Consider the following 288,358-nt stretch of genomic DNA (forward strand, 5'->3'; position numbering starts at 1 on the left):
CGCATAAGGATTGCTCTGTGGTTTGGTAATCAATGAGAGATATCCCTTCATTTTCCCAGGTGAACATGTTGGGTGATTCTCCTATCTGCCTGACCATTTATACAAGGCATAGATTGTTCTCTGACAGGATAGGCAGAGGCCTGAGGTGACAATTGTGTCTCAGTCATCCTTTCTATCTTTTTTTTTTTTTCAGGTGATCAGAAGTTCTTCTTCCACTCGACAATAAACTTTCCCTCCCTCAGGAATAGATATCTCTTCCCTATACCTGCACCCTTCATTTTTTTTACAAGCAGGGCAAAAAAGTGCCCCATTTTTACTGACTTTCCTGTTATTTCTAGACTGTTGGCAGCTTATATCGAGGGATGTGGAGGAAGCCTGTTACCTAAAGATCACATGGCATCTGGCAAAGAACAACTTGTGTGGAGGCTTGAGAATTCGGTGTCTGTTTGCACATAAAAGTGCCATGGTCATGCTTGGGCCCCTAATGGTTAGTTTGTGGCGGTCCTGAAAGCTTATATAAGGTAAGTAGGGATGAATGTGTGTAAATTTGGGTAAAATTCATTCCACAAGTTCTGGAGACACAGATGATTGTGGTTAGCGCTGCAATCGAGCTCCTCCTCAATCATATTACACAAGGGAAATGTGTTTACTGCAGGCGTGTAAGTGACCTTCTACAGCTGTCAGTAATAGAGGGCGGTCAGGTTTTGGATAATAAATCAACGTGATCACAGCTGTTGCAAATTAAAAAAAAAAATTGTTTATTACAATATAAGTTTATTCACATTACCATATAATATGGTCTAGAACTATCCGATGTCTTACCAGATAGCACTAGGCCCAATGTTATACCATGGGGCAGAGGAGATCTGCCATTTTTTTTCTCATACTAATTTGGCATGAGAAAAAAAAAATCACAGCAACTGGCCACCTCCTGATGGGCACCATCAAGAATATTCGTGAAGTGACCAGATAAAGTCCGTTACCATCCTTCACCTTGGTCCAGCTGGACGTGGCTCTTCTTTAGCATAAGATGTTCATGAAGGAGTCACAAAAGCATTTTTTTTACTAAGCAGATATTCTATTTCTTGTTCAATTATTATACAAAATGGAGTTAAACAACACGAAGGAAATGAAAAGGAAAAATATGGGAAAAACAAGGGAAAATAAGGGAAAGTGGGAGAAGGAACTATCGCAAAGCAATAACAGTTATTCTATCTCTGATACATGTACCAAGAGATATTAAGGTCAATGGTAAGACAATGGAATTATTTCATTCACAGTATCTCACCATTTTGATAGTTTCATTATCACATATTGCGTAAGCTAGCTAACTCTTTTCCTGATTAGGGCTGTGTCGTAGCTGTTTTCGTTCTGACCAACGTCAGGTCTGCCAGATCACCAGTGAGGCCTAATTAGGAGTTTTACGCCCTTCATTTACAAGCGCTTGGAGACAAAAGAGACTGCACACGGGCCGTGGGCAAATCACTTTATCTGATGTAATGAAACACAAGGCAGTCTTTTATACCATTTACAACAATATGTAACTCTATGGAGCTCATGTGGCCCCCACCATCACTTCAGGGTCAAACATTGTTTATAATGTACCCAGAACACGTTGTGGCTGACTATTGAGAACATACATGATAAGAAGCGTATTTCCCTTGAAGACTAGACAGCCAAAACTGCAGTGTCATAAGAATAAGAAAACATAGCAATGAAAGGCAAAAGGCAATTGAAGTATTAAAGGGAGATAAAGGGATATAAAGGCATACCATTAACCCTTCTATATCAATTCCCCCTTTTGTAAATGGTATAACCTTTGCCACAGGGTCAGCTAATGTCCACAAAGGAGCTACTGTCTCATGGGTCTAGTACCCATAAGGGGGCTTCCTACCTGCTTCGCCCATCCACCCTCAGTGTGGACACTCACTTTCCCCATCAGCAATGGCTATCTGGGGTCTATGATACACTACAGAAGGTTCAGCCTTAGATTCTTTTATTTACACATACATTATCCAGTAGCTTAAGTAATACATATATTAGCGCTTTTACGGCTACATAAAACAATAAGCAAAACAACAAAATTTGCATACAAGTCTGTACAATGCCAAAAAAAATCCATCCTGCTATGCCATTAAACCAATTTGCTGGATTTAAAAAAAGAATGTGTTACCTCACCAGGAGTCTCTGTTTGCACTGTGTTGTTTTAACCATTGGTCTCTAAGTTCACCTATTTTATCTATACTGGCCCTGATCTGGTGATTGCTAGCAGGGTCAATATAATTACAACAGGTGGGACCAATTATTTGACACATTCCTCCTTCACATTTGTACCTTAGGCCGCTTTATATTAAACTGAAACCAGGGATTAGCGGCCCATCCGATTATAGCCAATGAGGCAGATATATCACAGGGCACATCTTTTCCCCAAAACCTTGATTGAGTCCAAGTCTCATTGTGTATGCAGTGTAGGGTTAATACCTTCCATGGCTCCAGAGGTAAGGCTAAGTACGGCATAGTCCTCGCAGATACAGGGCTGTGTGTACAGATCCAACAGTCTTTCGGTTTCTGCCCTTCCATGTCCTTTATGAGAAGAGCATGATGCAGAATAAGTTTGTTGTCCCAGTCAGCATTTAAGAGTTTGTCCTGTGTCTCTGTAGAGTGCAGTAACCCTGTCACTGCCAGCAAGGTGATTAGGAGAACAGTCATTCTGCTGTTGAAAGGACCTTCTTGCAGTGACTGGCGTGGATCCAGGAGGGCTTTACCTCACGTTTTACTGAGGTGGATGTGGTCAGCTGGATTTGGAAGGGGCCGTCAAATCGTGGGTCCAGGCTCCTTCTCACGTGTCTGCGTATAACCACCCAATCACCTGGATTCAGCTGATGCACATCTGCACTGGCATTAGGATCTGGAAGGGATGAGAACACATGTTTATGCACCACATTAAAGGGAATCTTTCACCCCTTTTTTGAGATATCATATAATGATATCATTCAATTGTGTGTCACATAAGGATTCACTTAGTACTTTTGCTTCCCCCTGACCCCGCACCTTTCATGCATAAATACCTTTTTTATATCGGTTCAGATGTATGTAAACTGCCGCTGTCCGGTCCGCTGGGCGGGGCTTATTCAACTGCTCCCCCCCTTTCTTGCTCTACACAAGAAGAAATGCCTAGAGCAAGACAGGGAGGGGGGAGCAGGTGAATAAGCCCCGCCCAGCGGACCGGACAGCGGCAGTTTACATACATCTGAACCGATATAAAAAAGGTATTTATGCATGAAAGGTGTGGGGTCAGGGGGAAGCAAAAGTACTAAGAGAATCCTTATGTGACACACAATTGAATGATATCATTATATGATATCTCAAAAAAGGGGTGACAGATTCCCTTAAATTCTTTCCTGCAAGACCTGGACGTAGGCTGTTCTAGAACCGTTTTGCATTTGTAGCACCTGTGGGAAGTACAGACCAGTCTTTGGTGCACTACCAAACAGGACTTCAAAAGGAGACAAGCCTGTCTTTCTATTTGGAGTGTGTCTGACTAAAAAGAGTGCAAGAGGCAAGCACTCTACCCAGCTCTTTCCTGTGTCTGCCATGGCCTTTTGAATTTTCCGTTTAAGTGTCCCATTTAGTCTTTCCACTTTCCCACTACCTTGTAGTCTATATGGTGTATGAAATGCTTGCTGTACACCCAGGGCCTGCATGACTTCCCTCATTATTTCTCCCATGAAGTGTGTACCCCTATCTGTTTCTGTGGCTTCTGGGACACCATACCTGCAGATCAGTTCTTTCATCAGTTTGTCTGCAGTCGTTTTAGCATTTGGACATTTTACAGAATAGGCTTCCGGCCAACCAAAGAAGAGATCTACACATACTAGGACATTTGCATACACTCCTACCTTGGTAGCTGTATGTAGTTAATCTGCAGTCTCTGAAACGGGTAGAGAGGCCTAGGTGTCGCTTTCTTAGAGACTTTTACTGTTTTACCTGGGTTGTGCTGTGCACAGATGAGGCATGATTGTACAAGTTTCGCGGCTGCGTAACTGAAACCAGGAGCGATCCAGAAGGCATCCACCATGGCACACATGTGACTTTTTGAGGCGTCAGTGGGGACATGTGTTGCTTGCGCCATGATTGGGAACAGGGACTTTGGTAGGCACAATTTATCCTTATTCTCCCATACTCCATTTGAGTTCAGCTCAGCTCCCAGTCTCCCCCGGTGTACCTTCTCTGTTTGGGCAGCTTTTTGCTGGAGGGATTTCAGTGTGGCTGGAATACGCTGACTCCCCGCCACCGTCCACTGCTCCCTAGGCCGCCTTGCAGCTACTTTAGCAGCCTCGTCCGCCCTTCTGTTGCCCTTTACCTCCACGGAATCACCTTTTGTGTGTGCTTTTACCTTGACAATGCCAACCTGGACTGGTAACATCAATGCCTCCATCAATTGTTTCACCAGCTCTGCATTCTTAATGGGCTTACCAGCTGATTAGCGACTTTACCTGCAGCGGCTCTACACGCCTGCGTGAGTGCCTTCAACTCAGCCTCCTGTGCCGACATGTGAGGAGGGAGTGGTGAAGCTCGGATTACCTCATGCGAGGATACTACTGCATATCCAGTGTAGAATCGTCCAAAGTACATCTCTACACTCTCTCCTCTTTGCTGTGTCACGTTAGTCAGGACTACAGACTGCTCTGTTTGTTCCACTGTAGCCCATTGTCTTAGTGACTCACCGTATGTCTCCCCAGACCGTGCAGATTTATCATCCATGCCCCAAGCCTGATTCTTTGCCACATCTGTGTGTGTCTTAATTATATGTCCTAGTGCGTCACCTGCCTTTAAACTCACCAACTTCTCTAGGTCTGCCCAGGTACACTTATATGTCTCCTGTATTTCCTTTATGTGTCTGTAAAACGGGAATGATTGGTCCTCAGGGTCAGGCAGCTGCTTCAGCAAAGCTAGCTGGTCAGAGGGGCTCCAGGGATAATACACCTGCATCTTTCTTATTCTAGTCGCCCCTCTGAGGAATTTCAGGACCCCATAATTGCAACATTTTCGGGCTCCCTTGAGACTCCGTCCAGGCTTCACCCCAGTTCTGCCTCCACCCAAACCCGGCCTACACCCCTCAAACTTTCCACAGTCCCACCGCCCACTCTTGGAAAAACTCTTCTGCCCCGTCCTCACCAATCACATAGTAACTGTTCCCATGGAACCATATCACATAACCATCAGCTTTTGTTTCGACCAAGAGATTTTTTAAGCCTGTCACCATGACAAGGTAGACTCTTTTGGCAGGGCCCTATTCTACTCTGCTCTAACGTTTCTTAAATTATCCAATAATCTTTTTAGTTATATTTTTCATTTATTTTTCTTTAAGGGAATGTGTCACTCTATATTGTTTTATCTAACTGAAATCAGATTGTTATAATCTTTTGTATAATCTGTATTTCTAATTGCAGATTATTGTATTCTGTTTCCTGTACATTAGGAAGCTGCTCTCTTGCCTGTTTGGAGATATGGACATTAGACATATACATGTATGTATCTCATAAGAAATTATAGGGGACTCTATTTCCTTGGGAGAGTTTTCTATTCGTGTTCTCATATTTAGTGACATGCAGATGTCATTGTGCAGGAAGGGGGAAGAGGTGAGCTGTGACACCATCTACTGTGAAGTCTGTAATCTCTCATTATAATCCTGCTTGTTATGATATTGAGGTGGCTGCTAGTAAGGGATCTCTTCTAGACATGCCAGTCTATTAGAAAAGTTGTTTCTGTTTATTATTTTATGATATAAGGGGTGACTTACTTTAAAGTAAATTCTTGCAAAACTTTATAAACTATGATTAAAAGGATTGGCCATGTTCTGGTTATTGTTGATGTGTTTAAGATGATAGAGCTCTTACTAATATGGCCTCTTTTGAATTTCAGCACCAAATATGAAATATGGGAAATAGAAATATAGGCTATGCTGAATTTCTGCACTAAATGCCTTTTAATCATCTCACATACATATTGCATAACAATAACCAGAGAGTGGTCAAAGCCCAATACGTAAAAGCTTCATAACTAGAGTTGAGCGATACCGTCCGATACTTCAAAGTATCGGATCGGAATGGATCGGCCTATCTTAAAAAAAAGTATCGGTATCGCCGATTCCGATACCGGAAGTCCCATTCAAGTCTATGGGACTTCCGGTATCGGAATAAGAAAAACCCTATTTTTGCCTTGTACAGCCTCTCTGGGGTCTGTACGGGCCTTTCGGGGGGCTGTGCCGGCCTGCCAGGGGGTCTGTGCAGGCTCTGGTGGTCTGTGCCGGCCTGCCGGGGGGCTGTGACGGCCTGCCGGGGGAGCTGTGCAGGCTCCGGGGGGCTCTGCCGGCCTGCCGGTGGTCTGTGCAGGCTCCGGGGGGCTGTGCCGGCCTGCCGGGGGGCTGTGCCGGCCTGCCGGTGGTCTGTGCAGGCTTCGGGGGGCTGTGCCGGCCTGCCGGGGGGCTGTGCCGGCCTGCCGGTGGTCTGTGCAGGCTCCGGGGGGGCTGTGCCGGCCTGCCGGGCGGCTGTGACGGCCTGCCGGGGGGGCTGTGCAGGCTCCGGTGGTCTGTGCCGGCCTGCCAGGGGGCTGTGCCGGCCTGCCGGTGGTCTGTGCAGGCTTCGGGGGTCTGTGCAGGCATCGTCCGATGGGACTACAAGTCCCATCGGGCGATGCCTGCTACAATGACAGTGATTGACACATTAGCCAATGATGGGACAGTAGTAGTCCCATCATCCGGCTAATGTGTTGAATGTAAAAAAAAAAAAAAAAATTACATGCTACATACATACAACATGCATACTACATATATACTACATGTAACATACATACTACATATATACTACATGCAACATGCATACTACATGCATGCTACATTCATACTACATATATACTACATGCATGCAACATACATACTACATATATACTACATGCATGCAACATACATACTACATATATACTACATGCATGCAACATGCATACTACATATATACTACATGTAACATACATACTACATATATACTACATGCATACTACATACATGCTACATGCATGCTACATACATACTACATGCATGCTACATACATACTACATGCATGCTACATACTACATGCTACATACATACTACATGCATACTACATATATACTACATGCATGCTACATACATACTACATGCTACATACATACTACATATATACTACATGCATGCTACATACATACTACATATACTACATACATACTACATGCATGCTACATACATACTACATACATACTACATATATACTACATGCATGCTACATACATACTACATGCTACATACATACTACATATATACTACATGCATGCTACATACATACTACATATATACTACATACATACTACATACATGCTACATGCATGCTACATACTACATGCATGCTACATACATGCTACATACATACTACATATATATACTACATGCATGCTACATACATGCTACATGCTACATACATACTACATATATACTACATGCATGCTACATTCAATACATTCATACAATACATACATAGACATACAGTACATATAACATAGAGTAACATACTTACCAATACTTGTCACATTGTTCCCCGAAGCCATTGTCGTGTACGGAATAAATATTAACATAACAAACCACAAAAATACTCACCCATGATCCGAAGCAGTCCACGAGTGTGTCCCACGACGATCTTGGGTAGAGAACTGCAGCATCAGCTGATGCTGCCGCTCTCTACGGGCTGCAGGAATCCAATGACGGAAGGTAGGTATCCTTCCGCACTGTATTCCTCCGCCACTTAAAAAAAAAAAGTCCCTAGTCTCACTTTATGGTAAAAGCTGTGTGGGAATTTCCCACGCAGCAATGGCATAAAGTGAGACTAGGGACTTTTTTTTTTTTAAGTGGCGGAGGAATACAGTGCGGAAGGATACCTACCTTCCGTCATTGGATTCCTGCAGCCCGTAGAGAGCGGCAGCATCAGCTGATGCTGCAGTTCTCTACCCAAGATCGTCATGGGACACACTCGTGGACTGCTTCGGATCATGGGTGAGTATTTTTGTGGTTTGTTATGTTAATATTTATTCCGTACATGACAATGGCTTCGGGGAACAATGTGACAAGTATTGGCAAGTATGTTACTCTATGTTATATGTACTGTATGTCTATGTATGTATTGTATGAATGTATTGTATGTAGCATGCATGTAGTATGTATGTAGCATGTAGCATGCATGTAGCATGCATGTAGAATATATGTAGTATGTATGTAGCATGTAGTATGTATGTAGCATGCATGTAGTATATATGTAGTATGTATGTAGCATGTAGTATGTATGTAGCATGCATGTAGTATATATGTAGTATGTATGTAGTATGTATGTAGCATGTAGTATGTATGTAGCATGCATGTAGTATATATGTAGTATGTATGTAGTATGTATGTAGCATGTAGTATGTATGTAGCATGCATGCATGTAGCATGCATGTAGTATGTAGCATGTATGTAGTATGCATGTAGTATATATGTAGTATATATGTAGTATGTATGTTACATGTAGTATATATGTAGTATGCATGTTGCATGCATGTAGTATGAATGTAGCATGTATGTAGCATGCATGTAGTATGCATGTTGCATGTAGTATATATGTAGTATGTATGTTACATGTAGTATATATGTAGTATGCATGTTGTATGTATGTAGCATGTATGTAGCATGTAATTTTTTTTTTTTTTTTACATTCAACACATTAGCCGGATGATGGGACTACTACTGTCCCATCATTGGCTAATGTGTCAATCACTGTCATGGTAGCAGGCATCGCCCGATGGGACTTGTAGTCCCATCGGACGAAGCCTGCACAGACCACCGGCAGGCCGGCACAGCCCCCCGGCAGGCCGGCACAGCCCCCCGGAGCCTGCACAGACCATCGGCAGGCCGGCACAGCCCCCCGGCAGGCCGGCACAGACCACCAGAGCCTGCACAGCCCCCCGGCAGGCCGGCAGAGACCCCCGGAAGGCCCGAAATGACGGCGCATCATGATGCGCACACACCGCGCATCATGATGACGTCAGGCTGTCAATCAACTTTGAACTTCCGATTCCGATGCCGACATCCGATATTGAAAAAATATAGGATGTCGGTATCGGAATTCCGATACAGCAAGTATCGGCTGATACCCGATACTTGCGGTATCGGAATGCTCAACACTATTCATAACACAGTCCCACTAAATATTTTACTAACTAAATCTATTTTCAAAATAGTCATTTAGTGAAATCCTTTGGTCAATTGCATAATGTGCAAAATTACAGTGCCAATAACAAAAGAAAAAACAAATAAAACAGACAAAACAAAGACAACACATATAACAAACGCAATGAAAATAAGGTCATTTTGTGAGATCAGAGAAACATAATATAAAAACAACAAAGAGTACTGCACATGATCTAAGGAACTGAACCATGTCTTTGCTTCTGGTCACCGGGCACCATATACTAGTAAGGGCATTCTTCCCTGATGGCGGCCCTGTTCCTGCCTATCCTGAAATGACAATTGTTGTCAATTTATACTACATACCAAGTATGTAGCTAGTCTGCATAGATCATGGGATGTCAGACATCCATTCCTGCTACCTATAGTTGCCATTTCATCTAAGTATTCACTTAATCTATATTAAAGGGAAACTGTCACCCTCTGGGACATATATGACCTATTAATATGGGCACACAAGTAATAGGTTCTAGTCCTATCTGTATGCCTCATATTAACGGTCTTGTTGTGGAGAAATGTTAAATTATGTCTTTATGTTAATGATTTCTTCCAGGCTCCGAGGCGTTCGGTGCCTGGAAGAAATCCCTGCCCTCTGTCCTCATTACAATACTACACTCCTCCAATCAGCATCAGTTATGGCCCCAGAATCCTGCGAATGCGTCCTGCACCTTTTTGACGCGTACACCATTGGTCACTGGAGCGGAAGGTGCCGGCACCTGTGCAGAAGATCCCTGAGAGCCGTGTCCATAGAAACAAGGATAAGGTATGTATTTCTGAGGGTGTGCAGGGTGCAGGCGTAGGATTCCAGGGACAAAACTGACGTGGACAGGAGGGAGTTAGCATTACAATGAATAAAGGAGGCAGGGAATTCTTCCAGGCAACGCAAGCCCTGGAGCCTGGAAGAAATCATTAACATAAAGTCAGAATATAATATTTCTCCACAACAAGACCATTAATATGAGCCATACAGGTAGGACTAGGTTATCCTTTCCTGTATGCCCATATTAATATTTCATATACGTCTAGGGGGTGATAGATTCCCTTTAAAGCATATACACACATGTATTTATTCTTATCTATCTAATAGGATGATGATAGCTGTCCAGACCTGCATCCCACCATGCTATCATCCTCAGTGACACAGTGAGGGGCTACGCGCCCCTTTCTGCTCTCAAGCTAATTACTCATCTAAGAGTGCTACTCAAACTGTTGGGGTGCAGTTGTGGTACCCTATTTTCGGAGATGATGTCCTCCATCCAATTATCACAAAAGCTGAAAGGGTCTTCAGGAGAGGTGAGTAGTCGAGCTTGGCTATCAGACGGTCAGGGGCGTATCTAGGGGGGGCAGCCGGGGCAGTTGCCCCGGGCGCAGCCAGCAGGGGGGCGCAGTCGGGACGCCTAATACAGCGGTCCGCAGTGTCCTCCTTGGCGGCTGTGTTCTGCCGCCCCCCCGGCCTGGGAGTCGGCGGTTCTCTGTGTCAGCTGTCAAGCTGACAGTCGGCGCAGAGAAGGAGCGCGTGCCGGCTCCCAGGGAACAATTGTACTGGCGTCTATACAGACGCCAGTACAAATGAAGCTCTGACCGCCGGGCCAGAGCGACGTCAGCAGCGTGATCAGGTCATGTGATCACGCTGCTGACGCCACTCCCCGGCGCCCAAAGCAAACGCTGGTGGTAAGTGTGCTCCTCTGTGGAGCTGAAGAACCACCGAAGATGGGAGATGAGGGGGAGTTAATGAGTGGAGATGGGGGGGATTTGTAGAGGGGATGGCGATTAATGTGTGGGGGTATTTAGAGTGGGGATGGGGGTTAATGTGTGTGGTGGATAATGAGTGGGGATGCCATGGGGTTAATGTGTGGGGGGATTTGGAGTGGAGATGGGGGTTATTTAATGTGATGGGGGTTAATGAGTGGGGATTGGGTTAATGTGTGCGGGGGTTAATGAATGGGGATGGGGGTTAATGTGTGGGGGCGTTAATGAGTGGGGATGGGGCTTAATGTGTGCGGGGGTTAATGGATGGGGGTTAATGTGTGGGGGCGTTAATGAGTGGGGATGGGGGTTAATGTGGGGATGGGGGTTAATGTGTGGGGGTATTTGGAGTGGAGATGGTTATTTAATGTGTGGGGGATTTGGAGTGGTGATGGGGTTAATGAGTGGGGATTGGGTTAATGTGTGTGGGGGTTAATGAATGGGGATGGGCGTTAATGAGTGGGGTTGGGGTTAATGTGTGGGGGTATTTGAAGTGGGGGTGGGGGGATTTGGAGTGCTGATGGGGGTTAATGAGTGGGGATTTGGAGTGGGGATGGGGGGGTACTTAATGTGTGTGGGGGATTGGGGATGGGGGGATTTAATGTGTGGAGAGATTTGAGGACACAAAATAAAGAGTATGTATGAGGAAACAGTATGGGGGATTGGTGCAGACAGTTTGGGGAGCTAATGGGTTAATGTAAGTGGATACAGTATGGGGAGTCAGGGATATGTGTGAGCAGACAGTATAGAGAGTGAGGGGGTAAATATATGAGGAGACAGTATGGTGAACAGGTGGGATGCTAGAGGGGAATAGTGTGAGGCGACAGTATATTGCAGATATTTTTATTTAGGGGCATTATAATGACACTTCTATCTTTAAGGGCGTCGTGTGGAGATTTGCTGCAGAAGACCGGAGAAGATGGACGTCTACAGAGACGAGATGTGGATGAGAAAACTCATCATGGGGCCTAGAAGAAAAGGTGACTGACTCCAGAGATGACGACATCTATAAGGTACCTGGATGTAAATGTTATTTGTGACACTGACTTATTCTCATGTTTTTATTTGTTAGGAACATTAAAGGGGTTGTCCAGGTTTGTACGGAGTCTGCAGACATTCTATGTGACTGCAGACTTCTGAATTCTCACAGTGCTCACTGAACGCTGTCAGGATTCTCTCATGCCGGTAATTTACATACATGCGGTCACATGCTGACTAGACATGTGTGGCCTCACTCAATGAAAATGAACAGAGCGAGGCCTGGCACGTCTAGTCGGAATGTGGCCAGAAGTATATAAATCACATACTTGTGCTGACATGACTGTACATCGGCAAAGGAGAATCCTAAAATTGTGCAGTGCATTCGTTGTGAGAATTCAGAAGCTGCAATGTCAGGATTCAGCTCTGCAGGCTCCAGTAGTCGTCACACGGACAATTCACTCATATGCGATTTTCATAGGTATGGTCCTGTGACAACGAGCTTCTCTTCCTGCTTCTCTCAGTTTTTTACTGAACATTGAGAGCATTAGGGAGAGCAGCTCATGGGTACATGGCTAAGTGTGCAAGTCGCATATGTACTTGGGCGGGGGGGGCGCTGAACCGAATTCTTGCCCCGGGTGCCAGAAAGCCTAGATACACCTCTGCAGACGGTCACCTCTGTAGCTGTAGTGTCATTCTTCCTATGGTTCTATTCAGGGGTGGACAGGGGCAGAAATGTTGTTGGTGCAACTTTTGCAACTGCACCTGGCCTAAGAGGTAAGGGGACCCATTTCCACCCCCAAAGCTGATGAAATTGAGCGCTATGATGAGGTATTGGACTGAAGAAAAGCATAAAGACAGAATATAACATTTCTCTACAACAAGAAAATTAATATGAGGCAAACACGTAGGACTAGCATAACATTTATATTACCTGTATGCCCATATTAATAGGCGATATATGTCTAGGGGATGACAGATTGCCTTTAAAGCATAAACACACATATATATTTATTCTTATCTATCTAATAGGATGACGACAGCTGTCCAGACTTGCATCAAACCACAAGAACCACTCCAGAGTAATCCCTGGAGAATGCTATCATCCTCAGTGACACAGTGAGGGGCTATGCGCCCCTTTCAGCTCTCAGGCTATTTACTCATCTAAGAGTGCTACTCAAACTGTTGGGGTGCAGCTGTGGGACCCTATTTCAGAGATGATGTCCTCCACCCAAGTCTCAAAAAAAGCTGAAAGGGTCTACAGGAGAGGTGGGTAGTAGTAGGTTATCAGATGGTCATGTCTGTAGCTGTAGTCTGATCCTTCCTATGGTTCCCTTCAAAGGTGGACAGGGGCGGAAATGTTATTGGTGCAACTTGTGCAACTGCACACAGGCCAAGAGGTAACGGGACCCATTTCCACCGCCAAAGCAGATGAAATTTTGCGTTATTATGAGTTATTGGGCTGGTCATTAGCATAAAGACACTATATAACATTTATCCACAAGTCCATTAATATGAGGTATACATGTAGGACTAGCTAAACATTTCTATTACCTGTGTAAGGGGGTGGCATTTCTATGGACAGTAGAGACAAACTGCCACTTTAAAAGACAGAACCCCCTTGGCTAGAGCAATTGGACATTCTGATCTCCCCTGCAACAACACTGGTTTTGGTGTGTTCTGCCTGCTAGGAGAGGGGAGGGGCTGTGCTTCCAGGGAGTGTTCTGAGCTCGGATTCTGAAGGAAGCTGGCGTGCTGGATTCTGTGAGGAGAAAAACGTACAGCTAAGAACTGACTGAACCTGTGGGATTGTGTATACGCTTCTGGGGATAACAAAGGTGGTTTTTCCTGTGTTACTGCGAAGAGCCACGAAGATATACAAGGAAGGAACAGGCGTGGGATCTTCACACAACGACAAGACCACATTGCACAGAGCTACCAGGGAGGACGTGGCATCATTTTGCAGAGAACTGCAGGGGGCCCCCAGAAAGGAACTGCAGCACCAACTTCACCGTGAGTGTTAACCCCGTGTGCGCACGTGTTTAGGGCTTAGGATAGGCTGCAATAGACAGAGCACAGGCTATAGTTAGAGTAGCAGTATACTGTGCTTTATTGTATTGTTTTGCCTTTTGCAAATTACACTGATCTGTAATAGTTGGTGCTCCGTGCCATTTGTACAGCCCAGCTAGAGAATATCACTTTTGTAAATTGTTTTATGTCATTGCATACCCCTGTTTACACTTTCCTAACACTGCATTCCTTGCCTGTAAATAAATTAACCCTTTCTTGTCTGCACCTCATCTTGTGTACCGTAGTCTCCCTGCATTGTGGTGGTCCCCTGGCCATCGCTTCAAGTGGCGCTGCGAGCAGGGTGACTATCACCAAGATGCAGGCAGAAGGAGGCAAGAATGCTAGTGTTAGTGGGGATGCTGTGGGCATTGGTGGAACCCCTGCAAGGACACTCCCTATGGGCACCATATTTAGTGTGCTTCCGAAATTGGATGGCAATAATATTCCCCTGTCTGATTGGGTGTCCATGCTGCAAAGAACCCTGAAGATTTATAACATCAGCACAGACCTTGAAGTGGGTATTGCGTTGACTGCCTTGGAGGGAGAGGCCCGTAAAACGTCTGTCTACAGCCAGAACTCACTCATAGTACACTGAAGAAGCTAGTGAAATTCCTGGAAGAGATCTATGGTGAGACTGCTAGCGCAAGACACGTCCGCACCAAATTTTTCTCTAGACTGCAGCAGGAAGAAGAAGGGATCTCTCAGTATGAGACAGCACTGCAAGAAGTGTTGGCAGAAGTGCAAAGGAAAGAGACGGATGGCCTCGGTGGCATGGGCTCCACAGACCGAATACTCCAGGAACAATTCATTCTGGGACTCCATAGCACATCCTTGAGGAGAGCGCTGTCAGAATGGGTCCGTGTGGATCCGACTCTTTCATTCCATCAAATCCTAGCAGAAGCAGTGGCCCGAAGCAAGGAAGAAAGTTACGCGTCTGATGTGATGCGTGTCCAGGGTGCAAATACTAGAGGAGACCCAAATCATCAGGAGGTGCTGGTCCAGGTAGTGCATGACTTGCAGCAGTCTCTTGTCAGTGTGCAAGATAAATTAACCTGGATGGAGCAAAGAATGGGAGAACAACAGTCTGACTTAATGCACTCATATAACCATCCTTCGACCCGACCTTTAAGGGGGCAGTGAGTGCAAGCTCCCCCTACCAAGCATCAGAGGCACGAAGACAGGCTCGGGGTGCCCCTCGGTGAAGAGGAGGCATCCAATGCTGGGAATGTGGAGGACAAGGGCACCTTGCCAGGGACTGCCGGAATTATGCTCAAAGCCAGCAACAGCTGCCATTAAACTACCAACCCCCGCAGTAACGCGGCACTCTGTGGGGAAAGCAAGAAGAGAGGCCGCTCCTTATCATAATGAACACTTGATTGCTGGGAGTCCCATCCTGCATGCTGAATTTGAGGGCATTCCAGTGGATTGCTTGGTAGATACCGGTTCACAAGTGACAACGATGCCAGAATCATATTTCAAACAGCATTTTCAGACATTGGCCAAGCCAGAGAAGGAGACATTGATCTGGTCATTTGCTGCCAATCAACAGCCGATCCCGGTCACAGGGGTTGTGTGGATGAATATACGAATCTGCGGGCAAGAAGTAGGAGAGAAAGGGATCCTGCTAGTCCCTGAGCCCATCAAAGAAGATGTGCCTGTAGTACTGGGAATGAATATCCTATGAGAACTCGATGAGATAATGTTCACCAAATGGGGACCCATTTACTGGAAGAAGCCTGCCACACACAAGCCTACTCAAGAAGCCCTTCAGCGATTCATCCGTGTCTGTAGGATGCAGAAGAGTGTGCCATCTTATCAGGCAGTAGGGGTCATCAGGGCCCCTGGGAAGGAGTCTGTAATCCTGCCTCCCGAGCGAGAAAGTATATTACACCTTCCAGTGGGGACTCATTGCAACCTTGACGGGCGGTGGTGATAGTTGGAGGTGATAGTTCAGCCTGTGGTAGGCGGAGAAGCGGACCAAGAAGTCATGATAGCTCGTACGATAGCTGTGGTTCAGCGAGGACACGTCCCCATAAGAACTTTGAACGTGGGCCCCGGGGAAGTCACCTTGCCATGGGGGACAGATCTGGCCCGGGTGTACCTACACAAGGGCGAAGTGGTGAGTCAGAGATGTCTTTATTGCTGATCGAAGGTGCAGGGTGGACCCTAGCAGTCGCTGCGGGGCCCGAAGAGAAGCCATCCCCAGAGTGGAATGGGCGAATCATCCTTGACCAAATGGAAGTGGATGTGGCCGTGGCCGAGAAAGACAAGGAAAAAACTGCATCATTCTCCCTATGGGATTGTTTGAGTTTAACCGGATGCCCTTTGGCCTCTCCAATGCTCCAGGCACGTTTCTATGGCTGATGGCTGTTTGGGACACTAAAACTTTGAGGCTACCCTGATCTACCTGGATGACATCACTGTGTTCTCTGCCTCGTTCGAAGACCATCTTGCCCGGCTTGGACAGGTACTTGGAAGATTGCGGGCTCATAACCTGAAGGTGAAGCCAAAGAAGTGCCACGTCTTCAAGAGAGCGATCGAGTGCCTGGGCCACATAGTGTCACAAGACAGAGTTCTGCCTTCACCAGAAAAAGTGGCTGCTATCCAGAAGTGGTCAGTCCCTCGCACCGTGCGGGAACTCCAGGCCTTCCTTGGACTCTCCGGGTACTACCGACAGTTTGTCAAAGATTTCGCAAAGGTGGCGGGTCTTCTGAATGAAATGCTGAGGGGGACCACCGGATTGCCGAAGACCCAGTGCATCCTCTGGGACCAGAGGTGAGATAAAGCCTTCCAGGATATAAAGAATGCTCTTACTTCAGCCCCGATTTTGGCCTACGCAGATTTTGATCAACCGTTTCTGTTGCACACAAATGGTAGCCTTCAAGGACTCGGTGCAGTACTTTCCCAAATACAGGATGGACATGACAGAGTCATCGGGTATGCCAGTAGGTCCCTGCGAGACAGTGAAAGAAACCCCCATAATTACAGCTCTTTCCGGTTAGAGCTCATGGCCCTCGTGTGGGCCATGACAGAGAAGTTTGCTGGCTTCCTGGCAAGGACCAAGATTCAAGTTCGAATGGACAATAATCCCCTAGCCCACCTTGAGAATGCTAAATTGGTGGGTGGCTCGCCTGGCCACGTTTGACTTTACCATCCGTTATCGCTCTGCTACTGAAAATGCAAATGCCGGTGGCCTGTCACGAGTGACCATAGAAACTCCAGTGGGGGATCTCGATGAACAACTCGAAGAGGAAGAAACCCCAGACTTCCATAAGTTCAAGACCCCAGTGGTTGCAGTCCAGTTGAGTAGGGGGGCCTGCGCACTACCCCAATCTCTAGGGAGAACCAATGAAGAGTGGGGAAATGTTCAAGATGAAGACGGAGGGCTGAGACAGATGAAATGCTGGGTAGCACAGAAGCGGAAGCCAGGCAAACGAGAGAGATAGCCTGGATGCTGAGATGAAGAGTGTCTTACACCAGTGGGATAGGCTGGAGGTGCGAGAATCAGTGCTATATCGCAAGAGACAACAGCCGAAAGATACTGAAGTAAGGTGGCAGGTGGTCATCTCAGGGGCAATGTGAAAAATGAGGATGAATGAACTCATGGAGATCAACATCCAACACTGTGGAGACACCATCACATGTTTCTCAATGCAGTGATTCTGGAGCAAAGCCCCCATCCCTTATGGGAAACATGTAAAATATGCAAAACACAAGCCGCGGAGACACCGTCACATGTTTCTCAACACAAGGATTGACTAGCCAGGTCTTTCCCCGGGAAGGAACAACCACGGGAAGGGCAGTCTCCAATGAAGGAAACCACCTATGCCAAAACATGGTATCCATCCACAGACAGCTGTTTTTTTTTTTTTTTTTTGCTTTTTTTTAAACCATTCAGGTTAGTTATAAACAAATCAATATAAGCTCATCAACTTAAACATCGTTGTTTCAACTCTCATCATCATGGTTCATATTTATGTTAGTATAACAAACCAAGGGTATACACAAAAGACATCCTGAACATCAATAAACATGGATTTGATCAGGTGCTGCCATTTTTTAAATTTCCAGACACTCTCTGCATCAGAACCACTACCGCCTTCGCTGTCTAATTTATAAATCAAGTATAATCTAGATAGGATCAGCCCGACACACTTATTCACAGATACATGCTTCTCTTTGAAAATTCCTAAATTCCTCACATCCCACAAAATCTGCATCACACAAGTCATAATTAACCATAGGATTCTATTTTTCACACGACCACATGCACCAATTCCAAACATCGCAACTCGCCAGTCAATAAAACTCACACCCGCTAACTCCTTACACAACCCACCTACACACTTTCACACACTGCACGCGTAATCACAGTCCCACATAGTATGCCACACAGTCTCACATCCACCACATCCTTCCCTCGGGCACACATCAGTTCTGGTCAGACCTCGTCTCTCCTGAATTTGTTGCACAGGCAAAATATTGTGCAAGGACATCTATACAATATCCCTTTGTCTATTAGACATTTCGTGCGTTCCCAAACTCTTCCATGCAACCAAAACTTCATTCCCTCTCAATCCCACAATATTACATTCCACATCGTTCTTACGTATTATTTTCATCACATTCTTAGCCATTGTAAAATCATTCATCGGTACACTCAGCAAATCATGCTTCCTCACAAACTTCTCAATCACCTTATACCAGACCGGACACTTGAAAGCAACAGGCACTCTAGCATCCCTCTTTCTCCAACATAAGCCATATAACATCCAACCAGCAGAATAACTTGCCATATACGCTCCCTTATTTCCTTTATTCAGCAAAATAACAACAGTTTTGATATACTGAAGCCCCAGAAAAATCTCAATGTTTGGAAAGGCAATGCCACCATGGTGACACGCCTTGAAAAGACTCTCTCTCTTAAGTTTCTCTATTTTACTGCTCCAGAAAAAAAGTAAAAACTAACTTTTCCACTCTTTTTATTTTCCTACATGATGGTGGAAAAACTGTTGCAATAAAAAGCAAATTCGGAAGAATCACCGCTTTTATGACCAAAATCTTACCACTCAAGGTCAAGTCTCTCAGTCGCCAAAAATTTAACTTACGCTCTATGCGCAATCCAAACTCCTCCCAGCTCTCCTTACCTTCCAAGTCCTTATTAAATAATACTCCCAGTACTTTGATAGCACCCTCCTCACACTTTACCCCCTCCATTTTAACCCTGTCATCCCTAAAACATTTAAAACTACATTTATTCCAATTCACTCTAAAGCCAGATGCACCACAGAAAAACTCCAGAAGCAACTTAACCCTACTCATAGACGCAACACTCTCACTCACAGCCACAACATCATCCATATATCCAAGAACTTTCACATGCTTCCCACCACTCCCAGGTACCAACAAACCTCGCATCATTTTATCACGTCTCACCAAGCACAACAAAGGTTCAATCACACATACAAACAACAGGGGACATGGGACACCCCTGCCTTACACCAGACTTAATATTCACTTTCTCACTCAACCACCCATTAACAAGAAACTCACTTGACACACAATCATACAAAGACATTATCCCATTCACAAATTTTTGAGGAAATCCCATTCTCTCCAGAACTTTAAACAAAAACATATGCGAGACCTTATTAAACGCTTTCTCAAAATCAATTGACAGAACCATACACTTCCGTTTCCTTCCCATGCAGTCTCCAATCAAATCCCTTAACAACAATAAGTTATCACTCATACTTCTTCCAGGCACAGCACACACTTGATCCTCATCCACAACACTACCAATCACCTCACGCATACGATTCGCCAACAATTTGCTATAGATTTTGTAATCTGCGTTCAGCAATGTTATAGGTCTCCAATTCTCTAAACACTTTCTCTCACCTTTCGTATGCACAAGCACAACCACCCCCTCTTTCATTGATTCACACAACTTACCACTCTCCCACATATACTTACATATCTCAGTCAAATCAGCACCCAGAAAATCCCACGCCTTCACATAGAATTCTACCGGCAATCCGTCTTTACCTGGAGTCTTATTCTTTTTAGCACTCTTCATCACATTTTCTACTTCTTCCATAATTACGTCCTCATTCAAAATATCACATTCTCCACTATCCAACTTGTTCTCTAACCCATTCAGCACTTCTGAAACGAGACCAGAATCAATCCATTTTTTATCATATAACTTGCTATAGAACCTATTCACCTCCTTTATCACATTCTCACCTGACACACACAAGCCATTCCTATCCAGGATTTTATCCAGATCAGCCTTTCTCCCATTCATTTTCTTAAAAAAGAACCTCGTGCACTTTTCATCTTTCTCAAGATGTTCTATTTTGGTGCGATAGATGATTTCTTTCCCTTTTTCATCCATAACACGCTTTAATTCACTCTTTGTCTCAGCCAGCAGATCAGACACATCCATGCCACTTTCTCCACACTTCCTTAACCAGTCTAAGCGCCTGTTTAAATCATTAAATCTACTCCGATAAATAGCAGCTTTTTTATAGCCCCACTTTTTGAAGAATATTTTGCAACACACCTTAGCCCAGTCCCACCATTCCAGTACACATGCAAAATCCCTCTTACATAATCTCCACTCTTTATACTTTATTTTTAATTCATTCATCACATCCTCATCTTCTAACAATCTTACATTCAGCTTCCAAACCCCACCCCCATACACACGGTCATCAATCGCACTAAACACTCCTCTCAAACACTCATGATCAGAAAAAGGTACAGCATTTTGTTCAAAATTCATACGCAACATATTTTTGGAAAACAACATTTTATCTATCCTGGATGCAATACCACCCCTATCAGCATGGTCCTTTAGCGGTGGTGGGATGCCAAATTTCAGAGCAGCAGCATCTAGAAGGGAAAAATCAGAAATAAGATTGGATAACTTTTTACCAGTTATGTCACAATTCCCTTCTGTGGTGCAATTAAAGTCTCCAACTAAAACTGTAGGCATTTTGCCCGGAAGAAACAAACTTAATTTTTCCAAAAGAGCCAGACACTCCTTTTTCCTGTTGTGTCCTGATGGACAGTACACATTAATAATTCTAGCCCGCCACCCCCTATAGCTAACATGTGCAATTATACATCTACCCACCTCTACCACCGGGTAGCTATCTAAACTAATCTCCCTGTTACTCATTAATATCCCTACACCATCATTCCTATTAACACATGAGCCAGACCATACATGCTGTCCGTAAGGCCAGTCCTTATCGCTTGGAGCGTCCACAATCCCACATTCCTGAAGACAAAAGATGTGAGCATTCATCTGTTTAATAAAATCTAGAACGATTGTCCTCCTGAATTTGGATCTAATTTGCCTGACATTCAGGGACGCAATGCCCCAACCAGCTTGGGGAGCCATAACATGACTCTGTTATTTACATGACGACAAACACGCCACTTCCTCTTCAGCCCTTTTCGTCTTCCATCTGGATCTGCAACTCCTCGTATCTGTTTACGTCTGCGGGAATGCCTAAAGAAGCATTGGTGTCAGGAGAGAAGACATTCTGAGGGTAACTACGCTCACTCACCGGACTTAAACCAACTTCACCGGGGACTGCCCAATCCGTACTGGGCTTCTTACAGGAAGTTCCGGGCTCCTCATCCTCAGAGGACCTCGCAAGAGTGAAGTCACCTTGATCTCCACAACTGGCCAACTCCTCCTCAGTAGCAAACCAAGATACACTGGGGGTATTGCCAAGAGTACCCTCCATCTCCCCCTCCCCACAGATATCAGACTAATGAGGGAGCTCACATTCAACATCAGTAACTTCCAAAACTGCCACCTCTGGGCTCTCATGTACAGCCATGATTTCAGGTTCTTCAATAAGATCCGGGTCTCAAACCTGTGGAATGTCAACAACAGCAGCAGGGGGTGCAGCTGCCCCACCTGAGACCTCAGCGTAAGACCTAGGACTGATCCTGGCCTTACAGTCCCGATACTTATGGCCCTCCTCACCACAAGCATTACACAAAACAGGATTTGTGCAGTCTTTTGCCATATGGCCAGAAGCATTGCAATTCCTGCAAGTTGGCATCTCCTTGCAACTATCCTGGGTATGCCTGAAATTTTTACACCTCCTGCAATACATTGGGGCATCTGGAAAGAACAAAAAACCACTATTTTTCCCAATTGAAAAATTAAGAGGGGGATAATGGATGCCTCCCGGGCCTTGGGGATCCATCCCAAATCTCACAAAAAAATTGTACTTCCCGGTCCAGAGCCCTTCTCCATTCAGGACCCTGTGGGAGTACTGAACATAAATGCAATGTCTTTTCAAAAATAAAGCAATGTCCTCCAGGGAAACAAAAGGGTTGTGCATGAAAACTACAAGTGGGATATCTCCCTTAGAGTACAGCACAGTTAAGGTAAGACCTTCAAGCAAAGGATTTGCCACTCCATTTTTCAGGGCAGTAAACAAATTCTGGCAAGCCGCCATAGAAGATAGCACCAGTACATACCTGCCTTCTCTCCTAAACTCCTGCAGACATATTATATCGGACTTCCGAATCTTCAGGATATCATAAAACACCATGTTGACCAAATATCCCACGGAAAAATGCAACTTCTTATCTTCAGCGATGTCAATCCTGAATCCATTTTTGACCCGGCTATCACCAGTCCCAGAGAATTGAAGTCGGACTCCCATCGTCCACAACTCTAAGGATCTCCTCCCCGAAACCTCCTGGCTATCTCCCAAAAGCAGCGACCGGCTTAAGCCACCGAAGTGGCGATGCCGGAAGGCCAAGAGACAGTACTCAAGGTATTCAGGAAACTTTGCCCCTCATCAGTGTGGAGTAGGAAACTGGCCAGTAGGAGCAATGCTTAGTGGAAGACTGTGAAAAATGAGGATGAATGAACTCATGGAGATCAACATCCAACACTGCGGAGACACCATCACATGTTTCTCAATGCAGTGATTCTAGAGCAAAGCCCCCATCCCTTATGGGAAACATGTAAAATATGCAAAACACAAGCCGTGGAGACATCATCACATGTTTCTCAACGCAAGCAATGACTAGTCAGGTCTTTTCCCGGGAAGGAACAGCCACAGGAAGGGCAGTCTCCAATGAAGGAAACCACCTATGCCAAAACATGGTATCCATCCACAGACAGTTGTTTCGGGGTTTTGCCACAGTACTGTTTGGTGATGACTGACCATTTCTCCAAGTTCGCGGTAGTCACCCCGAGTAGAGATCAGACTGCTGAGTCGGCAGCACGTGCCATCTGTGAAGACTTCATCCGAGTGTATGGGTGTCCAAAGCGCATCCACTCTGACCAAGGTGCATGTTTCCAAGGCAAGGTGATGGAAGAACTGTACCGTTTTTATGGCATCGAGCGGTCCCGTACCACCCCTTACCATCCTCAAGGCAACAGAGCATGTGAACGCTTCAACCGGACCTTACTTCAAATGCTGAGAATGTTGGAAGAGGACAAGAAGGCATGCTGGCCAAATTTCCTGCCAGAGTTGGTCTGGACCTACAACAATCGGGTCCATTCCACCACGGGTTACACCCCTTATCTGTTGCTGTTTGGAAGAGCTGGACGAGAGATCATTGAATTGAAGCTGGAAGAGCCAGAGGAGCTGATGGAGCAAAACGTCACTTCATGGAAGAAAGAACATCGGAAACGACTGCAAACAATATGGAGGTTGGTGAGTCACCAGCTACAGGACAAAGAACATACAGGCCGTAAACCAATTCAAGAGATACGGGGGCATAATCTATGGAGCAGTGTTGTGATTTGGTCACCGAGGAGGAGAGAAAGACAAGCTAAGCCACAGAAAAACAGAGAGGTTGGTAACTAAGCGGATTGCAGACCCCTGATCCTATCCACACAACTAGCAGTAGCCATGGAGCATGCCTACGATGTTTCTAGACGCCTCAGCACGGCCAGAGAGCTAACTAAGCCTAAAGCAAGAAAGGGGAAATCTAAACTGCCCCAGAGCAGACCCCAAAGAAATAGATAGCCCCCAAACATATATTGTCGGTGAGACAAGATGAACACAAACGCAGATAGGAAAATAGACTGAGGCAACGATGGGGACCACACTGACTAGGCAGGACAGGAAAGGAAAGACACTGTCTGCAATCGCGCAAAAAAACCAGCAAAAAAGGTCCAACACGTCTGATGCAAAATTACTGAAGGCACACGACTTCACCCACTATATCAGCACTCTGGTATATTCTGAAAGCAGAGCAAAAAGAGGCCGATCTAATAAGAGACAAAAACAAACTGGCACAAGCAGTAACATATGGATGGTGATTCAGCACAGCCCCAGCCGGAGCTGGCTGACCCACACAACACTGAAATAGACAAAACCAGATCAAATGTGAACAGAATAGCAAAAGAACACTTAGCTGAACATGCAGGGACTGAGCTGGAAACTAAGACCTCAGGAGGCAGGAAAAAATCACCAGCAGGGATAGAGGGAGTCGGCTGTCTTAAATCCAGTCTGAAACCCCAGATCTCCAATCGTCGTCCTCATTATCAGGTGGCAAGCCTGTTAATTAGATCAGCTCCATTACCTCCAGTAACCACCAGAGGGAGCCCAGAAAGAGAACTCGCAGCCCCTCTGTCAGTTTGACCAGCTCCACTACCTTCAGTAGTAGCCAGAGGTAGACCAGAAAGAGAATTCACAACAGTACCCTTCTGGGGATAACAAAGGTGGTTTTTCCTGTGTTACTGCGTGGAGCCACGAAGATATACAAGGAAGGAACAGGAACGGGATCTTCACACAAGGACAAGACCACACTGCACAGGTTATAGTTAGAGTAGCAGCATACTGTGCTTTATTGTATTGTTTTGCCTTTTGCAAAATACACTGATCTGTAATAGTTGGTGCTCCGTGCCATTTGTACGGCCCAGCTAGAGAATATCACTTTTGTAAATTGTTTTATGTCATTGCATACCCCTGTTTACACTTTCCTAACACTGCATTCCTTGCCTGTAAATAAATTAACCCTTTGTTGTCTGCACCTCATCTTGTGTACCGTAGTCTCCCTGCATTGTGGTAGCCCCCCGGCCATCGCTTCACCTGTATGCCTATATTAATCGGTCATATACGTCTCTTGGGGTGACAGATTCACTTTAAAGTATAAACACACATATATTAATTCTTATCTATCTAATAGGATGACGACAGCTGTCCAGACCTGCATCCCACCACAAGAACCACTCCAGAGTAATCCCTGGAGAATGCTATCATCCTCAGTGACACAGTGAGAGGCTTTGTGCCCCCTTCTGCTCTCAGGCTATTTACCCATCTAAGAGTGCAACTCAAACTGTTGGGGTGCAGCTGTTGGACCCTATTTTCAGAGATGATGCCCTCCACCTAAGTCTCAAAAAGCTGAAATGGTCTTCAGGAGAAGTGGGTAGTCGAGTTAGGCTATCAGACTGTCACCTCTGTAGCTGTAGTGTCATCCTTCCTATGGTTCCATTCAGGGGTGGACTTTCTATCTAATAGGATGACGACATCTGTCCAGAATTGCAACCCACCACAAGAACCACTCCGGAGTAATCCCTGGAGAATGCTATCATCCTCAGTGACAGAGTGAGAGGCTACGCTCCCCCTTCTTCTCTCAGGCTATTTAGCCATCTCAGTGTGCTACACAAACTGTTGGGGTGCAGCTGTGGGACCCTATTTTCAGAAATGTCCTCCACCCAAGTCTCAAAAAGCTGAAAGGGTCTTCAGGAGAAGTGGGTAGTCAAGCTAGGCTATCAGATGGTCACCTCTGTAGCTGTAATGTCATCCTTCCTATGGTTCCATTCAGGCGTGGAGAGTGGCGGACATGTTGTTGTTGCAACTTGTGCAACTGCACACAGGCCAAGAGGTAAGGGGACCCATTTCCACCGCCAAAGCAGATGAAATTGTGCGTTATGACAAGTTATTGGGCTGATCAGTAGCATAAAGATAGAATATAACATTTATCCACAAGACCATTAATATGAGGCGTACAGGTAGGACTAGCTAAACATTTCTATTACCTGTATGCCCATATTAGTAGGTCACATACGTCTCGGGAGGTGACAGATTCCCTTTAAAGCATAAGCAAACATATATTAATTCTTAGCTATCTAATAGGATGACGACAGCTGTCTAGAAATGCAACCCACCACAACAACCACTCCGGAGTAATCCTTGGATAATGCTATCATCCTCAGTGATACAGTGAGAGGCTACGTGTCCCCTTCTGCTCTCAGGCTATTTACCCATCTCAGTGTGCCTCTCAAACTGTTGGGGGTGCAGCTGTGGGACCCTATTTTCAGAGATGATATCCTCCACCCAAGTTTCAAAATGCTGAAAGGGTCTTCAGGAGAAGTGTGTAGTCAAGATAGGCTATCAGATGGTCACCTCTGTAGCTGTAGTGTCATTTTTCCTATGGTTCCATTTAGGGGTGGACTGGGCGGACATGTTGTTCCTGAACGTCTTATCATCCACCGCCACTAGATCACCAGGGTTAACGTGTTCCATACTGCTACAGCCTGTCCAATTTTTGGCAAGGGTGTCTATGATGCCCATAAAATATTTTTAACAATTTTACTCCCCCAGGGGGAAATGTTTATCAGCCCTTATTGTATGGGCATTACAAGTTTAAGAGACCCGCTCCTTTAAATTGGGCCTAGTTTTTAATGAGGCCTTCCTGAACTTCTCATCATCCACCGCCACTAGATCACCAGAGTTAACGTGTTCTGTGCTGCTACAGCCAATCCTATTTTTGGAAAGGGTGTCTATGATCCCCATAAAATATTTTTTAAAAATGTACCCCCCATGGGGACATTTTTGTCAGCCCATACACTTAGTGTATAGGAATTACGGGTCTAGGAGACCCGTTCCTTTGTAATGGGACATTTTTTTTAGGAGGCCCTCCTCCATGTTTCTTCCAAGGGGGGATTGGGGTGCATGCAAACTTGGGTCAAGGCGGCCCTTGCATTCAATACATAAGGAAACTGTATGGCAGGACCAACTGAATACTGTGAAGTGGGATTTCATGTGGCCTTCCAGTATCTGGGTTCAAAGGCATATTGGGGTGCATATGACTTGATAGCAGGGCAGGCCTTGCATTCAATGCAACATTTTTTTCAGGAGGCCCTCCTGTACCTCTCTTGAAAGGGGTATTGGGGTGCGTTGTATTTCTTGGCAGCTCAGACACTCACTGCATAGGCAGTAACAGCATAGGAGACCCACTGTGTAATAATGGCCCTTTAAGAATATTAATGCCGGCTGATGCCCCTCTAAAAATAGGATTTGTGACTTTAAGAGTCCCTCCTTCAGAAATGAAACAAGATGTGTGTCCTTATGTGTCACACACCACATGGCCAGCAACGGTTAAATGTTACAATGACATTTCCCAGTGAACGCATTAGTATTGGTTGAAAGCAATGTTAAAGTTGAAAACCGCATCAAAAACGCTGCGTGTGAACATAGCAAAAGTGGTGGAGGAACATTTCGGTCTGGAGTTAATTATTTTGCCTTATATACAAGTCATTAACCTGGAAAGGATGTACCTTAACATATTTCACAGCAAAATCTGTTTTGGTTTCGTTTTGGTATGTTTTTTGGTACACCGGTAAAAACGGTATGAAACTCTGACAACATTGTTTAAAGCTGTGAACTAAGAGTCAGAAATGCTTCCAGGGGCGATCCCCATGATGTTCCTGTGTCATTTGAGCAGTGTTTCCATCATTTTCTGACGTTTTTAGTAGAGTTGAGCGAAACAGGTCGAAAAATTTCAAAAGTCGCCGACTTTTGGCAAAGTCGGGTTTCATGAAACGAAACCCGACCCTAGGATGAGGTCGGCCACGAGGTCGGCGACTTACGCGCCAAAGTCGCGTTTCAAAAGTTTGTTTTGCGCTCTTTTACAGCCAATCAGGATCCACGGACACTGTGGGCAACGTGATGACATAGGCAGGGGTCACCACCATCTTTCAGAAGGGCATGCAAGTGATTGGCTTGCTTTGGTGGGCGTCACAGGGGGTATAAAAGGGCGTGCACGCCGACCGCCATCTTACTTCTGCCGATCTCAGTATAGGGAGAGGTTGCTGCTGATTCTGTAGGGAGAGCGTTAGGCAGGGAAGAAGACAAAAAAACTGCTTCTGCTGCTAGCGATTTTGCCTGCACAACACACAAGTCACTGTGTGTGCAGTGCAAGGGGAGGCTATATTGTGGTGTATCAGTGGTGTTGGTTGTTGGGCTGCCTTTTAAGGCTTCCTGACAGGCTGGCATTGCTGTTTACCCACTGCTCCGCAAACTGCTTTTTTAAAAGCAATCCAATCTCCCTTATCCTGTAGTCACTTTGGTCACAGCTGTGCCATCGAGCCTGTCACATAGCGCTCAGATATTCATTGGGCCTCACACAATCCACAAGTGTCCAGTGTCCAATAGTGTGCGCATAGATTCAAAATCTCCCTTATCCTCTCGTCACTTTGGTCACAGCTGTGCCATCGAGCCTGTCACATAGCGCTCAGATATTCATTGGGCCTCACACAATCCACAAGTGTCCAGTGTCCAAAAGTGTGCGCAGAGATTCAAAATTATGTCAAAAGTAAAGAGATGTCAAAAGTAAAAGAAAAGTCAAAGATGCTATAGGATTTTTACAGGATGAAAATGATGAAATGGTAAGACAGGATGTTGAGAAGGCTGAACTTTTAAATTCCTATTTTGCATCTGTTTTCTCTCAGAAAGGAAATGCAACATCAACTGTTATTCACTGTCCTATTAAGGGAATAGAAGAATCCAGGATATCTATAAACAGAAAGATAGTGAGGAAACACTTAGCTAACCTAAATGAATTCAAGTCTCCAGGTCCAGATGAATTACACCCCAGAGTACTGAAGGAGATAGCAGAAGAAATTTTTGAACCCCTCTCCATAATCTTTGAAAATTCTTGGAGAACAGGAGAAGTGCCAGAAGACTGGAGAAGAGCAAATGTTGTTCCTATCTTCAAAAAGGGGAAGAAGGTGGACCCAGGCAACTATAGGCCGGTGAGTCTGACTTCTATACCAGGAAAGATCTTTGAACAAATTATTAAACAACTTGTATGTCAATACCTGGATAAGAATGAAGTGATTAAACAGAGTCAGCATGGGTTTGTAACTAATAAGTCATGTCAGACTAACTTAATTTCCTTCTATGACGGTATCACTGATTGGGTGGATCAAGGAAATGCTGTAGATATAGTATATCTTGACTTCAGCAAAGCATTTGACAAAGTCTCTCATACAATCCTTATTGAAAAAATGACTAAGTATGGAATGGACAAGGCAACTGTTAGGTGGATTCATAACTGGCTTAGTGATCGGACCCAAAGAGTGGTCGTAAATGGCTGCACATCCAGTTGGAAGAATGTCTCAAGTGGGGTACCACAGGGCTCTGTCCTGGGCCCTGTATTGTTCAACATCTTTATCAACGATTTAGATGAAGGAATTGAGGGTAAACTGATTAAATTTGCTGATGACACAAAGCTAGGAGGGATAGCTAATACTAGAGAAGAGAGAGAGAGGATTCAAAAAGATTTAAATAAACTGGAGAAGTGGGCAGCAACTAACAGAATGGTTTTTAACAGGGAGAAATGCAAAGTACTACATCTGGGCAATAAAAATGAAAAAAGCATATATAGAATGGGAGGAATAGGGCTAAGTGACAGCACATGTGAAAAAGACTTGGGTATACTAATAGATCACAGACTGAATATGAGTCAACAGTGTGATGCAGCAGCAAAAAAGGCAAATGCAATTCTAGGATGTATTAACAGAAGCATACAGTCTAGATCACGTGAAGTCATTATTTCCCTCTACTCCTCTTTGGTCAGACCTCATCTGGAATATTGTGTCCAGTTTTGGGCACCACATTTTAAAAAAGACATCAACAAACTGGAGCAAGTTCAGAAAAGAGCGACCAGAATGGTGACCGGTCTGCAAACCCTGTCTTATGAGGAAAGGTTGCAGGATTTGGGAATGTTTAGTTTGCAAAAGAGAAGACTGAGAGGAGACTTACTAGCTGTCTACAAATATCTAAAGGGCTGTCACATTGTAGAAGGATCAACTTTATTCTCATTTGCACAAGGAAAGACTAGAAGCAATGGGATGAAACTGAATGCGAAGAGACACAGATTAGATATTAGAAAAAACTTTTTGACAGAGTGATCAATGAGTGGAACAGGCTGCCACGAGAAGTGGTGAGTTCTCCTTCAATGGAAGTCTTCAAACAGAGGCTGGACAGACATCTGACTGGGATGATTTAGAGAATCCTGCTTTGAGCAGGGGGTTGGACCAGATGGCCCAGGAGGTCCCTTCCAACTCTACGATTCTATGATTCTATGATTCTTAGGAATCCCGTGCAACCGAACCACCTATTGTAAAAACAAGGGCACCAACTCAGAAGAAGATGGCAGCTTTGGGAGTGGTACAAGATGGATCATCTTAGAAAATCTATCACAAATCACCCAGATAACAGTCATTCTCTGAGAGACAGGAAGATCGGAAATAAAATCCATTGAGATATGGGTCCATGGCCTCCTGGGCACCGGCAGGGGCATCAACAACCCACTAGAATGAGAACAGGGTTTGGACCGAGAACAAGTCCCACAGGACTGCACAAAATTCATGACATCATGAGATAAGGCAGGCCACCAAAAAGACCGACTCACCAAATCTCTGGTACCCAAAATACCTAGATGACCAGCCAACGCGGAGCAATGAATTTCAGACACTACTCTCTTCCTCTACTGGTCAGGAACATACAATTTTCCCATAGGGCAACGCTCAGGTTTGCCGTCCTGAAATTCCTCCAGGGCACGTCTCAAATCGGGTAAGATGGCGGAAAGAACTACACCCTCATTTAGAATGGTAGTAGGCTCAGTCACAATAAGAGAATCCGCAAAGAAACTCCTAGAAAGGGCGTCCGCCTTAACATTCTTAGTGCCCGGAAGAAAAGAAACCACAAAATTAAAACGCGTGAAAAACAAGGCCCACCTAGCCTGTCTAGAATTCAAGCGTTTGGCTGATTCAAGATAAATAAAATTCTTGTTGTCGGTGTGGACCACAACTTGATGTCTAGCTCCCTCCAACCAATGTCTCCACTTTTTAAAATGCCTATTTTATGGCCAACAATTCCCAATTCCCCACGTCATAGTTACGTTCAGATGAGGAGAATTTTCGAGAAAAGAAGGCACAGGGAGTCATTTTAGAAATCACCGAATCTTTTTGGGACAAAACGTCTCCTGCACCAAACTCAGAAGCATCTACCTCCACCTGAAATGGAAGTGAGACATCAGGTTGCCGTAGAACCGGAGCAGAAGTGAATCTCCGCTTAAGCTCCGGAAATGCCAAGACTGCCTTTAGAGACCAATTCACCACATCAGCGCCCTTTTTGGTCAGATCAGTCAGTGGTTTGACAATACCAGAAAAATTACTTATAAATTTATGGAAGAAATTAGCAAAACCCAAAAAGTTCTGGAGAGCCTTCAAAGAAGTGGGCTGAACCCAATCATAAATGGCCTGTACCTTGGCCGGGTCCATTTCAATAGCCAACGGGGACAAAATTAATCCCAAAAATGAAATCCTCTGTACACCAAAGAGGCACTTTGATCCCTTAACATACAGGGAATTTTCTCTCAAAATCCGGAACACAGTCCAGACATGTTCCACATGAGAATCCCAATCACTGGAAAAGATCAAAATATCATCCAGATAAACGATCAAAAACTTATCCACAAAGTCCCAGAAAATATTGTTCATAAAAGATTGGAAGACAGAAGGGGCATTAGTGAGCCCAAAAGACATCACCAGGTACTCAAAATGTCCCACCAGAGTATTAAACGCCGTCTTCCATTCATCCCCGTGCTTGATGCGAATAAGATTATATGCCCCCCTGAGGTCAAGTTTGGTAAACCAACAGGCACTTTTAACTCTGGAAAATAAATCAGCACCCGTTTACTGATATTTAACAGTGATTTTGGTAAGGGAACGATAGTCAATACAAGGCCTTAATGAACCATCTTTCTTGGCCACAAAAAAAACAGCACCTAAAGGTGAAGAGGATGGTCTGATATGACCCTTCTCCAACGACTCCTTGATATAAGGTCGCATAGCATCATGTTCGGGTACCGATAAGTTGAAAAGCCGACCCTTGGAAATTTACACCCGGGCATTAACTCAATTGCACAGTCATAACTCCTATGAGGAGGCAAAGACGCAGACTTACTCTCACTAAATACAACAGAAAAATCAGCCAAATAATCAGGAATATCATGAGACTGGGGAGAGGTGGAGAAAACAGGAGTGTCACTAAGAACACACTGACAACCCCAACTCACCACAGACACAGATTTCCAATCCAAAACAGGACTATGAGTTTGCAACCAGGGAAAACCCAGAACAATAGTATCATGCAAACTGTGCAACACCAAAAATTTACAATTTTCTTGGTGGTCCGGGGCGACCCGCATTATCACCTCGGTCCAAAACTGGGGTCTATTCTCCGCCAAAGGAGTAGCATCAATACCCCTCAAAGGGATATCATGGGAAAACCACAACGTTTAGCAAAGTCTAAATCCATCAGATTCAAAGCTGCTCCTGAATCTACAAAAGCCTTAGCGGAAAATGTAGACAAGGAGCAGATCAGAGTAATTGCCAAAAGGAACTTAGGCTGTACACTGCTCATGGCAAATGTGTGAGCAAAACGTTCTTGTTTAGGGCAGGCAGAAATAGTATGAGAGGCGTCTACACAGAAAAAACACAGCTTATTACACCTTCTAAACTCCTGATGTTGCACCCTAGACACAACCCTATCACATTGCATGGGTTCAGACGTTCGTTCGAAAGGTGGCAACGCCTCTCATGTAGTTTTACGTTCACGTAAACGCCGATCAACTTGAGTGGCCAATGACATAGAATCGTCAAGACCAGAGGGAACAGGAAATCCCACCATAACATCTTTTACGGTTTCTGCCAAACCCATCTGAAAGAGAGCTGCTAGGGCATCGTCATTCCATTTAGTAAGGACCGCCCACTTTCGGAATTTTTGATAATATAACTCTGCAGAATCCTGACCCTGGTTCAATGCCAATAATGTTTTTTCAGCTTGATCAATAGCATTAGCTTCATCATACAACAACCCCAAGGCTTGAAAAAATGCGTCCACATTAGTCAGAATAGGATCTCCAGGTGTCAGAGAAAAAGCCCAATCCTAAGGATCGCCACACAGCAGGGAGATGACAACTTTAACCTGCTGCACAGAGCTCCCCGATGAGTTAGGCTTCAAGGCAAGAAATAGTTTACAATTATTCCTAAAATTCAAAAATTTAGACCGATCCCCAGAAAACACATCAGGAGTAGGAATTTTTGGTTCAACAGCAGATGAATGAGCGCACTTCAGCAGCGAGCTGCTCAACCCGATCGGACAATTAGAATAAATATAGGTATATTGGGGGCGCTAATCCTATAGGGGGGGATATCCGCTGCAAGACAAAACACACCAAGTCGTTTGATTATAATACAGATAATGTAGAAAATGTCTGCGCTGAATAAACCACACAACCCCACAAAAGCAAGGGTTAAAAAGGCCAAATATAGCAATAAATTGTAAATGGATATGGGGATCTCAGTTAATCAATATATACAATGAAAAAACAGATTGTTCACCAAACATATATGTATGTTCTAAAAAAATGCAGTAGCAGAAAACACACTGATTGAAACTACCACTATATAGAAATACAGTACGTAGATAAAAGGATCAAACATATATAATAGGCGTATAAATAATAAAAACACTTTAAGAGGATATATATATGTACCTTAGGTGCATTCCAAAAAACATCCAAAGCCTCATGAGGGGACCAGAATGTAGCGATTATAAGGGAGCTAATGAAGTTGAAGCTCCATCGCTGCAATGATTATCAAATACTGTACATACAGAGTCTAAAAACAAGACAAGAGTACGTTTAAGGCACTCAGTCCAGCAATACCTGCTGAGAGAACTGTCCCGGCCGGTGACAGTCTCTTGGTTACTCACTGTACGCTGCTCCCTCGGTGCACCGGTGTTCTTCGCGGCGCAATGCCGCCGGCTGCAGTGAAGTTGCAGGACCTTGGTGATGTCAAAAAAGTCACGTGACTGAGATCAGCGGGTAGTACGGAGCAGATCCTTCCAACCGGTTTCGTAAGTACACGGCTTCCTTCATCAGGGTTGGTTCCCTTTTAAACCTACGGTTCTGGTTTCAGTGAATTAACCCATTAAACGCTACTTATATCGCACTATTCATATTACTAATTGAAGGCAAAAAGTTCCACTTCAGAGTTAAGTCCCCTTGGTACTAAAGAGTCTAAAGTGAAAATCCACTGACTTTCCGCACGGGACATTTTTTAATGAAGTCCCCTCTTCTGCTGTCTTTCCGGACAATTTGTAGCCCGGTAATAATGATCCCTTCGGTAGAGCCCATATGATAATCATCAAAATGCTTTGATAATGGATGTCCATCAAACCTACGTCTTATATTCCTTAAATGGTCATTTATCCTAACACTTAGCTGGCGTTTGGTCCTCCCCACATATAGTTTCCCACATGGGCATTTTAGTACATAAATAATCCCTGTTGTAGTGCATGAAATATGATCTCTGATAATAAACTCAGTGTCTATATTGAACAGAGTATATTGTTTTCTAATATTCAATATTTTGCACGTTTTGCATTTACGGCAGGGTACATCCAGGTTCATTAAGAAAATTTTTTTCATTATTTTTTGTACATCCTTTTCTGACATTGTATTGCTGGGATGATGCTATAAGATACAACAAATTCTTTGCCTTCCTGTATATAAATTTTGGATATACAGGTAGTAGTTCTATTATTTTGTCCTCCTTCAATATTCCTCAGTGTTTATTCACAATATTACGAAGAATATGGGTATTAGCATTAAACTGAGTTATGATAGAAAAATCAAGGTGTTGATCCTCAATCTTAACCTCTTTATCAGCATTGTTTCTATCTTTATCCTGAATTAGGGTTTCTCTGGATCTCCTCTGTATTTCATCACTTTCCTCAATAAGGAATTGATCATCATACCCCCTATTTCGGAATTTAGTAATCAAAAAATTTCTTTCTGTGCAGTAATCTTGCTCTATGGAGCAATTCCTATGGGCAAGAACAAATGACTTTTAGGAACATTAATAAGCCACTGTGGCAAATGGCAGCTTTCCATAGAGATATAGTTATTACAGTCAGTAGGTTTATGGTATGTGCAAGTATGAATCCGTCCATTGTCAATAAAAATACTTAAATCCAAAAAATTAATCAACTCGGTACTGGTGGTCCCTGTGAAATTTAAAAAGTAATCAATTTTAATAATATCCATTAAAAATTCTGCAGCTGTTTCGGGGCCACCAGACCATATAAAAAACACATCATCTATGAAGCAGCGCCATAGGACCAGGTTCGCACGCAGCACCCCATTACTGTAGATGGTTTGTTCTTCCCATCCCCCCACATAGAGGTTAGCGTAGCTGGGTGCGAACCTGGTCCCCATGGCAGTCCCCCATTGCTGGGAGTAGTAGTCCGCCTCATATTGGAAGTAATTGTGCGTTAAGATAAAATACATACATTCCAGTATAAAAGATATTTGATCCTGAGGTAATGTAGAAAAACAATTCAAGAAGTGCTTGGCTGTGTTTAGACCCCTTTCATGTTGGATAACTGTATAGAGTGAAGTTTAAAGTATGACGGTAAATGTAGGAATTTTTCTTTGTAAGTGGTAATCCACATACTTAGACATGTTTGCCGTCAACCTTTGAATACCAGAGATGATTTGTCTTCCCGAGGGGTTGTTCAAATTCTTGTGTATTTTTGGTAATAAAAACACGGTATACGTGGTTGTGGGGTGTCAATAAATTCAAATTCATGTTTATTTATGATCCCCAAATCAAAACCCTTCTTAATGAGGGTCTTCATTTCCTTACCATATTTGTCAGACGGGTCAGACCTCAGTTTTAGGTATGTCTGTTTGTCACTTAATAAACGTGTACATTCCTTTCTATAATCTTCAGAATTTAAAACTACTATCCCTCCCCGCTTATCTGCAGGGCGAATAGTTAAATCTTTATTGTCTTGTAATTCCTTTATAGCTCTGCGTTCATTAAAATTCAAGTTATATGTAAAATTAGTACACCTTTTATTACTTACCTCCCTAATATCATTAATAACATTCTTTTGGAAGGCTTCAAAGGATTCTGAATATTCGTTTAATGGATGAAAATTAGATTTGGTGCGCAGATTAGTATGGAGGTATGGATTACTTGCTGCATCATAATTGGTAATAATTGGTTTCTCATTTTTAATAAAATGTTTTTTTAACGGCAAGGCATCTCATAAATAATTTAATCCCAATAAAAGCCTGAAATTTGTCAAATTTTGTAGCAGGGGCAAATTTTAATCCTTTCCGTAATAAACTGATTTTATTCTCTTTTAGTTCGTAATCACTAAGATTGAATACCTTTTGTTCATCATCAATCATTTCTTTCTGTGGATGGATCTTTTTTAGGAGAATTGCCCCCCCCACAGCCCCTCCTACGTCCTTTTCTTGGGCCAAATGAAAAAAAGGGAGTTTCCCTTGTCGTTTAGTTCTTAACCTTTGTTGTTTAGGAGAATGATCATTGATATTTCTCTGGGTTGCATTATCAGAAGATCTGCCAATAGGTCCATCATAAACATTATTGTTTTTATTTCTATTTTTCTTTCTGTTTTTATTTTTATTAATATTAATCCCACTAGTAGAAAGAAGATCATCTAAATTTTCTAGTGGTTTAAATCTATTATGAGAATTCGTTGGGGTACTGGATAGAGAAATATTATTACAGTCGGGTCTAGATGAATTCTGAGCAAGATCTACATTACTGTTATGGCCCAAAATTGTAGGGAGATTATCATTCTGAACGTCTGAATCCAAACCTGGATAGATTGAAAAATCTTCTTCTAAGTTACCAGTTGAGATTGGACTTCCTTCTATCTCATCTATTATTTCAAATTGGGGAAACTCTTTTTCCAATGCAATTGAAGATTCAGTATGATTATTCACAAAGTATGAGCCCTGTTTTCTGTGGGTAAATATTGCATCTCGCCCAAATTTATTCTTTTTTCTTTCCATTATTTCCTTTTCTTTTAAGCCAAGTCTTTTCCGTATGTTTGTAGATAAACGGATAATCTAAGGATGCATTTGGTATGGTTTAATTTTAGTAAAAAGATACGTTATATGTCTTCTGGTTTCTATTATTTGTTGTCTCCTTTTTTTCCATTATAAAGGAGACAGCCTTTTTAGAAAACTCTCGAAACATAGCGTCCCATTCAGACACTGTTAGGATCACCAATATCACCTGATAGTGCTTTGTATACTGTCAGGCCTTTTGGGATACAATTGTAAAAAAGGTAGCGCACTAAAGTTGCTACCTCCCATAAATCACGCATCTCTTTCATCGGAAATTGCTCAAGATTTTTTAAGGAATCAATCACCCCACTGATGTCTTCCTCATTAGAACTGAGATTTTGTCTTCGGGCTAAGTGAAAAAATTTGTTAATGTTATTTAAACGTCTGCTTTCTATCCTACCAAAGATCACTCATGGTTTAAATGTAGAAAATATATATAAGTGGAAATTTTTGCCTTCAATTAGTAATATGAATAGTGCGATATGAGTAGCGCTTAATGGGTTAATTCACTGAAACCAGAACCGTAGGTTTAAAAGGGAACCATACCTATGACGGACCATCCCTGATGAAGGAAGCCGTGTACTTCCGAAAACGGTTGGAAGGATCTGCTCCGTACTACCCGCTGATCTGTCACGTGACTTTTTTGACGTCACTAAGGTCCTGCAACTTCACTGCAGCCGGCGGCATTGCGCCGTGAAGAACGCCGGCGCACCGAGGGAGCAGCGTACAGTGAGTAACCAAGAGACTGTCACCGGCCGGGACAGTTCTCTCAGCAGGTATTGCTGGACTGAGTGCCTTAAACGTACTCTTGTCTTGTTTTTAGACTCTGTATGTACAGTATTTGATTATCATTGCAGCGATGGAGCTTCAACTTCATTAGCTCCCTTATAATCGCTACATTCTGGTCCCCTCATGAGGCTTTGAACGTTTTTGGAATGCAGCTAAGGTACATATATATATCCTCTTAAAGTGTTTTTATTATTTATACGCCTATTATATATGATTGAACCTTTTATCTATTTCTATAGTGGTAGTTTCAATCAGTGTGTTTTCTGCTACTGCGTTTTTTTAGAACATATATGTTTGGTGAACATTCTGTTTTTTCATTGTATATATTGATTAACTGAGATCCCCATATCCATTTGCAATTTATTGCTATATTTGGCCTTTTTAACCCTTGCTTTTGTGGGGTTGTGTGGTTTATTCAGCGCAGACATTTTCTACTTTATCCGATTGAACAATTGCTTAATCTCCATTAAAGAAAAAAATCCTCCTACGGCCCCAGAGAACAAAAGGAAAAAAAAAATATATAAAAAAATTCTGAAACTTTTTTTTTTTACAATTCTTTCCTTCTTTTGAGTACCCTAGAGTCTGCGGTTAGGCTGGTGATTCTGTTGTGATTGGGTCACTGAGGAGGAGAGAAAGCCAAGCTAAGACACAGAAAACCAGAGATGTTGGTAACTAAGTGGATTGCAGACCCCTGATCCTATCCACACAACTAGCAGTAGCCGTGGAGCGTGCCTACGATGATCCTAGATGCCTTGGCACAGCCGGAGAGCTAACTAAGCCTAAAGCAAGAAAAGGGAAATCTAAACTGCCCCAGAGCAGACCCCAAAGGAATAGATAGCCCCCAAACATATATTGTCGGTGAGACAAGATGAAAACACAGGTAGGAAAATAGATTGAGCAAACGATGGGGCCCACACTGACTAGACAGGAAAGACACTGTCTGCAATCACGCAAAAAACCTGCAAAAAAGTCCAACACGTCTGATGCAAAAAATACTGAAGTCGCATGACTTCGCCCACTATAACAGCACTCTGGTATATTCTGAAAGCAGAGCAAAAAGAGGCCAATCTATTAAGAGACAAAAACAAACTGGCACAAGCAGTAACATATGGATGGTGATTCAGCACAGCCCCAGGCCGAAGCTGGCTGACCAACACAAAACTGAAATAGACAACCAGACCAAATGTAAACAGAATAGCAAATGAACACTTAGCTGAACATGCAGGGACTGAGCTGGAAACTAAGACCTCAGGAGGCAGGAGAAAATCACCAGCAGGGATAGAGGGGGTCGGTAGTCTTAAATCCCAAGTCTGAAACCCCAGATCTCCAATCGTCGTCCTCATTACCAGGTGGCAAGCCTCTGTTAAACAGATCAGCTCCATTACCTCCATTAACCACCAGAGGGAGCCCAGAAAGAGAACTCGCAACCCCTCTGTCAATTTGACCAGCTCCACTACCTTCAGTAGTAACCAGAGGTAGGCCAGAAAGCAAATTCACAACAGTACCCCCTCTTGGGGAGGGTCACCAAACCATCATCCACGCAACCAGGCCGATCAGGATGGGTCCGGTGAAAAGCACGAACCAATCTATCGGCATGAATGTCAGAAGCAGAGACCCAAGAATTATCCTCCTGGCCATAATCCTTCCATTTGACCAAGTACTGGAGTCTTCGTCTAGCCAAACGAGAATCCAATATTTTCTCTACCTCATATTCCACATTGCCTTTAACCAATACAGGGTCAGGAGGCGCCGCCATAGGAACTACTGGTTCCACAAACCTCTTCAACAGAGATTTATGAAACACGTTATGGATCTTAAATGTAACTGGAAGAGCCAATCGAAAAGAAACAGGATTAAGGATCTCCAAAATCTTATAAGGTCCAATGAATCTTGGCTTGAACTTTGGAGACGCAACCTTCATAGGAATATTCTTTGACGACAACCAAACCATATCACCCACTTTAAACCGGGGACCAATGGTCCTATGCCGGTTGGAAAACCATTGGGCTTTTTCCTGAGAGAGGGACAACTTATCCACCACTTGGTCCCAAATCTGCTGCATTCTCTCTACCACAGTGGCGACACTTGGGCAGGTCGAAGATTCCACCTGCCCTGAAGAAAATCGAGGATGAACCCCAAAGTTACAGAAAAAGGGCGACATCAAAGTGGCAGATCTCTAGCTCTATTGTTTAGCGTGAATTCGGCCAAGGGCAAAAATGAGACCCAGTCATCCTGATCAGCAGATATAAAACATCTCAAATAGGACTCCGAAGTCTGGTTTGTTCTCTCAGTCTGCCCATTGGTCTGAGTCATCCTCAGAGGAGAGGATGAAAGATAACTGAATTCCCAGTTTGGAACAAAAAGCTTTCCAAAATTTGGAAACAAACTGGACTCCTCTGTCCGACACAATGTTCTCAGGAATCCCGTGCAACCGAACCACCTATTGTAAAAACAAGGGCACCAACTCAGAAGAAGATGGCAACTTTGGGAGTGGTACAAGATGGATCATCTTAGAAAATCTATCACAAATCACCCAGATAACAGTCATTCTCTGAGAGACAGGAAGATCGGAAATAAAATCCATTGAGATATGGGTCCATGGCCTCCTGGGCACCGGCAGGGGCATCAACAACCCACTAGAATGAGAACAGGGTTTGGACCGAGAACAAGTCCCACAGGACTGCACAAAATTCATGACATCATGAGATAAGGCAGGCCACCAAAAAGACCGACTCACCAAATCTCTGGTACCAAAAATACCTGGATGACCAGCCAACGCGGAGCAATGAATTTCAGACACTACTCTCTTCCTCCACTGGTCAGTAACATACAATTTTCCCATAGGGCAACGCTCAGGTTTGTCATCCTGAAATTCCTCCAGGGCACGTCTCAAATCGGGTGAGATGGCGGAAAGAACTACACCCTCATTTAGAATGGTAGTAGGCTCAGTCACAATAAGAGAATCCGCAAGGAAACTCCTAGAAAGGGCGTCCGCCTTAACATTCTTAGTGCCCGGAAGAAAAGAGACCACAAAATTAAAACGCATGAAAAACAAGGTCCACCTAGCCTGTCTAGAATTCAAGCGTTTGGCTGATTCAAGATAAATAAAATTCTTGTGGTCGGTGAGGACCACAACTTGATGTCTAGCTCCCTCCAACCAATGTCTCCACTTTTTAAAATGCCTATTTTATGGCCAACAATTCCCAATTCCCCATGTCATAGTTACGTTCAGATGAGGAGAATTTTCGAGAAAAGAAGGCACAGGGATTCATTTTAGAAGTCACCAGATCTTTTTGGGACAAAACGGCTACTGCACCAAACTCAGAAGCATCTACCTCCACCTGAAATGGAAGTGAGACATCAGGTTGCCGTAGAACCGGAGAAGTAAATCTCTGCTTAAGCTCCTGAAATGCCCAGACTGCCTCTGGAGACCAATTCACCACATCAGCGCCCTTTTTGGTCAAATCAGTAAGTGGTTTGACAATACCAGAAAAATTACTTATAAATTTATGGTAGAAATTAGCAAAACCCAAAAACTTCTGGAGAGCCTTCAAAGAAGTGGGCTGAACCCAATCATAAATGGCCTGTATCTTGGCCGGGTCCATTTCAATAGCCAATGGGAACAAAATGAATCCTAAAAATGAAATCCTCTGTACACCAAAGAGGCACTTCGATCCCTTAACATACTGGGAATTTTCCCTCAAAATCCAGAACACAGTCCAGACATGTTCCACATGAGAATCCCAATCACTGGAAAAGATCAAAATATCATCCAGATAAATTATCAAAAACTTATCCACAAAGTCCCGGAAAATATTGTTCATAAAAGATTGGAAGACAGAAGGGGCATTAGTGAGCCCAAAAGGCATCACCAGGTACTCAAAATATCCCTCCGGAGTATTAAACGCTGTCTTCCATTCATCCCCGTGCTTGATGCGAATAAGATTATACGCCCCCCTGTGGTCAAGTTTGGTAAACCAACAGGCATAAATCAGAAATCAGGGGTAACTGGTACTGATATTTAACAGTGATTTTGTTAAGGGAACGATAGTCAATACAAGGCCTTAATGAACCATCTTTCTTGGCCACAAAAAAAAACAGCACCTAAAGGTGAAGAGGATGGTCTGATATGACCCTTCTCCAACGACGCCTTGATATAAGGTCGCATAGCATCATGTTCGGGTACCGATAAGTTGAAAAGCCGACCCTTGGAAATTTACACCCGGGCATTAACTCAATTGCACAGTCATAACTCCTATGAGGAGGCAAAGACGCAGACTTACTCTCACTAAATACATCAGAAAAATCAGCCAAATAATCAGGAATATCATGAGACTGGGGAGAGGTGGAGAAAACAGGAGTGTCACTAAGAACACACTGACAACCCCAACTCACCACAGACACAGATTACCAATCCAAAACAGGATTATGAGTTTGCAACCAGTGAAAACCCAGAACAATAGAATCATGCAAATTGTGCAACACCAAAAATTTACAATTTTCTTGGTGGTCCGGGGCGACCCGCATTATCACCTGGGTCCAAAACTAGGGTTTATTCTCCGCTAAAGGAGTAGCATCAATACAACTCAAAGGGATAGGAGTCCGCATGGGTATCATGGGAAAACCACAACGTTTAGCAAAGTCTAAATCCATCAGATTCAAAGCTGCTCCTGAATCTACAAAAGCCTTAGCGGAAAATGTAGACAAGGAGCAGATCAGAGTAATTGCCAAAAGGAACTTAGGCTGTACACTGCTCATGGCAAATGTGTGAGCAAAACGTTCTTGTTTAGGGCAGACAGAAATAGTATGAGAGGCGTCTCCATAGAAAAAACACAGCTTATTACGCCTTCTAAACTCCTGACGTTGCGCCCTAGACTAAACCCTATCATATTGCATGGGTTCAGACGTTCGTTCGAAAGGTGGCAACGCCTCTCATGTAGTTTTACGTTCACGTAAACGCCTATCAACTTGAGTGGCCAATGACATAGAATCGTCAAGACCAGAGGGAACAGGAAATCCCACCATAACATCTTTTACGGTTTCTGCCAAACCCTTCTGAAAGAGAGCTGCTAGGGCATCGTCATTCCATTTAGTAAGGACCGTCCACTTTCGAAATTTTTGATAATATAACTCTGCAGAATCCTGACCCTGGTTCAATGCCAATAATGTTTTTTCAGCTTGATCAATAGCATTAGGTTCATCATACAACAACCCCAAGGCTTGAAAAAAATGCATCCACATTAGTCAGAATAGGATCTCCAGGTGTCAGAGTAAAAAGCCCAATCCTAAGGATCGCCGCGCAGCAGGGAGATGACAATTTTAACCTGCTGCACAGAGCTCCCCAACGAGTTAGGCCTGTTTCACACTTCCGTTTTTGTGTCCGCCAAACGGATCCGTTTCCGTTTTTTTGACGGAAACTGATGCAAACGGATCCGGTTTTTTAAAAACGGATCCGTTTTTTTGACGGATCCGCGGTAACCATAATGGAAGTCTATGGGACAAAAAAAACGGATCCTGCAAAAAATGGCGGATCCGTTTTTTTACGGAAAACAACGGATTTTGACGGATTTGAAAAAACGGAAGTGTGAAACAGGCCTTAGGCTTCAAGGCAAGAAATAGTTTACAATTATTCCTAAAATTCAAAAATTTAGACCGATCCCCAGAAAACACATCAGGAGTAGGAATTTTTGGTTCAACAGCAGATGAATGAGCGAGAAAGGCAGAAATTCCCCGCACTTCAGCAGCGAGCTGCTCAACCCGATTGGACAATTAGAACAAATATAGGTAAATATAGGTATATTGAGGGCGCTAATCATATACGGGGGGATATCCGCTGCAAGACAAAACAACACACCACTAAGTCGTTTGATTATAATACAGATAATGTAGAAAATGTCTGCGCTGAATAAACCACACAACCCCACAAAAGCAAGGGTTAAAAAGGCCAAATATAGCAATAAATTGCAAATGGATATTGGATCTCAGTTAATAATAATAATAAATTTTATTTTTATAGCGCCGACATATTCCGCAGCACTTTAATCAATATATACAATGACAAAACAGAATGTTCACTAAACATATATGTTCTAAAAAAGCGCAGTAGCAGAAAACACAATGATTGAAACTACCACTATATAGAAATACAGTAGATAAAAGGATCAAACATATATAAAAGGCGTATAAATAATAAAAACACTTTAAGAGGATATATATATGTACCTTAGGTGCATTCCAAAAAACGTTCAAAGCCTCATGAGGGGACCAGAATGTAGCGATTATAAGGGAGCTAATGAAGTTGAAGCTCCATCGCTACAATGATAATCAAATACTGTACATACAGAGTCTAAAAACAAGGCAAGAGTACGTTTAAGGCACTCAGTCCAGCAATACCTGCTGAGAGAACTGTCCCGGCCGGTGACAGTCTCTTGGTTACTCACTGTACGCTGCTCCCTCGGTGCGCCGGCGTTCTTCGCGGCGCGATGCTGCCGGCTGCAGTGAAGTTGCAGGACCTTGGTGACGTCAAGAAAGTCACGTGACTGAGATCAGCGGGTAGTACGGACCAGATCCTTCCAACCGGTTTCGGAAGTACACGGCTTCCTTCATCAGGGATGGTCCGTCATAGGTGTGGTTCCCTTTTAAACCTACGGTTCTGGTTTCAGTGAATTAACCCATTAAACGCTACTCATCGCACTATTCATAATACTAATTGAAGGCAAAAAGTTCCACTTCAGAGTTAAGTCCCCTTGGTACTAAAGAGTCTAAAGTGAAAATCCACTGACTTTCTGCACGGGACATTTTCTTAATGAAGTCCCCTCTTCTGCTGTCTTTCCGGACAATTTGCAGCCCGGTAATAATGATCCCTTCGGTAGAGCCCATATGATAATCAGCAAAATGCTTTGATAATGGATGTCCATCAAACCTACATCTTATATTCCTTAAATGTTCATTTATCCTTACGCTTAGTTGGCGTTTGGTCCTCCCCACATATAGTTTCCCACATGGGCATTTTAGTACATAAATAATCCCTGTTGTATTGCATGAAATATGATGTCTGATAATAAACTCACTATCTATATTGAAGAGTATATTGTTTTCTAATATTCAATATTTTGCACGCTTTGCATTTACGGCAGGGGTAAAACCCAGGTTCATTAAGAACATTTTTTTCATTATTTTTTGTACATCCTTTTCTGATATTGTATTGGTGGGATGACGCTATAAGATACCCCAAATTCTTTGCCTTCCTGTATATAAATTTTGGATATACAGGTAGTAGTTCTCCTATTATTTTGTCCTCCTTCAATATTCCCCAGTGTTTATTCACAATATTACGAAGAATATGGGTATTAGCATTAAATTGAGTTATGATAGAAAAATCAAGGCGTTGATCCTCAATCTTAACCTCTTTATCGGCATTGTTTCTATCTTTATCTTGAATTAGGGTTTCTCTGGATCTCCTCTGTATTTCATCACTTTCCTCAATAAGGACTTGATCATCATACCTCCTATTTCTGAATTTAGTAATCAAAAAATCTCTTTCTGTGCAGTAATCTTGCTCTCTGGAGCAATTCCTATGGGCAAGAACAAATGACTTTTAGGAACATTAATAAGCCACTGTGGCAAATGGAAGCTTTCCATAGAGATATAGTTATTACAGTCAGTAGGTTTATGGTATGTGCAAATATGAATCTGCCCATTGTCAATAAAAATACTTAAATCCAAAAAATTAATCAATTCGGTACTGGTGGTCCCTGTGAAATTTAAAAAGTAATCATTTTTATTAATATCCATTAAAAATTCTGCAAGTGTTTTGGGGCCACCAGACCATATAAAAAACACATCATCTATGAAGCGGCACCATAGGACCAGGTTCGCACGCAGCACCCCATTACTGTAGATGGTTTGTTCTTCCCATCCCCCCACATAGAGGTTAGCGTAGCTGGGTGCGAACCTGGTCCCCATGGCAGTCCCCCATTGCTGGGAGTAGTAGTCCGCCCCATATTGGAAGTAATTGTGTGTTAAGATAAAATAAATACATTCCGGTATAAAAGATATTTGATCCTGAGGTAATGTAGAAAAACAATTCAAGAACTGCTTGGCTGTTTTTAGACCCCTTTCATGTTGGATCACTGTATAGAGTGAAGTTATATCCAGTGTTCCTAAAATAAAGTGCTCCTGCCAAAGTATACTATTTAAAATTTGTAAAATTTGTTTACTATCTTTTAAGTATGACTGTAACTTAGGAATTTTTCTTTGTAAGTGGTAATCCACATACTTAGACATCTTTGCCGTCAAACTTTGAATACCAGAGATGATTGGTCTTCCCAGGGGGTTGTTCAAATTCTTGTGTATTTTTGGTAATAAAAACACAGTATACGTGGTTGTGGGGTGTCAATAAATTCAAATTCATATTTATGATCCCCCAAATCAAAACCCTTCTTAATGAGGGTCTTCATTTCCTTACCTTATTTGTCAGACGGGTCAGACCTCAGCTTTAGGTATGTCTGTTTGTCACTTAATAAACGTGTACATTCCTTTCTGCAATCTTTAGAATTTAAAACTACTATCCCTCCCCGTTTATCCGCAGGGCGAATAGGTAAATCTTTATTGTCTTGTAATTCCTTTATAGCTCTGCGTTCATTAAAATTCAAGTTGTATCTAAAATTAGTACACCTTTTATTACTTACCTTCCTAATATCATTAATAACAATCTTTTGGAAGGCTTCAAAGGATTCTGAATATTCATTTAATGGATTAAAATTATATTTGGTGCGCAGATTAGTATGGAAGTATGGATTACTTGCTGCATCATAGTTGGTAATAATTGGTTTCTCATTTTTAATAAAATGTTTTTTAACGGCAAGGCGTCTCATAAATAATTTAATCCCAATAAAAGCCTGAAATTTGTCAAATTTCGTGGCAGGGGCAAATTTTAATCCTTTCCTTAATAAACTGATTTCATTCTCTTTTAGTTCGTAATCACTAAGATTGATGATGAGCAAAAGGTATTCAATCATTTCTGTGGATGGATCTGTTTTTTTTTAAAAATTGCCCCACCCCCTACAGCCCCTCCTACGTCCTTTTCTTGGGCCAAATGAAAAAAAGGGAGTTTCCCTTGTCGTTTAGTTCTTAACCTTTGTTGTTTTGGAGAATGATCATTGATATTTCTCTGGGTTGCATTATCAGAAGATCTGCCAATAGGTCCATCATAAACATTATTGTTTTTATTTCTATTTTTCTTTCTGTTTTTATTTTTATTAATATTAATCCCACTAGTAGAAAGAAGATCATCTAAATTTTCTAGTGGTTTAAATCTATTATGAGAATTCGTTGGGGTACTGGATAGAGAAATATTATTACAGTCGGGTCTAGATGAATTCTGAGCAAGATCTACATTACTGTTATGGCCCAAAATTGTAGGGAGATTATCATTCTGAACGTCTGAATCCGAACCTGGATAGATTGAAAAATCTTCTTCTAAGTTACCAGTTGAGATTGGACTTCCTTCTATCTCATCTATTATTTCAAATTGGGGAAACTCTTTTTCCAATGCAATTGAAGATTCAGTATGATTATTCACAAAGTATGAACCCTCTTTTCTGTGGGTAAATATTGCATCTCGCCCAAATTTATTTTTTCTTTCCATTATTTCCTTTTCTTTTAAGCCAAGTCTTTTTCGTATGTTTGTAGATAAACGGATAATCTCAGGATGCATTTGGTATGGTTTAATTTTAGTAAAAAGATCCGTTATATGTCTTCTGGTTTCTATTATTTGTTGTCTCCTTTTTTCCATTATAAAGGAGACAGCCTTTTTAGAAAACTCTCTAAACATAGCGTCCCATTCAGACACTGTTAGGATCACCAATATCACCTGATAGAGCTTTGTATACTGTCAGGCCTTTTGGGATACAATTGTAAAAAAGGTAGCGCACTAAAGTTGCTACCTCCCATAAATCACGCATCTCTTTCATCAGATATTGCTCAAGATTTTTTAAGGAATCAATCACCCCACTGATGTCTTCCTCATTAGAACTGAGATTTTGTCTTGGGGCTAAGTGAAAAAATTTGTTAATGTTATTTAAACGTTTCCTTTCTATCCGACCAAAGATCACTCATGGTTTAAATGTAGAAAATATATATAAGTGGAACTTTTTGCCTTCAATTAGTAATACGAATAGTGCGATATGAGTAGCGTTTAATGGGTTAATTCACTGAAACCAGAACCGTAGGTTTAAAAGGGAACCACACCTATGATGGACCTTCCCTGATGAAGGAAGCCGTACTTCCGAAACAGGTTGGAAGGATCTGGTCCGTACTACCCGCTGATCTGTCACGTGACTTTTTTTACGTCACTAAGGTCCTGCAACTTCACTGCAGCCGGCGGCATTGCGCCGCGAAGAACGCCGGCGCACCGAGGGAGCAGCATACAGTGAGTAACCAAGAGACTGTCACCGGCCGGGACAGTTCTCTCAACAGGTATTGCTGGACTGAGTGCCATAAACATACTCTTGTCTTGTTTTTAGACTCTGTATGTACAGTATTTGATTATCATTGCAGCGATGGAGCTTCAACTTCATTAGCTCCCTTATAATCGCTACATTCTGGTCCCCTCATGAGGCTTTGAACGTTTTTTGGAATGCACCTAAGGTACATATATATATCCTCTTAAAGTGTTTTTATTATTTATACGCCTATTATATATGTTTGATCCTTTTATCCATTTCTATATAGTGGTAGTTTCAATCAGTGTGTTTTCTGCTAATGCGTTTTTTTGGACCATATATGTTTGGTGAACATTCTGTTTTTTCATTGTATATATTAACTGAGATCCCCATATCCATTTGCAATTTATTGCTATAATTGGCCTTTTTAACCCTTGCTTTTGTGGGGTTGTGTGGTTTATTCAGGGCAGACATTTTCTACTTTACCCAATCGGACAATTGCTTAATCTCCATTAAAGAAAAAAATCCTCCTACGGCCCCAGAGAAAAAGAGGAAAAAAATATATAAAAAAATTCTGACTTTTTTTTTTTTTTTTACAATTCTTTCCTTCTTTTGAGTACCCTAGAGTCTGCGGTTAGGCTGGTGATTCTGATGTGATTGGGTCACTGAGGAGGAGAGAAAGCCAAGCTAAGCCACAGAATACCAAAGAGGTTGGTAACTAAGTGGATTGCAGACCCCTAATCCTATCCACACAACTAGCAGTAGCCGTGGAGCGTGCCTACGATGATCCTAGACGCCTTGGCACAGCCGGAGAGCTAACTAAGCCTAAAGCAATCTAAACTGCCCCAGAGCAGACCCCAAAGGAATAGATAGCCCCCAAACATATATTGTCGGTGAGACAAGATGAAAACACAAACGCAGGTAGGAAAATAGACTGAGCAAACGATGGGGCCCACACTGACTAGACAGGACAGGAAAGGAAAGACACTGCCTGCAATCACGCAAAAAACCCTGCAAAAAAGTCCAACACGTCTGATGCAAAAAATACTATAGTCACACGACTTCGCCCACTATATCAGCACTCTGGTATATTCTGAAAGCAGAGCAAAAAGAGGCCAATCTAATAAGAGACAAAAACAAACTGGCACAAGCAGTAACATATGGATGGTGATTCAGCACAGCCCCAGCCGAAGCTGGCTGACCAACACAAAACTGAAATAGACAACCAGACCAAATGTAAACAGAATAGCAAATGAACACTTAGCTGAACATGCAGGGACTGAGCTGGAAACTAAGACCTCAGGAGGCAGGAGAAAATCACCAGCAGGGATAGAGCAGGTGGGCAGTCTTAAATCCCAGTCTGAAACCCCAGATCTCCAATCGTCGTCCTCACTATCAGGTGGCAAGCCTTTGTTAATCAGATCAGCTCCATTACCTCCAGTAACCACCAGAGGGAGCCTAGAAAGAGAACTCGCAACCCCTCTGTCAATTTGACCAGCTCCACTACCTTCAGTAGTAACCAGAGGTAGGCCAGAAAGAGAATTCACAACAGAGCAGCATATGGGGCATAGTCTATGGAGAATTTTATGGGGCATAACCTATGGAGCATTTTATGGAGCATCTTATGGGGGCATAATCTATGGAGCATTTTATGGGGGCATAATCTATGGAACATCTTATTGGGCAGCATATGGGGCATAATCTATGTAACATCTTATCGGGCCATAACCTTTATGAAACAGCATATGGGGCATATTATTCTATGGAGCATCTTATGGGGCCATTATTAACCTTTGTGCAGTATTATATGGGGTGTATTTTGTATGGAGCATCTTATTGGGCCCATCATGAACTATAGTAAGCATTACAAGGGGCTCCTGATTCAATGTGGATGTTCAAAAACATTTAACCTACTAATGTCTCAATTAATTTTACTTTTATTGGTATTGTATTTTTTTCTTAAATTTACCAGCAGCTGCTGCATTTTCCACCCTAGGCTTATACGCGAGTCAATAAGTTTTCCCAGTTTTTTGTGGCAAAATTAGGGGGTCAGCTTATACATGGGTCGGCTTATAAACGAGTATATACGGTAACTGTTAAAATGAATTTACTTTCCCCTAGTTTAGCTTTTAAGCAAATATTAAATTTAAGGCAAGTCATGACTAATTGTCTCAGGATTCTACTTGACCATAGATTCTTAGAAGATAATGTGTTAATTGATAATATGGTACCTTGATGGAGAGACAAAATAATCAGCTTAGAATTACAAATTGCGGAACCCCATAACTGCAAACCAAGTAAAATACAAAATAATTCCAAAACTACGACATCCTTCGTTATGTGCTTTACCTGCCAATCATCCGGCCAGCGATGAGCTGACCAGTGAGATGAAAAAAGAATGCCCAAGCCTAGTGCGCTGCTCACTGACACGGCAAAAGGAACAGAATCTGCCGAAGCAAACAGAGATTTCCAGCATGATTTACCATTAAACTCAGAAAGAAATGTCAGCCAAATCTTAGCATCTTCCTTTAAATCTGAACTAACTTGAATATGGGAAACAAGGGTTGGTCAAGCCTTTAGTTGCATCATATAAACGCCTACAGAAAGGACGCCCAATAGGAATGATACGTAAGGCAAATTTAAAAGTCCCAACAGGGATTGTAATTCTTTTAATGTAACTTTCTTCTTAGTTAAAAAGTTTGCTAAGGCGTCATGAAGTTTGGAAATTTTATCTGGAGGAAGCCTGCACGCCATTCTGCAGGAATCTAATGTTATTCCCAAAAACTCAATGGTATTAGTTGGAAAAACCATCTTCTCTCGTGCGTTAGAAACTTCGAAATCCTGACACATTGAAATAAATTAATTCAGGGCATGGAGACAATTGTCCGAATTGGAAGAGCCAATGAAAGGGAAATCATCCAGGTAATGGAGAATTCTGATGTCTCCAGAATTCAATTCCATTACCCAATGTAAAAATGATGAAAATGTCTCAAAATAAAAACAAGAGAGAGAGAAACCCATTGGCAGACAGCGAGAGAAGAAAAATTTATTGTTAAAACAAAAACCCAAAGAATTAAACCCATCCGGATGTACAGGGAGCAATCTAAATGTTGACTTAATGTCTGATTTTGACATTAAGGCATTTCTGCCAAACCTCCTTAAAAACTCTATAGCCCAATCAAAAGACGCATAATTTACAGAAGAAATAGATTTGTCAATTTCATCATTCAGGCACAAGCCATATGGGAAAGAAAGATGATGTATTAAATAAAAAGACCCAGGCTCCTTTTTTGGTACAATGAATAACAGCGAGATTCTAAAATCAGAAAACGGAGGGGTGGAAAAAGAGCCTGCTACCCTACCTAGCTCAACTTCCTTATAAATTTTTTCTCTTGCAATATCCGAAAATTTTAAAAGGGAAGGCAAATTCCTTACGATCTTACAACTCGTCCCTTTTACCATTAGCATCCCTAGGGGATGCTTGCTGAAATGATTGCTTTTTAAAGCATTTCGCCATGGAATGCAATCCTCCACAGAAGGAGCACTCATTGTGAAATTTACAGTTACTGGACCATTTTCAAATTGATTTGTTAAATGCGAAACAAAAACCCTTCTTGGGATTTTGCCTAACAAAAGAATTCCTTTGAGGGAGCATGAGGTTGATCCAAAGGCCCACATCTTTCACTCCCCAGTGGACTGGATAAACAGCCAATTTTTCCCCGAAAAGCCTCATCATAATTTAGCCAGGCAATACCGCCAAAATTGCGGTACGCCTCCAGAATATTGTCGATGAGTTGGACAATTTGCTGCATAAATTAGGAAACTTTTCCCCCTAGAACAGCTGAATAAATAGAGAAAGCTTGAATCCAGCTATTGAAAGATTTATAAGATCCACGTTTTTTATCCTCAACGTCAGACCTATCGTCCTTTTCCTTATACTTAAACAGCTGTTCCTTTTGCTGAAGAAGAGAAAAAAGATCAATGTATTGATTATTCCAAATAGCCTCCTTCGTGGAGGCACTCAAATGGAAGCCCAGCGGAGAGAGCTCACACGTATGTGCCTCCTTGAAGGGGTTTTGCCTAATGGATGAAGTTGTATCAAAAGGTGTAGAAGCCTTTGCCATACTATCATCCCGAGATGAAGGGGAAGCCTTTAATAGTGCCTCCTCTAAGGCCTCATTCAATACCTCCTTAATTAAAATTTTAAAATTTGTTGGCTGAACAGACAGGGGAACATTGAAAGTCTCACCCTTGTCAGGATCACCGGATCTTAAGCAGAGACACAGCCAGCGGTCAAGCCCTGGGAAGGCGAGCACAGCAGATCGATGGCAGGAGGCGTGCTGTCATCTTCTTCCTCAGAAGTCGGATCTTGACCAGCGGCGGGTTGAGCTGGGTCCTGAGATACCCGTCCTGGATGAGGTGAGGCAGTGCCAGCCTGTGAAGACGCCGCCACTGCAGGGCTTTTACGGCTGCGGTGGTTACAGGCCCTGCCGGCAGTTCCTGATGACGTCGCCGGTGCTGGAGGCTGACGTCGCCGGGAATCTTGCACCAGGCTGCGAGATCTCGGAGCTCTGAAATGGCGGGACTTCGCATGCTTCCTGCGCGCGGCTTCCGGGGCGGAGAGAAGACGGCGGTGGTGAGCATGCAGCCTGTGGCTTCTTCACCCAGGTTGCAGGAATGCGCTCGGCAACACAGGAGGATGTTGACCCAACGATTGCGCTAACGGGCGGGGAGTTGGAGGAGGGAAGGCATCAGAGATTGCTGCTGAAGGTTTTATAGTGAGGCAGCTCCTCAGCCATTCCACTCCATCCTCCTCGCCGCCGGCCTTGGACATAATCTGCTGTAGAAGATCTTCCATCAAGCAGGTGATCTTCTTTTCTTCAGGTGAACACCGATGTGGCAACATACTGCAAAAACAGGGTTTAAATACACTCAAATCGCCCGCCAAAAGCCTTCTCCACCAATGAAAGTTAATGTAACAAAGGCACCAAGAACCCATTATAACTGGCTCCAACCGCTCATGACAACTGTCACAGATAACTCCTGACTTTTGTTTGACCCATAAAACATGACAGGAAATTAACCCTTTAACTATAGCCATCTACTCCAGGTCTGTGAGGCCATGAGACCCCCCCTTTATTTCTTTATTTTGACGGGGGGGGGGCTTCCGTTATCAGTCTCTACCTTGGCGTAATACTTTGCATGTAATTTTATTGTATATGCCCTTGTGGTTTGTTGCTGTTTGTATGTGCAGGCACTCCTGTTAGATGTGCCACCATGTCACCAATTGTCTTAAATAAAGGTGTTTTATTTCAAATTATTTTCTTCATCCCTTATTGTGACTCCTCCTCGACTTATATTCAGTTACTTCTCTATTGGTATTGTTGTATCTATTCCAGATGGCCTGCCATTCCATTGTGTGCACATACTGTATATATCACTAATGTTCTAGACATAGAAGTACGTGTTAATATACAGGGTGGGCCACGTATATGGATACACCTAAATAAAATGGGAATGTATCTTGATATCAACTTCCTGTTTGTGGCACATTAGCATATGGGAAGGGGGAAACTTTTCAAGATGGGTGGTAACCATGGCGGCCATTTTGAAGTTGGCCATTTTGGATCCAACTTTATTTTTTCCAATGGGAAGAGGGTCATGTGAAACATCAAACTTGTTGAGAATTTCACAAGAAAAACAATGGTGTGCTTGGTTTTAACGTAACTTTATTCTTTCATGAGTTATTTACAAGTTTCTCTTTCTTAACAGCCATTGACATGTTGCAGACGTTAACACATGAGGAGTGGATAGAAATTGTGTTGATGTCTTTTGAACGCAGCACCCGGGTCATTGCAGATTTCAATTCAAGACACCCTATGCAAGAAAACTGTCACCATTCCCATTTTATTTAGATGTATCCATTAAATGGCCCACCCAAAAAAGCTTGCTTCATCACTGAACATAATGTTCTGTGTAAACTGAGGGTCCTGTTCCAATTTTTGTTTTGCCCATTCTGCAAATTCAGCGCACCGATCTGGGTCACCAACCATTCCCATTTTATTTAGATGTATCCATTTAAATGGCCCACCCTGTACAGTATATGTTTTGCCTTGATTCAGCATGTTCTGACCTGGCCATAATACTGTAGGACTGTGGGGCTGTATTATAGTCTATGGGGGAGCTACATTGTATTCTATGAGGGAGGCTGCATTACACTCTACGAGGGAGCTACATTATATTCTATGGGGGGCTGCATTATATTATATGAGGGGGGCTGCATTATACTCTATGAGGGGGCTACATTATATTCTATGGGGGGCTGCATTATACTATATGAAGGGGGCAGCATTATATTCTATAGGGGAGGCTGCATTATACCCTATAAGGGGCTACATTATTTTCTATGGGGGGCTGCATTATACTATACTAGCTGCTGGCCCGATTCTAAATCATTGGGTACTCTAGAATAGGACCAGCAGGAGATAAAAATAAAAAAAAGTGATATACTTACCTTCCAACGGCCCCAGGACTCTGCCCTCCTCTCCACGCTGCCGGCATCTTCCGTTCCCAGTACTGCTTTGCGCCAAAGACCGCTGCTGACGTCCTCTCGCGAGAGCGTGACGTCATCAGCGGTATTTCGCGCAAAGCAGTACTGGGAACGGAAGATGCCAGCAACGTGGAGAGGAGGGCAGATTCCAGTGGCCGTCGGAAGGTGAGTAGATCACTATTTTTTATTCTAATTCTATTTTTTACACGTTTATGGTGCCCAGGGTCCGAAGGAGTCTCTTCTCCTCCTGACCCTGGGTACCGGCTAGCGCCGGGCGTTAGCGGCGACGCAGCCGCTGACGCCCGTGCGCCCAGAGATGACCCGCGGCAACCGTCGGGAGATCAGCGGCTAGCGCCGCTGATCTCCCGACGGTCACGGCACGGTAGCGCGTCCTTGTAATTGGGACTGAGACCAATCGGCGCACCGGGATTTCGGTTACAGATAGACATGATAAGGCGTTTATATATATAGATGAAGGGGGCAGCATTATATTCTATGGGGGGAGGCTGCATTATACCCTATGAGGGGACTGCATTATACCGTATGAGGGGCTACATTATTTTCTATGGGGGGATACATTATATTATGTGGGGGCTGCATTATACTCTGAGGGGGCTACATTATATTTTATGGGGGGTTACATTATTTTCTATGGGGGGCTACATTTTATTCTATGAGGGGGCTACATTATACTATATGAGGGGGGCTGCATTATATTCTATGGGGGCTACATTTTATCCTGCATTATACTATATGAAGAACTATCAGGTGCATTATACTATGGGTAGTGCATTGTATTACATGGAGGACTATGGGGGGTGCATTATACTATGTGGAGGACTATGAGGAGCATAGTAACTAACTGTGGTTAGTTATACTAAATTATAATTATATTGCACATAAATTGTCGCTGTATGTCATCTCCTCCTGTATATAGCATATACCTGTGTGTCATCTCCTCCTGTATATAGTATATACCTGTATGTCATATCCTCATGTACTGTATATAGTATATACCTGTATGTCATCTCCCCTGTATATACTGGTATGTCATCTCCTCCTGTATATAGTGTATACCTGTGTGTCATCTCCTCCTGTATATAGTATATACCTGTATGTCATATCCTCATGTATATAGTATATACCTGTATGTCATCTCCCCTGTATATAGTGTACACCTGTGTGTCATCTCCCCTGTATATAGTTTATACCTGTGTGTCATCTCCTTCTGTATATAATATATAACTGTACGTCATTTCCTCCTGTATATAGTATATACTTGTATGTCATCTCCTATATATAGTACAGTATCTACCTGTATGTCACCTCCCCTGTATATAGTATGTACCTGTATGTCATCTCCTCCTGTATATAGTGTATACCTGTGTGTCATCTCCTCCTGTGTATTTTATATACCTGTATGTCATCTCCCCTGTATATAGTGTATACCTGTGTGTCATCTCCCCTGTATATAGTATATACCTGTATGTAAACCCTAACCATGACATACAAAGCCATCCACAACCTGTCTCCCCCATACATCTGTGACATGGTCTCCCGGTACCTAACCGCACGCAACCTTCGATCCGCTCAAGATCTCCGTCTCTACTCCCCCCTCATCTCTTCTTCCCACAACCGCATACAAGACTTCTCCCGTGCTTCCCCCATACTCTGGAACTCTCTGCCGCAACACATCAGACTCTCACCATCAATGGAAACCTTCAAGAAGAACCTGAAGACCCACCTGTTCCGACAAGCCTACAGCCTGCAATGATCCTCGGTTTACTGAACCACCGCACAACCAGCTCTACCCTCTCCTAGTGTATCCTCACCCATCCCTGAAGACTGTGAGCCCTCGCGGGCAGGGTCCTCTCTCCTTCTGTACTTGTGTGTCCCTTGTCTTGCACATGTTTATTGTACTTGTCTATATTTCCCCTTTTCACATGTAAAGCGCCATGGAATAAATGGCGCTATATAAATGTATAATAGTAATAATAATGTCATCTCCTGTATATAGTATATACTTGTAAGTCTTCTCCTCTTGTATATAGTATATACCTGTATGTCATCTCCCCTGTATATAGCATATACCTGTATGTCATCTCCTCCTGTATATACTTGTATGTCATCTCCTCTTGTATATAGTATATACTTGTATGTCATCTCCTCTGTATGTAGTATATACCTGTATGTAACATAGTTTGCAAGGCCAAAAAAGACATTTGTCCATCCAGTTCAGCCTATATTCCGTCAGAATAAATCTCCAGATCTACGTCCTTCTAAAGAACCTAATAACTCTAAGATACAATATTGTTAGGCTCCAGGAAGACATCCAGGCCTCTCTTGAACCCCTCGACTGAGTTCCTCAGGAGGAGATGTCATATCCTCTTGTATATACTAGCTTAAGAGCCCGGCGCTGCCCGGGCATAGTAACTAACTGTGGTTAGTTATAACAAATTATAATTATCCTCCATTCCATAGTCCCGTGCCCATATACCCATCATACATATCCACGATCCCATAGGCCCGTGCCCATATACCCATCATACATATCCTCCATCCCATAGTCGAGTGCCCATATACCCATCACACATCCTCCATCCCATAGTCCCATGCCCATATACCCATCATACATATTCTCCATCCCATAGTCCCATGCCCATATACCCATCATACATATTCGCCATCCCATAGTCGAGTGCCCATATATCCATCACACATCCTTCATCTCATAGTCCAATGCCCATATACCCATCATACATATCCTCCATCCCATAGTCCTGCGCCCATATACCCATCATACATATCCTCCATCCCATAGTCCCGTGCCCATATACCAGTCATACATATCCTCCATCCCATAGTCCCGTGCCCATATATCCGTCATACATATCCTCCATCCCATAGTCCCATGCCCATATACCCATCACACATTCTCCATCCCATAGTCCCGTGCCCATATACCCATCATACATATCCTCCATCCCATAGTCCAGTGCCCATATACCCATCACACATCCTCCATTTCATAGTCAACCATTATGACATCATAATGAGCGGCAGGGCTTGCAACCTATGATGACATCAGCGTCGCCATGGCAACCATTGTGACATCATAATGATGGGCGGGGCTTGACGTGCACACACCTTTTTCCCCAGTATGTAGATAGGGGCAAAATTGTTTGGTGAATTGGAATGCGCAGGGTTAAAATTTCACCTCACAACATAGCTTAGGACGCTCTCGGGGTCCAGATGTGTGACTGTGCCAAATTTTATGGCTGTAGCTGCGACAGTGCGGATGCCTATCCCGGACATACACACACACACACATACACACATCCATACACACTTTGAGCTTTATATATTAGATATACCTGTATGTCATCTCCCCTGTATATAGTATATATCTGTATGTCATCTCCCCTGTATATAGAATATACTTGTATGTCACCTCCCCCTGTATATAGTATATACCTGTATGTCATCTCCAGGTTCCTTCCCATCTGTACACGGTGGAGGTGCAGTGTCCCACAGCACAGAGCATTTCAGTGCGGCGGCTCCACCCTGAGTGCAATACGATTTAGTTAGAAATTGTAAAGAAGGACTAATTTACAGTTGTAGCTGTATAAATAAGTTTAAAGCGAACCAGGCATTGTCAGGTTGGCGCTGTTACATCAATTAAAATGATACCTGGGTTGGAGAAATCCGTCTTGTGTTTCTTTTTTTAATCTGTGTTTGAATTTTTAAGTTAATGAGATGCTTCATGCCAGTCAAAGAGAAGTCCCTAATTCTGGGCTCCCCCTGCAGTCTGTGTCAGAGGGTGGTCTGTGTCGGCACGGTAATAAATTGTGTTATTTCCAGCTTTACAGAAGGACAATGACACCATAGAAATGATAAGAATAATAGGCCTCAGTTACCACAACTGTCTACAAGGAAAACTGTTGCTGATAGCAACCAATCACAGCTCAGCTTTCATTTTTTTATCAGCTCTGGTGAAATGAAAGATGTTTAGTGATTGGTTGCTATGGGCAACACAGACAGTGTAACCTGTTATGTTCAAGAAGATGTGTCTATGAAATATATATATATATTAGATATTTAATATATACTATACTGTACATATACAGGGTGGTCCAAAAGTAGCTGGACAGTATGTGTAATAGGGTTATGAAGAGGGAGATTTATCAAACATGGTGTTTTTTTTATGGAACAGTCACAGGAGATAAGTATCTCAAAATTGTAATGAATCAAGTTGTTCCCCAGTTACAGCAACAGCCTAATTCAAATGACCTTTATTTCCAACAAGATGGGGCCCCTCCACATTATTCAAGAGTAGTCCGTGAGTATCTTGATGAAACATTTCCTAATAAATGGATTGGCTGAAGAGGCCCACTTGATTGGCCGGCACGTTCACCAGACTTGACCCCAATGGATTTTTTGTTTTGGGGAGTACTCAAGGACAAAGTTTATAGTCGAAAACCAAAAAGTGTCAGTGATTTGAAAAATTACATACGAGATGCATTCAAGAAATTAATACCCAAAGAGACTTGTGCAAAAATGTTTGTCGAAAGAGGCAGACTTCAAAGCTGTGCAAATTGTGATGGAAAACAGTTTGAGCCCCTGCGCTGATAAAATGTAAGGGCTTTTGTATTATTGTTCAGAATAAAATTTAATTGTCAATGTTATGCTTGTGTTAGTAACTATAATTTTATACATAAATCAAAATAAATGTTATTTTCTGTCCACCTACTTTTGGACCACCCTGTATATTAGATTAGATATTGTATATATATTATTTATTATACAAGGCTTTGCATGTGGAGTGAGTGTGGCTATGTGGAGTGGGCGTGGCTTGATACACACACATGCATACATACATACACTTATTTTTATATATATAAATGGAGGACTATGAGGAGTGTATAATACTATATGGAGGACTGAGGAGTGTATAATTCTATATGGAGTACTATGGGGATTGTACTATACTATATGGAGGACTTTTGGGAGCGTATTATACTATTTCGAGGACTATGGGGCACATTATACTAAATCATAGAATGGTAGAGTTGGAAGGGACCTCTTGGGTCATCTAGTCCAACCCCCTTCCCAAAGCTGGATTCCCAGACACAGAGGTGTATCTAGGCTTTCTGGCACCCAGGGCGAGAATTCGGTAGGGTTTTTTGGCAGATTGCAGACAGTGGCTTTCCTTTCCTGTCCTTTCTAGTTAGTCGGGCCCCATCGTTTGCTCAGCCTATTTTCCTGCCTGTGTTTGTGTCTTCATCTTGCTTCACCGTCAATACATGTGTGGGGGCTGTCTTTTCCTTTGGGGTCTGCTCTGGGGCAGTTAGTTTTCCCTTTTCTTGCTTTAGGTTTAAGTAGTCCTCCAGCGGTGACAAGGCGTCTAGGAACAATGTAGGAACGCTCCACTGCTACTGTTAGTTGTGTGGTTAAGATCAGGGATCTGCAGTCTGCATAGTGACCAACCTCTCTGGTTTTCTGGGACTTAGCTTTTTGTTGTTCCTCCTCGGTGACCCATTCATAACAGAATCACCAGCCATACCGCAGATTCTAGGGTACTCAAAAGCAGGGAAAGATTGTTTAAAGGAAAAGAAAAAAAAAAGTGTCAGAATTTTTTTTTTTGGTATATTTTTTCCTCTTTTTTTTTCTGGGGCCGTAGGAGGATTTTTTTTCTAATGGAGATTAAGCAATTGTCTGATCGTGTGGAGCAACTTGCTGCTGAAGTGCAGGGAATTTCCACCTACCTCATTCAGTCACATGCTGCTGAACCTAAGATTCCTACTCCTGATGTGTTTTCTGGGGATCGGTCTCAATTTCTGAATTTTAAGAATAATTGTAAATTATTTCTTGCCTTGAAGCCTAATTCATCGGGGAGCTCTGTGCAGTAGGTTAAAATTGTCATCTCCTTGCTGCGCGGCGATCCCCAGGATTGGGCTTTTTCTCTGACACCTGAAAATCCTATTTTGACTAATGTGGATGCATTTTTTCAAGCCTTGGGGTTGTTGTATGATGAACCTAATGCTGTTGATCAAGCTGAGAGAACCCTGTTGGCATTAGACCAGGGTCAGGATCCTGCAGAGTTGTACTGTCAAAAATTCCGAAAGTGGGCAGTCCTTACTACATGGAATGATAGTGCATTGGCGGCTCTCTTTCGGAAAGGTTTGTCAGAGACCGTAAAAGATGTTATGGTGGGATTTCCTGTTCCTGCTGGTCTGGATGGCTCTGTGTCATTAGCCATTCAAGTTGATCGGCGTTTACATGAACGTAAAACTACACGGGAGGCGCTGCCACCTTTTGAACAAATGTCTGAACCTATGCAATGTGATGGGGTTTTGTCTAGGGCGCAACGTCGGGAGTTTAGAAGGCGTAATAAGCTGTGTTTTTTCTGTGGAGACGCCTCTCATACTATTTCTGTCTGCCCTAAACGAGAGAAACGTTTTGCACACACATTTGCTGTGGGCAGTATACAACCTAAGTTCCTTTTGGCAATTACTCTGATCTGCTCCTTGTCCACATTTTCCACTAAGGCTTTTGTGGAGTCAGGAGAAGCTCTGAATCTGATGGATTTGGACTTTGCTAAACGTTGTGGCTTGTCCATGACGCCTCTGCAGACGCCTATTCCTTTGAGGGGTATTGATGCCACTCCTTGGGCGGAGAATAAGCCTCAGTTTTGGACCCAGGTGATAATGCGTGTTGCCCCCGACCACCAAGAAAATTGTAAATTTTTGGTGCTGCATAATTTGCACGATACTATTGTTCTGGGGTTCCCCTGGTTGCAAACTCATAACCCAGTTTTGGATTGGAAATCTGTCTCTGTGGTGAGTTGGGGTTGTCAGTGTGTTCTTAGGGACGCTCCTGTTTTCTCCACCTCTCCTCAGTCTCATGATGTTCCTGATTATCTGGCTGATTTCTCTGATGTATTTTGTGAGAGTAAGTCTGCGTCTTTGCCTCCTCATAGGAGATATGACTGTGCAATTGACTTGATGCCTGGGTGTAAATTTCCCGAGGGTCGGCTTTTCAACTTATCTGTACCCGAACATTATGCTATGCGATCCTATATTAAGGAGTCGTTGGAGAAGGGTCATATTAGACCATCCTTGTCACCTTTAGGTGCTGGGTTTTTTTTTGTGGCCAAGAAAGATGGTTCATTAAGACCGTGTATTATCGTTCCCTTAACAAGATGACTGTTAAATATCAGTACCCGTTACCTCTGATGTCTGATTTATTCTCCAGAGTTAAGAGTGTCTGCTGGTTTACTAAGCTTGACCTCAGGGGGGGCGTATAATCTTATTCGCATCAAGCACGGGGATGAATGGAAGACGGCGTTTAATACTCCGGAGGGACATTTTGAGTACCTGGTGATGCCTTTTGGGCTCTCTAATGCCCCTTCTGTCTTCCAGTCCTTTATGAATGATATTTTCCGAGACTTTGTGGATAAGTTTTTGATCATCTATCTGGATATTTTGATCTTTTCTAGTGATTGGGATTCTCATGTGGAACATGTCTGGACTGTGTTAGGGATTTTGAGGGAGAATTCCCTGTTTGTTAAGGGATCGAATTGCCTCTTTGGTGTACAGAGGATTTCATTTTTGGGATTTATCTTGTCTCCATCGACTATTGAAATGGACCTGGCCAAGGTACAGGCCATTTATGATTGGGTTCAGCCTACTTCTTTGAAGGCTCTCCAGAAGTTTTTGAGTTTTTCTAATTTCTATCGTAAATTTATAGGTAATATTTCTAGTATTGTCAAACCACTGACTGATCTGACCAAGAAGGGAGCTGATGTGCTGAATTGGTCTCCTGAGGCTGTCTCAGCATTTCAGGAGCTTAAGCGGAGAATTACTTCAGCTCCAGTTTTACGGCAACCTGATGTCTCACTTCCATTTCAAGTGGAGGTAGACTCTTCTGAGATTGGTGCAGGGGCTGTTTTGTCCCAAAAAGACCCTGTGACTTCTAAGATGAATTCCTGTGCCTTCTTTTCTCGAAAGTTTTCCCCATCTGAACGCAACTATGACGTGGGGAATCGGGAATTGTTGGCCATGAAATGGGCATTTGAGGAGTGGAGACATTGGTTGGAGGGAGCTAGATATCAATTTGTGGTCCTCACCGATCACAAGAATCTGATTTATCTGGAGTCGGCCAAACGCTTGAATCCTAGACAGGCTAGATGGGCCTTGTTTTTCACGCGTTTTAATTTTGTGGTCTCTTTTCTTCCGGGCACTAAGAATCTTAAGGCAGATGCCCTTTCTAGGAGTTTCTTTGCTGATTCTCTTAATGTGACCGAGCCTACTACTATCCTAGGTGAGGGGGTAGTTCTTTCTGCCATTTCGCTCGATTTGAGATGCGCCCTGGTGGAATTTCAGGAGGATAAACCTGAGCGTTGCCCTATGGGAAGATTGTATGTTCCTGACCAGTGGAGAAAGAGAGTGATGTCTGAAGTCCATTGCTCCGCATTGGCTGGTCATCCGGGTATTTTTGGTACCAGAGATTTGGTGAGTCGGTCGTTTTGGTGGCCTGCCTTATCTCGTGATGTCAATAATTTTGTGCAGTCCTGTGGGACTTGTTCTCGGTCTAAACCCTGTTCTCGTTCTAGTGGGTTGCTGATGCCCCTGCTGGTGCCCAAGAGGCCATGGACCCATATCTCAATGGATTTTATTTCTGATCTTCCTGTCTCTCAGAGAATGACTGTTATCTGGGTGATTTGTGATAGATTTTCGAAGATGGTCCATCTTGTACCACTCCCAAAGTTGCCATCTTCCGCTGAGTTGGTACCCTTGTTTTTACTACAGGTGGTTCGGTTACACAGGATTCCTGAGAACATTGTGTCCGATAGAGGGGTCCAGATTCTGGAAAGCCTTTTGTTCCAATCTGGGAATTCAGTTATCCTTCTCCTCCGCGTTTCATCCCCAGACCAATGGGCAGACTGAGAGAACAAACCAGACCCTGGAGTCTTATTTAAGATGTTTTATATCTGCTGATCAAGATGATTGGGTCTCATTTTTGCCCTTGGCCCAATTTGCGCTGAACCTTAGAGCTAGTTCTGCCACTTTGATGTCACCCTTTTTCTGTAACTTTGGGTTTCATCCTCGATTCTCTTCAGGGCAAGTGGAATCTTCGTCCTGCCCAGGTGTGGACACTGTGGTTGTGAGAATGCAGCAGATATGGGACCAAGTGGTGGATAAGTTGTCACTCTCTCAGGATAAGGCCCAGCGTTTTTCCAACTGGCATAGGACCATTGGTCCCCGGTTTAAAGTGAGTGATATGGTTTGGTTGTCGTCTAAGAATATTCCTATGAAGGTTGCATCTCCAAAATTTAAGCCCAGATTTATTGGACCTTATAAGATTTTGGAGATTCTTAATCCTGTTTCTTTTCGATTGGCTCTTCCAGTTACATTCAAAATCCATAACGTATTTCACAAGTCACTGTCGAAGAGGTTTGTTGAGCCAGTAGTTCCTGTGGCGGCACCTCCTGACCCTGTATTGGTTAAAGGCAATGTGGAATATGAGGTAGAGAAAATATTGGATTCTCGTTTGGTTAGACGGAGACTCCAGTATTTGGTCAAATGGAAGGGTTATGGCCAGGAGGATAATTCTTGGGTCTCTGCCTCTGATATTCATGCCAATAAATTGGTTTGTGCTTTTCACCAGGCCCATACTGATCGGCCTGGTGGCATGGATCAGGGTTCGGTGACTCCTCCTCAAGGGGGGGTACTGTTATGAGCTAATTTTCTGCTCCTCCAGTTGAGAGGTCTCCTTCCGTTCTCCCTCTGCGGGTGACAGGAGGTAGTGAGGTTGGTTTAAGTGGTAGTGATCTGCCACCTGATGAGAAGGATAACGATTGGATCTCTGGAGTATCAGACTGGATATAAGACAGCTGACGTCTTCTTAAGTTAAGTTTGTTTTTTGCTAATGTTCACACTTGCGCTTGTTGGTCAATTCAGTTTCTTGTGTGGTCAGCTTGCCCCTTCTGGGGCTATGCTGAACTTCCACTCCTATTTATCTGTATTTGCCAATTTGCCTTTTTGTCCCTTATTAGATTGGCCTCTTTTTGCTCTCTTTCAGAATATTTCAGAGTGCTGATATAGTAGGAGAAGTCTAGTGACTTCAGGGTTAATTTTGCTATCAGACGTGTAGGACATTATTTTTGGTAGGGTTTTTTGGCAGATTGCAGAGTGGCTTTCCTTTCCTTTCTAGTTAGTCGAGCCCCATCGTTTGCTCAGCCTATTTTCCTGCCTGTGTTTGTGTCTTCATCTTGCGTCACGGTCAATACATGTGTGGGGGCTGTCTTTTCCTTTGGGGTCTGCTCTGGGGCAGTTAGTTTTCCCTTTTCTTGCTTTAGGTTTATGTAGTCCTCCGGCGGTGACGAGGCGTCTAGGAACAACGTATGAACGCTCCACTGCTACTGTTAGTTGTGTGGTTAAGATCAGGGATCTGCAGTCTACATAGTGACCAACCTCTCTGGTTTTCTGGGACTTAGCTTTTTGTTGTTCCTCCTCGGTGACCCATTCATAACACATCCCCCTAATCCCCACACAGCTCCTCATCATCCCCCTAATCCCCACACAGCACCTCATCATCCTCCTAATCCCCACACGGCACCTCATCATCCTCCTAATCCCCCATAGCACCTCATCATCCTCCTCATAACCCCTTCTCCACACAGCACCTCATCATCCTCCTAATCCCCACACAGCACCTCATCATCCTCCTAATCCCCACACAGCACCTCATCATCCTCCTAATCCCCACACAGCACCTCATCATCCTCCTAATCCCCACACAGCACCTCATCATCCTCCTAATCCCCACACAGCACCTCATCATCCTCCTAATCCCCACACAGCACCTCATCATCCTCCTAATCCCCACACAGCACATCATCATCCCCCTAATCCCCACACAGCACCTCATGATCCCCCTAATCCCAACACAGCACCTCATGATCCCCCTAATCCCCACGCAGCACCTCATCATAATCTTCGCTATGCAGCCCCACTCAAGTAACAGTAACCCCTTTCCAAAATCCATCCTTAGAGTACTCACACTGAGTCCTCATTCCACACAGCTCCAGCCCCTCGGTTTTCTCCTCACACAGCTCCAGCCCCCTGGGTCTTCTCACATACTGTAGCTTCATGATGTAACCCTCTCACTTCCTGCTTCTCCAGGCTCCAGCAGCTTCAGCATATCTGGACTGAAGGAGGGCCCGCCCCTTCCGGTGACACCATGGCAAGCAAAAATTAACTCCATTCTGGCAGCTGGCTCAGCTGAGCTGACAGGCTGGAGCTTTCTGTGGGCAGAGAATGGCCGACTCCCGGTTGGGGGAGCGGCAGGTGGCCTGACTGCACCCCCTGCTGGCTGCGCCCGGGGCAAATGCCCCTGCTGCCCACCCCAGATACGCCTCTGCCCAGACAGATGTCTGGGCAGCCTCTGTTTGAAGACTTCCATGGACTATTGGGAGCATTATACTATGTGAAGGACTATGGGATGATTTTCACTAAACATTCAAAATGCTGCCGATCCATCGAGTGAATGGATTATTTATGCCGGAACAAAAACCATTTCTCAGCAGCACATCGTCCGGCGAGAACTGCCGCTATGCTGCTGATAACATGGTCCATCTATTAGGGATGGTTCTGTCCCCATCATTGCTCCGGGTGTAGAGAGGCTGGAAATAATCCTCGACCAGCTCCAACATTGTCAATCCCACTTGTCCAGCGGCCTGAAATCTGTGTGATGGTGCAATATGCCAGCACTTTTCCTAAGACCGGCCCTGATGACACAGTCACTGCAGCTCGCACCTGTGCACGCTTCATTCTGTTACCAAGTGCTGCTCACACTTGTGTTTTGTAATATCTAGGTGCAAGCTCAGCTTTACTGAATCATCACTCACACACACCAGGCTCCTGGGGGCTTATCACGTGGCCCACTGCTGCAGAGCTCTGGGGTTCTTGCAGATTGGTCTTTGTTGGCCCTTCCTATGTGCACTGACTCAGGATTTCTCCTCCTCTCCCTGCTGAGAGCCAAAACAGTGACACTCCCCTCTGTGACACAGCAGCAGCACCTCCCATACACAAGCTGAGGGGAAGTAGCAGCACCTAGCCTGCAGGCAATCATCACACATCCCAGGAGAAGGAGGCGCAGCACTGACACCGAGGTAATGGGCACCCAGTTCTGTACTATACAGAGGGTATTATCTATTAGAGGTACGGTATATACAGTATACAGGGGTGCGGTACTTATAGTACAGAGTACAGTATATGGGACTCATGGTATACAGTGAACATAGTATGCAGGAGCACAGTACTCATAGTATACAGGGGTACGGTATACGGTACTCATAGTATACAGGGGTACGGTATACGGTACTCATAGTATACAGGGGTACGGTATACTGTACTCATAGTATACAGGGGTGCGGTATACAGTACTCATAGTATACAGGGGTACGGTACTTATAGTACAGAGTACAGTATATGGGACTCATGGTATACAGTGAACATAGTATGCAAGAGCACAGTACTCATAGTATACAGGGGTACGGTATACGGTACTCATAGTATACAGGGGTACGGTATACGGTACTCATAGTATACAGGGGTGCAGTATACGGTACTCATAGTATACAGGGGTACGGTATACGGTACTCATAGTATACAGGGGTGCAGTATACGGTACTCATAGTATACAGGGGTACGGTATACGGTACTCATAGTATACAGGGGTACGGTATACTGTACTCATAGTATACAGGGGTGCAGTATACGGTACTCATAGTATACAGGGGTACGGTATACGGTACTCATAGTATACAGGGGTGCGGTATATTGTACTCATAGTATACAGGGGTACAGTATACTGTACTCATAGTATACAGCGGTGCGGTATACTGTACTCATAGTATACAGCGGTGCGGTATACTGTACTCATAGTATACAGGGGTACGGTATACTGTACTCATAGTATACAGGGGTGCGGTATACTGTACTCATAGTATACAGGGGTGCGGTATACTGTACTCATAGTATACAGGGGTACGGTACTTATAGTACAGAGTACAGTATATGGGACTCATGGTATACAGTGAACATAGTATGCAGGAGCACAGTACTCATAGTATACAGGGGTACGGTATACGGTACTCATAGTATACAGGGGTACGGTATACGGTACTCATAGTATACAGGGGTGCGGTATACTGTACTCATAGTATACAGGGGTACGGTATACGGTACTCATAGTATACAGGGGTGCAGTATACGGTACTCATAGTATACAGGGGTACGGTATACGGTACTCATAGTATACAGGGGTGCGGTATATTGTACTCATAGTATACAGGGGTACGGTATACTGTACTCATAGTATACAGCGGTGCGGTATACTGTACTCATAGTATACAGGGGTGCGGTATACTGTACTCATAGTATACAGCGGTGCGGTATACTGTACTCATAGTATACAGGGGTACGGTACTTATAGTACAGAGTACAGTATATGGGACTCATGGTATACAGTGAACATAGTATGCAGGAGCACAGTACTCATAGTATACAGGGGTACGGTATACGGTACTCATAGTATACAGGGGTACGGTATACGGTACTCATAGTATACAGGGGTGCGGTATACTGTACTCATAGTATACAGGGGTACGGTATACGGTACTCATAGTATACAGGGGTGCAGTATACGGTACTCATAGTATACAGGGGTACGGTATACGGTACTCATAGTATACAGGGGTGCGGTATATTGTACTCATAGTATACAGGGGTACGGTATACTGTACTCATAGTATACAGCGGTGCGGTATACTGTACTCATAGTATACAGGGGTACGGTATACTGTACTCATAGTATACAGGGGTGCGGTATACTGTACTCATAGTATACAGCGGTGCGGTATACTGTACTCATAGTATACAGGGGTACGGTACTTATAGTACAGAGTACAGTATATGGGACTCATGGTATACAGTGAACATAGTATGCAGGAGCACAGTACTCATAGTATACAGGGGTACGGTATACGGTACTCATAGTATACAGGGGTACGGTATACGGTACTCATAGTATACAGGGGTGCGGTATACTGTACTCATAGTATACAGGGGTACGGTATACGGTACTCATAGTATACAGGGGTGCAGTATACGGTACTCATAGTATACAGGGGTACGGTATACGGTACTCATAGTATACAGGGGTGCGGTATATTGTACTCATAGTATACAGGGGTACGGTATACTGTTCTCATAGTATACAGCGGTGCGGTATACTGTACTCATAGTATACAGCGGTGCGGTATACTGTACTCATAGTATACAGGGGTACGGTATACTGTACTCATAGTATACAGGGGTGCGGTATACTGTACTCATAGTATACAGGGGTGCGGTATACTGTACTCATAGTATACAGGGGTACGGTACTTATAGTACAGAGTACAGTATATGGGACTCATGGTATACAGTGAACATAGTATGCAGGAGCACAGTACTCATAGTATACAGGGGTACGGTATACTGTACTCAGTATACAGCGGTGCAGTATACTGTACTCATAGTATACAGGGGTACGGTACTTATAGTACAGGGTACAGTATATGGGACTCATGGTATACAGTGAACATAGTATGCAGGAGCACAGTACTCATAGTATACAGGGGTACGGTATACTGTACTCATAGTATACAGGGGTACGGTATACTGTACTCATAGTATACAGGGGTACGGTATACGGTACTCATAGTATACAGGGGTGCGGTATATTGTACTCATAGTATACAGGGGTACGGTATACGGTACTCATAGTATACAGGGGTGCGGTATATTGTACTCATAGTATACAGGGGTACGGTATACTGTACTCATAGTATACAGGGGTACGGTATACTGTACTCATAGTATACAGCGGTGCGGTATACTGTACTCATAGTATACAGGGGTACGGTATACTGTACTCATAGTATACAGGGGTGCGGTATACTGTACTCATAGTATACAGGGGTACGGTACTTATAGTACAGAGTACAGTATATGGGACTCATGGTATACAGTGAACATAGTATGCAGGAGCACAGTACTCATAGTATACAGGGGTACGGTATACTGTACTCATAGTATACAGCGGTGCGGTATACTGTACTCATAGTATACAGGGGTACGGTACTTATAGTACAGAGTACAGTATATGGGACTCATGGTATACAGTGAACATAGTATGCAGGAGCACAGTACTCATAGTATACAGGGGTACGGTATACTGTACTCATAGTATACAGCGGTGCGGTATACTGTACTCATAGTATACAGGGGTACGGTACTTATAGTACAGAGTACAGTATATGGGACTCATGGTATACAGTGAACATAGTATGCAGGAGCACAGTACTCATAGTATACAGGGGTACGGTATACGGTACTCATAGTATACAGGGGTGCGGTATACTGTACTCATAGTATACAGGGGTACGGTATACGGTACTCATAGTATACAGGGGTGCGGTATATTGTACTCATAGTATACAGGGGTACGGTATACGGTACTCATAGTATACAGGGGTGCGGTATATTGTACTCATAGTATTCCGGGGTGCGGTATATTGTACTCATAGTATACAGGGGTGCGGTATACTGTACTCATAGTATACAGCGGTGCGGTATACTGTACTCATAGTATACAGGGGTACGGTATACTGTACTCATAGTATACAGGGGTGCGGTATACTGTACTCATAGTATACAGGGGTACGGTACTTATAGTACAGAGTACAGTATATGGGACTCATGGTATACAGTGAACATAGTATGCAGGAGCACAGTACTCATAGTATACAGGGGTACGGTATACGGTACTCATAGTATACAGGGGTGCGGTATACTGTACTCATAGTATACAGGGGTATGGTACTTATAGTACAGAGTACAGTATATGGGACTCATGGTATACAGTGAACATAGTATGCAGGAGCACAGTACTCATAGTATACAGGGGTACGGTATACGGTACTCATAGTATACAGGGGTGCGGTATATTGTACTCATAGTATACAGGGGTACGGTATACGGTACTCATAGTATACAGGGGTGCGGTATATTGTACTCATAGTATACAGGGGTACGGTATACTGTACTCATAGTATACAGCGGTGCGGTATACTGTACTCATAGTATACAGCGGTGCGGTATACTGTACTCATAGTATACAGGGGTGCGGTATACTGTACTCATAGTATACAGGGGTACGGTATACTGTACTCATAGTATACAGGGGTACGGTATACGGTACTCATGGTATACAGTGCTCAGTATGCAGGGTTACGGTACTCATAGTATACAGGGGTATGGTATACTGTACTCATAGTATACAGGGGTATGGTATACTGTACTCATAGTATACAGGGGTACGGTATACTGTACTCATAGTATACAGGGGTACGGTACTCCTGGTATACAGTGCTCAGTATGCAGGGTTACGGTACTCATAGTATACAGGGGTATGGTATACTGTACTCATAGTATACAGGGGTACGGTATACTGTACTCATAGTATACAGGGGTACGGTATACTGTATTCATAGTATACAGGGGTGCGGTATACTGTACTCATAGTATACAGGGGTGCGGTATACTGTACTCATAGTATACAGGGGTGCGGTATACGGTACTCATGGTATACAGTGCTCAGTATGCAGGGTTACGGTACTCGTAGTATACAGGGGTACGGTATACGGTACTCATAGTATACAGGGGTACGGTACTCCTGGTATACGGTGCTCAGTATGCAGGGTTACGGTACTCATAATATACAGGGGTACGGTATACTGTACTCATAGTATACAGGGTCACGGTATACTGTACTCATAGTATACAGGGGTACGTTATACTGTACTCATAGTATACAGGGGTACGGTACTCATGGTATACAGTGCTCAGTATGCAGGGTTACGGTACTCAGTATACAGGGGTACGGTATACTGTACTCAGTATACAGGGGTACGGTATACTGTACTCAGTATACAGAGGTACGGTATACTGTACTCATAGTATACAGGGGTATGGTACTCATGGTATACAGTGCTCAGTATGCAGGGTTACGGGACTCATAGTATACAGGGATACGGTATATGTTACTCATGGTATACAGTGCTCAGTATGCAGGGTTACGGTACTCATAGTATACAGGGGTACGGTATACGGTACTCATAGTATACAGGGGTACGGTACTCCTGGTATACGGTGCTCAGTATGCAGGGTTACGGTACTCATAATATACAGGGGTACGGTATACTGTACTCATAGTATACAGGGGTACGGTATACTGTACTCATAGTATACAGGGGTACGGTACTCATGGTATACAGTGCTCAGTATGCAGGGTTACGGTACTCAGTACACAGAGGTACGGTATACTGTACTCAGTATACAGGGGTACGGTATACTGTACTCATAGTATACAGGGGTATGGTACTCATGGTATACAGTGCTCAGTATGCAGGGTTACGGGACTCATAGTATACAGGGATACGGTATACGTTACTCATGGTATACAGTGCTCAGTATGCAGGGTTACGGTACTCATAGTATATAGGGGTACGGTGTATGTAGTATACAGTATTGTACATACATTCAGAGGTACTGAACATGCAGTATAAAGAACAGCATATACACTAGGGTGCTGTACATACACTATACTGTATCATATAGGTACAGTACATATACGCAGAGGTACGGTGTTCTGTACATAGTATACAGTACTGAATATACACAGAGATACCATGCAGTATAAAGTCACATAAATACAGTACAGTAATATAGGCAGAGAGGTACGGTACATGCAGTACACAGTATAGTATGGACCATGAACCTATGGCACGAGGGGGCATGTGGAGCCCTCCTTGTGGGCACGCGTGCCATTGCCATTCCGTATCAGTGGACTGGGACCAGCGGATGAGGAGCCCGGCGATGCCAGCCTTTACATCAGCTGGATCTGCATCCTCGGACACACATCCAGCTGAAGTTTTTTGCGGGACCGTATGCCACAATACACGCGGCTAACCAGTCAGAGGCCAGCAGCTGACATTGGCGTACACGTGACTGGGCGCATGGCAGTGAAGTCGTGCGCCCCCCCCCACCCGTCATTTGGACGTTGAAATCAGCTGCCAGCTTCGGAAGACGACGACGCGCCCCGGGTGAGGAAGGAGGATGAGTAGCAGTGTTTATTGTGTTTTCTTTTTCTTTCTATGCATTGAACAGCGGCGCCGGCTGGATGTGGGACATATTCCAGGATGGGGGCACATATACTGTAGAATGATGTGGTGACATATACAAGGAATCACTGACATAGGAAAGGATGGGAGCATACAGTGGGTACAGAAAGTATTCAGACCCATTTAAATTTTTCACTCTTTGTTTCATTGTAGCCATTTGGTAAATTAAAAAAATTTCATGTTTTTTCTCATTAATGTACACTCTGCACCCCACCTTGACTGAAAAAAACAGAAATGTAGTATTTTTTGCAAATTTAATAAAAAAGAAAAACTGAAATATCACATGGTCATAAGTCTTCAGACCCTTTGCTCAGTATTGAGTAGAAGCACCCTTTTGAGCTAGTACAGCCATGAGTCTAGTACAGCCATGTATTGGGAAGGTGATGAGTAGTGCCTGGTTTTCTCCACACATACATACCCACTGTATGTACCAGAATTGGTGACATATACCAGGATGGAGAGAGCATATACCATGATGAAGGGCATATACCAGGATGGGAGAACATATACGAGGATGGATGGAGGGACATACGGTATACCAGGATGGGGGAGCGTGTACCAGGATGAGAGTGATTATACTAGGATGAAGGATATATACCAGGATAGGAAGCATTTTCCTTTATGTCTGCAGTCTGGTACCCCTGCTCCTGTCTGTGTCCGCTCTCTGTTGCCTCTGCCTGCTCTGTTGCCCCTGCCTGCTCCCTGTTGCCACCACCTGCTCTCTGTGTGAGTTGTTTTTTCTAAATCAAAACCTCAGTATTCAGGTTAAATTGCCGTGGTGGCATTTTGCAATAAACAGGTGGGTTTTGGGTTGCAGTTTGGGCACTCGGTCTTTAAAAGGTTCGCCATCGCTGGTATAGACACATAAGCACTGTGTGTGTGTATATATATATATATATATATATATATATATATATATATACATGATGTATACCATATATTGTATACACACAGAGAGCCCAGGCAGCATACAGTATACTACATGCACAAGGTGTGGTACATAGTATTACAGCATACAATGAGGGACATGTACATCCTCGGAGGTATGCAAAACACAAGCCGCGGAGACACCATCACATGTTTCTCAACGTAAGCAATGACTAGCCAGGTCTTTCCCCGGGAAGGAACAACCACGGGAAGGGCAGTCTCCAATGAAGGAAACCACCTATGCCAAAACATGGTATCCATCCACAGACAGCTGTTTCGAGGTATTGCCCCTCATTCCTTCATTGGAGACTGCCGTTCCCGTGGTTGTTCCTTCCCGGGGAAAGACCTGGCTAGTCATTGCTTGCGTTGAGAAACATGTGATGGTGTCTCCGCGGCTTGTGTTTTGCATGTTTTTGCATATTTCCCATAAGGGATGGGGGCAGTGCTCTAGAATCACTGTGTTGAGAAACATGTGATGGTGTCTCCGCAGTGGTGGATGTTGATCTCCATGAGTTCATTCATCCTCATTTTTCACATCCTCACAGGTACGGGGTGCAGCCTCTGACTAATCTTCCAGTTAATTCCGCTTTGTCCGACTTTTGAAAGTGTTCCAAACCATACAGTATGTGGCTGCGCTGTTTTGGCAGCATGAATTAACTGTCAGGGTTCCTTTAATGTTCCCATTGAAAATGGCTACAAGGTGGTGGACAAGGTTCATATAGGGAAAACCAAGTGATAAGTTCCCTTTTTTGGATCAGTGGCAATATACACATTCAGGCAGATACTTTTCCATGTACCCATTAACTATACCCTGATCACCGCAGGAACCCTCATATAGCTGGAGAAGGGGGCCCTGTCACTCACTGTTCAGAATAACACCTTTCCCCATTCATTTGTATGGGAGGTCCAAATATTGCTAAGGCCTCTTTCACACTTCAGTTTTTTACAATCAGTCACAATCCGCCAGGTTTTGAAAAAAACGGATCCTCAATTTTCTTTTGAGGATCCGTTTTTTTCCCCATTGACTTCCATTACTGACGGATTGCCGTCCGTTGCATCCTTTTTTTTTGCGGATCCGCCAAAAGTTGCTGTCCGTCACCATCCTCAAAGATTTTAAAACTGAGCTTGCAACGTTTTTTTTTTCTGGCGGATCCTCCAGACACTAATTTAACCCGAAATTCTTTCTGGGTCCCGGACAAAAAAAAATATTCTCTCTCCTCTCTCTCCTTTTCCCGGCCAGCGGTTCCTTTAAATTTCCTCATTTTCAGGATCCGTCTGAAAACAGATCCTGTGCCATCCGTTCACATCAGTTGAGAACGGATCCGCTTGTCTGCCTTTTTGGCGGATTTGAACTGATGCAAAAAAACTGAAGTGTGAAAGAGGCCTAATCAGTTTTTTGGGCTCCCAGTTGAGAGAGCCGTGTGTGCTCTGCCACCTCTCCCCAGGCAGCAGCATGTGACGAGGCCGATATTCTGGTTACAACAAGGAAGCTAGGCAGTAGTACTCAATGTCAAGCAGCACCTGGAAAAGCAAATAAGATTTTAGGGTGTATAAAAAAGATCCATGTGTAATATTAACCCTCTATAAATCTCTTCTTGAATATGGGATTCAGCTTTGGATTCCATATTTTAAAAATAATATTGGAGGTGTCTATCATAATGACAGGTTAGAAAAATGTTTTGTTTAGAAAAAAGGACGCCTTAGAGGCGATTATATATATATATATATATATATATATATATATATATATATGGTATATCAATTTCTCTTGCGGAGATGCTACTAAAGTTTTGCAGTGTATACTGTAAATTATGGTCTCCTGTGAAGCTTCCCCACCAGCTGCTATAATAATAATTCATTGGGATCCCGAGACTACAGCTGCGAGCGCTCTGTGCTGCCAGAGATTAACAGTGACATCAAAATACCAGCAGAAATTGGAGGATAGCGTTGACGGATACGTGCTATATAACGCAGCTAGCATCTGTCACGTGAGGAGAGAACTCAATTCTTCAGCTCCTTCCATACTTGTGGACCCCGGTACAGTCGTACTATTACGTCCATATGCACTAAGGCAGGGATGTCAAACTCAAGTACCCAGAGGGTCAAAATTAAAAGTTTGGACAACGTTGCCTGCCAACCTTGATATTTATTAAGAAGAGTCTATAATTGAGGTTTTTCTTTATCATCAAATATAATGATGAAACTTTTCATATGGAAACAAACTTAAAGGGGCTGTTTTACCAACAAAGTACGTTTTACTTAATAGAGCTTAGAATAAAATATTGGAATAATATTATAAGTAGTGTTGAGCATTCCGATACCGCAAGTATCGGGTGTCGGCCGATATTAGCTGTATCGGAATTCCGATACTTAGTTCCGATACTTTTTTCATATCGAATACCGGAATCGGAAGTTCCCATAATGCTAGGAGCCCGCTCGATTTGATTCAGCCAATGGGGATCCTCAGAAGTGTGGGCACATCCTGTTAGGCATGTAGGCATGTTAACTACTGGCATGGCTGTGATTGGCTGCTGAAATGATGTCATGATGCACTATAAAAAGCGCTGCAGCCGCCATTTCTGGTCACTCTGCTGTGAATTCAGTTAGGGACAGGCTGCTGTTGAAGACTGTGAGGGACAGTTAGAAATAGCGATTCTAAAAACAATATTGTGCTTTATCCAGGCTACATAAACCACCACTGTAGCTTTCTTTTGCCTAGCAGCAGTGTTCACAGCTGTCTGCAAGGGCTGTGTGAGTGTAGACCCACGCTGTAGTGCGTCCTGCAGGCACGTCTGCTTGTAGGCCGCCCAGCGTGTGTCTCTGCCTCATACACATTTTTCTTTTATTGCTGCTTTTTTTTTCTCCTGTATAGTGTGCTTCCATACGTATCCATATACGTTGGTTGCAAACACTAAAGGAGTGGACAGCGGAGCCTTTCAGCAGCCTTTCAGTGCTATAGCCCATTTCTCTGCACTGTTTTTGGCTGTCTGATAGGTCTCTCTGTGTGTGAGTGCAGCTCACGTTGCAGTGTGTTCTACAGCCACCGCTAGCTGTAGTCCGCTCAGCGTGCGTCACTGCCTCATACATAGTCCTTTTTTTGCAGCTAATTTAGCCAGATTTTTGCTCCTATATTAGTGTGCTTCCAACTGCATCCATTGTCATTGGTTGGTTGCAAACACTATATAGGATTAGATAGAGGAGCCTTTTTGCTGGCTTGTGCCCTTCAGGGCCAGCCAGACTAGTATCACCCTATTTTTTGGAGCCTCATCAATTGCATTGTAGGTTAGCTTCCTGCATTGTAATCGCTCCAAAAAGTTTGTGATACTATAGCTTTCAAACTTTGGTCACATCCTTTTCTTTCACCCCCCCCAAAAAAAAAGGAAATAAAGTTCACCAAACACTCCACTTTACAGTTGTCTAGGCCACATTAGATCATATTAAAGTGTAGTACACACACTCTTAGCCAAATTAGTGTTTCTTATACTGGTTAGCAGGTGTTCAGGAATAAGAACACTAAGCCACCCCTTTTTTACTTTTCTGCCTATCTTTATCAGTCTACCAAGATGAAGAAGGCAGGGAGTAAGGCACGTGGTCGTGGCCGTGGAGTTTCAGCAGGGAGAGGACGGGGGGATTCAGCAGGGAGAGGACGTGGGGATTCAGTGTCTGCTGCGGCCACCAGTGACCCGGCATTCCCCACTTTTACCAGGCAACAGTCCTTCATGCGCAGCTTTGTAGGACCTCGCCGTACCTCACTGCTGCGTGACGAACAAATTGAAGCCGTTGTCGGATGGATGGCAGCTAACGCATCCACTTCAATGACTTCCACATCCTCCCAAGGCCAGAGCACTGAAGAGCAACCATCTGTCTCTTCACCACCTGCCAAATTGCCCAGGCAGTCTGAGAGCCCTGGACAGGAGCCATCTCAATCTTTACTTCTGTTCTCAGAATCTGTTGGCTTGGAAAGAGGTGGCCAGCCAAGCTGCATTCTAGAGCGTGAAGAAGAGGGAGTATGCAGTGATGCGCAACTGCTTTGTCCCTCTGAATCTGAAGAGGCGGGTGGGCCAGTGCCTATTGTCAGCACACCTCAGTGCTCATCTGATGATGATGAGACTCAGTTGCCAATTTCTGGTGCGTACGGTGCTGGCGAGACAACCCAGGACCAGCCGGTGCTTGAAGAGGGGAGTGGAGATGATGAGGTCCTTGACCCATCATGGCGTCAGCCACAGGAAGGTGGTGGGAGCAGCTCTGAGGAAGAGATTCCCCGAATGGCCAAAAGAGGAGGGAGAGGGCGGGGGCAGACTTGGTTGCCTGTAGCCTCCACTTTGGCACCCGTGAGGAGCAATCCTCTTCCAAAACACAAAACGGGCGCTCCCAGGACTTGCAGTGCGTGGTCTTTTTTTGACACAGTTGCAGATGACATTTGCTTTGTCAAATGCAAGCTGTGTCATCAGAAAGTGAAACGAGGGAAAAATGTGACCAACCTCAATACCACAAATATGTGGAAACATGTGCGTACCAAGCACGAGGTGGAGTTACACAGACACACTGAAGATGTAGGCCAACCTTCAGCAGCACCTACCACCTCTTCAGCTCGTGTTGGGGCCTCTTCCTCCAGCTCACACACAGCTGGTTCGGCTTCCTCACTGGAGCGCCATGGAAGAACCACTGCCACTGTTGTCCAGAGACCCAGTGAAATTCCACCCACTGAACCACGTTCGCAGTCATCAGCACACTCCCAGGCCACTCACCAGCAATCGGTAGCACAGGCATGGGAGAAAAAGCGGCCATACTCGGCAAACCATCCCCGAGCACTGGCTCTGAATGCCGGCATTGCCAAACTACTGGCCCTTGAGATGCTGTCATTCAGGCTGGTGGAGACTGACACCTTCCGGAACTTTATGTCATTGGCAGTTCCACAATACAATGTGCCCAGCCGCTTTTATTTCAGCAGGCAAGCCGTCCCTGCCCTGCAAAAGCATGTGGAGGGAAAAATTAAAAATGCGCTACTAAATGCCGTCAGTAGCAAGGTCCACCTGACCACCGATGCGTGGACCAGTAGCCATGGACAGGGACGATACCTTTCCCTCACTGCCCATTGGGTCAATGTTGCGGAGCCGGGTACAGATCTGGAGAGTGGCTCTGTACGTATTCTGCCAACTCCAAGGATTGCAGGAATGCAGTCTGTACATATTGAGTCCTCCTCCTACTCTAGTTCCTCGGAATCAGCACTGCGTGAGCCTGTTAGGCCAGATATGAGCACAGGTGTGGCCAAACGTCAACAGGCCGTCCTTAAATTAATTTCTTTGGGGAATCGGAGCCACACAGCACAGGAGCTCTGGAATGCCATCAAGCAGGAGAGCGATGTGTGGTTTGTGCCAGCGAATCTTCAGCCAGGTTTGGTAGTGAGTGACAATGGCCGAAATCTAGTGGCAGCTCTGGGCCTAGGCAACCTCACTCACATACCATGTCTGGCACACGTGCTCAATTTGGTCGTGCAGAGCTTTCTGAGGGACTATCCGGATCTTGATGCACTGCTGCACAAGGTTCGCCTAGAGTGTGCTCACTTGCGGCGTTCCAGCATGGCAAGATCGCGCATTGCATCTCTGCAACGACGATTCCGCCTGGCAGAACATCGCATCATATGTGACCTCCCCACCAGGTGGAATTCAACGTTACATATGTTGGAGCGGTTGTGTGAGCAGCAGGCAGCAGTAATGGAGTACCAGCTGCATCAGGCGCAAACAAGTCGCACTGTGCGCCGGACACACTTCACCACCACTGAGTGGGCCACTATGAGGGACATCTGCCAAGTTTTGCGTGCCTTCGATGACTCCACGCGGATGGCCAGTGCAGATGATGCACTAATCAGCATGACTGTCCCCCTCATCTGTCTGCTTCAAAAAACCTTACAAGCACTAAGTGAGGAGGTTTTTGAAGAGGTCGAGGATGAGCAGTCAGAAATGCTATCTGTTTCTGGCAAGTCTGCGAAATGTGCTTCCACACAAAGGCCCAGGCAGTGGACACTTAGTGAGGAGGATGACGAGGAGTCAATGGAGGAGGAGGAACACATCTCTCCAGAGGAGGGAGGTACACAAGGCTCTAGTAGTCAGTGTGTACAGCGAGGGTGGGGTGATGCTGAGCAGGCAGAGATGCTGCCTCAAGCTGGGGACAGCGTTTCCGGTCCAGTTGGCAGTCTGCAGCACATGGTTGATTTCATGCTGCAGTGCTTGTTAAATGACCGCCGCATCGCCAACATTCTCCACACGGCTGATTATTGGGTGTACACCCTCCTAGATCCTCGCTACCGGGACAACTTACAAAGCCTCATACCACAGTTGAACCGGGAGCGAAAAATGCGGGAGTACCAAGAAACACTTGTGCAGGCCATCATGTTCTCCATTCCCCCCGCAAGTGTTGCTGGTAGTGCTTTTCAAAGCAGCCATGTGGGTAGAGGCAGTGGAGGAAGCTCTGCACAAGGAGGTAGCAGAGGCAGTGCCGCAGGACAAGGCAAGGCCAGTATGGCCCAAATGTGGAAAAGTTTTGTGGGACCGCCACAAACGGCTACACCATCACAGACGGCTCCAGTCAGCAGGAGGCAACGTTTCCGTCAGATGGTGACAGACTACTTGTCGTGCCCTGTTAGTGTTCTCCCAGACGGCTCTTCCCCGTTCAAGTATTGGGTCTCTAAGCTGGATACATGGCCAGAGCTTAGCCAGTATGCATTGGAGGTGCTGGCTTGCCCTGCTGCCAGTGTATTATCGGAACGTGTCTTTAGTGCTGCAGGTGGTGTGGTAACAGACCGTCGCACGCGACTATCCGCCGATAATGTTGACCGGTTTACTTTTGTGAAAATGAACAAGGCCTGGATCTCACCTGAATTTGCCAGTCCTCTTCCAGAATAAATAATTGGCTGGCAACAGGATCCAGGTCTCCTGTTGTGTTCATGTTTCTATAACCTGAACTTTATTTCCTGAGCTACAGCAACGCCCGTTGTTGCTCAGAAGTGCTGTCCGCACAGACAAAACACTCGCTCATGTGTAAGTGGGGTTCGGTAACGTCAGCTGATCCCCTGCTGTGTGTATGGCAAAGTGTCCTGCTCCCTCCACAGTCAAACAACCTCAGATTTACACCTGGCTCCAAGTAGGCCTCGGCCTACTACCTGATTTTCCCTGGGCTCCGACACCGCCAGTTGGTGCTCAGAAGTGCTGTGCGCACAGACAAAACACTTGCTCATGTGTAAGTGGGGTTCGGTAACGTCAGCTGATCCCCTGCTGTGTGTATGGCAAACTCTCCTGCTGTCTACAACTTCTGACTACCTCTGATTTAATATGTTCTCTGATTTGCCCTCTGTCTCCACTCTGTTTTGAGTATTTTCTCCGGCCTACAACACCGCCTGTTTCTGCTCTCAAGTGCCGTCAGCACAATCCACACTTGTTCCTGTGTTACCTGGGTCCTGTAACATCTGCTCATCTCCAGAGGTGAGCACGGCAATGTCTCCTGCTTTGTCTACATTCCCACTACTTGTAGTGGAAATGTGGACAGAGCAGGAGACATTGCCTGACTCACCTCAAGGGAGAAGCTGGTGTTACAGAACCCCAGTAACACAGGAACAAGTGTGGGTTGTGCAGACGGCATTTCAGAGCAGCAACTGGCGTGGTTGGAAGCCAGAGGAAATACTCGAAACAGAGTGAAGACAGAGGCCTAATTGGAGTACGTTGACAGTAGTAGTCTAGAAACAATCGCAAACTGCCACCAGGTAGGCCTCGGCCTACTACCTGATTTTCCCTGGGCTCCGACACCGCCAGTTGGTGCCCAGAAGTGCTGTCCACACAGACAAAACACTCGCTCATGTGTAAGTGGGGTTCGGTAACGTCAGCTGATCCCCTGCTGTGTGTACGGCAAACTGCTGCTGCCTCCAAATTCAAACAACGTCTTATCTTAAACTGCCTCCAAGTTGGCCTCAGCCTACAAAATGACTATCCCTGGGCTCCAACATCGTCAGTTGTTGCTCGGAAGTGCTGTCCACACAGAAAAACACACTTGTTCATGTGAAAGTGGGGGTCGGTAACGTCGGCTGATCCCCTGCTGTGTGGAGGGCAAAGTGTCCTGCTCCCTCCAAAGTCAAAATACCTCAGCTTTACACCTGGCTCCTAGTAGGCCTCGGCCTGCACCCTGATTGTCCCTGGGTTCCAACAATGCTAGTTTGTGCTCGGAAGTGCTGTCCATACAGAAAAACACACTCGTTCATGTGAAAGTGGGGTTCGGTAACGTCAGCTGATCCCCTGCTGTGTGGAGGGCAAACTGCTGCTGCCTCCAAATTCAAAATACCACAGCTTTACACCTGGCTCCTAGTAGGCCTCGGCCTGCACCCTGATTGTCCCTGGGCTCCAACAACGCTAGTTGGTGCTCGGAAGTGCTGTCCACACAGAAAAACACACTTGTTCATGTGAAAGTGGGGGTCAGTAACGTCAGCTGATCCCCTGCTGTGTGGAGGGCAAACTGCTGCTGCCTCCAAATTCAAACAACGTCTGATCTTAAATTGCCTCCAAGTAGGCCTCAGCCTACAAAATGACTATCCCTGGGCTCCAACATCGTCAGTTGTTGCTCGGAAGTGCTGTCCACACAGAAAAACACACTCGTTCATGTGAAAGTGGGGGTCGGTAACGTCAGCTGATCCCCTGCTGTGTGGAGGGCAAACTGCTGCTGCCTCCAAATTGTAACTACTTCAGATTTAAACATTCTCTGATTTGGCCTCTGTCTCCACACTCTCTAGTATTTCCCCTGACCTCCAACACCGCCAGTTCCTGCTCACAGTTGCCGTCCACGCATTCCACACTTGTTCCTGTGTTCCTGGTGTTCTGTAACGTGAGCTGATCCCCCAATGTGTGTCCGGCACTGTCTCCTGCGCTGTCCACCTTCCCACTGCAAGTGGTGGGAATGTGGACAGAGCAGGAGACATTGGCAGACAAACATCAGGGGATCTGCTGACATTACAGAACACCAGGAACACGTGTTGATTGGGCAGACGGCTACTGTACGCATAAACTGGCGGTGTTGGTGGTCACGTGAAATCCTGGAAACAGAGTGGAGACAGATGCCTAATTGGAGCACGTTGACAGTCTGTTGTAGCCTACAAACAATCTAAAACTACCACCAAGTAGGCCTCGGCCTACACCATGATTGTCCCTGGGCTCCAACAACGCCAGTTGGTGCTCGGCAGTGTCTTTGGCACGGGTACTCCCTGTTGCCCAGCCTGTTTTCAGCACGCCTGCTGTTTCCGGGTAGTGTCAAGGTCACTATGCCACCAATCCGTTGTCCTGTCGTCTTGCGGCCGGGTTAGCCGACTCTACGGTGCCTGCAGTTTAGGTGACTCCTATGTGGGCTGCGGGAACTGGCACTGAAGGCTGGATCCGTAGTGCCAATGGGACATGGACCCCCTGTAGGACTGTGGGTTTCGGTAACTGCGGCCGGCTTGCGGCCTGGCTACTTTGCTTTGAATGGGTACCTTCTGCTACCCACCCGGGTTCCAGCACTGTCTGCTGGTTCTCGCCAGAGCCTTTGGCCTAGGTGCCTCCATCTCGGTATCCGAAGTCCAGCACCGTCAGCTGGTCCTTGGTAGTGCTTTTTAGCACAGGTACCTTCTGCCTAGTAACCGTGGTCCAGCACCGTCAGCTGTTCCTCGGTAGTGCCATTGGCTCTTGTAGCTTTTGCTACCCATCTGGGTTCCAGCACCGTCAGCTGGTTCTCGGCAGTGTCTTTGGCACGGGTACTCCCTGTTGCCCAGCCTGTGTTCAGCACGCCTGCTGTTTCCGGGTAGTGTCAAGGTCACTATGCCACCAATCCGTTGTCCTGTCGTCTTGCGGCCGGGTTAGCCGACTCTACGGTGCCTGCAGTTTAGGTGACTCCTATGTGGGCTGCGGGAACTGGCACTGAAGGCTGGATCCGTAGTGCCAATGGGACATGGACCCCCTGTAGGACTGTGGGTTTCGGTAACTGCGGTCGGCTTGCGGCCTGGCTACTTTGCTTTGAATGGGTACCTTCTGCTACCCACCCTGGTTCCAGCACTGTCTGCTGGTTCTCACCATAGCCTTTGGCCTAGGTGCCTCCATCTCGGTATCCGAAGTCCAGCACCGTCAGCTGGTCCTTGGTAGTGCTTTTTAGCACAGGTACCTTCTGCCTAGTAACCGTGGTCCAGCACCGTCAGTTGGTCATCGGTAGTGCCATTGGCTCTTGTTCCTTCTGCTACCCATCCGGGTGCCAGCACTGTCTGCTGTTTCTCACCACAGCCTTTGGCCTAGGTGCCTCCATCTCGGTATCCGAGGTCCAGCACCGTCAGCTGGTCCTTGGTAGTGCTTTTTAGCACAGGTACCTTCTGCTTAGTAACCGTGGTCCAGCACCGTCAGTTGGTCCTCGGTAGTGCCATTGGCTCTTGTTCCTTCTGCTACCCATCCGGGTGCCAGCACTGTCTGCTGGTTCTCGCCACAGCCTTTGGCCTAGGTGCCTCCATCTCGGTATCCGAGGTCCAGCACCGTCAGCTGGTCCTTGGTAGTGCTTTTTAACACAGGTACCTTCTGTTTAGTAACCGTGGTCCAGCACCGTCAGTTGGTCCTCGGTAGTGCCATTGGCTCTTGTTCCTTCTGCTACCCATCCGGGTGCCAGCACTGTCTGCTGGTTCTCGCCAGTTTCTCAGCCTTCTTGTACCTTCTGCTACATTTCCAAGATCAAGCTTTTTGAAATTGTCTTTGGTAATCCTTATTGATCTCCATGACGACGACCCTGATGATGACGACCCTGAAGACCACACCAAAGAAGACCAGAAATATGACCCTAAATAATAAGACCAAGAGGACAAAGAACATGAAGACAACCACCAAGATACAGAACAAAAGACAGAAGAACAAGAAGCAGAAGAAGCGAAAGCAGAAGAACATTAAGCATAAGACTAAAAATCAGCATAGAAGAAATCAAAATTATAAGCAGAAGAAGACTAAGCAGTAAATGGGGGTGAGTCCGTTCCTCCTCGTGGTGCCCCTGGAAAATGCCTGCTGCTGCAGGCCAAACTGAACGCAGACAAATCCTGTTGTAAATCTTTTGTGACAGGCAGAACGTAAGGTGTAATCTTATAACTTTTATAGATGAGTACTACAGGAATGCCTGTCACCATAAGAAAATGAAGACAAAGAAGAATAGGAAGAAGATGAAGAAATAGCATATTAAAATTAATAATAGCTGAATAAGAAGAATATGAAGAATGGAAAAAAAATTAATGGGAAGAAGATGAAGAAGAAGATGAATAAGGTGAAGAAAAAGTTGATGAAAAAAATGCTACTGCTGCGGATCATGAAGGAGAAAGTGTGGGAGAAGTACAAAAGAAGGTGAAGAGCATGGAAGTTGTGAAACATACAGTACATATCTGACAAAATATAAAAAAGGTTAACATAGTCAATATCTTTTTAACTCTGAACATATTGGAAAAAAAAAATTGGAATTAATGCTATGCCATGTGATTTGAATAAACCACTATGCTTTTAATGTCTCCTCCACCTCCCACAATACATTCTACATGATTCTTATTTGTTTTCAATTATGTAGAATTGGCCAACAAGGAAATAAAGGGCTTTTTTTAATTCCGATACCGGAAGTCCCATTGACTTGAATGGGACTTCCGGTATCGGAATCGGCGATACCCGATATTTTTTTCGTATCGGGCGATACCATCCGATACGATATTTTTGGGTATCGAACGGTATCGCTCAACACTAATTATAAGTTATGCAGGAGCAGTAAAAAGCATATGGCCCAATGGCCTAATTTAAATATGTAATAGCAAAGGATAAAAAAACATGAATAATACCGATCATAAAGTATGATGCCAACAAAAGTGCCCAGAAACACAGTATGATATCCCCACAGTGAATCCTCCACAATACCCTCCACAGGCAAGGTATGATGACCCTACTGTACCACTCTCCCCTTCAATCCCCCCAACAAAGAATGGTGACCGCATCACTGTAGGATTCTCCAACTGTAATCCCCACACAGCGCTCCATACAGTATAATGGCCGCAAAAAATGCTCCACACAGTATGACTCCACATAGTGCTCCATACAGTATAATGGTCACAAAAAGTGCTCCATACAGTATAATGGCCGCAAAAAATGCTCCATACAGTATGACTCCACATAATGCTCCGTACAGTATAATGGTCACAAAAAGTGCTCCATACAGTGCAATGGTCACATAAATTGCTCTATACAGTATAATGGTCACATAAATTGCTCTATACAGTATAATGGTCTCAAAAAGTGCTCCACACAGTATAATGGTCACAAAAAGTGCTCCACACAGTATAATGGTCACAAAAAGTGCTCCACACAGTATAATGGTCACAAAAAGTGCTCCACACAGTATAATGGTCACAAAAAGTTTTCCATACAGTATAATGGTCACAAAAAGTGCTCCACATAGTATAATGGTCACAAAAAGTGCTCCACACAGTATAATGGTCACAAAAAGTGCTCCACACAGTATAATGGTCACAAAAAGTTTTCCATACAGTATAATGGTCACAAAAAGTGCTCCACATAGTATAATGGTCACAAAAAGTGCTCCACACAGTATAATGGTCACATAAATTGCTCCACACAGTATAATGGTCACAAAAAGTGCTCCACACAGTATAATGGTCACAAAAAGTGCTCCATACAGTATAATGGTCACAAAAAGTGCTCCACACAGTATAATGGTCACAAAAAGTGCTCCACACAGTATAATGGTCACAAAAAGTTTTCCATACAGTATAATGGTCACAAAAAGTGCTCCACATAGTATAATGGTCACAAAAAGTGCTCCACACGGTATAATGGTCACATAAATTGCTCCACACGGTATAATGGTCACAAAAAGTGCTCCACACAGTATAATGGTCACAAAAAGTGCTCCATACAGTATAATGGTCACAAAAAGTGCTCCACACAGTATAATGGTCACAAAAAGTGCTCCATACAGTATAATGGTCACAAAAAGTGCTCCACATAGTATAATGGTCACAAAAAGTGCTCCACACAGTATAATGGTCACAAAAAGTGCTCCACACAGTATAATGGTCACGAAAAGTGCTCCACACAGTATAATGGTCACGAAAAGTGCTCCACACAGTATAATGGTCACGAAAAGTGCTCCACACAGTATAATGGTCACGAAAAGTGCTCCACACAGTATAATGGTCACGAAAAGTGCTCCATACAGTATAATGGTCACGAAAAGTGCTCCACACAGTATAATGGTCACAAAAAGTGCTCCATACAGTATAATTGGCTTCATATAGGCCTCCATACAGTGTAACGTGGCCCTACATTGCATTCCATAGAGTGTAATGGCCCCACAAAATTCTCTACAGTATACAGTATAATGGCCCCACATAGTGCTCCATACAGTATAATAGCCCCACATAGTGCTCCATACAGTATAAAAGCCCCACATAGTGCTCCATACAGTATAATAGCCCCACATAGTGCTCCATACAATATAATGACCCCACATAGGGTTTCATATAGTGTAATAGCCCTACATGGTGGTCATACAGTATAATAGCCCCACATAGTGTCCATACAGTATTATAGCCCCACATAGTGCTCCATACAGTACAATAGACTTACATAGTGCTCCATACAGTACAATAAACCTACATAGTGCGCCGTATAATAGCCCCACATAGTGCTCCATACAATCTAATGGCCCCAAATAGTGTTCCACAGTATAATGACCCCACATAGTGCTCCATACAGTATAATAGCCCAACATAGTGCTCCATACAGTACAGTATAATAGCCCAACATAGTGCTCCATGCAGTGTAATGTGACCTATATGCTGCTTCATACATTATAGAGTGCCTACATAGTGCTCCATACAGTATAATGGCCCCACATAATGCTCCTTGTCATTTAATGGGCACCACATAGTGCTCCAAATAGTATAATTCACCCCATTCTAAAAATAATACCCCTTCCGGTTCCCGCCCTGCTGTTCTGGTCTCTTCAGATCCTCTGTATACCTCGGTACAGCGGATTTGTTGCAATACCATCATCGCTCCCACTGCACTGAGTCGTCAGATACAGAGGGGGAATGATGAAAGAGGGAGTACCAGCTGACGCTCCCTACTCCATCATTGCCTTCATCTGTATCGGTATTTAAGATGCCGATATAGTTGAAAGTGCGATGTTGGAAGGTGGACCCACCCTGCATTTCAGGCCAAATATACTCAGGGGACCCGCCCGGTGTTGCAGGCCAAATATACTCACTCGATGGGCTTGACATATGTGCGCTTAGGGGTTGAAGACGAGCTCTCTCTTCTGAGAAAAGCACAAAAAGTGGAAGAGAATTCAATTCTAAGGGTCCGATCAATCATTGCATTTCCACCATTTTTTTTGGAGTGAATACATCTCAATTAAAAATGCAAATTGTCTCTTCAGAGAGGCCAAGGGTTGAACTCTAGCACCATCTGTTGGAAGTAGCAATCCTCAAACTCAGCATTGACCCTTGCCGTATGACTTAAGATAGAAGATAATCCAGAATCTCAATTTGCCGTCACATGTTTCAGGCCATTGCCCCTCGTCAGTGCAAAGCAAGAGTTCTGATTTGGCTGTATGAGAGGCCTCTGACTGGGGTCTAAGCAGTAACGTCTCTCACTGTGGAGGGGCAACACCAGAAAACACGTGTCTGCAAATTGAGATTCTGGTTTGGCTTTTATCCTAATGGGGCAAGGCCCGTTAAAGGGTCGATATTAACTATTAGGATTGCTAATTCCAATATGGGACGCTAGAGTTCAAGCCCTCTTCTCCTCTGATGAGGCAATTTGCATATTTAATTTTCATGGCCTATAAGTCTCCTTACACTCGCATGTCAGGCATATAGCTCTCCATAAGGCGAAACCTTACCCATTATGCAATATAAGTGATTTTTTTGAACTGCAACAAATTCAACAAACAACTTTCGCCTTTTTTTCAAGTTGTCTTTTGTGGTTTAGGTAGTTTTCTGATTTTTACGTCAATGTGGCTTTTCCAGGCCCCATTCTGATTTCAGCTTTTTTTGATGTATGAGAAAAAGGAAGGAATTTCATCAGCTGTTTTCATCTGTGTCATCAGTTTTTTTCACTGACAAAAGAGGTTTCCCATCTTCTCCTACGTATGTGCGTGAAAAACAGACAGCGCTCGGATGGCATCCAAGTGTTGTCCAATTGTTTTTTCATGAACCTCAAGACTTGCATTGGCTATTTTATAAAAATCAGACATGTCTCTGCAATTTTGCACAGATCACCCAATCCGTAAAACAATCAAGGACATGTGAACCACATAGACTGTCATACTGTCATAGGTATAGCACTGATACGTGAAAAGCTGAGGTGTGAATGAGGCCTTAGGCCATATTGAGTATTTGGTGAGTTTTTTACCTCAGTATTTGTAAACCAAAACCAGGAGTGCAACAACCAGAGGAAAAGCATAATAGAAACCCGTCACCATTTCTGTATTTTTCACCCACTCCTGGATTTGGCTTACAAATACTGAGGTAAAAAACTCACCGAATACTGAGCGTGTGAACGTGGCCTTAGTCTATGACGCCTCGTTCTGGTTCTCATAGACTTACATTGAGATGTGACCATTGGCTCTCCCAGCAAACACTGGAGAGATCCGGCCGGTCACAGCGTGCAGAAGACGACGGCGACTTGGTAAGTATATGACTAGTGGCAGGGAAGGCACATTGGTGACATCATTTCAGCGGTGAATAAAAACAAAAAACACCGGATTGGTGCTTAAATAGTGGTCTGGTGAGAGTCAGGAAACATCTGGAAAGAAACTAAAGCTGAAACTCATATCAACTCTTTACATGGACGCCTGCCACCGTACATGGGAGGAGACAGTGGGTGAGGTGTTCCTGTCAGGAGCAGACACAAGTGTGCGATGGCGCAGAGCTGAGGATATACAATATACACCCTGACCTCCTCCTTCTCTGCAGCCACAGGCTGGAGAAGCTGAAGTAGCACATGGAACGGCCATAGCTCCCCTCTGTGAGGAACCAGGGACTCGGCTGTAGACAGATGTGGACAAGGGTTGTGCACACACTACATGCAGATAATCGGAGCTGAGGAAGTGCTGCACTTACTAAATTACCGCCCCAGAGTCTTACCTGGGAGCCACCACCTCACGGGATATAACCGTGTTTGCTGCGTAAGAATTGTGTCTTCATAGAAGAAGCATGAGGCTTGATGTGCCTGTGTATTCCTACATAAATGAATGCTACCAGTGCCCGGCGTCCTCCTGTTTTCTGGAGTATTTGTAGTTCACCACCTTATAGCGCACATCCAGGAGACACATGGCTGACATGATTGTACAATGTGTGATCATGGGTCTTCACGCTATCCTTCTCTGTCTAAGGCCATGTGCACACATTCAGTATTTGGTCAGTATTTTACCTCAGTATTTGTAGCCAAAACCAGGAGCGGGTGATAAATCCAGAAGTGGTGCCGGGTTTCTATTATACTTTTCCTCTGATTGTTCCTCTCCTGATTTTGGCTTACAAATACTGAGGTAAAATACTGAGGTAAAATACTGACCATGGCCTAAGGCCTCCTTTACATGTGCGTGTTTCCAGTATGTGTGGTGTTCATTTTTGATCACATGAATCCATTATGACCTATGCACATGCACATGTTTTTACAGTGACCGTGTCTCCGCGCCGCACACACGGAGACATGTCCATTTTGTTCCGGCAGTAAGGATGACAAAGGCCAATGCAAGTCTATGGGTCTGTGAGAAACACATATGGCACACAGATAGCATCAGTGTACAGTCCATGTGTAATATAATTATAGGATAAGCTTTGTAATTTCTTTCTTTATCCATACTGGAGAAACACGGATGGTAAAAATGGACACACTGATGGAAAATACCCGTACTGGTTTTTGACGCACGTGTTTAAACACGAACGTGTGAAAGAGGCCCAGGGACAGGTCCAGACAAGCGTATTTTCGGGCCAGATGCTTTCCAACAAAACATTGGATCGCACTTGGACCAATGTTATACTATGGGGCACATGTCCGATTTTTTTTTTTCCTCGAACAAAGACTGTCCGAGGAAGAAAATGGCTGCATGCCTGAGTTTGAGGTGATATTCGAATCGCACTCAGCCATGCAAAACAATGAGCGGACCAAGTCTGACTGCTCCCAGATCCCAGTCACGTGACGGGAAGCGGCAGTCACCCGGAAGTGAGCGGTGTGAGGTAATGGACGAGCGCTACTACACAGTGACGGAGGAGCAGACTGCAGTGAAAGCCAAGTACCCGGCTGTGGTGAAGAAGCATGAGTATTTGGACCACACCGCGGACGTGCAGCTCCATGCATGGGGGGATACACTGGAGGAAGCCTTTGAACAGTGTGCGATGGCGATGTTTGGTTACATGATGGATATAGAGACTGTAGAGCCTATAGACACAGTGGAGGTGCAGGATGAAGACAATGATATGCTTTCTTTGCTGTATAACTTCCTGGACGAGTGGCTGTATAAGTTCAGCGCTGATCAGTACTTCATACCTCGGGAGGTGAAAGTATTACACATAGACAGAATGAATTTTAAAATCTGTTCTATAGGGTGGGGAGAAGAATTTAGTTTAACCAAACACCCACAGGGCACAGAAGTGAAAGCCATTACATATTCAGCTATGCAGATCCATAAAGGAGAGAAGCCCGAGGTTTTTGTCATAATTGACATTTGAAGTTTGCTAGAATTATTCTTACTCCTCTCTGAAAAGATTTTATTGAAAAACAATGAGTCTGTCGAAAACATCGGACTGCTCTCGGATGACATCTAAGGCTGGTTTCACACTAGCGCTTTTTCAGCGCGCGCACGGCCGGGGGTAGCTCCGCCCCCGATCCGGCTCTCTGCCCGGCGTGCCCGCCCCTTCCTTGTAGCGCCGCCTCCTAGCGGACAGCGGCGCCTGCGATCGGCGCACCCTATCTTTAGCATAGGGTGCGCCGATCGTGCGCAGGCCGTGCGCTAGTTGCGCTTTGACCTGCGCTGCGCACTTTTGACGGTGCGCCGTGCGCGCCAAAATCCGAAAAGTTTGATTTTGGCGCGCACGGCGCACCGTCAAAAGTACGCAGCGCAGGTCAAAGCGCAACTAGCGCACGGCCTGCGCACGATCGGCGCACCCTATGCTAAAGATAGGGTGCGCCGATCGCAGGCGCCGCTGTCCGCTAGGAGGCGGCGCTACAAGGAAGGGGCGGGCACGCCGGGCAGAGAGCCGGATCGGGGGCGGAGCTACCCCCGGCCGTGCGCGCGCTGAAAAAGCGCTAGTGTGAAACCGGCCTAAGTGCAGTCTGATTTCCACGCAGTGACAGAATGGAGATTTTTTCTCTCCAGCTTCTCATCCAAGAAAATTGTGTGAGCACATTGTCATTTGCATAATTGACCTGATTCTCTGCACTTAGCCTTGTTATGGCCATGTTCACACATTCAGTATTTGGTCAGTTTTTTTATCAGTATTTTTAGGTCAAAACAAGGAGTGGGTCAAAAATTGAGAAGTGGTGACGTGTTTCTATTATACGTTTCCTCTGAGTGTTCCACTCCTGGTTTTGGCTTAATCAGGAAAAGTATAATAGAAACACGTCACCACTTCTGTCACCCACTCCTGGTTTTGACTTACAAATACTGATGTAAAATGGTGACCAAATACTGAATGTGTGAATGTGGCCTTACAGTAAAAGATCATGTGAAGTCATTGTTATAAGAAACCATGTGACTTATCCAGGACCCTAACATATTCCCTGCCTAAACCTCAGATACATTGGTGCTCAAAAGTTTACATACCCCTGCAGAATTTTTGCTTTCTTGGCCTTTTTCAGAGAATATGGATGATAACACTAAACCTTTTTCTCCACTCATGGTTAGTGGTTGGGTGAAGCCATTTCTTTGTCAAACTACTGTGTTTTCTCTTTTTAAATCATAATGACAACCCAAAACATCCAAAAGACCCTGATCAAAAGTTCACATAACCCATTTCGTAATACCGTGTATTCACCCCTCTAACATCAATGACAGCTTGAAGTCTTTTGTGGTAGTTGTAGATGAGGTTCTTTATTTTCTCAGATGGTAAAGCTTCCCATTCTACTTGGCAAAAAGCCTTCCTGTAAATTCCTGGGCTGTCTAGCATGAACTGCGCACTTGAGATCTCCCCAGAGTGACTCAATGATATCGAGGTCAGAAGACTGAGATGGCCACTCCAGATCCTTCACTTTGTTCTGCTGTAGCAAATGACAGGTTGACTTGACCTTGTGTTTTGGATCGTTGTCATGTTGGAACGTCCATGTGTGGCTCATGCGCAGCTTCTAGGCTAATGATTGCAAATTTGCCTCCAGTATTTGCTGATTACGTGCTGCATTCATCTTTCCTTCAGCTTTGAGCAAGTTTCCTGTGCCTTTGTAGCTCACACATGCCCAAAACATTAGGGATCCACCTCCGTGCTTTACAGTAGGGATGGTGTTCCTTTCATCATAGGCCTTGTTGACCTCTCTCCAAATGTAATGTTTATAATTGTGGCCAAAAACTTCAATTTTGGTCTCATTACTCCAAATTACCTTGTTCCAAAAGTTTTGTGGCTTGCCTCTGTGCTGTTTTGTGTATTGTAGGTGAGATAGTTTGTGGCATTTGGGCAGTAATGGCTTTCTTCTGGCGACACGACAATGCAGCCCATTTTTCCTCAAGTGCCTCCTTATTGTGCATCTTGAAACAGCCACACTGCTAGTTTTCAGAGAGTCCGGTATTTCAGCTGATGTTGCGAGTGTATTTGTGGGTTTTTTCTTTGCATCCCAAACTATTTTCCTTGCAGTTGTAGATGACCTTTTTGTTGGTCTACCTGACCGTGGTTTTGTTTTAACAGCGCCCCTGATTTTCCATTTGTTAATCACAGTTTGAACGCTGCTGACTGGCATTATCAATTCCTTGGATATCTTTTTGCATCCCTTTCCTGTTTTATACAGTTCAACTACCTTTTCTCATAGATCCGCTGACAATTCTTTTGCTTTCCCCATGATTCACAATCCAAAAACATCAGTGGCTGGATGAAAGATGCAAGAGTCTGTCTGGATCCCTGAAACTCACTCAGCTTTTATGCACACACACTGACTACAAGCAAACAGGTCACAGGTGAGGATGTTACCTTTAGTAGGCAGTCAATCCCATTTGTGTCAACTTCTGTGCATGTTATCTGACCAAAATCACAAGGGTATGTGAACTTTTGATCAGGGTCATTTGGATGTTTTGGGTTGTCATTATGATTTAAAAAGAGAAAACACAGTAGTTTGACAATAAATGACTTCATCCAACCACTAACCATGAGTGGAGAAAAAGTTTTGGTGTTATCATTCATATTCTCTGGAAAAAGGCCAAGAAAACAAAAATTCTGCCAGGGTATGTAAACTTTTGAGCACAACTGTACTGTTCTAGATTCCATTAGTTTCTTAAACGTTGCATTAAAAGGAAATCAGCAGGTTTTGCTATGTAATCTGAATGCAGAATCCTGTAGGGACAGAGACCCTGATTCCAGCGATGTCACTTCCTGGTCTGCTTGTTGTTGTTTCAATATAATCATAATTTTATCAGCATGAGATTATCACTAGAAGACTAGGTGTCTCGTGCCACTTAATGTCCCCATGCACATTAGACAAATGTCAGCTGAAACCCTCGATATAGACGGATTTGGCCTACAGTCTAATGTGTACTGTGGTGCTGTCCAACTGATGGTCGGGAAAGAGGTCAATTGCGCATGTCGGATTTTGGCTGCCGATCACATTGTTTTCCGATAGATGAGAAGCCAGCTCTTTAAAAAAAAATTTCAAAAATCTATTCTCTCACTTGCAGAATTTTTTTTATGTACGGTAACTACCGTCTGCACCAGGGTTTGGAGAATGTGTCTTCTCCTAAGGCAATCAATAAATAAAACAAAATAAAAAAAAGTTTTAGTGCACATTGTCATGAATATTTGTGTTTTTTTCTCTTTGGCTGTGCTGCACTTACGATAATCACTGAGCACAACGCAAAACTTTTCTCTATAAATATCATGGAGGTCAGAGATAGTGAACTGATGAAGCACAGATATTCTGCAGAGACTTCCTGACTACTGTTGTGTCTTTTCTCCCTATAGAACAAGCGGAAAGATGCCGTTGCTAACTCCATGTTGCGGTTGCGGTCTTATCGTGATTGAGTCCAAAGAACCCGGTGAGACTTTTTTTTATTTTTGACTGCAAAAAAAATTGCACAGTATGTGACCCCCAAATTTTCTCTTATTGATGAACTTCATGCCTTAAAATAGCTGCAATGCGTTTAACGTCAAGATTTTACTACAGGGTGGGCCATTTATAAAGAATCCAAAATGGCCGACTTCAAAATGGCCACCATGGTCACCACCCATCTTGAAAAGTTTTCCCCCTCCCATATACTAATATGCCACAAACAGGAAGTTGATATCACCAACCATTCCCATTTTATTTAGGTGTATCCATGCAGTATAAATATATGTATCCACATATCAGCCCCCAAAGGATGCCCCTCCAGGCTCTATTTACCTACAGTAACCATTGGATCCGTCCTGCTGGAGATCCAGTTTCTCCTGGCCGATCATGCGCAGTGCAGTCTCGCTCAGCTGCTACCTTCCGTAATTACAGAAGAAAAGGATTTCAGGACTATAATATGAGAGAGTTAGCGATGAAGACTCAACATAATATATCTTACAAGAGTCCAAATGAGTCAGAAACTGTCCAAAAAATCGTTAAAAACTATGTTTTTTATTGAATAAACAATCACAAACATTATCAAGAGGCACCATGCTCCATAGCGCTAGCGTGTGAGGAAAATGTTTTCTACATGTAAGGATCAATAGAGGTTAACAACATGAGCTCAAAATGAAGGGAAACACAAAAAGGGGGCACACGGAGTATAAACAATATATTATAGGTGGATGATCATAAAACCAAAATGGAACATACATATATATAAAAGATATGTGAATATCTCTCATCGCTATCAAAAATGTATGTCAATGTGTGTTCAACACCAGTCAAATAAGCAGAGTCAAAAATATTGCAGGTTGTGACCATCACATGACATGCGGCACAAAAATACATTTGAAAATCATTGTATAGAATCAAGTACTTAGATCATATGGATCCAAGAAGCAAAAGCATAGTATGAACAGACAGCAATAATATCTATGGCAAATGCAGATCGTGCATGTAAGAAAAAAGTACATTACCCATGTGCCCCAACGTGCACCTTTCTAGCCCAATACACGTTTCGCTATAGTACCTTCTTCAGGTGATGGAGCTAATTCGCAAGTAAATGCTGTATGTACAGTGCCTACAAGTAGTATTCAACCCCCTGCAGATTTAGCAGGTTTACACATTCGGAATTAACTTGGCATTGTGACATTTGGACTGTAGATCAGCCTGGAAGTGTGAAATGCAATGCAGCAAAAAAGAATGTTATTTCTTTGTTTAATTTTTTTTTAAATTGTGAAAAGTTTATTCAGAGGGTCATTTATTATTCAACCCCTCAAACCACCAGAATTCTGTTTGGTTCCCCTAAAGTATTAAGAAGTATTCCAGGCACAAAGAACAATGAGCTTCACATGTTTGGATTAATTATCTCTTTTTCCAGCCTTTTCTGACTATTTAAGACCCTCCCCAAACTTGTGAACAGCACTCATACATGGTCAACATGGGAAAGACAAAGGAGCATTCCAAGGCCATCAGAGACAAGATCGTGGAGGGTCACAAGGCTGGCAAGGGGTACAAAACCCTTTCCAAGGAGTTGGGCCTACCTGTCTCCACTGTTGGGAGCATCATCCGGAAGTGGAAGGCTTATGGAACTACTGTTAGCCTTCCACGGCCTGGACAGCCTTTGAAAGTTTCCTCCCGTGCCGAGGCCAGGCTTGTCCAAAGAGTCAAGGCTAACCCAAGGACAACAAGGAAGGAGCTCCGGGAAGATCTCATGGCAGTAGGGACATTGGTTTCAGTCAATACCATAAGTAACGTACTCCACCGCAATGGTCTCCGTTCCAGACGAGCCCGTAAGGTACCTTTACTTTCAAAGCGTTATGTCAAGGCTTGTCTACAGTTTGCTCATGATCACTTGGAGGACTCTGAGACAGACTGGTTCAAGGTTCTCTGGTCTGATGAGACCAAGATCGAGATCTTTGGTGCCAACCACACACGTGACGTTTGGAGACTGGATGGCACTGCATACGACCCCAAGAATACCATCCCTACAGTCAAGCATGGTGGTGGCAGCATCATGCTGTGGGGCTGTTTCTCAGCCAAGGGGCCTGGCCATCTGGTCCGCATCCATGGGAAGATGGATAGCACGGCCTACCTGGAGATTTTGGCCAAGAACCTCCGCTCCTCCATCAAGGATCTTAAGATGGGTCGTCATTTCATCTTCCAACAAGACAACGACCCAAAGCACACAGCCAAGAAAACCAAGGCCTGGTTCAAGAGGCAAAAAATCAAGGTGTTGGAGTGGCCTAGTCAGTCTCCTGACCTTAACCCAATTGAAAACTTGTGGAAGGAGCTCAAGATTAAAGTCCACATGAGACACCCAAAGAACCTAGATAACTTGGAGAAGATCTGCATGGAGGAGTGGGCCAAGATAACTCCAGAGACCTGTGCCGGCCTGATCAGGTCTTATAAAAAACGATTATTAGCTGTAATTGCAAACAAGGGCTATTCCACAAAATATTAAACCTAGGGGTTGAATAATAATTGACCCACACTTTTATGTTTAAAATTTATTAAAATTTAACTGAGCAACATAACTTTTTGGTTTGTAAGATTTATGCATCTGTTAATAAATCCTGCTCTTGTGTGAAGTTTGAAGGCTCTAACTTATTTGCATCTTATCAAACCTGCTAAATCTGCAGGGGGTTGAATACTACTTGTAGGCACTGTATATACACTGCTCAAAAAAATAAAGGGAACATTTAAACAACAGAATATAACTCCAAGTAAATCAAACTTCTGTGAAATCAAACTGTCCACTTAGGAAGCAACACTGATTGACAATCAATTTCACATGCTGTTGTGCAAATGGAATAGACAACAGATGGAAATTATTGGCAATTATCAAGACACTATCAATAAAGAAGTGGTTCTGCAGGTGGGGACCACAGACCACATCTCAGTACCAATGCTTTCTGGCTGATGGTTTGGTCACTTTTGAATGTTGGTAGTGCTTTCACACTCGTGGTAGCATGAGACGGACTCTACAACCCACACAAGTGGCTCAGGTAATGCAGCTCATCCAGGATGGCACATCAATGCGAGCTGTGGCAAGAAGGTTTGCTGTTTCTGTCAGCGTAGTGTCCAGAGGCTGGAAGCGCTACCAGGAGACAGGCCAGGACACCAGGAGATGTGGAGGGGGCAGTAGGAGGGCAACAACCCAGCAGCAGGACCGCTACCTGCGCCTTTGTGCAAGGAGGAACAGGAGGAGCACTGCCAGAGCACTGCAAAATTACCTCCAGCAGGCCACAAATGTGCATGTGTCTGCACAAACGGTTAGAAACTGACTCCATGAGGATCGTCTGAGGGCCCGACGTCCACAGATGGGGGTTGTGCTCACAGCCCAACACCGTGCAGGACGCTTGGCATTTGCCACAGAACACCAGGATTGGCAAATTCGCCATTGGCGCCCTGTGCTCTTCACAAATGAAAGCAGGTTCACACTGAGCACATGTGACAGACATGACAGAGTCTGGAGACGCCATGGAGAGTGATCTGCTGCCTGCAACATCCTTCAGCATAACCGGTTTGGCAGTGGGTCAGTAATGGTGTGGGGTGGCATTTTTAGAGGGCCTCACAGCCCTCAGTGTGCTCGCCAGAGGTAGCCTGACTGCCGTTAGGTACCGAGATGAGATCCTCAGACCCCTTGTGAGACCTTATGGTCGTGCGGTTGGCCCTGGGAGCTCCTAATGCAGGACAATGCCAGACCTCATGTGGCTGGAGTGTCAGCAGTTCCTGCAAGATGAAGGCATTGAAGCTATGGACTGGCCCGCCTGTTCACCAGACCTGAATCCGATTGAGCACATTTGGGACATCTTGTCTCGCTCCATCCACCAACGTCACATTGCACCACAGACTGTCCAGAAGTTGGCGGATTCTTTAGTCCAGGTCTGGGAGGAGATCCCACAGGAGACCATCAGCCGCCTCATCAGAAGTATGCCCAGACGTTGTACAGTAGGGAGGTCATACAGGCACCGGGAGGCCACACACAATACTGAGCATCTTTTCCTTTTCATGAGGCATTTCCACTGAAGTTGGATCAGCCTGTAATTTGATTTTCCACTTTGATTTTGAGTATCATTCCAAATCCAGACCTCCATGAGATGTTCATTTTGATTTACAATGATAATTGTTATGTTTTATTGTTCTGAACACATACTGCTATGCAATTAATAAAAATTTGCAACTGGAATAATTCATTCAGAGATATCTAGGATGCGGTATTTTAGTGTTCCCTTTATTTTTTTGAGCAGTGTATGTTACCCAAGCCAGACGTCTCAAATGAAGTTGTGACCACTCTGCGCATGCGCCCTGAGATGTGTGCCGTCAATCTTGAGGCGTATGGACCATGCGCACAGGTCACAGGGTGCACTTCCTGTGAAGTGTCAATGCACGACCCACACGGTAACTGGAGGTAAACACCAGCACACAGATCCAATGCGCATGCGCACAGTTGATTCCATTTTATTGAAGTTCAAGACTCCATAACAATGTAGAACATGTTAAGGAAAAGTGCATTGAGTTCAAAAAGGACAAAGTGTACGAGTTCCAAAACACATGGTAATATTTTTTTCCAAATTAAAGTAGAACAGATATGAGTATAAGGCTGGAGTCACACACAACCATTAAAAAATCGGTCCCATTTTAACGGTACGAAATCGCACAAAGAATTCTTGGCCAGATATCCGTCTGTCATCCCATTTTCCGGCAAGGAACCAATTTTAATCGCACCTAAGCATCAAATTGACATCCAATGCCAATGCCTGATGCCCTATCCTGTAGACCTGGAGAAGTTGTGCGATTTAATCGCAAGTCACACGTTTTGGTGCGTTTTCCATGCGTTTTTTTATCGCATCCATAGACTTGCATTGGGGAATCCGATCCGAAAATCGGTGACAATCGCAACATGCTGCGATTGTCTCGGTCCGAGGATCGGATGCGATAAAAAATCACATGATGTGAGCTGCCCCATAGAATAACATTTTTTATCGCATTGCAGTCGACCGTTTTAATCGCTAGTGTGACCACGGCCTAAGAGATAAATAAACATTGATAAATGAGAGAAAAATAGATATTGATCCCTCAATTATAAGGGATATAATATTACAAAAAAAAGCCACAAAAATGAAAATGTTATAAACAGTACAGTTAGGTCCATATATATTTGGACAGCGACAACATTTTTCTAATTTTGGTTCTAGACATTACCACAATGAATTTTAAACAAAACAATTCAGATGCAGTTGAAGTTCAGACTTTCAGCTTTCATTTGAGAGTATCCACATTAAAATTGGATGAAGGGTTTAGGAGTTTCAGCTCCTTAACATGTGCCACCCTGTTTTTAAAGGGACCAAAAGTAATTGGACAATTGAATGCAAGGGTATTTCATGGACAGATGTGGGCAATGCCTTCGTTATGTCAATCTCAATTAAGCAGATAAAAGGCCTGGAGTTGATTTGAGGTGTGGTGCTTGCATTTGGAAGGTTTTGCTGTGAAGGAAGGAGCTATCCATGCAGGTGAAACAAGCCATCCTTAAGGCTGGTTTCACATTTGCGTTTTTTAGCGCTGGAAAAAAACGCATATGTGCGCATGCGTTTTTTCCCCTATATTTAACATGGGTGCGCATACCTGCGCGCTTGTAAGCGCATGTATGCGATTTTCATGCGCTGCGTTTTTTTGGGGTGTGCGTTTGTATTTTCCAGACGCAGCATGTTGCATTTTTTGGCCCTGCAAAAAAGCGCATGCGCACATATGCGCACGTTTTGCGCTAAAAATGGCCATTATAGCCTATGGATGCGCATATGTGCGCACTGGCATGCTCATGTATGCGTTTTTTTGCATATGCGTTTTTTTTTTTAACCATGGAATTTAGGGGTTTGGGTTAGAGTTAGGGTTAGTTAAGGGGGTTTAGGGTTAGGGTTAGGGTCAGGGTTAGGGTTTGGGTCAGGGTTAGGGTTAAGTATGGTTTGGTTAAGGGTTAGGGTCAGGGTTAGGGTCAGGGTTAGGGTTAAGTATGGTTTGGTTAAGGGTTAGGGTTAGGGTCAGGGTTAGGGTCAGGGTTAGGGTCAGGGTTAGGGTTAAGTATGGTTTTGTTAAGGGTTAGGGTCATGGTTAGGGTCAGGATTAGGGTTAAGTATGGTTTGGTTAAGGGTTAGGGTCAGGGTTAGGGTCAGGGTTAGGGTCAGGGTTAGGGTTAAGTATGGTTTTGTTAAGGGTCAGGGTTAGGGTCAGGGTTAGGGTCAGGGTTAGTTAGGGTTTAGGGTTTGGGTTAGGGTTAAGTATGATTTGGTTAAGGGTTAGGGTCAGGGTCAGGGTTAGGGTCAGGGTTAGGGTTAGTAAAGTCATGGTTAGGGTTAGTGTGAGGGGCCACCTAATGTTGGAAAAAACCGCAAACGCGGTAAAAACGCACTAAAAACGCATACAAACGCATAAACGCTGCGTTTTTTTCATGCATGCTCATAAAAATACTTGAAAAAAACGCAGCAGTTGTATGCTTTTGTATGCGTTTTTTCAATGCGTTTTTTTGCGGGAAAAACGCGCTGCAAAAAAAAGCAAGTGTGAAACTAGCCTAAGCTGCAAAAACAGAAAAAACCTATCCGAGAAATTGCTACAACATTAGGAGTGGAAAAATCTACAGTTTGGTACATCCTGAGAAAGAAAGAAAGCACTGGTGGGCTCATCAATGCAAAAAGACCTGGGCGCGCACGGAAGACAACAGTGGTAGATGATCACAGAATAATCTCCATGGTGAAGAGAAACCCCTTCACAACAGCCAACCAAGTGAACAACACTCTCCAGGAGGTAGGCGTATCAATATCCAAATCTACCATAAAGAGAAGACTGCATGAAAGTAAATACAGAGGGTTCACTGCACGGTGCAAGCCACTCATAAGCATCAATAATAAAAAGGCTAGACTGGACTTTGCTAAAAAACATCTAAAAAAGCCAGCACAGTTCTGGAAGAACATTTTTTGGACAGATGAAACCAAGATCAACCTCTACCAGAATGATGGAAAGAGAAAAGTATGGCGAAGGCGTGGTACAGCTCATGATCCAAAGCATACCGCATCATCTGTAAAACACGGCGGAGGCAGTGTGATGGCTTGGGCATGCATGGCTGCCAGTGGCACTGGGTCACTAGTGTTTATTGATGATGTGACACAGGACAGAAGCAGCCGAATGAATTCTGAGGTATTCAGAGCCATACTGTGTGCTCAGATCCAGCCAAATGCAGCCAAACTGATTGGTCGTCGTTTCATACTACAGATGAACAATGACCCAAAACATAAAGCCAAAGCAACCCAGGAGTTTATTAAAGCAAAGAAGTGGAATATTCTTGAATGGCCAAGTCAGTCACCTGATCTCAACCCAATTGAGCATGCATTTCACTTGTTAAAGACTAAACTTCAGACAGAAAGGCCCACAAACAAACAGCAGCAGAAAACCACCGCAGTGAAGGCCTGGCAGAGCATCAAAAAGGAGGAAACACAGTGTCTGGTGATGTCCATGAGTTCAAGACCTCAGGCAGTCATTGCCAACAAAGGGTTTTCAACCAAGTACCAGAAATGAACATTGTTGTGAATTCACTTTTTGGCCTACCTCTGGTTACTAGTGAACTTTCCGGGCTCCCTCTGGTGGTTACAGGAGGTAATGGAGCTGATATAATTAACAGAGGTCTGCCACCTGATAATGAGGAGGATGATTGGACATCTGGAGTTTCTGATTGGATTTAAGACAGCCGACTCCCTCTATCCCTGCTGGTGATTTTTTCCTTCCTCCTGAGATCTTAGTTTCCAGCTCAGTCCCTGCATGCTCAAGCTAAGTGTTTTTTTGCTATTGTTCACATTTGATTTGGTTCTGTCTATTTCAGTTTTGTGTGGTCAGCCAGCCCTGGCTGGGGCTGTGCTGAATTTCCATCCTTATGTTACTGTTTGTGCCTGTTGGTTTTTGTCCCTTATTAGATTGGCCTCTTTTTGCTCTGTTTTCAGAATATACCAGAGTGCTGATATAGTGGGCGAAGTCTAGTGACTTCAGTATTTTTTCTATCAGATGTGTTGGGCATTTTTTGCAGGGTTCTTTGCGTGATTGCAGACATTGTCTTTCCTTTCCTGTCCTGTCTAGTTAGTTTGGGCACCATCGTTTGCTCAGCCTATTTTCCTACCTGCGTTTGTGTTTTCATCTTGTCTCACCGACAATATATGTTTGGGGGCTATCTATTCCTTTGGGGTCTGCTCTGGGGCAGTTTAGATTTCCCCTTTCTTGCTTTATGCTTATTTCGTTCTCCGGCTGTGTAGAGGCGTCTAAAATCATCGTAGGTACGCTCCACGGCTACTGCTAGTTGTGTGGATAGGATCAGGGGTCTGCAATCCGCTTAGTTACCAACCTCTCTGGTTTTCTGTGGCTTAGCCTGTGCCTGCTTTCCTCCTCGGTGACCCAATCATAACAGAACATTTTATTTACAATTATTTAATCTGTCCAATTACTTTTGGTCCCTTTAAAAACAGGGTGGCACATGTTAAGGAGCCGAAACTCCTAAACCCTTCATCCAATTTTAATGTGGATACCCTCAAATGAAAGCTGAAAGCTTGAAGTTCAACTGCATCTGAATTGTTTTGTTTAAAATTCATTGTGGTAATGTCTAGAACCAAAATTAGAAAAATGTTGTCTCTGTCCAAATATATATGGACCTAACTGTATGTCTTTAATCCCCTCCCCCAGAAGAAGTGTGAGCGAAACGGCGTAGGGCTCTGTCCTGTGATTTCACTGTAGTCTTGTGACATTAACTCCTTGAGGTAATGTACCTGTTGTGAGCACTGAGTATCTACATGCTGCTAGGATTTTACTTCTGTTTGGTTATCGATATAGACTGCTGTAGAGTAACTTAAGCACTATGCTCTTTATTCCATAATCATGTAAACAACACCTTACCCATAACAGTTTATGCCTAGCAGACCTCTGTAAATATTACTCCATATCGTAATGGACCAGATGTAACCCAGCCACATTATATTGCCTCTCTTTATTGGAGGTTTGTCCCCACCCTGTTCTCTGTATGTTGTTTTTGTATCATTTATTGTACTAATAAAAATAAATGTTTTACCTATGCTAGAATCTCTTTTATCCAGCGACATTATAGAGAGCTGAAAGGGATTGTGTGTATATATACCCATAAACCAATGCAGGTCTGTGAACAGTAGGACCATAGGTGCTTTTGCTTCTCAACACTTTTCCCTATTTGACTAACAGAAGGAAATAAGCTTCTTTGCCCACATAACTCCTCCCGCCATGGACTAGTCCCAATAGTTAACCCTGTCGACAGGCAGCTAATCAACTGCTGCAGGCCGCAAATCAGATAAAACAGGGTATAAAAGAGCGCAATAAATTTTATTACAATAGGATCTTCAAGGGAGGGTGTCGACAGCTTCTTCACAGTGCCATCCCATTTTATAATTAGGGTCCCCTGACAATGAGCTAAATATCACAGGGTAAGAATGCTACCGACTAGACATGAACATGTAGGGTTGGGTCAGATAGTTGTAGCCCGTCTCAGGAATGCATTCTCTTTGGCTCATGCAGTTCCTCTGAAGGGGATCTCGGTGGACGTCCAGGTGAAAGGCTTTGTGGCTGATGTGTCTGCAACACTCAAGTACAAGAATGAGGAGGAGAAGGCGGTGGAGGCGGTCTTTGTGTTCCCCATGGATGAAGACTCTGCTGTCTACAGCTTTGAAGCCACAGTGGAGGGGAAGACCATAGTAGCCGACCTCCAGGAGAAGGAACAGGTAAATTCTTAGTGCTTTTTTAGATAATATTATCAAAGGCTTAGAGTTCCTACAGGCAGGGCCACATCTAAGGAAGATGTCCTCTTCTCCTTGTCCTTTCAAATTTCATCTTTGTGGTCTGTCCATGCTTCCAAATCTCCAAGAATTGCGTGGCTGAGTAGAAGTGAGAGCAGAGTAACAAATTAAGGAAGGAGTACATGTGCGAGTCGTATTTGCCATTTTAGTGGCTCAAAAACAATTTAGCAAAGTATAAAGGGACCATGGGTGATGGTCTTGTATAGACCTTATGCCGTTCCTCTATTCAGAAGAGCTACAAGGACTTATAAGAAGGCCTTGACCGACTTTCTAGATGATTGTTGATGACTGGGTCATGCTGGAACAGAAAAGGGCGTTTCGAAAACTCCTCCTTCAATAAAGCAAGTGTATAATTGTGCATAATGTCTTATTATGTAGAGACACTAAGATTTACCTTCTCTGGAACTAAGGGTTCAAGGCCAAACCCTGAAATACAAGCCCATGGCATTATCCCTCCTCCACCAAATTCACACAGACTCGTCCATCAGATGCCAGATAGAGAATTGTGATCCGTCTCTGCACTGAACACGTTTCCTTCAGAGTCCAGTGGTGGTGGCTTTACACCACGTCATCCGACGCTCGGTGTTGTGCTTGGTGATGTAAGGCTGCATGCAGCATGAAGCTTTTGGTGAGGCTGCAGTGTTTGTTCTGATGTTATTACCAGAGGAGGTCTGGACTCTGCAGTTATGGAGTCAGCAGAGCATTGGTGACTTTTCTGGTCTCTGCTTCTCAGCACTCGGTGACCCCACTCTGTAACATTACGGGGTCTCCACTTCGCAACTAGTTGCTGCAGTTCCTTCCACTATTCAGTAATATCACTCACAGGTGATAGGGAAAATTTAGGAGGAAGATATGTCAGGAATGGACTTGTTACCCCGGTGGCTCCTATTACAGGACTGTGCTGGTAGCACTGAGCTCTGTACCACTGGCCATTTTGTCACATGTTAGTAAAGGCAGGCGGCATTTGGGGGAGGGGGGGCAAAGGTTATACACCCGGGGCAATTTAACTGAGTGAAAAACCTGAATTTCTTGATGTGTTATTTTACAGCTCCTCTTCTCCTATTTCCCAGGCTCACAAGACCTATGATGAAGCCATCAAACAAGGCCACCAGGCTTTCCTCCTGGAAGAAGATGAGAGTTCTGCTGATGTTTTCAGCTGCAATGTTGGGAACCTTCCACCTGGTCAAGAGGCTGAAGTGACCTTAAAATATGTGCGGGAGCTTCCAGTCGAGGCAGATGGAGCCGTTCGTTTTGTGCTTCCTGCTGTCCTCAACCCCAGATATACCCCAAAAGGTAACAAACCAAGTATCAGGGAGACCTCAGAAAGTCATCATGTTCTTCTAAAATTAAAATGGTCATCATACATGTACCGGCCCATAGTACTCAAGGATTTTATGGGAACCCCTTTAGACAATCCTAAAGAATAATAGTGATGGAGAATGAGGATTATGACAGATGATGAGGTTTGATGTTAGTGAATAATGAACGATGAGGATTGGATGATAAGAAGGATTTCAACAATGGTATATGAAAAGGATGATGGTGTGAGCATGTGCCTATATGAGGACTATCAATGTATTGATGGATGAAAGCGGTGATGGAAAACGATTAGGAAGATGAATATTTATGATGAATAAGGAGGAAAATTGATTTCAATAATAGAAGATAAATATGATGAAGATCATGGCATATGGATGTCTATAAATGATAAGTGCGGATGATAATATGTGATAAGCCTGATTGATAATGGATGCAATGAATAATTAAAAATCGGGAAGAACAGTGACAAAGCTGGATGATGATGATAGTGAATGAAGAGAATAATGGTGATGGTATGAGGAAGTGCACGGGTGATGAAGGTGGATAACGCGGTAGTAGCTAGAAACGTTGATAATAATCAAAGGTTATGAAGGTGAAGGGTGATTAAGCCATAAAGTAACATTGGATGATCTTGGGGACTATCAACCATGGTGGGTGATGAGTATTATTATTATTTATTTATATAGCATTATTGATTCCATGGTGCTGCACATGAGAAGGGGTTACATACAAATTACAGATATCACTTACAGTAAGCAAACTGACAATGACAGATTGATACAGAGGGGAGAGGACCCTGTCCTTGCGAGCTTACATTCTACAGGATGGTGGGCAAGAAGACAGTAGGTTGGGGGGTTGCACAGCTCCGGTAGTGGTGAGGAGGCAGGGGGGTCATTGCAGGCTGTAAGCTTTCTTGAAGAGGTGGGTTTTCAGGTTCTGTCTGAAGGATCCGAATGTGGTTGACAGTCGGCCATGTTGGGGAAAAGAATTCCAGAGGATGGGGGATATTTGTGAGAAGTCTTGGAGGTGATTAGGTGAGGAGCGAATAAGGAGGAGAGGAGGAGGTCTTGAGAGGACTGGAGATTACGTGAGGGAAGATATCGGGAGATTAGTTCAGAGACATATGGGGGAGACAGGTTATGGATGGCCTTGTAGGTCAGTATTAGTAATTTGATCTGGATACGCTGAGGGAGTGGGCCAGTGAAGGGATTTTGCAGAGGGGAGAAGCGGAGGAGTAGCGAAGAGAGAGATGAATTAGTCGGGCCGCAGAGTTAAGGATGGATAGGAGAGGTGCGAGGGTGTTAGCAGGGAGGCCACAGAAAAGGATGTTGCAGTAGTTGAGGCAAGAGATGGTGAGGGCATGCACAAGCATTTTAGTAGATTGAGGGTTGAGGAAAGGACGGATTCTGGAGATATTTCTCCTTCGTCTCATTGGGTGACACAGATACTGTGGGTGTATGCTTCTGCCGCTAGGAGGCTGACACTAAGTGGAAAAAAAGAGGTTAGCTCCTCCTCCGTCGTATACACCCTCGCCCCTATTGCGGGCGGAACTCAGTTTTTTGCTTAGTGTCCATGGAGAGGCACCCACGTCTGGTTTTGCTCCAGACTTATTCTTTTTTTTTTTTTTTTCCCCCATGAAGATGAGACAGGGGCGACAGACCCTATTGAAAGGGTCCGATCTCCCCAAACTATCAACGGGCGAGCACTTGTTGAGTATCGTCTCCATGTATCCTCTCCCGCACCATGGGCCATTTTCCCCAGACCCTTTTTTTTATTTTAGTTTTACCGTTTATGAAGATGAGACAGGGGCAACGGATCCTATTGAAAGGGTCCGATTTCCCCAGACCATCAACGGGCGAGCACGTGCAAGTGTCCCTCCACATATCCTCTCCCGCGACGTGGGACACAATGCCGGACTTAGCCCTAACCACCCCTAGGTATTGAAACCATGGGCTGTACAGAGGCACAAGACTAGTCCGTGCGGCCCCCACTGCTCCACCAATGCTTAGACTGCGGTGCTGCAAGGCGACGGATGGTCCCTCTCCTCACCCCCTGAAGGGGTTAGATGGAGCTAGGGTGCCTGCACCGTCCTATTTTGTCAAGGCCCCCTCACATACCTGAGCTGGGAAGCTGAAGAGGATCGTCAGTGAGGAGAGGGCCTGGGAGGGCTCCTGCGGCGAAGATCCGGGGCTGGAGCCCTTAGCTGTCAGAGTGGCTGCAGAGCAGAGAAGCCGACGCCAGTAAGTAGCGCCATTTTTTTTGTGGCGCCATGGAGTGACTCCCCCGTCACCCCCCCCGTCGCAAGCAGGGGATAAATTGAGGTCACGGCTTTAGCCAAAGCTAGGCCGCGACCGGAAGTTCCGCCTCCGGGCCACGCGTCACTTCCGTCGGCCCGCCACCCAGGCCTGCGCGGCGAGGGATAAATTTAGTACCCGGCCTCGAAGCGTGGCTAGGCTGCAGACCCGGAGATATCGCCCCTGGACCGGTTTATATGCTGGCGGTCCGCCCCACAGCTGGTCATGCGCGATTTTTGTGCGGAGGCGTCCAGGAACGGGGGGGGGGCACAGGACTGGGGACAGATACAGCATGTCCGAAGAAGCAGCATGCATCTCTTGTCGGGCTGCGTTCCGCGGGCGCAGAGCAAGCGATTATGCAAAGTCGACGACTCCAAACGCGCCCAAGAGCCCTCCCCTGCGACCGAACCCACAATGCTGGTGTGGACAGACCGCAGAGGACAAGGCTCGGGTTTCCCACTGTGCAGCGCCCGGAGCCCGACTTCTAACAGAACCTCAGTGACCGTCCTCTGCGACCGCGACCAAGGTGCCAAGCCCCCCAGAGTGGGTCCTATCACTGTCACAGGTCATGCAATTGAGTCACTTCAGGCCTCAGATGGGGGCAGGGACAGTGGCTCGCCGGCCTTAGCGGGGACCTCCACCTCACAAGAGCCTTTCGCCTGCAGGGGCCTCTCTCACTCCAGGCAGACCCGAGGGAAATGAATCCACATGGTGTCGCCCAGTCCATCCGGTGCCTTGGCATCCGTAAGTTCTGCTTCTCGCTCCCCGTCACCAGTGGTTGATAACGAGCAGACCTCAGAATTCGACTCAGACGAGCCCCTTGACCTGGATACTCCAGCGTCACGTGAAACAGTGGACAGCCTCATAGAAGCCGTCAATCAGACCTTGGGGATTGAGGATGATCCCTCAGCGGCTATGGGGCATGAAGTGGCATTTAAGCAAGTGAGGCGCCCGCACAGAATTTTTTCCTCTCACCCGGAGTTTGAGGACATAGTGCAGCAGCACAGAGAACGTCCAGACAGGCGTTTCTTGGGTCAAAAGGCGCTCGAAACAAGGTATCCGTTTGCTCCGGACCTCCGTAAAAAAATGGATGGAATCCCCGGTGGTGGATCCTCCGGTTTCGCGCCTAGCCACTAAGACCCTGCTATCTGTCCCTAGTGTTTCCTCAATTAAGGATCCCACGGATCGCCTTATAGAGAGCTTAGCTCACTCAGTATATGAGGCGTCAGGGTCAGCGCTCGCTCCCTCATTCGCAGCAACTTGGGTAGGCAAGGCTATGATATCTGTTGTGAGTTCATTCTCTGGTCCACCAGTTGTGAGTTCTCCTTCCAGACTCCCTCTGGTGGTAACAGGAGGTAGTGAGGCTGATTTAATCAGTAGAGATCTGCCACCTGATAATGAGAATGACGATTGGACCTCAGGAATCTCAGACTGGATTTAAGACAGCTGACGCCCTATTCTGGTGCTGGTGATTCCTTCTGACTTGTCAGGTCTTGGTTTTCAGCTCTGTTCCAGTCATCTAAAGCTAAGTTTTTCTGCTAATGTTCACACTTGATTTTGTTGGTCTATTCAGTTTTTTGTGTGGTCAGCCAGCCCCGACTGGGGCTGCGCTGAATTTCCACTCTTATTTATCTGTATTTGCCAATTTGCTTTTTTGTCCCATATTAGATTGGCCTCTTTTTGCTCTGTCTCAGAATATTTCAGAGTGCTGATATAGTGGGAGAAGTCTAGTGACTTCAGGGTTAATTTTGCTATCAGAAGTGTTGGACATTATTTTTGTAGGGTTTTTGGCAGATTGCAGACAGTGTCTTTCCTTTCCTATCCTTTCTAGTTAGTTTGGACCCCATCATTTGCTCAGCCTATTTTCCTGCCTGTGTTTGTGCTTTCATCTTGTTTCACCGCCAATACATGTGAGGGGGCTGTTTTTCCTTTGGGGTCTGCTCTGGGGCAGTTAGTTTTCCCCTTTTCTTGCTTTAGGCTTATTTAGTCCTCCGGCTGTGACGAAGCGTCTAGGACCATTGTAGGAACGCTCCACTGCTGCTGCTAGTTGTTGTGGTTAGGATTAGGGATCTGCAATCTGCATAGTTACCAACCTCTCTGGTTTTCTGTGACTCACCTTATTTAGTCTTTTTCTCCTCGGTGACCCATTCATAACAGATATCATCGTCAGGAACATTAAACAAGGTCGCGCAGGAGCAGGATCTACCTGCAGAGATTTCGGAGGTCGCAGGTCAGATGGCGATGGCCGGAGACTATGTAATCAATGCGTCTTTGGATGCGGACAATTGCTCGGCACTTGCTGCTGCTAATGCAATTTCGATCAGAAGAGCCCTATGGTTAAGGACATGGCGAGTCGATTCTACTTCTAAGAAGTCCTTGACTTCCCTGCCTTATCAGTGCGGACACCTATTTGGGGAGAAGTTGGATCAACTTATCTCCAACTCCACAGGAGGAAAGAGCGGGTTTCTCCCTCAACAAAAGGTCAAAACGTTTTTTCGCAACCCCGGGTGGACTACAGTGGCCAATTCCGCCGCCTCAGGCCGCCCCGACCAGGATAGGGAGCGGCTGGTCTTATATAGAGCCAACCCATTGGGGAGAATGCATACTCAGCAGCCCAAGATCGAGGGGATCCAGATCCCAAAGATCATCGGCCAAATGGCTCGAGGCCTTTACCAGACGACACCGGCAAGGTGGGCGGCCGCCTACTCTGGTTTCACCACGTCTAGGTCAATGTCGCTTACAACGCATGGGGAAAGGAATTGGTGGCCTCAGGTTGCAAAACAGGATTTATCAGATATCCTCCAAGACGGTTTTTTCTTTCCCGGCTTCCCAGGGTGGATACCCATGCAAGGGCTCTATTGGGAGCCATTAAATCGCCCCAGCACAACGGAGTCATTGTTCCAGTGCCGGAACACGAAAGAGCTCGGGGGTTCTATTCCAACCTTTTTGCGGTTCCCAAAAAGGACGGGTCTGTCAGGCCTGTTTTTGGACCTGAAGCTTCTGAACAAATTCATCAGGATCAGACATTTCCGGATGGAGTCTCTCCGTTCAGTTATATCGGCCATAGAGCAGTGAGAATACGTGGCCTCAATAGACATCCAGGACGCATATCTGCATATTCCCATTTTTCCTCCTCATCAGAGGTTTCTACGCTTCACCATCGGCGATCAACATTTTCAGTTCGTAGCGCTACCCTTCGGGCTAGCCACGGCTCCCAGAGTGTTCACAAGGGTTATGGCAGTTGTCATGGCCACACTGCATTCTCGAGGCATGGTCGTCTTGCCTTAATCTGGACGACCTCTTGGTCAAGGGCCCGTCAATACGGGCATGCGAGGAAAAGGTCAACATCACGCTAGTTACTCTTGCCCGCTTAGGATGGTTGGCAATGCAAAGAAGTCATCGCTTGTGTCAGCTCAGAGGATCTCCTTCCTAAGAATGATCTTCGACACTTGCCGAGGGTTGGTAATTCTCCCTCAGGAAAAGGCAATAGCTCTCCGGCAGGGAGTCTGGACACTTCACCAACCAGTCCCTCATACCATCCGATCCGGGATGAGGATTCTAGGGAAAATGGTGGCAGGAATGGAAGTGATACCTTTCGCCCAGTTCCACCTTCGCCCCCTGCAGCACGCCCTCTTGTCAGCCTGGGACAAGAATCCTTCCACGCTCGATTGGCGGTGCCGACTGTCCTCTCAAGTCAGGCAGTCGCTCGGATGGTGGATAACCAGTTCCTCTCTGGCCCAGGGGAAACCTTTCCCCCCAGATCATTAACTTGTAATGACAACCGACGCCAGTCTCCTCGATGGGGGAGGGGTATTTCGCCACCACACAACCCAGGAATGGTGGTCGCCACAGGAGGCTTGTATTGGAGATACAAGCAATTCGGCTGGCTCTGCAGAAGTTTCATCACTTTCTAGCAGGCCACCCCATCCGGATTTAATCGGACAACGCCACGGCAGTGGCTTACATAAATCATCAAGGGGGCACCCGCAGCAGAGCAACCATGGGCGAGGTGGGGCTCGTTCTTCAGTGGGCCGAAGCAAACCACTCGGTGATTTCGGCTGTCCACATTCCGGGGCGTGGAACTTTCTCAGCCGGCAGGGTCTTTCATCCAGAGAGTGGTCTCTACATCCCGAAGTTTTTCAGCAGATTTGTCAACTGTGGGGAGCTCCGGATGTGGACCTGATGGCTTCCAGAGTGAATGCCAAGGTGCCCACATATGTCGCGCAGGCCAGGGACCCACAGGCATTAGCGGTGGACGCGTTGGTTCTACCATGGAACCCGTTTCGCCTCCCATATCTATTTCCCCCACTGCCACTACTTCCGAGAGTCATCAAAAAGATCAAGATGGAAGGGGTGCCGGTGATTCTGCTGGTCCCAGACTGACCCCGTCGAGCGTGGGACGCAGATCTAATGCAGCTGCTCGCCGACGTTCCTTGGCGCCTGCCAGAGCGCCCAGATCTACTGTCTCAAGGGCGGATTTGCCACCCGAACTCAGGGACCCTGTGTTTGACGGCATGGCCGTTGAATCTTGGATTCTAACCCAGGCAGGGTTCGGGAGCGAGGTGGTCGCTACAATGATTAGCGCCCGGAAGCCTGCTTCAGCACGAATTTACCACCACACCTGGAAGGTGTTCTTTGCTTGGTGTCGAGGCCGCGGTGTTTCTCCGCTGAGATTCTCGATCCCCAACATCTTGGTTTTTCTCCAGTCGGGCTTAGAGAGCCTGGATAGTTCAGTCGGTAGAGCATTAGACTCGGGCTTTGCCCCAAGTTCCCTCAGGAGACAAATATCGGCTTTATCCGTCCTGTTCCAGTGCAGAATTGCTACCAATTTGCAGGTGAAGACTATTCATTCAGGGAGTCTCCCACTTGGTACCTCCCTATAAGGAGCCTATGGACGCCTGGGACCTTAACATGGTCCTAAGTGTTCTGCAGGAAGCTCCATTTGAACCGCTTCAGGATATCTCTTTGAGGTACCTTTCCTGGAAAGTGGTGTTCCTAGTGGCCATCACTTCCTTCAGAGCTGGCAGCCCTATCCTGCTGAGCTCCGTTCCTCACTTTCCATAAGGATAAGGTGGTCCTCAGACCAGCCCCTCCTTTTCTGCCGAAAGTCGTGTCTTCTTTTCACATTAATGAAGATGTTGTTTTGCCTTCATTTTGTCCAGCATCGGTGCACCGTGTGGAAAAGGCTCTTCAACGTTAGACCTAGTAAGAGCCCTCCGGAGGTACGTGTCGCGGACGGCACCCTTTCGTCTGACGGACACGCTGTTCGTGCTCCCCGAAGGGCGCAGGAAGGGACTCGCTGCCTCAAAATCGACCATAGCCAGATGGATTCGTTTGACTGTTCAGGAGTCCTACCGCATTAGAGGCACGCCGATTCCAGCAGGGATCAGAGCGCACTCTACCCGGGCAGTGGGCGCCTTTTGGGTGCTTCGGCACCAGGCTTTGACTGAACAGGTTTGCAAGGCAGCAACCTGGTCCAGCCTGCACACATTTGCCAAACATTATAATATCCATGCTCAGGCCTCTGCGGATGCGAGCCTGGGTAGAAGGATTCTCCAAGCAGCGGTCGCGCACCTTTTAAACAAGAGGTGCATGTAGCTTGGATCGGTGAGTCAATCTCCCACCCAGGGACTGCTTTAGGCCGTCCCACAGTATCTGTGTCCCCCAATGAGACGAAGGAGAAACATGGATTTTTGTGATAACTCACCGTAAAATCCTTTTCTCCGAGACGCTCATTGGGGGACACAGCACCCACCCTATTAGCCTGTTGGCTCTGTTTTTGTTTAGTTAATACGCATTTATTTATGTGATATAAGGGTGGTCCTTTTCTGGACATGTTGTACCTGTATTAAGGCTGATTTTGTTGTCCTCCTGCTGCTTTGGCACCAAACTGAGTTCCGCCCGCAATAGGGGCGAGGGTGTATACGACGGAGGAGGAGCTAACCTCTTTTTTTCACTTAGTGTCAGCCTCCTAGCGGCAGAAGCATACACCCACAGTATCTGTGTCCCCCAATGAGCGTCTCGGAGAAAAGGATTTTACGGTGAGTTATCACAAAAATCCATGTTTTTGAGCTGGAGGCGACAGGAGGTGGAAAGAGCTTGGATGTGCAGTCTGAAGGACAGGACAGAGTCAAGGGTTACTCCAAGGCAACAAACTTCCGGTACGGGGGAAAGCGTGATGTCGTTAATTGGGATAGATAGGTCAGGTAAGAAAGATCTGTGAAATGGGGGAAAGATGATGAGTTCAGATTTGTCCACATTGAGTTTGAAGAAGCGAGAGGAGAAGAAGGAGGATATGGCTCATAGACACTTCGGTCTTCTGGACAGCAGAGAGGTGACATCTGGGCCAGAGAGGTAGATCTGAGTGTCATCAGCATAACTGTGGTACTGGAATCCAAGGGACTTTATGAGTTGCCCCAGGCCAAGTGTATAGATTGAGAAGAGTAGGGGTCCTAGAACAGAGCCTTGTTGGACTCCAACAGAGAGAGGGTGGGATGAGGAGGTAGTGTGGGAGTTGGAGATGCTGAATGTGCGGTTGGAGAGGTATGAGGAGATCCAGGATAGGGCGAGGTCTTTGATGCCAAAGGAGGAGAGGATCTGTATTAGGAGGCAGTGGTCAACTGTGTCGAAAGCAGAGGACAGGTCTAGAAGCAAGAGTATAGAGTATTGTCCGTTAGCTTTGGCTGTAAGTAGGTCATTAGTAATTTTGGTCAGGGCTGTCTCAGTGGAGTGATGGGGACGGAAACCAGATTGTAGATTGTCAAAGAGCAAGTTAGATGAGAGGTGGGAGGAAAGTTCAGCGTGGACGTGCTGTTCCAGGAGTTTGGAAGCGTATGGGAGCAGCGATATGGGGCGATAGCTGGACATAGCGGTTGGGTCGAGGGTTGGCTTTTTAAGGATAGGCGTGCTTGTGGCATGTTTGAAAACAGAAGGGAAGGTACCAGAAGTTAGTGATAGGTTGAAGAGGTGGGTTAGGGATGGGAAAAGTGTGGTGGTGAGATTGGGGAGGAGCTGGGATGGGATGGGGTCGAGTGCACAAGTGGTGATGTGTGATATGGAGAGGAGACAATTAAGCTCCCCTTCAGTGATGTTGGAGAGGGAGGTTATGGGATTTGGGCATTGGTCTGGTATACAAAGGGGTTGTGGTGGTTGAACAATGAAGACTTGCCTTCTATCTGATTATATACAGATGTCATGCTGAATGATGTCTGATGGCGGATGATGATTCATACAGTAATCACATCCTCTTTCGATCTATCACACTCTCACTTTTTTTCTTTTCTCTTTATTCCCGCACAGACCAGCCTATCAGTGTGACTGCCAAGCGCCCACAGGTGCCTATCGGAAAAATCCCGTATACCCTGAGCCTGAGCGCTCACTTCCAGTCTGCATACGGCATTGCCAAAATAGTATCCAACTGTGACATCAGCCCTGTGGAGTACCTGAATGAGGACAAGACCACCGCCAAGGTGAAGGAACAACTCAGGAACACGTAGACTAGATAGATCCTAAAGTGATGTTTTGTATGTTTTTCTTGCCCATGCTACCATATTATGGGATCGGGGCTCCATTTTTCTGATATGAAGAATAAAAATCACATGTGTACTGCTTACATGATGAGATTCTGACTGCCTGCATCCACCACTAGGGGGAGCTGAGGAGCTTACTGAGGGCTGATTAATCACGAAGTTTAAAGTGTAACTGTGCTTTTAAAAACGAGGCATAGAGATACAGCAGAAGCTTGGCTCAGGGGAGTCCAGATGCTGAAACCTAGACTGATCGCTAAAATAAAGCAACAGAGCACGGAGGTGAGTGCTGCTCCTCTCTAAGGCCGAGTTCACGCGTTTTTTTCGCGTTTCCGCGGCGGTTTTAACCGCGCGATTTTGACGCGAAAACGCGAAAAATAAGCATCCCATGCATTCCTATGGGATTCCGCAATGCTGTGCTAATGCTGCGGTTTTTACCACGGCGGAATCGCTTCGCGGTAAAAAATGCAGCATGCTCATTAATTTTGCGGAATCGCGGCGATCCCGCACCCATAGGAATGCATTGTTCTGCTTACTTTCCGCATGTGGCTGTGCACACCATGCGAAAAGTAAGCAGAACATTTGCGGATGGTACCCATGGTCCGGAGGAGAGGAGACTGTCCTCCGGGCTTTGGGTACCATACCCCTGTAAAAAATAGAATTTAAAATAAAAAATATTGTTATTCTCACCTTCCGACATCCCGCGCAGCCTTCCCGCCTCTCTCCACGCTCCCGGTCCCAGTAAGCCTTTGCGAGCGATGACGTCCGTTCTCGCGGGATCGCGAAGTCTCGCGGCCATTCGCGCGACGTCATAGCGAATGACCGCGAGACGTCGCGATCCCACGAGAACGGACGTCATCGCGGTAATTGTCGCAAAGGATTAGGCTACGTGCACACGCTGCGGAATGGGGTGCGGATTTGGTCGCGCGGATTTTGTAAAATCCGCAGGTAAATCTGCAGGTCAAAAGACGTGCGGATTGCTCTGCGGTTTTGCCCTGCGGTTTTTCATCTCCACAATGGAGGAGATGGTAAACCGCAGTGGATTCCGCAGAAAGAATTGACATGTCAATTCTTTCTGCGGTTTTAAAACCGCGGAAAAATCCGCACCGTCTGCACTGCATTTTTTTATTCCCATAGGGAATAATGGTACTGTACACCGCAGCAAAAACTGCTGCGGAACCGCAGCGGCCAAATCCGCTGCGGAACTGCAGCAGAATCCGCAGCGTGTGCACACACCCTCATTGGGACCGGGAGCGTGGAGAGAGGCGGGAAGGCTGCGCGGGACGTCGGAAGGTGAGAATAACAATTTTTTTTTTTTTATTATTATTTTTTACATTCTATCTTTTACTATTGATGCCGCATAGGCAGCCTCAATAGTAAAAAGTTGGTCACACTCGTCAAACACTATGTTTGACGAGTGTGACCAACCTGTCAATCAGTTCTCCAAGCGATGCTACAGATCGCTTGAAAAACGCTAGCAATTCTGCAAGCTAATTACGCTTGCAAAATGCTAGTTTTTCCGCGGGAAAATCGCGGGAATTTAAAATGCGATTTTCCTGCGGAATGGAATTCTGGAATTCTCGCGGTAATTTCCGCGAGAGTTCCGCTACGTGTGATCCCAGCCTAAAACTGAAGACGGTCTACATAGGCTTTCTACTGATCCCATGAGTCTCAGAAGAGAGCAGCGCTTGCTGACCACTTCTGCTCCATAGTTTTTAGGATGGCCTTAGTAACTGGACACTACTGATAAAAACTTATGAGATGAATCTGTGACTGATCAGATGTTTACTGAAATAACAATTACGCTATAATGAGAGCTGTATAAATCCATATGCAGTGAGTGCCCCCTGGTGGCTGAGAACAGAGAATTTTGTTGTGGCTATATTAAGGTGAAACTACATTTTGGACTTGTTTATATTACAAAGCCTAAATAATTGGGACAATTAATTAAAGGTTAGGTGATATCTTGTTATTTGGTGGAGGTCCGAGCACTGGGACCCCACTAATACAGAGAACAGAGTTTTGCGCTGTACTCTATCTCTGGCAGCCCCATAGGATCCTCCAACAATCAGAAAGTAATCACCCGTCCTGTGGATAGGTAATAACACCTACAGATAACCCTTTAAGAAATCTCAAAGACAAATTTATAATCTTTGTGCTTATTAAGAAAAATAGTATGGATTGTTTCCGGAGTAACTGGTAGGATGACAGTGGCTAGGCAGGAAATCGTCCTTTATATAACCAGGATAGTAATGTTATCAGACCAAGAGACCCAGTAGATACCACGGATTAATTTTATTGGTACTGTGGCCGGCTCTATTATAGGGCTGCAGAGCTGGAACAGATACTGTTATGTGATTCAGTACTGTGGCTGGCTGTATTATATGGGTACTGTGATGAGGAATATTATAGGGTGACAGTACCTGATACTGTTATGTGATTCAGTACTGTGGCTGGCTGTATTATATGGGTACTGTGATGAGGAATATTATAGGGTGACAGTACCTGATACTGTTATGTGATTACAGTGGCTGGCTGTATTATATGGGTACTGTGATGAGGAATATTATAGGGTGACAGTGCCTGATACTGTTTTGGGAATACTGTGGCTGGCTGTATTATATGGGTACTGTGATGAGGAATATTATAGGGTGACAGTACCTGATACTGTTATGTGATTACAGTGGCTGGCTATATTATACAGGTACTGTGACGAGGAATATTATACAGTGTGCCTGATACTGTAACTGTATGGGAATACTGTGGCTGGCTCTATTATATGGGTACTGTGATGAGGAATATTATAGGGTGACAGTGCTTGATACTGTTATGGTATACTGTGGCTGGCTGTATTATATGAGTACTGTGATAAGACGCTAGATCTAGAACTATAAACAAAATAAGTTGCACTCTGTAGTGCTAAAGCATGTAAATATGAAATACTAGCTGAAGAGCCCGGCGCTGCCCGGGCATAGTAACTAACTACGGTTAGTTATAACCAATTATAATGATTATATATATATATATATATAAAGCTGAGTGTATAGCCCCGCCCACTCCACATAGCCACATTCACTATAATATCCCACATCATCCCGTCAGCCAGAGCCACCGGACTACTAGCACTAATATCTCACATCATTCCGTCAGAGCCACCGGACTACTACACCTAATATCCCAGATCATCCCGTCAGCCAGAGCTACCGGACTACTACCCCTAATATCCCACATCCTCCCGTCAGCCAGAGCCACCGGACTACTACCCCTAATATCTCACATCATCCCGTCAGCCAGAGCCACCGGACTACTACCCCTAATATCCCACATCATCCCGTCAGCCAGAGCCACCGGACTACTAGCACTAATATCCCACATCATCCAGTCAGCCAGAGCCACCGGACTACTACCCCTAATATCTCACATCATCCCGTCAGCCAGAGCCACTGGACTACTAGCACTAATATCCCACATCATCCTGTCAGCCAGAGCCACCGGACTACTACCCCTAATATCCTGCATCATCCCGTCAACCTGGGGTCAGAACCAGAGAGCTGAGTGGATCGGTCCTAACTTCCATACCGGGGATCCCTTTAAGAGAGGCCTGGCGTCAGAACCAGAGTGCTGAGTGGATTTGCCCTGACTTCCATACCAATGATCCCTTTAATAGAAGTCTGGGGTGAGAATCAGCGCTGAGGGATTTGCTCTAACTTCCATACTGGAGATCCCTTTAAGAGAGGCCTATAGTCAGTATCAGAGCGCTGGATGGATTTGCCCTGACTTCCATACCAATGATCCCTTTAACAGAAGTCTGGGGTGAGAATCAGAGTGCTGAGGGATTTACCCTAACTTCCATACTGGAGATCCCTTTAAGAGGGTAGACGTGCCTATGGGATGTGTAATTTGGGCAGGGAGGGGGGATTCATTTCTGTCATGTGCTCTCTGCTCCTTTCTGGGGGGCAAACAATGGGTGGGAGCTTATGTTTCCGGGGATGCTAGATTTCTCCCACCCGGTCAGTATCTGCTGAAGTGTTGTGGAGTGGGAAAACTATTGCTCATACCAACCAATCACAGCTCAGCTTCTTTTAAACAGCTCTGGTGAAATGAAAGATGCTTAGTGATTGGCTGCAAGGAAAACTGTTGCTCATAGCAACCAGTCACAGCTTAGCTTCTTTTAAACAGCTCTGGTGAAATGAAAGATGCTTAGTGATTGGCTTCAAAGAAAACTGTTGCTCATAGCAACCAGTCACAGCTCTTCTTCTTTTAAACAGCTCTGGTGAAATGAAAGATGCTTTGTGATGGGTTGGTGATACAATTTTGTATGAAATATGAATAGCAATACTGCTCTGGATAATAAGAAAAAACTGAGACACTTAGAACATACAGTAGTTTGGCCAATTCATGCATGCCCAGCAGCCAACAACAAGGCAGTCTCAGAGCTGCTGGGAACCTACTTGTCTAGAGTGAAGTTTGAGACCGCCTTGTCGTTGGTTGCTGGGCATATTTTATATATTTCATATTGACATGCATTACCACTACAGAGTGCAACTTCTTTTGTTTATTGTATATGGAGATGGCTGCTCCTATTATGCACCTGTCCAAACTAGCTTGGAAGTGTCAGTCAGTCTTTTGTTATTTGTTACTAAGTCTAGTACTATTATTTTGTGTATTTAATCTGCCATATGGATCAGGTACTGTTATTGGTACTGTATGATTACTGTGACTAGCTCCATTCTATGGGCTATAAGTCAGATTCTGGGACATGATCACTGAGTCTGGGGATGTATTTATGTACTTTAGTTGGCACAACATCACATACTATTATAGGGGCGCTGCTCCTGGTACTGTTATGTGACTGCTGTAGATGACATAGTGCCCTTATAATAGAGGACACCTCTGGGAGATATTATTCTGTGGACACATGGCTGATTTCAGAATTTTAAGTGGCTGTGGAATCATGGATCTGATTAGAAATGTAATTCCATAATATATTATTTAGATGTTCCACTCATCTCCTGTGATTTCATTTAATTTTTTAAAAATATTTCCAGGTATCTCTGGCTGAGGGACACAAGTTTGAGCGAGACGTTGAGCTCCTCGCTTATTACTCAGAAGTGAATAAACCTAGCGTGACTGTGGAGACAGGACTGGTATCTTCTGATGCAGCCAAGGAGCCAAAATCAGGTGATTTATATGGGTTCTACCATTTTCCTGCCCTATTCACACTTCATATACAGGTGTCAGGAAACAGTAGAATTTTTCATTAATAATTTCAGCCCTTCCCAGAGAGAAGGAACTGACAATTCAACCTCCATTGAAATAGGAATCCACATTGGACATATGGGATAAATTATAGCTGGTTAAAACAGAAACTAATTATAACTAGGGAAGTGAGAAAGAACTAACACCTCAACCTCCATTGAAGCAGACCTACTCTGGGAGCTATAGACTCAAAAGCAGATTCATTTACTAAGTGGTGGAGAAGTACACTTCCTAGGGAAGATACTCCTCTGATCAAACCACTGATCCTCAGACCTTTTGGAGCCAGTGGTCCGTGATAAATATTGGGGCTTACATCAATCTTATATTTATGGGAAATATATTTTTGACATCACAGCGAAGTTACATACATAACGCATTCACTTGCATCACTGAAAGACCAGTCTAACCCCTCCAACTTAACATTGGTCCGATGGATGATGCTGTCCAGACCATGTTTCATTTCTGTAAACAGATAAAATCGCAGTAAGAAACATGACGACAATATCTGCTACTTGGGACCTAGCATATCCCACAATGTATATGGGCGTAACCTGGATCCAATAAAAAGCAGAATTTGGGTTTGGTCAGTTGTTCATTCTGAAAGATATAGTTTGCTGTGAGAGTGTTGCATATTCCCAATCAGAGTGTTTCCTTCTATCAAGGTAAGAACCGTTCCTGCAACATGAGGTTTAGTCATTTTCTTTCATTATTCTTTTTATGTAATTGTATATATCGTATTGTTTTGTTCCCATTTTGTATCATCTTTGTATATATTTTATAAACACTCTTATATTTTCTGCATTAAATATATAAAATTTAATAGCTCAGTTGCTCTTGTTCTGTAAATTGTATCCCTGAAACCATACGATACCTGTAATTGATGTCCAATCGGTTTGTATAAACGACTGATGGTGGCAGCTAGTAGTTCTGTTTGTTATTGTGAAGTTGACAGTGATCGTATCAGGAATATATACAGTATATACATATGTATGTGTGTATATATATATATATATATATATATATATATATATATATATATATATATATACATATTGTCATGATCCCAGTGCAGGTTTTGACCTGCACACCTCGGGTTAATGATTGTGGCCTCTTTTTAGATCTGGGAGAGCTTCTTAAACCCCTGGGAAGCTCCAATCCCTGTCAGTTATACTTTTGCCTTTGGCCGAGTGTGGTGACCTCTGTGTGCCTGTGCCTGTTTGTTGTTATAGCTTGTATATATGGTTCTGACCCGGTTCTGTTTCCCGTTGTGAGTTTGCCTGTTGATTCTGTACTTCGCTACCCTCCCTGTGTATGACTCTTTGCCTGTGATCTGACTACTCTCTGCTCGCCCCTCTTGTACCTTGCAGCTATCTCTGTGTGTGACTCATTGGCTACATCCTGACTATCCTCCCTGTCTATGCCCCTTGGTAACTTTGTCTCGCAGTTACCCTGCTAGGAGTTCTCTTGCAGCTCCTAGCTCTCTGGAGTTTAGGCCACACCCCTAGCAGTCACCTGCTTCAGGTCCTGCTGCTCTGAAGTACGCATCTACTCGGCTGCTGCCCGCTCCACAGGTATCTTTGAGCACAGTTCGCTTTACTCAGGACACACGCACTGGCTCAGTGAGCAAGTTCAGTGCGGTGTTCCTGACACATATACTATATATAACGTATTTTTTGGACCATAAGACACACTTTTTTTCCCGCCAAATTTGGGAGGAAAGTGTGGGGTGCATTTTATAGTCTGAATGTAAAATGTGGGGAGGGGGCAGTGGCGGAGTGGGATCGCACTCTTAGGAGGCAGGAAAATATCGCGGCTGCAGGAAATCAGCGCTGGAGAAACCATGTGTTCCCGATGCTTAAAGTGAAGGAATATTCATTAGCCGCTTCCCTGCCCTCCTGTCAGCGCCGAGCAGTGGGCAGGGAGCAGCAAATGAATATTCCTTCACTTAAACAGTGGACCCACATGCCGCCTCCTTCTCCACCGGACACATGATCTCCCCAGCAGCTGCAGGAATACGGCGCTGGGGAGATCGTGTATTCGGTGGAGAAGGAGACGGCCGGAGCAGGGTGCCTCAGGAGAGATTGCCGCAGTCGCATACCTGACATCACAGCACGGGCTGTGCTGATGCTGATTGCTCCCGTCATTATAGGACCTGTGGTGAGGTAATGAAGAGGGCGGGCTGGAGCATCGCATGACTGAAGAAAGCCCTCCCTCTTCATTATGTCACCACAGGTCCTGCACACACCGCACTAGAAACAATGCAGCTTCCTCTTACAGGACCTGTGGTGAGGTAATAAGAGGGAGGGCTGTGTGCGGTCATGTGCTGCCGCAGCCCTTCATTACCTCACCACAGGTCCTGTAAGCTGTAGAGAGAGATACTTTCAGTTTTCTAGCGTGGCTGGCTGCAGGACCTGGACTGATGTAAGCACAGCCTATACAAGTAAGAATTAATTAAAAGTTTAGTAATTACAACACATAAAAAAGCACTCTGACACTCCTGTGATGAACTATAATTCCCAGCATGCCATAGGATCTGTAGGACATGCTGGGAGTTATAGTTCTCCCATGGGATCTTAAAGCAGCAATCCAGTGTTATTTTTCAGTGCTAGAGTGGTGCTTTAAATATAAGCCCTGTGCCCCCATTCTTAAACTCACACTCCAGTGTCTTCACCCTTCCAGTGTACTTTACAGACACCACACTGGTCCCGCAGCACTTCTACCCCGGCTTCCAACATAATAACATACTGTTATATAGTATATAATAACACCACATATAATAGTATGTTACTTATGTTATTAAATATTTTACCACATTTTTTGCTTCAAATATTTTTTCCCTATTTTCCACCTCTAAAACCACTTGCTAACTGTTCCCCGATAGCCGACCTATTAGTGGAAGCGGATGCAGCCTCGTCCATCGCTCGTCGGTCAATTGCGTACAATTGTCCTAACTATTGGAGGAAGTGAAGTTGCGTCTCTTTGACAAACTGGGGACAAAGGTGAGATCGTTGTGACCCCAACCCCTTCTTGGATGTCATCGAGAACACTTAGGCTATATTCACACTTTGCTTTTTTGCATCTTTTTTTATGAAAATTTTAAGCTGCGTTTCACAGTACAAGCAAAGTCTATGAGATTTCAGAAATCTCAAGCACACACCTTGTTTTTTTTTCTTGACTGTTTTGTCAAAAAGATGTGTTTTTGCAAAATTCAGCATGTCACTTCTTTCAACATTTTTGCAATGTTTTTGTTTTTCACCCATTGAAAGTAATGGGTAGTGCAAAAAACGCTTTCATCAGGTGCCAAAATCTGATCATGGTGAATCACATTATTTTTTTGTGCACTAAACTTTATTAGCATGCACAAGAGACATATGTACCCTGACAAAAACATAGCAATAAAAACCTCAGCAAAACCTGCTTTTTTAAGCAGCTTAAACAAAGCTTAAACTTTGTTTAAAAAAAATGCAGCAAAAAACGCAGCGTGTGAACATTTAGTCCCTATTCATTAAGTCCACACTCAGTTCTTGAAAAAGGTGCAGAAAGTGCTTAACCCTTTCACGATAGTTGGCGTAAACTTGACGTAAGTTTGAGTCATGGTCGGGAAGGGTTTCCCGCAAAATGACGTAAATTTAGGTCATGGCATCTGAGCTGTGCCCGCATGATGGCTGCCTGGAACTAGGCTTACGGCCTCCTTTACACGTCCTGGTGATTCCTTAACAAGAAAAAACAGAACAGTACTGGTGAGATTTGTGGTCCTTGTGCCATCCGTATGTACATATGTGAGATCTATATATCCTCTAGCTCTCTGTGTGACACGTATCGGCGCTTGGGAAAAGCAGTACAGTTCGTGCTGATCCCAGGCATTGGCTGCTGAAGGCAGCTCTTATCACTGTCCTACGTCGGACTCAATCTCTGCGATATCTGGTCTACAACCTGAACTGTGGCTTGATGCGACAGTCCAGGAAGAAAACCACGAGACATTGAGCTGCTGCGAGTGCTACTTCAGTGATGTCATAGAGGTTACTGATGGTCACTAAAGGTGGTTTCCCAGGCTCACTTCGCTGTGAGATGGGACGATGAATTGCGGTGACTTCAATGAGATCACTGCGAGTACTGTGAGAATTTTCTGGATTAGCTGAGAGCTGATATTGGTAGCCTGGGAGGGGTGCAATATCCATGGCCCCTTCTCAGGCTACTAATATAACAGCAAGAATAATATCCTATATTTGAAACAAAAAACACCATTGTTACACATTTATTTAAAAATAGAAAACAAAGTTATACTCCTTTTTATGCGCAATCTATTGAAGCCCATGTCCCCTGTAAAAAAAAAAAAATGAACAACCATATCCCTCACCTGTTAGAGGTGAAGATAATCCATACTGTTCAATGCTATAATCCATCTCTGTGACATCTGATGTTCGAAATGAACGGTGCCATGATGCGACTGTTCACACTGAAAACCAAGACGCAATGAGCTGCTGCGAGCGCAGCTTCAGTAACGAGTGATGACGTCTCTGGTCACTGAAGCTGCGTTCCAACAGGCAGCTCACTGTGAGTAGCTCAATGAAAAGCAGTGACCTCAATGAGATCACTGCCAGCGCCGTGAAAATTGTCCCTTTTCAGAGATTATTAAGAGCAAGTCAAATTCCCTTCTGAGTCTTTCAGTGTGGCTAAGCAGTACATTACAGACAAATATGGGATATTAACAAATATAAACCTAGCACTCAACTTAAAGGTATTTGCAAGGAGCTATATTGTAGTAAACGAAAAAAGACGTTTTGGTCAATGTGACCTTCTTCAGTTACGTGTGGTATATAGATTGTGTATCGCTTATAGGCATCTATCAGAAAGGACGATGGTGCTTTAAGCATTGAGGAGAATAATCTCTCCAAGGTAATGAGCTTGTCAGAGTATAGGAGAGGGGCAAACGTGCCTCCAGATGCGGTGTCCACCGGCCATCCTGCAGCTGGTTTGCCTCTCTATCTGGACACCTCACATCCATGAATTAGCTGGTTCCTTATTGTGCCTCCTGATGAATCGTGTGGACGGGGAAACGAGTCGAGACTGGAAGCTAAGTTTGGGTTAACCCCCAGCTGTTTCTATAATTTTTTTTTTGGCAATAGGTTTCATCCATTGCCTTCTATGGGAACCAATATGGATATAATTCTGATGTTCCTTTATTGAACTACACTATTTTTTACCTCTTGTCTGTGCTTGTCTGATTTTACTGCAGAGAGTTTTTTTTGGCTTTATTTGATAATGCGTATGGAATCTATGTTTTCTGTAGTCTATTAATACCCAAAAAGACAAGACTGCCACTATCTACTGGTAGCTTATGGAATCTATATTTTCTGCTGTCTATTAATACCCAAAAAGACAAGACTTGCTACTATCTATTGGTTCTACAAGAGATTTCTCTATGTTTTCTCTGTTTACATGTAATAGTCTGTCTTTTATATATTGTACATTAATAGCCTGTGTATTATATTAAGCACTATCTTTCATCTCTTTTATTTGCTTATTGTTTTCCCACCTGTAGTTTATAAGGGTCATTTAGGGCGAGTCTGGGACAGCCGCGGCGGAGTGGGGGCGCCAAATCGTATCTTTTATGGTGCCAACCTCCACTGTCAGGAAGGGATAGCAGGCTAGTGTAGGGCAATCATAGGTTATTATTGTATAGAGTTTGTTAATTGTGTTATTGCACTAGGGGGGTGTTTTTTACCTCAATTTATTAAACTTTCATATTTTTAAAGGGATTGTATTATTGCATTCAGATTATCTTTCCCCTCGGGAACACCACGGTCCACACAGCAGAGCTCATAAAGGCTCTGCAAGACACTTTTAGGACACAGCTTGCTTCAGCTGTGCAGAATGTCTCTGCACAATTACAGGACATTGCACAAAGAACATCAGCACTAGAAGAAAAAATGGACGCTGTGGCAGATTCATTAGAGGAGGATCAGTGGGAGCTCAGGCAGCATATGGACCGTATAAATGATCTCGAATTAAAGTGTGAAGACATGGAAAATAGATCCCGTTGGGGCAATTTACGCATAAGAGGACTATCTGAGGAGATTTCAGCTCTTAAAGATACGGCTGCTACACTTTTTGCTGCTCTACTCCCACAAACAGACCCGGCTCTGCTACATATTACCAGAATACACAGAGCTTTGGGAAAGCCCCGCTCAGATAAGAACCCTAGAGATGTCATTCTTAAACTACTTCATGAGGATGTTCGGGACTTGATACACTCGGCGACGAGAGGACTGTCAACACTACCTGGCCTCCCAAACACAATCCATATTTTTGCAGATATAGCCCCTGCCACCTTCATACGGAGGAGAAATTTGAGACCAGAGACTGCCGCACTACAAGCCGCGCACATCAAATACAGATGGGGTTTCCATTTTGCTCTACTTTTCTCAACAAATAATAAAACCTATATGTGCAAGACATTGGAAGAAGGCAAGTTAGCCTTAAATCAAGCTGGTATACCAGAGCCGGAAATCCCTCAGCCACTGCCACCTCGACAATCGAGACCCGTGAGAGAATGGACAGAAGTCCGAAGATTGAGCCGACAACAGCCACAAGTTACCTGAACTGTGACAATTGACATTAGTTCTGCATTGAGGTGTAAACTTTGATTTTCCCTTCTCCTTTGTGTGCCTGGGGGACCCTTATAGGACCCTGCTCAGGTCCCAGCAAATAAGGAGGTCTGGGGAAGAATTTTGACCAGGGATTATCCCTGGTTGATCTCTTTCAATTTTCAGCTTTTGCCGTTCAGTTTTGTGGGTAGCTTTACCTTCCAAATTGTTTAACCCCTTCACCCCCAAGGGTGGTTTGCACGTTCATGACCGGGCCAATTTTTACAATTCTGACCACTGTACCTTTATGAGGTCATAACTCTGGAACGCTTCCATTGATCCCGGTAATTCTGACATTGTTTTCTCGTGACATATTGTACTTCATGTTAGTGGTAAAATTTCATTCAAATAACTTGCGTTTATTTGTGAAAAAAATGGAAATTTAGCAAAAATTTTGAAAATTTCGCAATTTTCCAACTTTGAATTTTTATGCCCTTAAATCACAGAGATACGGCACACAAAAAACTTGATAAGTAACATTTCCCACATGTTTACTTTACATCAGCACAATTTTGGAACCAACATTTTTTTTTGTTAGGAAGTTATAAGGGTTAAAAGTTGACCAGCGATTTCTCATTTTTACAACACCATTTTATTTTTAGGACCACATCACATTTTAAGCCACTTTGAGGGGTCTATATGATAGAAAATACCCAAAAGTGACACCATTCTAAAAACTGAACCCCTTAAGGTGCTCAAAACCACATTCAAGAAGTTTATTAACCCATTAGGTGCGTCACAGGAATTTTTTTGAATATTTAAAAAGAAATGAACATCTAACTTTTTTTCACAAAAAAAATACTTCAGGTTCAATTTTTTTTATTTTACCAAGGGTAACAGGAGAAATTGGACTGCAAAAGTTATTGTGCAATTTGTCCTGAGTACGCTGATACCTGATTTGTGGGGGGGAACGACTGTTTCGGCGCATGGCAGAGCTCAGAATGGAAGGAGCGCCGTTTGACTTTTTCAATGCAAAATTGGCTGGAATTCAGATAGGACGCCATGTCACGTTTGGAGAGTCCCTGATGTACCTAAACAGTGGAAACCCCCTACAAGTGACCCCATTTTGGAAACTAGACCCCCCAAGGAACTTATCTAGATATGTGGTGAGAACTTTGAACCCACAAGGGCTTTACAGAAGTTTATAACGTACAGCGGTACAATTAAAAAATCATATTTTTTCCACAAAAATGATCTTTTCACCCCAATTTTTATTTTCCCAAGGGTAACAGGACCCTAAAAGTTATTGTGCAATTTGTCCTGAGTATGCTGATACCCCACATGTGGGGGTAAACCACTATTTGGGCGCATGGCAGAGCTCGGAAGGGAAGCAGCGCCATTTGACGTTTTTGGCTGGAATTGAGATCGGACATCATGTCGCGATTGGAAAACCCCTGATGTACCAAAACAGTGGAAACCCCGTACAAATGACACCATTTTGGAAACTAGACCCCTAAGGAACTTATCTAGATGTGTGGTGAGAACTTTGAACCCCCAAGGGCTTCACAGAAGTTTATAACATAAAGCCGAACAATTAAAAAATTATATTTTTTCCACAAAAATGATCTTTTCACCCTCAATTCTTATTTTTCCAAGGGTAACAGCACCCTATAAGTTATTGTGCAATTTGTCCTGAGTACGCTGATACCCCACATGTGGGGGTAAACCACTATTTGGGCGCATGGCAGAGCTCGGAAGGGAAGCAGCGCCATTTGACGTTTTTGGCTGGAATTGAGATCGGACACCATGTCGCGATTGGAAAACCCCTGATGTACCTAAACAGTGGAAACCCCCCACAAATGACACCATTTTGGAAACTAGACCCCATAAGGAACTTATCTAGATGTGTGGTAAGAACTTTGAACCCCCAAGGGCTTCACAGAAGTTTATAACATAAAGCCGTAAAATTAAAAAATCATATTTTTTCCACAAAAATGATCTTTTCACCCTCAATTCTTATTTTTCCAAGGGTAACAGCACCCTAAAAGTTATTGTGCAATTTGTCCTGAGTACGCTGATACCCCACATGTGGGGGTAAACCACTATTTGGGCGCATGGCAGAGCTCGGAAGGGAAGCAGCGCCATTTGACGTTTTTGGCTGGAATTGAGATCGGACACCATGTCGCGATTGGAAAACCCCTGATGTACCTAAACAGTGGAAACCCCCCACAAATGACACCATTTTGTAAACTAGACCCCCCAAGGAATTTATCTAGATGTGTGGTGAGCACTTTGAACCCCCCAGTGCTTCACAGAAGTTTATAACGCCCGGGCGTGAAAATAAAAAATTCGTATTTTTTCCACAAACATGATCTTTTAGTCACCATTTTTTTTATTTTCCCAAGGGTAACAGGAGAAATTGAACCCCAAAAGTTGTTGTCCAATTTGTCCTGAGTACGCTGACACCCCATATGTGGGAGAAAACTACTGTATGGACACACGTCAGGGCTCGGAAGGGAAGTAGTGACGTTTTGGAATGCAGACATTGATGGAATGGTCTGCGGGTGTCATGTTGCCTTTGGAGAGCCCCTAATGTACCTAAACAGTGGAAACCCCCCACAAATGACCCCATTTTGGAAACTAGACCCCCTAAGGAACTTATCTAGATGTGAGGTGAGCACTTTGAACCCCCAAGGGCTTCACAGAAGTTTATAATGCCCGGGCATGAAAATAAAAAAATCGTATTTTTTCCACAAACATGATCAATTAGTCCCCAATTTTTTCATTTTCCCAAGGGTAACAGGAGTAATTGGACCCCAAAAGTTGTTGTCCAATTTGTCATGAGAACGCTGACACCCCATATGTGGGAGAAAACTATTGTATGGACACACGTCAGGGCTCGGAAGGGAAGTAGTGACGTTTTGGAATGCAGACTTTGATGGAATGGTCTGCGGGTGTCATGTGCGTTTGGAGAGCCCCTGATGTACCTAAACTATTGAAACTCCCCACAAGTGACCCCATTTTGGACACTAGACCCCCTCACGGAACTTATCTAGATGTGTGGTGAGCACTTTGAACCCCCAAGTGCTTCACAGAAGTTTATAACGCTCGGACGTGAAAATAAAAAAATCATTTTTTTCCACAAAAATGATATTTTTGCCCCCAAATTTTTATTTTCCTAAGGGTAACAGGAGAAATTGGACCCCAAAATTGTTTTGCAATTTGTCCTGAGTAGGCTGATACCCTACATGTGGGGGTAAAACACTGTTTGGGCGCATGGCAGAGCTTGGAAGGGAAGGAGCACCATATGACTTTTTCAACTCAGAATTGGCTGAAATTGAGATCAGACGCAATGTTGCATTTGGAGAGCCCCTGATGTGCCCAAACAGTGGAAACCCCCAATTCTAACTCCAACCCGAACCCCAACACACCCCTAACCCTAATCTCAGCCCTAACCCTAACCCTAGCTCTAACCCTAGCCCTAACCCTAGCCCTAACCCTGGCCCTAACCCTAGCCCTAATGGAAAAATGGAAATAAATACATTTTTTTTATTTTATTATTTTTCCCTAACTAAAGGGGTGATAACGGGGGGTTTGATTTGCTAAAAGACGCTTTTTATTGTAAAAATAGTTTTTGCATCACCACATATTGAGAGCTATAATTTTTCCGTATTTTGACCCACTGAGTCATGTGAGGTCTTATTTTTTGTGAGACGAGTTGACGTTTTTATCGGTACCATTTTCGGGCACGTGACATTTTTTGATCGCTTTTTATTCCGATTTTTGGGACGCAGAATGAACAAAAACCAGCGTTTCATGAATTTCTTTTGGGGGGGGTGCGTTTACACCGTTCCGTGTGCGGTAAAATTGATAAAGCGGTTTTATTTTTTGGGTCAGTACGGTTACAGCGATACCTCATTTAGGTCGTTTTTTTATGTTTTGTCGGTTTTATGCAATGAAAACTATTTTATATAAAAAATAATTATTTTTGCATCGCTTTATTCTGCGAGCTATAACTTTTTTATTTTTTCGCTGATGATGCTGTGTGGCGGCTCGTTTTTTGCGGGACAAGATGACGTTTTCAGCGGTACCATGGATATTTATATGCGTCTTTTTGATCGCGCGTTATTACACTTTTTGTTTGGCGGTATGATAATAAATCATTATTTTCTGCTTCGTTTTTTATTTTTAAGGGGTTCGCTAAAGGGGTTAACTAATGGGACAGTTTTATAGGGCAGGTCGTTACGGACGCGGCGATACCTAATATGTGTACTTTTATTGTTTTGTTTTTTTTATTATTTTCAAAAAATGAATTTATTGGGGAATATTTTATTTTTTTTTTTACTAATTTATTTGGCGATTTTTTTTTTTTATTTATTTTTACATTTTTTTTAAATTTTTTTTTTACTTTATTACATAGTCCCAGGTGGGACATCACTGTCCTGTGACAGATCGCTGATCTGTCACATCACAGATCACTGTGACAGATCAGCGATCTGTCACAGGCAGTGCCGAAGGCTTCCTCATGCCTGCGCTTTGCAGGCACTGAGGAAGCCAGCTTCCTCAGGTCCCCGAAGGCCCCCGTCGCCATCTTGGATTCGGGGGCCTGGAGGATAGGAGCCCCCCGCAGCAGCGCTGCACATTGCGCTGCCGTGGGGGGCTCAGGGAAGCACGGAGGGAGCCCCCTCCCTGCCGATGCTTCCCTTTAACTCCCGGTACACCGCGATCATGTTTGATCGCGGTGTGCAAGGGGTTAACATGTCGGGGGCGGTCCGTGACCGCCCCTGACACATTGTGCCGGGTGTCAGCTGTGATAATCAGCTGACACCCGGCCGCGATCAGCGGCGCTCACCACGTGGGCGCCGCTGATCGCGGTAGACGTACTATCCCGTCCACGGTCATACGGGCCCGGGTACCGTGGACGGGATAGTACGTCGGATGTCAGGAAAGGGTTAAGAGCTTGCTAAGTTTGCCTGGGTCAGATTAAATCAACATGGGAACTCAATATAAGCAGGGGCGTTGCCTGCAGGGATGATTCATGTTGCCTACCTTTAGTGATTTTTGGTTTGCTCCAATTAAGGAGCACCAGATCACTATGCAAACCATTTGTCCCCCCACAGGAATAGTTATGTCTATGATCTTTATCGCCATAAAGGTTTCGCTACGCACACTGTTCCGATCTGCAATTCCACCCCTTTGGTGGGAAGGTTTGGAGTGAGTTATTATCTAGCTTTAAAGAGTTAACTAATTATGTGTAAGATTATGTCGCATAATCTTAGGGGTTTTAACTCCCCTTTATAAAACGTGAAAAGGCCTTTTTGGACTACCGAAAAAATAGCCCTGACATTTGTCTCCAGGAGACCCATTTTTCTAATTCTTCTTGCCCGAGGTATTTTGATTCTGCCTATTCCCGTTTTTTCCTGTCCACCTGGGAGCACAAGACCAGAGGTGTAGCCTTTTTTATTAAGAATAGTTTTCCATTACAACCCATCCAATCTTGCGCAGATAATGAGGGTAAATTCCTTATCTTACAAGGAACACTACAAGGACAAAATATTTGTATTGTAAACAGTTATCTCCCTGCCTCTGCTCAATTCCCGTCTTTAAGCTGATTATATCAAGACTCGCCGCGCTCTCATGCCATCACCTAATTTGGTGTAGTGATTTCAACTTTACTATTAACCCGTCTTTAGATAGCAGTGCTGTGAGGTGGTCTGATGTCTCTAGGGTGGAGGAGGAGAAAAATTCTTAGTCTTGTGAAGGAGTATCATTTAGCAGATCTCTGGAGGGAGTTACATGGGTCATCAAGGGGTTTTACGTATTTCTCCTCAGTGCACAAAACGTCCTCTAGGATTGACATGCATTTGATAACAGCTACCACGCTGCCAGCCATATATCCCGTCCTCATGGTCAGATCATGATGCGATTCTCTCTGTCTTTAAATTTAACATAACCACGTCCAGGTTATATAGATGGAGATTAAATGAATCTCTTTTGGTGGATCCGGTTAATACTACCTTTATTAAGGATGATCTAGCAAATTTTTTTGAAACTAAGACAACGGGGGATCTCTCTCCTGGAATATTATGGCTAACACATAAAAAATACACTCACTGGCCACTTTATTAGGTACACCTGTCCAACTGTGTGTTAAGACTTAATTTCTAATCAGCCAATCACATGGCGGCAACTCAGTGCATTTAGGCATGCAGACATGGTCAAGACAATCTCCTGCAGTTCAAACCGAGCATCAGTATGGGGAAGAAAGGTGATTTGAGTGCCTTTGAACGTGGCATGATTGTTGGTGCCAGAAGGGCTGGTCTGAGTATTTCAGAAACTGCTGATCTTCTGGGATTTTCACGCACAACCATCTCTAGGGTTTACAGAGAATGGTCAGAAAAAGAAAAAAAATCCAGTGAGCGGCAGTTCTGTGGCCGGAAATGCCTTGTTGATGCCAGAGGTCAGAGGAGAATGGGCAGACTGGTTCGAGCTGATAGAAAGGCAACAGTGACTCAAATTGCCACCCGTTACAACCAAGGTAGGCAGAAGAGCATCTCTGAACGCACAGTGCGTCGAACTTTGAGGCAGATGGGCTACAGCAGCAGAAGACCACACTGGGTACCACTCCTCTCAGCTAAGAACAGGAAACTGAGGCTACAATTTGCACAAGCTCATCGAAATTGGACAGTAGAAGATTGGAAAAACTTTGCCTGGTCTGATGAGTCTCGATTTCTGCTGCGACATTCGGATGGTAGGGTCAGAATTTGGCGTAAACAACATGAAAGCATGGATCCATCCTGCCTTGTATCAACGGTTCAGGCTGGTGGTGGTGGTGTCATGGTGTGGGGAATTTTTTTCTTGGCACTCTTTGGGCCCCTTGGTACCAATTGAGCATCGTTGCAACGCCACAGCCTACCTGAGTATTGTTGCTGACCATGTCCATCCCTTTATGACCACAATGTACCCAACATCTGATGGCTACTTTCAGCAGGATAATGCGCCATGTCATAAAGCTCGAATCATCTCAGATTGGTTTCTTGAACATGACAATGAGTTCACTGTACTCAAATGGCCTCCTCAGTCACCAGATCTCAATCCAATAGAGCATCTTTGGGATGTGGTGGAACGGGAGATTCGCATCAGGGATGTGCAGCCGACAAATCTGCGCCAACTGTGTGATGCCATCATGTCAATATGGTCCAAAATCTCTGAGGAATGCTTCCAGCACCTTGTTGAATCTCTGCCACGAAGAATTGAGGCAGTTTTGAAGGCAAAAGGGGGTCCAACCCCTTACTAGCATGGTGTACCTAATAAAGTGGCCAGTGAGTGTATATCACTGGCTCCTTAATTAAACCTGCGTCCACCAAAAAATAAAATAGAAAGGTCTGTACTTCAGACTAGATTAGAAAATAAATTGCTAAAATTAGAATTGGCTAGCCAACTTTCTCCGTCTATATATTTAACTAAACAAATTTATGATACTAAATTACAGCTGGATGCTATTCTTACTACTAAAACAGAGAAGGCTCTGACCTGGACTAAAGCTACATTCTACCAATATGCTAACAAACCCAATAGGATGTTAGCCTGGAAGCTTAAGGCAAGAGGGTCACTCAATGTTATCTCGGCTATAAAAAATCCTAATGGACAAATTTCGGCCCACCCGGATACAATTTACGACACTTTTCATGCGTATTATCAAAGCCTGTATTCTGCCCCGCAACCTCCCCCTCCGTTGCTACTAGAGTCCTTTCTCAATAATCTCAACCTTCCTAAAACCACCGACTCTACAGCCCAACATCTCCAACGTGATATCTCAGAAGAAGAAATAGCCTCGATAATTAAAAAATTAAAAAAAGGAAAAGCACCTGGACCGGATGGCCTCACGACAATTTATTACAAAAAATTTAGCGAGACACACCTTATATAAAAAGTTTCTGTAATTCACTCTTACATGGTGTACAAATGCACCCAGAGTTTTATATAGCACACATTACTGTAATCCCGAAACCCAAAAGAGACCATCTTCTCACAAAAAATTATAGACCATATCACTTTTAAATATAGACTTAAAAATGTTCACATCCATGGTAGCTGAAAGGATTAATAGTATTCTCCCCCGTCTCATTCACCGAGATCAGGTAGGTTTTTACCTACGAGGCAGGCACCGGATAACATAAGAAGGGCGTTAAATATCATTCACACAACGAATCTTTGCCGAAAGCGACTACTACTGCTTGCCCTCGATATCGAAAAAGCCTTTGACACAGTCTCATGGACATACCTTTTCAAGGTTTTATCTAAATTTGGGTTTTCCCCTAAATTAATTGAATGCCTCAAGTTATTATATGATAAGCCTTTTGCCTATTTAAAGCTTCCTGCGACGCATCCCTCTCCTATAAACATTCAAATAGGCACCAGGCAAGGCGGCCCATTATTTCCAGCCCTTTTTGCCCTCGCAATGGAACCCGTAGCAGAAGCTATAAGGAAAAAACAAAACATACTGGGCCCTGAGGATCTGGGAGATCAATATAAGGTCAGTCTATATGCAGACGACCTTCTTCTAACGCTAAATAGTCCTCATACTTTGCTCCCCCATCTATTTCCACTTCTGCACGAATTTGAAAAAATCTCGGGTCTCAAAATAAATATAGATAAGTCCGAAGCGCTATTTGTAAATTTTTCAAAAGTAGAGCAAAATAATATAGCATCTCAATTTGGATTTATATGTAATGAGCATTTCTTATCCTACCTTGGTATTAACTTAACAGCCAATAGGACAGCACTATTTAAATGGAATTATGCCCCATTAATCCAGAGTTTTCAAGCAGATCTAAAGAGATGGTCTTCGGCGAATCTGTCCTGGCTAGGTAGGATACACACAATAAAGAAGATTTCTCTCCCTCCTTTCTTATCTCTTCAGATCCCTCTCGATAATGGTACCAACCAGTACGTTCGCTCATCTACATTCTATGATGTCTAAATTTCTATGGTTAGGGAAAAGACCTAGAATTGCTCAAAAGACCATGTTCCTCCACAGGAAACTGGGAGGCTTGTCATTACCTAATTTCGCACTCTATTATAAATCAGCCCAGATTGCCCAACTAATCAATACCTGCTCACACGATAGTACACCAAGATGGGTCCTCCTGGAATCCTTTCTATCTAGACCATACTCAATATCAGGCTTAACCCCTTAACCCCCAAGGTTGGTTTGCACGTTAATGACCGGGCCATTTTTTACAATTCTGACCACTGTCCCTTTATGAGGTCATAACTCTGGAACGCTTCAATGGATCTAGGTGATTCTGAGTTTGTTTTCTCGTGACATATTGTACTTCACCTTAGTGGTAAAATTTCTTTGCTGTAATTTGTGTTTATTTATGAAAAAACGGAAATATGGTGAAAATTTAGCAATTTTAAAACTTTGAGTTTTTATGCTTTTAAAATAGAGAAATATGTGACACAAAATAGTTATTAAATAACATTTCCCACATGTCTACTTTACATCAGCACAATTTTGGAAACAACATTTTTTTTTTATTAGAAAGTTATAAGGGTTAAAAGTTGACCAGCGATTTCTCATTTTTACAACAAAATTTGCACAACCATTTTTTTTTAGGGACCACCTCACATTCAAAGTCACCTCACATTGAAGGGTCTATATGGCAGAAAATACCCAAAAGTGACACCATTCTAAAAACTGCACCCCTCAAGCTACTCAAAACTACATTCAAGAAGATTATTAAGCCTTCAGGTGTTTCACAGGAGCAGAAGCAACGTGGAAGGAAAAAATGAACATTTAACTTTTTAGTCACAAAAATGATCTTTTAGCAACAATTTTTTTACTTTCCCAAGGGTAACAGGAGAAATTGGACCCCAAAAGTTGTTGTCCGATTTGTTCTGAGTACGCTGATACCCCATATGTGGGGAGGAACCACTGTTTGGGCACATCGCAGGGCTCAGAAGGGAAGGAGCGCCATTTGACTTTTTCAACCTAAAATTGGCTGAAATTGAGATCGGACGCCATGTTCCGTTTGCAGAGCCTATGAAGTGCCTAAACAGTGGAAACCCCCCACAAGTGACCCCATTTTGGAAACTAGACCCCCCTAAGGAACTTATCTAGATGTGTGGTGAGCACTTTGAACCCCCAAGGGCTTCACAGAAGTTTATAACGCCCGGGGCGTAAAAATAAAAAATCATATTTTTTCCACAAACATGATCGTTTAGTCCCCAATTTGTTATTTTTCCAAGGGTAACAGGAGAAATTGGACCCCAAAAGTTATTGTCCAATTTGTCTTGAGTGCGCTGATACCCCATATGTGGGGGAGAAACACTGTTTGGGCACACGGCAAGGCTCGGAAGGGAAAGAGCGCCGTTTGACATTTTCAACCTAAAATTGGCTGAAATTGAAATCGGACGCCATGTTCCGTTTGGAGAGCCCATGATGTGCGTAAACAGTGGAAACCCCCCACAAGTGACCCCATTTTGGAAAATAGACCCCCTAAGGAACTTATCTAGATGTGTGGTGAGCACTATGAACCCCCAAGGGCTTCACAGAAGTTTATAACGCCCGGGCGCGAAAATAAATAATAATTTTTTTTCCACAAAAATGATTTCTTAGTCCCAAATTTTTAATTTTCCCAAGGGTAACAGGAGAAATTGGACCCCAGAAGTTGTTGTCCAATTTGTCCTGAGTATGCTGATACCCCACATGTGGGAGAAAACTACTGTTTGGGCACATGTCAGGGCTCGAAAGGGAAGTAATGACGTTTTGAAATGCAGACTTTGATGGAATGGTCTGCGGACGTCATGTTCCGTTTGCAGAGCCCCTGATGTACCTAAACAGTGGAAACCCCCCACAAGTGACCCTACTTTGGAAACTAGACCCCCTAAGGAACTTATCTAGATGTGTGGTGAGCACTTTGAACCCCCAAGTGTTTCGCTAAAGCTTATAATGCCTGGGCGTGAAAATATAAAATCCTATTTTGTTCCCACATAAATGATCTTTTAGGCTACTTTCACACATCAGGTTTTCGGCGTCAGGCGCGATCCGGCGTCGTGCCGGAACGCCGGATCCGGCAAATGTTTTGTACAAGCGGATGTGACGGATCCGGTTTTCTGCCGGATCCGTCTTGTTCTTGACAGACAAAACCGGATCCGTCTCATCCGGTTCATCCGTTTTTCTATCCGTTTTTCGACGGATTACGCCGGATCCGGTTTTTAAAAACACCCCTTATGGCCTTCCGAACGGGATTGGCAACTGGAAAACTATATATAGCGTGTTCCTACAGCCCTTCTTTGACAGGTTGTAGAGGAGAAAGTGCAGGTTGGAGAGAAGAGCAAGTTACTGGCGAAGATGGATGTTGTGATTGGAAATATTTTGAAGAATTTGGCGGATTTTACAGCGGAGGTGAATCGTTTGAGGGTGATTGTTCTGGAGAAGGAGAGAGCGAGACAGCAGCGCATCAGGCATCGTAGACGACGTTTGTGGATCCACTCCATCACAGCCAAGAGAATGACGCGTGGGGTCTATTCTACACTCTGCATGGACCTTCGACGAAACCCGGATAAATTTTTTGGATATGTTCGGATGAAAATGGAGAATTTTGATTACTTGGTGGAGCGCATTGCACACCTCATAAGAAAAGCGGACACCTATTGCCGCTTCTCTGTTTCACCCGCAGAGCGTCTGATGGTGACTTTAAGGTAAGCCACATTTATTGGATGTGCTCGCATCAGAGCACACTTTCACTGCAATCTTGTTGGTGGTAGTTTGTATCTCCAAGTGTTATAGCTGAGTTTTGGTATGTAATGCTGTGATTTAAAACTAATTGATTGTTTAATTCCCCACAGATTTCTTGCAACTGGAGAATCCCTTTCGTCACTGCATTTCCAGTACAGACTCGGGATTTCCACCATATCTGGAATAGTGAAGTACACATGCCGTGCACTGTGGGACTCCTTAGCTGAAGAGTTTTTACCAGAGCCCACAACAGAGAGGTGGATTGAAATTTCAGAAAAGTTTCAACAGATATGTCAGTTTCCCAACTGCTTGGGCGCTGTGGACGGGAAACATATCCGCATTGTAAAGCCAGCCGGATCGGGATCGGAATATTTCAATTACAAGAAATATTTTTCAATTGTCCTCATGGCCATCGCTGACGCGGAATACAAATTTATTGCTGTTGATATTGGGGCCTATGGCCGCTCCAATGACTCTCAAGTTTTCAAACTGTCTGCCATGGGGCGTAAACTGTATGGAAACACCTTCCAGTTCCCACCACCTAGACCGCTGCCGCAAACATCTGGTCTACCTATGCCATTTGTCTGTGTAGGGGAGGAAGCCTTCCAGCTGTCAGAACACCTTTTGAAACCGTACTCTAGCAGAGGATTGACAAGAACAAAACGCATTTTTAATTTCCGCCTCACAAGAGCAAGAAGAATGGTTGAATGTACCTTTGGTATTCTGACAGCCAAATGGCGGGTCCTATTGACTGCGATCAACCTCAAGACAGAAACTGTGGACGAGGTGATCAAAGCTTGCGTGGTACTCCACAATTTTGTTATCTGCAAGGAACCCATTTCCATTGAGGACACCTCTGAAGAAACCACCTTGCAAGATTACCATGACATTACCACTAGAAGTTCTGTGACGGTTTCAGTAATGAGGGACAATTTTGCACTATACTTTATGTCACCTCAAGGCAGAGTACACTGGCAGGATGACACAGTGTGAAAGATTTGTGCCCTTAACCAAACTTGTGTACCTTCTGTACCAACAGTATATACCTTTGCCAACCAAAGTTGGCTATCTTGTCATGGTCTCTATTTTTAGCTTTAGGCCACAGGTGTGTACCTGGTTGTGTTTTATGCAAAGTATTTCACCTTTTAACAAAAGTTGTGTACATTGTTAGGAAATCACCAACAATAAACACAACTTTTTAGGTGAAATACCTTGCTTCAAACACAACCAGGAACACAACTGTGGCAAAAAGCTAAAATTTACCCACAGTTATATACCTGGTTTTGAATACCTTTTTACCTTTTAAATACCCTGTATTTAACCTTTTTTTTTAACATATTTCGCCGCAGAGAGAAATGACAGACAACCAGTGTAAACAATAATTTAACTTTTATTTAAAATATTTTTTTTTTGTAAACTGTTTTTAAAGTTAAAAAAACTTTTTTAATAAAGGTTTGAAACCAACTGGGCATTTTTATTACAAAACACATCATAAATCTGTGTAGTGTGGGGTGGAAATACTGCTGGAGGGGCTGCGGGACACTTTGACACTGGGAGTGTGGAGAGAGGATTGGGATCGTGGTGGGGAAGGAACAGTTAGAGGTGATGGTGTGGAAAAAGCTACAGAATGGGTGGACATGTGGGAGGCAGAAGAGGTGGTGGGCGGTGGAGTGGAGGGTTGGGCAGGGACTGTAGGAGCAGATGATGTTGATGGCAAGTTGTATGGGGAAGGAGTTTGGTACGGGGAAGGAGTTTGGTACGGGGCAGGTTGCTGGAAGTGGGGAGATGTCTGGTACTGGGGAGATGTCTGGTACTGGGGAGGTGGATGGTATGTAATAGGAGGGGGAGGATGGAAAGTGGCTGGAGGGGGTGCAGATGTAATAGGAGGGGGAGGATGGAAAGTGGCTGGAGGGGGTGCAAGTGGAGGAACTACTGTGGTGGGAGGAGGAGGTTGGGAGGTAACATGCTGGAGAGCACCGTGGCATGAATGCATTACATGCATCTGCTGGGTAGGAGATAGCGTTTCCATGCGCTCCACAACAGACCTGAAAAAGGTGTGGTTTGGCGAAGATCTTGCTTCTGAATGCATGGTTTGCAGAAGTGTCTTCACCTCCAGAATGCTGGAGTTGATCTGCTGATAGCCTGCGGAGATTTGCTCTGACAAGACTTTTAGACAGTTCTGGAAAGATGCATTCAGATGCAAGAACTCTGGCGCATAAGTCTTTTCCTGACCCCTCTGCCGCTGCCGCCCAGTACCCGCAGGTGTACTAGAGGTGGCAGGGGCAGAAGGGTGGGGTAAAGGGAAAGCGATCTCCTCACCAGCAGCTTCATGTAATGTAGGCGGCCACGATGCTCCTGTGCTGGTGGATGGGACAGATGGGTCGAATGTGTGGGAAGGCTGGGAAAGTGCAGATGTACCGGGGCGGTCGAAGTGTCCCTCGGTGCCGGTCTCCTCAGGGATCGCCTCAGAAGGGTCCAATCGTGCAGGCTCCCGAGTGCTGCTCACCGTGCTGTGGAATAAAGAAAAAAAACAATTAAAATAGTGACATGGTTTGGCCCTGGCTGAAAAAAAAAAGTTACATCTAAACATTTTTTTGTCACATGTGGTGTGTAATATTTACCTTCTGGTGACCATTGTATCCCGGAGGAACGACAGGGCTCGTGCGTACTTGTACTTGCTCCTGCGTCCTCCAGATCCACTCGGGGCCCGCATCTCTTTATTGAACTCCTTCTTGAAACGATCCCTCACAGACCGCCACCGCTTCACAATTCTCTCCCCTGAAACGAGAAAGGACAAAGTGGTTAGTATACAACATCAGTGTTTCCCAAACTCCAGTCCTCATGGTCCCCAGGGGTCATGTTTTCAGGATTTCCAAAGTAAATAGAAATCCTGAACACATGATCCGTGGGGACCACGAGGACTGGAGTTCGGGAAACACTGGTTTAAATCAAGCAACCGGTACTGTATATACTTACGCTCTTTAATCTGGGCCCGAGCATCGAGGTCCTCCCAGCGGTCCACAAGGAGCGAACAGATTTCCTCCCAGAGTCGTCGGGTAACGATAAGGTCAGCGTGGCGGCGGTCAGCCATATTCCAGAGCGGCTCCCTTTCTCTGACGAGATCGATGAGGTGGTCCACATCGATTCCTCCATCCTCACCGTCAGAGTCGGGAGCACGCTGTGAAGGCTGTTAAAGAAAAAGACAAAAATAACAATTAGCCTCCACAAAAGAAATGAAATAAAAAGTGCAAAAAAACAAAGCAAAAATATTTATACTTACACGCTGGTGACCGCCGCGTTGCTGTCGCCGACGGCCCTGGGAGGCACTGCGAGGACCTCTTGGCCGAGCACCAGATTGGGAAGACTAGAGAAGAAAACAAAAAATGTTATGTCTTTGGATGTAGGCATTTGTTTGCTGTGTGTGGTCTGCAGAACATTGTTTTCTATGTGTTGTGTGTAGTGTGATGTTGTGTTTCTGCGTTTGATGCCAAAATCTTACCAATTGTGAGCCCACTCCAGGTGTCTGTCCACCCCTTCCTTCTTCTGGGAGCTCCTCTTCATCTTGTGATTCCTGTTTTGAAATAAAAGGCAATGAATAGACATATATTACAGAGATGATGGATTTTGGAAATAAAAACTTACCGTCAAACGCTGACGATGCGAGGGAGGGCTCCCAGAAGAAGATGTGCTGTCTTCCTGCTGGCCAGACTCCATGGCTGTGGGTGGTGTTCCTGCTGCTGCCATTGCTGCTGCTGCTGCTGCATCTCTTGGGCGGCTGTTGAATAAAGAGAAACAAAGGGCCAATGAATATCTTGATATTCCATGGCCCTAGTTTGGAGGAATGGGGGATTTGATAATTACCGTCTCTCATCTGCTGCTGGACTCCCCTCCTCAGCATGTTCCATTTGCTGCTCCAATTGGGGTGGTGCTGCTGCAGATGTCTCCTGCCTTCTCCTGCTCCTGGTTCTTGGCTTGGGTGGCATGTTGGGTGTGGCTGAGGGTCCCACTGTCTTGCTTTTATATATGTCTTGTGGGCAGAGCTACTGAGCATGCTCATAGGCTTTCATTGTGTGAAAAAGCCGGACACGCCGGATCCGGCGTGTCCGGCTTTTTCGCCGGAGACAAAAAACGTTACAGTAGCCGTTTTTTCCAGACGCCGGATCGCGACACATTGCCGGATCCGGCGAAAACCGGATGAAACGCATGGCCATCCGGCTCGATCCGGCTCTAATGCAAGTCAATGGGGGGAAACCGGATCCGGCATTGCATTTCGCCGGATCCGGTTTTTGTCAAAAGCGCCGGATCGTGCCTGACGGCGAAAACCTGATGTGTGAAAGAGGCCTTAGTCCCCAATTTTTAATTTTCCCAAGGGTAACAGGAGAAATTGGACCCCAAAAGTCGTTGTCCAATTTGTCCTGAGTACGCTGGTACTCCACATGTGGGAAAAAACTGTTTAGGCACACGTCGGGGCTCGAAAGGGAAGTAGTGGCGTTTTGGAATGCAGACTTTGATGGTCTGCTGGCGTCATGTTCCGTTTGCAGAGCCCCTGATGTGCCTAAACAGGAAAAAAAAAAACACATGTGACATCATTTTGAATACTAGACCCCCAAAGAACAAATCTAGATGTGCCCCCTACTAAACTAATGTAAATTAGTAGTGCATGGAGGTGTGGTACAATTTAAAGCAATACTTCATACACAGGCCAGGTTTTTCGGGGCAGGTGTCGCACTGGTAAATGGTGTCCTTGCGTATTCCCCTTTTGTAACACACTCGGCACCTTTTTTGCGGCTTACCTTTTCTACCATTTGGTGGGACGACCCCCGGAAAATGCTGACCTGGTACGATACGAGCACCTTCAGTTCCGGAAGTACTGGGACCCGCTCCTTCTGGAGTGCCAAACATCAGGGCCTTAACCACTACCTCCTGGAAATCAAGGTACGACGTATCGGTGTGGCGTGCACATTGTGACAGCAGGAATACGTTGAGCATTGCCATTTGTACAATGTGCACGGCCAGCTTTTTGTACCACGCCCTGGCCTTTCAGAGAGCATTGTGCGGTTGGAGGTATTGATCGGAGAGATCAACGCCCCCCCATGTTTTTGTACCCCACTACACAGGTCGGTTTGCTGACCTGTGTGGAGGTACCCCGTACAGTGCAGAGGGTGCTGCCATCACCGTGTATGGTGGTCAAGAGATGGACATAACTCTTGTCCTTCTACTTGACCACCAACAGGTGGTCGCTACATTGGGCCCTGCTCTTACCTTTTCGGAGCATCTGCCCAAGTAGCGTCTTCGGGAGGCCTCTCTGATTTTTGCGGACAGTACCACAGGCTGCAGTACCTCGCTCAGAGAGGTATTTGTAGAGTGGGATGCTGGTATAAAAGTTATCAGTGTAGAGGTGATAACCTTTATCCAGCAGTGGGTGCACCAAATCCCACACAATTTTCCCATTCACTCCCAGGACAGAAGGACACTCAGGGGGTTCAATCCTGGTGTCCTTTCCTTCGTACACTCTAAACCTGTGAGTGTACCCTGAGGTACTCTCACAAAGTTTGTAGAGTTTGATTCCGTACCTGGCTCTCTTACTAGGCAGGTATTGACGGAATCCGAGCCTTCCCTTGAAATGGACCAAGGACTCATCCACACTGATCTCCCTTTGGGGCACGTACACTTCAGCAAACTTTTTGTTGAAGTGTTCAATGACCGGCCGAACTTTGAGCAGACGGTCCAAGTTGCGGTCATCTCGTGCGGGACACTGTGCATTATCGGTATAATGCAGAAACTTGTGTATGGCCTCAAAACGCATCCAGACCATGACCATTCGGAACACTGGAGTGTTGTATAAAATATCAACACTCCAATATTGCCGAATTTCCGGCTTCTTCAGTATCCCCATGTGGAGGACCAGGCCCCAAAACTGCATCATTTCAACTGCGTCCACAGGAGACCAGTTGGAATATGATGAATGCGGGTTAATTGACGCGCGTACAAATTAGTTTGCTCCACCATGAGGTTAATAAAATCCTCAGAGAAAAAGACTTTGAAAAAGTCTATTTCTGTGAGGCCGGTGGTGTCAAACTTGATTCCTGATTCTGCCACAAAATCAGGAATCAGTGGCTCGTTATTTTCGGGGGGCGAGGTCCATACAGGGTCTACTGAATCAGCTTCGGGCATGGTGGGCGCTACCTCATCATCTGTCCTGGAGCGTCTGCGTGGCGGTTCCGCAGGACCCGAGGAGGAAGATGAGGAAGGGGAAGAGGATGAAGAATCCGAAAAATGAAGAAAAGTGGGATCCTCTTCCTCGCTATCGGTGTCGGAGGCAAGTTAAGAGTATGCCTCCTCCATTGAATAGCGCTGTTGGGATGAACGCGATGGGCGGGACATTTTTGTGAAAGTGGTGCTTGGGTGTACTTTATTTATAACTATGTGTAGGGGGGCTAGTGATTGGTGCACACTATTCTGTAAAGAAAAAGTTAAGGAAATGGGGAGAAAAATACCTGTGAAAAGAAAAGTCTAAAACAGCAGGCCCTAGCTCTGATAAGTGAACGGCGTCACTTATCAAAGTTCAGTGGCGGCTGCTGGATGTACGTACAGGTGTGGTGCAAGGGGGGGGTGAAAAAAAGGAAATTAGCAGGCACAAGCCATTATAAGTGAACTATGTCACTTATCACAGTTTGGCGGCTGTGGGATGCGAATTCCGAGTTGGCGCAAAGGGGGCTGCTAAATGTGCGTACAGAGGCGGCGCAAAGGGGGATGGAGGAGGTAAAAAGAGGGGGAAGGGGGGATGAAGAGAGATCGGACAGGGATCAGGGATTAGCACTTACGCTTGTAGTTAGGTGGCGCAAATTGGAGGTAAAAAAAAGGAAATCAGCAGGCACAAGCTATGATAAGTGAACTATGTCACTTATCACAGTTTGGCGGCTGTGGGATGCGAATACGGAGTTGGCGCAAAGGGGGCTACTAAATGTGCGCACAGAGGCGGTGCAAAGGGGGATGGAGGGGGTAAAAAGGGGGAAGGGGGGATGAAGAGAGATCGGACAGGGATTAGCACTTTTGTAGTCAGGTGGCGCAAAGGGGGGTGAAAAAAGGGAAATCAGCAGGCACATGCTCTGAATAAGTGAACTATGTTACTTATCAAAGTTTGGCGGCTGTGGGATGCGAATATGGAGCTGGCGCAAAGGGGGCTGAGGAAAATAAGCAAGCACGAGTGTTGATTGGTGAACTGTGTCACCAATCAACGCTCGGCGGCTGCTAAATGTGCGCACGGAGTGGATGCAAAGGGGGGGTGGATGAAGCTAGATGGGGGGGTGAAGCTAGATTGGGGGGGGTGAAGCCAGATTGGGCAGGGATCGGGGATCAGGCAATACTTACAGTTATAGGGTTTTTCTTTCTTCTTTCTTTAGCAAGTATTGTGATGCTACAAGCTGCTGTGACACCACAATACCCAGCACACCAGGAGATCCAGACGTATGACCGCTCTCTAGGGAATCCTCAGCTATTGTGAGGACCCCCTGCAGAACTGTCATACAGGTCACAGGCAGGTCAGGGACAGATCACAGAACCATCACATCGCTGCTGTGACCTGTCATTGGTGGGATCGAATAATAACATCGATCCACAAATCCCTGCTCTGCCTGGTGACCATGGAAACCACCTAGGATCGGAGCTCACAGCTCCGATTCCAAGGCAGGTAATGGCCAGGTCATCAGCAGGGCACAGAGTGGTCACAGAGTGACAGCAGCTGTGCCCTGTGGTTGGCGCGATCGCCAATTTAATCGATCGCACCAACCGGCTCCTGCAGGCCCTACTGGGCCTGTAACAGGTCACTTCCTAGGATTGGTGCTTCCGATCCGGACCGGTACTGGCAGGGCACAGCGGCACTATTCCACCGCTGTGCCCTGCGATTGGTGCGTTCGATGCGATCGCGCCAATCCGGGGTGGTTTTGCCGGTGCCTGGCGTTGCTAGGCACCGGGTCTAGGATCGAGTACATCGGTACTCGATCCTAGCCTGGGACATTTTTTCAGCCGCTCAGATTGGCTGAAAAAATGAGAAGCGCTGTGATTGGGCTGTTTCGATTTCAACAGCCAATCACAGTGCTCGGGAGGAAGGGAGGGCGGCGACAGACCCCGGGATGCCGAGGCCATCTACCATAAGGTAAGATGGCGTTGGAATTTTAATGCGATCACCGCTACTTAAGTCGCGATGTCGCATTAAATACCATGACGTACTATCCCGTCCTTGGGGATTAAGTCCCAGGGCACATGGACGGGATAGTACGTCATATGGCAGAAAGGGGTTAATGTCCACAGAGCGACTGCCACAGAATTTAATAAATATGGCCCTTTATACGGTTCATTCGCTAATGCTTTGGAGGAAAGTTAGGTTTAAATAGGAGCTGCAATCTAACCCCTCACCACTGACCAACATTTTTCACAACCATACTATATTCCAACAAGGGTTGGAACCACAACTTTTCTCATGGTGGTTGATTAAGGGGATTTACCTACTCAAGCACCTCTGCTCTCCATTTAATGTTCTGTTGGACAGACAAGAATTTATTACAAAATATACACCCCCAGCCAGAGGAATGATGCGTATAAACCAGGTATTTCATTTTGCTAAGCAAATTCTCCCAGGAAGGACTCCTCTCCGGACAACAGGTTTTGAGAACAAATGCTGGCATGATCCATTGGGGAGAGGAACGATTTCTTTGATTTATTCTACTATTAGCCCACCACATGATGACAGAAAATTAGATTATACGTTACAATGGGAGGAAGATTTAGGATTTGTTGTGTCGATTGATGACTGGTACCGAAGTAGTGAGACATTATCTAAAGGTAGTTATCAAACTTCATTGGTAGAGACTTCTTTGAAGGTTCTACATAGATCCTACTACGTACCAGAGAGAATTCATAACATGTTCCCTAATATCTCGAGTGATTGTTTCAGGGGATGCGGGGTTTTGGGTGACATGAAACACATTTGGTGGTTTGTACAGTGGTCTCGGAGCTATAGAGAAAAGTGAAATGTCTAGTAGAGCAAATGTTTGGGGAACAGATCGATCTAGAACCCTCTGCCCTTTTATTAGGAACCAGGCCTTCGCGGTTCTCAACAAGCTTCCATAAATTGGTGAATTATCTGTGTATGGCAACAAAGATTCATAAAGCAGCAAGATCGAAAACCCCCTCATTGTCGATATCTTTGGTAAAAGAAAGAATGAATACTATTATGTTATATGAGTGAATAGAATCTACTAGATCTGATACGTGGGACTTAGTCCTCAAGGTGTGGAGTCATTGGATAGAATTACACCCAAATGCACAACTGGACCTGGCTTTGCCCTTGACCATTCTTGATTTATAGATAAGGCTAGACTAAAATTCATAGGAAACATTGGGTGTGTGACTATATATTTGAGACAGATATTCTGAATCGGTTCTTCATATTGTTATGGAGTTTTGTATGGCTAAATTCCTGTTGTTTTTGCCTATCCCTACCCTTGTCTTGTCTTTCTTTTTGTTTAATCTGTTATTATAAATATAACAATATATGCTCCCTTGCATGGGAGAGTGATTATTGTTTTTGTGTTTCCATATTATGTTTCAAATAAAACTTATTGAAACTAAAATTTCCTGGTAGATGGCTGTGCTGACTTTGGTCTTGATAAAACACAGTGGACCTACACCAGCAGATGACATGGCTCCCCAAACCATCACTGATGGTGGAAACTTCACACTAGACCTCCAGCAGCTTGGATTGTGGCCTCTCCACTCTTCCTCCAGACTCTGGGACCTTGATTTCCAAATGAAATGCAAAATTTACTTTCATCTGAAAACAACACCTTGGACCACTGAGTAATAGTCCAGTTCTTTTCTCCTTGGTCCAGGTAAGACTTGTGGAGTTGTCTATTGGTCATGAGTGGCTTGACACAAGGAATGCGACACTTGTAGCCCATGTCCTGGATACGTCTGTGTGTGGTAGCTCTTGAAGCAATGACTCCAGTAGCAGTCCACTCCTTGTGAATCTCCCCCAAATTTTTGCATGGCCTTTTCTTAACAATCCTTTCAAGGCTGCGGTTATCCCGGTTGCTTGTTCACCTTTTTCTACCAAACTTTTTCCTTCCACTCAACTTTCCATTAACCCCTTAATGACAGGAGCTTTTTTTGTTTTTCGCTCCCCTTCTTTCCAGAGCTATAACTTTTTTATATTTCCGTCAATATGGCCATGTGAGGGCTTATTTTTTGTGGGACGAGTTGTACTTTTGAACAACACCATTGGTTTTACCATGTAGTGTACTTGAAAACGGGAAAAAAAATTCCAAGTGCGGTGAAATTGCAAAAAAAGTGCAATCCCACACTTGTTTTTTGTTTGGGTTTTTTGCTAGGTTCACTAAATGCTAAAACTGACTTGCCATTATGATTCTCCAGGTCCTTACAAGTTCATAGACACCAAACATGTCTAGGTTCTCTTTTATCTAAGTGGTGAAAAAGAATTCCAAAGTTTCTTTAAAAAAATTGCGCCATTTTCCGAGACCCGTAGCGTTTCCTTTTTTCGTGATCTCGGGTCGGGTGAGGGCTTATTTTTTGCAGGCCGGGCTGACGTTTTTAATGATACCACGATTATGCAGATATGTTCTTTTGATTGCCTGTTATTGCATTTTAATGCAATGTCGCGGTGACCAAAAAAACGTAATTCTGGCGTTTTGATTTTTTTCTCGCTACGCCATTTAGCGATCGGGTTAATCCTTTTTTTTATTGATAGATCGGGCGATTCTGAATGTGGCGATACCAAATGTGTAGGTTTAATTTTTTTTTTTTATTGTTTTATTTTGATTGGGGCGAAAGCGGGGTGATTTAAACTTTTATGTTTTTTTTTAATTTTTAAACACTTTTTTTTTTTACTTTTGGCATGCATAAATAGCCTCCATGGGAGGCTAGAAGCATCCCATTCTTGATCGGCTCTGCTACATATAGGCGATGCTCAGATCGCCTATATGTAGCAGAAATACAGCATTGCTATGAGCACCGACCACAGGGTGGCGCTCATAGCAATTTGCCAACAGCCATAGAGGTCTTGAGGAGACCGCTGGTTGTCATGGCAACGCGTTGCTGACCCCCAATCACGTGATGGTGTCGGTGATGCGCTCATTTCCAGCCACGCGCCGGAAGCTCTAGTTAAATGCCCGCTGCTAACGTTTGACAGCGGGATATAACTAGTTAATTGGCATGGGCGGATCGCGATTCCGCTTGCGCATATTGTGAGCACATGTCAGCTGTTTAAAACAGCTGACATGACGTGGCTTTGAGGTGGGCTCCCCGCCGGAGCTCTCATCAAAACGGGATACTGACCGTTGATGTACTATCCCGTCAGCGGTCAGTAAGGGGTAAGGCTACTTTCAGACTAGCGTTCTGAGGCGCAGGGCCACCGCTAAGCTCCGCCCCCCAACCACGCCTCCTCCGGTCAGCTCCTCCTATGATTGCATGACACTGCATGCGATCAGCGTACCCTATATTTAGCGTTGGGTACGCTGGGCGTGCGCTGGTATGATTTTGCTGGCGCTTGCGCCCTCTTGGCGCTGTGCCAAGCGCACAAAAATGCACCGTATTGCATTGTTGTGCGCTCGGCGCAACGCCAAAAGGGCGCAAGCGCCGGCAAAATCATAGTGCACGGCCAGCGTACCCAACGCTAAATATAGGGTACGCTGATCGCATGCAGCGTCATGCGATCATAGGAGGAGCTGACCGGAGGAGGCGTGGCCGGGGGCAGAGCTTAACGGCGGCCCTGCGCTGCGCCTCAGAACGCTAGTCTGAAAGTAGCCTTAATATGCTTGGATACAGCATTCTGTGAGCAGCCAGCTTCTTTAGCAATGACCTTTTGTGGCTTACCCTCCTTGTGGAGTATGTCAGTGACTGCCTTCTGGACATCTGTCAAGTCAGCAGTCTTCCCCATGATTGTGGAGCCTACTGAAACAGACTAAGAGACCTTTTTAAAACATTTAGGAAGCCTTTGCAGGTGTGTTTTGTTAATTATTCTAATTTACTGAGATAATGACTTTTGGGTTTTCATTGGCTGTAAGCCATAATCATCAACATTACCAGAAATAAACACTTGAAATAGATCACTTTGTATGTAATGAGTCTATATAATATATGAGTTTCAATTTTTGTAGTGAAGAACTGGAGTGAATTAACTTTTTGATGATATTCTAATCTTGTGAGAAGTATCTGTAGCTCAGAATTGAGGCTACCTGGTCAAGTATCCAAAGGCTGTGAAACAACCTCATATCATCAGGCTTCCTCCACCGAACTTGAAATCTCCTTCAATTTCTCCATCCATTAGCCCCTTTTTCCCCTTGTTCCTTTCAGACCCATTTGCACCTATTGGAGTCTAGTCTATTGACATTCATGTAAATGCTCCAAATCACCCTTTTCAAATCTTTAAATGTCCACTTCGTTCTTGTTTGCAAACTCGAACTGATAGACCTTGGGTTGAGCCTACTTGTTCACGCCAATATTTTGCCTCGATTTCCCAAATGGATGGACGGACTTCATTTCATATTCTTACAACTGTCATGGCACGCACATGATGCAGTTGGGCAACTTTCTTATCCAGGAGATCGCTGTCAATGAGCTGGATGATACTGTTTCTCTATTCTTGGGAAATCATCTTCATAGCTGCTCCTCGATTCAAACCAATGACCTTTCACTTGGGAATCAACCTAATAACACACAAAGCTATTAGGAAATGTGAGAACGGGTTGTATTTTTTAGTGTTCAAGAAGAAAAAGGTTTTTCCACCACCAGGAGCAAAACACTAGCAATGCAGTGACATGTTGTTAGCACTACGCCGGATCCCTGCTCTGACAGGCAGGGTCTCCGGCGTGTCACTTCACTCACCCGCGATGCGTTCAGTTCTTCCCTTCTCCATGCTCTGCCTGCTTCCAGCCGGGCCTCCAGCCATGTCATTAGAGCGCGCGCTCCCGCCCTCTTAAAGGACCAGCGAGTGCACTTGCTATTTCCTCCTCAGCCAATGGCTGTGAGGCATTTTGTATATATTGCTTCCACCTCACTGGGAAGGTGCCTGAGCAACCTTCCTGTTTTGCAGTCTAAGTTATGTAAGGTTACGTACCAGTCCTTGCTGCACTCTGGTGGAGATCCTGCCTGCTGCACTCTGATTCAAACTCTGCCTGCTGCACCATCCAGTCCACCACAGCAACTCAGCCAAGAGGTGGAGACCCCGTATTATTACAGATCGGGGTCACAGAGTGCTGAGGAGCAGAGGGCAGAAAAGTCACCAATGCTCTGCTGACACTATAACTGAAGAATTCAGACCTCATCTAGTAATATCATCAGCACAAACACTGTGCCCCTCCTGTGAGCTTCATGGCCGAGCAACTGCATCCAGCCTTACATCACCAAGCACAATGCTGAGCGTCAGATGGAGTGGTGTAAGGCCACCACCACTGGTCTCTGGAAGAAACGTGTTCTGTGCACAAGCGGATAACACTTCTCTATATGGCATCTGATGAACGAGTCTGGGTTTGGTGAATGCCAGGAGAACGTTACCCGAATGACTGGATTTTGCCCACTGCACAATTTGATGGAGGAGGGATAATACTATGGGCTTGATTTTCAAGGGGTCGGCCTCGGCTCCTTACTTCCAGTGAAGGTAAATCTTAATCCTTCAGCACAAGACATTTTGGTCTATTGTAGCTTCCAGCTTTGTGGGAACAGTTTGGGGAAGGTCATTTACTGTTTCCTATAACTGTGCCCAGTGCACAAGGTTCATACAGACATTGTGGGGAATTTGGTGAACATGATCAGTGTGACATGCATCGAGGACTGATAATTTCTAATGTATAAGGGCCCAAGACCAGGTGGACACCAACTCCATTCTCTATGGAATTAAGCTGTGCTCCTGAAGAGGACATGGCTGCACTTGTGTTGTGCAAAAAGCACTGATGTTCTGGTCCCAGGACAGTGGGTTGTTTTGGTTTGCACCATAAGGTTTATGGCAGCTTAATAATAGGAAGCTCTTTTATAATTTTTGTCCTGTGACTCTGTGTAAAAAGGAAGAAGCCGCTGCTAGAATGTCATGCTGGGTGAGGGAGAAGCAAGGTGCACAACAGCGGGAAGAGGGAGGGGAAGCTCAAACAATAGAGAAGGGGGAGTGGAGACCCCTAGGCAGATCTAACAACACCCTGTCTTGCCTTACGTCCCTAAATAGATTCCGCACCTATCACAGAGCAGGAACCTAATTCCTGCCTGACCCTAGCGATGGGCCCTGGGACGGGGTATGCGCTAGTTAGCCCCCACTACAACTAAAGACAGAGGGTGGACAAATGAGGGGATACACTTAGCTTGAGAAGACCACCAAGATATCATGCCAGCAATCCTCCTAGAGTACTCCCAAGAAGACACTAGCCGACTGGAAGTACTTCCAACCAGACAGAGGGAAATTGAGCTAACACCAGCACCCAGCTAAAGATACTGAAGGTACTTAAACCTTCAGCAAGGGTTTGTTAATTAGCAGCACAGGTGGAGGTAACTGCTGGGTCCTAGAGGGAGAAGGATATCACTCCATAACAGAGATTTAAAAATCAAGAAGGTGCTTGCAGAGGTAATCGCAATGACCTTCTACAACCGGATCCAGGATGACTGTCTGACACACCCGTGACATAGAAACTTCTGGTAGTGGTTTCTCTTCATGGAGATTCAGCATACCAAATACTCTGGTCTCCCAGACATGTGCCAAATGAACGTTTGACACATTTCACACAGATTTGAAAAATAAAAATATTTAGATTGATTTGCCACTTTCTGAAACATGTAACTTTTTTTTATCCTTTTGCAAATGTACCCGAGTGAGGGCTTCTTTGCAGTTATATTAATACAATTTGGGGGTATTTACCGTATTTATTTACTCGCTTATATAGTGTCATTAATTCCACAGCGCTTTACAGACATTATCATCACTGTCCCCATTGGGGCTCACAATGTAAATTCCCTATCAGTATTTTTTTTGAGTTTGGGAGGAAACCCATACAAACTCCTTGTAGATTATATTCTTGCTGAGATTTGAATCCACGACGCCAGCGCTGCAAGGCTGCAGTGCTAACCACAGAGCCACATGTTTTGTGTTTGTTTGTTTTTTTAGTTCAGTGAACATTTTTTGAGAAATTACTCATACAATCACACTGAATGTTTCTTTTTTAACATTTTGCAATTTACACCTTTAGTGTGTGTATGTATATATATATATATATATATATATATATATATATATATATATATATATATATATATTGTAGGGATGTGACTCACTCAGGTGCAGCGGGAGACAATCAGGAGACAGGTTCTTCCAAAGTTCCTGAGGTTTATTTCTGTCATAAACCATAAAACAGCGTATCACCAAAAATAGCCTCTAGCTTAGGCAAACAAAACATAAATGTCCGTGGTTGCAGACTCCGACCGCGAGTCTCAGCACATGCTGGGAAGTGTAGTCCTCCCCACATACAGCTCCCTGTTTCAGGAGCAGGTCACATTATAAGGCTGTAGCCACACCCACGTTCCCAGCAGCTGACTGGTCACATGACTGTGACCTCGCCACAGGTCCTTCAAACCAAAAGAATAACAATATCTGGTATGCTTTACTTATGCCTTACATTATGGAGATAAGCCATTTATGAGACACATATCTCCCATCAATTACACGACCCTTAGCCCTGCCACATTCCTCCCCCCTCTGCCTAAAGCCGTGGGGCTTGGCACTTTCACCTACCAGGCAAGGGATTCTGGAGAGGGCATCGGCATTCCCATGTAGCTTCCCGGCCCTATGCTCTACCTGGAAGCTGAAGTCTTGTAGGGCTAAGAACCAGCGGGTGACCCTAGCATTCTTGCCCTTGGTTTCCCTCATCCACCTGAGTGGGGCATGGTCGGATATTAACCTAAACTTCCGTCCCACCAGGTAGTACCGTAATGTGTCCACTGCCCATTTTATGGCCAAACACTCCTTCTCTACAACTGAGTAATTTCTCTCACAAGAAATCAACTTCCTACTCAAGTAGAGAACAGGATGCTCCTCCCCACGTATCTCTTGGGAAAGGACAGCTCCTACCCCGACATCTGAGGCATCTGTCTGGAGGACAAATTCACGTTTAAAGTCTGGGGCCACCAAAACGGGTTGCTTACAAAGAGCTCCCTTCATTTCTTGGAAGGCTGACTCTGCTTCTTCAGACCAGCTGACCATCACTGACTTTGTCCCTTTAAGCAGATCAGTTAGAGGTGCAGCCATTGTGGCGAAGTTTGGGATGAACCTCCTGTAATATCCCACAATCCCCAGGAAGGCTTTAACTTGCTTCTTTGACAGAGGTCTCGGCCATGTTTGAATTGCCTCCACTTTATTGATTTGGGGTTTGATCTCGCCACGCCCCACTACATATCCGAGGTACTTGGCTTCTTCTCTCCCCAAGGCACACTTCTTCGGGTTTATTGTAAACCCCGCCTCTCTTAGAGCGTCAAACACTGCTTGGACCTTTTCCAGGTGAGTCTCCCAGTCCGGAGTAAAGATGACGATATCATCCAGGTATGCGACAGCGTATAGCTTATGAGGTGCAAGGATTCTATCCATCGCCCTCTGGAAGGTTGCTGGAGCTCCCTGTAGGCCAAACGGCATCCGGACATACTGGAAGCACCCGTCTGGTGTGGAGAATGCCGTCTTCTCCTTGGCTTCCTGTGCCATGGGGATCTGCCAATATCCCTTGGTCAGATCCAAAGTGGTTATGTACCTGGCAGGTCCAAGTCTCTCGATGAGCTCATCAACGCGTGGCATGGGATAAGCGTCGAACTTGGAGACCTCATTCAGCTTCCGGTAATCGTTGCAGACCCTCCATTCACCATCAGGTTTTGGGACCAGGACAATCGGGCTCGACCAGCCGCTCTTGGATTCCTCAATGACCCCGAGCTTCAACATACGCTGCACCTCCTTGGAGATTACCTCTCGCCGGGCCTCAGGAATACGATATGGTTTCACGTTCACCCGCACATGTGGCTCGGTCAGAATTTCGTGCTCCACCACCTTCGTGCACCCCGGCAACTCTGAGAACAGGTCGCGGTTTTTCTGGAGTAACTCCCGGCATTGCTGCTTCTGGGCCTTCGATAGAGTCTCCGCTATGGTAACGGCTCCAACCTCCCCTTCTAGGTTGCCCAGCAAGCACGGAGTTACCGCTGGCTCTCTATCTTGCCACGGCTTGATAAGGTTAACATGGTAAACCTGGTATGGCTTCCGTCTTCCGGGTTGGTGGATTTTGTAGTTTACGTCACCCAGCTTCTCCACCACCTCATATGGCCCTTGCCACTTGGCCAAGAACTTACTTTCCACCGTCGGGATTAGCACGAGAACACGGTCTCCCGGATTGAACTGCCTCACTCTGGCTGACCGGTTGTAGACCCTGGCCTGAGCCTCTTGTGCCTGGCGGAGATGTTCTTTAACAATGGGCATCACCTTCGCAACCCTCTGCTGCATCAGTGCCACATGCTCAATGACGCTTCTGTGGGGCGTGACTTCGGCTTCCCAGGTTTCCTTGGCTATATCTAGGAGACCTCGCGGATGCCGGCCGTACAGAAGCTCGAAGGGGGAGAACCCCGTGGAGGCCTGGGGAACTTCACGGATAGAAAACAGTAAATACGGTAAGAGACAATCCCAGTCTCTACCATCTTCCTCTATGACTTTTCTCAGCATGCTCTTCAGGGTCTTGTTAAACCTCTCAACCAGGCCATCTGACTGCGGATGGTACACTGAAGTCCTCAGCTGTGAAATTTGCAAGATTCTGCACAATTCTCTCATCACCTTGCTCATAAAAGGTGTCCCCTGATCGGTCAGGATCTCCTTCGGCAAACCCGTCCGGGAAAACACATGGACCAGCTCACGGGCTATACTCTTCGCGGAGGAGTTTCTCAGGGGAATGGCCTCAGGATAGCGTGTGGCATAGTCCAGGATGACTAATATATACTGATAGCCCCGAGCTGATTTAACTAAGGGACCGACCAAGTCCATGGCAATTCTCTCAAATGGCACCTCAATAATGGGCAGTGGCACAAGAGGGTTCCGAAAATGAGATGTGGGGGCAGTTAACTGACATGTCGGGCAGGACCTGCAATAGTTTACTATTTCCCGGTGACACCCAGGCCAATAGAACCTCTGTACAATCCGTTCCTGGGTTTTTCTACCCCCAGGTGTCCCCCCAAGATGTGTGAATGGGCCATATCCAACACTTTTCGTCTATAGGGGCCTGGTACTATTAACTGCTCTGCCACCTCCTCCCTTATTTTCGTGACCCGGTACAACAATTCCCACTCAACATAAAATGGGGAAACCTGGTGTCTGCTCCTGGCTCTTGTGCAACCCCATTAATGACGGCCCTATGTTGGGCAGTCCCAAAATTCTCCCCGGCCACCCCTAACTCCGGGATGTCAGGTACAGGGGATCCTTCCTCTTCATCCCCAACAAGGACACATAAAGGAAAGTCGTCTGCCTCTGGTGGTGGCGATACCTCAGTGGGGTGGATTGGTTCCCTGCTCTTGCTAGCACACTCAGAACCCATCCCCCACAGATCCCAAAACAGACAGAAATCCCGGCCAATAATTATGGGATGCAACAAGTCTCGAACAACGCCAACTTCATGCGACTCGGTGCCATGCGCCGTTTCAATCTTCACCCTAGCCATAGGGTAGTCCTTTGCATCGCCATGTATGCACCGAACACCAATCTTTTTACCCGGGAGTATGTTTAGAGGAAAACTGGCCCTCACAAGGGTCACCAAGCTCCCGGAGTCCAGAAGCGCCATTACTGCTCGACCGTTCACCTTCACGGGACACGCTTGTGGCACCTTGTTAGGTAGCGAGTTCACACTGCAAGCTGGATATGCGTAGTATGAACTACGGCGTCCCATGCTGCAGTCCATCTGCTCGGTGGTCTGGGGACAACGGGCCGCTATATGTCCTGGCCCATGACACTTCCAGCAAATAACACCCGAGGGGACCTTGGGCACCGCCTCCCCCGCCCCTTTTGACCTTGGACGCACCACCCCTTTTTGTGACTCCGCCCCCTGCTGGGACCCCCAATACGGAATGGGCTGCTTCCCTAAGGAACCTTCCATCCCCTGGTATCTCTCGACCAGCCCAACCAGTTCATCAGCATTTTGGGGATCACCCTGGGCAACCCAAGTCTGTAGAGGTCTCGGCAGAGAATGCACAAACCGATCCATCACAACTCGCTCTACCATCTGTGCAGGGGAAGCCGACTCTGGCTGCAGCCATTTCTGGACCAGGTGCAACAGGTCAAACATTTGGGAGCGCGGGGGTTTGTCCCGGTGATAGGCCCAACGATGAACTCTCTGTGCCCTGGTAGTCATTGTTACCCCCAAGCGGGCGAGAATTTCCGTTTTTAATTTGGGATACTCTCTGGCATCTTGTACCGTCAGGTCAAAGTACGCCTTCTGGGGCTCCCCCGTTAGGTATGGGGCCAGTACCTCCGCCCACCGCTCTGGCTGAAGTTTTTCCCTCTCAGCCACCCTTTCAAACACCGTCAAGAAGGCCTCAACATCATCCTCAGGGGTCATTTTTTGTAATGCGCGTCTTACCGCCTTCTCGACGTCGGTGGCATCAGCCCGACCTGGGGTTGGGGCGCTCGTCCTGCCCTCCTGGATGGCGGTTGCCAGAAGCTGCATCTGCTGCCGTTGTTCCTGCTGGCTCTGCTGGAACTGCTGCCGCTGCTCCTGCTGGCTTTGCTGGATCTGGTGTAACAACAGCTTGTTGGTTTCCTGCTGCAGTGCCTGCGACTGGACCAGGTGTTTCATGAGGTCCTCCATGATTCCCGGCAGTGCTTGTTGCCCCGCTGCAAACTTCACCCAGGACATGCAGCAACTGTCTCAAGTCTCTGCTGGGACCGCTGCCCGCACGTGTACCACCAATTGTGGGGATGTGACTCACTCAGGTGCATCAGGAGACAGGTTCTTCCAAAGTTCCTGAGGTTTATTTCTGTCATAAACCATAAAACAGCGTATCACCAAAAATAGCCTCTAGCTTAGGCAAACAAAACATAAATGTCCGTGGTTGCAGACTCCGACCGCGAGTCTCAGCACATGCTGGGAGGTGTAGTCCTCCCCACATACAGCTCCCTGTTTCAGGAGCAGGTCACATTATAAGGCTGTAGCCACACCCACGTTCCCAGCAGCTGACTGGTCACATGACTGTGACCTCACCACAGGTCCTTCAAACCAAAACAATAACAATATCTGGTATGCTTTACTTATGCCTTACATTATGGAGATAAGCCATTTATGAGACACATATCTCCCATCAATTACACGACCCTTAGCCCTGCCACAATATATATATATATATATATATATATATATACACACAGGGATACAAGGTGGTCCAAAAGTAGGTGAACAGTTTGTGTAATAGGGTTATGAAGGGGGAGATTTATCAAACATCATGTAAAGTGAAACTGACTCAGTTGCCCTTAGCAGCCAGTCAGATTCCACTTCTCATTCTTCACAGACTCTTTGGAAAATGAAAGGTGGAATCTGATTGGTTGCTCAGGGCAAGTGAGTCAGTTTCACAGATCCAGTTTTCACAGATAAATCTCCCCCAAATCTGTTTTCTTTTCAGATAATTCAGATAACCCATAATGGCAAATAATTTAAATACAGATCAAAGAAAATGGATTTTAAGGCTATGTGCACACGTCCGGAATTCCCACGGAAATTTCCACAGGAATTCCGCAACTCCCTGCCGCGGGAAATAACGCTAGAATTCCTAGAATTTCACATGCATAATTTCCGCATATTTCCCACGATAAACTAGCGTTTTGCAAGCGTAATTACCTTGCAGAATGCTAGCGTTTTCCAAGCGATCTGTAGCATCGTTTGGAAAACTGATTGACAGGTTGGTCACACTGGTCAAACATAGTGTTTGACATGTGTGACCAATTTTTTACTATTGAGGCTGCCTATGCGGCATCAGTAGTAAAAAGATATAAAGTTTTAAATAATTAAAAAAAAAAAATTGTGTTATTCTCACCTTCCGGCGTCCCACGCAGCGTTCCCGATCCTCGCGATGCTCCCAACAACTCCCTTTACCAGCGATGCCTTGCGACAGTGACCTTTGATGACGTAGCGGTCTCGCGATACCGTAGCGGTCTCGCAAGACCGCTACGTCATCAAAGGTCATTGTCGCAAGGCATCGCTGGGAATGGTAGTTGGCGGGAGCATCGCTGAGGCCTGGGGACGCTGCGAGGGATGCCGGGAGGTGAGAATAACACGATTTTTTATTTTAATTCTATTTTTTACAGGGATATGGTAGCCAGGGTCTGGAGGAGCGTCTCCTCTCCTCCAGACCGTGGGTACCATCCGCACATTTTCCGCTTACTTTGCGCATGGTGGGCACAGCCACATGCAGAAAGTAAGCGGAACAATGCATTCCTATGTGTGTGGAATTCCTGCGATTCCGCACAAAGAATGAGTATGCACTATGCGATTTTGCCGCAGAAAAATGCGCAGCATTAGCACAGCATGTGCGGAATGCCATTGAATGCAATGGCTTGCTTATTTTATGCGTTTTCGCAGAGTTTACGCCGCATTTTCGCTGCGAAAAGACATGGCAAAAACGCATAAAATACGCGGGGATTCCGGACGTGTGCACAAAGCCTAAAAGAGTATTGGAAATCTCAAAATACTGAAACAGAGCAAATTGGGTTGAAACATTTGGTACTCAAGCCCCAAAGAGACAAGCCATTTACCGCATTCGTGACAATTTCGATGCCACTGGCTCAATCCTTAATGCTCCAAAAACTGGTCGACCCTAATAAACAACTTGTTGCTGAAACATTTGTTCAGAGTCCAAAAAAGTCCACCAGAAGAGTCTCTGTAGAATTGGGAATTTCCCGAGCTTCCATCATGCGAATCCTGAAATCTGTTGGGTGGAAAGCCTATCGTCCACGTCTAATTCATGGTTTATTGGAGGATGATCCAGACAGGCGGCTGCAATTTAGTGAGAGTATGCTTAATGAAATTGAAGAAAATCCAGTAAGTTTAGATAACATTATGTGGAGTGATGAGGCTTCTTTCACATTATCTGGCCATATTAACAGACATAATTGTATTTACTGGATAATGAGAACATGCATTTAACATTAGAGCAACAACTAAATGAGCCTGGTGTCAGTGTTTGGGGTGGTATTTCAAGTTTTGGTGTTTTTGTACCATTTTTTTTTTTTTTTTTGAAGGAACAGTCACAGGAGATTAGTATCTCAAAATTTTAATGAATAAAGTTGTTCCCCAGTTACAGCAACAGCCTAATTCAATTGACCTTTATTTCCAACAAGATGGGGCCCCTCCACATTATTCAAGAGTAGTCCGCGAGTATCTTGATGAAACATTTCCTAATAAATGGATTGGCCGAAGAGGCCCATTTGATTGGCCGGTACATTCACCAGACTTGACCCCAATGGATTTTTTCTTTTGGGGAGTACTCAAGGACAAAGTTTATAGTCGAAAACCAAAAAGTGTCAGTGATTTGAAAAATTACATAAGAGATGTATTTCAAGAAATTAATACCCAAAGAGACTTGTGCAAAAATGTTTGTCGAAGCGTAAGAGGCAGACTTCAAAGCTGTGCAAATTGTGATGGAAAACAGTTTGAGCCCTTGCGCTGATAAAATTTAAGGGCTTTTGTATTATTGTTCAGAATAAAATTTAATTGTCAATGTTATGCTTGTGTTAGTGAATATAATTTTATATATAAAATAAATGTTATTATTTTGTGTCCACCTACTTTTGGACCACCCTGTATATTAGTGTGGCAGTGACATTTCCGCCTGTGAATTTATTGAGACTGGCCCAGGCAAGTTTAATAACGCGTCCGTTATTGTCCAAATACTGCACACATGAATATTGCTCACCTTCTGATCACAGCTGGAAACAAGTGAAATAAAGTCCAGTGCCGCTTGCACTTGCACCCCCGTAAGGTTCTCGGGTGCTAAAATGTTTGCTTACGTCGCTGGCTCTGATCTGTCTTAGCTTCATACAGTCTGGCATACAACCACAGCACCTTTAGCTCTGCTACATGTTAAATCCCAAACGCAAACTGATACACCCAAACCTCAACTGCAGGTTTAAATGAAAACCATGGCCATGGGCCGCCGGTAAGACCCGGACTGGAGGGAGAGATCCGTCCCACTACCATCCTACAGAACTCTCCAAAAATGAAATTCAACACAGGTTTTCCTAAACTGTGACTACAATGCACTCCAGTATGTTTCCGAGCACATTCTGGGGGATACATAATGGCCCTAGCATATGGTTCCCCTCACTATATAAATATACATACGGTATATAAATATGTATATATATATATATATATATATATATATATATACACACACATATTTACACTTGAAATTTTCCACCTCAAGAGACTGGAATCTGTAGTCGTTTTATCATCTGTACAATACACTGCAATACTGTAGTTTGATTTTTATAAGAGATCATCAATTTCAGTCACAGTCAGTCCGATGGAGTTCTATCAGTGCAGACATGAAGGCCCTTCTCTCTGCAAGCCTCAGTCGTTTTCCACGTGCGGGTGATTGCCGCCATGCTGGAAATCTTTTAAATGACGGCCTTTGGAAAGTTAAACTTTTGTCATCTGAGCTTGTTCCAATCCCACTATGGGATACCAAGAATGTTATAGAACCAGCACCCATACAGACTGGGGCAACATTTTTTTTTCTGATTCTACTTCCTAAATCACCAGGATGGAATAAACATATACAAAATAATAGAAAAACAATTTTTCATCATCTGAGGTTTCACGCGAAATTGTTAGCGTTTTGCTCCTCTCTAAATTCTACGTCGTTTCATTCCCTTTTAGTTGCCTACAAGTTATGGACTCTAGTTCGGCGAAAATTCATCTCAAAATCTCACATTAGATATGGTAAGTCCTACTGGAATCAGGCTTGTATTGCTGTAATATAGTACAGTATATTATAGTAACTGATCCGTGGTGACCAATTGTTCAGTTCACAAAGGTGGTGATCGACTTAATTGTCTGACGCCAAATCATATATCAAATAGATAAGCGTGTACACAGAGAATAAACCACTCGTGATTGCAGATTCAGTCACTAGTAGGATTCTTCTGTTTTATTGTGGAAATTACTTATATAGACAATCACTTATCATCTTGATCATTGCTAAAACCTGTAATTTCTCCTACCTCTGGAGAGGCTTAATCGATATTCATTGCCTTTTGTGATTCTATTCTGTTACCTAAGCAATAATCATTATTAGCAAAAAAAAAACAGGACATGTTGGAAAAAACATGTCAAAGGCCACAGAATTTTTCTAATTTAACAGGTGTGAATCAGCACATAATCGCCATTTTGATTTATAAATATGTCCAGTTTGTATATCTTCATCAATTTCTTTATATCCTTATCAACAGGAGATGATGGGAGTTTGAATAAAACAAAAGACTTTAATTTCTTTGCATCAAATAGAATAATTTCTACGTTTATTTGAAGATCGTATCAGACGTCAGATGAATATCAACTCTGCTCTATTAGGACAGAGCTATAATCGGTGACCAGCTATGCTTCATTGTTTCTTAGGGTGCTTTCAAACTGCATTTTGTCACACGTTCTTTGGTCCCATCGGGACTCCACTGCAAAATGGTGCGAACAGAGTTAACATTTGCTTTGTCACGCATTATTTTCAGTCATATACGCCTACTGGAGGTGGAGTAGTAGACTGCGTCTGCATGTCCGTCTCCAGTAGGCGTACATGCCCGAAAATCATGCACGACAAAGCAAATGTTCACTCTGTTCGAACCATTATAGTCTGGGGCATTTTCGGTGCATAAGTCCGAATCCTTTTTTTGCGGGGGGATGGGATCAGACGTAAGCAATGACAAGGATACCTAACGTGTGACGTGACCCAATTTTGAAAGCACCCTTAGTGACTGATGTCCTGGCCCTTCACGGCTCTTTCCCCACACTTATCAATAAACTTTGTGGTTGTCACCACTGTTCCGTTACTCAACATCTTGTTGATATTCTTTGTCTTCCAAACAAATACTGACATGAGGTGTCTTTTCTTGGCTCACTGATTGAGAGACATCATGTGGCTGCTCTCAAATCATGATATTCTCTTAGATTTTCTATGTTTGAAGATTCATTTTTATTGATCTTCCTAGAACTTGTTAATGCTAATTACCTCCCAAGGATGCCTTGATATACATGATAGATTCTTTTGCATGACACTACTGGAGCAGCTCAGCGTTTCATCTAGGTTTACAATTTGCCACGTTGCATCCAAAACAAAGACAACTTGGAGGTTTTATCCACAGTGCATCAACCCAAGCTCAATCTTCCTTGTTCTGGGCTTTTTTGCCATGGAACATGATGCCTTCTCCTTGTCTGCTGCCCATGAACTTGCCAATGTTTATTACTTAATTCCACATAGGTTTCTCATTTCCTGAGTATCGTCAGACCTGTTCTTGTTCTGTCCAGCCTTTTTTCCAGTGGTATCAGCAGCATAAACCACCTTGTTCCTGAGTTTAACTCCTGGCCTTTTCCTGGACTCGCATCCTGATTCCAGTATCTATGTTCCTGGAATCTTAGTCCACGCTATTCTACTGCTTCAGAGTCCTGGCCTGGACCCTAACACAGCCTTTCTCTGCCCCATTCCTACTGGCTAAGACCTGTGGCTTTGTCTGACAGTCCTACCGCCTTTTTCCGTACTATTTCCACTCAATCGATATCAGCCCCTCTCTTCTCTACACTGTTAGGTACAGATCTCACTCTCTTTTCACAGTTTTAAACCATACTGATCCATTCACTCTTACCATAAAATTCAAGAGATGCTCAAACAAATCACTTAACCATCTGATCACTTTCTGTAGTCTATTAGTTGCAGGAAATATCTCGCCCAACCCAGCCCTTCTAGTAATAGTAAATTTAACCCCTCCCCTGCTACATTCAGAAATTCCATAAATCTCATTAATGTTCCTTGCATGCCTTCTGTCTTTTTTAACTGCGCCCTCTGGAATTCACGTCTTACTGAAACCTAGATCCAGCAGTCAGACACCACCGCTCCTGCTACTCCCTCGTATGGTGGCCTTCATTTTTCACATACCCCCAGACCTGACAACAGACCATGTGGAGATGCTGGTCTGCTCCTTTCAGCAAAATGTACTTCTCAGATTATCTCCAAAGTACCATCACTAATCTTCCCTTCTTTTGAGGTCTACTCTGTTAGACCCTATCAGACCCTACAAGCCTTTCTCCCTGTGAGTTGTGGTTGTATATCACCCTCCAAGCCCCTCGCATCAGTTCCTGGTTCACTTTACCACCAGGTTTCCTCGGTTCCTATCCTGCAACATCCCCACCCTCATCATGAGGGACTTTAACATACCCATTGTTGATCCTCTTTTCCCATCTGCCAGTCATCTTTTATCTCTAATTTCCTCTTTCAGCCTTTCACAGCCTACTAACTATTACGGCGGCGGAACACGCTTAAAAAAAATATAAATAAAGCGTGTTCGCCGACCGGGGTCCACCGTGCGGCAGATGTAATAACCGCTGCTGAAAAGGCAGAGCACCGGGACGGTGATGTGCACAGGGAAGAACTGCACCTGATGCACAAAAGCAAGCTCTGTTGGAACTCACAGAGCTGCACACAAGAACATAAACACAAAAACGCTGAGTCTGTATATACTGCACAGATAATCAGCGGCACACGTGCGGTAGCCAGAGATTGGGGTAGTTAGAGACGTCACTACCACCAAATGGACTTACCGTGACTGGACGTGTGCACGGCGTCGCAGCTGTGGACGCCCAAAACGGCTGCAAGCGCAATTAGCAGGCGCAATGCGAGACGCTGGCTGCTGTAAAAGGTGGAGCATGAGCACGCTGGCGCTAGCGCGCACACTGGCTGTATCCCAATCATTCACACATTCGTATTATCAGAGGGAAGGGGTTTCATAATAAGTCATTCACCAGTCCAAGCATCCATCACCAAACACACAGCAGCAAGTATAGAAAATACTAGCGCATGGCATAGCGGCCATGCGCACTTTTTATAGCGTACGGGACCTGCCGGAAATCTCCAGAGCCCTGAGCATAACCAATCAAATCAGGAGCAGGACCTGAGCACCTGACTCCTGAACTCCAATGAGAGCTAGTCCCGTGAGCATGCTCAGAAGCAGGGAAAAAGGACAGCCTCTGGAGACAAATGTGAGAATCTGGGTTGCTGCATATGCATAGAATGACCCAGATTCCTAACACTAACTCTCCTACACATGAAGACGGAAATACGCTGGGCCTTATTTTCTCCCAGCACTGCTCAGTGTATGACTTTACTAACTCCCCTCTTTCACTCTCTGACAGTCTCCTTTCTTTCCCTGTCAAGAACTGTTAGCTCGCTCAGAATACCCTCACTTTCCACACTTATATATGATATACGTGCAATTGATACCCAGAAACTTATGAAGAATTAGCAATCATCATTGGCCCCAATCTCTTTCCTCTCATGTTCTAACTCTGCACTGAAACATTATAGTGAAACATTGCAAAGTGCCCTGGATAAAGCTCAACCTACTACACACAGAACAATTCTGAACAGTCGACGGCAACCCTGGCACACGCTGCAAACACATTTTCTCCAGCGGTGCTCCAGGTGCGCCAAACTTCTGTGGAGAAAATCAAATCTGGCAGAAGAATTCATCCATTATAAGTTCATGCCTAAAACATACAACTCTGCTCTTCACCTCTCCAAACAAACCTATTTCAACACCCTTATCACCGCATCAAACAATTCTAAACAACTCTTTGACAATTTTCATTCAAGAGTACAGGCCCTGACCACCGACCTCAGCGCTGATAATCTGGCCAATTATTAAAAAAAAAATTATCATATCCGACAGGAATTTTTCTCACAAGCCACTAATATCATGCATTCTACTCCCTCCTGCACTGCATCCAGCTCACTTTCTGTCTTTGAACCGGTCACAAAAAAACAAGTAAACAGGATCCTTGCATCTTCTTGCCCCACTACCTGCACCAGTGACCCAATTCCCTCACATCTCCTCCAGTCTCTTTCCCCAGCTGTCACCACTCACATAACAAAAATATTTAATCTCTCGCTCTCATCTGGCATCTTTTTCTTCTCATTTAAACATGCCAGCATACACCCTTTACTTAAAAAACATCCCTCCACCAAAACTGTGCTGCCAACTACAGACCTGTCTCTAATCTTCCCTTCATCTCTAAACTTCTGGAACACTTGGTCCACTCACGTCTATTCAGCTATCTCTCAGTTCACTCTGTTCTTGACCTTTTACAGTCAGGTTTCCGCTCTTTACCCTCAACTAAAACTGCCCTCACTAAAGTCTCTAATGATCTACTAACAGCTAAATCCAATGGTCACTATTCCATGCTGAATCTCATTGATCTCTCTGCAGCATTTGACACTATTGACCACCAGCTCCTCCTAACAATGCTCTGTTCTATTGGCCTGAGAAATACCGCTCTTTCCTGGTTTTCCTTCTACCTCTCTGACCGCTCTTTTACTGTATCTTTTGCTGGTTCCTCTTTAAGGGCTAATCAGAGCCGCAGCTATAATGAGCCAAGTTGAGCGACTTGCTGAAGCGGCAGGCAGCAGGGGGCGGCATTATGCGCTCCTCTACCTGCAGCACCTACAATTTAGCCTCTGAGTCTGCACGCTGGTGCTGCGGCCGGTCGTGCAAGAAGCTGTAATTGATGGTCACAGTGATAGGAGGGAAGTAGTAAGGGCCCCCTGATCATGTGACCCCCTGACTCCTCCCCTCCTGTGACCTCATCACAGGTCCTGTGCGCACAGAGCAGCCATATATGTGGAGTGCGGCTCTGCAAGTGGAGGTCGGTGCTGGAGGCTCCGTTATTCTCTATGTGGAGTGCGGCTCTGCGTGTGGAGGTAGGTGCTGGAGGCTCCATTATTCTCTATGTGCAGTGGGGTTCTGCGGGTGGAGGTCGATGCCGGAGGCTCCATTATTCTCTATGTGGAGTGCGGCTCTGCGGGTGGAGGTCTGTGCCGGAGGCTCCATTATTCTCTATGTGGAGTGCGGCTGTGCGGGTGGAGGTCGGTGCTGGAGGGTCCATTATTCTCTATGTGGAGTGGGGCTCTGCGTGTGGAGGTCTGTGCCGTAGGCTCCATTATTCTCTATGTGGAGTGCGGCTCTGCGGGTGGAGGTCGGTGCTGGAGGCTCCATTATTCTCTATGTGGAGTGCGGCTCTGCGAGTGGAGGTCGGTGCCGGAGGCTCCATTATTCTCTGTGGAGTGCGGCTCTGCGGGTGGAGTTCGGTGCTGGAGGCCCTATTATTCTCTATGTGGAGTGGGGCTCTGCGGGTGGAGGTTGGTGCTGGAGGCTCCATTATTCTCTATGTGGAGTGTGGCTCTCCGGGTGGAGGTCGGTGCCGGCGGCTCCACATTACTGGGCACAGGGGGAAGTAACCTTTTCAGAGCTGAGACTATCTTGGTGCTTTTTTGTTGTCACTTTCTAAGAATCATAGCATTTTGTTCCTTTTCCTCTGATAGATGCATATGACCCAAGTATGGAAAACAGGAAGTAACGAAACACACATTGCAATGTCCATGTCCTGTCCCCACATGCAGTATAATGTTCCCCACTACCGTCACTCCCCCACACAGTGTAATATTCATACAGTACTGCCATCCCCCACACAGTATAATGTTCCCCCAGTACCGCCATCCCCCCATACACAGTATAATGTTCCCCCAGTACCGCCACCCCTACATGCAGTATTATGTTCCCCACTACCGTCACCCCCCCACACAGTATAATGTTCCCCCAGTACTGCCATCCCCCCATACACAGTATAATGTTCCCCCAGTAACCAGTTTCAGCCCTTGGTTTATGCAGGACTCTGCTGTCTGTACTGGTTCTCATCATCCTGGATGAGGTGAAGTTTATGTGTGGGGTCAGGGAGGGTTTACAGTGTGGATGTAGCAGAGCCGTGTGTGCGAGATGTACGGAGCATAGCAGTGTGTGTGTACGGAGCAGAGCCGCGAGTGTGTGAGTTGTACAGAGCGGAGCCTCACGTATACGAGGTGTATGGAGCGGCGCCGCGTGTGTGTGAGGTGTATGGAGCGGAACTGCATGTGTATAAGGTTTACGGAGTGGAGCCATTTGTGTACAAGGTTTACAGAGCGTGGCCACGTGCGTATAAGGTGTGCGAGGTTTACGGAGTGGAGCCATGTGTGTACTGTGTAGCCGTGTGTGTGCGAGGTGTACAGAACGGAGCCGTGTGTACGAGGCATAAAAAGCGGAACAGTGTGTGTAGGATGTATGCGGATCCATACGTGTACAAGGTGTATGGTGGGGAGCATTCATACCTCCCAGCGGGACAGTCCCGATTTTGAGAGAGATACTGCCCCGGCTGGGAGCTTACTTTTCCCGCGGACACAGGAGTACACGGCGGAGCCCCGAGGAGCACTTTAAAATTCGCACGTGACGTTCCAACGGAAGTGACATGCTAGAAGCTGACCGGAAATGAGGTAATTTCGGGAGGAGATTGTGACGGAACCATGGAGGTACTTCTGGGAATGCTTCAGATCCATCACAGTGTCCTCCAACAGCGCGGATAGCAGGATCGCCTTGAAATCGGGGATGCCGGCCATGTGAGCGGATCATGATATGTCCTGCATCGGGAGGCTCAGGTGGGCACTACAGTGGGAGCTGGGCTGCTATAGTATCTTTATAGAATCTTTCTTTCTCTCTCTGTTTCTTTATCTCTGTAATCTTTCTTTTTTTCTTTCACTCTCTGTTCTTCTTTCTTTCTCTGTTCTTTCTTCTTTTCTTTCTCTGTTCTTTCTTTCTTTCCCCTCTTTCTTTCTCTCTCTCTGATCTTTCTTTCTCTCTCTGTTTTCTTTTTTCATCTCTGTTCTTTCTTTCTTTTCCTCAGTACCAGTCAGCGTGCCCACAGTACCAGTAGAATAAGGGGGGGTAGGAAACTAGGTGGCACTGGTCACTTTGAGCCTCTCATACTTTTTATTGGTGTATAATCATATGCCCTGGGCACCCCCATAAAGAGGGCCAGCCCCAGACAACAGGGTACAAACAAATCACTATTACTATCAGTCCAAGTGGACAATTATATACGTAAAGGTAATGATATCCCTGTGCCAAGCAGTGCAGAGGATCAGAATACACTGAGGAGACCAGAGCAGTGGGGTTTGGGGAGAAGATTTATATGGGGCCCATTACATTGTATGAAGTAATATATGGGGACCATTATGCTGTATGAAGTAATATATGGGGACCATTATACTGTATGAAGTAATATATGGGGACCATTATACTGTATGAAGTAATATATGGGGCCCATTATACTGTATGGAGCATTATATGGGGCCCATTATGCTGTATGCAGTAATATATGGGGCCCATTACACTGTATGAAGTAGTATATGGTGCCCATTGTACTGTATGCAGCATTATGTGGGGATAGGGGATGACTTTGTTTGTTGTGGATCTGACCGCTGGGACCCCCATGATCCTAGGTAACATAGCTTTGAAGAGCACCATATAAATGGAGCTGTGGTCAATCATACGCACTGTGGTGCCATTCACATGTGGCTCTTCAAATAACTCCTTAAAGAGAGTGATATGGGGATGACAAAGTATAGCAAAAATTCACTGATCGGGGTGAGGAGTGCTATAGTTTGTCGGCTGGTGGGATTTGTGTGGCAGGGCTGCATTTTTGTCCCAGTCCGGCCCTGTGCCAGGCCTACCATTGCCATTAATGACCCTTGTTCTGGATACTTCTGTGTTGTTCTTGTATGTGCGTGTGATGGCGCTGACATCCTTGTGTTTGGACACCTTTTTTTTTCTATTTATCTAAATCAAAATGTCCACTATTGTAATCCGTTTTACAGGATAGATATGAAAATTTACTTTGTGTGCGAGGGGGAGGGGGGGGCGTCATTTTGCTGCTCGCCTCAGGCAGCAGAGAGGCTAGGTTCACCCCTGGGGCTAATCACAGTTTACTGTATTGTTGGAGATTTGTGATGCAATATATGATCTGGCCAGTAGAGGGCAGCAGCGAGAGGCTGGAATTGGAGCACAGGGATTTGGGCAATTGGCTGGCGGTTGGAAGAAGTCGAAGGAGAGTCCGGGTGAAGGTGTAGCTGCGGATCCTTGGAGAAAGTCTGGATAATGTTGTGCGACTCTGGATCTGTTGTTGGTGACTCTGGGACTCGTTGCTTGGCTTGAAATGAGCTGACTCAATCAGGACAACCAAGTACACAGCATATTTGGCTAGGCCACATGAGGCCTTATCTCTGAGGACTTAGGGAAGTCCTGCGCTGGAGAGATTCAAGATGGCATGTCCGATTATTCGGGACTCAGCCCATCAAGGACCTTTCTACTTCAGTCTTAGGCCGTAACGGTACCATTTTACATTTGAATATATATGTGCATATATAAATAGCCTTATAGCGGTCCAGTTATTTAGCAGAAACAGCCTCTTCTGTAAAAGACACTTCGAAAACTGCTCCAAGTAGATGATTACAAAAGAACTGGCTCAACACTGTCATTTCATTGATTTAGGCATAGAAATGGTTAATCACGTATTCTGCTTTCATGTAACTGTAGGTATTTCTATGCAGCCGCACGCTCCTCTCCCGAGTGCCGGTGGCAGTGCCGGGTAGATGCGAGACTCGTCTGAGTTTCTCGCATGTGTGATCCCGGCCTTATTGAGAGTAACTGCTGTCATTATATTTGGTACATACAGTATATACTGTTTACCTACCATCCTTTCCTTTGTTTTATAAACTGGCTAGTAAATATTCAAATCATATTATCTGATCTTTGTGCTTGTCTGCAGATTTTTGTTGCACCCCTTGTCATGTGGCCGTCCCTCGTCCACGTTTCACCTCTTCCCTTTACTGTCAGATTTCCTCTAGAATCAGTCCTAGGCCTCCTCCTGTTCTCTTTATACACTGCCTCTGTTGGACAAGCCACCTGTAGATTCGGTTTTCAGTACCATCTCTGTACTGATGACTTCCATTTATAAACATTGTCTCCTGATATCACCCCTGCATTACGACAAAATACCAGTGATTGTCTTTCAGATGTCTCTAAGGGTACCGTTACACTAAGCGACGCACCAGCGATCCCGACAAAGATACGACCTGGTAAGGATCGTTGGTGCGTCGATAAATTGTCGCTAGTAAGATGTCAAATTTACCCAGGGACGCAGCAACGATCTCGGCGGGATCACTGGTGCGTCGCTTAGTGTCGCACAGCAGCGATTCTGACGACTCCCGCCTGCGTCCATGATTTCTGAGTCGTTAACGAGGTCGCTCGTCGGTTTCAAACACAGTGATGCATGCTGGCCAGCGGGACACCAGCGATCAAAAAGTGGCCCAGGACATTCGAGCACGATCAGCGACATCGCAGCGGGGACCTGGTCGCTGCTAAGTGTGATACATAACGAGATCGCTGGCGCGTCACTTAGTGTGAAGTACCCCTAACATTATGTCCTCCCTCTGTCTAAAACTGAGTTTGTCAAAAACTGAACTCCTTGTGTTTCCTCCCTCCACTAACCTACCTATGCCCGATATTGCCATTTCCATGTGGTTCTACCATTACTCCCCAACAAAATGCCTGCTCTGTTGGGGTCACTCTTGATTCAGGTTTTTCATTCACCTCCTACATCCGATTACTGGCTCGTTCTTGTCATCAACACCTCAAAACATATCTCGAATTTGACCTTTTCTTACCTTAGACTCTGCAAAAACTCTTACTGTTGTATTTTTCATTCTCGTCTTCACTATTGTAACTCTCTACTCACCTGTCGCCCTCTAACCAAACTCTCCCCTCCAATCCGTCCTGAATGCTGCAGCCAGGAACATATTCCTCACCAACCGCTACACCGATACATCTACTCTGTGCCTGTCATTGCACTGGTTGCCCATCCGCTACAGTGTCCAATACAAACTTATCATTCTCAACCATAAAGCACTCCATGGTTCAGCACTACCTTACATCTCCTCCTTCGTCTCAGCCTACTATCCTACTTGTGCCCTCCGTTCTGCTAATGACCTAAGAATAACCTCCTCAATAATCCATACCTCCCACTCCCGTCTCCAAGACTTCTCACGTGCTACGCTAATTCATTGGAATGCACTACCCAGGACAATTTGCTTAATTCCCAACATCCACAGTTTTAAACGTGCCCTAAAAACGCATTTCTTGAGACTGGCCTATCACCACACTTATCTAACCATCCCTGTTTTGCCCATACAGAACTTTCTTCAAAATCAGGACCCTCGTAGCATCTGTTCACACACCCTCCATTACTTACTAGCCCTCTGTGTCTGTATTGTACACATCCTGGCTGGTGACCGGTTAATACACTATTTAGTTACCCTACATATTTTATTGATGGACGGACAGTACAGTATAAGCACTTTTTACCATTTTACCTTGTGTTTCTCCACTGTTTCCTCATAGATTGTAAGCTTGCGAGCAGGGCCCTCACTCCTTTTGGTATCTGAGTTATGTGTTCTTCTGTAAGGTCTTTATTGTCTGTACAAGTCCTCGCTAAAATGTAACGTGCTGCGTAATATGTTGGCGCTACAGAAATAAATATTTTTATTATTATAAAATTTTCTTTACATTTGACATTAATTGTTTAAAGAGTTGAGTTTTGAAAGGTTTGTCGTTTTTATATTAGCTTTTTTTCTATATATATTTTATCTAATTTTCCTCCACCCTATTTAATAACTTAGCGTTAATAGGGGGTATCCTCTGATTAGGATCAGCATCTGTTGGCTATAGTGAAGAGCGGTAACAAAATTGTATGAAGGTCTGAGAATTGTCCAAATCAGACAACCCTTCATCTTATAGTTGTATGTCAGATACATTTCAAGTCCTTCTTACATTTCCATCTTTTGCATGTGTCCATACATGTAGATCGTCTGGAGTTTTTTTTTATTGTATTATTTATGTGACTTATTTGATCTCTTCCTATTTATTTTTAGGATCTTTTATGAGCGAGACTGTCGCCATGTTGAACTTCTATCCCAGTTTCCCGGCTGCAGAAGGACCGACAAACCGTGGAGAGTTTATCTTTGTGGTGGACCGGTCTGGGAGTATGGATTGTCCTATGAATTCAGAGCCAAATGCTCCACTACGTATTCAAAGCGCTAAGGTCAGTGAATGGATTCTGTGGGATCATTTGTAGTGACCATCTACTGAGTGTGAGAATCATGTGGGAATAGTGGATGAGGGCAGGTTTATCTCACCCAGATTCCTTTCCTATGTGGCCTAGTCTGGTCAGTATCGCACCTGCTTGCTAATGAATAATGGGAGGTGGATATAAAAGGATGCAAGGTGGTTGTGTGAGTGTCTCTGCCTGGGAACACAGAGAGCCTGTCTGTGTGAGAGACACACGTGAGTGGAAGCAGTGCCCACTGCAACTGTGGTTTGGCTGGACGGGAGAAGCCCGCCAGTTGGTAGTTAGGTTGTCCATTGTTTAGTTAGTGCCGGACAGGCAAGGATTTGTTTTATGTTTTATTTCCTTTTGCATTGCTTTTCACCATTAATAAACCTGACCCAGGGTCAGTTATACCCGAATCCCAGCTCTGCGCCTGAGTTGCATGCTGAACGCACGTGACCTTTGACCCCAGCAAAGGCGATCCCGGAGTGTTTTATCACATTGTGGTGGAGAACGCGGGCATCACGTTGCAAGCATGAGCATGGAGGACGTGGTGAAAGCGCTGGTACAGTCCACCGCCGTCCAGCTAGAAGCTAATCGGGTGATGATGGCCCAGCTGAAGGAGTTGGTGGACATGACAGCTACCGATCGTTCGCTTCTCCAGCAGGTGGCGCAGCGCCTGGCAAGCCTACATGAGGTTAACCTGGAAGCCGAGTCGAGAGTGATTCACGTGAGGCGGTACTGGCAGAAGATGACGACCGAAGATGACGTCGAGGCATACCTGACCATGTTTGAACGGACGGCGGTGCGAGAAAAATGGCCGAAGGCACGATGGGCCGGCCTGATTGCCCCGTTTCTTTCCGGTGAGGCCCAAAAGGCTTATTATGACTTAGAGCCTGAAGCCGCGCAGGACTTTGACAAACTGAAAGCCGAGATCTTGGCCCGGCTGGGAGTGACGACCGCTGTCCGTGCACAGAGAGTGCATCAATGGACTTATTAGCCGGATAAACCACCGCGGTCACAGATGTTCGACCTGATCCACGTGACGAAGAAGTGGCTACAACCCAAGGTGTTGACAGCGCCAGAGATAATCCAGAGAGTCGTCATGGACAAGTACTTGAGAGCTCTACCGCCAGCCCTGAGGAAGTGGGTAAGCCATGGAAATCCTACGACGGCAGATCAACTGGTGGATCTGGTTGAACGTTACTCCGTGGCGGAAGGACTCCGAGACGACGCTACCCCACCTCGTTCTTCATCATCTCCACGTGGAACCGGTAAGACTGTTCCAGGGAGTAGGGGAGATGGAAAAATCCCTAAGACAGTGGGGGAGGAAAACGGGACTGCCCGCACTGCGAGGCCGAGAGTAACGAACTATGGTCGAAGCAAGGGGCCCGTTAGGTGTTTCCGCTGCGAAGAGATGGGACATATTGCTGCGAACTGTCCGGTCACTACTGAACCCATGCAGTGCGACGTCACAGACTCTAAAAACCGCATGTCTATGGTTGCACGGGTAGTGAGTGTGAATGCCGGTCAAAAGGATGTGGAAAAACACTTGTGTGATTTAACTGTTGATGGCAAAAATGTGGTGGCATTGTTAGACTCGGGAAGTGTGGTGACTCTGGTGAAGGCCAGTCTGGTGTCAGCCCCGACAGGACCATCAGACAAATTTTCTGTAACGTGTGTGCATGGAGACACCTGTTCGTACCTCACCACGGTCATATGCATTACTACTTCCTATGGGTCTGTGCAACATAAAGTGGGACTCGTCCCGGCGTTATTGCATGATGTTATTCTGGGCCGGGATTTTCCCCACTTCTGGCAATTGTGGGAGAATCAGTTGATGCCCTCGGGTAATAGTGTACATGATTCTTCTCCCAGGGCGCGTGGGGGTCTCGAACCCCTGGAAGATGTCTCCCCGGAAGACTCGGGGGAAGAGTCTGCGGGAAATGACCTGCAGTTCCCGTTTTCAGTCATGGCGGGTGATACGGAGGAGACCGGGGAAGAGGAGGAGGCCGACAGCCGTCCACCTCCCCGTTTGCCGGATTTAGAAGTTCAGAAAGATGACTTCCAAAGCGAGCAAATAAAGGATCCTACCCTTTCTCAGGCTAGGACAAATGTAAAAGTGATAAATGGGGTACCCGTAGAACCTGGCTCTAGGCTGGCATATCCTTACATGGTTCTGGAGAATGATTTACTCTATCAGATAGAGAAAAAGGGGGAAGATACGGTGCAACTATTAGTCGTGCCAAAACCCTACCGGCGGCAGGTGCTGGACCTGGCCCACGGACATGTGATGGGAGGTCACCTGGGAGTCCAGAAAACCACCGAAAGGATATTACACTGTTTTGTTTGGCCAGGCATGCATCACGATATTCGAGTATATTGTGAGTCTTGTCCTGACTGCCAAGCCTCTGCACCTAAGCCCCGGTTCTGTAGCCCTTTGGTACCCCTACCTATTATTGAAGTCCCGTTTGAGAGGATTGGGATGGATTTAGTTGGGCCTCTTCCACGGTCTGGACACCAACATATCCTGGTCATCTTGGATTATGCCACTCGTTACCCAGAGGCCATCCCTTTGCGTAACACGGCCACCAAGACTATTGCCAAGGAACTGGTGCATGTGTTTAGTCGGGTCGGTATACCAAAACAGATACTCACCGACCAGGGGACCCCCTTTATGTCCAGGGTAATGAAGGAGCTCTGCCGATTGTTACAAATCGAACCGTTACGCACATCCGTGTATCACCCTCAAACAGACGGGTTGGTCGAACGGTTCAATAAAACTCTGAAGCAGATGCTGAGAAAGGTGATAGACAAGGATGGGAAGAACTGGGACTATTTACTTCCATATTTGCTTTTTGCCATCAGGGAAGTACCCCAGTCTTCCACGGGATTCTCGCCTTTCGAGTTATTGTACGCCCGACGTCCTCGCGGACTGTTAGACGTTGCAAAAGAAACCTGGGAGGGTCAGGTCACACCGTTTAAAACAGTGATAGATCACGTCACACAAATGCAGGACCGTATTGCGGCTGTTATGCCTATCGTCAAAGAACACATGATACAGGCTCAAGGAGCCCAAAAAAGAATCTATGATAGGGGCGCCAAGATCCGTACGTTTGCACCCGGAGATAGGGTGTTGATCCTGGTCCCCACGGTGGACAGTAAGTTCCTGGCAAAGTGGCAGGGCCCCTTTGAGATTAAGGAAAGAGTTGGTGAAGTAAACTACAAAGTATACCAGGCAGGTAAACGGAAACCTGAACAGATTTATCATGTAAATCTGATAAAACCCTGGAAAGATCGGTCTGCCTTGTCAGCGGAGCTGGCCCGTCCCGTCTGCTCACATACCGTACTGGAGGTACGGGTTGCAGAGACTCTCTCGGAGTGGCAAAAGACTGAGGTCAGGCAGTTTCTACTTTACAACCAAAAGTTTTTCTCAGAAAAACCCGGGCAGACTACGCTAATGAAACATGACATTGTAACGGAACCTGGTGTCACAGTTCACGTAAAGCCCTACCGAATCCCGGAAGCGCGCCGTGAAGCCGTTTCCCGAGAAGTGAAGGCAATGTTAGAGTTAGGTGTCATTGAGGAATCGCACAGTGCTTGGTCCAGCCCGATTGTGCTAATTCCTAAACCGGACGGCACCATCCGGTTCTGCAATGACTTCAGGAAACTGAATGCGGTCTCAAAATTTGATGCCTACCCCATGCCCCGGGTCGACAAGTTAGTAGATCGGTTAGGAAAAGCCCGGTATATTACGACCCTAGACCTAACAAAGGGGTATTGGCAGATCCCTCTGATGGAGGCTGCCAGAGAAAAGACAGCATTTGCTACCCCGGAAGGTTTATTTCAGTATGTGTATATGCCGTTTGGACTGCACGGGGCACCAGCGACCTTCCAGAGACTGATGGATCGAGTCTTGAGGCCACATAGGCGGTACGCTTCGGCCTATTTGGATGACATTGTCATTTACAGCTTGGACTGGGAGACTCATCTCCAGAAAGTACAAGCTGTGATTGACGACCTGTGGGAGGCAGGTCTAACCGCGAACCCCAAGAAATGTCACATCGAGCTAGAAGAAGCCCGGTATTTGGGGTATGTAATTGGGAGGGGTGTTGTTAAACCCCAGGTTGATAAGATTCAGGCGGTTCAGGACTGGCCACAACCTGTCAACAAGAAGCAGGTGCAAGCCTTCCTGGGGATCGCCGGTTATTATCGCCGGTTCATACCTAATTTTGCAGCCATCGCTACCCCCCTGACGGATCTTACAAAAGGGAAAGACTCCGTCATGATTAAATGGAGTTTAGCGGCTGAAGAAGCCTTCCATAGCCTAAAACGGGCACTTTGCTCTCAGCCCGTACTGGTGACTCCGGACTTCCGCAGTGAGTTTGTGGTACAAACGGATGCCTCTGATACCGGTATCGGGGCCGTACTCTCACAAGTGAGGGACGGAGTGGAACACCCAGTCCTCTATCTCAGCAGGAAGCTGAATAAACACGAGCAAAGGTATGCAGTCGTAGAAAAAGAGTGCCTCGCCATTAAGTGGGCTCTAGAGGCCCTCAAATATTACCTGGTGGGCCGAAAGTTCAGGCTGATCACTGACCATGCCCCTCTCAAGTGGATGCACTTGAACAAGGAACGGAATAGCCGGGTGACCCGGTGGTTCCATGCCCTGCAGGCCTACACTTTTACGGTGGAGCACCGCCCAGGGGTACAGATGGGAAATGCAGATGCCCTGTCCCGAGTGCACTGTTTGGCGGGTGTCATTGCTCGACCGGAGTGGTCTGAGCAGAAGGGGGGGATATGTGAGAATCATGTGGGAATAGTGGATGAGGGCAGGTATATCTCGCCCAGATTCCTTTCCTATGTGGTCTAGTCTGGTCAGTATCGCACCTGCTTGCTAATGAATAATGGGAGGTGGATATAAAAGGATGCAAGGTGGTTGTGTGAGTGTCTCAGCCTGGGAACACAGAGAGCCTTTCTGTGTGAGAGACACACGTGAGTGGAAGCAGTGCCCACTGCAACTGTGGTTTGGCTGGACGGGAGAAGCCCGCCAGTTGGTAGTTAGGTTGTCCATTGTTTAGTTAGTGCCGGACAGGCAAGGATTTGTTTTATGTTTTATTTCCTTTTGCATTGCTTTCACCGTTAATAAACCTGACCCAGGGTCAGTTATACCCGAATCCCAGCTCTGCGCCTGAGTTGCATGCTGAACGCACGTGACCTTTGACACCAGCAAAGGCGATCCCGGAGTGTTTTATCACATGAGGTATATTCATCTGATCACTTTTCTGCATATTTTTTGCTTTTTTTGCCTTTTGTCACATAGTTTTCTCTCTCATGCAGGAGACCCTGGTCCTTCTATTGAAGAGTTTGCCTCTTGGATGTTACTTTAATATTTTTGGATTTGGATCCGATTTTGAGTCTTTCTTCACGTGAGTTTGAATAGTCTTCCTTTTGTTATCAAGTTTGTGTAAAATATACATTTTTGGGGGAGACAAGGTGATGGTTATGGATAGATGTTTGCAATCTGTCTTTTACAGTAACACTCACCTTGGAGGTCAATCATCAACCTCTTTTCTCCAATCCATCCTGCATTCATGTGTTTATGGGTCCCCAGAATCCAATATGGCGCATTTTACTTCATATTCTTTACTTAGCAAGTAATTGTCTTGTTTATTTGTATGCTTTAGGGAGAGTAAGGAGTATACACAACAGTCCATGGAAGAAGCTGTCAAGATGGTCAATGAAATGAACGCCAATTTTGGAGGAACAGAAATACTGAGACCCTTAAAGAAAATTTACGATACTTCCGGAAGGCCAGACCACCCAAGACAGGTGCATCACACACAGACTGCATGACCCTACATTGGATTTTCATTATTCACAAGTGCTGGAACCCCTTTTTTACCCTATAAATCCTAGTATCATCCACCACAGAGGGTATCCACATAGGGGCAAGCATTCCAGTTGTGCAAACCACTATGATCTAGCGGCTGCAGCGCCAGATGGTGGAATGATGGGTGTTGGACCGCCACTGATCTGATATTGATGTCCTATCATGAACAACCCCTTTATTTTGCAGAATGTTTTGCACAATTAGCATTTGGTAATAAATGCTAATGCTTTATATTTATGGTCTCTTTAGCTTTTTCTCTTCACGGATGGAGAAGTTGGGAACACAAAAGAAGTGATTGATGAAGTCCAGAAAAATTCGAATAATCACCGGTAAAATAACCATCTTTTTTTGTCAATTTTTCAACCTTTTTGTCCAGAATACAAAACTCTGGGCCAGATATACAATATGTTCTCACACAGTATCAGACAGAAATTTTAAAGCCTAAATAGGTTCTTGTAGCTGCTTTCTTTCACCAAACCTTGACCAGGTTCACACCAGTATTTTTTTTACTTACTATTTCTCCAGTTTATTTACCATAAAGATTAACTCATGACCCTGTAGTAGGTGACTCTGGAGATGCACAGTAAATAGCAATAATAGAAGCACATGGTGTAATACATGACGAGTCAATGGTCAATGTAATGCAATAGACAAATACTTATATATTGTTTTGTCTGCAGTGGACCTTTTCTATGATACAATTTTGATCTTTCTTTGGTGTTCATAAGGAAATCCCTTTCCTTGGCCAGTTGACTAGTATGTAAAACCCTATGTAATGGGGCTAACTACAGGCCAATCAGATAACATTCCTCTTGGTTAGTGATGGTTTTGAGGCTCGTATGGAGCACATACACTAAAATATCTGATTGGTGATTACGGTAATAAACTCATGGGAGGACATTCATCATCATTATCATCATCATCGTGATTTTCTTTGCAAAGCACTCAACGATAATGTACAGAAAGTTTTCATGGAACCAACTGTTTGTATGGCTTTATTATGTGACATATTACACTGTGACCTTCATATCCTTGATGTCTGTGTAGATGCTTTACATTTGGGATCGGTGAAGGCGCGTCCACATCCCTCATCAAGGGCATGGCCAGAGCTGGAAGTGGAATATTTGAGTTCATCACCGGCAAAGACAGAATGCAGACCAAGGTGAGTGCTTGTAAGAGGTAGATGGGATCGTCCCTTTAACCCCTTAGCAACCACCAATACGCATTAAAACGACGGCCGCTAAAGTACTTATTCTCCTCATCACCAATTTAATATGGCGATCAGGAATAAGGCTGTAGCTCCCCCCAGAGTCGGAAAATCTCAGGTGTCTTGGCTACTGGGGGTAGCTGAGACCCCAGAGAACATGATCAGATTTTCCGGTGTTCGATCACGTGATCGCTGTTATTCAGTGAATAACAGCGATCACAAAATTATAAGTGTATCGGCTGTTCCAATGATTTCTCTCTCTGACATGCTATCCATGTCAGAGGAGAGAGAAATGATGCCCCCGAGACCCCTCGGTACCTCATCCATCCCCTGGTCTTTTCTGATTTATCCCCTGGCTTGGCGTCATCTTCCTGGAAAATAAAATGGCGGGCGCATGCGCAGTGTGCCCACCGAGATGTGCCTGCCTATACCCAGCAACAATAGGAAATTATTTCCTATTGGTTCCTTTTTATCACTGTGATAGACCCTATCACAGTGATCAAAATTAAAAAAAATAGTAAATCAAACCCCCCCCCTTTATCACCACCTTAGTTAGACAAAAATGATAAAAAAACACTTTATTTTTTTTTTTCCATTCATTGGGGTTAGGGTTTGGGGTTAGGGCTGTGTTATGGTTGTGTTAGGGTTGGGATTAGAATTGGTTTTTTTTCAAAAGTAAAAAAAAATGCCGATGCAGGAGATCGGGTATGCACGGAGTATCGCGGATCCCCACATGTTTTTTTGGGTGTCTAACAGCCATGAAACATGCAGAGTGGGGACTCGAGCATGTCCCTCGAGCACCAGCGATATTTGGTGTATACCCGAGCACCCGATGCAAACTGGAGTAGCGAGCACTTGTGTTCAACACTAATGACGACATATTCAATATGACGATCTAATGTTATCAAATTCTGTGTTAAAAATGCTCACTATACCTGTGGATAAAATCCTTGATGGGTGTGGTTTCCAAAATGGGGTCACTTGTAAGGGGTTTCCACTGTTTAGGCACATCAGGGGCTCTCCAAACGCAACATGGTGTCCTCTAATTAGTCCATCAAATTTTACATTAAAAAGTTCAAATGGCGCTCCTCCTGCTCTGCCGTGCACACCCAGTGGTTTTCCCCATATATGATCAGGAGAAATTGCACAACAAATTGTGGGGTCCATTTTTCCTGTTACCCTTGCAAAAGTAATATTTGGGTCTAAAGTACATTTTTTGTGAAAAAAGTAAAATATTAAATTTAATACGACTCTCATGAAGTACAATATGTCGCAAAAAAAACAGTCTTGGAATCCGTTGAAGCGTTTCAGAGTTATTACCAAAAAAAATAACACTGGTCAGAATGATAAAATTTGGCCTGGTCATGAAGGTGAAAACATGCTTGGGTGGTAAAGGGGTTAAAAGTATTCTTTTAATGTTAGTTGTATTTTTTTTTCACACTCTCTATTTAAAATAAAAAAATCAGAAACTTTATAATTTCCACACTGGCCCTTTTTTTAAACTCTAACTTTCTATTGGTTCTATGAAACAAGACATTATTATTATTATTTATTTATTATTATAGCGCCATTTATGCCATGGCGCTTTACATGTGAGGAGGGGTATACATAATAAGTACAAGTACAGTAATCTTAAACAATACAAGTCACGATTGGTACAGGAGGAGAGAGGACCCTGCCCGCGAGGGCTCACAATCTACAAGGGATGGGTGAAAATACAGTAGGTGATCGTGCAGTGGTTTGGTGGATCCGGTGGTTACTGCAGTTTGTACGCTAGTCGGAAGAGATGGGTCTTCAGGTTGTTTTTGAAAGTTTCCATGGTAAGCAAGAGTCTAATATGTTGTGGTAGAGAGTTCCAGAGTAGAGGGGATGTGCGGGAGAAATTTTGTATGCGATTGTGGGAAGAGGAGATAAGAGGGGAGTACAGAAGGAGATCTTGTGAGGATCGGAGGTTGCGTGCAGATAAGTACCAGGAGACGAGGTCACAGATGTATGGAGGACTCAGGTTGTGGATGGCTTTGTATGTCATGGTTAGGGTTTTGAACTGGAGTCTCTGGGCAATGGGGAGTCAGTGAAGGGATTGACAGAGGGGAGAGGCCGGGGAATAGCGGGAAGACAGGTGGATTAGTCGGGCAGCAAAGTTTAGAATAGATTGGAGGGGTGTGAGTGTTAGAGGGGAGGCCACAGAGCAGGAGGTTGCTGTAGTCAAGGTGTGAGATGATGAGGGCATGGACTAGGGTTTTTGCAGATTCTTGGTTGAGGAATGTACGGATCCGTGAAATAATTTTGAGTTGAAGTCGGCAGGAAGTGAAAAGGGCTTGGATATGTGGTTTGAAAGAGAGATCAGTGTCAAGGATAACCCCGAGGCAGCGAGCTTGTGGGACTGGGGAGAGTGGGCAGCTGTTTACTTTAATGGATAGGTCTGTTGGGGGGGGGGGTCGAGTGAGATGGGGGAAAGATGACAAGTTCTGTTTTGTCTTATTAAGTTTTAGAAATCTAGCGGAGAGGAAGGATGAAATAGCAGACATTGTGGGATTCTGGTTAGTAGGGAGGTGATATCTGGTCCAGAGATGTAGATCTGTGTGTCATCAGCATAGAGGTGATCCTGAAAGCCGTGGGATTCTATGAGCTGTCCAAGGCCGAAGGTGTAAATGGAGAAGAGCAGGGGCCCTAGGACTGAACCTTGCAGGACTCCGACAGATAGGGGGCGAGGTGAGGAGGTGGTGTGCGAGTGGGAGACGCTGAATGTCTGGTCTGTTAGGTATGACGAGATCCAAGATAGGGCCAAGTGTGTGATACTAAGAGATAAGAGGGTCTGTAATAGGGAATGGTCCACGGTGTCAAAGGCAGAGGACAGAGTAGTGTCACTTGGCCTTGGCGGCTAGTAGGTCATTGGTGACCTTAGGTCAGTTTCAGTTGAGTAATGCGGCCGGAAGTCAGATTGTAAGAGGTCGAAGAGGGGCAAGAAGAGAGGTGGGAGGACAGTTCAAGATGGACGTGTTGTTCCAGTAGTTTTAAGGCTGGGTCATGAGAGGGCTTTTTGAGGATAGATGTGATTGAGGCATATTTAAAGCTTGAGGGGAAAACATCAGTTGTTAGTGACAGGTTGAAGAGTGTGACCTCTTTTACTGTGGTTGGTAGATCCTGGGTTTTCAGCTGTTACCTGTCATGTCATCTTGCTTCTGATGATAATGAGCTTGCTGAAAACTCTTCTTGAAAGGACAATAAATAAGAGAAGCCTGAGAAAATTGCAAGATTTTATTCTTTAATAAAGATTGTAATATTAAAAAAAACTTCTAAAAAATGTTTAAAAAGTTCATCTAACGCCAAACTTTTTTTTTTACTATTAGGTTCTTCGGGCTCTGAAATGTTCCCTTCAACCCACCGTGAACAATGTCTCACTGACGTGGTCTCTTCCCTCTGGTGTGGAAGCCATTCTACTGTCTAAAGTCCACACCTCCATCTTTCAGGGTCAAAAGTCCATTGTCTATGCCCAAGTGAAAGGAAAGGTAGGTGATATCAAGTCTACGTCTCATAAAACCTTCTATTATCCAGCACCAGGATAAAATCACCATGTCTCCTATACTAATTATTGATAATCATCATCTTAGGAGCGCTACTTCTCATGACCTAAGAATCATTTTTATTGTAGGGGAAATATTAGTAAGTCAGCGTTTCTATGTCCATTTCATGATAAAGCAATGACCTTATATTGGTTGGGCCTACATAAAGTATTCAAACCCCTACAGCATGATCCTCGCTATGATCACCTTTCCATTTTCCTAGGTGGAGACTGAAGTGGAGGGTGAGGTTTGCCTGCAGTATAACTTTAAGGATGAAATTTTGAAGAACACCATTCGTTTCCCTCTTAATAGTGAAAAAGTTGAAAGGTAATTCTCAAGAAATCTACCGTAAGTAATGGGTGGAAAATTAATTGAAAGGATTTTCCACCACTTTGGGGGCGTAATAGAAAAACAAAAGCATTCACTTCTAAGATGTGTGCTGCTCTTGTGCACTACTCGTGGCTTCCTCCTCCAAACTGATCCTGTTCACATAAAATGAGAAGGTGATACCCGTTCAATATGTGAGTAATTTTTTTTTTTTGTAGTTTCATTTCCCTGGCCCATTGTAGTCATTAAGATTAGCTTGGTCACTAAGGGGTTAAGCATAAAATAAAATTGGAAAATATATTAAATTTCACACTAGCTGCTAAGCCCATAATGAACTTGCACTTCCACTTCTTTACAGATCTCTTTTCAACAGTCTCATTATCATTACATGCAGGACAATGACAGCTCTATATACAGTTGATCCACCATTCACACTAGGTGATGTCACAGATCACTGCCTCCCATTGACTTTGGCCAGATCAGATCTTTGGAAGTCAGTCAGTCCATTACTGCGTATTTCCATGTGCTTGCTCAAAGGAACTGGAAGTAGAAGCCTTGTATTGGCCTTAGCAGCAAGTATACAAATTTCTGATATGTTTTTTTAAATAGTGATATGCTATGTTCTAGGCTGTCCAATAGGTGTGGATGCTGGCAGTAGTTCTTAAGCAATGCCTATGTACCTTCACTCTTCTGCACACCTAACCCATTTCTGATATTTCAGTAATGTACATTACTCAGCAATGCACGCAGAAGAAACCATCTCTTCAAGTAAATTACATTGTTTCTGGAGTATTTGCATGGATTTCAGCCAACAAATTTATGTGAATGGAGCCGTGGCTGGGTCATGGTATTTTGGTGTTAGTAGACAGATGATGCAAATTGCGCTTCCTCCGCTAAAAGAAAAAACAGCACTTGTGACACTGCATAAAATTTTTCTTGGCATGTTATTCATTTAAGAATTTCTCAACCAATGCCATTTGACTCACAATGTATATACCTCCATTCATTACACTCTAGAATTAATATATATCACATACTGCATATAATAATAAGGATATTATATAATAAGGTACAATGCTGTATATAATATAATACCAGGATGAAAAGGGTGAAGTGGTCAAAAATGATAAGAAGTTTTAAATTCCTATTTTGCATCTGTGTTCTCTAAGAACGCAAACACGACATCAACTGATCTTCACGGTGCCATCGAAGGAATAAAAGAGTCCACACTATCCATAAACAGAAAGATGGTGAGGGAACACTTAGCTAATTTAAATGAATTTAAATCTACTGGTCCAGATGAATTACATCCTAGGGTACTGAGGTCTAAGGGGTAAGGTTTCTCCTTGTGGAGAGTGACATACCAGCTCTGGCTTGTCAAGGTAAGGAGGCTTATTCGCCGTGCAATGCTCCTCTGGGAAATTTAATATGCAAATTGCCTCTTCAGAGAGAAAGAGGACTTTTACTCTACAGCGCCACCTATTGGTAGTAGCGATCCTACAAGTCACAATCAACTCTTTAACGAGTCTTGTAATATGACTTAGAATTGCACGGCGAATAAGCCTCCTTACCTTGACAAGCCAGAGCTGGTATGTCACTCTCCACAAGGAGAAACCTTACCCCTTAGACCTCAGTCCAGAGCCTCTCACCTAGCCAAATCAGATCTCATACTTTGCACTGACGAGGGCCAATAGCCCGAAACACCGTGTCTGCAAATTGAGATTCTGATTTGGCTTTTATCCTAAGTCATATTACAAGACTCGTTAAAGGGTTGATTGTGACTTGTAGGATCGCTACTACCAATAGGTGGCGCTGTATAGTAAAAGCCATCCTAGGGTACTGAAAGAGTTAGCAGAGGAAATTGCAGAACCACTAGCCAGAATCTTTGAAAAATCTTGGAAAACAGGAGAAGTCTCAGAAGATTGAAGAAGGGCAAATGTTGTCCTTATCTTCAGAAAAGGAAAGAAGACGGAACCAGGAAATTATAGGCCAGTGAGCTTTACTTCTATACCAGGAAAGATCTTTGAACAAATTATTAAACAGGATCTATGTAAGTACTTGGATAAGAATACAGTAATTAACCAAAGCCAGCAAATAAGTTATGTCAGACTAATCTAATTTCCTTCTATGATGGAATCACTGACTGGGTGGATCAGGGAAATGCGGTACATATAGTATATCTCGACTTCAGCAAAGCATTTGATAAAGTGTCTCATACTATCCTTATTGTAAAAATGACCAAGTATGAATTTGACAAGGCTACGGTTAGGTGGATTCATAACTGGCTCAGTGATCATACTCAAAGAGTGGTAATAAATGGTTGCATATCCAATTGGAAAAGTGTTTCAAGCGGGGTTCCACAAGGCTCTGTCCTGACCCCAGTGTTGTTCAACATTTTTATAAATGATCTAGGTAAGGGAACCGAAGGTAAACTAATCAAATTTGAAGACGATGCAAAGCTAGGATGATAGCTAAAACTAGAGAAAACAGGGCAAGAAAAATGAAAATCACATCTATAGAATGGGAGGAATAGAACTAAGCAACAGCACTTGTGAAAAAGACTTGGGTATACTAATAGATCACAGACTGCACCATGAGTCAACAATGTGATGCAGCAGCAAAAAAAAGGCAAACATAGTTCTAGGATGTATAAATAGAAGCATAGAGTCTAGATCATGTGAAGTAATTATCCCCCTTCTACTCATCCTTGGTCAGGCCTCATCTGGAATACTGTGTCCATTTCTGGGCACCACATTTTAAAAAAGACATTTAAAAACTGGAGCAAATTGAGAGAAGAGCAACAAGGATGGTGAGCGAAGTGCAAACTATATATCCTACGAGGAACGGTTAAAGGATCTGGGAATGTATAGCTTGCAAAAAAGAAGGCTAAGAGGAGACTTAATAGCTGTCTACAAATATCTGAAGGGATGTCACAGTGTAGAGGGATCACCCTTATTCTCATTTGCACATGGAAACACGAGAAGCAATGGAATGAAACTGAAAGGGAGAAGATACAGATTAGATATTAAAAAAAAAATTTTGACAGTGAGGGTTATCAATGAGTTGAACAGGCTGCCACGAGAGGTGGTGAGTTCTAATTCAATGGAAGTATTCAAACAGAGGCTGGACAGACATCTGTATGAGATGGTTTAGTGAATCCTGCATTTGAGCAGGGGGTTGGACACAATGACCCTTGAGGTCCCTTCCAACTCTAAAATTATATGAGTCTAAGGGATTTTAAGGTGCATCGGGGAAAGCAGGGGGGAAGAATTACAGCTGGGCGGCCAATTCAGGATTTGCATAGACCGCTCATATAAGACTGAACTGAGTGAAGCTACACCACTGAGTATAAAGCCTACAGTGGAAAGGGTATGCTGAGTGTTGTTGGTTATGAGTTGTTATCAACCATCATCTTTCTGCTAATCATACAATGATTGGAGCCAGAATAAACATGTACAATAGGTACCTTAAAGATGACATCTACTCTGAAATCAAACTTTTTTTTCTTCTTCACCTGCTTTTGACCTTCTTAATGAACCCTACCAACCTCTACTTGCCTCTGCAGAGGTTACATTGCTGAAGTCCTTGGTTCATTGACTCTGCAGCAGATCTATGCACCGCATAACTGAAAATGACACGTTTATATATAGATATATGTCCCCTCATACATGTAATACAAATTATATCATGCTAGGCCACATAATATAGAGGTGCTGTGTCAAGGTGAAAATATATTTTCTTATATAACTTTTATATTTTTATACTGTGAAACAATAAGTTTTTCCTAATTGCTTGCTAATGCAAATGTAACTGTATTAAAGATGGCTGCCAGTGTTCACTTTCACTTAAATTCAGTGTCTAAAGAGTTAAGTTAAGTTTCATTTCTCCTAAAAAAGATAACTCAGGAATGTGAAGAAGGAGTAACCATCGGGAGACGTTTTGACGAATCAGAGAGAGACTGGACACTAGATGTATACTGCATAAACCCCGCCTAATGCACGCCTTCCCCTAACACTCAATATAGTATTGTGTATTTGTAAATAAAAGCCAGTTGTTGTACTGCTCCTGACAGGTGTGGATGCAGGACATTAGCTAAGACTGAATCAGCTGCGTGTCTGAGTCATTCTTAATCGGTACCAGATGTTTTGCGCTCGCACAATGATTTGGAATGACTGGTGAATGAGGATTCATTGTCGTTTACGACCCCGACACTGTATTCATGTACTGATGATGATTCTGGTACTGTAGTCATGTTCTAATGGTTATTCAGGTGATGTATTTGTGTAATGATGTTTGTTTTGGTGATGTATTAATGTACTGATGGTGATTCAGGTACTGTACTTTTGTACTGATTACAATCCTGGTGCTGTTTACATATGCTGATAATGCATCTGATGCTATATTCATGTACTCATTACAGTTCTGGTGATTTATTCATGCACTGATTACAGTTATAGTGATTTAATTATATTCAGAGTCTATAGATAGGTGGCTTTTACTTGTTATGAACATTATAATGATCAGTGTATATTATCAGCCATCTATTTCAGAGATCTGATACAAGCTTAAAGTGTTTCTGGCAGATAGTAAAACACATATTACAGGCTAAGGAGAGATTCACATGTGCGCTTGAGACTCAGTAAGGAAACTTTGCTGAAAGCTGTATTTGTCCAAAACGCAACGCCGTCAGATGAATCCCTTTAATTATAATGGCGCCTGTTTGGTTTTTGTTAGAGACTTCGTCAAAATCTGAACTCCTTAATTGAAATCAAATGGTCCTCATTATAGTTAAGCTCGATCAGTTTCCTTGGGCTTGACATTTAATGTATAGGACGTCAGTGATGAATGGTATTGTTTAAAGTGAATGTGAACAGTCTGAAAGCAATCAGTAATTCCTATATCTAACTGAAATCGCATCCTCTGTTAAGCCATTCCCACAAAGAGCCCTCTTTTTTTTTACTTTGGCTGTTATTTTTTAGTGAAGTGGTCATCAGAGTTTGTTACCTGCTTTGTGTACTCATTTGAGGGGTGCAATAGGGGCCCAACTCGCTGGCCCAACCTATCCTGGATACCCGATGTTTAGATTAGAAACCAGTGTCCAGCATCGCTGATCGCTGGTCTCTCGCTGCCACACGCAGCGATGCGCACTGGCCAGCGGGAGACCAGCAATCAAAAAATGGCCCAGGCCGATGCTGCACGATCAGCGATAACCGGCAGGGGGGCCGGTCGCTGATCCCCGTCACACACAGCGATCTCGCTGGCGAGATCTCTGTGGCGTCATGAAATCAACGATCTCGCTTGCGAGATCGCTGTGTGTGACGGGTCCTTAAGATGGAAGCCATGGAGATTTTGAGCAGGCCCCTAGCCACCATGAGAACCCACTGGATCCCCAATGTTAAATACTTAAACAGCAGCGATCTGAGCTAGCCCCATTTGTTGCCTTTACAGCCAGAAGTCAGCTGTATTACACAGCAGGCATTTCCCAGAAATGGTGCGAGCCCACTCCATATAGTGGGACCAACAGTATATTAGGAAGGGGTTTAGATTAGTGCTCTGAAGAGACTATAATGGTCAGATTTAGTACAACTAAGCTTATTTTTTAGCTCATTGGTACCTTTGAATACCTTTTGTACTGTTTTCTTGCCAGGCATTTGCCAAAATTGTAATGTGAGCAGCCATTTTTGAATATAACCTAACATGTATTTTTCCTGTACATGCTAACCACAGATCTACCCATCACATAACTCCCTTTTTTTCTCAGACCCACCATCCATAGACTGGCAGCCAAGTCTCTGATCTCTGAGCTGGAATGTGGAAAAGATTCGAGATCTGAGGAGGGGAAGAAGAGAATCCTGGAGATGAGTCTACAGTCTGGAGTTATCTCCTCCCTCACTGCCTTTGTCGCTGTCAACAAGGACACCAAGACCCCACTGGAAGGTCCTCCAGTCCGAAGAGACATCCCGGCTCCAAGTACTTAATGCTTTAGAATCTATTTGCACCACATTGTAGTATAGCACACATACGGTACAACTGGACATATCAACATCTGGACATATCAATGCTCATATAATATAATTATGTAACAGCCTGCAGTTCGATCTCGAGCCATGGCGACTTGACTTGATGGATGAACAATCCTTAGGAAGATCGATCGTGTGCAAGCCCTGATAGGTCCAGCAGGGTCTTCTCCGCTGTTACCTTGATTGTACCATGCCTTTGGGTTGCTGGTCTTCCTTTTTGCCTTGTTCTTTCTATTCTTCTGACAATTATGGCCTTCTCCAGTGATGGCTCTCTTCGTATGATGTGTCCAAAGTAGGCAAGTCTTAGCGTGGTTAAACCTTGCTTCGAGTGACATGTTGGCTTGATTTGTTCCAAAATTGATTTGTTTGTTCTTCTTGCCATCCATGGAATTGATAACTTCCTTCTCCAGCACCACATTTCAAATGCGTCGATCCTTGTTCTGTCTTGTTTTTTGATTGTTCAGGTTTCACATCCACATGTTACTACATAAAAGACCAGACTATCTACAAGTCATGTCTTCATCGCCAGTGAAATTTTAAGACCTTGTCCAGTGACTTCATTGTTGATTTTCCCACAGCTATTCTCCTATTGACTTCCGGTGTCGTCGTTGCATCTTGAGTTAAAATTGATTCGAGTAGGATGACGTCCTCTACAACTTCCAGTTCGTCAACGTCCATCTCAAATGTGTCCCAGTCGTACCTGGCAGTAGTCAATATCTTTGTCTTCTTTGCATTGAGTAGCATTCCCATGCTCGAGCTTTCCATTTTGGCATTCCGTAAAAAGACCTTCATTCCATCTATGCTTGTTGCTGTATCGTCTGAGTATTTAAGATTGATGATGATTCTTGCAACAAGTTTGATTCCTTCTTTTTCGGCAAGTTCAACCTTCCCCAAAATAGCTTCTGCATATAAATTGAAGAGAAATGGTGATTAGATGCAGCCTTGTCTGATGCCTCGTTCTACTTTGAACCATGCTGTATCGCCATGTTCCATTCAGAACGTTGCTTCTTGGTAGATATAAAGGCTACTTAGGAGGCTGGTCAAATGGTTCGGCACACCCATATCCTTCATGGTATTCCAAAGTTTCTGCTGATCAACACAGTCAAAGGCTTTGCTGTAGTCGATGAAGCAAAAATAGATCTTGTTATATCCATTAGCCTTTTCCATTATCCATCTAATGTTAGCAATTATTGTTCCTCTGCCTTTTCTGAATCCTGCTTGTTCATCTGGCAGCTCTTTGTCAAAGTAAAGCTGTAATTGTCTATGTAAGAGTTTTAATAGTTGTCATATAATACAGCCGGACATATCAGTGCACCTATTATACAACCGGACATATCAGTGCTCATATAATACAACCGGACATATCAGTGCACATATAATACAACCGGACATATCAGTACACATATAATACAACCGGACATATCAGTGCACATATAATACAACCGGACATATCAGTGCACATATAATACAAACCGGACATGTCAGTGCACATATAATACAACCGGACATGTCAGTGCACATATAATACAACCGGACATGTCAGTGCACATATAATACAACCGGACATGTCAGTGCACATATAATACAACCGGACATGTCAGTGCACATATAACACAACCGGACATATCTGTGCACATATAATACAACCGGACATGTCAGGGCACAAATAATACAACCGGACATATCAGTGCTCATATAATACAACCGGACATATCAGTGCACATATAATACAACCGGACATATCAGTGCTCATATAATACAATCGGACATATAAATGCTTATATAATACAATGGGACATATCTGTGCACATAAAATACACTGTGTTGGGGAAAATTACTGGAAAGCAGCAACACAGTATCTGTGTGTCTCTTTCTGCAGCTGTAATCTGATCTCTCAGTGAGTAGACAGTCTGCATTGTCTCAAGCAAGATGGATTTTAGTTGTATTTCACAGTGAATGATGATTTCAGGGGAGGAAATGGCTCATGAGTGATTCAAGGAGTACATTTCTCTGATAACATATATTATGAAGTTTCTTATATTCGCCTGTACTATTGATGTAATTTGAAAATTAATATTTAATTTACCCTGTTTTCCATCTTTTCCCGCAGGTTTCATGTTCCATTCAGGTTTTCAACCACAAGCTATGGCCTGTGCCAGTATGCCCCGGCCAATGATGATGGCAGGTTAGTCATTTCTTAAAATCTGTTCATGAAAGTTACTTCTCTGCGTGCGAGAACGTCCTGTACAGATGACATATCTATCATGTACTATTAGCATCACACCATGGCTCCCGGCAGAGGGATAGGATATTGAGTTTCCAGCCTGCCCCATCAGTAAATCACTATACAGAAGCGGCAGCTCTCTTCCTCTTACTAACATGCTGGATAATGCCGGTAACAGTGTTGTGAGCGACACCAAAGTTGTTGTGATGCCCAATCCATACAACTACTCCACCGTGGGGGGAAGATATACTATTGTGAGTGTGCCTGCACTGTCAAGTGAGAGGGCTTAAAAAGCACAAATGTGCGCCAGAATAAAGTGAGTCAGCGAGCAAACAATCAGGGAGTATGCACAGGACGGCACTTATCCTATCCGCCAATATAAATAAATCAAAAATCACCGGACAGATGAGCAAAATGGTGATTTGACGCTGGCAGGAATTCATTGTTTTCTGCAGCACATTGCCCCATGTAAATGGGACATGTGCTGCCGATAACATGCACTGTCGATAACATGCACTGTGTATGGGGAGGGAACGTTTGGATTGTTCTCTCCCCAATAATGTTCATCGGCCTGAGCAGGTCGGACAGTAAATTAGCAGAGAACGATTTTAATACAGTCAGTCGGCTCTCGTTAGTGGCCTAAAATCGGCTCTTGTGAATCGGACATAAACATGCACAAATACATGATCCGGCCTGAGCCACCGTGATCAACTTGGCACGTTTTCTGACTGTCTATGTAACATGATGAGTATTTGCAGCTGATTTTTCGGCACCAAAAACAGACATCATTTGAATGGGTGAAAAGCGCTGCACAGATGCGGAAACATGACAAAATAAGCAACATGTACATGAGATAGTTAGATGTATCTATAGATATTTCCATATATATTCCCATAGATACATCTATAGATATTTCCATAGATATATCTATAGATATTTCCTATAGATTTCCATAGATATATCTATAGATATTTCCTATAGATTACCATAGATATATCTATAGATATTTCCATAGATATGTCCATAGATATGTTTATAGATATTTCTATAGACATATCTATAGCTACTTCCATAGATATATCTAAAGATATATAGCCATATATATTGAAAAAAAACCGGAAAAAAAATGACGTGACGTCCCCCTATACTTTGTAGCCAGAAAGGCTACACAGACAGCCGGCACACAGACGGCCCGGCACACAGACCCCTGCCCGCAGACAGCCGGCACACAGACCCCTGCCCGCAGACAGCCGGCACACAGACCCCTGCCCGCAGACAGCCGACACACAGACCCCTGCCCGCAGACAGCCCCCTGCCGGCACACAGACGGCCCGGCACACAGACCCCTGCCCGCAGACAGCCGGCACACAGACGGCCCGGCACGCAGACAGCCGGCACACAGACGGCCCGGCACGCAGACCCCGGCACACAGACCCCTGCCCGCAGACAGCCAGCACACAGACCCCTGCCCGCAGACAGCCGGCACACAGACCCCTGCCCGCAGACAGCCGGCACACAGACCCCTGCCCGCAGACAGCCGGCACACAGACGGCCCGGCACACAGACCCCTGCCCGCAGACAGCCGGCACACAGACCCCTGCCCGCAGACAGCCGGCACACAGACGGCCCGGCACACAGACCCCTGCCCGCAGACAGCCGGCACACAGACGGCCCGGCACACAGACAGCCGGCACACAGACCACTGCCCGCAGACGGCCCGGCACACAGACCCCTGCCCGCAGACAGCCGGCACACAGACCCCTGCCCGCAAACAGCCCCTCACACAGACCCCTGCCCGCAGACAGCCCCGCACACAGACCCCTGCCCGCAGACAGCCGGCACACAGACGGCCCGGCACACAGACCCCTGCCCGCAGACAGCCGGCACACAGACGGCCCGGCACACAGACCCCTGCCCGCAGACAGCCGGCACACAGACGGCCCGGCACACAGACAGCCGGCACACAGACCACTGCCCGCAGACGGCCCGGCACACAGACCCCTGCCCGCAGACAGCCGGCACACAGACCCCTGCCCGCAAACAGCCCCTCACACAGACCCCTGCCCGCAGACAGCCCCTCACACAGACCCCTGCCCGCAGACAGCCCCTCACACAGACCCCTGCCCGCAGACAGCCCCTCACACAGACCCCTGCCCGCAGACAGCCCCTCACACAGACCCCTGCCCGCAGACAGCCCCTCACACAGACCCCTGCCCGCAGACAGCCCCGCACACAGACCCCTAACCGCAGACAGCCGGCACACAGCCCCCCCAGCCACCCGCAGACAGCCCCCACGGCCGCCCGCAGACAGCCGGTACACAGACCCCTGCCCGCAGATAGCCGGCACACAGCCCCCTCGGCACACAGACTTCCGCCCGCAGACAGCCGGCATACAGACCCCCCCAGCCGCCCACAGACAGCCGGCACACACATCGCTCACCCGCAGACAGCCAGCACATAGCTCCCCTGGCACACACGCACAGCCCCGTCACTCTTGATGGGAGGAGACAGATGCTGAGTCTGCAGAGCGATGGCGCTGTGACGTGCGGTGCAGCTCCGCCCACAGAGGCTGGGGCACGCCTGCTATTGACGTCACATCAAATTCCAGAGTCAGGAAATTGACGTGACGTCGGCAGATGTTAGCGGCGGCTGCAGCCTGGAGGTCACGTGACCCGGACTCAGCCGCCTGCATAGCGCCGCTAGCAGGCAGAATTTGCAGCGCAAAGTAATGACAATATTCATTAGGGGCCCCGGGGGGATACAATGTGGGGTTAATAAAAGTAGTGGACAACCCTGCTTATTATATTTTTATGTTTAATGTAACACCGGCCATATTGGGGGGGGCGCAGATTTCCTTCCTGTATTATTTCTATGGACACCAGTAGGAGTCCAGTGAGGCTGTGTGGACACGTTGCGGATTTAGATGCGTTTCCGCAGCGTTTTTGGACGCGCAAAATTGCATCAAACCCGCAGTGTAGTGCACAGCCAATGTTATTCAATGTGAATTTAAGAATTGCTGTGCACACGCTGGGGGAAAATCAGCGCAGATTTGCAGCATTTTCTTTTCTGCAGCATGTCAATACTTTTTGCGGATCTACAGCGGTTCTGCACCCATTGACTTCCATCGAGTCAGGCACAACCACAGCAAAACCGCAGATGTAAAAAAGATCTGCGGATTTGCTGTGGATATGGGTGCGAAAAACGCTGCAGATCTGGAGGAGAGAAGTTTGTGGGTGGAGACTATGTGCGTGTATGTGTGTTCTGGTCTGCGTGTATGTGTGTGCGGGTCTGTGTGTGTGTCTGCTTGTGTCCCTCTGTGTGTGCTGGTGTGTGCATGTCTGTGTAGGCAGCCATTGTCTGATGGGACTACTGCTCCCATCCGGCTATGAATGCTCACAGTGACAGCATTGCCGATGATGGGACAGTAGTAGTCCCATCAGACAATGCATGTGTTCAGTAGTAAAAAAACATACAGAACATACAGTACATACATAGAACATACATTACAGACAGTACATAAAACAGATAAGGCCAGTTTCACATTCGCGCTTTTGAGCGCAGCGACGGCCTGCGCACGGCCGCCGCTAAGCCCCGCCCCCTGCCCCGCCTCCACCAGTATCTCCGTCTCCGGGCGCATGACGTTGCATGCGTCATGCGTCCCCTATCTTCATCACAGAGGGCGCAGGCCGTGCGCAGTCTGCGCACAGTCTGCGTTTGGCGGCGCATGCGTCCTTTTGACGGTGCGCCGAGCAGCGCCAAACGCAACCTGTTGCATTTTGGTTGTGCTCGGCGCACCGTCAAAAGGACGCATGCGCCGCCAAACGCAGACTGTGCGCAGACTGCGCACGGCCTGCGCCCTCTGTGATGAAGATAGGGGACGCATGACGCATGCAACGTCATGTGCCCGGAGGCGGAGATACTGGTGGAGGCGGGGCAGGGGGCGGGGCTTAGCGGTGGCCGTGCGCAGGCCGTCGCTGCGCTCAAAAGCGCGAATGTGAAACCGGCCTAACAGAGTACATACTCACCAATCACCTAGTCCCCGAAGCCCTCGATCTCCTGTAGTAAAAATAATAAACCAACCTATACTTACCTTTCCACCGTAGTCCAGTTAATTATGAGTGTCCCACGACGATCTTCCATGTAGAACACTGACATTGGGTGATGTCAATGCTCTACAGGGCCTCCTGCGATGAACTGACAACGGGGATAATCCTCCGCGATGTATCCCTCCGCCGTTGCCGGGAGAGAGGTCACCTAAGTTCATTCTCTCACCGGCAACGCTGTGTGAAAAAATTACCATGCAGCATTGCCTTAAAGTGAGAGCCTGAACTCAGGTAACCTTTTCAGTGATGCACTGCAGGAGCCATTGTCTCCTGTCAGTGCATCGTGGGAGGCCCTGTAGAGCAGTACCATCGCCCGATGTCACTGTTCTACAGGTGAGATCGTCATGGGACACTCATTATTAATTGGACTACGTCGGAACAGGAAGTATATTGTTGGTTTATTATTTTTTGCAGGTGACCGAGGTGTCAGGGAATTAGGCGTGGTTGTAATTACGGTGAAATTAAGAATATTAAAATGCTTTTTTCTGGCTGCGTGTGTCTTTATTTAACTTTCATTACTATAGGACTAGTAATGGATGGGTGTCTTATTGATGCCTCTCTATTACTAACCGTGCTTGATGTCACCTTACAATACAAAGGTGACATTAACCCCTTATTACCCCATATGCCACCGCTACACGGCAGTGGGAAGATAGAGGCTAAGCGCCGGAAATGGCACATCTTTACAGATGTGCCATTTCTGGGGCGGCTGTGGGCTGGTGTTTGTAGCCGGGGGGGGGCCAATGTCCATGGCCCCTTCCTAGGCTATGAATATCAGCCTGCAGCTGTCTGCATAGCCTTTTCTGGCTATTAATTTTAGGAGTCCCCTTTATTTTAATAGCCAGTAAAGGCTATAAATACAGACCAACCAAGGTAAAACAGTAAAAGGGATGCTAATTTGACCAGCAGCCATATCAAGTCATATAAAGGTTCCCTATAGGACACTCCAAGCTAGAGCCTGAAAACCAATGAAATCACAAAGGAGTTTATAGTCCATAATGTATAAAAATATATAAATTTATTTAACATATATGCCAAAATATCTTATCTATTTTGGCATATATGTTAAATAAATTTATATATTTTTATACATTATGGACTATATACTCCTTTGTGATTTCATTGGTTTCCAGTAAAGTCTATGCAGACAGCTGCGGGCTGATATTAATAGCTTCGGAAGATCCATGGGTATTCACCCCTTCCTAGGCTATAAACATCGGCCCCCAGTTGCTGGCTTTCCCTCTGGACTGGAAAATTGTGCGGGAGCCCACGCATTTTTTTTTGCCTTTTATTAAATTAAACAGATATTGCATTTTAAGCCGGGATCACACTTGCGAGATCCTCACATGAGTCTCGCACCTCAATACCCGGCACTGTCGCCGTCACTCTGGACCGGAGTGTGTGGCTGCATGTATTTCTATGCAGCTGAACGCTCCGGTCCGAGTGCCAGCGGCAGTGCCGAGTATTGAGGTGCGAGACTCATGCAAGTTTCTCGCAAGTGTGACTCCTGCCGAACGCAGATTTTTTTCTATCTATAGATATATCTATCTATCGATATATCTATCCATCTATAGATATGATAGCTAGATAGATAGATATATCTATAGATAGATGGATAGATATATAGATCGATAAATAGATATATCTGTCCATCTATCTATAGATATGTCTGTTATCTATCTATCATCTACCTATCTTTTTATCTGTGTGTGTAAACATTATTCTTCAATGGAGTATGTAAAATAAGATGTTGGACAAAGAAATGACATCACAACTCTTTTTTTTTTTTGTTAAATAATAGATCTTTATTTAGCTTACAAAAACGCATACAAATCCACATGAAAATCCGCATCAAAAACGCTCGGATTTTTACCTGTGTTTTCTGCCAAGAGATGCAGAATCTGTGCAGAAAATTCCACAGGCAAATCCGCAACGTGTGCACATACCCTGATTCTTTTCTTATCCAGCCAAGTCGTTATAGTTTTCATTTGCACATTACATATATTAAAATACTTCCCCGTCACCGTCCTGTTCCAGTCTCGGATCCGTCCTGATCCTCTTCTGAATCGCGTGTTCAGCCAGAGTCTTCTGTATGGACCGGACTTTCTCAATGTAAACCTATCATCGCTTGCATTGAGAAAGTGATTTCTGGTCCACACAGAAGTCGCTGTGTGAGTTGATTAGCCAGAACTGCAGTCACGTGGTGCAGAAGTGGAACGGAACAGCGCTGAGGAACAGTAGAAGTTTCTTCAAAAACTGTGTGCAAATTGCACATTTTTTTCTAGAAGAATCGATGATGTTTTGAAGGCTAAGGGCAGTCACACCAAATTTTAATTGGATTTTTGCATAAAACTCTTGCAAAGAACTGTAAAATTAGGAAAATTAAATCATTTCCTCATTAATTTAATGATAAAAGCTTTGGACCTTTAAGAATGGAAGACTGAAGTTGCTTAAAGGGAATCTGTCACCCCCAAACTATATGTTCATGTTGCTCTTTCAAAGACCTGTCCAGTAATACCTTTACATGTCCAGTTTGCTCCTCCGTTACTGAGAAATTAGCTTTTTAATCACTATGCCAATGAGGCTTAATCCCGGGAGCTTTTTTCATTTTTCGCTCCTCTCCTTCTCAGAGCCATAACTTTTTTATTTTTCCGCCAATATGTGAGGGCTATTTTTTGCAGGATGAGTTGTACTTTTGAACGACACTATTGGTTGCAACATATCTTGTCGTGTACTGGAAAACGAGAAAAAAATTACAAGTACGGTGAAATTGCAAAAAAGAGCAATCCCACACTTGTTTTTTGTTTGGCTTTTTTGCTAGATTCACTAAATGCTAAAACTGACCTGCCATTATGATTCTCGAGGTCATTACGAGTTCATAGACACCAAACATGTCTAGGTTCTTTTTTATCTAAGTGGTGAAAAAGAATTCCAAACTTTTCTAAAAAAAAAAAAAAATTGCGCCATTTTACAAGACCCGTAGCGTCTCCATTTTCCGTGATCTCGGGTTGGGTGAGGGCTTATTTTTTGCATGCCGAGTTGACATTTTTAGTGATACCACTTTTGTGCAGATACGATCTTTTGATCGCCCGTTATTGCATTTTAATACAATGTCACGGTGACCAAAAAAACGTAATTCTGGCCTCACTACGCCGTTCAGCGATCGGGTTAATCCTTTTTTTATTGATAGATCGGAATCTGAACGCGGCGATACCGAATATGTTTATGTTTGATTTTATTTTTATTGTTTTATTTTGAATGGGGCAAAAGGGGGGTGATTTGAACTTTTATATTTTTTTATATTTTTAAACACATTTTCTTTTTACTTTTGGCATGCTTCAATAGTGTCCACGGGAGACTAGGAGCTGCCACAATTCGATCAGGCGATGATCAGATCGCTTCTATGTAGTAGAATTGCTGACTTGCTATGAGCGCCGACCACTTGGTGGCGCACACACAGCAATCTGACACTGACAACCATATAGGTCTCCAGGAGACCCCTGGTTGTCATGCCGACACACCGATGACCCGCAATCACGTGACGCGGGTCACCGGTGTGCGTATTTACGGTGCGATTGCCGGAAGCGCTTGTTAAATGCTGCTGTCAGAATTTGACAGCGGCATTTAACTGGTTAATAGCCGCGGGTGGAACGGGATTCCACCCGCAGTTATTGCGGGCACATGTCAGCAGTTCAAAACAGCTGACATGTCCCAGCAAACATATGGGCTCACCGCCAGAGCCCACATCAGAGGGAGGAAGTACGACATTGGCGTAAATATACACCCGATGTCGGAAAGGGTTTAATGGCTGTGGTAGATCTGAAGCCTCTGTCAGTCCAGCTCTATTTTGTCACAATGCAAGGCTGTGCTAAACTTTTGTGACATTTGGTGGGCCTGTGTAGTTTTATGCCTAGCACCGACAAAGTGGCAGCACCTGCTTGTCATATTCATGATAAGCGGCAGCGTTCCTTATGCCACAAGTCTTGGGTTTGTTCAGAGATGCACACCACTTTTCAGAAAAATGTGAATTACATCGGTCTTAATGAATTTGGCTTTTAGTGTTCCTTAAAATAAAAAAAGTATTTATTTATGTAAAAATTCAATAACATGGAATTTTAACTTTCAGAATTCTTAATCTTTTATTTATCTTAACAGCTTCTATGAATTCAAATGTCAGAAGAGCCCACATGTCTTCTGGTGTGTACGTTTTATTTACTTGTTCTTTTTTTGCATTATTATAGAGAATACACCTTTTCTTATTTTTACAAAGATCCTCTGAAATGAACTTTTGTCTTAACTCTTCCTTTTTTCTACTTAACAGGTCCCAAGATGAGGGCTAAAAAATCAGTCACTCCGGATGTTTCCATAGCTGCATATGGTGCGTTTTCTCTCTTTTTTGCATTATTGTACAGATTAGTTAGGAGGATGTAGAAAAGTGAAACCCAATTTATCGTCCAACATCATTATGACCCATCACACTTATCACCAGAGATATCCACAAGTGTCGCCATCATAACCCACCACCATCCACATCCAACATCATCATCAGCCAAAGTCATCATCACCGATAACAACCCCGGCCAAAACTACCATGACCACCCACCATCTTCATCCAGCACCACCATCAGCCTCACACAACATAAGCTTCATAGCTTGAAAATCGTCTTTAATAAAGAGGTGGTCCTACAAAACATATTGACTCTTTTAGGCAAAACTGAACAAATGTACTGTACAGTTAGATTAATTTCCTCCAAAAAATCGATGTGTGCCTAGATAGTGCTGTTATATTTTGTTATGGTGCCTCCATAATGAAAAGGCCGATTTTGATCTTCAGGATGCAACCCTATTTTTTTAGATTTGACGTAGAATCATAGAATCATAGAATCGTAGAGTTGGAAGGGACCTCCTGGGCCATCTGGTCCAACCCCCTGCTCAAAGCAGGATTCGCTAAATCATCCCAGTTAGATGTCTGTCCAGCCTCTGTTTGAAGACTTCCATTGAAGGAGAACTCACCACTTCTCGTGGCAGCCTGTTCCACTCATTGATCACTCTAACTGTCAAAAAGTTTTTTCTAATATCTAATCTGTGTCTCCTCCCATTCAGCTTCATCCCATTGCTTCTAGTCTTTCCTTGTGCAAATGAGAATAAAGTTGATTCTTCTACAATGTGACAGCCCTTTAGATATTTGTAGACAGCTATTAAGTCTCCTCTCAGTCTTCTCTTTTGCAAACTAAACATTCCCAAATCCTGCAACCTTTCCTCATAAGACAGGGTTTGCAGACCGGTCACCATTCTGGTCGCTCTTTTCTGAACTTGCTCCAGTTTGTTGATGTCTTTTTTAAAATGTGGTGCCCAAAATTGGACACAATATTCCAGATGAGGTCTGACCAAAGAGGAGTAGAGGGAAATAATTACTTCACGTGATCTAGACTGTATGCTTCTGTTAATACATCCTAGAATTGCATTTGCCTTTTTTGCTGCTGCATCACACTGTTGACTCATATTCAGTCTGTGATCTATTAGTATACCCAAGTCTTTTTCACATGTGCTGTCACTTAGCCCTATTCCTCCCATTCTATATATGCTTTTTTCATTTTTATTGCCCAGATGTAGTACTTTGCATTTCTCCCTGTTAAAAACCATTCTGTTAGTTGCTGCCCACTTCTCCAGTTTATTTAAATCTTTTTGAATCCTCTCTCTCTCTTCTCTAGTATTAGCTATCCCTCCTAGCTTTGTGTCATCAGCAAATTTAATCAGTTTACCCTCAATTCCTTCATCTAAATCGTTGATAAAGATGTTGAACAATACAGGGCCCAGGACAGAGCCCTGTGGTACCCCACTTGAGACATTCTTCCAACTGGATGTGCAGCCATTTACGACCACTCTTTGGGTCCGATCACTAAGCCAGTTATGAATCCACCTAACAGTTGCCTTGTCCATTCCATACTTAGTCATTTTTTCAATAAGGATTGTATGAGAGACTTTGTCAAATGCTTTGCTGAAGTCAAGATATACTATATCTACAGCATTTCCTTGATCCACCCAATCAGTAATACCATCATAGAAGGAAATTAAATTAGTCTGACATGACTTATTAGTTACAAACCCATGCTGACTCTGTTTAATCACTTCATTCTTATCCAGGTATTGACATACATGTTGTTTAATAATTTGTTCAAAGATCTTTCCTGGTATAGAAGTCAGACTCACCGGCCTATAGTTGCCTGGGTCCACCTTCTTCCCCTTTTTGAAGATAGGAACAACATTTGCTCTTCTCCAGTCTTCTGGCACTTCTCCTGTTCTCCAAGAATTTTCAAAGATTATGGAGAGGGGTTCAAAAATTTCTTCTGCTATCTCCTTCAGTACTCTGGGGTGTAATTCATCTGGACCTGGAGACTTGAATACATTTAGGTTAGCTAAGTGTTTCCTCACTATCTTTCTGTTTATAGATATCCTGGATTCTTCTATTCCCTTAATAGGACAGTGAATAACAGTTGATGTTACATTTCCTTTCTGAGAGAAAACAGATGCAAAATAGGAATTTAAAAGTTCAGCCTTCTCAACATCCTGTCTTACCATTTCATCATTTTCATCCTGTAAAAATCCTATAGCATCTTTGACTTTTCTTTTACTTTTGACATATCCCCAAAATCCTTTATTATTGCTTTTGACATCTCTTGCAAGCCTCAATTCATTTTCAGCTTTAGATAATCTGATTTGTGCCTTGCAGGTTCTGCAGACAGCATTATATTCTTCTTTAGATATGCCTCCTTCTTTCCATTTTATAAACATTTTTTGCTTCCTTTTTAGCATGTGCTTAAGTTCTGTGTTCATCCATCCTGGTTTCCTTAAATGCTTCCTATTCTTCCCTCTTTTCGGAATTGTTAACAACTGTGCTTTGAGAATTTCATTTTTCAAGATTTCCCATCCTTCCTGGACATTTTTGTCTTTAAGGATATCCAGCCGTGTCACTTTACGTTTTAATAACCTTGGTTCGATTCTACTCATCCAAGTGATTCTGAGAATTTTTTTGTGACACATTGTACTTTACATGAACAGATACAGGCAGCATGAATGAGACACAGGCTGCTTTATCGCAGCTAAGTACATATTTCTCTAAAATGCTGTGGAGTGCACCTTCGATTTCCCTTACACCAATGCATCTTATCCTCTAAGCATTCCTCTCTTAATTAACCCAAGATCACTTCCACGCCATCATTACTAAAGGCTACAACAGCGGTGGTGTCATCCACACCTTCATCACTAAGGACTATGCTGCTCATCCAACACATCAGACACTCATCATGACCCAGTACCATCTACAGCAGGGTTCCCCAACTCCAGTCCTCAAGGCCCACCAACAGATCATGTTTTCAGGATTTCCTTTGTATTGCACAGGTGAAGCAATTATCACCTGGGCAATACTAAGGAAATCCTGAAAACATGACCTGTTGGTGGGCCTTGAGGACTGGAGTTGGAGAACCCTGATCTACAGGATGGAAGAAGACCGAGTGCTGAGTGTCCAGTATGTTGGGATGTTACGCTCCACACCTGGAGTTTACCTGTGCTCATACACCAGTTAGATATGAGGGCAAGAAAAGGGCAAAAAGGTCTTCAATGTTGGGACAACCTCATGCATGAACCTCTCATGTAATATCCTTACACCCCCACAAATTGTGAAAATGACGGCATCATGGTTTAAGTTTTTAAATTATTTTTGGATTATATGAATGTTTTATAGTTGTCACATTTCTCAGTGTTAGCTCATCTCTGTGATATATGTTCTGTATGACGTTCTCACAACTTGTTTTCTTTACAGACAGATGCGATGTTAGAATGCACACAGGTAAGATTGATGGGGTCCAACTACCAAACACAAAGAGGTTTTAGAGATACGAAGAATGATTTATCATACCCCTATTACGATGTGCCAAAGTCAATAAGTCGTGTGCTCCTCTTACCCCATCAAGCCCCTCCATTAAAGAGATTTCCACCCCAAATAAAAAAAGTTAATTTAAATCAATAGATCTTGGAATAATAATAATTTCCACAATTGGATGTGTTTAAATAAAATGTTCTTGTGCTGAGCTAATCTTATACATGTGCCGCTGCTGTGTATTGTATAATGGCTGTGTCTGACCGTACAGTACTGTGTCTGATCATACCACAGCTCCTGGACAGGAGGAGGATGTAAAAGAGTATACAGACAGGACAGCATTGGGTTACAGCTGACTCTCTTTGTGAGGCAAAACATTATTTCAAAGAAATGCTTATTTGTGATCCCCAAATAAATAGTATATATAGTGACCTAATAGATAGTATATACAGTGACCAGATGTATCTATATATATACAGTGGGGCAAAAAAGTATTTAGTCAGTCAGCAATAGTGCAAGTTCCACCACTTAAAAAGATGAGAGGCGTCTGTAATTTACATCATAGGTAGACCTCAACTATGGGAGACAAACTGAGAAAAAAAATCCAGAAAATCACATTGTCTGTTTTTTTTTTTTCATTTTATTTGCATATTATGGTGGAAAATAAGTATTTGGTCAGAAACAAAATTTCATCTCAATACTTTGTGATATATCCTTTGTTGGCAATGACAGAGGTCAAACGTTTACTGTAAGTCTTCACAAGGTTGCCACACACTGTTGTTGGTATGTTGGCCCATTCCTCCATGCAGATCTCCTCTAGAGCAGTGATGTTTTTGGCTTTTCGCTTGGCAACATGGACTTTCAACTCCCTCCAAAGGTTTTCTATAGGGTTGAGATCTGGAGACTGGCTAGGCCACTCCAGGACCTTGAAAATGTGATTTTCTGGATTTTTTTTTCTCAGTTTGTCTCCCATAGTTGAGGTCTACCTATGATGTAAATTACAGACACCTCTCATCTTTTTAAGTGGTGGAACTTGCACTATTGCTGACTGACTAAATACTTTTTTGCCCCACTGTATATTATATATATATATATATAATTGCCTTAAATTGTCCGTCATCCACTTCCGTCTGGATGTCCCCGAATCCCACAATCCACCACGCCGCACCAAAAGTATGCCGCTGGAATCCAGGACACCACTGGGATCCTGGCCCCTGCTTGGATCCGAGCCGCCGCTCGGATCCCAGCTGCCGCTCGGATCAAGGCCGCTGCTGCAATCACGAGGCTGTGAAAGAGGTGTAACGAGGGGGTATAACGAGAGGGGTGTAATGAGGGGGGAGTAATGAGAGGGGTGCCACCGCCGGACCCACTGCCTGACTACACGTGCCGGATCCCGCCACTGCCTGCCTACCCACCTCCGTGCAGTCACAGCTGGCAGGAAAGACCGCGGCTTGAGGCCTGTGCTGGAGATTGGGTGCGGCCACCCTCTGGTGGCGCCGCACACCATCTCCAGCACAGGCCGCAAAACACCGTCTTTCCTGCCGGTTGTGACTGCACGGAAGTGGATGGGACACCACCCCCAGCGCCACAAAGCTGCCCCCATCGTGATGTTACTGCCCTCCCGATGCGATAGCATCAGGCACACATCTAGTAGTATACATGATGACCAGATAAATAGTATACACAGTGACCAGACAAGAGATTTGGAGTACAAAATCCATAATATAGTAAAAAGACAATTTTACTATAGATCACATTAAAAAGTAGCAAAAAGTATGACAAATACATAAGAGGTAAAGGCAATGGCGCACAGTGTCTACAAGTTACACATCCACAAAAGAAATTCCAGGGATGGGAATCAAGATGCACAAATATCAATTGGAGCAAACAATGATTGGCATTTGTATATGGATAATCATATGGGTAGCATATGGGCTTGTATGTGCCCTGTCAGATAATATTAGTCCAATGCAAAAAAAAGCCAAATATAAATAGAAAAGCTCCCCAATAATTAAATTAATTGGTGTGCCATAGGAAAAGGTAGACGTGACAGTCACAGCTGCAGTGGTAAGGAATCTCCGGTGTATTATAACCCAATCAGAATGTTGTGAAACTAAACAAGGCATACACAAAAAGGAGAGAGCATCTTACCCATGGTAACCTGTGTGTGGATGTGCAAGAATGGCAGCACCAACGCGTGTTTCGCGTGGGCTTCCTCGGGGGTGCTGTGACTCCTTGTGTGCATAGACTTCATTATATAGGAGCATATGAGATAGATAATTACATCCAGGCCTGTGAGGGACAACCGGCGCATGTGCAGCTTCTGGCGCTTGCAGTGGTGTGGCAGGTCAGAGGAAATCCCTGATAACGTCAGATACCCGCAAGCATCACACTCGAACGCCGTCGGCAACACCGATGATCATCAGATCCACTGCGCATGCGTCCGACCCGAACACCATTTTTATAACGGGCAGCAATAGAGGAGAACCACCGAGATAGTATGATAGTTTAATAGGAGACAGAATCAAGGTAGTATATTCATAAAGAACCAGATGGATGGTATACACAGTGACCAGATAGATAGTGTGTATATATAGTGACAAGATTATTATTATTATTATTTATTGTTCTAGCGCCATTTATTCCATGGCGCTTTACATGTGAGGAGCGGTATACATAAAAACAAGTACAATAATCTTAAACAATACAAGTCATAACTGGTACAGGAGGAGAGAGGACCCTGCCCGCGAGGGCTCACAATCTTCAAGGGATGGGTGATAATACAGTAGGCGAGGGTAGAGCTGGTCGTGCAGCGGTTTGGTCGATCGGTGGTTACTGCAGGTTATAGGCTTGTCGGAAGAGGTGGGTCTTCAGGCCTTCTGTCCTCCCTCCCCCACTGCATCGAACTCACTCTCTGATTTTGAACCAGTCACAGAAGAAGAAGTAAGCAGGCTCCTTGCATCTTCTCGCCCAACTACTTGCACCAGTGACCCATTTCCGTCACAGCTCCTTCAGTCCCTTTCCCCTGCTGTCACCCCTCACCTAACTAAAATATTTAACCTCTCTCTCTCTTCTGGTATTTTTCCCTTCTCATTTAAGATAAATAGATAAATAGTATATATAGTGACCAGATAGCTAGTATACACAGTGATCAGATATATAGCTCCTACATACGCCACTTTAACCAGTAATCCCATAAAAGTATTATATGTACAGTATATAACAGACACACTACCTCCTTCCTTCGGCAGTACTATTCTCCCGCTGATAATACAGCCATTTATGTTTGTGCCATTGGGAAATGTCTATGATAAATAATATTGTATCATCTGGATTTTGGTGTATTTCGATAATAACACTGAATCTCTCTATATCTCATGTCTAGCTCCAGTTGAGGAGACCCCCTGTTTTGTGAGGTTGATATCTCTTCAAAATGCGGATGGTTCCTGGAATCTTAACCCTGAAATCTTCTCAATATTGGGAATATCCCAGCAGGATGTAAGCAAGAAGAATCCTGATCAGGTATCACTAATACTTATAGATGATTACTACTCTCTGCTGCATTTTTGATTAGTTTATTATATATTTTTTGTATTGGTATTTTACAACATTAATTAGAAAAGGATACAGAATATGGTAAACCTGAGATGCCAAAATAGGATGTAACTCAACTTTCTTGTGTCAGAAGTAACAACTGAGAAAATAACCAAACAAGCCTGACAGATATTGACCTTTATGTGATTCACTAAGGCTACTTTCACACATCAGGTCTTCGGCGTCAGGCGCGATCCGGCGTCGTGCCAGAGCGCCGGATCCGGCAGATATTTCATAAAACCGGATGTGACGGATCCGTTTTTCTGCCGGATCCGTCTTGTTCTTGACAGACAAAACCGGATCCGTCTCATCCGGTTCATCCGTTTTTCGATCCGTTTTTCGACGGATTACGCCGGATCTGGTTTTTAAAAACACTCCTTGTGGCCTTCCGAACGGGATTGGCTACTGGAAAACTATATATAGCGTGTTCCTACAGCCCTTCTTTGACAGGTTGTAGAGGAGAAAGTGCAGGTTGGAGAGAAGAGCAAGTTACTGGCGAAGATGGATGTTGTCATTGGAAATATTTTGAAGAATTTGGCGGATTTTACAGCGGAGGCAAATCGTTTGAGGGTGATTGTTCTGGAGAAGGAGAGAGCGAGACAGCAGCGCATCAGGCATCGTAGACGACGTTTGTGGATCCACCCCATCACAGCCAAGAGAATGACGCGTGGGGTCTATTCTACACTCTGCACGGACCTTCGACGAAACCCGGATAAATTTTTTGGATATGTTCGGATGAAAATGGAGAATTTTGATTACTTGGTGGAGAGCATTGCACACCTCATAAGAAAAGCAGACACCTATTGCCGCTTCTCTGTTTCACCCGCAGAGCGTCTGATGGTGACTTGAAGGTAAGCCACATTTATTGGATATGCTCGCATCAGAGCACACTTTCACTGCAATCTTGTTGGTGGTAGTTTGTATCTCCAAGTGTTATAGCTGAGTTTTGGTATGTAATGCTGTGATTTAAAACTAATTGATTGTTTTTTAATTCCCCACAGATTTCTTGCAACTGGGGAATCCCTTTCGTCACTGCATTTCCAGTACAGACTCGGGATTTCCAATATATCTGGAATAGTGAAGTACACATGCCGTGCACTGTGGGACTCCTTAGCTGAAGAGTTTTTACCAGAGCCCACAACAGAGAGGTGGATTGAAATTTCAGAAAAGTTTCAACAGATATGTCCGTTTCCCAACTGCTTGGGCGCTGTGGACGGGAAACATATCCGCATTGTAAAGCCAGCCGGATCAGGATTGGAATATTTCAATTACAAGAAATATTTTTCAATTGTCCTCATGGCCATCGCTGACGCGGAATACAAATTTATTGCTGTTGATATTGGGGCCTATGGCCGCTCCAATGACTCTCAAGTTTTCAAACTGTCTGCCATGGGGCGTAAACTGTATGGAAACACCTTCCAGTTCCCACCACCTAGACCGCTGCCGCAAACATCTGGTCTACCTATGCCATTTGTCTGTGTAGGGGATGAAGCCTTCCAGCTGTCAGAACACCTTTTGAAACCGTACTCTAGCAGAGGATTGACAAGAACAAAACGCATTTTTAATTACCGCCTCACAAGAGCAAGAAGAATGGTTGAATGTACCTTTGGTATTCTGACAGCCAAATGGCGGGTCCTATTGACTGCGATCAACCTCAAGACAGAAACTGTGGACGAGGTGATCAAAGCTTGCGTGGTACTCCACAATTTTGTTATCTGCAAGGAAACCATTTCCATTGAGGACACCTCTGAAGAAACCACCTTGCAAGATTACCATGACATTACCACTAGAAGTTCTGTGACGGTTTCAGTAATGAGGGACAATTTTGCACTATACTTTATGTCACCTCAAGGCAGAGTACACTGGCAGGATGACAGAGTGTGAAAGATTTGTGCCCTTAACCAAACTTGTGTACCTTCTGTACCAACAGTATATACCTTTGCCAACCAAAGTTGGCTATCTTGTCATGGTCTTACTATTTTTAGCTTTAGGCCACAGGTGTGTACCTGGTTGTGTTTTATGCAAAGTATTTCACCTTTTAACAAAAGTTGTGTACATTGTTAGGAAATCACCAACAATAAACACAACTTTTTAGGTGAAATACTTTGCTTCAAACACAACCAGGAACACAACTGTGGCAAAAAGCTAAAATTTACCCACAGTTATATACCTAGTTTTGAATACCATTTTACCTTTTAAATACCCTGTATTTAACCTTTTTGGCCGCAGAAAGAAATGACAGACAACCAGTGTAAAATAATTTAACTTTTATTGAAAAATGTGTTTTTTTAGTAAACTGTTTTTAAATTGTAATAAACTTTTTTAATAAAGCTTTGAAACCATAAAACTGGTCATTTTTATTAAAATACACACATATTATAAATCTGTGTAGTGTGGGGTGGAAATACTGCTGGATGGGCTGCGGGACACTTCGACACTGGGAGTGTGGAGAGAGGACTGGGATCGTGGTGGGGAAGGAACAGTTAGAGGTGAAGGTGTGGAAAAAGCTACAGAATGGGTGGACATGTGGGAGGCAGAAGAGGTGGTGGGCGGTGGAGTGGAGGGTTGGGCAGGGACTGTAGGAGCAGATGATGTTGATGGCAAGTTGTATGGGGAAGGAGTTTGGTATGGGGCAGGTTGCTGGAAGTGGGGAGATGTCTGGTACTGGGGAGGTTGCTGGTACTGGGGAGGTGGATGGTATGTAATAGGAGGGGGAGGATGGAAAGTGGCTGGAGGGGGTGCAGGTGGAGGAACTACTGGGGTGGGAAGAGGAGGTTGGGAGGTAACCTGCTGGAGAGCACCGTGGCATGAATGCATTACATGCATCTGCTGGGTAGGAGAGAGCGTTTCCATGCGCTCCACAACAGACCTGAAAAAGGTGTGGTTTGGCGAAGATCTTGCTTCTGAATGCATGGTTTGCAGAAGTGTCTTGACCTCCAGAATGCTGGAGTTGATCTGCTGAAAGCCTGCGGAGATTTGCTCTGACAAGACTTTTAGACAGTTCTGGAAAGATGCATTCAGATGCAAGAACTCTGGCGCATAAGTCTTTTCCTGACCCCTCTGCCGCTGCCGCCCAGTACCTGCAGGTGTACTAGAGGTGGCAGGGGCAGAAGGGTGGGGTAAAGGGAAAGCGATCTCCTCACCAGCAGCTTCATGTAATGTAGGCGGCCACGATGCTCCTGTGCTGGTGGATGGGACAGAGGGGTCGAATGTGTGGGAAGGCTGTGAAGGTGCAGATGTACCGGGGCGGTCGAAGTGTCCCTCGGTGCCGGTCTCCTCAGGGATCGCCTCAGAAGGGTCCAACCGTGCAGGCTCCCGAGTGCTGCTCACCGTGCTGTGGAATAAAGAGAAAAAAAAACAATTAAAAAAGTGACATGGCATGGCCCTGGCTGAAAAAAACTTGTTACATCTAAACATTTTTTTTTCACATGTGGTTGTGTAATATTTACCTTCTGGTGACCATTGTATCCCGGAGGAACGACAGGGCTTGTGCGTACTTGTACTTGCTCCTGCGTCCTCCAGATCCACTCGGGGCCCGCATCTCTTTATTGAACTCCTTCTTGAAACGATCCCTCACAGACCGCCACCGCTTCACAATTCTGTCCCCTGAAACGAGAAAGGAGTGGTTAGTATACAACATCAGTGTTTCCCAAACTCCAGTCCTCATGGTCCCCAGGGGTCATGTTTTCAGGATTTCCATAGTAAATAGAAATCGTGAACACATGATCCGTGGGGACCACGAGGACTGTTGTTCGGGAAACACTGGTTTACATCAAGCAACCGGTACTGTATATACTTACGCTCTTTAATCTGGGCCCGAGCATCGAGGTCCTCCCAGCGGTCCACAAGGAGCGAACAGATTTCCTCCCAGAGTCGTCGGGTAACGAACAGGTCAGCGTGGCGGTGGTCAGCCATATTCCATGACGAGATCGATGAGGTGGTCCACATCAATCCCTCCATCCTCACCGTCAGAGTCGGGAGCACGCTGTGAAGGCTGTTAAAGAAAAAGACAAAAATAACATAATTAGCCTCCACAAAAGAAATGAAATAAAAAGTGCAAAAAAACAAAGCAAAAATATTTATACTTACACACTGGTGACCGCCGCTTTGCTGTCGCCGACGACCCTGGGAGGCACAGCGAGGACCTCTTGGCCGAGCACCAGATTGGGAAGACTAGAGAAGAAAACAAAAAATGTTATGTCTTTGGATGTAGGCATTTGTTTGCTGTGTGTGGTCTGCAGAACATTGTTTTCTATGTGTTGTGTGTAGTGTGATGTTGTGTTTCTGCGTTTGATGCAAAAAACTTACCAATTGTGAGCCCACTCCAGGTGTCTGTCCACCCCTTCCTTCTTCTTCTGGGAGCTCCTCTTCATCTTGTGATTCCTGTTTTGAAATAAAAGGCAATGAATAGACATATATTACAGAGATGATGGATTTTGGAAATAAAAACTTACCGTCAAACGCTGACGATGCGAGGGAGGGCTCCCAGAAGAAGATGTGCTGTCCTCTTGCTGGCCAGACTCCATGCCTGTGGGTGGTGTTACAGCTGCTGCCAGTGCTGCTGCTGCTTCATCTCTTGGGCGGCTGTTGAATAAAGAGAAACAAAGGGCCAATGAATATCTTGATATTCCATGGCCCTAGTTTGGAGGAATGGGGGATTTGATAATTACCGTCTCTCATCTGCTGCTGGACTCCCCTCCTCAGCATGTTCCATTTGCTGCTCCATTTGGCGTGGTGGTGCTGATGGTGCTGCAGTGGTCTCCTGCCTTCTCCTGCGCCTGGTTGCTGTCTTGGGTGGCATGTTGGGTGTGGCTGAGGGTCCCACTGTCTTGCTTTTATATATGTGTCTTGTGGGCAGAGCTACTGAGCATGCTCAGACCGAAAAAACCGGATCCGGATCCGGCGCATTGCGGCGCTCATAGGCTTTCATTGTGTGAAAAAGCCGGACGCGCCGGATCCGGCGTGTCCGGCTTTTTCGCCGGAGACAAAAAACGTTACAGTAGCCGTTTTTTCCAGACGCCGGATTGAGACACATTGCCGGATCCGGCGAAAACCGGATGAAACGCATGGCCATCCGGCGCAAATGCAAGTCAATGGGGGGGGAAACCGGATCCGGAATTGCATTTCGCCAGATCCGGTTTTTGTCAAAAGCGCCGGATCGCGCCTGACGGCGAAAACCTGATGTGTGAAAGAGGCCTAACTGATTATCAAGTCCCATATAATGTAGGAACTGGTTAGTAATGAATGGTAAGAAGCCCTAGGAAAGAAGAGAGAGGAAAAAGGACAGAAAAGGAGAGGGACGGGGGAGGTGTAAAGCATACATGTTAGTAATAACATCAGAGAATAGGCCTGGGCAGCCATGAGATGGATGTAGACACATGTGATCGTAAACTAGATCCAGTAGAGATTTTTCTTGACAGAGGTTGTTAAATGATCCATTCATATAATCTATTGAGGTATGTTTGGCAGAGTGGAGAGCTTTTAGACACACACATTAGTGGCATTTAAAACGATGAAAAAGGGAGTTATGTGATGGTGAAATTCATGGATAATGACATCACTCTTTGCACTGTATAGAGAGCGGGGAAAGCATCTAAGACTTCAGGAAGGGCAGATCATACTGGAGTGAAGATAGAGAAGAAAGCAGAAACACTGCAGGATGAGAGGAAGGTGTAGATCAAAATGGCTTTATATTACTAATGAGAAAAAGGAAAAGGAGATTTTTGTGTACTCACCGTAAAATCTCTTTCTCTTAGCCTTTAATTGGGGGACACAGAACCGTGGGTGTTATGCTGCTGTCCACTAGGAGGCGACACTATGCATAATCTGAAAAAGATTAACTTTGTCCCCTCCTCTGCAGTATACACCCCTGGACGACGTCAGCCTTCTCCAGTTTTGTGCTAAAGCATTAGGAATATACCAGAAACATAACCATGCCTGCAAGAAGGCTACTATAAACGAGCTCAAACAACAATATGAGAACCCAACCGTAACAACGGCCCGCAAGGGCAACAGGGTGGGAGCTGTGTCCCCCAATTAAAGGCTAAGAGAAAGAGATTTTACGGTGAGTACACAAAAATCTCCTTTACTCTGTCGCCTAATTGGGGGACACAGAACCGTGGGACGTCCCAAAGCAGTCCCTGGGTGGGAAGCAGTGGACGAATATTGTGCTGACAGTCCCCTAGATTTGGGGTACTGCCGCCTGCAGGATCCGTCTACCCAGGCTCGCATCCGCTGAGGACTGGGTATGCACTCTGTAGTGTTTTGTAAATGTGTGGAGGCTAGTCCAAGTGCCTGCCTTACACACTTGTTGTGCCGAGGCTTGATGCCGAATGGCCCAAGAGGCCCCTACCTCCCGCGTAGATTGTGCCATGATACCGGCCGGAAGAGGAGAATTGTTAAGGCGGTAAGCCTCTTGAATGGTGGACTTGATCCACCTAGCAAGGGTTGCTTTGGAAGCCGGTAGGCCCTTGCGAACGCCCTCTGGAAGAAGGAAAAGTGAATCAGACTTCCGGAAGGGAGCAGTCCTAGATACGTAAATACGCAATGCCCTGACAAGGTCAAGCGTATGCAGAGCCTTCTCCACTCTGTACGGAGAACCACTTTGTCCTGATGGAAAACCAGGAAGAGTTGTCTGCAGGAAAGTGCTGAAAGTTCGGACACCCTGCGTAGCGAGGTGATTGCCACCAGAAAAACCACCTTCTGTGATAGAAGGCGGAGTGAGACCTCTTTAAGGGGTTCGAAAGGAGGTGTCTGCAATGCTGTCAGGACCATGTTGAGGTCCCACGTCTCCAATGGATGTTTGTAGGGGGAACCAATCGGGAAACCCCTTGGAGAAAAGTCCTCACTTGCGGCTTGTTAGCAATACGCCTCTGAAAGAGCACTGAGAGCGCTGACACCTGGCTCTTAAGCGAGCCCAGGGATAGCCTGGCATCCAGGCCTGACTGAAGGAAACCAAGGACCTTTGGAAGAGAGTAGGGGAGTGGGATCTGTCTGCGAGATTCGCACCATGTGAAGAAAACCTTCCAGGTACCATAGTAAATCCTGGCTGAAGCTGGCTTTCGAGCCCTGATCATGGTTTTAACGACGTCCGGTGAAAAACCTGCTTGGGTCAAAACCCAGGTCTCAATGGCCACGCCGTCAAATTGAGAGCCCCTGAGTTCTGGTGGAAGAACGGGCCTTGTGACAGAAGGTCGGGACGTGTGGGGAGACCCCAGGGGGCGTCTGCTGTGAGTTGCACGACGTCGGCGTACCATGTATGCCTGGGCCAGTCTGGCGCGATCAGAATGGTGGGAACTCCCTCTTGTTTGATCTTCCTCAGGACTCTGGAGATCAGGGGGAGGGGTGGAAAAATGTACAAAAGCTGGAACTGGGTCCAGTCCTAAACCAGGACATCTGCTCCGAGCGACCGCAGATCGCGCGTCCTGGCCATGAAATTGGGAACCTTGGCATTGAGATGGGATGCCATTAGATCCACGTCCGGGGTCCCCCAGCGATGGCAGATCTGACGAAAAATTTCGGGTTGGAGAGACCTCTCCCCCGAGTCCATTCCTTGTCTGCTGAGATAGTCGGCTTCCCAGTTGTCCACACCCTGAATGTGGACTGTAGAGAGTACCGACCTCGCATCCTCCGCCCAGTGTAGGATACGTGTTACTTCGTTCATCGCCTGGATGCTGCGGGTCCCGCCTTGATGGTTCACATACACCACCGCCGTGACATTGTCCGACTGCACTCTGATATGAGAGTCTGCTAGCAAGTGATGAAAGGCTTTCAATGCCAGGAAGATGGCCCAAATTTCCAGGATGTTGATGGGCATGTTCGCTTCCATTGGTGACCACTTGCCTTGCGCTCTGTGATGTAGGTGCACCGCGCCCCAACCCGTCAGGCTTGCATCGGTGGTCAAAACCTTCCATTGACCTAAGAGAAAGGATTTTCCCCTTTAAAGCGAGGTTGGCTTGAGCCACCAGTGCAGGGACCTCCTGGTTTTTGATGATAACCGGAACTCCCTGTCGAGGGAGAACGGATTCCTGTCCCAGGACTTGAGGATGGCCAGTTGAAGGGGTCTGAGGTGAAACTGGGCAAATGGTACCGCCTCCATTGCTGCTGCCATCCTGCCGAGTACTCTCATGGCATACCGGAGAGATCGGGGGGACTTGCGGAGGAGAGTGCGAACTCCCAAACGGAGGGCTAGTGCCTTGTCCCTGGGGAGGATCACCAGACCCCTGGAGGTGTCGAATAGCATCCCTAGGAAGGCCAGAGACTGACTCGGGGTAGTCGATGACTTCTGTAAATTGACTAACCATCCCAGGCGACTCAGAGTGTCAATTGTGATTGAGACGTTGACCTCGCAGTCCTTGAAGGTGGGGGCCTTGATGAGAAGGTCGTCCAGGTATGGAACGACTACTATGCCTCTGGAGTGTAGAACGTCCATGGTATCTGCCATGACCTTTGTAAATGTTCTGGGTGCCGTGGCGAGTCCGAACGGGAGGTCCACAAACTGGTAATGGTCTTGGTTGATTGCGAATCTGAGGAATCTCTGATGGGCGGGAGCAATTGGTATATGCAGGTATGCTTCCTGTATGTCTATGGAGGCGAGATATTCTCCTTTCTGCATGGACGCAACGATTGTCCGGAGGGACTCGAACATACTTGTTGAGTTGCTTGAGGTCTAGTATGGGTCGGACGCTGCCTCCTTTCTTGGGCACCACGAACAGATTGGAGTAGAACCCTCGGAAGCGCTCGTCTGCTGGAACTGGTACTATAACTCCTGCTTGAAGGAAGAAAAAACCGCTTGATGGAAGGCTCGAGCATTGAGTGGAGGTTTTGGATGAATGGAGAGAAAGAACCTGTTCGGTGGGCTGGTAGTAAACTCGATCTTGTATCCTGAAGCCACTATTTCCTTGACCCACCTGTCTTCTGTAATAGGCAGCCAGACCTGCTGAAAGAATAGCAGTCGTCCGCCTACAAGTGGGGTGTCTTCCGGAGGCCATGAGTCATGATGAGGGGAAAGTCTGAGCTTTTCCTCCCTTTGATTTCGCCTGGCTTGCTTTTGACTGCCAGTTCCTGTCCTGCCTCTGTGCCGCCCGTGTGTTGTCTCTACGGGGGAGCGGTTACGATTTTGTGCTGGGCGCGAGACGGACCAGCCTGAAGAATTCCGAAAGGATCGGAAGCGAGATTGATTACGTCTTTTAAACGTGCGTATTGGTTTTAGTTGAGGGAGAGAAGTACTTTTACCCCCGGTAGCATTGGATATCATTGTATCCAGCTTTTCACCGAAAAGACGCCCACTGAAGTACAGGAGATTTGTTAGAGACTTTTTTGAGGCCGCATCCGCCTTCCATTCTCTCAGCCAGAGAATACGCCGAATCGTGATGGCGTTTGATGCTATTCCCGCTACCCCTCTTGCAGAATCCAATGCTGCCTGGACCATGTAATCTGCCACTACTGCAATTTGCACCGCCTGGTCCGCCAGCTGAGGATTTGAAGCTTGGAGGCCCTGTTGCAATAGTTTGCCCAGGCCATAATGGCCTTGGCTGCCCAAACTGAAGCAAACGCGGGAGCCAAAGAGGCACCTGCCGCTTCGAAGATTGAACGAGCCATGCGTTCTACCTGTCTGTCTGCTGCGTCCTTGAGGGTTGAGCTGTCCGGCAGTGAGAGAAGCGTTTGTGCTGATAGCCTAGAGACTGGGGGTCCACTTCAGGTGGATCTGTCCATGCCTTAGTGTCCTTCTGTGGGAAGGGGTACTTTGCTTCTAAGTATTTGCGATTAGCAAATTTTTTCTCAGGCTGCGAAAAATGCTTATAAAGTATTTTTTGAAATTCCGGGTGATTAGGGAAGACCTTAGATGGTTTCTGATCACTCTCGAAGGAAATCTTGTGTTCTGGTGCTTCCGGGGTTGGATCAGAAATGTCCAGCACCCGAAGGATGGAGGAGATTATATCCTCAACTAGCACCGTATTGCTAGGGGGACAAGGGAGCAGAGCATTCTCTGTTTCGTTATCTGAGTTAGTCACATATGCCCTCCGAGTCTTGCGCATCGCTAAGGAGCTCCCTAGCGGGCGAACTAGGGCTAAGGTGTTCTGTGGTCTGGGATCGTTGTGGAGATCCACATTGTCTTTCTCTATCAGGGGACGGTCTAGGTGACCTGGAGCCACTGTGTCTCTCCCTGGAGGGGGACGACCTAGTGCTATGTGTAGACGCAGATGAACGCGACCTTTACGCAGTAGCGTTGGTAGGGACTTCATGGGGTTCTGATCCAGTGTTTTGGGTACAGTCCCGGCAGTGCGGGTATATGCTGCTGCTGGGGAGAGTAACCTTGCAGCCTGTGCAGACTGCATAAAAGCAGTCTTGTCTGGTCCTCTTTTTTGAGCCTGACATAGTGCCCAGAGGCTGATTAGCAGAGGTCCTACAGGGGTATCTGCGCAGAGGAGAAGAATAGGGGAGCGTTATAGGTTATATGAACTCACAGCTGAGTACAGAGAACCCAGCTGTGATCTTACCCCACGGGTGCGCCCCCTAGGTCCAGCGCCGATAAATCCCAGTCCTGTGCCCCCCAGACCCCGCTGTGCTGCCTTCAGCTATGTCTTCTGGTGCAGTAAGATGGCCACCGGAATTCTGAGGTGGAGGGGGAAAGGGGCGGAGAGCTGAAAAGGGCGCGCAGAGCTATGTAAAAGCGCGCCCTTCCTGTCTCGATCCGCCCCTTCTATGACACTGCAGAGTGTCATTTTCGTCATCCGGGGGCGGGCATAGGGCGGCGGCTTCGGCTAGGCCGAAGCCGCAGCCTAAATTTGAGATCTCATGCCCAGCAGGGCTCCAGGACGGCGCGGTTGCCCATGGGGGGATTGGATTTAACCCAGACCCCCCCCTCGAAATGAAAAGGAAGGCTAGCGGTGTGGTCTGAACGCGCACTGGGCCCTGTGGAGTGTCCCTTTGAGGCGCTGTGCAGCTGGTGCTGCTGCAGAGACAGGGCGCAGGGAGTCCGGTCTCTGACAAGTGCTATGCCTTGCTGCATCTCCCCCGGTCCCAACAGGAGCCCGCAGCTGGACTGGGGTCCCTGGGCTTCTAAGCGTCCGAATGGTGCCTGGTACAGGCCCTACCTGAGGTGTCTCAACCTAATACCCCCAGAGGGGGATTAGGGAGGGTGCTGCCGTCACCGTCAAGGGGCTTCGTCGTCAGCTCAACCTCAATCCAGAGCTAAAAGGAACTGAGGAGGGAGGGGGGGGTTCTCAACTTCGAACCAGTACCTGAAGGACTGGGGAAGGAGTGACATGGGGAATAGCATCCTCGACCTCAACCGGGTACCCCTAATAGGGGACCAAGGAGGGAGCCATGCCGAGAGTCTCGCTGGAGACCCGCTTTTCTTCATCTGTAGTCCGTTGGAAAAAAATCCAGGAAGAAAAAAAAAAAGGACGGAGTAAAAGTCCTAGGTGTGCCTCCTTGCGACACTAAGCAAAAACTGGAGAAGGCTGACGCCGTCCAGGGGTGTATACTGCAGAGGAGGGGCCAAAGTTAATCTTTTTCAGATTATGCATAGTGTCGCCTCCTAGTGGACAGCAGCATAACACCCACAGTTCTGTGTCCCCCAATTAGGCGACAGAGTAATACTTACTTGAGAAAATTCTGATGCATGTATACGGGCTGCTTTGACTACCTGAGTATTCACCATCCGTTCCCCACATGTCCTTATACTGTGATCACCAGTGATGTAACTCTTATATGTATGTAGTTGTGCTAAGTTATCATCTTACGATGGCTGCAGTTTTGCTGAAGTCACAGCTCTTACGTGCTGAGTGTTGGATGGGCTCGGAGTTAGGAGTAAGACTGGATTATAAGTGGAGGGGCTGAGGATGCCTCATGTCAGACTGTAGCCGGCTAGTGAGTTAATATCAGGTAATACAGCATGCGGGTCGCATATCGCATATGACATAGTGCTGCTGTCCATAGCTATCCACATTAGAGGTCCGAGTCTGAGAAAGGCGCGTATTGTAGGGTCGAAAAATCACATTTTATGGATTTCCTTATAAATGAAATATTAATCTGATTGCAAATTTGGAATGCCGAGTACATTACATTACTAAAAATAAGGCACTCACCCACCGGAGATCTGGCGCCGCCTCTCCATCACTGCCCCTGGTCTTTGTTGACAGGCCCCAGGTGACATAATGACTATAGCGCATGTGACCCCTGCAGTCGATCACTGGGCTCAGCAGTGAGGCCAGTTTAGTTACTGCAAAACCTCTGAGCCCAGTGACTGGCTGCAGCCGTCATATGTGCCGAGTCATGATGTCATCGCTGCAGCAAGTCAAAGACTGAGTGAAGAGACGGTGTTAAACAATTTCTGGCAATTATAGCTATTTTAATATGGTATAAAAAAATTAGAAAAATATTTTTAAAAATGCCTGTGTGAAAAAATGATTCCTTTGGGCCTATATTCTGCTTTTTCTAAGCCCCACAATGCAGCACTCCCGGTCATTGCACTACACTACAGGACTTACCCATCCAGTCTACTTCACAGGCTCGGGGCAGTCAGACTCCTGCTACATGATGGACACTCGTTCCTCCCAATCTGAAACTCAGCTCAGCCCTCACCAGACCCACTCAGGCTGGTTTCACACTTGCGTTTTTTTTTGCGGGATTTTAGCGCTAAAAAACGCATGCGTTTTTTTTTCCTATACTTTGCATGGGATGCGCTTATGTGCGCATACACACGCGTTTGTATGCGTTTTTGCGCGCATGCGTTTTTTTGCGGTATGCGCTCGGGCGCACAAAATGCATCCTGTTGCATTTTTTGGGCGTCCGACTTGCCTCAAAAAAACGCATGCGCGCACAATGCGTTTTTTTACAGCAAGACACCCATTATAAGGCTATGGGTGCGCATATGTGCGCATTGGCATGCTTATGTATGCGTTTTTTTGCACATGCGTTTTTTTTTTGTTAACCATGGAATTTAGGGGTTTGGGTTAGAGTTAGGGTTAGTTAAGGGGGTTTAGGGTCAGGGTTAGGGTCAGGGTTAGGGTTAGTTAGGGTTTAGGGTTTGGGTTAGGGTTAAGTATGGTTTGGTTAAGGGTTAGGGTCAGGGTTAGGGTCAGGGTTAGGGTTAGTAAAGTCATGGTTTGGGTTAGTGTGAGGGGCCACCTAATGTTTGGAAAAAACGCAAACGGGGTAAAAACGCACTAAAAATGTATACAAACGCATAAAAACGCTGCGTTTTTTTCATGCATGCTCATAAAAATGCTTGAAAAAAACGCAGCAGTTGTATGCTTTTGTATGCGTTTTTTCAATGCGTTTTTTTGCGGGAAAAACGCACTGCAAAAAAAAGCAAGTGTGAAATTAGCCTCACAGTGGGGAAAAAAAGTATTTAGTCAGTCAGCAATAGTGCAAGTTCCACCACTTAAAAAGATGAGAGGCGTCTGTAATTTACATCATAGGTAGACCTCAACTATGGGAGACAAACTGAGAAAAAAAAATCCAGAAAATCACATTGTCTGTTTTTTTTTTTCATTTTATTTGCATATTATGGTGGAAAATAAGTATTTGGTCAGAAACAAAATTTCATCTCAATACTTTGTGATATATCCTTTGTTGGCAATGACAGAGGTCAAACGTTTTCTGTAAGTCTTCACAAGGTTGGCACACACTGTTGTTGGTATGTTGGCCCATTCCTCCATGCAGATCTCCTCTAGAGCAGTGATGTTTTTGGCTTTTCGCTTGGCAACACGGACTTTCAACTCCCTCCAAAGGTTTTCTATAGGGTTGAGATCTGGAGACTGGCTAGGCCACTCCAGGACCTTGAAATGCTTCTTACGAAGCCACTCCTTCGTTGCCCTGGCGGTGTGCTTTGGATCATTGTCATGTTGAAAGACCCAGCCACGTTTCATCTTCAATGCCCTTGCTGATGGAAGGAGGTTTGCACTCAAAATCTCACGATACATGGCCCCATTCATTCTTTCATGTACCCGGATCAGTCGTCCTGGCCCCTTTGCAGAGAAACAGCCCCAAAGCATGATGTTTCCACCACCATGCTTTACAGTAGGTATGGTGTTTGATGGATGCAACTCCGTATTCTTTTTCCTACAAACACGACAAGTTGTGTTTCTACCAAACAGTTCCAGTTTGGTTTCATCAGACCATAGGACATTCTCCCAAAACTCCTCTGGATCATCCAAATGCTCTCTAGCAAACTTCAGACGGGCCCGGACATGTACAGGCTTAAGCAGTGGGACACGTCTGGCACTGCAGGATCTGAGTCCATGGTGGCGTAGTGTGTTACTTATGGTAGGCCTTGTTACATTGGTCCCAGCTCTCTGCAGTTCATTCACTAGGTCCCCCCACGTGGTTCTGGGATTTTTGCTCACCGTTCTTGTGATCATTCTGACCCCACGGGGTGGGATTTTGCGTGGAGCACCAGATCGAGGGAGATTATCAGTGGTCTTGTATGTCTTCCATTTTCTAATTATTGCTCCCACAGTTGATTTCTTCACTCCAAGCTGATTGGTTATTGCAGATTCAGTCTTCCCAGCCTGGTGCAGGGCTACAATTTTGTTTCTGGTGTCCTTTGACAGCTCTTTGGTCTTCACCATAGTGGAGTTTGGAGTCAGACTGTTTGAGGGTGTGCACAGGTGTCTTTTTATACTGATAACAAGTTTAAACAGGTGCCATTACTACAGGTAATGAGTGGAGGAAAGAGGAGACTCTTAAAGAAGAAGTTACAGGTCTGTGAGAGCCAGAAATCTTGATTGCTTGTTTCTGACCAAATACTTATTTTCCACCATAATATGCAAATAAAATGAAAAAAAAACAGACAATGTGATTTTCTGGATTTTTTTTTCTCAGTTTGTCTCCCATAGTTGAGGTCTACCTATGATGTAAATTACAGACGCCTCTCATCTTTTTAAGTGGTGGAACTTGCACTATTGCTGCCTGACTAAATACTTTTTTCCCCACTGTATATATTCTCCAGCTGAGACTCTCCCCCAGCCTATGTACCTTTGCTCCCTTCTGGACTGACGTATGCCACAGCCACCACAGCTCTAGCAGACTGTCTCCCTCCCAGCCTCAGCCCAGACTGCTTCAGCTAGATAGTCTGCCCCTTCTCAGACCACTACTCCAAAGCAGAGAGGATTCCTCTGTAACTTACCATCTTCTCCAAATATTTGTTCCCCAGGCCTTGTCGGGCAGCACCGATGCAGAACGTCTCTCCTATGGATCCTCAAAGGCACTGTGCTATGGGTCACTGTGTATTGTTTGTGTGGGCTCCACATTACCCCAGCCTACAGCCCACAGACACCACACTGATGGACAAATGCAGGTCTGTCGGTGTCATGGACTGACATCTGGTTGCCCGGGCACCACACGTGGTGTAGCCATATCTCTTCCGCTTTGCACCAAATTACTCTCTTGCTAATTCTCTTTTTTATTTTTGGGGGCGTCCTTCAGTTTAACGGTCATTTCCTGCCAATTGATCCCGTGAATAATATATTCCATTTTAATATTTTTAATTTTAATATTTTTATCATTACTAGACCAAGGACCCCTCAGTGTGGGCGACAGTCCTGGCAGTGATCTGGCTTCATTCCACTTGTCTGGAGCAGAGAGAGGAATGGGAATTACTGGAGGGAAAAGCCATCTCATGGCTTAAGGCCAAAGCAGGTAATATCTCAGAAACCCATTGATAATTATGTGTTTATGTAGAGCTAAAGATGCTGAATGTTAAAAAGCGAGCATGAGGCTTTTACTTTTTCTTTATCCATTTTTGTTTTTGTTTTTTATGCATTTTTTGCCTTTTTATGCATTTTTGGTGCAGATTTGAGTCAGTGATTCTTATACATTTTTTGGTGAAAAAAACACTGGAATTCTGCATATGAAAACTCAGTTGCATTTTTTAGTTTCCCCATAGAAGCCAATGGGTAAAGAGGCACTAAAACACACTGTTCAACTATTACCACACAGTGGGCATGAATTTTCTATGTGGCAACATGGTCTAAGAGTCTATTGACATTTGCCTCCGATTCAGTTTACTTACCATAAATCACCCAATAAAGGAATTAACATGGTTTTCTAGTCGGGACATAGCGGTGACCTATACTGCAATATCAGATTGGTGGAGGTCTGACACTTGGTACCCCTGATGAGTTGTTACCAGCTCCGGCGGTGGCCAGATGTACACAGATTGAATGGAGCTTTAATGACCTGCTGCATTCAGAGTGTAGCAGCTGCTGCTGAGTGCAGCAAAGCACCTCCTCTTAAAAAGGATAGGAGCTGTTCTGCAGAACCCGGCAGCGGCTGCTACATGTTCAATAGGGCTGCATTTTGCTGCTGTGTTCAGTGTGTGGCTGCTTGTATCAGACGATCGGTAGGGATGTCAGGCGTTAGATCACCACTGGTCCGATATTGATGATCTAAGGTAACCTATAGGACATCAATATGTACTGATTGGACAACCTCTTAAGTTTATACCGAGCCCACAAGGTACGTTTTACAAATAAAAAATTAGGTTATGTTTTATAAATAAAGAAATCGGTAACATTACTGAGACTGTCTAACATTTATTCAGTGCTGACGTGGACTAGACGTTCCTAAAATTTACCATATGTTGTCGGACCATGTAGACACATAGGTCTCGGGATTAAAATTTTAATCATTACTTCTTACAAACTTGCTTCCTTTTTTTTATTTTAGATGCACAGGAGCTACAGATGAGTGAGTTTTCAGCAAAATGTCCTCAGGGAGAATTTATTTCTTTCTTTTTGTACATATAAGCCTATGGAGGCAGAAATACTGATCCATGTTAGAACACTTCCCGTTAGGTCGGGGTCACACTTGCGAGTGTGATGCGAGAAACTCGCACAAGTCTCACGCATCAATACCCGGCACTGCCGAAGGCACTCGGGACCGGAGTGTGCGGCTGCATAGAAATACATGCATCCACAGACTCCGGTCCCGGGTGCCAGGTATTGATGCGAGAGACTTGCGCGAGTTTCTCGCATCACACTTACAAGTGTGACCCTGACCTTAAGGGGGTTTTACACATAGCGATATCGCTAGCGATATTGCTATAACGTCACCGATTTTGTGACGTTATAGCGATATCGCTAGCAATATCGCTATGTGTGATACTTACCTCCGACCGGCTCCTCCGCTGGTTATCGCTGATCGCGCGAGAATGTCCGGCTCCATTTCTCGTCGTCAGCTTCCTGCTGGGGCTTCCTGCTGTGACGACGAGCGACGCATGGAGGCGGGCGGGAGGACGCAGGATCGCTGTGTGTGAAAGGTGAGTATCGTGCGCTGCGTCGCTGCTGCATCGCTGTGAGATCTTTCTGTGTGAAACCTCACTAGCGACCACTTAGCGATGCACCAGCGATCCTGACCGGGTCGGATCGCTGGTGCATTGCTAAATGTAAAAGGGCCTTTACACTGATTTCTGGCTGTATAATGCCACGTTCCTGCAGTGACTGTACAGGCTCCTGCTAGGATCAGTCAGCTGTTATAGATCTATTGCTATCTGCTATTGCTATCTGGTCCTCACCAGGGAATTCTTTCTATATTCCCAGGTTCGTCCCTGGATCAGTTTGTCAGAGCCGGGAATGAGCTGCTGAAATCCTCTGTGGATCCTAAAGTGTTCAGCCTGTGAGATGGAAGAATAAAGATGGAGGAAGCTTCTCCTCCTTCATCCTGGGATGTCGCCGTCCTCCAGAACGTTGCTGCTTCTCGGCTTTAGTTTGAGCTCAGTTTGCTGATATCCCTGTGCCTTATTACTCTGCGTATAGAACACAAACCAAAGATACAAAGGTTTAGTCTAAAGTATAATCTTCTAGTTATATTCTTATTACACAGAAGCTTCAATATCCGCATGTGATTGAAATGTAAAGAGCAACTCCACCTAAATGTTCAGATCGATGGGAAAAGTCCTTTAACACATAAGGGGGTAGAAGGGCAGTGCAAAAAAACACTCCATATCTGCACCCTAGAACTGCTAAATAAATAAATTGGTATTTTTATCACACTTTTGCATCAATTAGAAGTCAAGAAATCTACAAAACAAAACATGGTATAGTACTTCAAAAATTAGGTCCAAGACTCCATAAGTTATCTATGATATTGCAGCACATCTCTATTTGTGGTGCAGTTATTTTTTAAGTAGGCAGCCATGTTTTTCTAATTCTTTACTACTCCATTGACCTTAGAGGCCTCCTTCAGACATCTGATTTTTTTCTCACATGTGAAAGCAAGCAGATTTTTGTGTTTAGTCATTGTCCATTTTTTAGGAAAGTTGCTGAAAGACCCGGTCTGTAAGGCGCAAGGTGCCACCTGAGGAAGACGGATCTATTCCGTTGAAACGCATTGTGGACTCTTTTAAATTCCAATTGTTTCTTTGAAAAATGAAGAATTTTCTGCATCAATAGAATCCTGTCCTTTGTGCCCTGCAGACCGGGTCTTTCAGCAACTTTCCTATAATTGCTCCTCTTTTGAGGCACCCGGCTGGCGCAGCATTGGATCCCCATCTGCATACCAATACCCACGCATAGCTGGCGCTCCTACAGACCGTCCCATTTGACGTTCTTGCATTGTCCATTTTTTGTCATATGACAAAAGACAAAATTGCAAATCTTCTCCTTCCCATTATAGTGTTAAAAATGGACGGCACACAGATTGCACATGGATGACATTCATGTGCCATCTGTGGTTTTCATGGACCCTTAGACTTGAATGGCTCATTTTGATCTCTTACTCGTATCCAAAACAGACATGTCTCCGTGATTTTTTGTGGACACACAGAGCTCAGAAAAAAATGGACATGTGAATAGCACCATGGGCTACAATGGGTAAAAACATGGACAGAACACGTATGTAAATAATGGATTTCTGAATGAGACCTAAGGTGCATTTAGACAAACATCCCTGTGATCAATCACCAGACAAACGAGCGCTCATCGGGTGGATTTACCGGCATAAAAATCGTCATTAGGGCTCCTTCAGACATCCATGATCATCGGTCCGATCTCGTATTACTATGCTTGCACTGGCTGTGCATTTCATGACCCCGAGCGAGACAACTTCATTATTTCTATGAGGCTGTCATGATCGGGAGACACACGGTCATTCTGCACATTGTGATCCGAGATTGGACAGATGATCACAGACGTCTGAAAGAGCCCTTATTTGCAGCAAATCCCAACGCGTCAGCAGATAAGTTGCCAAATACGATAATGCTCTACGGGGCCAGGATGATAGTATTAACGATGTTCTCATCAATATTCATCAGCCTTTCTAAACAGGCCAGTAAATGAGCACTGATTGGCTTGTATATAATCAATCCGCCTGTCGAAATGCGCCTTTCTAATTTTACGTACACCCCTTGAGGCAAGGTGGGGCATCAATCATTCTCTAGTTTGTGTCCTCCACCCAGGATAAGAGATATCCATTCTCATTAGTTGGTGGTGGAACAAAAGTGAGAATGTCTCTTGAGTAGAGTTGGTGAGAGTTTGTTCACATGCTCCAATCCATCCTCCACAACAATGGTGTGTGGCCAATGTAATGGGTGAAAGAGTATGGCTTCTTATCTGTCAGCAGCCACAGCTTTTCTTTTGATTAGCCAGCAAAGCACGACATTATTGTTGCAATTTGATGTACATGTGACGTCTTGCCAGACCGGCTAATCAATGAGCTGCGGAAGTAAGCAGGTAAGAGTTGTCATTCCCTCCCGCCTCTTGTTGTGGCCGATGGAATGGAAATCAATTTCCACCAACTCCAGTCTTGAGCATCCCAAAAGTTCTCCTTCTTTGGTTTTGCGGCCATCTAGTGCCATCCATGTATCATAGAGTGTGGAGTTTTTAGAGATGGGTGGCATTGCTCTATATTAGAATCTGTTTATAATCCACTGACCATCCAACATTAGGTCAACTATGGTGAGAAGGAACAACATCTAAGCAGAGAACCTCCCAGAATTAACAACCTCAGTGTATTCTGTAGGGATTACTAGTGAAGATTGTTGACTCTATGTTCTTGTTGTTCTCGGTTGTTTTAATATGTGATTCTTTGTAACCTTATCGAATGGATTGTTGCATTGTTCTGCACCATTTTTTTCTATAATCCTCATTAAACTGCAGTTATCGGTCAGTTCTTGGTGTCCAGGTCATCTGTGTCCATGGCGGGAACATAATATCTATCAGTTGTGACATGAAGCTTGTGAGTCCAGAAAGCAAATTCTCAAACAGATGAAACCATTCACCCATACTAAGTATACAAAAGGCTGAGTACGGAAGAGATCCATAGTATTAAAAATTATTTTTTATTTAAAACATAATTGAAAAATGGTAAAAAAAAAAAAAAAGAAGAATGTCCTATAGGGGGCGCTAAAGTGGCCAACCAAAGGTGAACAATGTATACAATCCAAAAGAATATGTAGCAATGTATGGACAGGGTGTTCCAAAAATCTGAGTACTGTGACCACCCCCTTCCAACAATTATTTCTAATGTACACACCTAACATTACAAGCTGAGTGATCTATTTCAAGTGTTTATTTCTGTTAATGTTGATGATTATGGCTTACAGCCAATGAAAACCCAAAAGTTATCTCAGAAAATTAGAATAATTGACAAAAAACACCTACAAAGGCTTCCTAAGCATTTAAAAGGGTCTCTTAGCCTGTTTCATTAGGCTCCACAATCATGGGGAAGACTGCTGACCTGACAGATCTCCAGAAGGCAGTCACTGACACACTCTGCAGGGAGGGTAAGCCACAAAAGGTCATTGCTAAAGAAGCTGGCTGCTCACAGAGTGCTGTATCCAAGCATATTAATGGAAAGTTGAGTGGAAGGAAAACGTGTGATAGAAAAAGGTGCACAAGCAACCAGGATAGCATAAGCCTTGAAAGAATTGTTAAGAAAACACCATGCAAAAATTTGGAGGAGATTCACAAGGAATGGACTGCTGCTGGAGTCATTGCTTCAAGAGCCACCACACACAGACGTATCCAGGACATGGGCTACAAGTGTCGCATTCCTTGTGTCAAGCCTCTCATGACCAATAGACAACGCCAGAAGCGTCTTACCTGGGCCAAGGGGAAAAAGTACTGGACTGTTGCTCGGTGGTCCAAGGTGTTGTTTTCAGATGAAAGTAAATTTTGCATTTCATCTGGAAATCAAGGTCCCAGAGTCTGGAGGAAGAGTGGAGAGGCCACAATCCAAGCTGCTTGAGGTCTAGTGTGAAGTCTCCACAATCAGTGATGGTTTTGGGAGTCATGTCACCTGCTGGTGTAAGTCCACTGTGTTTTATCAAGACCAAAGTCAGCACAGCCATCTACCAGGAAATTTTAGATCACTTCATGCTTCCCTCTGCCAACAATCATTTTGGAGATGGAAATTTCATTTTTCATCAGGACTTGGCCGCTGTCCACACTGCCAAAAGTACCAATACCTGGTGTAAAAACAACAGTATCACTGTGCTTGATTGGCCAGTAAGCTCGCCTGACCTTAACCCTATAGAGAATCTATGGAGTATTGTCAAGAGGAAGATGAGAGACACCAGGACCAACAATGCAGACGAGCTGAAGGCTGCTATCAAAGCAACCTGGGCTTCCATAACCCCTCAGCAGTGCCACAGGCTGATCGCCTCCATGCCTCACCGCATTGATGCAGTAATTGATGCAAAAGGAGCCCCGACCAAGTATTGAGTGCATTTACTGAACATACATTTCAGTAGGCCAACATTTCAGATTTTAAAATAATTTTTCAAGCTGATGTTATAAAGTATTCTAATTTGCTGATATAATGACTTTTGGGCTTTTATTGGCTGTAAGCCATAATCATCAACATTAACAGAAATAAACTCGTGAAATAGATCACTCTGTGTGTAATGACTATATAATGTAGGAGTTTCACTTTTTGTATTGAAGAACTGAAATAAATTAACTTTTTAGTGATATTCTAATTTAGTGAGAAGCACTTGTAGATAATACATATAAGGATAAACAAGATCCAAAATTACCATCAATCAAATAAAGGGGTCCTAAAATACCATTCCAGTGAGCAGCAGAATCGTTATTTACAGTTTTTACACAAAGTAAATATAGGACCACATAAAAAGGTTACATGAGGTTATGGGTATACATGGGTGTCGGAGGAACTGTGAACATTCACCCTATTGTTATGAAAAAATCCTACCATGCCCGATGCCTCTGGATCAAGTCCCTTAGGACGGACGAAAATACCTGTGTGTAAATACATCATCCAGGAATCAAGAATTGCCAGCTGCTGCACTCCCTTATCCCGACACCGCTTTTCGCCGCCAGCTTCTTCTGGGGGAATAAGAGCATTTGACACTGCTGTGTCCTTAGGTGGCAGGCGGCACCTCCAGGAACCAGAACTACATCACATCTCATGTAGACACCTTTATCTTGCAATATAGACATTTATATACTGATCCGACACAAAGAATCTTTGTTATCAGTTTATAATAGAGGTGCTAACTTATTAACATTGGTAGTGATGGTGACGTTAGTTTGAACAATAAATAATGTTCCCTAGTTGCCTGCTCCTGGCCCAATGGGTATTGATCAGTGCGCACTAAAAGAAATCACACCACACAATTGGATGTAACCTCTCTTGATCAATGTATGGCACAGCTCCAAGAGAGCAAGAGAAAAAGAGAGCTTTATTGATTCAAACAGGTTTTTATGTCCCTTGTGAAGGGGCTTGGTTAACTCTAAAATGGGAGCGTCCAGATGTATTCCATTGGTTAGTGGGTTGGGCAGTGAGCTCGTCTGGGTGGATCCATGAGGTCATCACAGTGGGCGTCGTCTTGGGTGGATCCATGGAGCACAGGGTGATTTGGCCAAACAGGAAATTCCAGTTCTATGCGCACACGGTATGAGGTGCTGGCAGCCATCTTTAGTGTCACACTTTGATTTGAAAAAGTTCATGTAAGTTGAAATAATACACTGGAGGTTAATTATTTGATCTTAAGGCTCTCCTCAACATTAAAACAGATCTCATTATATTAACAAGTCTAAAAGCAGCTAATAACAGGCCAAATGGCATAAAAAATAATAACTAATAAAGAATTGTTGCCAGTGTGTGAAGAGCGAAGATGGTAGAGACTGTAGCCAGAGATCTGGTCCTTGGAGAGAGTTGAGAGCTCTGCTGCGTAAGATTAGACTAAAGTGTCTGCCAGTGTAGAAAGAGACGTGCTATCATTTGTGAGAGAGGAAATGGCATACTAGGAAAGGCCTAAGACCACGTTCAGTATTTGGTTAGTATTTTCCATCAGTATTTCCAATCCAAAATCAGGAGTGGAACAATTAGAAGAAAAGTATAATAGAAACACGTCACCACTTCTGTATTTCTCACCCACTCCTGGTTTTGGCTTATAAATACTGAGCAAAATACTGACCAAATACTGAATGTGTGAACGTGGCCTTACAGGGGGACTGAGATGAGAGTGAAGCAGACGCCACAGCAGTCAGCTAAGGCCAAGACTGAGGCATGATTGTGGCCATTTGAAAGACTGTACCACTGGAATGTGAGTACAGACTACAGCCACAGCCCATGAGACCTGCCAGAAAAGAAACTGATGGAGCCTCTTTACAGAAAGTCCTGCTGTAAAATGAAACAGAGAATGCAGCGTGAACATGTTTCTGTGCAGAGTGGAGGTCAGAGGACTGGAGAGACCCAGATCAGGCCAGATAGTAACTGTGCACAGTCGCTGGATTTCAGTCGTCCATTGTCACCAGGCCAATGACCTGCAACGCCCTTCCAGCCTGCCAGCATCCCTAGGGCCTCTTCTGATTAGTAGACCCTACATAGCACCAAGCGTACGTCGAATTGCAATAACGATGTCAAGCTGGGCCTACTAACCAGAATATTCGCTGGGGATGAGGTTGTCTAGGAGGAGGTTCACAGCACTCTGGTTCGTCAGCCATGGACTATCAAGGTAGCCGCTTGATTAGGGTCTTCTAAATCTTTTTGCTCAACTCAAATCGTGCATTTACCTGTTATAAAGTCAATGAATATTTATCACCAATGTTTTAAGCCAACGGCCATTGAGTAAAATACCACTTGGGTGGTTTGTCCACACCCTCACTGTCTGCAGAACCAGCCTATAGGACCACACATCCTGGTAGATTGACAAGGGTGGACTGCAACACCCATGAGAAACCCTTACAGGGGTCTTCCTTTTCACTTGTATACTGATGTGAACACCACAAGTGGCCATAACCTTCTAAGGTTCGGCCATATACCAGACGCCTGTCCTGACATGTCAATCAGAAAGTGAACTACAATGCATTGATCAGAAGCTACTGGTGCCTAGAAAATTTTCATTCTGTCTATCCAAGTGTTCCTAAGACATAATGATGGTATAAATAAGTGAGGGCTACTTTACTGCAGGAATGGCTAGGAAAATCATTTAGTGTGTACTACTGCCTTAACTCCTGGGCAGCATGCCCCCACTGTCATGGGCTTATGTTGTACTCAGAAGTTTCCATCACCTCGTCTCAGGGACATTACTGGGGGCCTAAAAGTTCAGGGGCCCAAGCCCCAAAGTACCTGTCTCTCACGATACTTATACATGTATATATCCTCTTTTAATTATGTGGAGCCCCTGAGGGTTCAATTGCCACAGAGGTACTGCACCTCCTCCTGAGGTGTGGTGCCCCACCATCCAGGTAAGTTGGAGGCTCCTGACCATGCTCCAACACTCGCATACCACACAACACGGTAGTTCAGCAAAGCCACATTGCGGCTCCCTGCTTAGAGTGTAACAGAGCACCTTTGGTGGCTCCCTGCTTGGAGCACAAAACGTGCTGGGAGGCGGGTGGAGTTTAGAATACATAAAAGAGCGGGGAGGTGTAGAGTTTCAGGGAGTTCAAAGTCAATCAGTCGGAGAGTCACTCAGAGAGGAGTGAGGAAAGAAGATCCCTGGGAGAGGGATGGAGGAAGGAGGTGCTGCAGCAGATCTCAGTGACCTGGGTCTGCTGGCACGGGAAGGGAAGGAAGGAGAAAGACATTGAACCGAAACCTGATCTTCCATAAGAAGGAAAGACTAGTACGGAACGTAGGAGTAAAAGGGAACAGAGGACGTGGGTTAGAGGAAGAACCCTGCCTAGAAGTTCTAAGCGCAAGGCCGGGGCCCGGTCTCCGAGGTTGTATGGACACTAATGGTTCTGCAGCAGACACCGGTGGAGTAGTGGGCTGTAAATGCACTACTCCCATCTAAGACTTGGAGCACAACAGCAACTTGGATAGTGAGCCGGGACTCAGGAGTAAGGAGTCCCCGAAGCAGGCTACAGCTGTCTGCTGTACAAGTATAGTTCTTGGGAACATCTGTCAGGAGAAACTCCAGTGTAACTCAGTACTAGGATATCTTCACACTTAAAGGCGCTATAGAGGAGATGTTCAGAAAGGCACATGTTGGCGGAGTGTTGCAAGGGAGCGTCCTATCTTGCCTGGAGGTCGACTGAGTCCCTGACCCGGAGGACACAGCACAGAGGCATGCAAAACAGAAGCCGCGGAGACACCATCACGTGTTTCTCAACGCAAGCAATGACCAGCCAGGTCTTTGTCTGGGAAGGAACAACCACGGGAAGGGCAGTCTCCAATGAAGGAAACCACATATGCCAAAACATGGTATCCATCCACATACAGCTGTTTCGGGGTATTGCCCCTCATCAGTGTGGAGTAGGAAACTGGCTGGTAGGAGCAATGCCTAGTAACAAGACTATGAAGAGGAGGATGAATGAACTCATGGAGATCAACATCCGACACTGTGGAGACATCATCACGTGTTTCTCAACGCAGTGATTCTAGAGCACTGCCCCCATCCCTTATGAGAAATATGCAAAACATGCAAAACAGAAGCCGCGGAGACACCATCACGTGTTTCTCAACGCAAGCAATGACCAGCCAGGTCTTTGTCCGGGAAGGAACAACCACGGGAAGGGCAGTGTCCAATGAAGGAAACCACCTATGCCAAAACATGGTATCCATCCACATACAGCTGTTTCGGGGCATTGCCCCTCATCAGTGTGGAGTAGGAAACTGGCTGGTAGGAGCAATGCCTAGTAACAAGACTATGAAGAGGAGGATGAATGAACTCATGGAGATCAACATCCGACACTGCGGAGACACCATCACGTGTTTCTCAACGCAGTGATTCTAGAGCACTGCCCCCATCCCTTATGGGAAATATGCAAAACATGCAAAACAGAAGCCGCGGAGACACCATCACGTGTTTCTCAACGCAAGCAATGACCAGCCAGGTCTTTGTCCGGGAAGGAACAACCACGGGAAGGGCAGTCTCCAATGAAGGAAACCACCTATGCCAAAACATGGTATCCATCCACATACAGCTGTTTCGGAGTATTGCCCCTCATCAGTGTGGAGTAGGAAACTGGCTGGTAGGAGCCAGCCAGTTTCCTACTCCACACTGAAGAGGGGCAATACCCCGAAACAGCTGTATGTGGATGGATACCATGTTTTGGCATAGGTGGTTTCCTTCATTGGAGACTGCCCTTCCCGTGGTTGTTCCTTCCCGGACAAAGACCTGGCTGGTCATTGCTTGCGTTGAGAAACACGTGATGGTGTCTCCGCGGCTTCTGTTTTGCATATTTCCCATAAGGGATGGGGGCAGTGCTCTAGAATCACTGCGTTGAGAAACACGTGATGGTGTCTCCGCAGTGTCGGATGTTGATCTCCATGAGTTCATTCATCCTCCTCTTCACAGCACAGAGGCAGGCACCTGTGTGTACTACAGACTGTGAGTAAAGCTTTGGAACTACAAGCCCTGGTGTCCTCCAGTCATTCCTGCGCCAACACCTGGTACCGCTACATCTGGGTACTAGCTTCTACACTGCCTGCGCCTCTCAGCTACCCCTACATTTACACTGCCCTGGGACTACAGCTCCACCTGTGGGGAGCTTCACCATCTTGGCTCCAACACACCACCAGTCCCAAAGGATCTGCATGCAGCGTCGGCTTAACATCTCCCTTGCCGAACACCACAGGTGGCGTCACAAACTATTCATCAATTCTATTTCATTGTTCTTTCACCCCCTTTTGCCATGGAGCCCCAGGGCCACGGACCGGATCACAGCTTCCGTGACAATTCCCATTGAGATCAACGGGCCCGGTGCCGAGTACCCCGATAGCCCTGGCGGGTGCTCCAATTATAGTATACAACTGTTGCTAACTAAAACACAGTACAGTTGGGAAAAAAAGTAAGTCAGCCACCAATTGTGCAAGTTCTCCCACCCTGTAATTGACATCTTAGGTAGACGACAACTATGAGAGTTAAAATGAGAAAACAAATCCAGAATATCACCTTGTCTGATTTGGCAAGATTTATTTTGCAAATTATGGTGGAAAATAAGTATTTGGTCACCTAGAAACATGCAAGATTTCTGGCTCTCACAGACCTGTAACTTCTTATTTAAGAGACTCCTCTGTCCTCGACTCATTACTTGTAGTAATGGCACCTGTTTGAAATTGTTATCAGTATAAAAGACACCTGTCCACAACCTCAAACAGTCACACTCCAAACTCCACTATGGTGAAGACCAAAAAGCTGTCGAAGGACACCAGAAACAAAATTGCATCCCTGCACCAGGCTGGGAAGACTGAATCTGCAATAGGCAAGCAGCTTGGTGTGATGAAATCAATTGTGGGAGGAATAATAAGAAACTGGATGACATTCAAGACCACTGATAATTCTCCCTCGATATGGGGCTCCACGCAAGAGCTCACCCCGTGGAGTCAAAATGATCATGAGAATGATGAGCAAAATTCCCAGAACCACATGGCGGGACCTAGTGAATGATCTGCATAGAGCTGGGACCACCATAACAAAGGCTACCATCAGTAACACACTACGCCGCCAGGGACTCAGATCCTGCAGTGCCAGACATGTCCCCCGGCTTAAGCCAGTTCATGTCTGGGCCTGTCTGAAGTTTGCTAGAGAGCATTTGGATTATCCAGAAGATTATTGGGAGAATGTCACATGGTCTGATGAAACCAAAGTAGAGGATGAGAGAATGCTAAGTTGCATCCAAAGAACACCATACCTACTGTGAAGCATGGGGGTGGCAACATCATTCTTTGGGGCTGTTTCTCTGTAAAGAGACCAGGACGACTGATCCATGTACATGAAAGAAAGAATGGGGCCATGTATCGTGAGATTTTAAGTGCAAACCTCCTTCCATTAGTAAGGACATTGAAGATGAAACGTTGATGGGTCTTTCAGCATGATAATGATCCCAAGCACACCACCAGGGCAATGAAGGAGTGAGAAGCATATGAAGGTCCTGGAGTGGCCTAGCCAGTCTCCAGATCTCAACCCCATAGGAAACCTTTGGAGTGATTTGAAAGTCCGTTGCCCAGTGACAGGCCCAAAACACCACTGCTCTGGAGGAGATTAACATGGAGGAATGAGGCAACATACCACCAACAGTGTGTGCCAACCTTGTGAAGACTTACAGAAAACATTTGACCTCTGTCATAGCTAATAAAGGATATATAACAAAATATTGAGATGAACTTTTGTTAAAGACGAAATAATTATTTTCCACCATATTTGAAAAATAAATCTTGCCAAATCAGACAAGGTGATTTTCTGGATTTGTTTTCTCATTTTGACTCCCATAGTTGTGGTCTCCCTATGATGTCAATTACAGGCCTCTCTCATCTTTTTAAATGGGAGAACTTGTACAATTGGTGGCTGACTAAATACTTTTTTTCCCCACTGTATATAAAGACTAATATTACCAAGATCACTACTTGTTAGGAGTGACGGAAGACACTAAAATAAAAATAAAGTGCCTTCGCCACTCGGGGTCCACCGTGAGGTGGATGGAAAAACCACTGCTAAAAGAGGCAGAGTACTATGGCGGTAATGTGCATAGGGTTTTAACTGCACCCAGTGCACTGAAGCAAGCTCTGTTATGCTCACAGAGCTGCAGGCACAAAGCATAAACTAAATGCTGAGTCTGCTCAGGGTCACAGACTTTCAGCGACGCAGACACGGTATTAAGGGTCACAGGAGTAGCCTTAGACAGCAGGACTATTCCGTCTAGACCTACTGTAAAATGAGGTGCGTGGCGTCGCAACTGCAGACGTGGAGATAAGCTGCAACTGCAGCGCAGCAAGAACTGAGCCGCTGGCAAGGCGCTGCAATAACGCTGGCGCAATGCAGACGCTAAGCTGCTGAGCACGATGGAGCTAAGGCGCGCTGGCGCTAGCGCTGCTACTGGCTGAACCCAAACACTCACACAATCGTATTATCAGAGGGAAGGGGTTTCTTAATAAGTCAGTCACCAGTCCAAGCATCCATCACCATACATACAGCAGCAAGTATGAAAATACTAGCGCATGGCGGAACAGCCATGCGCGCTTTTTATATCAAACGGGACCTTCCAGAAATCTCCAAGGCTCCAAGAGGAGCCAATAGGATTTGACACAGGACCTGAGCACCTGACTCCCGAACTCCAATTGGAGCTCGTCCCATGAGCATGCTCAGTTAAGGGAACAAAGGACTTAGCCTCTGGAGAGAGTTGCCGCAAGGCACTCTCCTCTGCAATCTCCTCTGCAGCAGATGAAGGGCATGAGACTGCAGAATGTAAGGGTCTAGATTTCAACATAGGAGAGGTAGAAATCTGACTCCTAACACTACTTTACAAGGCCATTACACAATGTCCATTACCACCACAAAGCACATATTATAATACTAGATGGATTCCCAATGCTATCGCATCGGGAGGGCAGTAATGTCACAATGGGGAAGGCTTTGCAGCGTTGAGAATCTCTCCCCCGATGTGCTCACCCACCTATCCACGCTCTCTTTCCCCATGTGCTGACTTCTCCCGTCTGTGCTCTCTTCTTTGACCTGTCTACCCCATGTGCTATCCCCCTTGTCTGCTGTCTCTCTCCTTCCTTTGCTGTGTTCTCCCCTCATGTGCTGTCCCGTTTGAGCTGTCTCCCCCCTGTGCTCTGTCTCTCTCACCCCTGTGTCTGACCGTGTACAGAACATACCACAGCTCCTGGGCAGGGGAGGAAGCAAAACACAATACTGACATTACAGCAGGAGATCGCAGAGGATACATTTTGTGAGGTAAAATATTGTTTAAAAACAGTCAGGATACTAACAGGTACAAACGCACCTCACATCATTATCAGGGTGACCCATCACCAGTATACTCTGCTGACAACCTGTTCACAACAGAATTTGCTAAGTTCTTTACACGACATGCACTGGTTGCCAAGGGACTCATGAAATTCACTGACCAAGCTGAAGGTTACAGAGCTTGGAAAGCTTCCTTCCAAAATGTCACTAGAGACTTGGGGATACAAAACAGGGAAGAGATAGACCTCTTAGTCAAATACCTGGGAGAAGAGTCAGTCAAACACGGAGTAAGGATCAGAGACATTAATATAAACCACCCAGAGACTGGCCTCAAAGAGATCTGGAAGAGGCTGGATGAGTGTTAAGGCTCAGAAGAGGTAATAGAAAGAGCCTTGATCAAAAGAAGCGATGACTTTCCTAAAATATCTAACAAAGGTCTCCAGAAACTTAGAGAATTAAGTGACTTGCTAAAGGAAGTCCAAGTTGCCAAATGCAAAGATGACCCTATAGTCCAAAAGTTACCCTACAATCTACAGGGGAGGTGGCTCACACATGGTTCCACGTGCAAATACAAACACAGAGTTACATTTCCTCCCTTCTCTGTTTTTGTAGACTTTATACATCAACAAGCGAGAATTAGAAACAATCCCTGCTTTGACTTTGCAATGTCATATGCCACACCGTCACAGCTGCATATCCACGCAGAACGTCTGTGGCAGTGCACAAGACTTATGTTTCTTCTCCAGGTTCTAATTTCAGGTCTGTTGGCTGCTCCCAATCAGAGGCAAAGATGCAGGACCCTGACAAGCAGTGCCCGCTCCATCAAAAGCCTCATCCTCTCCTGAAATGCAGAGCCTTCAGAGGAAAATCTATGCCAGATCGCAAAAGCTTCCTGAAAGAAAACGGTATCTGCTACAAGTGCTGCTCATCCACAACTCATCTCGCCAAGGATTGCAAGCTCAGTGTAAAATGCACAGAATGTAGCACCACAGATCATAACACTGCTCTACACCCTGGCCCAGCTTCATGGAGTGCACAAAACACGCCAGCTTACCGTGAGTATGGCAGGGAGGAAAGGAACACTGATACAGCTACGCCAGAGATCACTTCACAATGTACTGAAGTCTGTAAAGGGACAATAGACAGTAGGTCCTGTTCAAAAATATGCATTGTCAGAGTGTACTCAAAGGGCCATATAGACAAAGCTGTAAGACTGTGTGCTATCTTGGATGATCAAAGTAATCGATCCTTGGCTAGATCAACATTCTTTGACCTATTCAACATCAAAGAACCAAGCATTTCCTACTCATTAAAGATGTATGCAGGTACTGTGACAACAGCAGGCAAGAAAGCTAATGACTACTAAATCGAGTCCTTAGACGGACAATTCTGCTTACCACTAGCTAAGATCATCGAGTGTAACCAGATCTGAAATACCTACGCCAGATGTAGCAATCCATCATGCTGACTTAAAACGCATAGCACACCTCATACCGGAACTCGACCATCAGGCTCAGATAATACTGATGTTGGGGAAAGATATCCTACAGGTTCATAAAGTGAGACGTCATATCAATGGACTCCACAATGCTCCCTATGCCCAAAAGCTAGACCTAGGATGTGTCATAATAGGAAACATATGCTTGGGACACATGCACGCCCCATCTTCTGTGACAAGCTTGCTGACAAATACATTGGGGAAAGGACGCCCATCTCTGTTTCAAACTTGTAACAACGAGTTCCATGTCAGAGAACTACCACACAGCATCCAACTACCCAATCATTTAATAGACTTTACTCACAACAGCAGTATAGTGTCAGGAAGCTATGAGGATCAGTTGGGGTGCACAGTATTCCAGAGAACTAAGCAGGACAACCAAGTGGCAATGTCGGTAGAGGACAAGTTGTTCTTGGAGGTAATGGACAAAGGACTTGTTAAAGATGAGACCAACAGCTTGGTCGCACCTCTTCCCTTCAGAACCCACAGACTACGTCTACCGAACAACAGAAATCAGGCATTAAAACGTTTCTCCTCTCTCAAACATAATCAGCAAAAGAAACCAGAGATGAAAGATAATTTTTTTCTCCTTCATGTCAAAGATTTTCAAGAATTGTCATGCAGAACTAGCTCCCACTCTCAAAGACTCTGAAGAATGCTGGTTCCTACCCATGTTTGGAGTATAACACAGGAAGAAACCAGGCCAGATTAGAGTGGTGTTCGACTCCAGTGCTAAGTTTGATGATGTCTCCCTGAATGACGTTCTACTGACAGGACCAGACCTAAATAGCAAACTGCTGGGAGTACTTATGCGGTTCCGTAAGGATTCCATTGCCTTCATCGCTGACATCCAGCAAATGTTACATTGTTTCCTTGTGAGAGAGCGAGAGACAGGAACTTCCTAAGATTCTTGTGGTACAGAGACAATGATCCTACTAAAAAAGTCACAGAGTACCGCATGAGAGTGCACATCTTTGGCAACAGTCCTTCACCTGCAGTCGCCATTTATGGTCTCAAAAGGTCGGCTCAAGAAGGAGAAACAGAATATGGATCAGGTGTCAGACAATTCATAGAAAAAGACTTTTATGTTGACGGCTGTCTGAAAGCCATGCCTTCAAATGAGACTGCCATCAGTCTTCTCAGGAGAGCACAGGAGATGCTTGCCTGCTCGAACCTCAGGCTTCACAAAATAGTCTCAAATAGCCAAGAAGTCATGGAAGCATTCCCTTCTCAGGACTTATGTAACGGTCTCACAGACCTGGACTTGGGGTTAGACCCCGCACCAATGCAACGCAGCCTCGGGCTTCTCTGGAATCTACAGTCAGACACTTTCATTTTTCAGGTCAGCCAGGAAGAAAGGCCTTTCACACTTAGAGGTGTCCTGTCCACCATCAACAGTCTGTACAATCCCTTGGGTTTCGTAGCTCCTGTCACTATACAAGGCAAGGCCCTACTAAGAGACTTAACTAGGGAAATATCTGATTGGGATGCACCTCTGCCACCTGATAAGAGGATCCAGTGGGAAGCATGGAAGAACTCTTTAGCAGCCCTCTCCAACCTGAACATACCAAGACCATACACCCCTGTGTCGTCTACAGAAATACAAAGCCAAAGACTACGTATTTGCAGATTCTTCTGTCAAAGCAATTGCTGCTGTTGCCTATCTCAAAACTGTAGACTCCAAATGTCAGAGCCACATTGGGTTTGTTATGGGGAAGGCCAAATTCTCACCAGAACCAGAGCACTCTATACCCAAGTTAGAGCTTTGTGCCACAGTCTTAGCAATTGAGTTAGCGGATTTCATCGCATCCAAGATGGATATCGACTTGACACAGGCCAGGTTCTACTCTGACAGCAAAGTAGTCCTGCGATATATCCACAACTAAACCAGGAGATTCTATGTTTATGTGAATAACAGAGTGCTACGAATTAGGAGAGCAGTTCATCCTAAACAGTGGCATTACATTCCCATGGACCAGAATCCTGCAGATCATGCAACTAGAGCAATTGCCGCAAGTCAACTAGGAAGCACAACATGGCTCTCAGGACCAAAACTATTGTACATTGAGGAACATTTTCCAGCCACCTTTGAACTAGTAGGAGAGGACTCAGATGCTGAAATGCACCCTCTGGTGTCTACACTCCATACAATGACCTCTACAAGCCAATGAAGACAGGTACAAAGTCTTGCAAATACATTCTGGGACAGGTGGCTCAAACAATATTTATCTACCCTGCAGCCACGGATGAAGTGGCAATCTACTAGGCCTAATCTGAGCATAGGCAACCTCGTTCTTGTGAAAGACTGCCAAGTCCACCGGAACCAGTGGCCACCTGGTCTAGTTACTGCAAAATTCCCGAGCAAGGATGGCAACGAACGCAAAGTTGAACTAAGGATGACCAAAGGGAATGAACCTAAGACATTTTTCAGACTGAACTGGTCCTTTTGTTGCCATCAGAAGAAAGGGATAGTGACATCCGTTGATGCCAGACGGGGAGTGTTCTGTCGCCAACATCTAATTTGTAATCTCTGATTAACTGTTTGTATAAATTTGCAGTAATTTACTATTAAGAGTATAGAGAAACTTACATATTCATAGACTTTATTTGTTTGCAGTGTTTGGTCTCCCTCTAGTGGCCAGAGTCATGTTCACGGTCCTATTTTCTAGGTCTGAATCTCCTCCCCTCTTTTTGCAATGCATTATGGTAGCTCAGCCTCCATCTCCCTCCATTTTCCTCCAGCATGTATCCAAGAAGGAGCTCATCCATTGATGTCCCCTTGCGATTGCATTGCCGATATGTACTTATGCTTTCTATAGTTAATTTATGTCCTAATGTTAGCCTAGCATAGTCAATTGTATCCCTGGCCAGTTCTAGCTTATAACCTTCATGCACTATGTATAACATGTGTAGGGATTCGCTCTGGTAGGTAATGGCAGGGCTGCAGTAACGAGGCAACACACAGGCTTAAAGCGCAATTTCGGCGGTTTAATGTCACGTTGCAAACAGCAGATTAACAGAAAGTAAGGAAAAGCATAAATATACTCCAGCTTGGAGAACCACTGGTCCCAGACTCACCCCTTGCACGGGATGGGCTTAACTAAGCGGCTGCCAGGTCCGCGGCATCTGCCAGGTGCCATTCCCAGGGTTGTTGAGAGTGTTGCTGCTATAGTCCTGCAGCACGGGGATCCTGTATACAAGTTCAGGGTAAGTCCAGCCAATTTCCTGTAACTTCCAGACACACACTCCCCATGTGCCAAACACCAACCTCCATTACATAGCCCATAACCGCTCTTACAAGTGAGGTAAACATCACATGGGCTGATCACGTGACCATGACATCATTGCAGGTCCTGTGTTTAGGGAAAAACCAGGCCAAACATTAACCTGCTGGGAGAAATGTATCTCCCATCCAGTAAAACACCTTTTACTGTATCACATACCTCCCTCCTATGTTCAAACCTAAGGGGGTGGACACATGACATACAGTGAACTCTGGACAGGGCATCTGCATTTCCCTGTAGTCTGCCTGCCCTATGTTCTACTGAAAATTTAAAAAAAATTTGCAGGGACAGGAACCACCTGGTGACTCGGGCATTCCTCTCCTTAGCTTGACTCATCCACGTAAGAGGGGAATGATCTGTCACCAACCGAAATGTTCTCCCCAGCAAATAGTAGCGCAATGGCTCCAGTGCCCACTTGATGGCCAGGCACTCTCTCTCCACAATACTGTACCTGGTTTCAGCTGGGGTAAGCTTCCGGCTCAGGAAACTAACAGGATGCTCTTCCCCGTTAACCTCCTGAGACAGCACGGCCACGAGCCCTATCTCAGAGGCATCTGTCTGCACAACAAACTCTTTTTTGAAATTTGGACTGATCAGGATTGGTGTACCACACAGTACCCCTTTTAACTTTGTAAAGGCCTCCTCTAACTGATCGTTCCAGTGGACCATCACAGATTTCCTCCCTTTTAAGCAGTCTGTTAAAGGCGCGGACAGGGTTGCAAAGTTGGGAATGAACCGCCTGTAATATCCCACCAAACCTAAAAAGGCTTTTACCTGTTTTGTTGTGAGGGGACAGGGCCAGTTCTGAATAGCTTCCACTTTGTTTACTTGAGGCTTGAGAACTCCTCTCCCAATGATGTAACCCAAGTACCGAGCTTCCTCCAACCCTATGGAACACTTCTTTGGGTTGTCAGTTAGCCCTGTTTGTCGCAGAGAGTCTATCACTGCCTGTACTTTTGCTAAGTGACTTTCCCAGTCGGTGCTGTACACAATAATATCGCCTAGATAGGCTGAGGCATAGCGGCGATGGGGATGGAGAACAATATCCATTAATCGCTGGAACGTTGCTGGTGCGCCATGCAACCCAAAGGGAAACATCTTATACTGGAACAGCCCTTCGGGTGTTAAAAAGCCGTTTTTTCCTTCGCCGTCTCTGTTAGGGGTACCTGCCAATAACCTTTAGTGAGGTCCAGAGTTGTAAAATACCGTGCCTGCCCAAATCGCTTTATCAACTCATCAACCCGAGGCATAGGGTAGGAGTTAAAACTTTGAAATGTCATTAAGTTTTCTAAGATCATTACAGAATCTTAGAGACTCATCAGGCTTGGGTATTAGGACTATTGGGCTGGCCCACTCACTTTGGGACTCTTCTATGTCCCCTAACTGTAGCATAGTTTTTACCTCTTCCGAGATGGCTTGTCGCCGGGCCTCAGGCACCCGATATGGCTTTAGTCGGACTTTGGCCTGTGGCTCAGTGACAATGTCATGTTGGATTAGGAAGGTGCGTCCGGGGAGCCCCGAAAAAACATCTGTATTTCGGCTAACGAACTCCCGGACCTCCTGAACCTGTCTATGAGACAAAGTGTCTGCAATTTTGACTGCGGGTTGGGATTCTCCTGCCTGGCCCCAAGGTGATAGATCCTTCTCCATCTGAAACGCAGGCAGCGGACTATCCCCACCAAGGTTTTCTCTATCTTTACATGGTTTAAGCACATTAACATGGTAAACCTGTTCTGGCTTTCTCCGTCCTGGCTGGTGTACCTTGTAGTCTACTGGCCCACCTTTTCCATGATCTCGTAGGGTCCCTGCCACCTTGCAAGAAATTTGCTATCTACGGTAGGTACAAGTACCAACACCCAATCCTCAGGGCTAAAGGTTCTTACCCGAGCCCCCCCAGTGATAGACCGGACTCTGTGACTGTTGTGCTGCCTCCATATGTTCCTGGACTAAGGGTAGGACTGTCTCAGTTCTTTCTTGCATTTTTGCAACATGTTCTATCACACTTTTGTGGGGGGTAAGTTGGTTCTCCCAGGCCTCTTTGGCTATATCAACTAAGCCCCGTGGATGTCTGCCGTGCAATAGTTCAAAGGGCGAGAACCCCATAGATGCCTGAGGCACCTCCCGCACTGCAAACTACAAATATTGCAATAAGAGATCCCAGTCCTTCCCATCTTTGGAAACTGCCTTTTTTAACATGTTCTTCAGCGTTTTATTGAATCTTTCTACCAGACCATCTGTTTGGGGATGATAGACCGATGTGCGCAACTGTTTAACATTTAGCAAACGGCAGAGTTCCTTCATAATTTTTGACATAAAGGGGGTTCCCTGGTCTGTTAAAATTTCTTGAGGAATTCCCACCCGCGAAAACATACCCATGAGTTCCTTTGCTATAAGCTTAGCTGATGTGTGGCGCAGAGGAATGGCCTCAGGATATCGGGTAGCATAATCTAGAACTACCAAGATGTGTTAGTGTCCCCTTGCTGACTTATTGAGAGGCCCGACCAGATCCATTGCCACTCTCTCGAAGGGTACCTCTATGATTGGTAAAGGCACCAAGGGTCTCCGAAAGTGAGGCTGGGGACTGGTTACCTGGCATACTGGGGCAGAAATTACAGTACCGTTTAACTTCTTCATGGACCCCTAGCCAGTAGAACCGCTGCAGAATTCGGTCTAGGGTTTTCTTTTGGTCCAAATGCCCCCAAGTAGATGCACATGTACTCAGTCCATTACCAGCCTACGATATGCCTGAGGTACCAGGTTCTACCATTTCCCCACATATTTTCTCCACTCGGTACAACACATCTTGGTTCAGCTCAAAGCGTGGCAACACTGTAGCTGCCCCAGGTTGTTGGGGTTCCCCATTAACAAACAGTACATTTTCTCTGGCCCGGGCCAAAGTAGGGTCTCGGAGTTGCGCCGTACCAAAATTGTCACCTGCTACATTCAAGTCTGGCAACTTGGGTCCCTGCGGCAAGTCTTCCACCTCTCCAGCCAGTACTTCTATGGGAGAATTCTTCCCCTCCTCCACCGAAGGGAAGGTTTCCCCTACCGCCAGCACTTCTTCCTCTGGGCCACCAGGTTCATGCCCTACTTCTGGAGAATGTAACCTGGTTGCCTCTGGTGCCGGCAGTTGCTCCGTGGGTGGGATAACAGGTAAAGGAAAGTCTCTTCCAATTATCACTTCATAATGCAGATTAGTCACAACCCCCACCTCGTGGCACTGCCTTCCCGCTGGCGTGTTTATCACCACTAGTGCGGTGGGATAGTCTTTTAAGTCCCCATGTATACACAACACCCCTATTTTCCGACCCGTATACTCGTTGGTTTGTATCCAGCTGGCTCGTACCAGGGTTACAAGACTCCCTGAGTCCAATAGGGCCACAGCCGGGGTGCCTTCCACTTCAACCCGACACAAATGTTCCATATTGGCAACTTTCGGGGTGCCCATTGCACACATCTGTTCGGTATCGTGAGACTGACAGTACCCAAAGTTTGTGTCCATGGGCTCAGCCAGGTGGGGGCAGTCAGCTCTCATATGACCTGGTTCCTGGCACCGCCAGCAGATTATGGGGCTCCTTCCCCAGATAAGTCCTGAGCGGCCTTCCTGGGCTCCACTTGCCGAACCAGGGGTGGAGACTTAGGGAACCTTCCTGTTACCTTCCGGGGAGTCCCTCCCTGTAGTTCTTTGGTAGCCCCATACCTTTCTATGAGGTCTATCATCTGCATGGCATTAGTAGGGGATGCCTGTCCAACCCATGTCTGGAGGGAGAGGGGGAAAAGCCCTCCAAAACTTATCAGTCACTATGCGGTCCAGCATAGCCGTGGGGGAAAACACCTCAGGCTGCAACTACTTTCGTAACAGGTGCATCAGGTCGTAATACTGGGACCGAGCCGGCTTGGAGGTGGTAAACTCCCACTGGTGTACCCGCTGGGCCCGAACTAACACATTTACCCCAAGACGTGCCAGTATCTCATCCTTGACGACTGTGTAGTCCGCCCTTTGCTCCGTGGGTAGGTCCTGATACACTTTCAAAGGTCCTGGGACCAGAAACGGAGCAATGATTTCTGCCCACTGGTCCCGGGGTAGCTTCTCTCTCTCAGCGACTCCTTCGAACATTTCCAGGTACGCCTCCACATCGTCCGACTTCTCCATTTTGGGAACCGCTGTTCGAACCGCTTTCCGGACATCATGGATTCCTTGATTAGTTCCTTTTGTCTGCACTGTCGTGATATGCTGTATCAGCAGCTGATAGGTTTCTTGCTGCTGCTGCATAGCCTGCTGTCGCATGGCCTCCTGCTGCTGCTGCATGGCCTCCTGCTGCTGCTGTGCAGCCTGCTGCTGCATAGCCTGCTGCTGCTGTCGCATGGCCTCTATGAGCGTTTTCACCGTGGCCTCCATTTCAGGAAAGTTCCCCGCCTGGGTCTGTGCCACCCGTTTCACCCAGGACATAGGCTGGGATACAAATGAAAAATAAGAAAAACAGCCTGGCCTCACGTCGTTTGCCCGCATTCAGTCCACCAATTGTAGGGATTCGCTCTGGTAGGTAATGGCAGGGCTGCAGTAACGAGGCAACACACAGGCTTAAAGTCCAATTTCGGTGGTTTAATGTCATGTTGCAAACAGCAGATTAATAGAAAGTAAGGAAAAACATAAATATACTCCAGCTTGGAGAACCACTGGTCCCAGACTCACCCCTTGCACGGGACGGGATTAACTAAGCGGCTGCCAGGTCCGCGGCATCCGCCAGGTGCCATTCCCAGGGTTGTTGAGAGTCTTGCTGCTATAGTCCTGCAGCACGGGGATCCTGTATACAAGTTCAGGCTAAGTCCAGCCAAGTTCCTGTAACTTCCAGACACACTCAGCATGTGCCAAACACCAACCTCCATTACATGGCCCATAACCCTCTTACAAGTGAAGTAAACATCACATGGGCTGATCACGTGACCATGACATCATCGCAGGTCCTGTCTTTAGGGAAAAACCCGGCCAAACATTAACCTGCTGGGAGAAATGTATCTCCCATCCAGTAAAACACCCTTTACTGTACCACACATGTATAATGTGTATATCTGCTGTACTGATTGTATGTATATGATTGCTTACAGTTTCACCACATCAATATACTATCACGTTCAATAAAAACACAGACTCAACCACAGTCTCCTTATTGGACTCCAGTATAGCGGTTTATCTGCCTGTATATCTACATGAGTCTGCTTCATTTAGTACTGAGGACAGAACAATTAGTATAATGAAGACAACTGCTTAATAGGCAATTACATACACCAAAGCCATCTGCTTAAAAGCAGCAACCTGATTAAATTGCTACCAATAACTGAAAATTTAAAAGCACCTCGTAGGAAAATGATGGTTATAAGATATTAAATAAAAAAAAAATAAGTTTTCTAAATAGAACAAAATTCAAAGAGCAAACTAAGGTGAGAGCTAGTAAGGACATTCCCTCAGCATATGTGCTCTAAAACTGAAGCAAGGGTCCATATCATGAAAGAACCATAGTTGTTCCATGAATATAGGAAGTAGATTAATTCAATGTTTGGTGTATGGCATTGCCTTGTAAGCAGATGTCTTTAGTATATGGCATTGCCTCTTAAGCAGTTATCTTTGGTGTATGGCATTGCCATTTCAAAGGGAATCTGTCACCCCCAGGACATATTTGACTTACTAATGTAGGCACACAGGTAAAAGAAAGGTTACACTAGCCCTACCTGTATGCCTCATATTAATGGTCCTGATGCTGAGAAATGTTATATTCATTCTTTATGCTACTGATTTCTTCCAGGCGTATGGTGCCTGGAAGAAATCTCTGCCTCCTGTCTTCATTGTAATACTACCCCCCTCCCATGTGCGTCAGTTATGGCCCCGGAATCTCGCGCCTGCGCCATGTGTACATAGCGATGACTATGCAGGGAGGAAGTGGGGAAAGCATATTATCGCACACCGGAGGTCACTGGAGCGGAAGACCCCCTAAGTGTAGTGCCCATCGAAGGGAGGAAGAGGTATGGATTTTTGAGGGCGTGCAGGGTGCAGGCGCGGGATTCCGGGGCCGTAACTCATGCTGATGGGAAGGGGTAAGTAGTACAATGGGGACAGGAGGCAGGGATTTCTTTCATGCACCACATACACCGGAGCCTGGAAGAAATCATTAATACAAAGAAAGAATCTAACATTTCTCCACAACAAGATCGTTAATATGAGGCATACAGGTAGGACCTATTATATATAGGTAGGACTAGCTTATCACTTCTATTACCTTTATGCCCTTATTAATAGGTCAAACACTGTATGTCCCCGGGGTGACAGATCCTCTTTAAGCAGTTGTCTTTGATTTATGAATTATGACATTGCCTTTTAAGCAGTTTTCTTTGGTGTATGGCATTGCCTTTTAAATAATTATCTTTGGTGTATGACATTGCTTTTTAAGCAGTTGCCCTCCTCATACTAATAGCGCAGATATTCTTTGCAAGCTTTATACTGGTTATTGTTAAACTATTAGAGTATGTTTCCAGGGTCAGTAAATGCTGCGGTTTGGATGCTGTGTACAGCCACAGTGTCCAATCCGCAGCGTCCAGATGTTACAGCATAGTGGATGGGATTTTATGAAATGCCATCTCCACTGTGCATGCAGGGACGCCTCCGGCTTCCCTGCGTAACCGGACAGGCGGCGCCTCTTTCTAGACCGCAGCATGTCTATTTATCTTGCAGAGACGCTCAGCAATATCACAGTCCAACGTATAGGATGCGGTGATTCCGCATGGTTCAATGAACACATGCAGAATCACAGTGCGTATAAAAGCCGGCAGCGCTTTGGATGTAGCTGCGTCCAAAGCGCTTCCAATACTGACCATGGAAGCATACCCTTACAGGGAGCGCAGAACCAAAATTTCTCTCCAGCAGATGGCAGTGTGTGAGCATTGCATCTTCTTGAGCTCTTTGATTGTGGTTGCTGGTGTAGTCACTATATACAGTGGCATGTAAATTTTTAGGTACCCCTGGTCAAAATTACTGTTGTTGTCAACAATTAAACAAGTTGAAGAAGAAATAATCACTAAAAGGCCTAAAGTTAAAGGTGACACTTTTTCTTTGCATTTTAGGCAAAAATTTATATTGCCATTTTTACCTTTTTAAAAATTACAAATAGGAAAATGGACCGAATTTTGGGCACCCTTGGAGATTTGTGTTCTCAGATAACTTTGACCAAGGTTTCAGACCTTAATTAGCCTGTTAGGGTTATGGCTTGTTCACTATCATCGTTAGAAAAGGCCAGGTGATGCAAACTGTTAAGACTTATAAAAACCCTGCATCCTCTAACCTTGTGCCAAAAAACATCAGCCATGGGTTCATCTAAGCAGTTGACTAGCACTCTGAAATTGAAAATGGAGGCGGAACACAAAGCAGGAGAAGGCTATAAGTAGATAGCAAAGCTTTTTCAAGTTGCCCTTTCCTCAGTTCGAAATGTAATTAGGAAATGGCAGTTATCAGGAACAGTGGAGGTCAAGATAAGGTCAGGAAGACCAAGCAAAAATTTCAGTGAGAGCTGCTAGAGAGGCAAATCAGAACCTCCGCTTGACTGCAAAAGACCTTCAGAAAGATTTAGCAGACTCTGGAGTTGTGGTACATTGTTCTACTGTTCAGAGACACCAGCACAAATATGGCCTTCATAGAAGAATCATCAGAAGAAAACCTCTTCTGCATCGTCACCATAAAATTCAGCATCAGAATTATTCAAAACAATATCTGAAAAGGCCTGATGCATTTTGGAAACAAGTTCTGAGGACCGATGAGGTTAAAATAGATCTTTTTGGCCACAATGATCAAAAGGTATGAGTGGAGAAAAAAAGAGCACAGAATTTTAGGAAAAGAACATCTCGCCAACCACTAAAGGGGTTTTCCTATGAACTATTACAACGGGTATTACAGATGATTCTTTTTGTGATGTAAAGCATTTTCCTGCCTGTTTTTAAGCAATGTTTTACCTCAAAGAAAGGATCAGATGTGATCCTGTGCCAGTGGCGTAGCGTGGGGGGGGGCTGTTATGAATGAGTCACCGTAGGAGGCAAAAACAGAAATACTAGCTAAGTCCAGAAAAACAGAGAAGTTGGCAGCTATCGGATTGCAGACCCCTGAACCTATCAACAACAACTAGCAGTAGCCATGGGGGGTTCCTACAGTGCCCTAGACCCCTCGATTACAGCCGGAGAACTAAATAGCCTAAAGACAGAAAGGGAAATCTACACTGCCCCAGAGCAGACCCCAAAGCAATAGGCAGCCCCCAACATATAATGACTGTGAAGCAAGATGAAAAAACAGTCACACAGAGAGAAAGATAGGCTGAGCAAATGATGGGGCCCAAGCTAACTAAATAGGACAGGATAGAAAAGCTGCTGTCTGCAATCCGCCAAAACCCTATCAAAACAAGAGCCAACAGACTGATAGGGAAAAAAGCCCTGAAGACGCTAGACTTCAAAAAGACTATATCAGTACTCAGGTATTTTCTGAAGACAGAGAAGAAGGAATTCAGCTCACCCCAGCAGGGAATGGCAGAAATCCAGAAAAACAAGGCAAAACAAAACCAAAACACAAATGCAAAAAGCAGAGCAGAAAACTTAGCTTTTGAGGAGCAGGAATGAGACTGGTCTCCTAGAATCCCTCTGAGAAATCACCAGCAAGGCAGAAGGGCGCCGGCTGCCTTATATCCAGTCAGCAATTCCAGTCACCCAGTCATCATCATCCTGCTCAGGTGCTTGGTAATCAGCCTCACTACCTTCCTTCACCAGAAGAGGGAGTTCATCAGACCTCAATGGTGAAGGGGAAAATGAACTCACAACATACCTCCCCCTTGAGGAGGGGTCACCGAACCCTCATCCACGCCACCAGGGCGATCAGGGTGAGCCCGATGAAAGGCACGCACCAATCTTTTGGCATGAATATCAGAGGCAGAGACCCAGGAATTATCCTCCTGACCATAACCCTTCCACTTAACCAAATACTGGAGTCTCCGTCTAGCCAGACGGGAATCCAGTATCTTCTCTACCTCATATTCCATGTTACCTTCAACCAATACAGGGTCCGGAGGTGCCACCCCAGGAACAACTGGTTCAACAAACCTCTTCAACAAGGACTTATGAAACACATTATGGATTTTAAATGTGAAAGGAAGAGCCAACCGAAAAGAGACCGGATTAATAATCTCCAAAATCTTGTAAGGTCCAATAAATCTAGGCTTAAACTTAGGAGAAGCCACCTTCATAGCGAAATTGTTTGATGATAACCAAACCATATCACCAACCTTAAACTGGGGACCAATGGTCCTACATCGGTTGGAAAACCGCTGGGCCTTTTCCTGGGAGAGAGATAACTTATCCACCACTTGGTCCCAGATCTGGTGCATTCTCTCCACCACAGTGTCAACACCTGGGCAGGCAGAAGGCTCCACCTGCCCTGAAGAAAATCGGGGATGAAACCCAAAGTTACAAAGAAAAGGTGACATCAAAGTGGCAGAACTAGCTCTATTATTTAAAGCAAATTCGGCCAAGGGCAAAAATGAAACCCAATCATCCTGATCGGCGGAAATAAAGCATCTCAACATCTCAAGGTCTGGTTTGTTCTCTCCGTCTGCCCATTGGTCTGAGGGTGAAAAGCAGAGGAGAAGGACAACTGAATTCCCAGCTTGGAACAGAAAGTCCTCCAAAATCTAGACACAAACTGAACTCCTCTGTCAGATACAATGTTCTCAGGAATCCCGTGCAAGCGAACCACCTGTTGCAAAAACAGGGGAACCAACTCAGAGGAAGATGGCAACTTAGGGAGTGGTACAAGATGAACCATCTTAGAGAACCTATCACAAATCACCCAAATAACAGTTATTCTCTGAGAGACAGGCATATCAGAGATGAAATCCATTGTAATATGGGTCCATGGCCTCCTGGGGAACCGGCAAAGGCATCAACAACCCACTAGAGCGAGAACAAGGTTTAGACCGGGAGCAAGTCCCACAGGACTGCACAAAATTCCTGACATCACGAGACAAGGCGGGCCACCAAAACGATCTCTAGTACCAAAAATACCTGGATGACCAGCCAATGCAGAGCAATGAACTTCAGACATCACTCTCTTCTTCCACTGGTCAGGAACATACAACTTTCCACTGGGACAACGCTCAGGTTTGCCCTCCTGGAACTCTTCCAGAGCACGTCTCAAATCGGGCGAGATGGCAGAAAGAACTACCCCTTCGCCTAAGATGGTAGCAGGCTTGGTCACCACAGGAGAATCAGCAAAGAAGCTCCTAGAGAGAGCGTCAGCCTTGACATTCTTCGTGCCAGGAAGAAAAGAGATCACAAAATCAAAACGTGTAAAAAACAAGGCCCACCTAGCCTGTCTAGGGTTCAAGCGTTTGGCCGACTCCAGGTAAATCAAATTCTTGTGGTCAGTGAGGACCACGACTTGATGTTTAGCTCCCTCCAACCAATGTCTACACTCCTCAAATGCCCATTTCATGGCTAACAGTTCCCGATTCCCCACATCATAGTTACGTTCAGATGGAGAGAACTTTCGGGAAAAGAAAGCACAGGGATTCATTTTAGATGTTACAGGATCCTTTTGGGACAAAACAGCTCCTGCACCAATCTCAGAAGCGTCCACCTCTACCTGGAACGGGAGTGAGACATCAGGTTGCCGCAAAACCGGGGCAGAAGTGACTCTTCGCTTCAGCTCCTGAAAGGAAGAAACAGCCTCCAGAGACCAATTCAACACATCAACACCCTTCTTAGTCAGATCAGTCAATGGCTTGGCAATACTAGAAAATTTTGCTATAAATTTCCGATAAAAATTAGCAAAACCCAAAAACTTCTGGAGGGCCTTCAAAGAAGTGGCTGAACCCAATCATAAATGGCCTGTACCTTGGCCGGGTCCATTTCAATAGTTGATGGAGACAAAATAAATCCCAAAAATGAAATCCTCTGTACCTCAAAAAGGCATTTCGATCCCTTGACAAACAGGGAATTCTCCCTCAAGATCCGGAACACAGTCCGAACATGTTCCACATGAGAATCCCAATCCTTGGAGAAGATCAAAATATCATCCAGATAGATAATCAAAAATTTATCCACAAAGTCCCGGAAAATGTCGTTCATGAAGCACTGGAAGACAGAAGGGGCATTATTGAGCCCAAAAGGCATCACCAGGTACTCAAAATGTCCCTCCGGAGTATTAAACGGCGTCTTCCATTCATCCCCATGCTTAATGCGGATAAGATTATACGCCCCCCCTGAGGTCAAGCTTGGTAAACCAGCAAGCACCTTTAACTCTGGAGAATAGATCCGAAATCAGGGGTAACGGATACTGATATTTAATAGTAATTTTGTTGAGGGCACGATAATCAATACAAGGCCTTAATGAACCATCCTTTTTGGCCACGAAAAAATACCCGGCACCTAAGGGTGAAGAGGATGGTCTAATATGACCCTTCTCCAACGCCTCTTTAATATAGGATCGCATAGCCTCGTGCTCAGGTACAGATAAATTGAAGAGCCGACCCTTGGGAAATTTACACCCCGGGCTCAGTTCAATTGCACAGTCATAACTCCTATGAGGAGGCAAAGACGCAGACTCATTCTCACTAAATACATCATAAAAGTCCGCCAAATAGTCAGGAACATCATGCGACTGAGGAGAGGTGGAAAAAACCAGAGCCTCACTAAGGGCACACCGACAACCCCAACTCACCACAGACACAGATTTCCAATCCAAAACTGGATTATGAATTTGCAACCAGGGAAACCCCAGAACAATGGTATCATGCAAATTATGCAACACCAAAAATCTGCAATTTTCTTGATGGTCTGGGGCGACCCGCATTACCACCTGGGTCCAAAACTGAGGTTTATTTTTCGCCAAAGGAGTAGCATCAATCCCCCTCAAAGGGATAGGCATCCGCAGAGGTGTCATCGGAAATCCACAACGTTTAGCAAAATCCAAGTCCATTAGGTTCAGGGTTGCTCCCGAATCCACAAAAGCCTTGGCGGAAAATGTGGACAGGGAGCAGATCAGAGTAATTGCCAGAAGAAACTTAGGTTGATCACCACCCACAGAAAACGTGTGTGCAAAACGTTTCTCTCGTTTAGGACAGACAGAAATAATATGCGAGGCATCTCCACAAAAAAAACACAGCTTATTACGCCTTCTGAACTCCTGACGTTGCTCCCTGGACAAAACTCTATCACATTGCATAGGTTCAGACACTTGTTCAACAGGTGGCAACACCTCTTGTGCAGTCCTGCGTTCACGTAAACGCTGATCAACCTGAATGGCTAATGACATAGAATCGTCAAGACCAGAGGGAACAGGAAATCCCACCATAGTATCTTTTACGGCTTCTGACAAACCCTTCCGAAAGAGAGCTGCCAAGGCATTATCATTCCAGGTAGTAAGGACCGCCCACTTTTGGAATTTTTGACAGTACAATTCTGCAAAATCTCGACCCTGGCTCAATGCCAACAGGGTCTTTTCAGCCTGATCAATAGCATTAGGTTCGTCATACAACAACCCCAAGGCTTGAAAAAATGCGTTCACATTAGTCAGAATAGGATCATCTGGTTTCAAAGAAAACGCCCAATCCTGGGGATCGCCACGCAGCAAAGAGATGACAATTTTAACCCACTGCGTGGAGCTCCCTGACGAGTTAGGCTTCAAGGCAAAAAATAATTTACAATTATTTTTGAAATTCAAAAATTTAGACCGATCCCCAAAAAACACATCAGGAGTAGGGTTCTTTGGTTCAGCAGCATGTGAATGAGCAAGGTAGGCGGAAATTCCCCACAATTCCGCAGCGAGCTGCTCCTCACGATCAGACAATTGCTTTATCTCCATTGAGAGAAAAAAAAATTCCCCCTATGGCCTCAGAGATATAGAGGAAAAAATATACACACTTTTTTTTTTTTACAATTCTTTCCTGCTATTGAGTACCCTAGGATCTGCGGTATGGCTGGTGATTCTGTTATGAATGAGTCACCGTAGGAGGCAAAAACAGAAATACTAAGCTAAGTCCAGAAAACCAGAGAAGTTGGCAGCTATCGGATTGTAGACCCCTGAACCTATCAACAACAACTAGCAGTAGCCGTGCGGGGTTCCTACGGTGCCCTAGATCCCTCGATCACAGCCGGAGAACTAAATAGCCTAAAGACAGAAAGGGAAATCTACACTGCCCCAGAGCAGACCCCAAAGCAATAGGCAGCCCCCAACATATAATGACTGTGAAGCAAGATGAAAAAACACTCACACAGATAGAAAGATAGCCTGAGCAAATGATGGGGCCCAAGCTAACTAAATAGGACAGGATAGAAAAGCTGCTGTCTGCAATCCGCCAAAACCCTATCAAAACAAGAGCCAACAGACTGATAGGGAAAAAAGCCCTGAAGACGCTAGGCTTCAAAAAGACTATATCAGTACTCAGGTATTTTCTGAAGACAGAGCAGAAGGAATTCAGCTTACCCCAGCAGGGAATGGCAGAAATCCAGAAAAACAAGGCAAAACAAAACCAAAACACAAATGCAAAAAGCAGAGCAGAAAACTTAGCTTTTGAGGAGCAGGAATGAGACTGGTCTCCTAGAATCCCTCTGAGAAATCACCAGCAAGGCAGAAGGGCGTCGGCTGCCTTATATCCAGTCAGCAATTCCAGTCACCCAGTCATCATCATCCTGCTCAGGTGCTTGGTAATCAGCCTCACTACCTTCCTTCACCAGAAGAGGGAGTTCATCAGTCCTCAATGGTGAAGGGGAAAATGAACTCACAACAGGGGGCGATCCACCCCAGGTGGCACGTGTGTGGGGGCGGCGCGGCAGCAGCAGCAATTCCACCCTGTGGGAGAAGCACGGAGGCACAGTGCAGTTCAGCGGCGGGCAGGGAGCGATCATAGCAGCTCCGCTGCCTGCAAGAGGGAATAGCAGGAGCGGAGCTGCAAGGACCCGTCCTGCTTCCTGCCCGGAGGCCGCACTTCCTGTTTGACACAGAGTAGTGCCGCTGAATGACGTCATCATTCAGCGGCCGCTGCTGTGTGAGCGAGGAAGCGCGGGCGATGCTGTGGACAGGTGAGAGGAGAGAGGTGGTGACTGTGTGTATGTATGTCTGTGTGTGTATGTATATGTATGTGTGTATGTCTGCCTGTGTGTGTGTATGTCTGTGTGTATATGTAGTATGTCTGTCTGGGTGTATGTCTGTCTGTGTGTGTATGTCTGTGTGTCTGTCTGTGTGTGTATGTCTGTCTGTGTGTATGTCTGTCTGTGTGTATGTAGTATGTCTGTCTGTGTGTATGTCTGTCTGTTTGTGTGTGTATGTATGTGTGTGTGTATGTCTGTGTGTATGTCTGTCTGTAGGTTAGCCTGGCCCTGGAGGAGATGGGGACATGAGAAGATCGTGATGGGGAGAGAAGGCCATGATGCCTGGGGTGACGGGAGAAGGCCATGATGGGGGTAATGGGAGAAGGCCTTGAGGGGGTAATGGGAGAAGGCCTTGAGGGAGTAATGGGAGAAGGCCTTGAGGGAGTAATGGGAGAAGGCCTTGAGGTGGTAATGGGAGAAGGCCATGTGAGGGTAATGGGAGAAGGCCATGTGAGGGTATTGGGAGAAGGCCATGTGAGGGTATTGGGAGAAGGCCATGTGAGGGTATTGGGAGAAGGCCATGTGGGGGTAATGGGAGAAGGCCATGTGGGGGTAATGGGAGAAGGCCATGTGGGGGTAATGGGAGAAGGCCATGTGGGGGTAATGGGAGAAGGCCATGTGGGGGCAATGGGAGAAGGCCATGATGGGGGTGATGCAGAGAAGGCAATGATGGGAGTAATGGGGTGATGGAGCAGGCAACGATGGGGGTGATGAAGCAGACAATGATGGGAGTGATGGGGTGATGGAGCAGGCAGTGATGGGAGTGATGGAGAGAAGGCAGTGATGGGGTGATGGAGAAGGCAAAGATGGGAGTGATGGGGAGAAGACAATGATGGGGTGATGGAGCAGGCAATGATGGGAGTGATGGTCTAGAAGGCAGTGATGGGGTGAAGGAGAAGGCAATGATGGGGGTGATGGAGAGGGCAATGATGGGGTGGTGGGGGAGAATGCAATGATGGTGGTGGTAGAGGAGGAGGAAATTATGGAGGTGGTGGAATGGGCAATGATGGGAGTGGTGGGGGAGAAAGCAAAGATAGTGGTGGAGGAGAAGAAAATGATGGAGGTGGTGAAGAGGGCAATGATGGGGTGGGGGAGAGGACAATAATGGGATGCGAGGGGAGGAGGACAATGAGGGGTGTGGGGGATTGGGATTTGAGGAAGGGGGACTTATAATGGCCTTAGGAACAGGGGGAGGTGGAGGAAGACATTATCGCTTATTATGTCTAACATAGTCCCTTAGTATATAGTGCACTCACTATGTCTAACATAGTCCCTTAGTATATAGTGTGCTCACAAATTCTGTATAACACCATCCTTAGTTACATAGTTTCCTCTTTTATTATGTATAACACCATCCCTTATTACGTATCATCCTCTCTAGTTATATATGATGCCGTCCATTATTATATAGCTTCCTCTGCTGTTATGTATAGTACTGTCTCTTACATAGTGTATTCTTGTTAATTTTGTTATTTACAGTGCCCTCTTTTATTACATAGTCCCTTCTCTTTTTAAATATAAAATGACTGCTGATCGAGGAGCCGGTGACCAACCTACCAGTCCATCAGCTCCTCCATTAGAAAGGAAGCTTTCCCATGCTCCATCAGCCATCATTGCATTATACAGCCAACAAGACAGGACAGTATGTAATAAATAACAGGGCTCTACATAATCCAATATGTAAGGGACGGTACTGTACATAACGAGAGGGCACTGTGTAAGGGACAGCAATATACATAATAAAGGAGACTATGTAATATATACACCTGTATGTGTGTGTGACTATATAATATCAATATCTATCTATCTATCTATCTATCTATATGCATATATACACACACACACGTAGCTTTGACGTCATAAAAGGAGGGGGGCCCGGACACATTTCTTGTACAGGGGCTCCAAGCTGTCAGTGTCCGCCCCCTGTCCGACAAAATAATTTGTACTTTCTGGTTTTTTTTATGTCACATTATTAAAAATTATTATTAAAAAAGCCATTAGGTCTTCATCCAGCATCATCAAGCTAATACTTACATATATATAGAGAACTGCAAGAAGATTAGAAATAATAGCAGAGTTAGTAGCAGACTAAAAATTAGATCTTTGAGTGTAGTGTGGGCTCTTCGGATGCTTCCGAATTATCAACGACCAAAGGGGCGGCAAATTTTTCGACCGCCCCGGGCGCCACAAACAGTTGCTACGCCACTGTCCTGTGCTGTAATATATGTTTATTCTTTTCCCCATCCCCGCCCAGGACATGTGGTATGATCCGAAAATGTCCCTGTACGGTCAGACACAGCTATTACACAGTACACAGAAGGGGCACATTTATAAGATTATCTCAGCACAGGAACATTTTTTTTAAACACATCCAATTGTAGAAATTATTTTTATTCCAAGATTTAGTGAATAAAATATACTTTTGTTCATGGGGAAACCCCTTTAAGCATGGGGGTTGATCAATCATACTTTGGGGTTGCAGTCAATGGCACGGGGAACATTTCACTGGAAGAGGGAGGAATGGATTCAATGAAATTTCAACAAATTCTTGATGCAAACATGACACCATCTGTATAAAAGCTGAAGTTGAAAACAGGATGGCTTCTACAAATGGATAATGGTCCTAAACACACGTCAAAATTCACAATAGACGACCTCAAAAAGCGCAAACTGAAGGTTTTTCAATGACCATCACAGTCCCCTGATCTGTACATCATTGAAAATCTGTGGTTAGACTTGAAAATAGCAGAGGATGTAAGACGACCCAGAAATCTCACCGAACTGGAAGAATTTTCCAAAGAAGAATGGATGAAGTCCCTCAAATAAGAATTGAAATACTCTTGGCTGGCTACAAAAAGCATTTACAACCTATGATACTTGCAAAAGGGGGTCTACTAGATACTAACCATGCAGGGTACCCAAACATTTCCATCTGACTATTTTCCTTTTTTGTAATTTTTAACCCCTTCACACAGGGCCGACTCCAGCTTTTTGTGGGCCCAGGGCGAAAGAGTCTCAGTGGGCCCCTTTAACATATACCAAAATTCATGATGCACAGATACAGCAGAGAAATATAGGTGTGGTACAAAGCGAAAGGTTTCATTTCTTACATTAAAGGAGTGATATCTATAGTAAATTCTACAATAGCTCAGAGACCAGACAATATAGTCCTCCATACAGTATTATGGGCACCACATAGTGCTCCATAGTGTATAAAGGGACCCATATATTTCTCCATACAGAATAATGAGCCCCATATATTGCCCCATACAGAATTATGGGCACCATATATTGCTCCATACAAAATTGTTCGCTTGGAACAATGAGGCACTGGTGGCAACCTTCTGGGAAGATCTCTCCAGGCGAATCAAGGACAAACTGGCAGACCGGGAGATACCCACCACTCTGGATGACCTGGTGCCTCACGCAAACAGAATTGACATTAGGTTCCAGGAATGGACCAAAGAGGTGAACCGCAAGAGAAGGTCGGTACGCCTGGTTTCCACCTTCCAACGACCGTTCAAGCAAAATCCTGCTGCGACTTCTTCGTTTGAACCAATGCAGATAGACCACGTGAAGATATTCAAACGCCGCCAATTGGTTTGTCGGGCTGAAGGGACATGCTTCTACTGCGGCAGCTCTGAATACTTTATTTGTTCCTGCCCGAGAGACCTTGAAGCACCAGTGCCTACGGTCGGTAGGAGAGGGTACCCTGGGCAAGACTTCTACCTCTCCACCTCTCCATCATTGACCATGATGGTATCTGTCTCCTGCGGCAAAGAGACTTTTGCTGAATTGGCCCACCTGGACTCTGGCTCTGCGGGTAACTTTGTTCAACAGGCTGTGATCAAGCGGTTTAAGATTCCTGACCTATGTCTTCCGGATCCGTTGGTGATTTCTTCAGTGGATTGAAAGCCTCTTCCTGAGACCATCCAGTCCATCAAGGAGCCCGTGGATCTTCAGGTGGGGATGCTGCAGTCAGAGATTTCTCTTCATGTGCTATCTGGTCTCTCTTATACTCTACTTCTAGGTCACCTGTGGCTGCAAAAACACGAACCGGTTCTGGACTGGAGATCTAGAGAAGTACTCCATTGGGGCTCAGGATGTCACGAAATATTCCTTACTCCCGTTCGTCCTGTCCGGTCTCCTACTTCTCCTGCTAATTTGCCTGGCCTGCCCATGGCATATTGGACGTATGCGGACGTCTTCGATAAGAAGGAGGCTGAGACCTTGCCACCTCATAGGTTGTATGACTGCCCGATTGACCTCCTGCCGGATACCTCACCTCCAAAAGGCCGAAACTACCCCCTGTCCCAGGCCGACACTCGCGCTATGTCCAAGTATATAGAAGAAAAGTTTGCTAGGGAATTTATCCGGAAATCCTCATCTCTGGCCGGAGCTGGGTTTTTCTTTGTGAAGAAGAAGGATGGCTCTCTGCGACCCTACATTGACTACAGGGGCCTTAACCAAAACACGGTAAAAAATATGTACCCCCTACCCCTGATCTTCGAGCTGTTTGATCGCCTGATGGATTCGAGAGTATTCATGAAGTTTGACCTACAAGGGGCATACAACCTGGTTCGAATTCACCAGGGAGACAAGTGGAAGATGGCTTTCAACATCCACAATGGCCATTACGAGTATCTTGTTATGCCGTTTGGACTCTGTAATGCTCCAGTCGTCTTCCAAGAACTGGTGAACGACATCTTCCGTGGCCTGCTCTATACTTGTGTGGTAGTATACCTGGATGACATCTTGGTATTCTCTCCTGATCTGCCAACACACAGGAGGGACGTTTGCCAGGTTCTACTAAGGTTAAGAACTAACCATCTCTATGCCAAATATGAAAAGTGGGTCTTCGAACAGTCCTCCCTTGTGTTTCTGGGGTACATCGCTTCTGAGACCGGTCTGAAGATGGATCCCGAGAAGGTATCCGCTGTCATGAAAAGGCCCCGTCCAGATGGTCTTAAGGCTATCCAGCGGTTTCTCGGGTTTGCAAATTACTATCGCCAATTTATTTAGCATTTTTATTTCTAGACTGCTCCTATTTCTGCCCTGACCCGCAAAGAAGAAAATCTTAAGGAATGGACTCCTGAAGCAGAAGAAGCATTTGTATCTCTCAAGCAGGCATTCTCCTTTGCTCCGGTGCTGCATCGCCCAAACCATAACAAACAGTTCTTCCTGGAACGTAATTACTCTATTGGCGATAGGGAACTGCTCGCAATCAAGCTGGCTCTGGAGGAGTGATGGTACTTGCTGGAAGGAGCGCTGTGTCCTGTGGTAATTTACACTGACCACAACAATCTGGCTTATATGCAGTCTGCTCAGCAGCTTAACACCCTCGTCAAGCCAGGTGGTTGTTGTTCTTCGCTTGCTTCAACTTCACACTCCATTTTCATCCGACCAGGAGGATGAGCTTAAACATATCATCGAGCCCTCCGAAATAATCACAGTCGCTCCGCTAGACTTATCTTGTCTACCGTCCGGTAAGACTTATGGGTCGCCCTCCGTCCCAGGGCTGTGGGGTACTCGGTACCGGGCCGGTGTCAGGGGGAAAGTATCACGGCAGCTGTGACCCGGTCCGTGGCCCTGGGTGCTCAACGTCAATGGTGTAATATGGTTAATGGAATTGAATAGTTTGTGACGCCACCTGTGGTGCTCGGCAAGGGAGATGTTAAGCCAACGCTGCAGACAGATCCTCTGGGACAGATGGTGGGATGCAGCAATGGTGGTATAGCCCTCCACAGGCAGGGCTGTTGTCCCAGGGCAGTGTAGATGTGGGGACACTTTGATGGTGTAGTGTCCGGCGCAGGGAATGTAGCAGTGCTGGCGGACGCAAGAAGGAATGAAGGACACCAGGGCTTGCCGTTTCAACGCTTTACTCACAGTTCTTGGTAACCACTGGTGCCCGCTTCCATGCTGTGTCCTCCGGGGCAGAGACTCAATCAACCTCCCGGGCAAGTTAGGCTTCTCCTCTCCAACACTCCGCTAACATGTACCTTTCCTGAACGACTCCTCTATTGCGTCTTTAGTGTGAAGAGCTCCAGTACCGTGGTTACTCTGAAGTTCCTCCTGTCAGATGTTCCAACTATACTTGTATGACAGACAGCTGTATCCTGATCAGGGACCTCCTGGATCCCGGCTCTCTATCCGTGTTGCTGTTGTGTTCCAAGTCTTGGATGGGAGTAGTGCATTTACAGCCAACTACTCCACCGGTGTCTGCTGCAGAACCATAAGTGTCCATACAACCTCGGGGACCGGGCCCCGGCCTTGCGCTGAGAACCTATAGGCAGGGTTCCTCTTCCAACCCACAACTACTCTGTTCTCCTACTCCTTCGTTCCGCGCTGTTCCTTCTCTCTCTTATGGAAGCTTAGGTTGCAGTTCTACGTCTTTCTCCTTCTGTTCCTTTCCTAGGGAGCTCGTTCTGTCGGGGTCGTAAACGACAATGAATCCTCATTCACCAGTCATTCCAAATCATTGTGCGAGCGCAAAACATCTGGTACCGATTAAGGATGACTCAGACACGCAGCTGATTCAGTCTTAGCTAATGTCCTGCATCCACACCTGTCAGGAGCAGTACAACAACAACTGGCTTTTATTTACAAATACACAATACTATATTGAGTGTTAGGGGAAGGCGTGCATTAGGCGGGGTTTATGCAGTATACATCTAGTGTCCAGTCTCTCTCTGATTCGTCAAAACGTCTCCCGATGGTTACTCCTTCTTCACATTCCTGAGTTATCTTTTTTAGGAGAAATGAAACTTAACTTAACTCTTTAGACACTGAATTTAAGTGAAAGTGAACACTGGCAGCCATCTTTAATACAGTTACATTTGCATTAGCAAGCAATTAGGAAAAACTTATTGTTTCACAGTATAAAAATATAAAAGTTATATAAGAAAATATATTTTCACCTTGACAATCCCCCCTAAACACTAAGTTTTTCCCTTAATGAAAGATCCTTCGAGACTGTCCATGTGATGGGAAAAGGGGAGGTGGATTTCTTCATCCAGACACCTCAGAAGCTCTCCCCTAGCGAGAGGCCTCCAGGCAGCTGAACCCTTCACTAACCTCACATGGAGTTCTCCCGCTGTCCCTAAACTAAGTCTCTTAACATCATCTGAGAATGGGGGGTTTTGTCTACTCTCTTGAGGGGAATATACTTAGGGATCTTCCCTAGATCAGTACCATCGTACTCTGGTGGGTCTACTTCTTGATTGAGGAAGGTGCCAGTCGGAGTTGCTTTGGCAATAACCTTTTTATACAAGGGAATAACACAACAAAGAGTTATTGATCCAATTACAAGGAGGGCAATCAGTACTATACAAGCTTGTTGAAGGAATCCCTTGAGTCCACCCAACCAGCCGGAAAAGAAAGATGTGTCTACTCCAGCATTAGTTTTCAATTCTGCTGCTAACCCAGTTATCTTTTTAAGGGCTATCATGGTTTTTCCATTCACTCCAGAGTTCTGAGGGATATAGGTACAACACTCCTCTCCCACCATCCCACAAACTCCTCCTTTCTCAGCTAATATCATATCAAGGGCTAGTCGATTTTGGAGTGTCATCCTAGTGTTAGGGCCCAATTCTTCAACTATACCTTGGAAGGCATCTTGGCTGAAATTGACAAACCTTTGTTCACTGTAATATATGTAATTGATCCATTCAACATTTTTATTAATCTGCACCTGTGGGATTATAGAAGCAAAGCCAGCATAGATCTGGTTCTGGGCTTTAAATTGGTCAGGCACCCCCCTTGGCACTCCAATAGCATCAATATATACTAGTGGATCTTCTTCATAACTCATATGGAGCTGATCGAGGCTTCTCCTTTTCCTGGTAGGTTCATCAGGTATCTTTGGATCCCAGGGTAGAATCTTGAACTGCATAGCTAGTTTAACAAGGGTGCATTGGCCTGTCCAGGCATTTGGCAACCTAGGACGGAGCTTACCATCTCCACATAACCAATAAATGTCATACATATATTGTGTATGTTTGATTAACAAGTCAGTATCTAGAGAACTATTCTCTTTGCAGAAACCTGTCTCGAAGATCCCTACTGGTGTACCTGTGGTGTCGTGGGAATTATAGCAGGTGTAATTTTCAGCTAATACAGTTACTTCTCCTGGGACCTTTAGTTTGGGTTCCTTATGAATTAGTGGGACGTAATCTGGGCAATCAGTGGGCTTCAAACCTTTCAACAAATTCATGACACAGGCAGTGGTGTTTAGGTATGCTCTGAGTATTCAACTGGTCATTCGGAATAACAAAGGTAGCTGGAGTCAAACGACCCAGAGTACAAGCACCTTTTACCCCTACTGGCAACCATTTATATGCATTGTCTCCACATACCCAGAACATGTCACTAGGTAGGTCCCATAGGGCTGAATGTTGTAATACCAGTCTATTAACTAAATCTATGAACGCAGATACATTCTGAAGCATACACCAATTTGGAAGTTGTCCTAAAGGGCTACAATACCCTACATCGGGATTTCTACAGGTGGGAGTTCCTTTCTCATATCCAGATGACTCGTTGCAAGGTATATTACCTGAAATATTAAAACAAGTTTCATTATTGCCCTGGGGAAATAAATTGGAATACTTCCAGGACGTGTTATGCAACCTTCTTTCTAGCAGTATTGGTTTGAAGGCATCAGTAGAGTGGGAAGTTACATTAAAACTAACTTGTAGGCCATACATTGGAATTTGCCCCAGGTAGGTTAACCGAGTTCTATTCCTGGGTACCCAAGCCCCCCCTTTATATGCCAGATATTGAAGGTATGTGTTACTTCCTGAAAGATTACCCTGCCACCAAGGGTATCCTACCCATCCCACAATAGGTATTCCAACAGTTGTGTTCCATAACTTCACATTATTTGTGGCATTATTAGCGAGTGTATCAGAACAACTGGTCCAGGCAAATAATTCCTCGGGTGGCACAGGAATAACAAGGAACGGAATACTAGTGGCCGATATTGGTGAATGTGTGCAGATCCAGCAATCTGCTGGAGACTGAGTGTCTTTTGACCAATCAATTAGTATTTTTTCATGATGTTGTATAAACTTATTATTCAAGGACATTGGAGAATTTAGATTGTCCCACGCAGCTACCATTATTACAGATAATGCAACAAAACCAAACCAAAACATTATGCACTCTTATGCTTTGTTAATTCCTGTGGCTAGTTTGCAATGCGATGCGTGGATCCAGGTTGGTCGTCCTTCCAACTTAACAGCAGTAGGCGTTGTCAGGAGTACTTGGTAAGGTCCTTGATATCGGGGTTCAAGGGTCTTTCTGGAGTGTTTCTTGACATATACGTAATCACCAGGTTGTAGACAGTGAGTTCCTTCCACACTATCTGGATCTGGAATGGAAGAGAAAACTAGAGAATGCATTTGAGTTAAATGCTTTTGCAACTGGATTACATAACTTGTCAAATTATCCACATTGAGTGTTAAGACCTGTGGGTAGTACAACCCTGTGTTCGGTGGTCTTCCAAACAGTATCTCGAAGGGTGACAGTTTAGTTTTCCCCGTGGGTGTGTACCTTACTGAGAATAATGCTAATGGGAGACACTCTGGCCATGGTTTATGGGTTTGCTCCATGGTTTTCTGTATTTTCAATTTTAGTGTCCCGTTCATTCTCTCTACCTTCCCTGAACTCTGTGGGTGGTAGGGTGTATGAAATGCTTGTTCTACACCTATCATTTGCATTACATTTTGCATTACCTCAGCAGTTAAGTGTGTACCTCTGTCTGATTCAATTGTTTCAGGGACACCGAATCGTGGTACTAGTTCCATCACCAGTTTCTTTGCAGTAGCTCGAGCTGTAGCCGTTTTCACCGGGTAGGCCTTTGGCCATCCAGAGAAGAGATCTACACATACTAGGATATTTGCATACACTCCTACCTTGGTAGCTGTATGTCGTCAATCTGCCGTCTCTGAAACGGGTAGAGAGGCCTAGGTGTCGCTTTCTTAGGGACTTTTACTGTTTTACCTGGGTTGTGCTGTGCACAGATGAGGCATGATTGTACAAGTTTCGCGGCTGCGCAACTGAAGCCAGGAGCGATCCAGAAGGCATCTACCATGGCACACATGTGACTTTTTGAGGTGTGATTGGGGCCATGTGCTGCTTGCGCCATGATTGGGAACAGGGACTTTGGTGGGCACATTTTATCCTTATTCTCCCATACTCCATTTGAGTTCAGCTCAGCTCCCAGTCTCCCTCGGTGTACCTTCTCTGTTTGGGCAGCCTTTTGCTGGAGGGGTTTCAGGACATCTAGACCCAATGTGGCTGGAATACGCTGACTCCCCGCCACCGTCCACTGCTCTCTCTAGGCCGCCTTGTGCTATTTTAGCAGCCTCGTTCGCCCTTCTATTGCCCTCTACCTCCACGGAGTCACCTTTGTGTGTGCTTTTACCTTGACAATGCCAACCTGGACTGGTAACATCAATGCCTCCATCAATTGTTTCACCAGCTCTGCATTTTTAATGGGCTTCGAATCTGTGAAAATATTAGCGACTTTACCTGCAGCGGCTCTACACGCCTCAGTGAGTGCCTTCAACTCTGCCTCCTGCGCCGACATGTGAGGAGAGAGTGGTTCCGCTCGGATTACCTCATGTGAGGATACTACTGCATATCCAGTGTAGAATCGTCCATCCTGGTGGTATCTGGGGCCATCTACAAAAAAGAAACTCAAAGTCTGCATTAGGAACAGGTTTTTCATGAATGTGTGCAAACCCAACTGTCTCCTGACTCATCAGTTCTATGCAGACATGTTCATGCGTCATGTCAAAGTATCTTTCCTCACGCGCTAATATGGTCACCAATTCCCCCTTTTCTGAATCCACAGGCAGGAGGGTGGCTGGATTCAGAACGTTACATCTTCTGAGGAGTGACATACTCAGGAATTAGTAGAGCACACTCAAGTCAGAGCTGTCTGGCCATAGACAGATGTTTTGGTTGAACTTGTAGGAGTATGGCATGGATGTCATGTGTGGAATAGATTGTCAAAAGAAACGTCAGTGTCATCTCACATGCCTTTCCTATTACGTCTCCACTTTTTTCCTTGTGCTCCAGCATACATGACAGGTCGTTTTATTGTCCTTGTTTGCTCAATTTCTTTAGCTACCTTAAGGAGGTCTTTCGGATCTACATGTCTCCATTCAGGTCTGGCTGTCTGTACTGCGTCTCGTAAGTCTTTGTTCATACCGTCAATGAATGCATCCACCAGTATTCTAACATCAAGTGGATTTATGCAAATGTACCCCATGTCTGCCCATTTCAGCTGTAACCGTCCAAGGTATATCTCTACTCTCTCTCCTCTTTGCTGTGTCACATTAGTCAGGAGTACAGACTGCTCTGATTGTTCCACTGCAGCCCATTGTCTTAGTGACTCACAGTACGTCTCCCCAGATCGTGCAGATTTATCATCCATGCCCCAAGCCTGATTCTTTGTCACATCTGTGTGTCTTAATTATATGATCTAGTGCGTCACCTGCCTTTAAACTCACCAACCTCTCTAGGTCTGCCCAGGTACACTTATATGTCTGCTGTACTTCCTTTATGTGTCTGTAAAACGGGAATGGTTGGTCTTCAGGGGCAGGCAGCTGCTTCAGCAAAGCTAGCTGGTCAGAGGGGCTCCAGGGATAATACACCTGTATCTTTCTTATTCTAGTCACACTTCTAGGTCCTGATGGGGTTGGCCGTCTGATGTCTACTGTCAGCTTACTCCTCAAGGGCCAATGTCCCCACTACCCACTATCCACACTATTATGTCAGCTTCTTATGATCTTGTCTGGATAGGATTTAGTGCAATTCTCTTAGGTCAGTAGCACAGGTCACACAAGTAGCTATTCAGTCTGGATTTGTCTGAGTCTGACCACAGTGTTTACAAGTCCATCTGTTTTGTCTGGGTCTCTGGTTACACTTTGTCAATCAAACATTCATAATACACCTTCCACACTGCTGCACATTCTCAAGCATCATTTATTCACTTGCTATTTTCTTCCCTTGTCTGTGCCTTTTTGTACATCCAAACATTCACACTCTGGTATTTTTGCCTTTTTCAATGTTTGTCCCACTTGTTTTACTGCTTCCTTCCTTCTCTGTCTCTTGTAATTTGACACAATTTGCTATACAAATCAATCACACAACTAGAAGCAGGTTCAAACACATTAATGACCAAGCAATCACTTACAATTCCCTTCTAAATTAGGCACCATATCTTACTTTTAACTTCCAATCTTCAATTAAGTACTGTTGCTTTAAAATGCACAAATCTTTCAGCGCGTACCTTACGGATAGAATTACAGAGAATTTTGAGCGCAACTCACACTCAGCAGAGATAAGAGCGAAGGGAGAAGAAACTACGCAGCGCCATCCTTCACCCCTCCCGTCAGAATGCAGCGTCGTCCTTCACAGAATTCTGTAGTTCTTTAGACTTATCAAAATCAATTTCTACAAAGAAACTCAAAATCACGGGATTTCACTGTAAGAGCAGATAACTGTATAATGAGATTAACCATGCTTTGCCCTTTTTCTGGCCAAATGCATTCAGGAAACTTTACAATGTAATGCCACATATAACACGAACTATATCATTACTCAATTCATTCAGTCTCAGATGTAGATTTGAAATATCTATAACGCATCTGTCCGGGATACGGCAATGCTCGGGTGTCCTGTAATCATATATAGGGCCTGCAGTGTGTAACACTATATCACAGGGCAAATTCCCTCCCTGGGTGGACATAGCGTCTCCTGGATGCAAGGGGCCATAATTGGCAAGGTAGGCCTGACACTCTTGGGTTATGGCTGGGCCTCCCTTTTTAGCTATCTGTTGGGCCAAACCACCTCTATGCGACAGGGTAGAGTTAGCTGGATTCACTATGGCTCCTACCTGGTGGGTAACTATGTCCCCATACCCCACTGAGAAAAGAACCTGGGAGCCCTGAGGTGTGATGTAATAGCGTGAATGACAGGGGAACCAGATTTCAGGGTCATGGGGCAACCTAGAGGATTTGTTGAGAGGGGTAGGTAGTGGGCTCCTTCCGGGCCGGGGGGATTCGAACGGACCTAATAGCAGTGGCGGGGCAGGGGGAATTGTAGCAACCTGATTGTCAGAATCTTCTGATCCCTCATCATCTCCGATAGCTTGGCGCCTCATACGCATTACGGACCGGAAAGCCGTACTGCTGGTCAGGGCATCAAGAGTGAAGGGACCTTGACCAGGTGTATTTACAAATATCACAGTGGGTTGCACCGGGAGACTAGGCCCAGAGGCCGGAACAGAAACAGGAACATTAGAGGTGGGAACAGCATCGGTCGGTGCCGGAGGTTTCTCAGGAAGTGGTGGTCCCTGATAGTACTCGCCGGAAAGTGTTACCAGCGGACATAGTGGCTGGGGAGGAATTCCGGGTGCACCAAGATGGCTGCCGGTGGAGGCGTGGCATGCCCCACTTCCGTCCATGGTCTGGGCGGAACCCCAAGGACGGCCCGCCCCACACACACGGCAGGTTTCCACCCAGGTTGGATTCTGCACGCCACAAACAGGACACACCCACGTTTCTGGAGAGCTCGTCTTGTCGCCATTATAGGGCGGTGGTTGGGACTGCATTTTCATCATCAGTGGCACGGCGGCCATTTTACAATCTATAAGATCACAGTTCAAAGGCATTTTATAACCAAACACAGGTTCCGCATTGTCTGATCCTCCTTCCCCATCAATCTCTTTCCATCCTTCATTCTTCAAGCCTCGCGCAACTCGCAGATGAGCTTGTGCTTGTTCTAACAATCCTTTATCTTTCAACATGCCTCGTTTGTTCTCTATGAGATTATGCCACATAGCCGGCTGTAATCTCCCTGACGAGGGCAATCCTACATGCTTATACAATCTCTCAACATTCTTGACTGCCTTCTTGCCTTCCCGTGACGCTACTATTGCCTTGACCTCCACAGCATCCTCATCTAACTTGTGGGGCACAGACTTCTTCTGCTTTAAGATACGCAGCATGACTCTTACAGAATACTATGGTTCTCTGCAGAAAAACCACTGGTAGCGATATCAACACTGATGTTCCACAGTACGGAGCCTCACGTTCGACGTACTAGGAAAAGAGCCTCGCGCTCAATATTTCCTTTCCCTAACCTTGAACAGCAGTGATTAACAGATTATCCTGCCACGATATTCCAACAGTCGGGAGGCGGTCTCCTAGTGAGAGCCCTCCACAGAAATACAGGTGGTCCCTTCTCGGGACGTCTTAATTACCTAGCTGGTACAATATCACAGAGTTTGCGTCTCCTATCCCTTCCTCTAGGTTGCCCCACAATCTGCAACTAGCTCAATTTATCACTCCACTTCACTACTAGACAATAGTCACGGGTAGGGTGGTTGAATGGAGTACAATGACCGGTGGAGGAGGTGTGGTGTACACGAGGACGCGCAGAATGCGACGTCTCTCAGTTGCTGGTTCAGAGCGTGGCACAGGATCGCACTCAGTCTCACCACTCGACCGGTCACCCCTCAGACCCAAGGAGACCACAGACAAACCAATAACGGCTGAGACACTAGCAAGTGTGACACATACAGTGTATATGATCTCACTTACCGTGTTTTGGAGGGTGATCAGACCTCGAGGTCAGCCACTACAGGTATCATCCACAGACATCCAGGCATGGGTCCAGAGGAGCCTCGGATCACTGTCCACGCCCCCCGTTGGGCTCCAAATTGTCGGGGTCGTAAACGACAATGAATCCTCATTCACCAGTCATTCCAAATCATTGTGCGAGCGCAAAACATCTGGTACCGATTAAGGATGACTCAGACACGCAGCTGATTCAGTCTTAGCTAATGTCCTGCATCCACACCTGTCAGGAGCAGTACAACAACAACTGGCTTTTATTTACAAATACACAATACTATATTGAGTGTTAGGGGAAGGCGTGCATTAGGCGGGGTTTATGCAGTATACATCTAGTGTCCAGTCTCTCTCTGATTCGTCAAAACGTCTCCCGATGGTTACTCCTTCACATTCCTGAGTTATCTTTTTTAGGAGAAATGAAACTTAACTCTTTAGACACTGAATTTAAGTGAAAGTGAACACTGGCAGCCATCTTTAATACAGTTACATTTGCATTAGCAAGCAATTAGGAAAAACTTATTGTTTCACAGTATAAAAATATAAAAGTTATATAAGAAAATATATTTTCACCTTGACAGTTCCACTAAGACCAGTCCTCAGCCTCGCTTGACTGACTGTCTTCCTCCGCCTTGAGCTCCCCTCAGGCTGACCTCCCGTCAGCCTGCTCTCTGCCTCTCCTCCAGGCTGAACTGAACTTCTGTCAGTCTGACCTCCAGACTGAACTGTAATTCTAAACTTTCCCACTCTTTTATATCTAACTCCACTCACCTCCCAGCACATCTCGTGTTACGAAGCAAGGACCCACGAAAGGTGCTCTGCTAACCTCTAAGCATGAAGCCGCAATCTGGTCCATTGCTGAACTATCCTGTGTGTGGGTGCAGGTGTTGGAGTGTGGAAAGGAGTTGCCAACTTACCTAGTTGGTGGGGCACTACACTTCAGGAGAAGGTGCAGTACCTCTGTGGCGACTGAGCCTCAGGGGCGCCACACTTACATGGCTGAACCTGACAGGAAGTTGGTTCTTCTCTGGGGACATTCTTCTAAGGTGGCCGAAGAAGACTACTCTCCTTATCTCTCGACACTATTGGTGGCCGACTCTGCATAAAAATGTTGCAAATTTCATTTCTGCTTGTCCTTCGTGTGCCAATGTCGGCTGGATGTACAGTCATCTGGGTGGTGGTGGATCGTTTTTCCAAGATGGCTCATTTCATCCCGCTATCCGGTCTTTCATCTGCACCAGTACTGGCAAAAGAATTTATCCTTCAGATTTTTCGTCTCCATAATCTAGTGCTTCACAAAGCCTCCGATAGAGGTGTCCAGTTTACCTCTTGTTTCTGGAGGGCCACCTGTAAGCTACTGGATGTTACTTTGGATTTCTCAGCTTACAATCCTCAGTCCAATGGCCAAGTGGAACGAGTCATTCAGATCCTGACTAATTTTCTCCGGCATTCTGTCAATGCTCATCACAATGACTAGGCTGAACTCCTGCCTTGAGCCGAATTCTCTTACAATAACCACATGAGCAAGTCTTCGGCCAAATCTCCGTTTTTTTGTGGTCTACGGTCAACATCCCAAAGTGCCGTTCCCTGTGACTTTCACATCCAATATTCCAATATTGCTGTTTCCCTCATCAGGAACTTTTCTGAGATCTGGGAGGACACCAAAGCATCTTTGGTAAAATCCTCCGAACGAATGAAAAGACACGCGGATAAAAGACATCTGGATTCACCTCTGTTTCATCCTGGAGATAAGGTCTGGCTATCATCTAAGTATATCAGAGTCAGGATACCATCCTATAAATTGGGTCCTCGCTTCATAGAATCATAGAATCGTAGAGTTGGAAGGGACCTCCTGGGCCATCTGGTCAAACCCCCTGCTCAAAGCAGGATTCGCTAAATCATCCCAGTCAGATGTCTGTCCAGCCTCTGTTTGAAGACTTCCATTGAAGGAGAACTCACCACTTCTTGTGGCAACCTGTTCCACTCATTGATCACTCTAACTGTCAGAAAGTTTTTTCTAATATCTAATCTGTGTCTCCTCCCATTCAGTTTCATCCCATTGCTTCTAGTCTTTCCTTGTGCAAATGAGAATAAAGTTGATCCTTCTACAATGTGACAGCCCTTTAGATATTTGTAGACAGCTATTAAGTCTCCTCTCAGTCTTCTCTTTTGCAAACTAAACATTCCCAAATCCTGCAACCTTTCCTCATAAGACAGGGTTTGCAGACCGGTCACCATTCTGGTCGCTCTTTTTTGAACTTGCTCCAGTTTGTTGATGTCTTTTTTAAAATGTGGTGCCCAAAACTGGACACAATATTCCAGATGAGGTCTGACCAAAGAGGAGTAGAGGGAAATAATGACTTCACGTGATCTAGACTGTATGCTTCTGTTAATACATCCTAGAATTGCATTTGCCTTTTTTGCTGCTGCATTACACTGTTGACTCATATTCAGTCTGTTATCTATTAGTATACCCAAGTCTTTTTCACATGTGCTGTCACTTAGCCCTATTCCTCCCATTCTATATATGCTTTTTTCATTTTTATTGCCCAGATGTAGTACTTTGCATTTCTCCCTGTTAAAAACCTCTGTTAGTTGCTGCCCACTTCTCCAGTTTATTTATATCTTTTTGAATCCTCTCTCTCTCTTCTCTAGTATTAGCTATCCCTCCTAGCTTTGTGTCATCAGCAAATTTAATCAGTTTACCCTCAATTCCTTCATCTAAATCGTTGATAAAGATGTTGAACAATACAGGGCCCAGGACAGAGCCCTGTGGTACCCCACTTGAGACATTCTTCCAACTGGATGTGCAGCCATTTACGACCACTCTTTGGGTCCGATCACTAAGCCAGTTATGAATCCACCTAACAATTGCCTTGTCCATTCCATACTTAGTCATTTTTTCAATAAGGATTGTATGAGAGACTTTGTCAAATGCTTTGCTGAAGTCAAGATATACTATATCTACAGCATTTCCTCGATCCACCCAATCAGTGATACCGTCATAGAAGGAAACTAAGTTAGTCTGACATGACTTATTAGTTACAAACCCATGCTGACTCTGTTTAATCACTTCATTCTTATCCAGGTATTGACATACATGTTGTTTAATAATTTGTTCAAAGATCTTTCCTGGTATAGAAGTCAGACTCACCGGCCTATAGTTGCCTGGGTCCACCTTCTTCCCCTTTTTGAAGATAGGAACAACATTTGCTCTTCTCCAGTCTTCTGGCACTTCTCCTGTTCTCCAAGAATTTTCAAAGATTATGGAGAGGGGTTCAAAAATTTCTTCTGCTATCTCCTTCAGTACTCTGGGGTGTAATTCATCTGGACCTGGAGACTTGAATTCATTTAGGTTAGCTAATTGTTTCCTCACTATCTTTCTGTTTATAGATATCCTGGATTCTTCTATTCCCTTAATAGGACAGTGAATAACAGTTGATGTTACATTTCCTTTCTGAGAGAGAACAGATGCAAAATAGGAATTTAAAATTTCAGCCTTCTCAACATTCTGTCTTACCATTTCATCATTTTCATCCTGTAAAAATCCTATAGCATCTTTGACTTTTCTTTTACTTTTGACATATCCCCAAAATCCTTTATTATTGCTTTTGACATCTCTTGCAAGCCTCAATTCATTTTCAGCTTTGCCTAATCTGATTTGTGCCCTGCAGGTTCTGCAGACAGCATTATATTCTTCTTTAGATATGCCTCCCTCTTTCCATTTTATAAACATTTTTTTCTTCCTCTTTAGCATGTGCTTAAGTTCTGTGTTCATCCATCCTGGTTTCCTTAAATGCTTCCTATTCTTCCCTCTTTTCGGAATTGTTAACAACTGTGCTTTGAGAATTTCATTTTTCAAGATTTCCCATCCTTCCTGGACATTTTTGTCTTTAAGGATATCCAGCCATTGGATCCCTCCAATTCTCTTTCTGAATCCCTTAAAATCTGCCTTTCTGAAATCTAACCTTGACGTCTGAGTCTTGACAGGTCTTCCACCTCTAGTTATCCAAAATTCTAAAATAGCATGGTCGCTACCTCCTAGGGTCTCAGCCACTTTTACCTCCTCAACCATTTCCTCCATGTTTATAAGGATTAGATCCAAGGTAGCAGTTCCCCTTGTTTTCTCCCTTACCTTTTGGAAGATAAAGTTGTCAGCAAGAGAGGATAAGAATTTCCTTGACCTGTTAGTTTTGCCTGAGAGAGATTCCCAACAAATGTCTGGATAGTTGAAATCTCCCATGACAACTATGTCATATTTTTTGGAGAACTTGGCCATTTGATGCATAAAGAGTTCATTCATATCTTCAGGTTGCACAGGCGGCCTGTAGTAAATGCCTACAATGGTGTCCTTTCCATTGTTCTGTCCTTGTATTCTTACCCAAACAGTTTCCACAGAACTCCCAGTCTCTGAAGCTTCAATCTCTGTGCAGATATACGCGTTTCTAACATACAATGCGACACCCCCTCCTCGTTTATCAAGTCTGTTTCTTGCAAATAAGTTGTATCCTTCTAGTCTTGTATTCCAATCATGTGTATTGTCCCACCAAGTTTCAGTGATTCCAATGACATCATATTTCTTTTCCTGTGTTAGTAGTTCCAATTCTCCTTGTTTGTTGCCCATGCTTTGTGCATTAGTATAGAAACATTTTAGTTTGTGATTGGTTTCTCTTTCTCCAATATTTTTATTATTTAGATTCTTTCGTCTTTGTTTTTCCTTTCCACTTCTAATAACAGAGTTCTCAATAGCATTTGTCAGGTGTATGGCTTTTTCTGGTCTTTTGCTTCCCTTCCCATGTTGTTCTAGTTTAAAGCTCTCCTTACAAGTGTAGCAAGGCGACTTCCAAATACATGCTTTCCAGTCTTCGTAAGGTGCACCCCATCTCTAGCAAGTAGTCCATCGTATAAGTAGTTCATTCCGTGATCCAGAAATCCAAATCTTTGCTGACGGCACCATCGACGTAGCCAGTTGTTCACCTGTAGAATCTTATTCCACCTCCTTGTTCCATGGCCATCCACTGGGAGGATGGAAGAGAAGACCACCTGCGCTCCCAGTTCTTTCACTTTCTTGCCTAAGTCTTCAAAGTCTCTGCAGATGGTTTCCAGGTCGTTTCTTGCGGTGTCATTTGTCCCCACATGTAGTAGCAGGAATGGGTGGTCATCTGTAGGTCTGAAGAGTCCTGATATCCTGTCAGACACATCTTTAATTTTTGCACCTGGAAGACAGCACATTTCTCTTGAAGTTATATCCAATCTGCAGATAGCGGCCTCTGTTCCTCTCAACAGGGAATCCCCCATGACCACCACTCTCCGTTTCTTCTTCACAACATTTTTCTTTCTCCATCCAGGAGGACTCTGAAGGCGTACAAGGTTGCTGTTTGTTGGCAAAGTCTTATCCTGATGTATTTCTTCATCGTTTTCCTGCGTGAGAGCCTGGTACTGGTTTCTGAGCAGTATGGGTGCTGACTGCCTCCTGATCCTCCTGCTTCTCTGGATCACATGTCTCCATTCCTCTGTTTCTTCAGGTGCACTTCGAATTTCTTCTCTTTCTGTAACATGAAGAGATAATTCTGCTCTGTCTAAGAACTCTTCACCTTCCTTAATGATCTTCAACGTAGCTAACCTCTCTTCGAGATTTTGCAACTTTTCCTCCAACAGGGACGCAAGCTTGCATTTGTGGCATGTGAAGTTTGGCTTTTCCACTGGTAAATCTGTGAACATGTAGCAAGAAATGCAGCTCACCAAATGGCTCCTGGCCTCTTCCATCTTGAGATTATTTAAAAACGATGAAAGATGAGCCAAAAATGAGTTTTTCCGATTTCCTCTTTTCAGCTGCACGGCCAAAACCCAGTGATCGTTGAGCTCGCGGAGACTCTTCACTTATCCTAGAAGGCACTGGGAATATGCAAATGATCTCCTCCTCTTCCCCTGGTTTTCTGATTTCCTCTTTTCAGCTGCAACGGCCAAAACCCAGTGATCGTTGAGCTCGCGGAGACTCTTCACTTATCCCAGAAGGCACTGGGAATATGCAAATGATCTCCTCAAGACTCTTCCCCTGGTTTTCCCCTAGTAGGTCTCCAGGTACTGTGCTTAGAGCGTGCGCACCCACCATTTCTATTTCTTAAAGGGGCCACGTGCATTCCTCTAAAATGTCCGCAGCCAATAGCTGGAGGTGCAATTTTACGAGTTTGTTCCTAAAACGCTTGTCAGTTCTCAAGTCCCTGTACTTGTATCCAAGTCTGCTGCACTCACCAGTGCTTCTTTCAATGATAGCTGAGTCTGCTGCACCCGCCAGTGTTTCCTTCAACGGTAGCAAGGCCAGCTGCACCTGTCAGTGCTCACCTCAACGGCAGCAGAGCCAGCTGCACCCGCCAGTGCTCACTTCAACGGCAGCAGAACCAGCTGCACCCACCAGTGCTCACCTCAATGGCAGTAGAGCCAGCTGCACCCACCAGTGCTCACCTCAACGGTAACCGAGCCAGCTTCACCCGCCAGTGCTCACCTCAATGGCAGCTTAGCCAGCTGCACTCGCCAGTGCTCACCTTAACAGCACCTGAGCCAGCTGCCCCCACCAGTGCTCACCTCAACAGCACCAGAGCCAGCTGCACCCACCAGTGTGCATTTCTCCATCAGACTGTCCTGTCTACACCTGCAGTTCCTGCCATCTTCTCTGCCTGCCTGCATCTGTTGTACATTCCCCCGAGCCATTTCAGCTATCCGCACCTGGGGGTCAGCCGCCAGCTACCCAAGGTCAGTCCTAGAGTAGCACATGGATCACCTCCCTTTATAGATTGCGCAAGCGCGACGCGCTTGTGCAGTCTGGTTCCAGACAGAATGGAGACATTCAGCGGTGAGGAGTGTGTATGGTGCCGGAGATGGCGGTACCGTACACACTGCATACCACCATCTCCGGCGCCATACTTACCTGACCGGGAAGAGCGTTGCTGCGGCGCTTCTCTTCAGCCGGAGACCGGGGCAGGAGTGCGGCTGGAATCGCGCATGCGCATAGCACGATCCTGCGCCATTTTACTGAAGACACATTTGCAGTGTGTCTTCAGCAATACAGCACCGGACAGCGCTATGGGCATGCACGTACTCCAGCGCCAGACTCCTCCCCCGGCCTCCAGCAGAACAAGACAGCGCTGGAGCACAGGAAAGAAGGGTGAGTATAAATGTTTTATTTTTGTATGTGTGTAGTTTAAAAGGGGTGAGGGGGACCATGCATACCAGGAAAGGGGGGAGGGGGGAGCATGCATACCATGAAAGGGTGGTGAGGGGACCACACATACCAGGAAAGGGGGGTGAGGGGACCACGCATACCAGGAAAGGAGGGTGAGGGGACCACGCATACCACGAATGGAGAGTGAGGGGACCATGCATACCACGAAACGGGGGTGAGGGGACCATGCATACCACAAAAGGAGGGTGAGGGGAACATGCATACCACGAAAAAGGGGGGAGGGGACCATGCATACCACGAAAGGAGGGTGAGGGGAACATGCATACCACAAAAAAGGGGGGAGGGGACCATGCATACCACGAAAGGAGGGTGAGGGGACCATGCATACCACGAAAGGGGGTGAGGGGTCCATGCATGTCACGAAAGAGGAGTGAGGGGACCATGCATACCACGAAAGGAGGGTGAGGGGACCATGCATACCACGAAAGGGGAGTGAGGGGACCATGGATACCAAAAAAGGGGAGTGAGGGGACCATGCATACCACGAAAGGAGGGTGAGGGAACCATGCATAACACGAAAGGGGAATGAGGGGACCATGCATACCACAAAAGTAGGGGGAGGGGACCATGCATACCACGAAAGGGGGATGAGGGGACCATGTACACCACAAAAGGAGGGTGAGGGGACCATGCATACCACGAAAGGAGGGTGAGGGGACCATGCATACCACAAAAGGAGGGTGAGGGGACCATGCATACCACAAAAGGAGGGTGAGGGGACCATGCATGCCACAAAAGGAGGGTGAGGGGACCATGCATACCACGAAAGGGGGGTGAGGGGACCATGCATACCACGGAAGAGGAGTGAGGGGACCATGTTTACCATGAAGTGAGGGTGAGGGGACCATGCATACCATGAAAGGGGAGTGAGGGGACCATGCATACCACGAAAGGGGAGGGAGGGGACCATGCATACCACAAAAGTGCGGTGAGGGGACCATGCATACCACGAAAGGGGGGTGAAGGGACCATGCATACCACGAAAGAGGGGTGAGGGTACCATGTATACCACGAAAGAGGGGTGAGGGGACCATGCATACCAGGATTGGAGGGTGAGGGGTAGCATGCATACCAGGATTGGGGGGGTGAGGGGTAGCATGCATACCAGGATTGGGGGGTGAGGGGACCATGCATACCAGGATTCAGGGGGGGTAAGAAGACCATGCATACCAGAATGGGGGGTGAGAGAACCATGCATACCACGAAAGGAGGGTGAGGGGACCATGCATACCACGAAAGGAGGGTGAGAGGGCCATGCATACCACGAAAGGGGGTGAGGGGACCATGCATAGCACGAAAGGAGGGTGAGGGGACCATGCATGCCACAAAAGGAGGGTGAGGGGACCATGCATACCACAAAAGGAGGGTGAGGGGACCATGCATTCCACGAAAGGGGGGTGAGGGGACCATGCATACCACGAAAGGGGGGTGAGGGGACCATGCATACCACGGAAGAGGAGTGAGGGGACCATGTATACAATGAAGTGAGGGTGAGGGGACCATGCATACCACGAAAGGGGAATGAGGGGACCATGCATACCACGAAAGGGGAGTGAGGGGACCATGCATACCACGAAAGGGGAGTGAGGGGACCATGCATACCACGAAAGGGGAGTGAGGGGACCATGCATACCACGAAAGGGGAATGAGGGGACCATGCATACCACAAAAGTGCGGTGAGGGTAGCATGCATACCAGGATTGGGGGGTGAGGGGTAGCATGCATACCAGGACTGGGGGGTGAGGGGACCATGCATACCAGGATTGGAGGGGTAAGAAGACCATGCATACCAGGATTGGGGGGTAAGAAGACCATGCATACCAGAATGGGGGGGTGAGAGGACCATGCATACCACGAAAGGAGGGTGAAGGGACCATGCATACCACGAAAGGGGGGTGAAGGGACCATGCATACCACGAAAGGGGGGTGAGGGGACCATGCATACCACGAAAGGGGGGTGAGGGGACCATGCATACCATGAAAGGGGGGTGAGGGGACCATGCATACCAGGATTTGGGGGGTAAGAAGACCATGCATACCAGAATGGGGGGGTGAGAGGACCATGCATACCACAAAAGGAGGGTGAGGGGACCATGCATACCATGAAAGGGGAGTGAGGGGACCATGCATACCACAAAAGGTGAGTGAGGGGACCATGCATGCCACAAAAGGAGGGTGAGGGGGACCATGCATACCACGAAAGGGGAATGAGGGGACCATGCATACCACAAAAGTGCGGTGAGGGTAGCATGCATACCAGGATTGGGGGGTGAGGGGTAGCATGCATACCAGGATTGGGGGGTGAGGGGACCATGCATACCAGGATTGGGGGGGTAAGAAGACCATGCATACCAGAATGGGGGGGTGAGAGGACCATGCATACCACGAAAGGGGGGTGAGGGGACCATGCATACCACGAAAGGGGGGTGAGGGGACCATGCATACCACGAAAGAGGAGTGAGGGGTCCATGCATACCATGAAAGGAGGGTGAGGGGACCATGCATACCAGGATTTGGGGGGTAAGAAGACCATGCATACCAGAATGGGGGGGTGAGAGGACCATGCATACCACGAAAGGAGGGTGAGGGGACCATGCATACCATGAAAGGGGAGTGAGGGGACCATGCATACCACAAAAGGGGAGTGAGGGGACCATGCATGCCACAAAAGGAGGGTGAGGGGGACCATGCATAGCACGAAAGGGGAATGAGGGGACCATGCATACCACAAAAGTGCGGTGCGGGGACAATGCATACCACGAAAGGGGGGTGAAGGGACCATGCATACCACGAAAGAGGGGTGAGGGTACCATGTATACCACGAAAGTGGGGTGAGGGGACCATGCATACCAGGATTGGAGGGTGAGGGGTAGCATGCATACCAGGATGGGGGGGTGAGGGATAGCATGCATACCAGGATTGGGGGGTGAGGGATAGCATGCATACCAGGATTGGGGGGGTAAGAAGACCATGCATACCAGAATGGGGGGGTGAGAGAACCATGCATACCACGAAAGGAGGGTGAGGGGACCATGCATACCATGAAAAGGGAATGAGGGGACCATGCATACCACAAAAGTAGGGTGAGGGGACCATGCATACCACGAAAGGGGGGTGAAGGGACCATGCATAGGGGACCATGTATACCACGAAAGGGGGGTGAGGGGACCATGCATACCAGGATTGGAGGGTGAGGGGTAGCATGCATACCAGGATTGGGGGGTGAGGGGTAGCATGCATACCAGGATTGGGGGGTGAGGGGACCATACATACCAGGATTGGGGGGGTAAGAAGACCATGCATACCAGGATGGGGGGTGAGAGGACCATGCATACCACGAAAGAAGGGTGAGGGGACCATGCATACCATGAAAGGGGGGTGAGGGGACCATGCATACCACGAAAGAGGAGTGATGGGACCATGCATACCACGAAAGGGGGGTGAGGGGACCATGCATACCACGAAAGGGGGGTGAGGGGGACCATGCATATCATGAAAGGAGGGTGAGGGGACCATGCGTACCACGAAAGGGGAGTGAGGGGACCATGCATACCACGAAAAGGAAGTGAGGGGACCATGCATACCACGAAAGGGGGGTGATTGGACCATGCATACCACAAATGGAGGGTGAGGGGACCATGCATACCATGAAAGGGGAATGAGGGGACCATGCATACCACAAAAGTGCGGTGAGGGGACCATGCATACCAGGATTGGAGGGTGAGGGGTAGCATGCATACCAGGATTGGGGGTTGAGGGGTAGCATGCATGCCAGGATTGGGGGGTGAGGGGACCATGCATACCAGGATTGGGGGGGTAAGAAGACCATGCATACCAGAACGGGGGGTGAGATGACCATGCATACCACAAAAGGAGGGTGAGGGGACCATGCATACCACGAAAGGGGGGTGAGGGGACCATGCATACCACGAAAGGGGGGTGAGGGGACCATGCATACCACGAAAGAGGAGTGAGGGGACCATGCATACCATGAAAGGAGGGTGAGGGGACCATGCATACCACGAAAGGAGTGTGAGGGGACCATGCATACCATGAAAGGGGAGTGAGGGGAACATGCATACCACGAAAGGAGGGTGAGGGGACCATGCATACCATGAAAGGGGAATGAGGGGACCATGCATACCACGAAAGGGAGGTAAAGGGACCATGCATACCAGGATTGGGGGGTGAGGGGACCATGCATACCAGGATTGGGGGGTGAGAAGACCATGCATACCAGGATTGGGGTATGAGGGTTAGCATGCATACCAGGATTGGGGAGTGAGGGGACCATGCATACCATGAAAGGGGAGTGAGGGGACCATACATATTACAAAAGGAGGGTGAGGGGACCATGCATACCACGAAAGGGGAATGAGGGGACCATGCATACCATGAAAGGGGAATGAGGGGACCATGCATACCACAAAAGTGCGGTGCGGGGACCATGCATACCACGAAAGGGGGGTGAAGGGACCATGCATAGGGGACCATGTATACCACGAAAGGGGGGTGAGGGGACCATGCATACCAGGATTGGAGGGTGAGGGGTAGCATGCATACCAGGATTGGGGGGTGAGGGGTAGCATGCATACCAGGATTGGGGGGTGAGGGGTAGCATGCATACCAGGATTGGGGGGTGAGAGGTAGCATGCATACCAGGATTGGGGGGGTAAGAAGACCATGCATACCAGGATGGGGGGTGAGAGGACCATGCATACCACGAAAAAAGGGTGAGGGGACCATGCATACCACGAAAGGGGGGTGAGGGGACCATGCATACCACGAAAGAGGAGTGATGGGACCATGCATACCACGAAAGGGGGGTGAGGGGACCATGCATACCACGAAAGGGGGGTGAGGGGGACCATGCATATCATGAAAGGAGGGTGAGGGGACCATGCGTACCACGAAAGGGGAGTGAGGGGACCATGCATACCACGAAAAGGAAGTGAGGGGACCATGCATACCACGAAAGGAGGGTGAGGGGACCATGCATACCATGAAAGGGGAATGAGGGGACCATGCATACCATGAAAGGGAGGTGAAGGAACCATGCATACCAGGATTGGGGGGGTGAGGGGACCATGCATACCAGGATTGGGGGGTGAGAAGACCATGCATACCAGGATTGGGGTATGAGGGGTAGCATGCATACCAGGATTGGGGTATGAGGGGTAGCATGCATACCAGGATTGGGGGGGTAAGAAGACCATGCATACCAGGATGGGGGGTGAGAGGACCATGCATACCAGGATTGGGGGGTGAGAGGACCATGCATACCAGGATACGGGAGTGACAGGACCATGCATACCAGGATAGGGGGTGAGGGGACCATGCATACGATAATAGGGGGGTGAGGGGACCATGCATACCAGGATTGGGGGGTGAGAGGACCATGCATACCAGGATTGGGGAGTGAGGGGACCATGCATACCAGGATTGGGGGTGAGACGACCATGCATACCAGGATAGGGGGGTGAGAGGACCATGCATGCCAGGATACGGGAGTGAGAGGACCATGCATACCAGGATAGGGGGTTGAGGGGACCATGCATACCAGGATTGAGGGGTGAGAGGACCATGCATACCAGGATTGGGGAGTGAGGGGGGCAATGCATACCAGGATAGGGGAGTGAGGGGACCATGCATACCAGGATGAGGAATAGGGTGCCATGCTTACCAGGATTGGGGGGGTGAGGGTACCATGCATACCAGGGTAGGGATGTGGGGTGCCATGCACACCAGGATAGGAGGGGGGTAGCACATACCAGGATGGGAGACTGTATACCAATAAAAACGCTCGCCACCCGGGCGTAGAACGGGTTCATACCTAGTACAGAATAATGATCCCCATATATTGTTCCATACAGTATAATGAGCCCCATATATTGCTCCATACAGAATAATGATCCCCATATATTGCTCCATACAGTATAATGCACCCCATATATTGATCTATACAGAATGAGTCCCATATATTGCTTCATACAGAATAATGGACCTAATATAATGTTCCACACAGTATAATGAACCCCATATATAGCTACATATAAAATAATGATCCCAATATATTCCTCCATACAGAATAATGAGCCTCATATGTTGTTCCATGCAGCATAATAAGCCCTATGTATTGCTCCATACAGAATAATGAGCCCTACATATTGCTCCATACAATATAATGCGCCCCATATTTTGCTCTATACAGTATAATGATCCCCATATATTGCTATATATAGTATAATGGACCGCATATATAATGCTCCATACAGTATAATGAGCCCCATATAAAGCTCCATACAGAATAATGACCCCTATATATTGCTCCCTACAGAATAATGGGCCCCATATATTGCTGGATACAGTATAATGGGCCCCATATAATGCTCCATGCAGTATAATGTGCCCCATATAATGCTGTATAAAGAGTAATGAGCCCCATATATTGCTCCATACAATATAATGAGCCCCATATAATACTCCAAATAGTATAATGACCCTCATATATTGCTCAATACATAATGAGCTCCATATATTACTCCATAAATAATGGGCTCATATAATGCTCCATACAGTATATGATGGGCTCCATATAATGCTCCATATATAATGGGCCCCATGTAACGCTCCATACAAAATGGGCCCCATGTAATGCTCCATACATAATGGGCCTCACATAGTGCTGCATATATAATGAGCCCCACATATTGCACCATACATAATGGACCCAATATAATGCTCTATATAGCATATGATGGGCCCCATATAATTCTCCCTACATAATGGGCCTCTCATAATGCACCATACAGAATGGGCCCCATATAATGCTCCAGTATCTGATGGCTCCCATATATTTCTCCAGTGTATGATGGCTCCATATAATGCTCCATACAGAATTGGGCCCCATATATTGCTCCAAACATAAAAAAGAAACACATGTACAGATCCATAGACTATAACGGGTACATGTAAAACATTCTGTATACGCTTTTTTCATTTTTATTGCCCAAATGTAAAGTACTACATCTGGGCAATAAAAATGAAAAAAGCATATA

At 45.3% G+C, this 288,358-nt stretch overlaps 2 protein-coding genes, 1 long non-coding RNA gene and 1 pseudogene across 4 annotated transcripts; 2 read left to right on the forward strand and 2 right to left on the reverse strand.

Annotated features, from left to right (window-relative positions):
• Positions 1-1,472: 1,472 nt before the first annotated feature.
• LOC141056364 (uncharacterized) lies at positions 1,473-66,305 on the reverse strand. The gene is made up of 3 exons (XR_012221623.1): positions 66,197-66,305; positions 52,832-53,489; positions 1,473-2,908 (listed from the first exon to the last, which is right to left on the reverse strand). It is a non-coding gene; the product is annotated as an uncharacterized lncRNA (long non-coding RNA).
• Positions 66,306-67,159: 854 nt separating this feature from the next.
• Positions 67,160-230,467, forward strand: VWA5A (von Willebrand factor A domain containing 5A). Of its 2 annotated transcripts, XM_073553120.1 has the most exons (22): positions 67,160-67,307; positions 95,545-95,618; positions 105,251-105,453; positions 106,599-106,821; positions 116,442-116,611; positions 121,717-121,849; positions 164,197-164,259; positions 175,370-175,539; positions 180,886-180,974; positions 181,233-181,377; positions 181,688-181,767; positions 182,486-182,600; positions 185,996-186,154; positions 186,432-186,535; positions 192,297-192,505; positions 194,666-194,740; positions 203,038-203,079; positions 203,204-203,260; positions 206,702-206,728; positions 210,144-210,280; positions 225,874-226,000; positions 227,902-230,467. In XM_073553120.1, the coding sequence occupies exons 2-22, from the start codon at positions 95,558-95,560 to the stop codon at positions 227,979-227,981; spliced, it is 2,469 nt and encodes an 822-aa protein (XP_073409221.1). In that variant the 5' UTR covers positions 67,160-67,307; positions 95,545-95,557; the 3' UTR covers positions 227,982-230,467. The 2 variants fall into 2 exon arrangements, with proteins under 2 accessions (XP_073409221.1, XP_073409222.1); XM_073553121.1 differs by lacking the exon at positions 164,197-164,259.
• On the forward strand, positions 91,545-92,166 carry LOC141056354 (protein archease pseudogene; annotated as a pseudogene).
• Positions 230,468-264,867: 34,400 nt separating the features above from the next.
• On the reverse strand, positions 264,868-271,040 carry LOC141056366 (endogenous retrovirus group PABLB member 1 Env polyprotein-like). Its single transcript, XM_073553122.1, has 2 exons — positions 268,578-271,040; positions 264,868-267,969 (listed from the first exon to the last, which is right to left on the reverse strand). The coding sequence occupies exon 2, from the start codon at positions 267,625-267,627 to the stop codon at positions 266,515-266,517; it is 1,113 nt and encodes a 370-aa protein (XP_073409223.1). The 5' UTR covers positions 267,628-267,969; positions 268,578-271,040; the 3' UTR covers positions 264,868-266,514.
• Positions 271,041-288,358: the final 17,318 nt, after the last annotated feature.

The sequence above is a fragment of the Dendrobates tinctorius genome, unplaced genomic scaffold (genome assembly GCF_039654945.1).
Source record: "Dendrobates tinctorius isolate UK_male_01 unplaced genomic scaffold, ASM3965494v1 ptg000197l, whole genome shotgun sequence".
NCBI classification, from domain to species: Eukaryota; Metazoa; Chordata; class Amphibia; order Anura; family Dendrobatidae; genus Dendrobates; species Dendrobates tinctorius.

Bases quoted from the DNA above. Each gene is read 5' to 3' on its own strand.
- VWA5A (XM_073553120.1), top strand. From the start codon at position 95,558: ATGCCGTTGCTAACTCCATGTTGCGGTTGCGGTCTTATCGTGATTGAG. The intron at 95,619-105,250 runs GTGAGACTTTTT...TGGCTCATGCAG, and splicing joins GATTGAGTCCAAAGAACCCG to TTCCTCTGAAGGGGATCTCG. The intron at 105,454-106,598 runs GTAAATTCTTAG...CCTATTTCCCAG, and splicing joins ACCTCCAGGAGAAGGAACAG to GCTCACAAGACCTATGATGA.
- LOC141056366 (XM_073553122.1), bottom strand. From the start codon at position 267,627: ATGAATTTGTTGAAAGGTTTGAAGCCCACTGATTGCCCAGATTACGTC.